The following is a 288,358-nucleotide window of genomic DNA, read 5'->3' as shown; positions in this document are numbered from 1 at the left end:
TCATTTTAAGACACACACATTCACATTGTTAGCAAAGCTGAATGCTTTGGTAATTATTTTTTGCATTCATTGAGGGTTCTAGGGAGAAAGACACAGCGCTCCAACAATACATAACTATAAAGTAAATCAGTGTGCATGGAAATTATATGCTAAGTAGATCTTATTACTGTCAGAGCTGGATTCTTCCCTGCTACTCTCATTTCACAGAAAGAATATGGTTTGGACAAACTCAACTGTTTCTACATTTCCTTTTGTGAAATTTAAGGGAAAGGGGCCTTAGAGGACATTGTAGCAAAGGTTTACTCTTTTTGTGCCACAAAAGACCAGAAGGAGAGGCTTATAATGATTTGGCAGCTCACACCTTCACTCTGTGGATTGTAATTTAGTGATGTATCAAACCCAAGGATGGTACCTGATTCAACAACGTGAAGCTCAGTGTCTTGGATTGACAGTACATTGCCACTCATTCACTTCATTAGTTCTCACTGAGCCCTGTAGTAAGAACTTTGGTTTCCTAAAAGACCCAGTTATGTTGAGAATATGTTTTAATTTTGATCCCAGGTGGGGGATATGAGGTTTAATCAAGAAAACAGTAGTAAAATATGAGCCCAGAGGGAAGACAAGGAGCCAAATTTCATAAGAAAGCATTGGTCATTGTCAATTTCTTTTTTAAAAATTATTTTTGTACATATACATTTATATTATTACACATATATACAATAGATTACCTATGGAAAGAAGAACCATGACACAATCAGGAATTATATAAATGTTACATTCTTAGTGGTTTGGCTATTTGTATTTGACAGCCTTGAAGAAGATATCTTTCCTATCTCGGGGCATCTAAATTTCTAAATGTAAATCAATCTCTATCACATATTGTCATTATCAACTTAGAACAACTATTTAGAACTAAAAACATCTTAACCCCTAAACAATTAAGCTTCATTTCAAAACTAAGCTACTTGGTCTTCAACTCTCTCAGAGACGTGAGAAAGAGTAAACTTGATTACCTGAGTATGCTGGGAGTATAGGTTAGTAGCTTCCCAAATGAAAAGAAGACAGAGACAGTTTTCTACCTGAATAGTCACCCAAAACTCTCTATAACATTGGAACATCTTCTTTAGCCTTCTGGCCCAGTATATCTGACAGACATATTTGTGAGGTGGGAACTATTGAGGACTTGCTTACCCACTAGTTTGAGCTGACCCACCAGCCTTAATGGTCTTCCATGAACTCTGATGCCCCCTATTTGACCACTTCCCCTTGGTGGAGAGACCTGGTGACACTCAGAGAAAGAGTAAGCAGACTACCAGGAAGAGAACTGATAGGCTATGGTCTTACAGTGGGTGATGAAGTCCCCTTCTGTCACAGACCTAGGGGAGGGGAATAGGATGAAAGAAGGAGGGAGGAGGGACAGGAAGATACAAGTGAAGGGATAACAATTGAGATGTAATCTGGATATATTATTTAAATAAAAAAATAAAATTAGCTTGAGCTTTTATTGTGTCAAAGGGCTATGGATTATGGCCACTAACTGGGGCATCTGGGGTCCCTCTCAAGGTTTTACTATTTGTATTTATTCCTAAGTTGACCAGATATAGCTCTGAAATGTAGCCCAGCCTTGATATCTTTAGGTTATTTTCAGATAACCCCATAGGGACCCAAATTGGAAGATGTTTAAGTTCTTTATAGACAATGACATTGTATTTATGTATAATATGCACATATTCCCACACATGTTTAATTCACCTGATTTGGTGTGACTATGATATGAATCACAGTATTGGTATAATCTATGTAAACAGTTGCTTTTTTGTATTATTTAGAGAAGAAAGGCAACAAAATAGGTCTGTGTTCAGCACAGATGCCCTTTAAAATCATTTTATAGTTTGTGTACAACACAGTGTGGGTTTTATTATGATATTTTATTGCACCTTGTTCATCTTTGCCCCTACTATGGATACTTTTTTTTTCATGAATACTTTTATATGGTGGCCTGAATTCACAGATGTGGAACCTGCGGACACAGAGGTGATTGCGTTTTTCTCTGAGAGTGCTGGTCCATGAAGCCTCCTTTGTCTAGGCTTTCTGAAGGGAAGACAGGTGACAATTAACACTTTTTGATTATGTGATCTTACGGATCATCTCTTAGAAAATAGTTTAATTCTTTTCATGCCCCGCCCCACTTCTTGTGGGAGAATTGACAGCAGATACTGACTGAAGGATCCGTGACAGCTCAGGTGAACAAAAACGATTTGTATTAAGATGACCGGTTAAAGGAGAGAAAATGATTGGATTGGGATATCATTTGAAGGTTGAGCTACTAGGATTTTGCTAACACACTGAGTGTGGGAGCAAGAAGGAAGAGTTTGTCACTGATGACACACTGATACAGGATTAGCAGAGGCTGGACGTCTTGCCTTGCTGTGGGACAACTCTGAGTTGTTCAGATGCTAGAGTTCCTTGCTGTGTTTGGCATCATCCAAGTCACAGCTACATTAATATCTTTGTCACATTCCTTGTCCTGTCCCATCCTGTTTCCCGGAAGCCCAAGGATCCTGTCACAATCCATCCCTTGATCATGGCTCTCTGTCACAGGCCATGCTTACAAGAAATTCAATTTAAGACTGATTATGGTTTTTGACTTTGAGTAACTAGATAATTAGCAACAGTGTGTACTGAGATAGGAAGCACCAGCGAACGAACAGCGTTGAAGAAGGAAAACTCGAGGAATTCAGCTTTTATTTGTTAACTTTAAGATGCCTATTGGACATATTATGGAGGAAGTAAGTAGACACCAGGGTACCAGAATTTAGAATCAGAGAGAGAGAGAGAGACAGAGAGAGAGAGAGAGAGACAGAGACAGAGACAGAGACAGAGAGAGACAGAGAGATAGATAGATATCTGGACAATAGACTTGAGACTCAAGTAAAAGTACATTATTTAGACTGCAGAGCTAAGACACATATCGCCTGAACAGTGATATTCATTCATGACTTGAAGTTCAAACAGGGTTTATTGAGGCCAAGGCATAGGAGTCACAGTGTTCTGGGCAGGGGAGACAACAGGTGTGAGATCTGAGTCATTTTGTATTGATGTTAGAGGCAGGAACACTCTGAAACCACTGATGGCAGATGCATCACTTAGCCAGTGTCTCAGAGGGTAAATTTTTAAGTCAACAAATTTAGAAGGTATTTGTTGCTAAGTTATATCCTCAGCTCTGTTTTCCTGTTATTTTGTTATTCAGACAGAATTTATCTTCACTTATAGTCAAAATTTGTTAAATAGCCTAATATTTAAAAAGATACATATGTCGATGAGTTTGTGAATTTTTTTTGTGTGTCAAAAAATGATGGGAGCAAAGGAACGGCTTACAGAAAACAAGTATGACTCAGAGTTGGGGGTCACTTGAATTCTTATTAGAAATGAATGATATATTTGACTATGAAGGTTTAAAAGAGATTTTTAAAGTGAGAGAAATGAAAGTAAGTGAAACTGAGTGGGGATTGTTTTTTTAAAAAATGAGCTTAATATCCTGTGAGGGAAGAGCGGTGATGATGCAGAAAGCAAATATTGATTGAGTTAGAAAGAGGGTTGAACGCAGAGAAAAACACATCCAGGATAGAATCTGTACAGATGCAGACCCACAGGATAAAGATGCAGTGAACACGGCCGGCCAGCCCGCCCATGAATTAGAGCCGTTTGGCCGAGGTCCAGCAAAGTCAGGGAACATCGGAACAGAGTACTTGGTAAAGCCATTGCCTTGCCACAGAGTGCCAACCGCTTCCCCCGTTGAGAAATCCCTGCCGTCCTTGCTGCCTTTGCATACAGGACTGACAGAGACAGATAACTAAATGTCATTGTTGCAGATACACTGTTAGGAACTTTTATATGTGGTGCAACAGCAGTAAATGACCTGAAGGGAAAACAGCACATGACTCAGAAGGCAGCTTAACTTAGTACATGGTGAAGAGGAATGAGTGAGTCAAGCTTCTCTCATGTCTCTGTGGACGCCAATACAACAAAACTGAAGAGTCAGGCAAGTCAGGTCCCTGTAGGAGACGCTCAGTGTTCTGATCTGTTGTACGATATGACGTTATTAAGCAAAGACAGAAGGAGAAAGGACGCTAGATGTGTTTGTAAGTCTGGGGTCATGTGACCCTACATCACCTTCTTTCCTTCCTCTCCATCCTATATCTCATTTTGAATTTTGTTTCCTTTGATATAAGGTCTTACTTATGTACTTCAGACTGGCCTTGAACTCAGGGTCTTTTTGTTCCACCTCCCAAGGGCTGGGATTGTACATTTATGTCACCACATTGGGCCCAAATGCTCAGCTTCCTCCTTTGTGAAATGAGCTAAGACCATTTTATTAAAAGATATTTCCTAAGTTTAAAATTGTGGGAATCCAGAAATCACTTAACGTAAGTAATGTTACTTACGCCAAAGTATAAGCATGGTTTGGCACATCAGGTGACTGGTGATACGTGAGGGATAAAAGAAACAAAAACAATGTCCCCATAAAGGCATAAAGGTGAGCTGATGTGGACTGTGTACACAGCATAGACATTATGGGGGGTCTTTTCAAACTTCTATTCTACTTTTTTTTTTGCTATTTGTATTTTTATTTTTGTTGAGATACAGAGAAATTAAAATTTTTCTATCCATGAAACTCCTCATTTCGCAGTGATCCACAACCTCTAGATACAATAGAAAACAAAAGAAAATTTTCAATTTTTCCTAAACTCCCAGGGTGTCAAGATAATCAGATATTCATGTTTTGCTCTCAGAGGATTTTCTAGCTCTCCTATCATGTGCATATGCAAGATATTAAAAATGTCTACTCTGAAACAGTGTCAAAGGAGAAGAGAACTTTCCAAACGGAGATGCATCTTCATCTTCTTATGGTTTCCAACCTCCAATGTGATTGGTCTTACTGCACAACAAACTCAAAGAAACTTTCTTTCTTCTATGTACACAGGTGTTTCTTCTATATTTTGACTTTCAGCACAATCATGTAGCTCAGTGGTTCTCAAACTTCCTAATGCTGTGACCATTTAATACAGTTCCCTGTGTTGTGGTGACTCCCAACCATAAAGTCATGTTTGTTGAGACTTTATAACTATAATTTTGATATTGTTATGATTCATAATGTAAACATCTATGTTTCCTGATAGTTTGGGGAATCATGACCCCTAGGTTGAGAATCACCCATGTAGACCTACTATGTATCATTTAATTTATGAAATTGCCTCAAGTGAAACAAGAATCAGGCTTTGAAGAACAATAAGAATTTTTCTTTTAAAGAACATTGTTCCTAAGTCCATCTTAACTTGATAGATACCCATACATTTTTAATAAAAATCATATGCTAAAGTAGTCTCCAAATAAATATTTTTAATGAAAAAGGTCATTGTACAACTTGGTGGTTAATTTCTATTTGTCTATACCTTAAATTAATGTAACCATATTTTAATATTTAAATAATTACTTTTGTGTATGGGAGAGAGAGAGAGAGAGACAGACAGACAGACAGACACAGAGACAGAGACAGAGACAGAGACGTGGGTCTATGAACCCAGAGTGGTTTAGCGCTCTTATTTCTGCTGTTCTAACTTCCTGCATGCTGGAGTTCAGTTGTGTGTCCCTATATATGACTTAAAATAGAGGTTTTTCTTCAAATGTTAGCAACACATTTTAGCACCAGTTCTGACATATAGCAAAGTTTTGACTTTACTTGAGAACTGCCATCTCTGCAAACCTGAAGCCTCTGACACCAAAGAGTCTGGAACTCGACACTCCTGCACTTACTACAGAAAAGTCTATCTAAACTGTACAACAGTGACTTTTCTTGCATCCATGAGAAAATTAAGTTTTCAGGTAAGATTTGAAACTAAATTACATGAACATATCAGTTGTTATTGTAGCACGAGAGGAATATTATAAGTGAGATAGTCCAAACTCATGACCTGTCTACCAAGATCCCTGTCAAGATGGTCCATATCAGCTGCCAGCCTCATGCAAGGCAGCCTGATAAAAAAATTTTAATGAATTATTGTTTATGCTAACTTAGTCATTGTTCTTGAGAGCCTGGAAGACTTTTTAGAGATTAAAATAATATAAAAAAAGTTACAATGCTGTGAGACACAGATGAAATCTTACCCAGAGCAGAAACAGTGAGGAACCACAAATTGGCCAAGTGCTTTTTCTTGAGACAAGGCCTCTTTACACTGCTGAAACTGGCCTTGAACTCTCGGTATTTTTGCTTTAGCCCCTGAATGCTGAGACTACTGGTGTGCCCTACAACTCCAAGTGGCTAAGAGGTTTGTTTGTTTGTTTTTTCATTTTTTAACTCACATGAAAGCGGGATCTAGGGTTTCCCTCCTACCACCCCATCCTTGGGAGGCTGAAAGAGGAGGGTCATCCATGAGTTGGAGGATAGCTTGGCTACAGAGTGAGACCCTACACAGAGAGGGCTAGGACAGGTTGATCTGCAAAATAAATCCTCATGTCAATACATGAAAGTGAGAATTAAAAAAAAAAAGGAAAAGGCAAAGGGAGAGGCTGGGGGAAGAGGGGCAAGAGGTGAGGAAGATGGATAGAAGTGAGGGAGGAATAAAAGAGGAGTGAAGAGGATGAAGGAAAATATATAGATGATTTTGATGAGTTGTGGGGATGAACAACAGGGCAAGTTTCTAGGTATCACAGGCTCAAGGGAACCTTGCATTTTTTTGTAGCACCCATCACAGTTTAATATCAAAATGAATATGATCATGTTCAACAAGATTAGAAGTCATCACAAAAGCATAAGAAACCACAATCTGAAGATATGAAACAATTGGCAGAACAATAGATTGGGATATAACAATATATTGTTCCTGACAGGTCAGAAATACATACAAATTGATAAGTAAATAATAGAAAATAATTGAAAGGAAGTAGTAGAAATGACATAAATTCTCCTATCAGTGGATAATGAGTTTTAAGGCTCCATGAGTAAAATCGACAAGGATGAGGAGAGAATCAATACGCTAAGTAAACACGGAGAGGAAAACACGAGCAATAAAAGCTGAGCAGAGTCTTCAAGAACTACAGAGAATTTTAAAAATGTGAAACATGTGGAACTGAAACTCTAGGAGCTGCAGTGGAGCAGGGCTGATAGCTGCCAGCTGACAATTTTCCAAACTTAGTGGCAGATGCCAGTGCAGAGATCTCAGAGATCTCAGAGGTTAAAAGAGTATCTAGCAGACAAGATGCACAAAACACCGATGAACTGCAGAAAATCAAAGAAAAGGGGAATAAAAACACCAAAGAAGCTAGAGAAGTCTACCTTATCCACAGGAGGTGCAAAATAATTACATGCCTTGAAAACTAAGGCTCCTCACCAGAAACCACATTAGCAAGGAAACAGTGGTGTGGTATATTTAACAGTCTGTTACTGACAGGACAGAACTCTCAAACAATATATAATTCTATATGTAAGAAAAATACCTAAAGAGAAGGACAAAAATGGTCTCAGACAAATGACCACTTCTAGAATCCACCCCTAGTACATCCATGTTGCTATAAATGTCAAAATAAGTTCTTTGTAGAGAAAGAAATCTAGATCAGATACTGGGAAGATAGAGAGGTCCACTGGGATGAGGAAAAGAATCTCTGGGAAATATAATGAAAGGAAATCTTTCATTTTTTATTGTTCCTATTGCTCTAGGAGATAGCTGTTTGGACACTGCTACAGTAATAGTAAGGTTATACCGAGTTACTGTTATATGGAGAGGTGAAGTGAGGGGAAGCAATGCCGTAGTGGCAGGAGGATTGGCAGGACCTTAAAAGGTATTAGAAAAAAGTGGGAGTAGATTGTGTAAAAACATATATTCCATGTATCCACAATTAAAAAACAAGAAGTATAATTGGTGTTATTGTTTGAATATAAATGCTCCTTGGGACTTGTGTGTTGTGCACTTGATCCGTAGCTGGTGATATTTTGGGAAGGTCTGGAAACTTAGAAGGTTAGGTGAAGCCGGAGGAAGAAAGCCACTGGAAGTGGGCTCCTGGTTAGAAGATCATCCTTGGCTGCTTCCGGCCCTGGTATCTTGGCATCCTCTGATAGGATATGGACTACTTGGCTCTGCTGTGGTCCACAATTTCCTGTTGTGCTGTACTGAAAGTTCTGAAAATGTGGACCAAACAGATCACTCCTCCTTTAAGTTGTCTATCATAGGCATTGTAGTCACAGCAATGCATAAGCAGTAGAATTGAAATCGAGCAGAGAAGATAAAATAGATCTATAGGAAGGCTCGGTTGCAGGTAGAGGAGACAGGCAGATGGAAGCAGGGCTCATGTTACACCTCGTACAGGAATCGTCTCTTTAAATAATGGATTTACTGATGTAATGCCATCTAATGTTCGTACAATCATGTGCCAACTAAGGTAATGCTCAAAGGCAAAGTCATGGAATGCAAACACAGTGCAAACATACATTACATACATGCAGTCCACCCTACATATAGATTCTGGTAGGATAACATAAAGGACACAGGGAAAAGAAGAACCCAACCTCGTGTTAGTACAAGAGAAAATAAATAATAGAAGCTGTATTAATTTTAGGTAAAACCGTTTTGAGAACAAGGGAAAATTGTGGCTAAAGAGCTTTATATACTACAGGAGGGTAAGTCAGTCAGTTCCCCAGGATGAGACAAGGCCTGACACAGCGGGGGGAAGAGACAGACTCCATGCTCCCTTTGGAGACTTGACCCTTCTCATGTCACGAATCATCTACCGAGAAGGCAGGAAACAATACGGGTCTAATCAATATGTGGAGCAGCATCAGTTTGTCTCAAGCTCACATACTCTTTTACCCAGCATGATGTATAGGCATCCCAGTTGCACACAGAGCATCCTGACACCTAACAGAAAACACAGCTCACCCCAACTGACGGAAATAATATAGAGTATGCTCTTGCAGTGTAATGGAATTTAAACTAGAACTTAGTAATTGGAAATACACTTGGAAATCAGCAAATATTGGAAGTTAAACACATTAGCTGTTTAATGCAATGAATCAAAACAACCTCAAAAATATGTATGAAAGTATTTTAAATTAAATTAAAATGAAAATAAAACAAAATTTGTGGAATCTTCCTAAGGCATTATTTAGGTGTGATTTAAAAAAAAAAATAAAATGAAACATATATGAAAAAAGAGAGAAACATCTCAAATAAATTCTATAATGTTCTACCAAGGGGAACCAAGATGAAGAGTTCTAAAGGTCTAAAGAAATAAGAGAAAAGTTAAAAATTAGAGCAGAAATAAATGAAATTGAAAACAAGAAAATAGAAGTAAAGGATGTGTCTTTGAACAGATATAAACTAGGAAGCTCTCACAAGGCTGACCAAGCAAAAAGGAGCACAAAGCTACTGCCATCATAAATGAGATCTGGACATCTGAAGAAGTCAGAGATTGACACAGAAAGGCTCTCAACAACACTGCAACCACAAATTGATTGCCCTGATACAACTGACCGCCTCCTGAAAGGCAGCACCTACCAAACTTATACAAGAAGCTATCGACAGACCGAACAGACTGGCTCCATGCAGTAGGTTGAACTGATCATTACCTGTAAAACAGGCAACTGCCATACTCTGGGAGTTTTTGTTATATTTTATCAATATTTTAAGGATCTCCATGACATCCTTCCCAAAAGAAAAGCCAAGGGACACCTTCTGTCTTACTCTCTCAAGTCTGTACTGTCTTAACATCAAGCCACAGTGACATCATAAGAAGCTCAATTGTTTAGGGGTTAAGATGTTTTTAGGTCTAGATAGGTGTTCTAAGTTAATAATGACAATATGTGATGGAGATTGATTTACATTCAGAAATTTAGATGCACTAAGATAGGAAAGATGTCTTCTTCAAGACTGTCAAATACAAATAGCCAAAACACTAAGGATATAACATTTATATAATTCCTGATTGTGTCATGGTTCTTCTTGCTATAGGTAGTTTATTGTACATATGTGTAATAATATAAATGTATATGTAAAAAAAGAAACATGTAAAAATAATTTAAAAAATAAATAAAAAAGGTTAAATTGAACTTTTAGGATAAGGAGTATATATTAATGACTTGTCAGTATTTAACTATGACATTTTAATATTTAAAATAGAAACAAGAGCTTCTCTATTTTTCATTGGATGGTTGTGAATATTCAGTTACCTAGAATATATGAAAGTGCTTCCTATGTAATCATAATATTTAATTATTAATTGAGTAGGTGGTATTTGGGGATCAATTTTTAAGTATAAGAAGTTTCTACTAAACTCTGAGCCATTTTAACTTTGAGAAAAAAAAAGAAAATGAACCCACAGAGTAGCTTTTCTTATGAATACAGACATTAGCAAACTAAACACAATAGTGTCTAAAGAGTTATATGTGTTATCATTACTCGCTGCAGGTGTACAAAGCTGTGATACTAAGTAAAACTGTCCATGTAATTTACCTCATCAGTAGACTAAAGGAGAGAATAATATGAAAAAAAATATATATGTAATAGAAAAAAAGCATTTGACAAAACATTTCTTGTTTTTTGTTGTTGCAGTTTTTTGTTTTTTGTTTTTGTTTTTTTGAGACAGGGTCTCTCTGTGTAGCCTTGATTGTCCTGGACTTGCTTTGTAGACCAAGCTCACCTCGAACTCAGTGATCCACCTGCCTCTGCCTCCCAAGTGCTGGGATTAAAGGTGTGTGCCACCACTGCCTGGCTTGCATTTGAGAAAATGTAACATGCAGTTTTTAACGCACTCATGGCTCTTAAAGACTCTCAGTGAGCTAGGAATATAGAGGAACTCTGAATTTTCTAGAGGGTATCTATGAGATAACCCACAGCTATGGTGAGGAACTGGACACACTTCCTCAAAACCAAAGGGTCAGCAAAGGTGACATCCCTCACTCTCCCTACTCAATATCACACTGATCACTGTGGTGGTGCCAGCAGACAAGCCAAAGAAATATTCGATTTCAATTCAAATATTCAAATTTAATTCAAATTATAAAGCAAGAAATAAAATTGTAGCCAGGTGTGGTGGTACATACTTGTAAGCCCAGAACGCAGGAGGCTGAGGCAGGAGTGCTGCAACTTTGAAGCCAGTCTGCACTACATAGTGAGTTCAAGGCTAGGCTGGGTTACAAAGTAAGACATTTCTTTAAATTATCAGAAAAAATAGAGAAGAGGGGAGGTAGGGAGGGGAGTGGGTAGAGACAGTGCTATGTAACAATTTTCTTTTTAAATTTCAATATTCTGTAGAGAAACTTTTTAAAAGGATATTTTTATTTAATTTTTATTTAATTAATTTATTCAGATTACAACTAAATTGTTATCCCATCACTTGTATCCTCCCATTCCTCCCTCCCTCCCGCTTTCACCTTATTCCTCTTTCCTAGGTCTATGACCAAGAAGGACCTCCTCCCCCACTATATGGTCATAGGGTATCAAGTCTCATCTTGGTAGCCTGCTTATTCTTTCTTTGAGTGCCACCAGGCCTCCTCACCAAGGGGAAGTGGTCCAATATGGAGCACCAGAGTTCATGGCAAAGTCAGTCCCTGCTCTCCACATAACTGTGGAGAATGTCCTGTCCACTGGGTAGATCAGAGTAGGGGTTCAATGTTTACTACTTGTACTGTCCTTGGTTAGTGCAATAGTTTGAGCAGACACCCCTGGGCCACTATCCACCCATCACGATGTTCTTCTTGTAGGTTTCTAGAACCCTCTGATCCTTCTATTTCCCCATCTTCTGTATTTATCTTACCTAGAATCCCAGTAGGATGTCCTCACATCTATCCCAATCTCCTGGTAAGTGAAGACTTTTGTGGGACATGCCTTTTGGGCTAGTGCCCAATTATAAGTGAGTATATACCATATGAGCCTTTAAGACTCCAGCTTCTTTATTTTTGTTGGGGTCCTATTATTTCCTTTTCTTTCTTTCTTTCTTTCTTTCTTTCTTTCTTTCTTTCTTTCGTTCTTTCCTAAAAACAAATTTTAATACAATATATTCTAATTATTGTTCCTCCTCACCCAAATCCTTCCAGATCCCACATACCTTCTCACTCATCCAACCCCACACAAACAGGCCATAAATAAATACCAGAACTTAAAAAAAAAAACATGAGAAACACACACACACACATACACACACACATGCATACACACAAACACACACCATAAAAACACAAAATCAAAAACCATAATATACAAACAAAATACCAATAAGGTAAAAAAAAAAAGCCCAAACCAAGAATTTTGAAACAAAAAGTCTCCACAAATACCACTGAGTTCATTTTGTGTTGATCTTCTTGTGCTGGCCATGGGGCCCAGTCTTAAATGTGCCTTATGTATTCGCTGAGACTTCACTGGAGAACACTATCTTTTCCTTTGAAAGCAGTTGTCACTTGGAGCTGGCTTCTGGGTGAGGGATGTGAGCTCAGGTCACTTCCCATTCCCAGTGCTGGGACCATCTGGCTTGGACCTGTGCAGCTGCTGCGGGTTCTGTGAGCTCAAACGATTGCTAGTCATGTTGTATTTGAAAGACACTGTTTTCTTTGTGTCAGACATCTCCTTTGACTCTTACAATCTCTTTTCCTCCTCTTCCACATAGATTCCCCAACCCTGAGGGGCGTGGTTTGATGGAGACATCCCATTTAGGCAGAGTGTTCCAAAGTCTCTCACTTTCTGCACACCGTCCAGTTGTGGGTCTCTGTATTAGTTTTCATCTGTAGGAAGAAGCTTCTCTGATGATGCCTGAGAGAGACACCAATCTCTTGGGATAGAAGAATGTTGTTAGGAGTAATTTGATTGCTATATTCCTTTAGCACAAAATAGTATTTGGTCTGCCCCTAGGCTCATGGTGTATCCTGTCTCAGGTTCTTGGCCACCTGAAAACTGTAGGCATGGGTTCCTTCTCATAGGGTGGGCCTTAAGACTCAAGAATATCTAAAGAAAACCCCATTAAAACTCAGTAAGCAAGCAACTCAGAATTCTCAGCAAGTACTTGGAAGTCACAAGATTCACAAGGCCCCTCCTTTAAGAGTGAGATTTACATCAGAAAAAATCTCAAGAAAAGAAAAGATTACAAAACACATTGAAAACTTTCAAGCTTATACAAAAACCAAGAAAAATAAGGGAAACTGTGACAGACAAAAGGATTAAAGGACACATCCACAGTAAATATAATGTGTTTTCTGGAATAAGAGAAAAGGCTTAAGGTGAAAGCTAAGAAAATATGAATGAAGGAGAAAACTTTAGATAGCAAGACAGAAGATATTTTCAGCATGGAAAATCAGTACTAAATATAAGGGAATTCTACTTTCCACAATAATTCTGAAAATTAAAAGTGAACATATTTCTCCATACAACCTGTTTTTCCTTCTGGAACATTCTCTGGAGACAATCTTATCTCCTTGTTCATGAATAACCAAGAAGAAAGGAGAGGACTGTTAATTTTCTTTTTAACCAACAGAGACCTGATTATGTGTATCTTGCCTTCCATCATTAGCGATATGAGGAACAGGAGACCATCAGACAAGTCACTCTTACCAACATGGCTTTATATTTATTTAATACCTTGTGACCTTGCTGGATTATTCCTACTCTTTATCTGGTTAATCTTATCCCATCCTGTTTGTTCAGGACTCACCATCCAAAGCAAGCAAGCAAGCGAACAAAAAACCCAAAACAAAACAAAAAGTCCTCTGGAGTAGATATCGACCCTGATCCATTAAGAAAGTCAGCCTACTTCTAATAATTATAGCCATCTGGGAAGTCTCAGCGCCCTCTTGGGTTGAGCTTCTAAATTTTTCTTAAATGTCCCCCTTGATCCTTTTCCTCAAATTTATAATCTGTCAGTCTGAATTACATCCTTCAATCTAGACACTAGGCAAACATGCTCCAGGAGAATTCCCCATTTAAAGTGGGCTATTTGGATTAAGGGACTCTGTATACATCACATGTAACTTGGATTTAAGTCTCTGTAATGGAAAGACTATTGAACAGAGAAAACAATAATGTCATTAAAAGAAGACAGTAAGTGTGGAGCCAAGGAATTTTGAAGGGTAGGGCTAGAACATTCTATTAAAGATGGAGAAAACTAGGCCTGGAGATGAAGAGATGAGAGAGGAGGCATTGAGATCCAGAAGAGCCTAAATTCAGCCCTCTGCCCAAGTAGTGCTGATCCCCTGCCCGGTCTGTGCCTGCCTGATTCTGCTGAGGGCAGCAAGTCTAGCACTGGCAACCTGGCAACCCATGATTTGGGTCCTGGCTGGGATCTGTTCTTTTCCAAGATCTGGCTCTGGTCTGATATGAATTCATGCGAACTTCATAGGGCCTTGATTAATGCTCTTGGTTGAAAACGTCCTTGGTCCTATCCTAGGTAGAGGACAGAAACACTAGAAGTGGTTGGGAACTCTAAGCACTGGTCTAGTTCCGGACCAATTTTAGGGTTACCTCTCAGAATCCCTGCCCTCTGTGCAGAAACCAGTGCACCACAGTGAGGTTCTGTTAGGTCTGTCCACCTTTCTGACTTCTTCAACCTCTCCTCCCCCTCCTCCTCTTCCTCCTTCTCTTCTTCTTCCTCCTCCTCCTTCTTCTCCTCTTCTTCCTCCTCCTGAATTTCCTTGGCAGAAGCAACCTTGCATGGCTGTTCTTAGAGTCAGGCAGCAGAAGCCACCATCCCTTGTGTTCTGGAACTAGGAAAATATTTTAATTTTATTTTTTAATTTTAAAATATTCCTCCTCTTCCTTTTTTTATCCTGACTTTTTATTTCAGACCCTATCCAGAGCCCAAGAATGGTTTCCCTAGCACTTCGGTCTTCACTGCTTCCCTAAAGCTCCCCTCTCCACCACACGGCTGGCTGCCCTACCCCTAACTCATGGAGCATGCCTCCTTTCTTTCTATTCTCTATGTTTCTCCTCTTTAGAGCGGCCAAGACTTAGAGCTTTCCTGCCTTGGATTTTTTCCTATAAACACAAGATCATTCTTGAGCATCCTTCTGGACAAAAAGAAACTGCACAATACGTTTATGGTGGATACATGTAATTTTTGTCCAAAGCCATGAAATGGACAACACAAAGAGTGAGGCTTGACATAATCTCTGGACCACACTTAGGTGGTAATTATGGGAAAATATTGACTTATTACAAATGCCACAGGCACTGCAGTGATTTCAGGTGCTAAAATTCTGAAAAATTGGAGGTAAGGAAAAAGTAAGGGAAAGGGGTATGTGGAAACTCTGATTGTCACTTAATTTTTTTCTGCAAACCTAAAAGTGTACCAGTAAAATATAAAGGCCACACACATACACGTGCACAAGTGCGTGCACATGTACAGACACACACACACATACACTGCAAAAGGCACAAAAACCTAGTTTACACTCTTAAATTGTTCTGAATCTATCTTTTCATTCTGACAGCTGAGTATAGGGTGAAAACCCTCCAAGGAAAAATTATTAAAGTGATTAGAGCAAAGTCTCAATCTGGGAGAAGTTTCCTAAGCTTTAGAGAGAGTTTTGCCATGAGGCCCCTTGCGGTTGGACAGCACGGCAGGAAGGGTGTCACGGAGCAGGTACTGTGCCATCTGGAATAATACCGTGTTGATGATTTCTTCCACAAAGCTTGTTATCTGGGTAAGCATTTCTCTGCTGACTCAGTTGTGCACCATCAAGCCAAAGAGGCTTCTCTGCTTCTGTTCAAACACAAGCCACCTGTGAGTTATAGGTTCATTAAACCTTTCCAAATAATTAGTGGTGAGCCTCCACCGCTTCACCAGCAGGGACAAATATTTGATTTTGTGAAGGAACAGCATTCTGCTGAGTAAGCAAAAGAGGCACTGAGGGACAAGAGCAGCTGTTGATGGCCACAGGAGAAAGTCACAGGCTTCCACTTCCCATCACCGTGTTTCTCCAAGGTTCTGATGGCCCAACCCAGGTGTCTCCTTCTGCCTGACAAAGCACGGCTACAGTCCGGGGTGAAGCAAGCATCTTATTTAGCTTTTGATTCTGAGAGTTAGGAATTCAGGGCAGGCTTGGCTTGCAGGATGGTAGCAGGAGCTCCTGTTCTTGGATTCATTTTTCTCGTACATCAGCTTGGACAGGAGGAGTCGAAGCATTCATGTTTAAGATGGCTGCTTTACACTCGTGGCAGGGGGGTTGTCTTTCCAGATGGCACCTCATCCTCCACAGGTGGTTGACTGAGCTGCTGTGGCACAATAAGTCTCACAGAGATCACAGCTGTGCCTCCAGTACAGCAGCTGGCTTTCCTTGGTGGAATCAATCTTCTATGGCTATTCTTGGCATCAGGCAGTAAAAGGCGCTGTCCCTTATAAGCTGGGACTAGGAAATGTTTAAATCTTATTTATTTATTTGTTTGTTTTATGTTGACCTACGTGAATGTCTGTGTACCAAGTGACTGAAGCCCACAGAGGCCGGGAGAAGCCATTGGGTTTCCTAGAACTGGACTTACAGATCACTGTGAAACACCATGTGAGTTCTGGTAATCACATATGTGTCCTCTGGATGTGCTCTTAGCCGCTAAGGCATCTCTTCAGCCACAACCAGAAGAGTCTTAAACACTTATGATATATTGTGTTCATCAAAGCAGTTCTTGAGTCTGCATAAAATATGGGAAATGTTCTCAAATGTGAATGAATATTCTTAATCTTAGGGTTGCTAGAGAAATAACTGCCGTTTAGTGTTCTCCGCCCCCTCCCTCTCTCTTTCTCCCTCTCTCTTTCTCTCCCCATTCGGGAAGACTGTTGCCAGAGCTTTAACTCATCTTGTGAGGGCACCTTGTCAGGAACTAGTTTCAGGACAAGTAATAGAGTGCTCTGTGTCACCCCAAACACTTCAGGAAAATGAGGACCAATTTTGTCGATGTATGGAGGGACATCTATTCCTTCAGACTATTGGTGCATACTATTGGCACCTTAAACTCTCCCCATAGGGACTAAGTCAGTATTATTCCTCATAAGAAGTAACTACATTAAGTGCACGTCATTGTGTGGGAGCGGAATAAGCTGGAAGCAAACATAAAATTGAGTTTGGAGTAGAGTTACTTCTTTGCCGTGTCTTCTCTCCCATGTGGAGCATCCTCAAGACTATGGTGGGTTTGGCAATGGAGACGATAATGGAATTTCAAATGGAGGACATTTACAGATGGCTGGGGATCCCTATAGGAGAGATGAGCCAGGTGACTCTCGACTCTCTGCATTTAGAATGCCAAGCCCCACTAAGAGCTAATCAAGAAATAGCTATCATTTTGTCTGCAGCTTAGTTTTTGGAGTCCAGGCGGACACATAGGTATGAGTTAGACAAACCAAGAGGGAGCAATAAGATGAAAAACCAGTTAACTGTCAAAGTGGAAGACGATTCAGAACTTGCTGCAGAATGAGAGTTACTATACTGATTATCTGATTTAAAAAAAAAAATAGCAGGATCTTGTGGGCTATTTTGCCAGTATGAAGAGCCATCCTGCATGCCACAGATGTTCCTCATAGAAAGATGTCAAACCTGAAATGACAGAGCTAGCAATCAAAGACATTGTACATCAGAGAATGGAAAATGCAACAAATCACCACTTAGCAGCAGTAGGTTTCATCTGATTGCTGTGCCCAGCCTGCTGCCTCCCCAGTCTACTGCATCTTAAAGCTAGGACACTATATCATAGGTGACCCAGTTTCCTGAGAGCCCAGCACTGGTTCCTCTGCCCAGGACATCTAAAAAGCACACAGCAGGAGTTGCAGGGCACAACAAGCAGTGAGATAGATAAACAAAAATTAACACCTTACCCTGCTATGATGTATCTACAGTCTTTTTTTCAACTTTTTTTTCCTTTTTTCCTATCTTTTTTTTTTTACATACACATTTATATTATTACACATATATACTGTAAACTACTTACAGCAAGAAGAACCACAAAACAATCAGGAATTGAATAAATGTTACATTCTTAGTGTTTTGGCTATTTATTTGTATTTGGCAACCTTGAAGAAAACATCTTTCATATCTTGGTGCATTTAAATTTTGAATGTTTACCGCCTGTATTGTCCTTGGCTGGTGCCTTAGTTTGAGCGGGGACCCCTGGGCCCAAATCTGCCTATCATAATGTTCTACTTGTAGGTTTCTAGGACCCTCTGGATCCTTCTACTTTGCTATTCTCCCATACTTCTCTCATTTAGAGTCCCAATAGGATGTCCTCCCCTCTGTCCCAGTTTCCTGGTAAGTGAAAGCTTTCATGGGACATGCCCCTTGGGCTAGTATGCAGATATAAGTGAGTATATACCATTTGAGTCTTTCTGCTTCTGGGTTAACTCACTCATTATGATCATTTCTAGCTCAATCCATTTATCCACAAATTTCAGGAATTCCTTGTTTTTAATAGCTGAGTAGTATTCCATAGTGTATATGTACCACAGTTTCTTTATCCATTCTTTTACTGATGGACACTTAGGCTGTTTCCATGTTCTGGCTATTATGAATAAGGCTGCTATGAACATGGTTGAGCAAATTTTCTTGTTGTGTGCTGGAGCATCTTCTGGGTATATTCCAAGGAGTGGAATAGCTGGGTCTTGAGGAAGCCCTATTCCCATTTTTCTGAGATAGCACCAGATAGATTTCCAAAGTGGCTGTACTAGTTTGCATTCCCACCAGCAATGAAGGAGTGTTCCTCTCTCCCCACATCCTCGCCAGTATGTGGTGTCGCTTGAGTTTTTGATCTTAGCCATTCTGATGGGTGTAAGATGGAATCTCAGAGTTGTTTTGATTTGCATTTCCCTGATGACTAAGGAGGTTGAACATTTCTTTAAGTGTTTCTCAGCCATTTGATACTCCTCTGTTGAGAATTCTCTGTTTAGTTCCAAGCCCCATTCCTCAATTGGGTTATTTGGTTTGGTGGTGTTTAATTTCTTGAGTTCTTTATATATTTTGGATATTAGACCTTTGTCAGATGAAGGGTTGGTGAAGATCTTTTCCCAGTCTTTAGGCTGTCGCTTTGTTCTCTTGACAGTGTCTCCTGCCTTGCAGAAGCTTCTCAGCCTCATGAGATCCCATTTATTAATGGTTGACATTAAGGCCTGGGCCGTTGGTGTTCTGTTCAGGAAGTTGTCTCCTGTGCCAATATGTTCCAGGATCTTCCCCACTTTTTCTTCTAAGTGACTTAGTGTCTCTGGTTTTATGTTGAGGTCTTTAATCCACTTGGATTTGAGTTTTGTGCAAGGTGACAAATATGGGTCCAGTTGCATTTTTTTACACATAGACCTCCAGTTAGACCAGCACCATTTGTTGAAGATGCTATCCTTTTTCCATTGAATGGATTTGGCTTCTTCGTCAAAAATCAAGTGACCATATGTGTGTGGATTCATATCTGGGTCTTTGATTCGATTCCACTGATCAACTAGCCTGTTGCTGTGCCAGTACCATGCTGTTTTAATTACTATTGCTTTATAGTACAGTTTGAGATCAGGTATGGAGATTCCTCTGGAGCACCTTTTATTGTACAAGATTGTTTTAACTATTCTGGGTAAACTTTAAGCCCCTACCCAAATCTAGCCAATGGTCAGAACATTCTCCACAGTTGAGTGGAGAGTGGGATATGACTTTCTCATGTACTCTGGTGCCTCACATTTGACCATGTCCCCTGGAGGGGGAGACCTGGTGGCACTCAGAGGAAGGACAGCAGGTTGCCAAGAAGAGACTTGATACCCTATGAGTATATACAGGGGGAGGTAGTCCCCCTCAGGAACAGTCATAGGGGAGGGGAATAATGGGAAAATGGGAGGGGGGAGGGAAGAATGGGAGGATACAAGGGATGGGATAAACATTGAGATGTAACAAGAATAAATTAATAAAAAATAAAAAAAAAATAAAAGAAAAGAGACAACAGAGGTTGCCAACTCCTCTAACGCTGTGTTCTCTTAGCAAGACCATTGTGTGCTCCTGAGAACCTTTAGACAGCAGGGAAGCCGGGCACAAAAGGAAAGGAAAGGCTGAAGAAATGGCTCCAGAAGCAAAGTCCTCGCCACACAAGAAGGCGGTCTGAGTTGAATACTAGAACCTACCCCACGGGAGAGAGCCAACCGCTGACACTATTAATGATACTCTGCTATGCTTGCAGACAGGAGCCTAGCATAACGACCTCCTGAGAGGCTTCATCCAGCAGCTGATGGAAACAGATGCAGGGACCCACACAGCCGAACAAAAGGCTGAGCTCAGGGAGTTTTGTGGAAGAGAGGGAGGAAGGATAGGGGAGCCAGGGAGGTCAAGGACTCCACAAGAAGACATACAGAATCAACTAACTTAAGCCCATGGGGCCTCAGAGAGACTGAACCACCAATGAAAGAACATGCATAGGCTGGACATAGGTCCCCTACACATATGTAACAGATGAGCGGCTTGTTCTTCATGTGGGTTCCCAAACAACTAGAGCGGGGGCTGTCTCTGACTCTGTTGCCTGCCTTTGGATCCCTTTCCCATAGCAGGGCTGCCTTATCTTGCCACAGTGGGAGAGGATGCACCTAGTTCTGCTGCCACTTGATGTGCCACGATGGGTTGGTACCCATGGGAGCCTCCCCATCTCTGAGGATAAAAGAAAGGGAAAGGGGTGTGAGGAGAGGAATGAGAGGGCTTCAATCAGACTGTACAGTGATCTAAGAAATAAATTAATTTTTTAAGAAAGCGTTGCTGTGCTGGAGAGATGGCTCAGAGGTTAAGAGCACTGCCTGATCTTCCAAAGGACCCAGGTTCAATTCCCAGCACCCACATGGCAGTTCACAACTGTCTGTAACTCCAAGATCTGACACCCTCACACCAATGCACATAAATTAAAATTAAATAAAATATTAAAAAATTTAATTAAAAAAATAAAAATAAAATAAAATTCTGAATATAAATCAATATTTATCATATCTCATCTTTATCAACTTAAAATATCTATCTAGACCTAAAACATCGTAACCCCTAAACAACTAAGCTTAATTGTAAAACTAAACTATCTGGTCTTCATCCATGTATCTACAGCCTTTAATACAAAATTTTTTTTTCATTTTTTTTATTAATTTATTCTTGTTACATCTCAATGTTTATCCCATCCCTTGTATCCTCCCATTCCTCCCCCCCTCCCATTTTCCCATTATTCCCCTCCCCTATGACTGTTCCTGAGGGGGATTACGTCCCCCTATATATTCTCATAGGGTATCAAGTCTCTTCTTGGCTACTTGCTGTCCTTCCTCTGAGTGCCACCAGGTCTCCCCCTCCAGGGGACATGGTCAAATGTGAGGCACCAGAGTACGTGAGAAAGTCGTATCACACTTTCCACTCAACTGTGGAGAATATTCTGACCATTGGCTAGATCTGGGAAGGGGTTTAAAGTTTACCTCCTGTATTGTCCTTGGCTGGTGCCTTAGTTTGAGCGGGACCCCTGGGCCCAAATCTGCCTATCATATTGTTTTACTTATAGATTTCTAGGACCCTCTGTATCCTTTTATTTTGCTGTTCTCCCATGCGTCTCTCATTTAGAGTCCCAATAGGATGCCTTCCCCTCTGTCCCAGTTTCCTGGTAAGTGAAGGCTTTTGTGGGACATGCCCCTTGGGCTAGTATGCAGATATAAGTGAGTATATACCATTTGATTCTTTCTGCTTCTGGGTTAACTCACTCATTATGATCATTTCTAGCTCAATCCATTTATCCACAAATTTCGGGAATTCCTCGTTTTTAATAGCTGAATAGTATTCCATAGTGTATATGTACCACAGTTTCTTTATCCACTCTTCTACTGAGGGACACTTAGGCTGTTTCCATGTTCTGGCTATTATGAATAAGGCTGCTATGAACATGGTTGAGCAAAGTTTCTTGTTGTGTGCTGGAGCATCTTCTGGGTATATTCCAAGGAGTGGAATAGCTGGGTCTTGAGGAAGCCCTATTCCCATTTTTCTGAGATAGCACCAGATAGATTTCCAAAGTGGCTGTACTAGTTTGCATTCCCACCAGCAATGAAGGAGTGTTCCTCTCTCCCCACATCCTCGCCAGTATGTGGTGTCGCTTGAGTTTTTGATCTTAGCCATTCTGATGGGTGTAAGATGGAATCTCAGAGTTGTTTTGATTTGCATTTCCCTGATGACTAAGGAGGTTGAGCATTTCTTTAAGTGTTTCTCAGCCATTTGATACTCCTCTGTTGAGAATTCTCTGTTTAGTTCCAAGCCCCATTTCTGAATTGGGTTATTTGGTTTGGTGGTGTTTAATTTCTTGAGTTCTTTATATATTTTGGATATTAGACCTTTGTCAGATGTAGGGCAAAATTTTTAAAAATATTTTTTGTTTTATTTATTATGTATATAGTTCTCTGCCTGCGTATACACCTGCACACCAGAAGATGGCACCAGATCTCATTATAGATGACTGTGATCTACCATGTGGTTGCTTAGAATTGAACTCAGGACCTTTGGAAGAGTAGTCAGTGCCCTTAACCTCTGAGACATCTCTCCAGCCCATATCTACAGTCTTAAAGGCATTCAGGTTGATATTTTTCCAAGTTACTTTGGAGATGGTAGCCCTTTAGACACTCCAATTGTATTATGGGAATAATTTGGACACTTACCTTACTGTCTATGATGCTTGGGGGAAATATCCAAAATGATGTCTGGTAAGTCTTGGCCCAAAGAATTAGTGAAGAACAGAGGCAAGAAATAGTTTAGAATTGCACGGTATCTAATGTATTTGATTTGGTTTGGTTTAACAGCAACTCTCCCTTTATCACTTTATTTGTCTTAGTCAGAGTCTGGACATAAATGTGAATAAAATATAGTTCACTGCTTTGAAGAAATTCCAGCGTGAAGAAAATAGTTGATGAATTCAGTGTAAATACACACCAAGGAGGTCCTGTGAGCTCAGGAAGTGTGGGAACCCAGTGCTAAAACACACCGAGGAGGTCCTGTGAGCTCAGAGAGTGTGGCTAAGCAGGGAGACTGACTGTGGGAGGTATCATTTATAGGAGCTAATTCAAGCACAGGGCAGGAAGTACTCCAGCAGCTTACAACGTGGCCATAACATTGCCAGTGAGCTTGTGGTAGTACCAGAGTGGTGTGTCTGCATGTGGGGCTGGAGGGCAAGCGGAACTGGACTATGTGATGCCAAGTGACAGACTACAGCTTAAAGGTGGGATGTTGTTCTGAACAACATGGATGAAAAGAGGGTGGTCAATGAAGGGGATAAAAGCTACAGCTTGGAGCATTCAATACAGGTGCAATTTCACTAAATGAGGAAGGAGATTATTTACCTGCATATTTGCGCTTGTTTGCTTTCCTAGTCAACTCTCCTGACCTGTTCGTTTCCGTTGCTCATTTCTATATTTAAAAAATATCCATTTTGCATTTTAAGTTCCCAACTATATTTAACCTCCAGGACCTTAAAATCATGACCTTATGTCATATCCTTCTCTTGTAGGACATGGAAGAACTTTTGTCTTTGGGTTGGATTTCCCTTTTTTCATTTTAAATGCATTTTCATTATTATAATATGAGACTTTTATTTTTATAACAAGGTCACAGGGTGACACTGAGATATCTATCTATCTATCTATATCTATCATCTATCTATCTATCTATCTATCTATCTATCTATCTATCTATCTATCTATCTATCTTCTGCCTCTTTCTGAGGCAGTTACTCCCACAGCATGAGCAGAAGAGCTGAACTTGGTGACTTTTGCTTCATATGCCTTCTCTTCTTGTGTGAAGTTTGGTTAGCTTTATGGAGTGACAGGAAGCAGCATTGAGAGAGAATCTGTAGGGACAAAGGAAAAGCTCATAAAACACAGCGCACGCAACACTGAGATTCCAGTGTGAAACTTAAACGGCCTTAAATGGGTAATCTCATCCCAGAATCACTTACAAAGCAATGCTGTCTCTGCTACACGTGAAAAGGGAGATCAGATCTGGGAAGCCAGTTCAGTGGGAAAGAACTCCTGTAGACACTCTGGTCCACAAAGCCATGTGTACAGCATCTCCATAGCAGTAGCTTTCCCAGTTTCCTGAGACAGTGTGGCATAGTGCTTATAGGCACATGTGGAACTAAATCCGGTTTCCTACTTATTAGTGTTATAGCTTTAGGGTGAGTTGTTTGATTACTCTGTGTCTTGGGCTATATTCTTAGCTGCTATAACAAAATGCTTCAGACTGGGTGGTTTGTAAAGACAGAATTTGTCTCTCTTTGTTCTCGAGGCTGATGCCTAAGCCTGGGATCTGAGTTGGTATTTTGATGGTTCATACAACTGTCTTCTCAGTGTGTTACTATAGGGTGGAAGATTCATGGGAACACTTAGAGGGAGGATCTTTTATAAGAGACTTAAATAGATTGACCCATGGGGGTGTTGTTTTCATGAACTTATCTTTAACAAAGGTGTACACTTCAGCACTCTGGATCTCAGGCTCTCTGTCGGCTGTGAATGAAAATAATGAAGCAAACTTCTTAGTTGAATTTGTGGAAATGTCTCAGTGAAATTCATTAATATGTACCATTAATATACATTAAGAAACCCAATTAAATATTAGATTACACCTGCAAAACAGGTAGGAGTGTTATTTTATTTTTCCCTTCAGGAGCTGATCTTAAAATAAGAATTTTCTTCAAGATAATCCAAGGAAACCGTGGGAACCGATATTAAGCAGGCAAGAAGATCAGTATGTAAATGAGCAGGGTGTGGCTTAGTCATGATTGTGGGGTGACTCCTGGTGTTACATATAAACAAGAAGAATGAGACCGGCTGAGAGGATCTGTGGATTAAGTTGTACTGGGCTTCTGTTAGGCCGTGTATAGCATGCCCACCTGGAAGACGAGGATTCTGGGATGTTTGTTCACAGTATCCTACCTTGGCTAAGGGATAATCTCAGGAGGTAGCTTCCTAGCACATGTAGTAGCACAGGATTCATTAATGTGTCTGTCTGTGCAAAAACAAATAATAAATGAATAAATAAATAATCTCAGATGGCGATTTGGGTGTAGGTGACTATACTAGGAAGGTAGTTGTATGGGACAAATGAAGGATGCTTTGGGAATGCGGTTGAGGCACCATAGCACCAGCTATGATAATTCTATATAATGGCACAGACAGCCATAAGGACAGTTCCTTATTAAGAAAATCATAGAGAACATGGGCTGATTAACAAAAACTCAGGACCCAAGAGAATGGATGTCTTGGTGAACCATCTGGTCTTGCATGTCCCTGTTACAGAGACTCCAGGTCTTTAGGAACAACCTTGACACAGATGCTGACAAATGCTCTCTAGTCACCCATGTGGAAGAGATCAAGCTGTTTCAGAGCCCGGGGACACGTGCAGCCGGGTTGTGCCTTTTAGAGTCATGTTGGCAGCTACTAATTGCACGTTCCTCAGACACAGCAGGACCACATGTGAAGTGCTCACTGTTACATGATTCTGAATAAGAACGATTGGAAATGGAGAGCCAATAAGTAAAGGGCTGAGCATTTGGGAAATTTAATTTATAGTGCTCTCTTTAATGCCATTCTGATGGAGAAAATAACACTACAGAAAGGCAGGAGAGGGCTTCCTGTATGTGAACAAGAACCACAATTCTCAACACTTCCCAATCTTCTCAGCTGTTTCTTTGGTCATTTGGCTTTGGGAAAGCAGAAGACAGTGCTGAGCAAACCAGACTCAACTTATTGATATCTCTGAGCTGAATTGATAACTACATGTAGAATCATATACCTAGACCAGCATAATAGCGTTCGTAAACAGAAGGGCCATCACCGTCATGCTGATCATTTCAACTTATCAATGGGTGTTTGGGGCAGATACTTACTCAGGTCTAATTACCCAGAATGCCGAGTTCATGGGTCAGCAAGCCAATTGCTTTCTTATTATCATTTGTCATCATCCTTATTAGCTGCCACTGAAACATAAGGACCTCCTGTGACTGTTTGGAACTGAAATGTCCCCTATAGGCCCTTGTGTCAGGGACACTCAGCCCTCACATGGTACTGTCTGTGACCCATGGAACCCTTCAGTCTGAAAGCATGGCTGACAAAAGCAGGTACTGAGGGCAGGCCTGTAAGTACTTTGGCCTGCCTCTGGCCAAGCCCTCTCTGCCCCTACCTTCTGCTGTAAAAGAAGCAGCCACCTCACACAAACGTTGCTCTGCTTACAACTTTCATGCCACTCTGCCTTTCCTGCCAAGTAGAACAGAACCATGAGCCAAAATAAGTGTTTATTGGCTGCTCCTGTCAGAGTTGTGAGGAAAGTGGTTAATACACTCCCAAACTACAATCTGAGCTTCAGAATGTGAGCTTCCTCTCAAGCCCCCAAACCTTGTTTTTTTATCCCAGACTCTAAGCAAGTGGCCATCCCTCAGCCATGAGCCTCTGCTATTCTCTTCTGGGAATTTGTTTTGTAATTCACTTGTTGTTTTTATTAGTTCTTTGAGAATGTTTTAGTACACTTAAAGATTTTTTAGATTTTACCTACAATATATCTTGATTATATTCATGCCTGTCTCCTAATTCTCCTTAAATCCTCCTATTTCCCTATCTACTCCATTTTCTCTTTCTCTCAAAACAAAATCCCTAAAAATAAAAAATCAAGAAAACAAAACAAACAAAAATGACAAAAGCAGACAAACAACCCACAAAACCATAACAACTCCTACAAAAACAGCACACACAAAAAGCATGGAGTCTGTTTTGTGTTAGCCAACTACTGAGTATGAGGCCTGCCTTAGAGTGTGGTTTATAAAGTTAGTACCACTCTGTGGTGGTTTGAAGGAAAATAGCCTCCATCTGCTCATAGGGAGTGGCATAGGGGGTATGGTCTTGTTGGAGTAAGTGTAGCCTTGTTGCAGGAATGTCATTGGGAGTGGGCTTTGAGATTTCAAATGTGCAAGTCCGGTCTCTCTCTCTCTCTCTCTCTCTCTCTCTCTCTCTCTCTCTCTCTCTCTCTCTCTCTCTCTCTCTCTCCCTCCCTCCTTCCCTCCCTCCCTCCCTTCTTTACTCCCTCCCTTCTTCTTGGATCCTTCTCCAGCAACGTGCTTCCCACCATGATGACAATGGTCTTACTCTCTGAACCTGTAGGCCAGCCACAATTAAATATTTTACTTCATAGGAGTGTCCATGGTCATGGTGTCACTTCAGAGCAATAGCAACCTTACCTCTGAAGAAAACAGGGTTTACCTCTCCCAGAAGGTATCTATTGCAAATAACTTCTTGGTTAAGAGTGGGACTTTGTGTCCACTTGTCATTCTTTGTGCTTGGAATTTGTCTGGTTTTTGTTTGTTCATGCTGTCACAGTCTCTGTGGGTTTATATGTGCATCAGTCCCATTGTATCTGGAAGATGTTATTTCTTTGGAGTCATCTACTATCTGTGGAGCTTATAACCTTTCTTCCCCCTCTTGCTCCCTGAGCCTTGAGGGGGAAGGGTTTGAAATAGACATTCTTTTAGAACCAAGTCTGCACAGCTGCGGGTCTCTGTGTTCATTACTGTGTACTGCAAGAAGAATCTTCTGTGATGGGGACTGATAGAGGTAAGTGCCCTTTAGGTATAGCAGTATGTCATTAGAAGCTGTTTTATGACTATGGTCATTTAGCAGAACAGTAGCAAGCTCTTCCCTATGACTCGTGATTTATATAGTTTCAGGTTCTTGGTCTCATTGACAGTATCAGGTATGGCTTCCACCTTATGGTTGGGTCTTAAATCCAATTTTAAAATCCTCCTATAACATTTGTGCCACTACTACAGCAGCATTCCTTGTAGGAAAGTTCCCGTTGTAGGTCACAGGGTTTATAGCAGGGTGATATTGGTGATTCTTTTCTCCTCCAGTAGTGTATAAAGTTCCTTCCAGCACCAGGAACACTAGTCACTAGGGTTGAAGCTTGTAAATTTCTCCATGTTCAATGACATGTTATGACTTCTGCTATAGGGCCTTACATCAGGTTATTAAAAAGTAACCTAAAGCCTTGGCAATAGCTTGTGGTGTTTGGGGTCTCCGGGACCCCTTTGGCTAAAGACTCATTAAGGTGTACCCCATCACTGGTGGTAAAGGTTTTACTTGGTAGTTGAAGAATTCTTTCCCCATTGTATGATTACCCATTGTATATATAAAGCTTTAAAGTATTGGGTTCGCATGTGGCCTTTCAAAAGGTCTTCAGCGTTGGTTGCTCCGCCCCATATTTCTTCCTTTACTCTATCTTCCTTCTTCTTTCCCATTTATCTAGTCTAGTTTTCCCTTCATTTATTTATAACACTACAGTCTATTTATCCTTTCTTATAAGACCTTTTGCCATCCCATCATATTTTCTTTATGTCCATATTATTTAGTTAAGTAAACTTGTATCCTCCATAGCCCCAATAGCTGTTCAGAGTTGGTCCCCTATTGCCCCCTCCACAGCAAGACTACCTTTTAATCATTCCCATTGTAATTTGGATTTGAGTCTGGCAAGGAACCTTGCTTTTAGCTTATCTAAAAGGAGAGCATGATGTGTTACCTTCTTGTTACAGATTTTCTGTCAAGAATTGAGGGCATGAACAAGGAAATGTCATTCCGAGGTTCCCCTGGCCCTCTCTAGGACTATTTTAGTTTGTCACTATTTTCCTCCTCCTGTAGCTCCTCCTCCCCCTGCCCTATGGGTGGTGAGAGCAGCTGCTGGACAGATGCTGCCATCCAATAAACACAGGGTAAAGGGCAATCCTTAAGAATGGTTCTGCCCAAGGATCCAGGGCTGGTCAAAGCACCGTAAACCCAACCTGGGAGTTATTGAGGGTAAGTGAGACATGTAAAAAAAAAAAAAAAAAAACTTGGGCTTCATTTAAAGATATTAAATAAGTGATTGGGCCTGAAAGGAAAAAAGTCCTGAATCACAGGTCATATGAAATTGAAAACATAACAGAGATAAGTGTTATTTGAAAACCATAGTTTAAGGAACAAGGTCCCAGTGTCCACTGATTCTGTCTGAATCCTGTACCTATGGTGAATTTTCAGGGCACTCTTTTTTTGTTTTATTTGTTTTTCAAGACAGGGTTTCTCTGTGTAGCCTTGGCTGTCTTGGAATCTCTTTGTAGACCAGGCCTCAAACTCACAGCAATCCACTTGTCTCTGCCTCTTGAATGATAGATTAAAGGCATGAGCCACCCTGCCCAGCTTCAGAGCACACTCTTGAACTTATTTTCTGAATTCCCTGAGGAATCACATTGACCATGTTGAATTCTAATTGTCAGCCTTTCGCCTTGTCTAAGGGCTGAATAAGAGACAGTTCTTTTTTCCACACTTATATACAGTAATCTCAGGAACTCCTACATAAAATTTCATATAAAAATATCTCTCATAATTTAATGTCAAGGTCAACTCATTTTATTCATGTGTGATATACTTATTTTGGGATGGAATTTTCTAAGTTTTCATTATTTTCCTAGCTCTCAGGGTGTCGAAAGCAGTGTTTTAGCTCTTAGAACAAAATTAACTCTTATTATTAAAACACTCATTTCCTCATCCTTTTAATGAGTCTCATTATTAAGTTTTATTCTTTTCTTTGCTTTGAGGCCTCCAAAGTTTTGGGCCTTAGAAGGGGTCAAGTAGGGGCAGTGGGATGACATTTGACAGCTTGGGTCGATGCATTCTGTTTCAAATATTGTAGAAACACTCACCCAGCATGATGTAGGCATTATTTTCCTTTCCTTTCACAGGTGAAGAGATCCCTCCAAGTTACTGTTGTTATTAGTCCCAGAGTATAGATTTGAGTCTGTAGGCAGTGAACTGGGTCCTCTGATCCATGCAAGTTCCTCTGTGCCAGGCTGAAATCAGTGTGATATAAACAATGAGCTGCAATAAATCCAATCTTTATCTGGCTCCTGTGAGAATCCTGCTTAGAAAGGTTGCTTTGGTTGATATTTGTAACGTTAGAAGAGCAAATAAAAGACTTCAAATCAGTGATGTCGTAACAGTGAGATAGAAGATGTTGGTTGATTACAAGTAAAGTTAGTGGTGCTGGTGAAGATGACTGTGTTGGTGGTGGTGGAGCAGTTCATGGTAATAACTGTGATGTGAGCTGTGGTGCTGACAGTGTTGGGAAGAACGGTGGTATGGGTGAGGGCGAGGCTCTTGCAGCATCTCGGCACAAAAGAACTTTGTGCTCAGCACCAGTCACTGCAGCCTGTTTCTTCTGTTGTATTTGCCTTGAAGAAATTACTTCTGAAAACGAGGAAAGTGAGATATAAGAGATACTTGGTAATTTTCAAAGTGCCTACAGAGGAGTAGCAATGTTATGATTTAAATCTAGCATGCTGGCTACATTCTGGGAGAGCCCTATCATCACCTATTCTATGGCTTAATGGGAGAGGGAAAGAGAACTGATATATACAGACAAGCATCTGAGAAAAGACAGTAAGCAGCAATGCTTGCCATCTTGTCTTCTTCCCTGATAAGTTTAGAGGGACTGGAGACCAAAGAGATACAAGTGAATAGTTGTAAGAAGGACAGGGAGTGGCTAACCCACATGTTGTGCCTGCCTAGTCCACAATTGAGTGCTGGACTGTATGACATACTTGGGCCCTGCAGCACTGTCCAAAACTAGCAGGAAACTTCCAGGGAGATAGAGGAAGGCATAGCCCTGCAGCAAAACCAGGGACCTACTCAGATCTTTCCTGGTCTTTCCTATTGTTTAGTACAGCCTCAATTTACTTTTGAGTCTAACAGGTTCTTCAGAGGATGCCCCTGCCCTACTGTAGCCACTTCTCCTACACACACACACACACACACACACACACACACACACACACACACACGGGAATAAGATCTCTTAGAAGAGAGCATGCCAGCAGGATTTGTTAGGTTATGGTTTGATCTGAAATAGCCCCCTCAGATTCATGGTTTGAGTGACTTTTCTCCAGTGACACTGTTTTGAGAACCTATAGAACCTGTAGGAGTCTGGTGGCTAAAAGTTGGCCACTAAAGGTAGACCTTGGAAGTTTATAGTGCAGACACTAGATCTGGTACTCTCTCTGCTTCCTGTCTGTTACTATGTGAGCAGCCACGGCCACAGACTAAGCCATTCTGCCCTTGGTATGGTCTCTGTTTAGTGTTTTGTGAAAGTGAGGAGAAAAAAAAACAACTAACACTTATTATGATGAGGAATATAAACCCAATATAGTCAGACCAACATGAGAAAGGCACAGGCAACTACATCATGGATAGCTTCAAGAAGGGAGATACTCATAAAATGAGTATCATCAACTGATGGAGATACATAAAATGGTTTGTGCCAACTTGCCTCCATAGGATCATATTTGAATCTCTTGAAGGTATTATTTATACTAGAGTGACTTTTAAAAATAATTTAATTTAAAATGTGACTATTTAAAATACAAAGCCTTATATCATAAAAGCTGTTGAGCATTTCAGTGGCTATATAAGTAAGCAAGAATTATGCCTTTGATTTAAAAATTGCTCATCCAATCAACTATTCTATTTCTTTATTAGCTAAAAGGATAGTATAAGTCTGTAGGATGATCTCTGCTTATGTACATCAAATATTTAATTTTATGGATTATATTTTTTCAGATTAAGACAATTAGCTTTTAAAAATGAACCTGTACAGAACAATGCATAGCAATATTCATATATGATTCATATATCAAATACACCCTCTGCAGTGGCCATATAGATCATTTAATAGACTGTTCTGGCACCTTAGTGAATTATTTGTGAACCCACCTAGTTAATGCCTCTTGCCAAAGGTAAGGCCAATTATGACATCTATCTCAAGATAACACACTTCTTGCTTTTGAACTTGTCATAAATAAAATCATGAATTCAATACTTTGCGTCTGGCTTCCATAGCCTAACATTATGTTGGTGAGCCTTATCTATATTGTTTGTTCTTCATATATCATTGGTGTGAAATACCGTTGTGCGTTTCTATTATCACTTATCTGCTATGGTGTAGAACGGATGTTCACTAAAATGATCAGGAGTTGGAGTCTTGGTTGTTCTGAGAGATGCTGGAACCTGAAAGAGGCTGGGAGATGAGTAGGTTATTGGGCACCTTCATCAGAAGGGATGAATGCTCATGAATAGAGATTGGATAAGGTTTCTAGGTATCTCATCACATGCATGCATACGTGCACATGAGTTTATTCCCTCCCCACCATATAATGCTGTCCCCAACAATACTCTCACCAGAAACTATTTCTGTCACCAGAATTTTGACTCTTCAGAATTATGAACTTCATTTGGGACATAGATTAGTTTCCCAGGACTATCATAACAACAGATATATATCCTGTCACAGTTCTGGAAGACAGAAGTCAGAATAAGACTTTTGAAATAGACATACTCACTCTGGGCTCTAGGGACAAACCCTTTCTTGCCCCTTCTAAGTCCTGCATGATGCCATTCTGCCTTTCTCTATGTGTGACTCTGTTTTCAAGATCTTCATTCTTAACTATCTCTTGAGAGGATATATGTCACTGAACACAGTTCCATCCAGGCATGTAGGATGTTCTCATTTCAAGATCCTTAATAGATAAAACTACAATGATCCCCTTTCCAGAATTAGGATAAATTTGCTCATTCTAGGAGTTAAGATGGAAACACGTTTTGGGGGATATCACCCAACCCTCTATTGTGCTGCTATAAAGGGTGCTTCTGGGAACCTTCTTGAACATTGAGGAGTGTACTATGAGTTTCTTTTTGGTCATTTCTAGGTACAGATCATAGGGTGCTGGTACAGATTTAGTATGGAACAGTTGACTAAAAATGATTGTAGCGTGTTGCAGCAATCACTGACGCTAATCCCAGCAGGTTGCAAAACAGAACTGAAAAAGAACGAAGCTAGAGCATGTTAGCCAACTGCCCAAAATTCCACAGGTGATTAGTGACCAAGCAAGAATGGACATACTTCTCAAATAGCACAGGGCATTGCTTAGCAATGCTAACATCCCCTAGTGCTTTCCTTGAATTTCACATTTCACATAAAACATAATCAGTAGATCTGTTAATTAGCCTAGATACCAACATGTTGACATATCTTATCTGCATGCAGTGCTGGCTCCCCAGTGGGTACACAAAAAAATGACAAAATGAAGGACTGGGGTCCAGCCCTGCATTTTTCAAAGGAGAGAAACTTAAACACCAAGATGCAGAGTATCTTTCCTACTCCTCATATGTGAAAACAGGTCTTGAATTATCTTACCAGTCTCAATCAGGAACTTAGTTATTTGTAGGACTGACTCTCTGTTAGGATCTTATATTTGCTGACTATGCCCATATGAGAAAGAATTAAAGTGCTCTGTAGAAGGAAATAATGGCAGGAAGGAGCAGAGAAGAGAAGGGAAGAGAAGGGAAGGGAAGAAGAAGGGAAGGGAAGGGAAGAAGAAGGGAAGGGAAGGGAAGGGAAGAAGAAGAAGAAGGAAGGGAAGGGAAGAAGAAGGGAAGGGAAGAAGAAGGGAAGGGAAGGGAAAGGAAGGAAAGAAGAAGGGAAGGGAAGAGAAGGGAAGAAGAAGGGAAGGGAAGGGAAGAAGAAGGGAAGGGAAGGGAAGAAGAAGGGAAGGGAAAGAAAGGGAAGGGAAAGGAAGGGAAGAAGAAGGGAAGGGAAGGGAAAGGAAGGGAAGGGAAGGGAAGGGAAGAAGAAGGGAAGAGAAGGGAAGAAGAAGGGAAGGGAAGGGAAGAAGAAGGGAAGGGAAGGGAAGAAGAAGGGAAGGGAAGAAGAAGGGAAGGGAAGGGAAGAAGAAGGGAAGGGAAGGGAAGAGGAGGGAAGAAGAAGGGAAGGGAAGGGAAGAGAAGGGGAGCAGAGAAAGGAAGAGGAGAAAAGAAAGATGGGACAGAGGACTCAATTCCATAGTTGGTGGTGACAAAAAAGAGGCAGGAAGACTTAAGTGATGGCCATGTTATCAGACTCCAGAGCAGAACTACCGAGTATGCTCCTACACTGCTTTCTGTATGCAACATGGAATTCTTCCCCGAAAATCCACAATAAGAACAGGCATCTGGTGTGTTAGCAAGACATTTTTTCTTTATCTTTGAGCTGGAATGGCTTGGAAAAGATAATGTATGTGAGAGATGAACCCAGGCCTGGGGCACCATAAGCACATTTGTCCCTTCTCAAAAATTGACAGAAAACTACAGTTTGTGGGTTTTGCTGGCATGTACAAGGCAGACGTTAAGGCAGTTGTGTAGAGGTTTTAGAGGGCCAGGTTCTAAAAGTGGATGCTAGGGTTCCATTATATGGGGTTTTTTAAAGAGTTGATTTAGTTTTGAAGTATTCTCCCACCAAATCTAGTGCTGTCTAATATAAATCACACATAGCTAAAATAATGCCTCACTATGTGAATAAAACCTCATGAAATGATGACTTTGTCGATGTCCTTGGATTGGGAGGTGTGTAAAATCTACATACCTATTCATAAATAACCTAGCTGAATTTAAGTGAAATAATAGGAATCAGTGATCAGATTTGTAGTCAGTGCTGCAGGATCTTATTGCTGCCTATGTATTTTCCTTTTCTTCTCAATTATTCCTTGGCCTCTGAACATTTCTTCTGCTTTCCCCAAGGGGGCTCCAAGCACAATGCAGGTGTCTCCGATTGCTACTGAAACTCTCCGTTTCATCAAGCATTTCCTTCTTGCCTCTAGGACAAGCTGATCCTAAGAGTGACCCTGTTTGGTGTCCCGACAGTATGAGAGCCTTGTATCTGCTTTCTGCTTTGATTGCTTTCTCTGACTCCTGGAGATTAAAATCAAACTGTCATCCTTGGGAGCAACTGTCCTAGTTCCAAACAAAATGCTCTTTCTCTGTGGACTCATGTAGGAGGAAATTATGTATCATCTGTCCTCTCGGATTTATGAGTAAAGGAAATTGAAGACACTTTTGCCTTGCTGGGGCTCACAAGGGACACTTGAATGTGTGGACGTTGTTTGTCGCTAACTTCACAGAGGTAGATTTGGAGAAGGGCTGCGTGAGGAGAAGCTCGAGTGGGTCTGATCACATGGAGGTGATACACTGTGGAGATCCCTTGGCCTTACTTACTCTGGCCTCTACAATGCAAGCAAGCAAGTGAACAAACAAACAAAAAACAAAGAATGCTTTGAGCATGTGTCAGAATTTTACTCATGAGATAGTGTGAGAAGAAGCGAGTCACCTACCCTTCCTTTACCATTCCAGTTATATCTGGAAAAAGTTTTCTTTTTCATAGCTCAATCAGCAGCACAATGTCAGTGGCCCTGGGAGAAGAATAGAGGTTCTTCCTGGCAGCAATTTAAGAACTAATTCTGTGAGTGTTATGACTGGCTTCCAAAGCATTTGCAGCACTCAATTCATCTACCATCTTAGTGATCGCACTTGGTGGTCTGGCCAGGAACTTAGCCATTGCGATATGGAGAAAGTGGCCATAGAAATGGCAGGGACCCTTCAGATTTATACTAGGAAGTAAGGATGCATCCCTTTTAAAAAATATTTCTGTAAAAGAAAAGGCAATTTTTTGAGATATTGTCTTAAATAAAGGTAAAAGAAACCACTCTATTTTTAAAAAAATAATGACTTAAACAGGGGCCATGTGGTGACCTTAAGACATTCTGAGTTCAGATGATACTTAGTTGGCTCCCAGTGAAGTTTCCAACTTGTGGAACCTTAAGAATTTCTAAGGGTCATGAAAGAATCTGAGTGTTGATTTTATTTTATTTTATGATATAAGGAGGTTTATTGTGGAAAGGGAGAGGAGAATTGGGACCTGGAAGAGGGGAGGCAGATGAATGAGCCAGGAGGGCAGATTGGGGGAGAGGGCAGAGAGGGTCAGAGAGAGAACGGAAGAGAAAGACTGCAGCAACACACAGAGAGAAAACATGGGGACAGAGAGAACTGTGCATGGCAGAGGTGTTTCAAGGTTTGGAAGCAAGTCAATGCAAAGATTTTTTTCAGCATTCCAGTTACTACTGCTCTGTAACAAATTACTCCAAAACGTAGTAATGTAAAACTACTAATTCTGTTCAGTGATTGTGGATCATGGGTAGAAATCAATGATTCCTTCTCATCATCCTCTAGGACCCACCTGCAGAGACTCAAGGAATGCAAACAAGTGCCCAGGGCAGGAGTTATCTAAAGACGTCAGCAGTCTCATGCCCATGAATATTATTCTTAAACGCTTGTACAAGAACTCACCGTGTGACTTCTCTGGGTAGGGTCATTAGGGAATTCCTTGATGGATCTTGGATTCCAAGACCAAATACTCCAAAACAAGGCATACATAAATAGCAGGTTTTGGATCTAGTCCTCTGCCCCTGTTAGTTTTAACTATCAATTTGGCAAAGCTTAGGGTTAACTGAAAAGAGAGTTTCAATTGAAGAATTGCTCAGATCAGACTGGTCTATGGGCATATACGGGGGATATAGTCTTGATTGTTGGTTGATTTGGGAGGGCTCAGCCTACCATGAGTGGTACCATTGTCTGGGTAGGTGGGCTTGGCCTGTATGAGAAAGATAGCTAAATGTAGGTGTGTCAGCAAGCTAGAAAGCAGTATTCCTCTGTGGTTTACACTTCAAGTTCCTGCTTGAATTCCTGTCTCAACTTCCCTCAGTGAGGAACTGTGTCTGGAGTGTAAGTCAAATAAACTCTTTCCTCAACTAAGTTGCTTTCGATCACAGTATTTGTCACAATGATAGAATATAACTAAACATCTTTAAAGCTATGTATCATTTATGTTATGGTTTATTGATTAAATATACCATAGATATCAGAGGTCTATGAATATTCAAAGACAGGGTATTTAAACTCTCTAAGACTCGACAGGGGTGTTGAAATCACATTGTTAGAAGCAGAATTGGAACTATCACTGCAACTGCCTTTGGAATTTTCCAAAGCTACTAATGAATTTTAGATTAATATGTTAGATAGATTGGTGATAGGTAGATAGAGTGAGGGATACAGAACCCCATCTATATTCTACAGAAATAGTTATAGGTGAGGTAGACTAGGGCTACATAATCTAGAGATCAGGCTCAGGGCTTTCTTTGGGCCAGTCTCCACCATGGACACATTTACAATGTACCGGTATGTTGTTGGTTACAATCAGGAATATTTGGGTACAATCTTAGTTTCTATAATAAACTACTATAGAGTAAGTGGTCTAAAAACAAGAGAAATTATTTTTTGTGGTTGAAAGATGGAGGTCAAGATTATATCTGAGCAGGATTCAGAAAACTGGCATCTCATATTTCTACATAGTGCAAAGGAAACACAGTCCCTCTCTAATCTCGTCTTTCTAGACACTAAGAATATCCATTCCCATCCCATTACATAGTTATTCCTAAAGGCTTCACACCCAAACGCCATCATACTATGATCAGGATTTCAATCTATGCATATTAGGGGAATATGAATATTCATTTTATTTCAGGAACCCACTAAAACCTGATCTCCACCAATGGGATGGCAACTCAACAGCATTCTTCCTGTTCATTGCTCTGCTGAGCCCATTCTTACTGTGATACACAAAGGTGGTTTCTGAAGTCCCACAGCCCAGTGGTCGTAATCCCTTTGCTTGTACATCAGGCATCTGGAATCAGTGTTTGACTAACTTCTAGGAAGCTGCAAGATGATCACACTGTTCCTTTGGAAGAATAGCCCTGCATTTTATTTATTGTTTAGAAAATTAGCTGGCCACTATCTTATTCTCAAAATAAGTAATTTGGGGTCTGGTTCTTTGAGAAATCCAATTTATAGGTTGTGTCTTGTGTAATAATTACAAATGGGAATGATCACTTTTGGAAAATAAAAGAACATCTAATTAACCTTCCTTTTATTAACATTACATATAATTTCACATATACATATATCTGCCTATTTAAAGAGGCTTAAGAGTCATATGGCTTATGCCAGGCACTAAAAAACGAGTCAGTTCAGTTAGCTTAACAGTTAATAAAATCATTAGGGTGTGCAAAAGGTCAGCTCCACAGTAATAAAGGTTTTCAAAGTGACAAAAGGCCTTTTCATGTTCGAGGGTCTGTCTCTTTCAGAATAGCTGCACTCATAGGATTGATGATGCTATCATCTCTGTGCCTGCGAAATTGTTCATATGACCCCAAAGCTAAAAGTACTTCAGCACTTATTCTGTGCATCTGTGTCCAGATCTTACATCACTGCTGCATGTGGCATGTGCAAGGAGTGGCTCTGGGATCATAATTTTCTTATAAACATTCGACTCTCAAACACAGAACATGTATACACAGCAAGTCAAAGCGCACAACCAGCCCATGTGGCAATCATTTTTGTATTCTGAAAAGAGTTGGGATTACTTACAATTTAGGGCAATGGCTCTAGAAGGCATAAAATGATCTTAATCCTTCTCCGTATACCCCAAAACACAAGCATAATGACTCTAAGAAATAAGACAGGAGAAAAGACTCAAAATAGAAGACCAAAGCCTGAGACTGTAAGTCCTTAACTGGTGAATCCTGACAATGAAACTGACAGCACAGCTTCCATTGCTGCCAGGAAGTGGTGTGGAGATTCCCTGTAGGATTCATCCAGATAGAACCCACACCTCTGCCGGGGTGTTTTTACAACAAGAATAGAGGGAGACCGAGAGGAAGTTTTTCAGAGTCCTCGAGGTTAGTCTTTCCAGAGATATTATGAGATATTGGATATTTCTAGGAGTCACTTCTCACTTCTTTTTGGATATCCTAGGCCCTAACCATGTAGACCGATTTTTCCTTCAAGGGAGAAAAGGTTATGTACAGTAAGTTAGTTTTACACAAATGCTTCATGGTCTTCGCAATGTTTCTGTGATCACAATCCCTTCAACAGAAAGACAAAATCATGAGAAAAAGAAGAACGACATCATAAGGAAAACAGGTAGGATCCACTCCTGGCCTGTGCAGTGTGGGATGGTATGGGTTTTACCAGATGTGATGGAGTTAGCAGGATGGTTAGTGCAATGTTAACTTATCTACGTGTAGAATTTCATTAAAATTTTCCAGATGTACAGTGAGCATGGCACTGATAGCACATTTAGAGCTTCAGTAGCGTGACGTTCCAGTGGGGCAATGTCTGACATCTATCTCCCAATGAGCAGAAATAACACCAAGAAGTCAATGGCCAGGAACTTGGATCTTGGACATTTCAATACTTATGGTCAGTTAAAATGCTCGCGTAACAAAATAAGTGTTTTTTAAAAATGAGTTTTCTTCAGATATGTCTAGTTTCGCTGTATAAGCTAAAGGAAATAGTTACCAGTGACTAGTTCCCTCTGTAATCTGCCTATACTCATCTTTAAGTGTCTGAAGTGTTGCAGAGTTCATTACTCTTTCAAAATTGTGTGAATTTGATGACTCCCAGACTCATATCACCACCTTCAAACCAGCCCTAAAACTCACAGCACAGTAGTGGTAAAAATACTTCAAGACGGAGTTGAATGAATTATGTGAAGCTCTTTGCAATGATCCTTGTGTAAACTGGTAATTCTTGATCATCACTACTCAAACATGGGACAATTATGTATCATGTTTATGATGTGTATTAATACAAAAAGTAGATCCCCTAACATTTTACCTCACAATGTGGCAAAATAGAGCTCACAGATAGAAATTCCAGAATGATTTCTCACACGTAGCCTGGGCATTTTCAGCCACATTCACTTGTTTATTGTAGCATCACCTAACTTCTAAGAACCGGACTAAATATCATCATTTGAAATTTTGGTCCATTTTGAAAGTTATAGCTTTCAATCTTGGGCTATAAGGAAAAGAAGTACTCATTCTTCTCCCACTTAAAGAATCATCTGAGAAATTTTGTGAAATAAATTGTATTTTTATACATCACTGCCTTTCTAAAAAAACTCAAATCATTTATTAGCCGGGGACATAACAAGAAGTTGATTTCTGTGGTATTAGAATGCAAGTGGTGGGTGGTGAATATGCAGACCTGGGACACAAACAGTTGAGTTAGCCATCCCAGATAAGCAGTTGACATGGTCATATTGCCTTGTGGCAAAATATTAAATATGAAAACAGAACCCGGCAGATCAAACAGACCACCATAAGGCAGCCTTGGAGCAGCTCATCACTTACAAAATGGATTGGACTTCACACAGCTGTATTCTCAATCAACCAGACTCCACACACAGCTGTATTCTCAATCAACCAGACTCCACACACAGCTGTATTTTCTGTCAACCAGACTCCACACACATCTGTATTCTCAATCAACCAGACTCCACACACAGCTGTATTTTCTGTCAACCAGACTCCACACACAGCTGTATTTTCTGTCAACCAGACTCCACACACAGCTGTATTCTCAATCAACAGACTCCACAAACAGCTGTATTCTCAATCAACCAGATTCCACACACAGCTGTATTCTCAATCAACCAGACTCCACACACAGCTGTATTCTCAATCAACCAGACTCCACACACAGCTGTATTTTCTGTCAACCAGACTCCACACACAGCTGTATTTTCTGTCAACCAGACTCCACACACAGCTGTATTCTCAATCAACAGACTCCACAAACAGCTGTATTCTCAATCAACCAGATTCCACACACAGCTGTATTCTCAATCAACCAGACTCCACACACAGCTGTATTCTCAATCAACCAGACTCCACACACAGCTGTATTTTCTGTCAACCAGACTCCACACACAGCTGTATTTTCTGTCAACCAGACTCCACACACAGCTGTATTCTCAATCAACAGACTCCACAAACAGCTGTATTCTCAATCAACCAGATTCCACACACAGCTGTATTCTCAATCAACCAGACTCCACACACAGCTGTATTCTCAATCAACCAGACTCCACACACAGCTGTATTTTCTGTCAACCAGACTCCACACACAGCTGTATTTTCTGTCAACCAGACTCCACACACAGCTGTATTCTCAATCAACAGACTCCACAAACAGCTGTATTCTCAATCAACCAGATTCCACACACAGCTGTATTCTCAATCAACAGATTCCACACACAGCTGTATTCTCTGTCAACCAGACTCCACACACAGCTGTATTCTCAATCAACAGACTCCACACACAGCTGTATTCTCAATCAACCAGACTCCACACACAGCTGTATTCTCAATCAACAGACTCCACACATAGCTGTATTCTCAATCACTAGTCAACATGGGTCAACTTGGACTCTTGTTCTTTTTTTCTTTTGACCTCTGGGTATGATGACTACAGTTCATGTACAGAGAAGGTTGCTGCAAACAGAAAAGTGAAGAACAGAATCGAGAAGGTGCTAGTCCAACAGACTCCGGATGTCAGGATGTTGGACATGGTCAGTAGTCATGACAACGTTTTGAGCTGCTGCTGTCCACAAACATCATGGAAATACAGGACTGACGTCTGAGGACCACAGCGAAGCACCTGCTTCCATTGTTCTAGGGGTGACTTTCTTTCCATCGCCATGTCAAACCACACTTAACTAAGCAGGGGATAATTGCCACAAGTCACAGAAATTAGTCACCTTTATAACTTGCCTGTGCACCAAGTTGACACAGGATAAGAAGGTGGTTTTATTTTTATGTTTTATTAACTCTTCATACATGTTTACATAACACTGTCAATAATTTAAACATACCATCCAGAGCCAGGTAGTCAAGATTCTTTGGCATCGGCATGACAAGACTGGGTTGCTGATGTCATAGAATTCTAAGCCAGGACCCTTGAAAAGGATAGATATTAATTGTACAACAAGAATAAACTAATATCATATTTGGTTCAACAAACATAGATAAAATACCAGGTACGACACATGCAAGAGATAAACAGAAGATAAAAATTTCTCACTGTAACTATTCCAGCACTACTTCAACCACTGAAGGAAGGTTGCAGAATACCTTAAGGCTGGCATGTCACCAATGAGATGAAGAGTACTGAATGTGACATCTGGACAATGGATGAAAACCACACCCAGTCCTAAAGGGTCAAACTGTTCCCGAGTGTGAGAACATGTAGAGATGTGATTTTATTTTGTCACAAGCAGACCATGATGTACCAGACAGCTGGTCCTGGGTTCTCATGAGGATCCTTCCTTCCCAGCTTCTTTCTAACCCAAGTGTAAGAATTGGAATGCAAAACACAGAGGACTCTGACCACTCGGACTAATGGGTTGGTGTTTGGGGCAGGGCTCTTGGTCAAATGATTTTCCTACACACCAGTGTCTCTAGCAGCAAGCTTATTTCCACCTACCAAAATAATAAGGCAGATATTCTAAGGATGTTGCCTGTTTTCAAATATGTCACTGATATGTGACTAGCTACATCATATCGCGGATGGAACTTCAGGCAGGAGTAACAAGGATTCAAAAGAAGAATCTGATTCCTTCATTGGAACTTGATGTAGAATTAACTAGCCTTTTATTTCTGAGAGATACAAGACTTTAGGGGAACACAGACAAAAAGATTTGTGTCTAGATAGATAGGACATTGATCCAGGGATCGAAAGAAATACACAGAGGCAGGTTGAGCCTTTAACAAGAAGGTCTTTATCTGGGCTTGTGATACCCACACGTACCTACCTAGTACTGTATAATTGGTTATAGCAGCATTTCACATAATTCTTGATACTCTTAGCAAAGCGTAAATATTTATGTATATTGGCTAAGAACTACTCTGACTATCATAGAATGTTAAAGAAGTAGAACAAAAAATTTCCCTACAAGGCTACAAAGAATAGTCATAGGACTATTAATAGCTTTGTCAGCACTAAAGCAATTAGGCATCCTTTAAAAAATTAACAACTTCAACCGACCATTAACGAAGTGCATTTGGACTCCTAAAACAGCCCTTGAGTGAAAGATGAGATCTGCCTACTCACAAAACTCCATTGATTTTGAATCTCATTAACTGGCCCACCATGGTGGCTGAGTCTCCAGGACCCAGACTAGAAGGCTAGTGCCACCTTCACTAGAGGAAAGCAGTGTCCCTGTTCCTCCTTACTCCCTCTGCTCCCAAAGGAGGGTGACTAGCCAGGAAGAGAAAATGTTATTTCCATATCTGCACTGCTGAAGGTTTCTAAGTTTGCAAAATATAATGAGAAATAAAGTTAAGCCATATCATTTTTACCAGCAAACAGCTCAGAATTATAATATCAGTGTTTTTTTAAAGTTTAAAAGGGATAACTTCTCTTTTTCAGCTTTGCATTGCACAAAGAAACCAAATCACAGAAAGATGACAAGAGGGGTCAAGGGTCAAATGCCTAGATAGAGAGCATAGTTATTGTTATTGTTTCATTTGGTGTGACAAAATATTTGATGTAAACAACTAACAGAAGTACAAATATTTTTAATAAATTTTAAAATATAATTACATTACTTCCCCTCTTACATTTTCTTCCTCCAATCCCTCTCATGTGTTCCTTTGTTCTCTTTGGAATTAATGGGCTCTTTTTAAGTATATATTTTTAACTTACATATGTGCATAAGTACTCACACATATATTTCAACAAGACATGCACAAAGGAACAAAGAGTTTTGAAGATAGCATCTCCAGCCAAGAGTAGTCTCAAGCTCTTTATGTAGCTGAGGATGACCTTGAACTTCTTGCCTCCACTTCCTCAATAATGGGGTCACAGGGCTGTATGCAATGCACAGTGCATGTGGACCTGGTGTCAAAGGTAGGACTTCATGCATGCCAACTGAGCTACACACCTCAGCTAAGGAAGTAAGATTTATTTTTGGTTCATACTTTTCAAGATCTGAATCCATCTTGGTAGAGAGAGTATAGAAGAGCAGAGAGGGTTAGTTCAAAACAACCAGGAGATAGATAGATAGATAGAGAGATAGATAGATAGATAGATAGAGAGAGAGAGAGAGAGAGAGAGAGAGAGAGAGAGAGAGAGAGAGGTGCTGATCACCTAGACGATGTTCGATCTGACCGTGCAGACTATCAAGATTAATACCATAGACCCTGAGGCACAGAATAGAATCCAGGGTTCCTAACTCACTGTCCTGTGCTTTTCTTACTACAGCGCTCTGTTCACTGCATCCCTAGACCTTTCTTCAGTGGATCTTTTTTTTAAGTAGGAAAACTGACTAAAGCCATGCTAAGCGTTTCTAGGAAGACCCCGAGGTGGCCACAGCGCTTTCCTGGTACCTATCTTTCATAGCACTCAGCCAAAGTGTTCAGGGAGGTGTTGTCAAGCTTCCGAGGTGACTGACTGGGAGTTCACCCCTCATCAGAAGACAATTACCTATTTTCTAATTTTATGCTCACATCCTTTTTTTTTCCTGCCAAAAAGCCTATTGCTATCAGCAAACAATTTAGATGTCAGTGTCTTGAAATCTGGTAAGGTTAAGTCTTTGTTCGTTATTTAGGGCTTCCTGCTAGCAGGCAATGTATTCAGGAGACAGCAAAAGCAGATGGAAAAGAGCCTGAAAGAACATGAAATAAATAGTGCAAATAATGTGATCTGAACCCAAAATAAGAAAATCTATTTTGAATAAACAGCATCACAAAGGTACAGGAAATGTTTCCTGGATAAAAGGCAAATCTGTTTCATCTACTTTCTCCGACAATGGAGTTTTCAAGTTGAAAGATGCTAAGGGTTAAGAGATAAAGCCTGCCTCTTCAGAACCTTATATTTATGCATGTTTTGAAGTATTTTTAGGAATCTGAAGGTAGATGAAGATTATGAGGAACAAATTTAGATGTTTTGTTTCACAGAAAGAATAAAGTGATTAGAACTGAACTTAATTAGCCTGGAGGTGGGAGAGGAAGTGTTTATCAAGCCAGAGAAGCTTCCTGTAGATTTTACTATAATTTTTCTATTAACTTTAGGAAGGTGACAGATATCCTGACACATGCAGGGGTGAAAAGCAAGTCAAGAAGACCACGTGAGAGCACACGGGGTGAGACTGTCTCAAAGCAGCCTGCTTCGGGCTCATGGTGCAGATGGAGCAGTGTCACCAGAGCGGTCGCTGTGTGGCCACTGCCCAGCAGGACAAATATTTTGCACTTCAGAGACAGTTCTTCTGAGATAAAGCATAGGCACTGCATTTCTCTACATCCTAAGGAATCCCTATGTATACAAACAAAACAGCAATAAATTAAAATATAACAAAAATAAAATTTTAAAAAGGACTGTTACATATGCCTAACTACCTGGAACCCATATAAAGGTAGGAGAGAAATTGCTCCCCAAAGCTGTCCTCTGATTTTTACACATGTGCTGCGGCACACACGCCCGCCCCCATCATGCATAGATGACAACATATGATAATAATTTTTAATTCAAAAACATCACAGAACATCTCACAACTGTCCAAGGTTGGACCAGATTTTTGCTGCCTCCCTCCTCTCTACCTCAGTGCTACATAGCAGCTTTTTTTCAGATAGCTCTTTCCTTCCTCTGACATGTGCCTATGTAGAGGGCATTCACGGTTCTGGTGAATTAGCGTGACTCGGGGCTGTGATGTCTCATCCTACAGAGTTTTAGGAAAGTGAGACCTTACCATTGCTTTTTCAAGTGATCATTGGTATGTGGATGGATCTTAGTTATAAATGGTTCTGATTCATAAATGAAAGAGTTCTCTACTTTTTTCTAATTTATTTTCATATTATTAGTAGGTCTCATTGTAGACTGGTTTTGTTCTAAGTCTTATGTGGATGAGGGCTGTCTGAAGGCTCTACCCTGATTAAAAAAAAAAATGATGGTGGAGAGTCACAGGCAATAGGGTTTTCCTATGGCTGCATGGATTTCAAAGCACCGAGCTGAAAAGAACACTGCACAGGTGTTTTGCAGATCAGAATGATATTCCAGTGTTTTTACAATGATGACCCTCATTTCCTCTTTTTTGTCTAATGGTATTCATTCAGATCATTACAGTTCATCATTGATCATTGTCTTCATGAATAAACTAGTCAAGTATTACCAGGAATGCATAACCAACACAAATACAGTGTCCCCTGTGATGTTTCTTGGAAGAGTCTCAGTGATCATGCCTTTCCAACAGATTTCTTTCCTTCAAGGTTTCTAAGAGTCAGCCAGTCCTGGTGGAAATGCCCACCTCTGGACTCCCAGCTGCTTTATGAAGTAACTACTCAAACGGTTAGCTGCCTTATGACTTTTCACATTCTGACCTTGAGGAATTTGTCAACTTTCCTATCTTCCTGTCTCGTTTCTCCAGCAAATTCCAAGCCGTGTTCTTTATCATAACGTCTCCCCTTTATCTTTCAGAGCACGTAGTGGAATTACATACTTTGAAGGAATGCGGTAGCAAAGTGAATGTACCGAAGTGTGTGATGCTGGTACAAGCCATGCCCTCCTGAAGGCTCGGTGAACCCAAGGGGAGAAAACCACTCCACATCGACAGGGTTCACAGGTCCAGACAGCAGGGAGCCTATTCCTCCCGTGTGATTGCTTCAGAACTTGCTCAGGATAGATGTTATATCAGTCTAAGAGATTCCTGGTATTGCATAGTATCCTAATGAAATTCTTAACTGCTAAGCACCTTTATTGATTCCAGAGAATTCATCAGAGAGAACTGGAATAATGAGGCACATTAACAGTTTCCATGATACATAATTCTTTTCCGGAAGCTTTGAAGCCCCAAAGGACCCCGGGCTAAGGAAAGAATTTGCTCTCCAGTCTCCTGCAACTCTTAGCCAAGAAGGAAAGCAATTTCTCCCAGCCCATTTTGCATTTGGCTGTTTTTCATGTCTGAGGCATTATTATTGTATTAATCTTCGCCTGGCAAATGAATATGCAGTATTTACAAGGGATTATTTTTGTTGCTGCTCTTTAAATAATGCATATTGTTTTTTTCACAAAGCCTGAGGTGAAAAGTAACTGCGCAGTTTGGACTACATTTGATTAAAATTGGAAAACTGTGAAGCTCCAAGTTAATTCATTCCACATCAATCTTTCTAGGACTGGTTCTAACCAGTTCCTCTTTACAAGATCTTTGGGCTGTAGAAGGTCCCTTGTTACATAAAGGTCCAGATCCTTGGGGGAGAATAGGTCTCCTGGACTGAAGCTGCGAGAGGGGGGAGGCTAGTGATCCACTTACTGAAAATTGTGTTTTCCAGGTTTGTCTGTCAAGGGCGCCAATTGTGTGATCAGAGCCATAGATCTAGCGGCCAATAGTCCAGGCAGTTATTAATTCGTACCTTACCTGTGCATGTATAGACGTAGAGCACTCAAGGGTAAGTAGAGGCAGGATGTGTTCTCAGCCCTGCGTCCTCTTTGTAGTACATTTAACGTCTGTCTGAGGCTATATGGCTTTTTAGATACCATAGCAGCAGCCATAATGAACCTTACACACTACCAGCGTGGAAAGAAAGCTTCCTTGTTACTATCTGTGGGTTGGGGATGGTATCATTAACTGGTCCTGAAATGATAGAATTTTTTTAATCCTAAATATCATCTTGAAAGATTCATTACAGTCATATGTACTTGGATTTTGGCTTCTGTGGAGTCAGGCTATCTGGCCAGGTGATTAGGAAGGATTCTCAAACAATGATTCTTACTTCATATTTTTTTCTTGCATCCACTTTCCAGAAGGATGATCATAAGTGGCTGAATGGAACAAGTGAGCCTTTACATGGCATCTTAGTGTGAGCCAACAAGGTCCAGTGCCAATACCAAATGCTGGGGAATCAAACCAAAACCCAACATGAGACAGTCTTAGCTTTTTTAAAAATTAATTTATTCATATTACATCTCAATTGTTAGCCCTTCCCCTGTTTCCTCCCATTCTTCCCTCCCTCCCATGTCCCCCCTTCTCCCCTCCCCTATGTCTGTGATTGAGGGAGACTTCTTCCCCCTATATATGCTCTTAGAATATCGAGTCTCTTCTTGGTAACTTGCTATCCTTCCTCTGAGTGCTGCCAGGCCTCCCCATCCAGGGGACATGGTCAGAAAAGGGGCACCAGAGTTCGTGTGAGAGTCAGATCTCACTCTCCACTCAACGGTGGAGAATATCATGTTCGTCGGCTAGGTCTTGGTAGGGGTTCGAAGTTTAATGCCTATATTCTCCTTGGCTCGTGCCTTAGTTTGAGGAGGACCCCAGGACCCAGATCTGCCTGTCATAAAGTTCTTCTTGTAGGTTTCCAGGACCCTGTGGGGATCCTACTATTTCCCCATTCTTCCATGCTACTCTCGCCTAAAGTCTCAATAGGATGTCCTCTCCTCTGACCCACTTTCTTGGTAGGTAAAGTTTTTCATAGTACGTATCCCTTGGACTAGTGTTTTGATATAAGTGAGTATATACCGTTTGTCTCTTTTTGCTTCTGGGTGAACTCACTCATTATGATAATTTCTAGATCAATCCATTTGTCCACAAATTTCGGGAATTCCTTGTTTTTAATAGCTGAGTAGTATTCCATCGTGTAAATGTACCACAGTTTCTTAGTCCATTCTTCTACAGAGGGACACTTAGGCTGTTTCCATGTTCTGGCTATTATGTATAAAGCAGCTATGAACATGGTTGAGCATATGTCCCTGTTGTGTGATAGGGCATTTTCTGGGTATATTCCAAGGAGTGGGATAGCTGGGTCTTGAGGAAGCCCTATTCCCATTTTTCTGAGAAAGCGCCAGATAGCTTCCCAAAGTGGTTGTACTAGTTTGCATTCCCACCAACAATGAAGGAGTGTTCCTCTCTCTCCACATCCTCGCCAACTTGTGGTGTCATTTGAGTTTTTGATCTTAGCCATTCTGATGGGTGTAAGATGGAATCTCAGTGTTGTTTTGATTTGCATTTCTCTGATGACTAATGAGGACGAGCATTTCTTTAAGTGTTTCTCGGCCATTTGATATTCCTCTGTTGAGAATTCTCTGTTAAGTTTCAAGCCCCATTTTGCAATTGGGTTGTTTGGTTTTGTGGTGTTTAATTTCTTGAGTTCTTTATATATTTTGGATATTAGACCTTTGTCACATGAAGGGTTAGTGAAGATCTTTTCCCAGTCTGTAGGCTGTCGCTTTATTCTACTGACAGTGTCTCCTGCCTTACAGAAGCTTCTCAGCCTCATGAGGTCCCATTTATTAATTGTTGACATTAAGGCCTGGGCTGTTGGTGTTCTGTTCAGGAAGTTGTTTCCTGTGCCTATGTGTCCCAGGCTCTTGCCCACTTTCTCCTCTAACTGAATTAACCTAAACATAATAAAGGCTATATACAACAAACAAACAGCCAATATTAAATTAAATGGAGAGATACTCAAGGAAATCCCTCTAAAATTGGGAACCAGACAAGGCTGCCCTCTGTCCCCATATCTCTTCAATATAGTTCTTGAAGTTCTAGCCAGAGCAATAGACATCAAAAGGAGATCAAGGGGATCCAAATGGGAAAGGACGAAGTCAAATTATCCCTATTTGCAGATGATATGATAGTGTATATAAGTGACCCCCAAAATTCCACCAGAGAACTCCTACAGCTGATAAACACCTTCAGCAAATTGGCAGGATACAAAATAAACTCAAAAAAGTCAGTAGCTTTCCTGTATACAAATGACAAACAGGCAGCAGAAGAAATTAGGAAAACTACTCCCTTCACGATAGCCACAAACAATATAAAATATCTAGAAGTAATTCTAACCAAGCAAGTGAAGGACTTATTTGAAAAAAACTTTAAGCCTCTGAAGAAAGAGATTGAAGATGACATCCGAAGATGGAGGGATTTACCTTGTTTGTGGATCGGGAGAATCAACATATTAAAAATGGCCATCTTACCAAAAGCAATTTACGGATTCAATGCAATCCCTATCAAAATACCTACAAAATATTTTGAAGATATTGAAAGATCAATTCTCAAATTCATATGGAGAAATAAAAAACCCAGAATAGCAAAAACAATCCTATACAATAAAAGATCCTCTGGAGGAATCTCCATACCTGATCTCAAGCTGTACTACAGAGCAACAGTAATTAAAACAGCAAGGTACTGGCAAAGCAATAGGCTGGTGGATCAATGGAATCAAATTGAAGACCCAGAGATGAATCCACACACATTTGCTCACTTGATTTTTGACAAAGAAGCCAAATCTATTCAATGGAAAAATGATAGCATCCTCAACAAATGGTGCTGGTCTAACTGGATGTCTACATGTAGAAAAATGCAATTAGACCCTTATTTGTCACCATGCACAAAACTCAAGTCCAAGTGGATTAAAGACCTCAACTTAAAACCAGTCTTAGCTTTTATATAGAAAGGACCTTGAGGTCACAGAAGCACACTGTGTCATGAGAAAGAAGAAAGCAAGGTTCAGGCAACAATGAGCTTGCCAGTTATTGTACTGCTCTGTCCAGCTCCCCAAGGTCAGGAGGTGACCTGGACAGAACTGTCACTAAGCCCCACCTTCATTTTAACGTGAAAAGGGTAAAGTCGTTGCCCACTTCACAAGATGAGAACTCAGTGGGGCACAGATGCCTGGCGAGCTATGCAGCAACACCATCGTTCACACCAGGGCTGAGCCTGGGCTTACCATGCTGAACCTCCAATGTGTCTCCTGTGTGCATGACCTGCCAAGGCCCTAGTGTAGAGATGAGCAGCCTATCCCTAACTTCTTTCTTGTTGCTGGGGGATTTTAATCTCCTGTTCTCTCCGTTACTCTCCTTTGTCATGGCTCCACTCCAGCTAGTTAGGTGCCGTGTTCCAGCCACATTTTCTTCACAGTCTGTTTTTCCATCAATTTCTTTAGTTTTTTCAGGTCTCCCAATTTTGCTACTGGTAGCAGTCTACTCTATCCATGCTAAGTTTCTCTCCATTTACTCTATGGTTTGTCATGTATAAACCATTCTTGTACTACTGCTGCTGTGCGATTGGCTCGATGTATTACTGTAGGGATCTGAGGAATGTCTCCATCTCTTGGGTAACCACACAGTCCCGAGTGCAAAGGCTCAAGTCACTGAGTATCTACTGAGCCTCTATGACAGTGGTCCTCAGCCTTCCTAATGCTGTGACCCTTTAAAACAGTTCCTCATATTGTAGTAACCCCCAACAATAAAATTATTTTTGTTACTACTTCATAACCATAATTTTGCTGCTGTTATGAATCATAATCTAAATATCTGACATGAAGGATGTCTGATATGCAACCTCTCAAAAGGGGTCAAGACCCACAGGTTGAGAACCACTGCTCTAGAAGCTTCAGTGGGTCCACCCATTACCACCAGCTTCTCTTCACCACACACCGATCCCCTCAAAGGAAAAAGTGAGCGATTCTTCCCTGGAACCTCGTACCTTCCTTGGGTTCTGAAATAGGAGGCTCAGCAATTCAGTAGTCTCGTCGTAGACAAGTGAGTTAGCCCCAGGATGGCACATTAGTAAGATGAAGGCAATTAAATCAAACGAGGCAAAGCTGACAATTGCTACACATGGAGCTTGATCTCAAGTCAGGGCTCAGAGAGTGCCAGCGCTCCCCTCTGGCCTCTGGCTTTCTTAGAAAACCTTAGGTGTTTTGCCTGTTGTCTCACCTTTTCTCTGGTTATTCCTTCTGCCAGAGGAATGTGCTGTTCCCTTCTACTTGAACTAAGACATCATCCTAGCTTTCCCTTCAAGGCAAGTATTCCTACCACTGGGCCAGAGTTGTCTTGCTACATGGGCGACGAGGCTGCCCTGTCACACACTTCTGCCTGTTCGTCCTTTTGTTTGGAAGCACAGGATCTGCTTCAGCATTCCACTTGCTGGGATTACAGACAGGAGCCACTCTGCCTGGCTCCATCACCTTCAAATATAATAATTTTGTTATTTACTTGCGTCTCTATAATCTGTCTATTGGCTGTTCCTCTGCCAGAGCTGTATGTTCCGTGAGAGGAGGAGCTGTGGCAATGGGTCCATCTTCCTGGAACATGGTAGGTACTTAGTAAATAGTGAGGAAACGGATGCTTGAAATGAAAGGAATAATCTTCCCATGTTGTAATCAAAACCAGTGGTCAGTTTTTCCTACTTTACACTCTAAGCTGAAATGCTTTGTTACAGAGACTCCAGAAAGATCTTCCCCTGTCCCCTTTGTCCCCCCTTGTAATTTAGTGTTCTGCTCTTGTTGGGAGCAATATTTTTCTCACAGCCCCACCTCAACCTTGACAAATTAACAGTCACTCAGGAAACACTTCATAAAAGGTTAAAACAAACTCTTTGAAAATATGAGCTTTTATTGGCAATTTACTTCCCTAATTGACAGAATTAAAATGCGAGTGGCGAAGTAGCTGAGTTTGATCTCAGGTACAGAGCTTGACATGAGTAAGTGCTGTAATGCAGCCCTAATTGCTGCTTGCATGGCTGTGATTAGGAACGTCACATTAGTTAGTTAGCCTTTGATGCTAACCTCGGAACTAGAACCAACCAACACTTCTTTGGGTTTCCATTCCCGGATGCTACGTGCTGCTGTTGCTGCTATAGATTTACACTTTAGGCTGGGAATCTGTAGATGGGACTCCCAACGCTAGTTGGGGGCGGGGGACATTTCCTCTTTAAACTAGTCTGAGAAGAGGAAACGATGCTGGGCTATGAAACTAAGTGGGGGTGGGGGCTGCAGATCAATAGAACAGAAATGAGAGTCAAATGATTCTCAAGCGTTGGTCTGAAGTGTCCCGAAAGAACTGCCAGATAAACCTTCAAGACTGATAGTGAGATTAGCTGTAGACAGACTGATGTAGGCTTGTGTCAGCTTGGTTTCTCCTCTCCAGGGATTAGAACCAGGGCTCCCTGTTTTGGTCTGTTCTTCTCTCATCAGAATTGGATACCTACGTGCTAATTTCATCTCCCATTATTTTGATAAGGAAGCAGCATGCAAAGTGCCAGGGACTTGCTGTCACGGTGGGTTTAAATCCCACCCAACAACCATGGGCCTTAGCAATAGTTAATTAGCTCTTTGTGGTTCTAATCTCCTTAAGCAATGAATACTGGTAGATGACAAGAGCTCCTTCATAGCCTTTTTAGCCATAAGGATAACCTTAATAAAATATTACTCTCATTTATAACCATTAGAGGCTTTATTGTTGACCTCAAGGTAAGGTATGTGCACTTTAATAGGAGATTTTTAAAACCATAACTCTCTCAGTCCAAGTGATTTACTATAAATTGGTGAAATTTTGTATCTCTTAGGTGTGCGTGTACACGTGTGTGTGTGTGTGTGTGTGCATGCACACACACATACGCTAACTCACACAGACTCATGTGTGTGTATAAGTATGCATGCATGTGCAAATGAGGAAGAAAAATATCTTGGACCTAATACAATGTATTAGGTTGAATCTCCAGTCTCTGATAATCATTTCTCTCTAGTCAACGTCTACCCATGGCATGACTCACTTAGCCAGTAACTGGACTCTTCTCATTTTTATTAAATTAGGCGTCTCGAATCCCAGGCTGACAATTCCATTAAGTGATCCCATGTCTTGCTTATGCCAACTTACTGGATCCGTGCTTACTGTTGTGATTCCTATAGATTGTTTATGTACCCTCCTCTTACCAAGTATGTGTTTAGCTGATTATTATATCTTCATCATTTGTGATCTGGCTCTCTCTATAGTTGTCAAATGGCAAGTGGGCCGCAGGTTTGCTTTGTTTGTTGTTGAACAGACCTTGACTGTGTAAGACTATGAAATGAGCATATACATGCCTGGAGGACTGGTCTGGGTACTGTATGGAGTCAGTTATGTCCACGGTAGACCTGGAACTGAGGATCTCCTGCCATTTTCTACCACCAGACCTGGTGAAAGCTTTTAAATTAACTCTTGAGACACTGAAAGGAGACCCAGAGGGAGAAAATAAAATCAGGAATTTTAAAAAGCGGATTAATCCAAGATGGCATTTTTGTTAGGAAGATTACATCTCTAATTTTAAGATCAAGCAATGAGTCATTTGACAAGTTTTGCAGTGATCCCTCCAGTCAGCCCTATTAAGGTAGCTGATTATATATTTTGGAATTAAAATTTTATTGGTAGAAATAGCTTTACGCAATCATGAGGTTGTGCTGTGATTACAATGAAATAAAGGCTAGCACCCTCTGGGAGCTTTTTCTCCTAATCCTCATTACAGATTGGAGAATTAACAACTTTCAACAGTACTGAAAGGTTATTTACTGAACATGGTCATGTTGCACTTCGGAGCCCAATGGCTGTGGGAGAAGCAGAACTTGTTGCCACTATGTTGGTGGCCACTGCTTATGGACAGAAAAACTTCTATGACAAAATTGGGATGACATAAACTGAGAACAATGATTAAGAAATTAAATGATAGTTCAACTAACCCATCACTTAGGTTTGGAAAGTTAGAGCCTGCTTATTTATTTTTAAAATTTGACTATAAGTCTTGTATTTTATCTACTTAAACTGTAATATAGGTATATGTGAGAGTGCATATATGTGTGTTTGTATGTGTATGAGAGTGTGTGTGTATGTGCGTGTGTGTGAAAAAGTGTGTGTGTGTGTGTGTGTGTGTGTGTGTGTGTGTGTGTATAGTCCAGGATGACCACTGACTTCAGTGAACCTTGAAGGCTTGTGTAATGTGCTATCTGTAGAGACAGTGTTCTTCTTGGATTTAGGACTGGGGAGAATGTTACCATGATACATACCGATGCCTCAATTTCTGATACAGCATAGACTATATACTTGACAACATATGACAAAGATCTGTCCAGCAAAAAAAAAAAAAAAAAAAAAAATAGAGGTGTCTAATTATATAGACATCAGGTGTAAATGACAGTGGGAAGAGGGATCATGTAGCTATGAATAGATACTGCATAGATGTAGGGCCTTGTTTTATTTTAAACCAAAAGAAGAGCCAGAGGGTTAGGTTGACAGAGATTTGACATCACACATTGGAGTCAGCCATAGAGAGGTCTACAGCAGGAAATATGGACACACTTTAGCCAGGACACACTTTAGCCAGCAGGTAACAGAATGACGGTAACATTGGTCTGAGTGCAGAAATGTCATGTAAAGTTAGATTTTGGTTGCGTTTGGTTTTTGTCACAGTAGTTAAAAGGAAGACAAATGTGGTTATCTTAATAAATTCAGAATAGAAACTACTAAAACAAAACATACACAGCAGAAATAAAAATAAAGTTAGTGTAAAGATAAATGCTATCAAAGCTTCATGTTGGCAAAATTTTAGAAGTCTTCTGTCTATTTTAGAAATCAGGTGAAGAAAAGCACTCTAGCATTTATATCATTTATAATAAATCCATAAGTAAAGGAAATTGCATGCAAATAAAGAAACACATGGTAGTTTACTGACAGTGTTATTGTTTAAACTGAAAAAAAAAAAAACCACCTCTAACACACACTACTGAATACTACAAATTCAACAAGATTTCTATATATCAGATTTAAAATGCATCAGGATCTAATGAGAAAATATGACAATAATGACAATAACGATGAACTCATCATCAAAACCAATGACATCATAATCCATGAATGTTTATCAAAATAATTACAAAAGCGTTTTGAAGAAAAACATGAGATTGTGATGAAATATATATGAAATAGCGTAAATAAAAGGGAGAACCCACTACACTCATGGAGATGTGAAAATTGCAGCCACTCTAAAATCCAATTATTTTATATCCAGGCATATGTCTTAGAGGAATGCTAACACACAAGCACTGAGATACAATCTAGGATACTTATTATAGGAATGTTTATAATGAAAAATAAAAAACAAGTGTTATAACTTCCATAAATAAAAGTAGGCTTATATACCCAGTATATTGGTTGCATTTTTCTTTCTTTCTGTTTTTTTTTTTCTTTTTTCTTTTTGGTATTGAAAAGGCTTACATTTATTTGACAAAAGGAATATGAGCACAATAAAGATATCTTCTTTTTCATGCATTGAAGAAAGACTGAAATAGTTAATTTCAATTTAGTCATAGAGTCTTGAAAATGAGTTTAACAATTTTTTTTTTGGAGGTCAGCTACTGTCAACAATGGACACCAGGCAGTAGATCATAAAATTCCTATAACATTCTGTGTGTGAGACCTTTAATAATTAAAAGATTCCTTAGCTCTGCTATTTTATGTTTCAGACTTTGACTCTATGGATTTTTCTTTGCGGCAGCACAACGTCTTACAGAGCAGTTCACAGAACAGGAGGGTTTGTTTTGGCTCTCAGTTGGAGGACATACTCCACCACGGCAGAGAAAGCATAGTGGCCAGTGGACGCAGGAGGAGGCTCCTTACCTTGCATCCATAGTCGAGAAGAAGAGAGATAAATACTGGTGTTTTATTCAATTGTTTCTTTTTATTCCTTCAGGGATTCAAGCCTATAGATAGTGCCACCAGATCCATAGTGAGTCTTTTCTCCTCAATTAAACATTTCTAGATACGTCCTCACAGTCAGGCCCTGAGTTTCATGCCCCAAGTAATTACAGATCAGTTACATTAACAGTGGAGATTAAGCATTGATCTCCCCCACCAGTGGCAACACACACACACACAGTCACACACACATATACACACAAACACAGACACATGCACACAGATACACACACAGTCACACACACAGACACACACACAGATGTACACACACACAGACACACACACAGTCACACACACAGACACACAGTCACACACACAGACACACACACAAACACAGCACACACAGCCACATACACAGATGCACACACACAGATGTACACACACACACATATACATACAAACATAGACACATACACACACAGATGTACACACACAGACGCAGATACACACACAGTCACACACACATACACATACACACACACACACACACACACACACACAAACACCATGACCTGTCTTACCTTTACAGTAAATCTCTCTGAGCTCATTGGACAAAGAGTGCCCAGAGGACAACTGTTTATGCACGTGACATAGATTGTAAACATAGCAAAGCCATGTTGTCAGGAAACTGCCCATGAACTGGAGGATGCTCAAAAGGAACACTGCATAGTCACTCAAATTGCCGCTTCCCCTGAAAGAAAACTCCATTTTCTTGTAGCTGTGAGTCTGTAGCTTCTGAACTGTGTAGCTAGTGATTCTGAATATTAGGCATCACAGTCTCATGGAGAACTTTTAAAAACCACCAAATGAGTGCTGGAGAGATGGCTCTGTGGTTAAAAACCACCAAATGCAGAACATAAATGACACCAAGTAACATTGAAACTCTGAGAGGTGAGTCCTGGTGCTATAGCTTATGAAAATTCTCAGACAGTTAATGCTGAATGTAAGTTTAAAACCACTGGCAAATGGGCTAATGTGACTGATGGGTGTAAATGAGTGATACGGTCTTTGTTTTTCTCTTTTAAAATCTGTCTTCGGGTTACATTAGGTCAGCTCATATACTCTTGTAAAGAGAATAAAGAGACAGAGATGGTGCACAATACCATTGAAAAGTTGAATTTGTACAATTTTAATTTTTCTAGGGCAGGTCATAGAATCCAACACACACGACTCAAAAAAGTTACTTCTACTGTGACATGGACAGAAAGTGAAAAATGCTGGGGTCTTATGAGAGCATCAGTGGGGACTCAGTTTTCCCTAAAGAAGGGAGAATTATTTGTATTCACTGTTTCAAAGGTTTCAGCCCATGGCAGCTGTCTCTACTATTTCTGGGATTCAGACAAGGCACTCCCTCATCACAAAAGCTTGCAACAAAACAAAGCTGCTCACTTCAGGTTGGCCAGGAAGCAGAGAGAGCAGAAAAGGATAGGTCAAGATGTGCCTTTTGATGCCATAGCCCCAGTGACCTGATGGTTCCACCTCCTACTGTATTCACTATGATCTCATTAATGGTTTACCTATTGATTAAGTTAGCACATTCTCGATCAAAAAACCTTTCAGTAGCACCATATCAAATCATCTCCAAACCATAACATATATCATTAGGAATCTACTCCTTGCCTAAAAGATTTTATGTACTCTGGCTCAGCATCTAACAGATTATTTATTTATTATGTTTACAGTGTTCTGTCTGCATGTCTGCTTGCAGGTCAGAAGAGGGCACCAGATCTCATTATAGATGGTTGTGAGCCTCTATGTGGTTTCTGGAAATTGAACTCAGGACTTTTGGAAGAGCAGATGATGCTCTTAACCTCTGAGCCATCTCTCCAGTGCCCTGGCTCAGCATTTAAAGCACAGTTCTCCTTTGCTCATGGCCAAGGTAACAGAAATAGCATCACTAGCTTTCCTGGATCTTCACCATGAAGGTAGGTCACAGACTTCTTAACTTCCATTACGGTAAGGCACTCCAGCTCCCAAAATAACAACCAGAGGCTTAAATATATTTACAAAAGCCTAGGCTAATATAGCTGGGCATGTTCCCTGACTTGCCCATAACAAATATCCCACTTATTCAATTCTTATTTCTGCCATGTGGTTGGTTACCTCTGCTCAGTTTCATACATCCACCTTCTTTGGAACCCTGGGGCAAATCCCCACCTCTGACTGTCTCCAGAGTCCCCACCCACCTCTCTCTGGCACTCCCACCTCCTGATTTCCTGCCTCATACACCATTAGCTTTTTATTGACAGGTTATGCTTCCATACAGACACAAGAGAGTCCTTCTACACAAATCCTTATTCTGTGTTCACATACTTTGTGTGTGTGTGTGTGTGCATGTGTGTGCTTGTATATATACAATCTATAAGAAATTTTGTTTATATACTTTGCATTTATAGTCTCTTGATTCTTCTGGTTGTATTTCTGTGGTGAACCCTAACCATATATGAACTCTGTGTGGCTGTGAAGTGTGAAGATGGCTCCTTTAGAAGACTTTGCTGGTAAACGTCATCTTATGTTCCGACTGCTACACCTGCCTTGTGTAATTCCTTCACAACAAGCACTGGGGTGACTTAAGAAACTTGCATTTTTATATTTCCAACTTAGTTCTAGAAGAATAAATATAGTCCCTTCTGAATATACATTAATTTATTCTTGTTCTGTTTTCCAAGGAAATTGGGAACTTTTCATACCTTAAGAAATTTCATTTAAAAGAAAAAAAATTTCATTTCTTTTTCTTCTTTTCTTTTCTCTTTTTCTCTTCCCTTTCCATTGTTTCCTTTTCTTTCCCTTCCCCTCTCTTCCCTTCCCTTTCTTCCTTTCTCCAGTCCCCCTTTCCTCTCCCAACTTTCTTCCCTTTCCCCTCCCTTATAATTTTTCCTTTGTTTTCCCTCTTTTTCTTCTGTGCTGAGGGGCAGAGAGTATTATGTGGTAAGAAGGACTCTACCTCTGAGCTACCCATTACAGTTCATAATTCTTGTTTCTAAAAACCAGAAATGACAGCAAATGCAAGATAGTTCAGGCTTAAATGCTACTTATAAAAACTTCTGAAGACTTTTATCAAATATAATTTCCAGGCTATTGAGGATATAATTTTTGGTGTTTCTGCAATGTTCTGAGTAAGGGTGTAATTTTTACACAAAAGGTCTCCTCCACAAGGATGTGGATGTCTTTGTAAACATCATTTACTGTGTATTCAGAAGACCAAACACTTGGGAGGGGCTTTGCTGGGAGTACCTTTCCTTATCTCCTGATAGTTAAAGGATCACCAAAAAGACCAAACCTGGGAATAACAGGTACAAAGGAAAAGGAAGAAGACCAGCTCAAAGACCCAGGAAGTGTTTCTGACAAATAATAGAATAAAGGTTTCTAAGCTAAAGAAAGGAGATGCCTATAAAAGCAGAAGAAGCAAAGAGAACACCAAATGGGTTGGACCAGGAAAGAGTCCCCTTGCCAAGTAATAATCAAAACACTAAGCATACAGAACAAGAAAGAATACTAAAGGCTACAGGAGAAAAATACCAAGTAACAGTAGAATTACACCTTACTTCCCAATGGAAACTCTAAAAGCCAGAAGGCTTGAACAGATGTGCTACAGAATCTAAGAGACCACAGATGCTAGTCCAGAATTCTATACCCAAAGGAAGTTTAAATCACCATAGATGGAGAAAATAAGATATTCTATTAAAAAGTCAAATTTAAACAATATCTATCTATAAATCCAGCCCTATAGAAAATGCTAGAAGGAAAACTTCAACCTAAGGAGATTAATAGCAGCCATGAAAACACACAAAAGAAATAATCTCACACCAGCAAAATCAAAAGGAATACACTACTACTACTATTACTACTACAACTACTACTAGCAGCACTAGGAGCAACAACAACAACACAGAATAACAAGAGTTAACCATCAGTAGTCATTGATGTCTCTCAATATTCATGGTCTCAATTCCCCAACAAAAACATAGACTAACAGAATGGATGTAAGAACAGGATCCATCCTTCTGTTGCACACAAGAAACACACCTCAGCATCAAGGGGAGATATTACCTCAGGGTAAAGGGTTGGAAAAAGATATTCTAAACAAATGGACCTAAGAAGCAAGCTAGTACAGTCATTTAAATATCTAACAAAATAATCCTCAAGTAAAAAGTTATCAAAAGAGATAGGGAAAGACACCACATGCCCATTAAAGGAAAAATTCACCAAGATTCATTTCAATTCTTTATAGCTGTGATCTAAGCACAAATGCACCCATGTTTTTAAAAAGAAACACTGCTACAGCTTAAAATGCATCTTGGCTCCATATACTGGTACTGGGAATCTTCAATATCCCACTCTCACCAATGGACAGAATATCCAGACAAAAACAAACAGAAATACTGGTGTTAACTCATGTTATAAACCAAATGGACTTAATGGATATTTATAGAACATTTACCCAAACACAAAAGAATATACCTTCCTCTTTGCAACTCATGGAACATTCTCCAAAATTGACCACATACCCATACACAAAGCAAATCTAAGCAGATATAAGAAAAATAGGAATAACTCCCTACATCCTATCAGACCACCACAAATTAAAACTGGTTATCAATAAACCCAGAAGCAAAAGAAAGCTTAAAAATTCATGGGAACTGAAAAGTCTCTACTAAATGAAAAATGGGTCAAGACAGTAATAACATAGAAATTAAAGACTTCCTAAAATTCAATGAAAATAAAGGAACAACAAACCCTGACGTATGGAACCCATTAAAAGGGGTGCTAAAAGGAAAGTTCATAGAACTAAGTGCCTACACTAAAAAAAACATATAGATTCCATACTATAAATGTATAAGCACACCTAAAAGCTCTAGAACAAAAGAAAAAATCACACCCAAGAGGAATAAACAATAAATAATTAAACTGAGGACTGGAGTCAGTGAAATAGAATCAAAGAGCAATACAAAAAAAAAAAAAAAAAAAAAAAATCAATGAAACCAGGAGCTCGTTCTTTGAAAAAATGAACAAGATAGACAAACCTTTATCCAAACTAACTAAAAGATGGAGATAGAATCTCCACATTAACAAAATCAGAAACAAAAAGGGGGACATAACAACAGACACCCAGGAAATCCAGAGGACCATTAAGTCATACTTTAAAAACCTACATTCCACAAGATTGAAATGTCTAAAAGAAATGGTTAATTTTCTCAATAGATACCACTTACCAAAGTTAAATAAAGATCAGGTAAAAAATTTAAAGGCATATGACCCCTAAGGAAATAGAAGCAGTCATTAAAAGTCTCCCAACCAAAGAAAGCCTAGAGCCAGATGGTTTTCATGTAGAATTCTACCAAACTTTCAAAGAACTAACACCAATATTCCTCAAATTATTCTGCAAAATAGAAACAGAAGGAACACTTCCAAATTCATTTTATGGAGCCACAGTTACCCTGATACCCAAACTACATATAGACTATGTAGAAGAATTTTAATCCTAGCAACATGGCTGCTCTGATCACATCCAACGACTTTCTGGGTCTGTGTGGTCAGTCTGGAATGCAGACCCTTCCTTAGTATATTCCCTTAATCACAAGCAATGAAGGTAAAGTTAGTTTGTAGAAGGAAACAACCATGTTTGAAAGTGAGGTATAATTGAAGTGCAGACAAAGGGATTAATAAGAGAAAAATTTGACAGAATAGGATATGGACAACTCTCATGAGAAGAGAGAGGAAAGAGTAGCTATTTAAGTGAGACAAGAAAGCCAGGAGGCACAGGAAGAGAGGGAGAAGAGAGTTTTACAGAAACAGGTTTAATAGAGAACAAGGTAGACATGTGGAGACAAAATGAGCCAGAGAAGGAGCCAGAAGATTAGAAGAGATTTCTAGAGTCAGTTTGAGGCCAAGCAGACCAATTTAGTCAGAAGCTGAGAGAAGTCAGTTTGAATCAGTTTGCTTGGAGAGGGGTTTGAGCCAAAACATCTGAGTTGAACCAATCAGGCAGAGTTCAGAGAGAGCTAGAAAAGGTGAGCTTATTTCAACAGTAAATCTCAAAGGCTGAAAGAATTCTAGGCCTAGATTAGATTGTATGGAGGCTAGAACTTTCTGGGACTAGGCTTAGGTTAGCAGATGGAGGCATTAAACCTCTGAGATAACAATTACAATTACATCAGGCAAGTAAGTTACTTTTACAAGACTCAACAAAGAAAGAAAATTACAGACCAACTTCTGTCATGAACAAGCAAAAAATAATAAAATAATTGCAAACCAAATTGAAAAACATCAAAAAGATCATTCACCATCATCAAATAGGCTTCATTCTAGAGATGCATGAATGGTTCAATATATGAAAAATCAATAAATGTAACCCATCATATAAACAAACTGAAAGAAAAAAACCTCACATGATTATCTCATTTAGATACAGAAAAAGCCTTTGACAAAATCCAACAGCTCTTCATGATAAATGTCCTAGAGAGATTAGGGATACAATGGACATACCTAAACATAATAAAGACAATTTACAGCAGACCTATAACCAACATTAAATTAAATTGAGAGAAACTCAAAGCAGTTGCACTAAAATCAGGAAAAAGGCAAAGTAGTCCACTCTCTCCATATCTATTCAATATAGTACTTGAAGTTTTACCTAGAGCATTAAGACAACTGAAGGAGATCAATGGGATACTAATTGGAAAGGTAGAAGTCAACGTATCATTCTTTGCAGATGATATGCTAGTATATATTATTGACCTGAAAAGTTTCATTAGAGAACTCCTATAGCTGATACATGCTTTCAGTATAGTGGCTGGATACAAAATTAACTTTTAAAAAAATTAGTAGTCCTCTTCCATACAAAGAATAAATGAACTCAGAAAGAAATAAAGGAAACAGTTTTCTCCACGATAGACACAAATAACATACAGTATCTTGGAGATAACTCTAACCAAGCAAGTGAAAGACTTGTATGACAAGCACTTGAAGAGAGAATTTAGAGATATCAGAATATAGAAAAATGCTCTATGCTCATGAATAAGCAGGATTAACAATAAAAATGGCTATCCTACCAAAAGCAATCTATAGACTCAACACAATCCTCATTGGGATTCCAACACAATTCTTTACAGACTTTGAAAGGACAGTTCTCACCTTCGTATGAAAGGACAAAAAACCCGAGATAGCTAAAACATATCCTGAACAAGGCTAATCTACAGCTTGACTTTGTCAATGGCTACCCACTACTCTTGTCATTCCTGTATCTCAGCGGTCCCCTGAGATCCCCAATGGCTCAGGTTGCATTCCTGATACCAGTACCTCTTATGCTTATTTCTTCCTCTTGGTGTTCACATCTGCACTGTGAACATTGCATTATCACCAGTATTAAGGCTCTACCAGCCCGGCGGTGGTGGTGCACACCTTGTAATCCCAGCACTTGGGAGGCAGAGGCAGGTGGATCTCTGTGAGTTCAAGGCCAGCCTGGCCTACACAGAGAGTTCCAGGACAGCCAGAGTTGTTACACAGAGAAATCCTGTCTCTAAAAACAAAAAACAAACAAAACCCCAAGACTCTACCCCAGAGGTATTCCTTTATTTGTTCTGTTTACAACAACAACAACAACAAAAACCTTCTGAGCTTCCTTTCAATAAGACAAAAAAACCTGAAAATAGTGATAGCCAAAGGTTTACAGGGCCTTGCTGTAGTTTTCTTTCTTCTCAGTAGATTCAGTTTAATTTGCTCCCATCTTCTAACTTTGATAACTTTAAAATCCTGTGCTTTCAGAAGGATCCTGTCCCTTTTCTTTCATCTGTGCCTGTCAAGTGTTTTTTCTGACACACTTCACAGATAAACCTATTTCACTTGATTTTGTAAGAGTTCATACTCTGTTTCTGAGGGCCCTATGCAGTTCCTATAGTTTCACTGTGAGAAGGAAGAATTATTTGGACTAAGCATAATTCTGGTACATTTTAACTTGTAGGACATAGCTAAGTTCTGAAATGGGCATTGTGAATTGCATTCTGGCTTTGTTTCCATATGTGAAGGGGAACATGTGCTCAAGAGAGAGACTCTGTGAAAAGCTGCAGGGGCGGCCCCACCTCCCTGAGAGCCGGTGTAGCCCTTCTACATAGCTCAAGACTTGGCAGAACTGAGAGGGGCACCATGGTAACATCAGACTAAAAATCCAAAGTTAAAATAGAAGGGAGTTTAGAGAACATTGTTGTTCAATTCTGGTTTGTTTCAGAGTTCCCAGTCTTCCTTCTGCGCCTAGCTCAAGCCATGGAAAACAGAACACGTGTGTTCAGTGGGTCATGGGTAAATAATGCTTGTGTGCACACAAACCCTGGTGCTTATGGATACTGACGAGATAGTCCCATTCCAAAACTACGGTGAGGGGCAGTGGCTTTTCTTAATCTTTTTCTTGGTAGCTAACTGAAACAGAAGACCCCACCTATTTCCCTCACATCTGCCATAGTTCTCGGTTCCTCATTTCAGCTTCCCTCTCCCCTTCCCCCTCCCTTTCCCCCTCCCCTGTAACCTAATTAAAGTAGTTATCTGCAACTCATAATTATCATCCATTTTTGTTTGGCTCTACATTTCCTGCTGGTCTACAAATGATGATCTGCAAATGTATAAATGTTTCCATACTAGGTCGCCAGCCTGCATTCAGGGAGGTTTAAACGCTAAGGCTGCAATGCCATGCGCCATCTAAGTAAGAGGTGGTAGCTGAATTTCAATCCATTCTTCCAAACATATCCTATCACTTTCCCAAGCCAGGACCCCCAGCACCTAGATGAATTAAATTCTTCAGAAAGAATTGAAATAGTAGCCATATGACACTAGCAAGAAACCATGAACGAAACTCTTTTCTCCACAAGGTACAAAGCTCCAGGGAGGAAGTTTCCCCTCTGGAGGAGGTGACTGAGTGAGGAGGAGCACAGACTGCGTCACTGTCAACCCAGGGCCACCCTGGGAAGCCAATTGCAGTGTTTCTCATGGGCATTTTGACAAGAGGAATCTTGATTAAGGATAAGTCTTCCCTTGATTCCTCTCAGGGTTTCTAGCAGAATCCCAGCCTTTTCTTGTACAAGGTTTTCTCCCAAAATGACATCCTAACTTGATGTACTAAGCACTATTTCTCTCACTTGTCAAATTCTCATAGTAGGCCACTTTCTAATATTATTTCTTATTTATACATAATTATAAATACATTATCATACTACGTACAAACATTACGCTATATATAATATTTTATACTCTCCTTGTTCCACTGTCAATACCTCCTTGCATCTGTGCTTTGATTCCTCAGATTGAACTTAGCCGCCCTCCCAAGGCAGATCTCTTTATTCTCTGCTTACTCTAACAAGGTTTTCAGATGTAAAGAATAAAAATGGACTTTGGCTCATTTCAACAGAGAATCAATTTTAGTGGACGGGTATCAGGCACTTTTCTGGAGTAAAAAGGAGACCGGAGAAGCATCCTCAGGCAGTGGGAGGGTTCAGAGGCACTAAGAGCTGAGGAGAGCGAGCACGGGCTGAATAGTGTGTACCTGTCATCCTGGATGTGGCACTGCTGATAACACTGCAGCCACAAATTAGCTCTCTATGAGGCTCAAAGTGCTGGAGCATCTAATTGGCTGACTCTCCTTCAGGTGCCCCAGATCCTGGCATTCTGTCAAGAAGCCCTGAATGCTCTAATTTTGTTTGGGTACTTTTAGTTCCTTGTGCAGTAAGCACACCCACAGTATCCAATGCTTTCAGTGTCCACATCTCTCTAAGATTTTCATTTCTGTGTACCGTGTAAACAGTAAACTACTGCCTCCACATTTATGTCTTTTAAAGACGTCTCCCTGATTAAAAAAAAAAAAATCTCTGTGTCTGCTATGCAGTGTGGCTACTGGAATAGCCCTAAATTAATGGCTGGCAGAAATAGGTACATGTGGACCCCACCCCAGCCTCCAATTTGTTCTCTAATTAGAGTAATTCTGAATGTGTTCTGTATAGACATGTAGCTTCTCCCAGAGGACTCAGCTCTCAGGGCGAGTGCTTGAGCGTACCCTGTTCCTTGCCCCTCCTAGCCTCAATTCCAAACTATCTGCTCCACTCCTGTGTCCCCACACCTCCTCTGTTTCCTGCATGAGCTCCTTGTAATTAAATCCTTTTATTGGGGTCCATTTCTGGAGATACACCAACTAGGAGAATCACCCAGGATCTTAGCTCATTAAAATTATATTCATCCACGAAGGCCAATGGTGAAAGTCCACTCCTAATGTACTAAAAACCAAGCCAATATGCTCATTTTGTTTTGACCACCACAATATATAAAATTAAAAATATACATATCCTTAGAAGGGGCATGGGCACTTCTGTTTGGCAAAATCTTTACCACATTGGCTGCCTTTCCTCTGACAATGCATTCATTATGAACCTGGCTCACGGAGGCTCTTGGGCTTGTGATCTTTGCAAAGGCTTAACTCAAATAAAAAACCCCTAATGAAAGTTCCCTGAGCACTAGGCTGAACAAATCCCTTCTTAGCCTGAGTCTCCACAGCAATATAGATGAAATGTGCAAGATTCTGTTAGAATGCACCCCGCTGTGTCAGGATGCACGGATACACCTCTCCTGCCTAGTCGGGCTTCCGTCTTTCCCCCCTTTATCCTTTCCCTTCCTCCACTGACGTAGCAGAAAACCAGCCACAATAACCTGAACTCAGTGGTACTTACTACACTCAGCATGCTGTACAATCACCATCTCTACCTGGTTCTCAAATATCTCCAGCACAATATCAGAAACGCCCTGATCACTGGACAGTTGCTCTCTACTCCTTCCTCTGGGGGAGCCTCTAGGGGAGCCTCTGGCCACCATTGGTTGTCTGTCTGTGCCTTTTCCCTTAGCACTAGGTGTCCTAAGCCCTCAGCACATCATTTTGGAGTAGGTAAAGGGTTAGGTAGTATAAAATGAGGCTAAGGGAAGGGCTGTGGTGTCTTTATAGCCAAGCGAAGTTGAGAAGACTGTGCAAGATAGAGTTTGTTTGGGCAAGGTGGGATTCAGGCTCACTACCAGTGCAGCCCAGCAGGAAGGATGACTTCTGTGTAGTTCCACTGCAAGGCAGGGAAAATAGTAGTATTTGCCTTCAAAAGATTTCATGACAATTATGTCATGACAACTATGTAGTTAATGTGCAGAGAATTCTCACTAAAAAGATTGGCTGAAGAAACCAGAATTATGTATGTTAGGCATGGCTGACCCGAGCGCTCCAATGTGCATACTTAAAGTTCATCTTTCAAGAAAGAAGTGATGCAAACACCTAGAGATGCTGAGTTGAATGGCTCATCATTGGTTTTTGCCCTTGAGCAGACATTTGTGTCTCTATTACACTTACCTTACCATGTGTACCCCACTTTAGCACCCTACCCTACCCAAATGTTAAGACTTTGCCTTAGTCTTAAGTTTGACCTTGAATACAACTAGAATGTAACTTCCAGAAAGGTAGACAGACACTATACCCGCTTTGGGGCATGTGCTGTAATACATAATCAAACTCAATGACCTGTGATCAGCTGCCACATAAATAAATCAACTCATACGTGAAACAGTCTATCACTCCAACCAGACAATTTCTGAATGTGTTCCACAGTGTCCACCAACTGTTTCAAATGACAACTGTCAGAGTAGAAAAGCTCATGAGAGACTTGCATCTCCCTTGGCTTCCGATCTGTACCTGTTTATGCCACCTGTGCCCTTGGTGGGGGAGAGACAAGACCACCGTTCCCTGTGTCCCTCATAGCTCAGCTGACCCTGTGCTACTTTTTACTCCAGTCTAGCATCTGCCTTGATGTAAAGATTTTTAGTTCTATATAAATAATGATTGTAATTAATAATAAATGAACAGCCTAGGGAATTGCAGAGCAGAATTTAGTTAGCTAGAAATTTATACAGCTGTGTGTGATGCCAACGGGTATGGAAAGAAACCCACGGTATTATTGTTCAGAACCAGGCCACTGCTAATAAGCACCGTGCAAGTGGGAGCTCACAGCCTTCCAGAAAATCACAGTTGTCGCCACACGTTTTCCTGGGTGTCACAGAGAGGAGGGTATTTTTATCTTTTTGGTCCTTTTATCCTCTGAATGACAGTTGGGCCCCCAAGGTAAGTCTAGGCAATTTATGTGGAGACAGACTGAAATCTGAACATTAAGCAGAGTTAGAGAAAGGATTTGGGCATAGAAGTTGAAAGAACCAGGTCACTGTGTGCTTTAAGGGGAATTGGTGGGGCCAGAGGGGTTTTGAAGAAACCATACTTTACAGAAAGCAAACAAAATGCACCAAAGAATGCCCAACTGGGGTATCATTAGCTTGGCACACGCTGAATGCAGTGGTCAAAGTTTGTCACTCACACAATCCCGTACAGCACACTTTGATGTTTTAAAATGTAATTCTCTTACCTTCTCTAAACTTATGATTTTCTTAGATAAAATTTGGTAGCTGCAATCAGTTTCAAGGTCACCTGGCTCATCAATTGTCCAGGCCAGGAGTCAGGAGCCAGGAAACAGACAGACATAAAGCTGTGGGCAGGATCCTGGAGCACACATAAAAAGGGTTGAACATGATGGCTGATATGTCACAAAAATGAATGACAGTAAATCCTACTGGGTTCCTGGTTTGGGACTCATAGTCATGAGCTATTCCAATGGGTAAGCCCAAAATAAGCTTCATACTTAGAACATTGTTGAAAAAGTGCTGTGGAAGCAGTAGCTCACAAAATGGCAGGTCCATGTTTAACTGAGTACAAAGTCTATTCTTCTTAATTTGTAGAAACCGAACTGAACCTTCAAAGTGTTTACAAGATTTGGACCCAGATGGGTCATTTCCAAAGTCTTTTCTTGTTTTATCCCCATGGATAACCATATCACCTCTCCTGGTGCCCCGGGTAAAAGTATTTTTGTATAAAGAAAAGGGCCCCTCCCCTCAGAGATCAGGGAATGCCACCCTTAAAGAGAGGAAGGAAAGATTGTGGGAGTCAGAGGAGATGAAGGACACCAAGAAAACATGGCCCACCGAACCAACTGCTCTGAGTTCATAGGGGCTAACAGAGACTAAAGCAGGTTGTGTGAGGCCTGCGTGGGTTAGCACCAGCTCCTCTACGTATGTTATAGCTGTTAGCATGGTGTTTTGTGGGACTCCTCACAGTGGGAACAGTGTATCTCTGACTCTTTTGCCTGATCTTAGGACTTTCCCTCTCATATTGGATTGTCTTTTCCAGTCTTGATAAGAAGGCATATGCCTTGTCTTATTGTAGCTTGTTTTGTCCTGTTTGGCTTTTGTCTCTGGGAGGCCTGTTCTGTTTTGAATAGAAAACAAAGGGCAGTGGATCTGGGGAGAGAGGAGCGAGGGAATCTTGGAGGAATAGAGTAAGGGGAAAGCTGTGGTTGGGATGTATTGTATGGGAGAAGAGTGCATTTTTAATTTTAAAAAGGGAAAGAAAGATAGAAAAGGGTGGGTGTTATTAGGATCCTGTCAGGACATAGGTTAAATTCATCAGACTAGACAACAGATTTTATAGTACGTGATAGAAGATTGAGGTGCTAGAGAGCTATGTACATCTTATACCAACTCATGTAAGGCACCATGATACCCTGGGTGCTCAAGGTGAGACAGAGTCTTCAGCTGTAAGCTCTGGGGAAGCTACTAGTGTAATGATTTTGTACACAAGAAAATAATTAATATTTGTGTTTATTCCAGTCATAATTTTGAAAATGGATAGATTTTGCTGACATATACTAAAATTTGCAAAAATTAGGGACTTTCTTAAGTCAAATTCTCTGGAAGTGAAGATCACCATGGGCTCATGAGATTTGTGAGGACATTCTGTCAGGAGACAGATTCAGGGAATAAGAAGCAGGATTGGGAAGGAGAAAGATAATCAAAGATGGGAATCTCAAAAAAGACTAATCATTGGCCTGACTAAAAAAGGTATACTGCATAAATTATATGCTAATTTATTCTCATCTTGAGACAAGTGCTTATGGTCTCTATAGCTCAATCATTTATCTGACTTTCTGTCCTTAGATTAGATATCTTGAAATGGGACATGAACCATCAGCCACCAAAAACTCATAGTAGCTGGGAAATGACTGTTTTACAATGCATCAAGAACATTCCTACTTTTTTTTTTCTCTGTGGGTTAGAAATTCCATGATAAGTGGGAGTAGGTCAAGTTGATAAACCTAGTCAGACAAAGCCATAGTAACTCAGAAAAGGTGGGCAGGCGTGGTCATATTTCACGAGCATGAAGACTTTGAACAGAAAAATGGAGTGGTAGGTCAGATTATTGCTGTCTGTTCTTCAGTGTCTTCCAGCTACAGAATTAAATCCTATTACTATTGCTTCCCGCTAAGCTGAATGCCCCTCTTTATGTCTTGATTTTGTTCTGAGTCATATGACTTCCTTGATCAATGAGATAGTAACGAGTGGTATTACAACAGAGACCCTAAATGTACTGATGGATTGGATTTGACTTCTCTGAGACCTCTGTGAAGATAGCCTCTCAAGGGGAACGTAAAGAGTCGACATAAACGCAACTGGTAGCCATGAACCAATTATAGTTGATTACAACTTAGTTCGGTGAAAACACTGACCACCCACACACTACAAACAAGATCCATGCTACTTATGAAAAGAAAAGATTTTGATTAAGGGGGAAGAGGTGATGGCTCAGCAGTTAAAAGTACTTGATATTCTTGAGAAGGGCCTGGATTCAGTTCGCAGTGACCACATGTTGCCTCCCAATAGTCTGTCAGTTCCAATGAATCAGATGCCTTCATCTGTCTTTCAAGAGCTCCAGACATGCACACAGTGCATATACATGCATGTAAACAAAACATGCATACATATGAAATATTTGCTAGCTGGCACTAAAGCTGCAGTAAGGAGACTTTTAAAAGAGAAACACAATCCATTTTTCTCTACTTCCCGATAATGCTAGCTTGCCTTATAAAGTTTTTGTCTCAAAGACACAGATTCAGGGTTAATTATTCTGTGCATCTCGTGCCCCTCACACATTTACAATTTTCTTTTTTCTTTTTTTTTATTAATTTATTCTTGTTACATCTCAATGTTTATCCCATCCCTTGTATCCTCCCATTCCTCCCCCCTCCCATTTTCCCATTATTCCCCTCCCCTATGACTGTTCCTGAGGGGGATTACCTCCCCCTATATATTCTCATAGGGTATCAAGTCTCTTCTTGGCTACCTGCTGTCCTTCCTCTGAGTGCCACCAGGTCTCCCCCTCCAGGGGACATGGTCAAATGTGAGGCACCATAGTACGTGAGAAAGTCATGTCACACTCTCCACTCAACTGTGGAGAATATTCTGACCATTGGCTAGATCTGGGAAGGGGTTTAAAGTTTACCTCCTGTATTGTCCTTGGCTGGTGCCTTAGTTTGAGCGGGACCCCTGGGCCCAAATCTGCCTATCATATTGTTCTACTTGTAGATTTCTAGGACCCTTTGTATCCTTTTATTTTGCTATTCTCCCATGCATCTCTCATTTAGAGTCCCAATAGGATGCCTTCCCCTCTGTCCCAGTTTCCTGGTAAGTGAAGGCTTTTGTGGGACATGCCCCTTGGGCTAGTATGCAGATATAAGTGAGTATATACCATTTGATTCTTTCTGCTTCTGGGTTAACTCACTCATTATGATCATTTCTAGCTCAATCCATTTATCCACAAATTCCAGGAATTCCTTGTTTTTAATAGCTGAGTAGTATTCCATAGTGTATATGTACCACAGTTTCTTTATCCACTCTTCTACTGAGGGACACTTAGGCTGTTTCCATGTTCTGGCTATTATGAATAAGGCTGCTATGAACATGGTTGAGCAAATTTTCTTGTGGTGTGCTGGAGCATCTTCTGGGTATATTCCAAGGAGTGGAATAGCTGGGTCTTGAGGAAGCCCTATTCCCATTTTTCTGAGATAGCACCAGATAGATTTCCAAAGTGGCTGTACTAGTTTGCATTCCCACCAGCAATGAAGGAGTGTTCCTCTCTCCCCACATCCTCGCCAACATGTGGTGTCGCTTGAGTTTTTGATCTTAGCCATTCTGATGGGTGTAAGATGGAATCTCAGAGTTTTTTGATTTGCATTTCCCTGATGACTAAGGAGGTTGAGCATTTCTTTAAGTGTTTCTCAGCCATTTGATACTCCTCTGTTGAGAATTCTCTAAACAGCATGGGACTGGCACAGCAACAGGCTGGTTGATCAGTGGAATCAAATCGAAGACCCAGATATGAATCCACACACATATGGTCACTTGATTTTTGACAAAGAAGCCAAATCTATTCAATGGAAAAAGGATAGCATCTTCAACAAATGGTGCTGGTCTAACTGGAGGTCTATGTGTAAAAAAATGAAACTGGACCCATATTTGTCACCTTGCACAAAACTCAAATCCAAGTGGATTAAAGACCTCAACATAAAACCAGAGACACTAAGCCACTTAGAGGAAAAAGTGGGGAAGAGCCTGGAACATATTGGCACAGGAGACAACTTCCTGAACAGAACACCAACGGCCCAGGCCTTAATGTCAACCATTAATAAATGGGACCTCATGAGGCTGAGAAGCTTCTGTAAGGCTGGAGACACTGTCAAGAGAACAAAGCGACAGCCTACAGACTGGGAAAAAATCTTCACCAACCCTACATCTGACAAAGGTCTAATATGCAAAATATATAAAGAACTCAAGAAATTAAACACCACCAAACCGAATAACCCAATTGAGAAATGGGGCTTGGAACTAAACACATTTACAATTTTAGGACTGTATAATGCTTACAAGAAATTATATGTTTTCAGAACAAAAGAACCGGACACTGATGCTGGATCAGACCTGACAGGATTCATTCCTCTCAGCATGCTGGACACTGACTTCCTGCATCCTTCATGTTCCAGCACCAAATGCTTCAGTTGCTCTTCCTCATCAGAACAAGACAGCTCCCAGAACACCTTTGAAGAAAGGTTCCAATCCCAATTGGTCCAGCATTTCAGACTGTCCCACACAGGACTTCTTTTAAACGTGGAATTTAGAACATGGACCACAAAGACTATTCCTAGATTGCTTAACCGTTTTTCCCAATTTTATTTGGGCCCCTACAAAGGTATTATTCATCCCAAATCAGCCAGAAGAAAACTTAAGAGAACAACGCCCCATTTCCCTTGAGGGAGGCTGGGTAGGTTTTTGGTTGCTCTCTTGGATGATAGATGTTTATTTTCATTTGGAGTCAATTATAAGTTATTATTGGTTTTATTCAGAGAGAAAATGAGGCTGTACTCAGGGATGTCTCTCTTTTCCTTTATCTTTCTTTGTTAGGTTTGGAGATAGGGTTGAAAAGAAAGAAGGGGGAATATAGAAATATATAGGGATGATAGGACAAAAAGTAGATTTTTGACTCTACTCCTCAACTGAAGGCCTTAATTGTTACTCACAAGGTTATTTTTAATTCATTGGCATAGAATATTGTATATTGTACAAAATAAGTTTAATTCCGATACATTGGTATAGAATTAAATTTTAAGATTATTCTTCACATACATTACATTTCTACTCTAACATGAGGTATTGTACCCGTACAACTCAATTACAGTACAAGGTTTACTTCCAATATTTTGAAAGTGCTATTACAGGCTGTTTAGGAAAATTAAGTAAGGCAAGTTAATTGTTAGTTGATCAAATCATGGTCATGTCAATTAGTAGTCTATTTTTATCACAAGAATATACACCCTAGGTTTAACAGATAGATATGATTCTATAGATAGATAAGGTAAAATAGTTAGATAAGGCCTTCAAAAACCTCAGAGACCTACAGAATATGGCATTTAAAGATGTTTTATTATTTCAAAGATGCACTGACAATAAGACAGATTAACTCCTGGCAAGATCCAGCTTACCTTAAAGAAGATGATGAGCATCAAATAACCTCCTTATGGAGACGGCTTCAAATGTGGCAAACCAGGCACTGGGAAAAATGTCTTTGTTTCTTCCACAGACAGAATTCTGCCTATAAAAGGATAAGCTTGGATGAAGGCAGAGTCGATGGCCAAACTCTGCCAAGACAGGGCAAGCAAGTCCTCAGTAGTTCCTGCCTCACAAATATGTCTGTCAGATATATTGGAGCTGAAGGCTGAAGATGATGCTCCAACGTTATTGAGAGTTTTTGGTGACTGTTTAGGCAGCAAGCTATCTCTGTAATTTTTTTCTCATTTTTGAAGCTGCTAACCTGCACTTCCTATTTACTCAGATAATTAATTTTATTCCTTCTCAAGTCTCTGATGGGGTTGAAGGCCAGATAGTTTAGTTTTACAATTAAGCATACTTGTTAGGGGTTAAGATGTTTTTAGGTATAGATAGGTGTTTTAAATTGATAGAGATGAGATATGATATATATTGATTTACACTCAGAATTTTAAAATCACCAAGATCGGAAAGATGTTTTCTTCAAGGTTGCCAAATACAAATAGCCCAAACAGTATGAATGTAACACTTACATAATTCCTGATTGTTTCATGGTTCTTCTTGCTGTATGTACTTTATGGCGTATATGTGTAATAGTATAAATATATGTGTAAAAAAGAAAAATAAATTTTTGTCGAGTTCTATACACATTTCTTTGCATTAGAAAAGTAGCTTAATAATTTTATTTTCCAGATGGAAAGGCTAAAGTCCCTAAAGTGTAGGTGTTTCGCAGGTTTATAAGTACTTGTGAGCAGGCATCGGCGTTCACTTGTCATGGGGTATTTTGTGTAGCATACACTGCTGATCACACATTGTATATCCCCTTGTCCACACGAGATTACCTGTGGCTTTGACTGGGTCCATTTCCTTCCAGATCTTGAGGAGAACTCTATAAGTAAAATCTGAGAAGCCAAGGAACTAGTCTTTTTCTGAACATGGCCTAAACCCACACCCTTTCTTTCTCTCTATTATTAAAAACCAAACAGATCTAAAATAATGATGTTGATAAGAACAATAAGATAAAATTTTAAAAAATGACAATAGGACAGAACAAGGAAACAGAAAAACAAAAAGAACTGAAAAGAAAGGCACATATAGATGCACAGAAACACACATTTGCACACACAAAACTCCCATAAAAACACAACACTAGAAACCATAATATATACACAAAATACCTGTAAGGTAAAACAAAACACAAACAACAAAACAAAACCAAAACCTAAGCTCTATCGGGCATGGGGCCTGACCTTAAGTGTGGTTTAGATACCCAATGCGACTCCATTGGAGAAAACTAACTTTTCCTTTCTGAGCAGTTATCAACTGGAGGTAGCTTCTGGATTAGGAATGGTGGTTGTGCCTACTCTCAGTGCTAGGACCTGTCCTGCTAGCTTTGTGCAGTCCCAGTGCGTACTGCCACAGTCTCTGTGGGCCATTAGTCTTTATTAACCATTCTTTCGGTAGACTAACAGAACTTTTGGAAATGTTACAACTTGAGAGCTTATTATAGAAACTGGACTTATGTTCTTAGAAATTTGACAGCTTTGGATCTTTTTAAGGAATAATTTAAGGTTACTCTGATGTTTAAATTTCTTTGTTAACTTACTTACATTTGCCATTTCCATTAAGGGTAGGTCTTTCTTCCTCTCTGCAAACGCCTTCATAGATGCCCAGAGCAATGTCTTCTAAATAATACTAATTGACAATAAAATTTGAAAAGTAACAACTGCTACTTCCTTTACTTTCAAAAGGCCGAAAACTTGATATAGTTCCTCCAAAAAATCAGCAATAGATGTTTTTTTCTGGATGTATAATATATTTCTCCAAATAAGTCTCCAAATAGTGAGTAAAATTTATATTGGGTAACCACTGGTCAAAATAGTTGAAGCACTTTGTTGACCAAAAATGTGAGTTGACATACTTGTGACTTCTCTCTTGGCAGGGGTGGGCATCACACGTAAAGATAAAGGAAACATCCCAGGCTGTCAAGTTGAAAGTCTAGTAGACCCACAGTGCTTTGTGCCTATTATAGTATCATTGCTTCAAAATGTTTTTCCAGAACACGTTTCAAGGGATGTGCCAAAAGTATATATTTCAAAGTGACAAAAGTTCTGTCCATCCAGATTTGGATTCATTGTGCTTTCTAGCATTGAACAGTAAGAAAATTGGCATGTATAAAACTATGTGTTATATTTACTCCTATTCTCTCTTATGTCTAAAGGATGAGATCTTGGATTATAGGAGATTAAAACTTGAAAAAATAGAAACATTTATCTTCTGTGTATGTTTTAATACACACACACACACACACACACACACACAGAGAGAGAGAGAGAGAGAGAGAGAGAGAGAGAGAGAGAGAGAGAGAGAGAGAGAGAGAGCTCACACAAATCAAAAATAGAATGTGAGAAAGACTATTTTAAAAGTAGAGCATAGTTATGAAGATAAATTTTCTAGAGAAATATCTCAACCTTTTTTTGTGTGAGAGCTAGAGTTTTGTTTTTTGTTTTAAAGGAAATATGTGGTTTAAGTTAGCAGGTGCATACAAATTTATAGAAAGTTCAGAATATACTTTTTGAATTAAATTGCAAAAGTTCTCCCTATCCATGAAACCATCCCATTAGTATCCTCCCTGATGACTCTGTTCTTGATTATGACTTGCTTTTTAGGTTCATGGGACAACAGTAAATGTGAAAATATGAACACGGAAATCTGCTACCCACTTGTAAATGAACCAGGAGTAGAATGCTACACGAGGAGCCCCTACTCACTGCAGTCAGAGAAGAGCCATCTCTGCTCAGAGGAGGAGAAACTGACCAATGGCTGCAGAGGCTGAAATAAGCCCAGGAGGCCAGGCAAGCTGAACCCAGATCATATTGCCAATCCAAAGAAGCACAAGCTAAAACTCACAACTGCTTTGTTCTGCAGTGATGCCTCACTGAGGCACCTGGTAGGTGCATTTGGTAGATGCATTGGTCCTTGCCAAAGGACCTACAGTCACACTGACTTGTTTTGCTTTGTTTTTAAAGGTAGAATAAAAAGCTCAGTTAATGAGACAGTGTGATCTTTAACTATTATAATCAGTCTTAATAAATGGCAGAAAGAGTGCTAATTAGAATATAAGAAAAAAAAAAGAGAAAGAAAAGATGTCTGTTAATAAATGTATCAGTAGAGAAGAGAAAGTGGGGCACTGAAATCAGGACCGTCTAGTGAGATTGATGACTAGGAGGCACAAGGAAAGAACAGAGAGAAAACAGGGTGGGCAAGCAAGGTGGAGACAGGGCTGAAATAGTTTACATTGACATGGAAAGCAACAGGCAGTTGTCAGAAGCGCAGAAATGGCTTAACATTCAGGAAATTCAGTAGTGCACCTGCCCCTGAGGCTGTAAGGAAAGTGATGAAAACGGAAAATGGTGTCACTGTGTCGTCTGGATTGCTGCCACCTCTCTCTGAGGAACAGAACCAAGGATGAACAAACCCCATGACCCATGTCATGGGCCTTCAACCCGATGTAATGAGCTTTCTTCCCATGGGAGAAAAAAATATGAATCTCTTTACAAAGCTCTAAGGTATAAGACAGGGCAGCTTCCATTAGCCACAGTCTCTCTCACAGGAGAAAAACTAACGCCATCACAGGTAAAGAGACAGGAGAGCCCCAGGCACAGCACAAAGCTTCATCACGTTTCCCACGCCCTGCTGTGGTCCTGCTTGGGTCTGGTAAAGCCAATCAGCGTAGGCCGAGTTTGTGGCCAAAGTGTTGCACTTTGAGAACCAAGACACATAATGGAGATGAAGATAGATATTTTCCAAATAAAATAGAGACTCTTCGCCTTCTCTTCAGGGACCTACCTAACGAACAGACAGAGCAGAAAGTGATACTTGCATGAAGACTTTTTATGATTGAAATGCATGAAAGAACAGCTATTATGGTTTATGGGTGAGTAGAAAAAAGACTATTCTATAGTGGGACGCATAAAGGGCATTCCTCAGAAGGGAAAAGACAAGAGACTGTCACTGAGAAACCAAAGATGCCCCTACCCCTCACCCACCCCTACCAGATGCTGATTGTGTGTGGGTTACTCCTGTCTTCTGAACTCTCCTATGTCGCCCCCTGTTGGCCTTTGAATGTGTTGTGCATCCGTCTTGGAGGCTCTTACTGTCTCAACTCTTCCTTCATAGCTTGTCTCTCCCATGAAATGTCCTCAGCTGCCACTTTCAGAATAATGCTCTTTCCTGTGGCATCCTGTAACTGCAGGTCATACTGGAGACACTCCCTACCATCCTCTTCTCATTCTTTTCGATTGTTATGCAGAATCTTCCTCCAGCTCTGAGGCTGCAGGAGGAAGAGCTGACAGTTAAAAAACCCAGTCCCAAGAATTTACGTGAGTGTGCGTGACTGGTCATGGTGCTTCTGGTCTTGTCCTCTCCCTGCTGTGGACCAAAGCAGATCAAATCTGCATAAGTTGAAGGATATAGAGCATTAATTTAAGGATCATTAAATATACCCATGTTCAAAAGAATCTGGAAAGTCAACATCTAGCAGGCAGTGCAAGGACATTACTAAAAAAAAAAAAATAAATAAAAAAAAAAAATAAAAAAAAGAAAGAAAAAAAAGAAAAAAAAAAGTCCAAGGCCTGTTAATAAGGTGGGAATGGTAGAAAGTACAATAAGAGGCAGATGTAGCATTCCAAAAAGGGGGTTTATCTATCCAGACTTCAAACTGGAATAAGACCCAGTTTCCTCGCCTCTGCAATGAGGACATTTCCAGCTTATGGACAGTCCTGCAGATTATAGAAGATAACCACTTAGTGTGCTCCTATCAGCACTCAGCACTCCAGGCCTGCTCAGTATGTGCAAGTTGTACCTGTGCACCATATCCTCACTAAAACCAACAAGTCACATCACGGACTAACTCCCGAATCCCCTGCAGAACAAAGACTCCAAGGAAGCTCTGTCACGCTGAATAGGAGTGGTCCAGAGGGCTGTAGTCGCAGGTTAATTTAGTTGTTTCACAGACTTTCCTTTGCCATCCTTCTAAGCCTGCCATATCCACCAGGCCACTAAGTCATTAATGGGACATGTTTTTGTTGGGTAAGGGAGAATCCCAAGCAAGCATATTTTGATGTAGACCAGTGTTCTTTTCATGGTACCCGTAGAAAGCAGAAAACTCAAGGAAGAGAAATTTCCTGTTGTTCAGACAGTAAAGTACGGATTAAAGGCAGAGGCATTCCCTCTGGGCAGAGTCTGTGGCATCGATATTGTGGCCCTAAATGGACTGAGATGATGCCTTATGCAGCTTCTCTGGCTGATGGGGTCCAAGGGTGGTTCATGCTTATTGCCTATCTCAGTGCAAGCATGCTCTCAAAAAAATCACACCTCCCCTTCCCTCCTACTGTTCACACCAGATTCTTTGTAATTTAATTTAATATCTCTTGAGACTCTTTTCACGTTTATCACTCCTTCACGTCACTGTTTTGCCACTCTTTGAAACTGCCTGCCTGCCGCTTCTCTTTATTTTGTTTTGTTGTTGTTGTTTGTTTGTTTGTTTTTGTTTTTCATATATGTTTATTTTATTACACATGCATAAAACAAACTACATACAGCAGGGAGAACCATGTGACAATCAATGAGTTCTATAAATGTTATATTCATAGTGATTTGGCTATTTGTATTTGTCAAACTTGAAGTAAACATCTTCCCTGTCTTGTTGGCTCTAAATGTATGAATGAAATTCAGTATCTATCCTATCTCATCTCTATTAACATAACTCCTTTATCTTGATCTAAAAAGATCTCATCCCCTAACCAACTAAACTTGATTGTAAAACTAAACTATCTGGTCTTCAACCTCCCTCAAAGACTGGAGAAGGAATAAGACTTAAATTCCTGAGTGAACCAGCAGTGCAGCTTAGCAGCTTCCAAAATGAACAATTGACAGAGAGAGTTTACTGCCTGGACAGTCACCCAACACTCTGTGTAACACTGGAGCCTCATCTTCGGCCTTCTGTCATCTGTTATCTCACAAGATAGCATAGCACAATGGTTAAAGGAACAGCCTCCAGAGCTAGACTTCCTTGTTTGAATCTCAGCTCTGCTTTCTAGCTCCCTGTGCCTCAGTGTCCCACTCTGGATGATGTGGCTGTGATCACACCTAACTCATGGTAGGCTCAGCAGAGGAAGGCAGGGCAGCTGCCCACACTTGTTCTTGGGATCATGTGTGGCACACAGTGGGCACCATACAGGTATTTGCTGCTGAAGCTCCTCTGTAGTGCCATGGGAATGCATGTTTCATCAGGGTGGACCCAGTTGATCTCCTTCAGTTGTTCGTCACAAAGTATGTAGAGCACAGTAGGTATACAATAACTGCCAGAGGAGTAATAATCATCTGGTGCGTGCTAATGATTCAAACAGATCACGACATCTGACTGACTCATCTTCCTGATATTCACTAACGCAGTGGTTCTCAGCCTTCTTGGTGCTGTGATCCTTTAATGCAGTTCCTCATGTTGTGGTGGCCCCCAACCATAAAACTATTTTGGTTGCTACTTAATAACTATAATTTTGCTACCGTTATGAATCATAACGTAAATGTCTGATATGCAGGACACCTGATATGCAACCCCAATGGAATGATCATTTAGCCCCCAGAGGGGGCCCGACTCACAAGTTGAGAACAACTGCAGTAAAGATTTGCCAGATTATCTTTTTTTTTTTTTTTTAATTTTTTTATTGGTTTTTTTTTTTCCAGAGCTGAGGACTGAACCCAGGGCCTTGCACTTGCTAGGCAAGCGCTCTACCACTGAGATAAATCCCCAACCCCTTAAAATTTTTTTTATTGTTTATGAGTTTCACATCATGTACCCTAACCCCACTCATCTCTCTTCCCTTCTTATCCGCCCTCTGCCCTTGCAACCTCCACCCAGAAAACAAAACCTAAGAGGCTTCTTGTCATGGAAGCTGCAGTGTGTCACAGTGTGTCCACACATCTTTACTTGCAAATGTTTATTGCAATGTGCCATTGGTCTGGTATGAGGGTTCTTGCCAGATTTCTTTATCTGAGAAGCGTATTATTACTTACTAACAATGAATATGTTTTCAGGCCACTGTACTTTGCTGGAGATGGTCCCCAGCATAAACTCCCTATCACAGTGAGAACAATCCTATTGGCTTGGACTTCTCAGCACATCACCTTTGTTTGTCTCAGTTTGTGGAAATTAGTAATGAGGTATCCATTTTCACATCCAGGTACAAGCACACCTAACTGGCATCCATATTTGGAACATGACAAGCTTGTGACAGAAGTAAGTCAATTCAGAAATGCCTTATTGCTCATTTAAACTGCCCTCCCATGCCTGTTCTGCCTGGAGATACTTCTACCTTTATCATCACGCAGACTGACTATTAAGACTCATAGAATCCACCACTGAGAAAGCAAACAGCTTGTAGTTTCTCATTACATTCTCTCAGACTACTTATGAAGATCTATTTTCGCACTAAATCGAGCAAACTCATGTTTCTATTCTGGGCCACTGAGATTCCCTTCTATAAAATTCCGATGAGCTCTTTAAGGATGAAGGCAGAGCAGAAGAGGCATCAGGCTTGGTACCCAGGTGCCCATCGCCCACTGGGGACAAACTTTGTAGATATTTTTTTCTTTTGTTTGAAATAGATTTTTTTTTCATATAATATATTCTGATTATAGTTTCCCCTCCCCCAACTCCTCCCATTTCCTTCCCACTTTACCTCCCATCTGGATGCATACCCTTACTGTCTCTCACTAGGAAACAAGTCTCTAAGGAATAATAATAAAATAAAATAAGGTTAAAAAAAAAGTTAGAATAGGACAAAACAAACAAACAGGAAAAAAAAAGAGCCAAAGAAAAAACTCAGAAACCACATATAGATGCAGAGACACACTCTGTGTGACTATCTTTTGTTGTTGTTGTTGTTGTTTGTTTGTTTGTTTGTTTGTTTGTTTCAAGACCAAGACAAGGTTTCTCTGTGTAGCCTTTGGCTGTTCTGGACTCACTTTGTAGACCAGGCTGGCCTTGAACTCACAACGATCCACCTGTCTCTGTCTTGTTGAGTGCTGGCTCCTTATGGTTATCGTCAGAGTGCATGTCATCACAAATGCCATGTTCTACAAATCCCCCTCCTTTTTCTACCTCATGTACCATATAGCTTCTGGGGTAAACATCCATTCTGAAAAGCATATTATCATGCTGTTTCTGCCAACTTGGCTCCATGGCCAGCTTCTGTAGGAGTGGCCAGTAACATTTACAACATTGTTCTTGCTTGATCGCCTGGAGGAAGGATAAAGCCCATGTGTATGTGTGTTAAAGTAGCTAGAAAGAGATCTGAAAAAGAAATATCTCAGGAAGAGATTAATAATTAAAACCTCAGCTTAAAACAAATGTGCCCTGACAGAACAAACTGAGCACTCTGCTCTGTTATAGAGAGGAAGTAGCAAGAAGCTACTGTCCTGTGGACAGAGTATGTGGTTCCTGGCCAGAAACTTCCTGTGTGTTTGCGTTCTTGATTAGAGTCCCCCCAAAAACACATCCGTAGTGCAAAACTGAAGGACAATAAAGAAGATGGTTTGGATTTGGGCCAGCTCACTGCCACTAAAGCCATAGTGAGGAAGTTCCTCTCGCTGTGTGCTTCTTGTGGCTCTGGATCTGGTAATTTTGGCATTTGATAGCTGTAATTTCACTTTCTAGAGGTTAGGGATTCCTCACCTTATCCCCATAATCACAGTGAGGGTTTGTGTATAGGACAGTCCCTGTGAGGCTCAGATGGTGGTAGACAGAGGCCCTGGAAATACACTGTCCCTGCATGTTTCTTGTGTTTCTCTCTGCTTCCTAGGTCTATGTGATATAAACTGAAATCTCCACTGTGCCTTGCACTGAAATGGAATGAATGACTGGGGCAAAAAGAAATATGTCCTCCTCCTCCTCCCCTTCCTCCCCCTCCTCCTCCCCCTCTTCCTTCCCCTCCTCTTCCTCCCCTTCCTCCTCCCCCTCCTCCTCCTCTTTCTTTCTTTCTTTCTTTCTTTCTTTCTTTCTTTCTTTCTTTCTTTCTTTCTCTCTTTCTTTTAAGGAACAAGAGATTATTCCTGAGCCATTTTGAGTGATCATGGCCTGGGAACATACAGATGCAGGTCAACCCACATTACGTTGTTTGTACAAGGTAATTTGGTCACAGTGATGGGAAAATGGAGTCTGTGGGCCTCTTCTAGGGATAACATTTTAAAATGGTAAATACATAAAATTTCAAAGAATAATCATGTTAAAGAAATTATCAAGCTGTCATGCAAAGAAGCTAGGTATGGTGGCAAACGCCTGTGACCTCAGCATTAAGGCCAAGGCTACACAGTGAATTTCGAGCCAGCCTGTGGTGCACAGTAAAGTCTTGTCTCAAACAAACAAACTACACTTGAAGGAGATCCCAATAGTGAACGACATCCAGATATACTCTTCTGGACTCTCCTGGGAGCAAACTGAGGAAAGCTGGATAATCAGCATCAGACGTGGGTGGCGAAGTCTCTAGCCTAATAGCAAAAAGATGAAACAAAAAACAAAACCCAGGAAATTTTAAAAAGACAGAACTATAAAAGTAAGGTCTGTCCTGGAGAGATCAGTGTGGTCAGGGACAGTCTCCCCTCTTCATGAGAATAACCAGGGGCCATGGTTAGAAGACAGAGTGCATCAGATAACTGCACTGCATGCTCAGCAACAGAAATTTATTTATTTATTGTTTATTATCATCATTAGTGTTTATGTGTGTGAGAGAAGGGCAGGGCCCATGCTGAGATGTGTGTGGTCAGGAATCAGAGAACAGGTGTGTAGATTCCGTTCCCACTTTCACCTTTATGTAAGTTCAGGGGATTGAGCTCTCTTTGGGCTAGCTCTGAAACGCTCAGGGAATTGAGCTCTCTTTGGGCTAGCTCTGAAATGCTCAGGGGATTGAGCTCTCTTTGGGCTAGCTCTGAAATGCTCAGGGGATTGAGCTCTCTTTGGGCTAGCTCTGAAACGCTCAGGGGATTGAGCTCTCTTTGGGCTAGCTCTGAAACGCTCAGGGGATTGAGCTCTCTTTGGGCTAGCTCTGAAACGCTCAGGGGATTGAGCTCTCTTTGGGCTAGCTCTGAAACGCTCAGGGGATTGAGCTCTCTTTGGGCTAGCTCTGAAACGCTCAGGGGATTGAGCTCTCTTTGGGCTAGCTCTTGAAACGCTCAGGGGATTGAGCTCTCTTTGGGCTAGCTCTGAAACGCTCAGGGGATTGAGCTCTCTTTGGGCTAGCTCTGAAATGCTCAGGGGATTGAGCTCTCTTTGGGCTAGCTCTGAAACGCTCAGGGGATTGAGCTCTCTTTGGGCTAGCTCTGAAATGCTCAGGGGATTGAGCTCTCTTTGAGCTAGCTCTGAAACGCTCAGGGGATTGAGCTCTCTTTGGGCTAGCTCTGAAACCCTCAGGGGATTGAGCTCTCTTTGGGCTAGCTCTGAAACAGGAGAATCTAAAGAAGGAGGAAGAAGAGGAGGAAAAGAGAAGTAAACAAAGTATCCCTATTTTCAGATGATACAATCCTATGCATGGGAGACACTGAAGATGCCACCAGAAAAGTAGATCTGATCACATTTTCAACAAGGTGGCAGTTTGATAAATGAACTAAAAAAAAAAAAAAAAAAAAAAGGCAGCCTTCTAACATACCAGGAACAAATATGCTGAGAAGAAACCAGGGAAGCAATCCCAACTATCCCATTCCCAATCCCCTCAAAATTACTTGAGGGTGAGTCTAGCCAAAGGAACGAAGACCTCTAGAATAAAAACTGGAAAGAAGAAAGCGGAGACAGCAGGAAACAATGGGTTTGACAGTCATACCATGAACATGCTTCTTGTGTTCTCAAATGAGATGCGTAGAGTCAGTGCAGTCACCATCAAAACCCCAATGTAATTCTTCACAGAAATAGAAAAGAAACAGAAAAAAGGCTTTTAAAATCCATGTGGACATGCAAAAGATCATGAACATCCAAAGCAACTGCTACAAAAAGAGTGATGCTGGAGGTAGCACTATGGCTGAGTTCAAGTTGTGTTATAGAGACACAGATATGCAGACACATATGCACGCACATGCAGACTCTCTCTCTCTCTCTCTCTCTCTCTCTCTCTCTCTCTCTCTCTCTCTCTCTCTCTCACACACACACACACACACACACACCTCAGAAGCATAGGCCAATAAAATACAGTAGAAATATTCAGTAACACCAACCTGATTTTTGACAAAGGTGCCAAAAACACACAATGGAGGAAATTCAGCTTCTTCAACAAATGATGCTGTTAAAATTGGACATTCACATAGAGAAGAGCAAACCTAAATTCCTACCTATCACCTTATACAAAAATCAATTCCAAATGGGGAAAAGACCTTATTACAGAACCCCAAAGTGTAAGAAATACATTCAGGCATGGGTGTAGGTCTGGGCTTTCTGAATAAGACTTTAGTCACTCAGAAAACGATGCCAACCATTCACACATGGTACCTCAGGAAAGTAAAAAGCACCTGTGCAGTGAGGCCGTAAGTGGCCTGAAGATTCAGACTACTGGCTGGGAGAGTTTGGTAGCTTCACCTACGGACCAGGATCAGTTCCTGGAATATACAAAGAACTGAGAAACCTAAACAAGGTTCAAACAACTCAGCCTTTGCTTGGGGTTTTACACTTTTATTAGCATTTACATTTTTATTTCCTTATTCAGCACATAAAAGAAAAAAAAAAGACAACTAGAAAAACAATTAGTTTTGTAGCCTCTTTCATGGCTCCTGTACTTTTTTTTTTTCCGCATTCTGCCCTTGTTCCGAAGTTCCCTGGCTTCAAAATGTTCATTGTAACTCTATAGACTGAAGTATGTAGAGTTTGGAACTGGGAACGTATGTTTTGAGGGGCTACAATAATCTAACTGTGTGTGTGTGTGTGTGTGTGTGTGTGTGTGTGTGTGTGTGTGTTCATTAAAAAGAAATGATTTTTAAAAACCCAATCAACAAGTGGGCTAATGATGAGTAGAGAGTTTTTAAGTGATGAAACACAAATGATCAATTATGGCAATGTTTAATTTCACTAGATATCAGAACATTGCAAGTGAGAACTATATATTATACCAGAGATTCCATTTCATCATCAAATTGGCAGTCATTAAGAAAACAAATAATAACCAATGCTAAAGAAGATATGGACAAAAGAGAACATCTATACACTGCTAGGAGAAATGCAAATTAATCTATCTACTAAAATAATCAGTATGAGGTTCCTCAAAAATCTAAAAATATATCTACTATATGACCTAGCTATGTCATTCCTTTGTGTTTACCTAAAAGACTACAAGTTAGTTTATCAAAGAGATACTTTCACATTAGTGTTTATTGTAGCACCACTCACAATGGTTAAATATGGAACAAACCAACACACCAGACCCGAAGAACTGTTAAAGAAAATACAGTATATACATTATACATAGATATACAAAAGAGTTTTGGCCATAAAGAAAAACAAAGTTATCCCATTGCTTAAAGAGATAGAGGTGTGTGTAGACAATATTAAGTAAATTAAGCTAGTCTTAGATAAATGCGTGTTTCTTCTTATTTGTGGGTCCTGGACTTCACACAGATACATAAAATTATGTATATTACACAAATGTAGAAGTGAAACCATCCTTGGGGTAATGTAAAATGGGATGGGGGAAAGAAAGGAAGGCTCAGGTATGGGAGAAAGATGATCAAGTACACTATATATTAGAATGGCATCTTGCAACCTAGTGCAATAACATTTAGGCACAAAAATTTACTTGATTAATTTTAAAATGTTGTTTTTACTTATTTTGCTGTGCCATATTGAAGTAAAGGCCTGGTCGTGAGGCCTTCGTCAGCAGAGGGTGTTCAACTGGAGGGAGCACTAGACTGTCTTGAGAGATCCTGCATTTATTTAACCATTAGATTTTCATGAGAAAGAGAAGTAAAAGGTCATTGTTTGGTCTTTGAAGAGTGTTCAGTTTGTGGGTGAGAGCGACCTCTCAGAGGGTCACATGACAATTATGATTAGTAGTTCCGCCTTCAGAACTGCATAGAAAGAAGTTTTCAGGGTGAATTTGTGGTGGCATTCTGTTTTTGAAGTGCTCTCTTTTATTTGGATTACGGAGACTAGCCCACAGCAAGGCACTATTATTAAATTACTTGAAGGTCATCCGTGCCTAATGATTCTCTAACTGGCATCTCAGTGCAAATTTTACTGCATTCAAAATCTGTGGTGATGAGACTTTACCGGATTTAGGGAGATATGCTTTGGGCACAGAAAATCCAGTTTGTTGATATTTTGTGTGTTCATAATCATGGTAAAAGGGACAGGCCTATTGAGGCCTGTTTATGACTAAAAGGGACAGGATGGGTGGAAAGGCTGCTCTGGTTTTGATGAATTTGTTCTGCTTGTCCATTCAGTGGATGCGCAGACAACATCTGCTGTGTGTCTGTTTGAAGGCTTTGTCTCGAGATCTGCAGATAAGGAGTGAAGATCCCCCCAACTCTTAGGATGCACCCTGGGCCCTGGGTATTGGGAAAGGTCAAATCGGGCTGCCCCTTGTTAGGCCCCAGCCTGATGAATGGCTACTGTGTTCCTCTCACCGTTGTTCTTATTTGGACTGGTCAGCAATCAGTAGGTACAGGCCTCCTTCCCAGCGTCCCACCATGGCAACTCCAGTTCCTCACATTTCTCTTTACCATGTGTGGTTGTAGTCCTCTCCAGATCATCCAAATGCAAGTTTTCATCTCAGCTGTGCTAATACTTAAGGAAGATTTGCTTTTCTGGCTTATTAATGACTCTTCATTCTTTTATTTTTCCTTTCTTTCTTTTCTTTTCTTTTTTTCTTTTGAGACAGCGTTTCTCTGTGTAGCTTTGGCTGTCCTGGACTCTCTTTGTAGACCAGACTGGCCTCGAACTCACAGAGATCCACCTGCCTCTGCCTCCCGAGTGCTGGGATTACAGACATATGACACCACTCCAGGCTGACTCTTCATTCTTAACATCATGTATTGTTACAATCTGAGGGAAATTTATATATAGTAATTAGGAAAATTTACCAATATTTGAACAGATATGATCTCTGTGATCTCTGAGTGGAGAGACTCAGTAATTTGTTTCTGTGCTTTCTCTGTCTTTTCAAATTTCATTCAAGGGGTATTTTTTTATTATTGGCGTTAGATCTTTAAATTTTTGTTACATAAAAGTATCAAATGCTATGTGCTGATTCTCAGAGTTCTTTTACGACCTGAGTATTCAACTCAAGGTGATGCTGTAGGGGAGATTGGCTCCATTTTGTCACAAGAGCTGCACCACACACCCTTCAAATCTTCAGTGTAAGAGCGATGAATGAATAGGTGCATTTTATTCACAAAATCCATCATCGAGAATTGGACTAAGTTAACATTCTACATTCTAGATATAAAATATAATAAGGAAATCTATAAATCTATTTTATTGAAAATTTTAATACAATAAATTCCAATCATGTTTTCCCCTGCCCCAGCTCCTATGTGATCCTGCCCACCACTCCAGCCACAAACTCCGCTTTCTTTCCCTCTTTTTCTTTGTTTTTAGAAAACAATCAAACAGGCAAACAAAGAAACAGACAAAACAGAATATTTTTAAAAGAAGACAAAACATGAAACTCATAAATTTGCTTTCTTTTGTTAATTTAAAAAGAAACTTCTTCATAAGAGAAAAATCTATTGTCTTCCATAACACGGCAGGGCTATGCGCTCATTATTACATTACATACTTCAGAAAGGCAGCAAAAAGCAACAACAAAACAAAGCCAACCAATCAACCAACCAACTAAAAAAAAAAATAGAGAAGTAACACAAAATTTCTAAATGTGACCAGATCCAATGCACCATCTATACAATGGTTGGGCTAGCTTTAGTGGCTGACACCTTTATGCATACAGCAGAGTTCTTTGTCACAACCACAGCAAAGCCACTTGACTAAAGGCTGCCCTGGATAAAGGTGGGCTTTACAAGAAAGTATAAGGTAACATCAACCCAGCACTAGAGAGAAATTTAATTTGTATTAAAATTGGAACAAGCTAGGATGTTGCTTGCGAATTCAATGTAAGGTCTTTGCTTACAGGATAAAGTTCAACATAGTACTATAAATGAAGAGTGAATAAGGGCATTGAACAAAATCATGTGCAAACTGTTCCTAGTTTTTCTGGTGCTTTTGTGCTGTCATTATTCCACAGTGATGATCACACTGTAATTACTACTGGAGTTTAAAAGCTGTTTTGAGTCTTTCAATCCCATGTACCACAGAAACAGGGACGGATTATTGGCCAGGAATTCCTCTTCCAACCCAGCTGTCCCCACCCCATCGCCTCCCCAGTCCATGTCTACAAGGACTACTACAGGTCACTGTCTTAGGTGGGATCCTTCTGTACTTCAGAGAAATGTTGAGCTTGAAGTTATTTTTTATTATTACTACTACGACTACGACTGCTACTACCACTACTGAGTTAATCTCGTGTGCTTTCCATTTGCCCTAGTTGGGACTTAAAATGTGTGGCTCTCTGTCAGTCCTTGAACTATCTAAAGAGCAATACCATGCTCTTCCCCAAGAGTTCTCTTTAATCACCAAAATGCAAACCTTTGCCTTAGAGGATCAGATTATCAAAACTCTTTTCACCTAAGAACCACAGAAAGACATTTCATCTCATGAAGAGATCCTCAATGGTATCCCATTTAAAGAGTTTTTGGTTTGTCCTAACCTGATACATATGCAGTTAGAAATATATCTGGCATACACAAAATAGGACTGAGTATGTTTGCACTGCTGTGTGTGTGCCGTGTGTGTGTGTGCCAGAAGTTGTTCTCAGTGCACATTCGCATTCCTGATGGTGGTGTTGAATTGTGCATTTGAACATGAGCATGTGTGTGCATGCATGCATGTGTGTGTATGTGTGCACATGCAAACATATGTGTATGTATATATACTTACAATCTATATCTAGGACTTTGCTGAACTGATCTTTGGCTAGATTGATTGTTACTCCTTCTTTCAACCTAATACAACATAACTATAAACTTTTCTTGTGTGTATGGTATATTTACATGGTCATGTGAGTAGTCTGCCTGTATACACTGGCCAGAAATTGGTAACGAGTACTTTCCTCAAGCAAACACCACCTTATATTTTGAGGCAGGGTCTCTCCTTGAGCATGGAACTTCCTGATTTGCATAGACTGGCAAATCCTCCTGTCTCTATCTCCCCAGTGTTCAGGTTACAGACATGTTCTTCTAGCACCTGCTTTTTAAAAATGTGTATGTTAGAGATCTAAACTGGTTTTTATGCTTGCACAGTGAACACGTTTTCAACTGAATCATCACCACTCGTTCACAACTGGACATTGTACAGAGAGTGAGAAACTTTGGAGCATTCGGTCCTAAAGTTGACATTTTCATCAACCCCTCCCATCAAGGCTCACGAATCTATGGAGAGGAGGAGGAGGAAAGATTATAAGAACCAGAGGGCATGGATGAGTCCAGCAAACAGTATCTTCCAGACACCACAGGCTGATACACATAGGAGCTCACAGAGATCATGGCATTACACACAAGAGAAGCACAGGTACAAGTGAGATGGGGGTCCCAGCACGGAGATGGAGACAAAGCCATGAGGTGTGTCTCCTAACCAAAAAGCAAAAGGAAAATTGCTTTCTCTAATAGAGTGTCACTAGGTTTACCAACCATGTTCCAGGGCAGATTCCATGCCCACCAGTAGGAGGAGGAGGAGGAGGAGGAGGAGAAGAAAAAGAAGAAGAAGAAAAAGAAGAAGAAGAAGAAGAAGAAGAAGAAGAAGAAGAAGAAGGGGAAGGGGAAGAAGGGGAAGGGGAAGAAGGGGAAGGGGAAGAGGATGAGAATGAATTCAGTGGTATTTTTTATGTACATTTGTTTCATTTTTCTTTGTTTGGGTCTTTTGACCATTTGTTTTTACTTTTGTTTTTGTGGGGCATTTGCTTCTTGTTTTTGTTTTTTGAAAGAGAAAAAAGAAAGTAAATTTAGGTGGGTAAGGAGTGGAAATATCTGGAAGGCAAAATGATAACTTGTACATATATATATATATATATACATATATATACACACATATAAATACATACATACATACATACAGATAGATATCTGGATGGTTGCTGAACCTGGATAACTGCCAAATCCAGTTTTCTCTGCTCTATAGGTCTAGTTTTACATAGTGCTGGGGACTGAGCCTACGGTTTCATGTAAGATAGGCAAGCATCCTACCAGGTGAGCAAAATCTCCAGCCCTGGTTTTATTTTCAGTGCAAATTTCATAATGCAAAAATAAACAAACTGATTTTGGAGGGCTCTTTTTAAAAGTTCCACAAAGTTAGTAAGGTAAGAAAAGGTCTGGGTCTGAAAAGCAATTCTTAAAAGTGAGCAGAAAGCACAGTGGTATGTCGCTGACACTATGAAGCAGGGCTTAGTTAGGCCAGACATGTTGACATGCACCTGTAATCCAAGCTCTGAGGAGGTGGAGGGTGGAGAATCAGGAGTCCAAAGTTACCCTTTTTGAGAACTTGTCTCAAAAAACAAAACAAAACAAAACAAAACAAACAAACAAAAAAACAAGAGAAAATGAACAGCAACAACCTGGTTTGATGGAAGTAAACTTGCAGCAAAGCCTGAACAAAAGTGGGCCACATGCGAAAGGAGCCCATGAAGGATAACCTAAGAACAATTATATACAGCTAGAGGAAGGACCACTCTAGGAAATCTCAAGACTGTTTTGAAGCACAACGCTAACCCTGAGTGTACTGTTGAGGATAGGGACAGTTTGCACAGAAGCAAACACGAAAAGGGTAGAGTTCTCAGCCCATCTGCTCTGTGGTATGGTCTTAAAGATCATTGAGAGTGCAAGCCACGTGCAAATTACCAGTGAATTCTATTCCTAACCTGGTTTATGCCACTCTAGACCTGATGCCTCTACTGATCTCAGACATGGGTGGGATGTTGTGGTAGCTGTCTTCCAAAGATGTCCCTGGTGTGTGACACTCTCTGCAGTTACGCGTGACTACCTTCCCTTGCAATTGTGCGAAGTGACACTGTACAACCCTGAGGTCAGCTCCTAGGAAGCATTGCAGTATCCACCCTTGTCATTGTGTGTATCCTCTGAGAAGAGCAGCCAATTAAGAAGCCATATTCCCTGAGACCAGCATGGTCACACACAGAAGCTCCAGAAAGATGGATGTCCATCCAGCCTCTAACTGTTCCATTGAGATGCCATATATGAGAATGGAAAAAAAAAAAAAACTTTGCCACTGGAAATCTTGCCAGTGAACCTATCCAGCTCCAGTGATCATCTGACAACAAACAAATGAGTGTGCTCATGTGAGATCTGGCCAGAGGAGGCCAGCCCCGGCAACCCACACAACCATGAAAGAAGAGAATAAATTCTCATTTTAGACCACTAGCTTTGAAGTGCTTTGTTTCGCAACAATAGTTACCCACAGCACATAGCGATACCAACTGGCCATTGAAATTTCTAAACACATTCAGTTTTTGTACTTCACTGGTTGTGACTTCCACTTTGAGGGAGGTCAGCTTAGGTGCACTGCCAGAATTCAAACAGGACTTTGAGGAGAAGAGAACATCCCTTTATTTAACAGGGCTTGCTTTGCTAACAGCGTCTCTGTACTGAGCGTAGCATTTTCTGAAAGCGAGCAGAATCGTCAGGGGGTACACTCTGTACTGTCAACGAGGCCTTCAATCTCTCACTTTCTGAAGTTTTTCTCTAAGACTTACTACTTAGGCAGGACTTCAGAACAAATCTGGCCCATCTTGGTCTCTTTTAAAGTAGCTTAAGTGACCAAGAAGGATTGATTTAAATCTACCTTTCTTAGGATTTTGATTAGAAAAGCTGCCTAGAATATGACTCTTTCTGGAAAGCCCCAAGACAGGCTTAGAGCTTAAAGGATGGACTCACACCTCCCTGGATGGGTTTTAGCCTTTACCACTAAGATCACCTCCTAAGACTTCCCTAAGGCCTAGGCCTAGCTTTATCCCAAGTGGATGGATTTACAGTTCTCTAAACCAGAATTCCTTGGCTTAGAAGTAGGTTCTCGTTGATGCGCCCTGTTTCTTTGCTTCTCAGGCCTGCAAATTAGAATCTTGCATTGTCCTCCAGCTAAGTTACCGGGCAATCATCCACTAACAACTAAAGTAAGGATATTCCTCATTGACAGGAGTTGTGTGGACTTGAATGATTGATTAATCCCCAATGACTTTTCCCTTTTAAAGAAATAAAATATCTCACTTCTTGATTTGGCGACAGCATAATAAGTTGGGGTACACAACAGTAGTTTGAAGAAGCGCTAGCATGTAGCAGCAATGAAACAGTAGTGTCTACTGTTATTTTTAGTAGTACTATTAAAGGATGCAGTTTTGGAACTTCAATTATTTTACAAACACTGATCTCACTTCTGGTCCCACGCCTTGCTGCACATCTGCTTCAATCAGACTTACCTTGTTTTGTACTTTCACCCTCCGGGATGTGGTTTCTTTCTGGAGCCATAAGGAGGGTACTGACAACTGTATTCTTTGTGTGCTGTACTGGAGATTGAACATAGCATCTTCCACATGCTTTGCAGATGCTCTGTCACTGAGCTCTTTCCAAAGTCTCCCTACTGTCTCTTTGTGGCCCACTCTAATTACATGTACAAGGTCTTGAGTTTGTTTCTGTCCATTCAGTGTGGACAAGGCCTTAAACATTTCATCAGGGTTGGTAATCCCGCTTTAAAATACCAAGCATGTAGCTCCTTACTGAAAGAACAGGGGCACAAGTTAATTTATGGCTCAACCAATGGGAAGGGAGCTTTTCATTTCAATACAAGGCATAGTCAAACAAACCTCATGGCAAAACCAGTGGAGCAAGCTCTGCAGTTATCACATTTGAGTGCCCACTGAGTTTTACGGCATCGCCGGCAGCTGCAGGCTTTACGGCATCTCGTTACCACACACTCAATAGTCTAGACAAAAGAGAAGATTGAGATCATAAGCAATTCTATTATAGTACTGTTTTATCACATAGCTTTTGAATATTTATTCTCAACCCATGTACCTTTCAAAAAAGAACTGTTTTATGAAAATGCACCACTAGGTAAGTCAATAGCACAGATGTTATTACTTCACCCCTCCCCCATTTCCATTGCTCATGCTTTCAAATTATTTTACTGAGTTAAGTGAGTCAATCTGGTTTATTCACTAAAGTGAATTCCTGAGGTAGAAAGAAAAACCCATCAGAATTAAGCTTTCTCCTGTGGGTGGAGCTGTTTTTAGACTTGTGTGAGCACCTGTGAAATACTATATTTGACCCAAGAGTGTGTGCTCAGATACTGGGAATATATAATTGGCATATTTCTAAACAGTAATGAGACAATGAATAGCAAAACCCTTCACATGTCAACTCCTAACTCAACAGGTATACTTCTTGCATTATAAGCTACTGAAGACCAAAAGTATAAAGCAAAACTTACTTCAACTTAGTGCTTTCAGTGTCTCTACAGGTACGGGATAGTAGGTGCCCAACAGAGCCAAGACGACGTAAATAATAGGTGTGCTTTGCCATATCACTTTAACATCAAAAGATGAAGAAAAATTGTAAAATGTCCATGACAGTGCAGTAAATACATAATGACAGTAATCATATGGTAGACTATGACTATGACTCGGACATTAATAACAAATATACATATATATATATATATATATATATATATATATATATATATATATATTCAGAATTAATATTATGAAAAAATGCCTAGCTGGAGAATTTTTATTATGCTCTTAAATGAAGGATCTAGAATCAAGTCATCCACATGAGAGGATGCCTCAGATGTTGAAGCAACACACATTGACTCCCATCTTCCTTTCATAAAGCATTAATCAGAAAAAGGAACAAGACATACTAAGAAACAGCAGGATCTTCTCTCCCTGTTATCAGTACAAGACATTTTCCCATGAGAAGCTACTTGATCTTGTCTTCATCCTCAGGCTCCTTCTACATGGTGATATCCAAGGACGCACTCCAGGTGGTCTACCCCAGTGGTTCTCCCCCTTCTTCATACTGCCACCCTTTAATTCAGTTGCTCATGTTGTGGTGACCCCTAAGCAAAAAAAAAAATTAAATAAATAATAATTATTTTGTTGCTACTTCATATCTGTAATTTGCTACTGTTCTGAATCTTAATGCATATATCTGATATACAGGATATCTGGCATGTCACCCCCAAGAGGGCTGAGACCCACAGGCTGAGAACCACTGGTGTACCCTGCGTGTGATGAGGGTCTCATGGAATGGTAATAGTTAACACTGAGCCACTTTCTTGAATAAAGTGTTTTAAGCACTTTATCTCCTTTATGCTCACAATCCTCATCATAGCCATTCTCCCTTCAGGTTCTGAAGAGTGGGTCACTTGCCCAGTCAGTTCACGCTCATAGAACGGAAACTCAGATCGAATACCTTTGAACAGGGCATGAGTCTGCCTCTGCCATCTCACTGAAATCCCTGCTGCTCAGACCCCACATTCATTTCCTTCAGCATCTACACCTCCTATTGGGAAACCCCTCTCAAACTCCTGCCTTGGCTTCCCCCAGGGAGCTTCCTAGAACACATGTATCATTGCGCCTAACTTCTGTTTAGTTCAATCATCCACAGCGTTTATTATTAGAATATTGTTGTCCTAAAAAGAAGTGCCATAATTGGCACAAAAAAAAAGTTGTGCTTTCTTGGTGTCATCTGAATTTGTAGATCTTTGTTCCATTGTTTAAACCCCACAGTGAGTCCATTGTCTCAAAAATGCAAAGATTATTAGTGATCTTTCTGATTCCTCTTTCTTCCCACCAGTCACCTACAGATCCATCACTCCACAATAAAATATCTTCGAATATTCCAAAGCTCAACTTAGCATGCTAGTTCTACTTTGCATTTTGATTACGGGGTTGGGTTTTAACACAAGGCGTCACACCAGTTAGGCAAGTACTTCAATCTGAATTACACACTCCTAGCCCTATGCTTATCTTAATCAAATGTACCACTTCTTTTAATACAGCTGGTTTCACATTGGCTCATGACTACCAAACTCCACAGAAAGGAAATTGTTGCTATTTTATTCCTGGAATTATTTTTACTTTCAAATTTTCCCCCCTCATCTAATAGATGATATTTTAAATAAAATAAACTTTCTGGTTCAAAATGAGCTGCTTCTTTTTATTTAAAATAATATGTCTGGTTAATTTATTTAAAAAATAATGTGACATTTCTATTTGTAAATTCTTTATGATATATTCTCATAGGGTATCAAGTCTCTTCTTGGCTACTTGCTGTCCTTCCTCTGAGTGCCACCAGGTCTCCCCCTCCAGGGGACATGGTCAAATGTGAGGCACCAGAGTACGTGAGAAAGTCGTATCACACTCTCCACTCAACTGTGGAGAATATTCTGACCATTGGCTAGATCTGGGAAGGGGTTTAAAGTTTACCTCCTGTATTGTCCTTGGCTGGTGCCTTAGTTTGAGCGGGACCCCTGGGCCCAAATCTGCCTATCATATTGTTCTACTTGTAGATTTCTAGGACCCTCTGGATCCTTTTATTTTGCTGTTCTCCCATGCGTCTCTCATTTAGAGTCCCAATAGGATGCCTTCCCCTCTGTCCCAGTTTCCTGGTAAGTGAAGGCTTTCGTGGGACATGCCCCTTGGGCTAGTATGCAGATATAAGTGAGTATATACCATTTGATTCTTTCTGCTTCTGGGTTAACTCACTCATTATGATCATTTCTAGCTCAATCCATTTATCCACAAATTTCGGGAATTCCTTGTTTTTAATAGCTGATAAAGTTTATTTATTTATTTTTAATTTGTTCACTTTATATCCTCATTGTATCCCCCTCCCTCATCGCCTCCTGGTACCATCCTCCCTCCCTCACCCCCCCCCTAGTCCTCAGAGAGGGGCAACCCTCCTCCCCTATCATCTGGCCTCAGCCTGTAAATGGTAGTAAAAGAAGTCAATTAAAGTGATATATGTGAAAGTCTGCGATTCATATTTTTCTTTACAATCCTCTCTGTTTCCTCCCCATCATGAGCTGATGTGCGGAAGCACTGGCCTCTGCTATATGGGTCATTGCTGTCCACACATATGCAGCTCAATACAATACAACCAACAGATTCACAAAGTGAGAATGATTTACAACAAAGAATTCACAGTTTTCCTTGGAGCTCAGACTTTGCAGTAATATCAAAGCTGCTGCCTCGTAAAGACAGTGGCTTTCTTAGAGAATGAAATTTCAAATCCAGTGCAAAGAATGTAAAACATTTGAAAGAGACACATCACTTTCTTTCATACGAGGTAGTTGCATGTTTTTCTTGGGAAAATAATTGGCGTATTAAAGTTCCATCTGAGCCATTTTGACTGGTTATGCAAGAGCCAAGATGCAAATGGATATGTTGGTTTCATTCTGGGGCTGTATATTGCAAGACCTCTTTAGAGGACAAGACATAACTATAAGAGTGTAACTAGAGCATAATTAGATGCTTTGAATAAACTCCTGCCTTTATATAGGAAAAGCATTCTTGACGCATTGAAAATTCATTCCCAATTAAATGCCGCACATGATGGCCAATGATGGGCCCAATAAAATGGCCCATCAGGTGCAAATGTTCTGAGGAATTTACTAGGCCAAATGCTTGTGTTGTGAATACAGAGGTTGGCCATGGGATAACGATCCAGCCACCAAGGAGGGTAGTTCAACAGTGGTTTCCAGCTGGTACCTACAAGAAAGCCTAGAGTGCTTGCCCCTCACAGCAGAAGGGCTGGAGGAGGTTAGCTCATCTTTGTTTCTCATCTGAAGATTTAGTCCCAGGTATGCTGTAAAAATCTTTATTTTGATCACCTTTTATATGCCCCAAGAGTCACTTTTAATTATCATCAACCAAAAAAAAAAAAAATTTAGTACCCTCAATCATACAGCTACTTCTAATTATTTCAACCTTCTTTTTTTATCTTCACAGTCACATTTCCAAAGAGAGCACACATTCTATCAGCCTCATCCCAACAGAGCTTTGATCCTTAACTTCTGTACAGAGCTGATAGTGTCCCAAACATGAGGTCACTCAGCCTAACCACAACACAGATCTAAGAGACTGGAATCAGTTTAAGAATAGTAGAGAGAACTTATTGTTATAATTTTCCTAGAAAGATTTGTCAAAGTATTCATCAATGTCCTTTTCTTTCACCTACATGTTATAGCTGCACAGATTCCCCTAATTGTCTGCTATAGGGAAGCAAGGTATAATTTATAACTAATGCCCAGACACACCACACATGAGTTTTTATGTTCAGTAACCCACCATTTGTGTGTGTGTGTGTGTGTGTGTGTGTGTGTGTGTGTGTTTGAAATTTGTAGATTTGCATGATGACTTAGCATCATTCCACTGCTGGGAAGAGACCATGAGAAGGAGTTTGAAAGGCAAAAGAAGACTAAAAACTGGGAAGGATTGGGCAGAGGGAACATATGTCCTGGTTTGGAGGAAAGTGAAAGCAAAATAAAGCTAGTGGTCCTGTTCTAGCCTGTACCTCTTGGAGATAGAACCACAGCACTTTCTGCCTTCTGCACGATTATGGAGGAGGGCATCCGAGAGTTGGCTTGAAAGAGCTGCCCACCTCTTTGGAGTCCAGCTGGTATGCTAGAGGATCCTGCAACTTCCCACGGTGCCATTGGTAATGCATAACTTGTCACAGTAGAACCAATTTCAAAAAAGGAGACTAAATTTAAAAAGACATTAACAATTGCACATTTTCTATCTCTTTTGCTCATTTCAAAGGAAAAGCGGTGAAGACGGAAAGAACACGAGTCAAGGGTGGGATAAACACACGGAGGATGGGAATTACTTTGACTAAAGGTAGGAAAGGCAAATATTTCTATTCACAAAATTAAAATGCTATCAAAATCTAACATTTTTTGGAATTGCTAGTTGTGGAAATTATCATAAAATTTATACCGAGCATGTGTGTTGGAATGAAGTATCCAGCATCAATACAATTTTCTCTAAGTAAAAAAATACGTTAAGTGTTTCAAGCAAAATAAACCATGAGCAATTAGAAAGTGCAGTAAGATGGCAGATAACTATAATTAAATTAAAATTTCCCTTATCTTAATAATTATAAGGTTGACAATGAATGGAAGGAAATACATAATTTGAATACTATACCTATAAGATAAAATTACTAAAAATGAAGTTACTCTGAAAAATTGGGATGCGTTTTTAAAATTTTGAAGCTCTATTAATTTTTTCTGTTAAACAGTGGCTTGACTTCTTTTTATTTTCTTTCTTTCTTTCTTCCTTTCTTTCTTGTATTTTGTTTTTTTAAGACAAAGCTTCTCTGTGTCATTGTCCTGGACTTGCTTTGTAAACCAGGATGGCCTCAAACTCAAAGAGACCTGCCTGTCTTTGCCTCCCTGAGTGCTGGGATTACAGGCATGTGCCAACGCATCTGTTTCCGATTTGACTTCTTATGTTTTAATTATCTCCCACCTGAGATTCCATTAAAATGACATTTAAAAAATAATGCTTTACTTCACCTCTACTCTGCATGCTACCAGAGGAGAAAGGTAAACATCAATATTGCCGTGCTACAAACCCTGTGACCTGTAACAGTGACTGCCTGAAAGACACACTGTTGAAATAGTGGCACAGTTGTTGGGAGTAACAAATCACTTTTTGACTGGATTTAAGCCTCTTTCATTAGCCAGAACCCATACCTGACATTGCTAAAGAGGCCAAGAACTTGAGCCTAGATAGGTCATGAGTTTAGGGGAAAACTTGCTATTATTATTCTGTTAAAGAAACATAGCAATAAAATGACTTCTAAGAATATGCACTCAACCTATGTTTGGGAGATTTTTTTTCAGTAGATAGGACCTAACAGAGACTCACATCTGGGCAATGTGCATAGAAGAGATTTGGAGCACTTAGACCTAAATAAGATGTCTTCCACAAACCCCTCCCCTCAAGACTCTGGGGCTTATGAGGATGAGGAGGCAGGAAGATTGTAAGAGCCGGAGATATGACTGACTCTAAGGAAACAGTGTCTTCTAGAAACAATAGCACTAGAACACACAGAGACTGTGACAACAAGCTCAAGATAGAGAAGGTTCCTGCACGGAGAAGGGTAAGTGCACATAGTAGCCTGACCCTAACCAAGAAGCAGTGAGTCCCACTAGCAAAGAGAGTGTCACTAGGTACATCAACCACACCCGAGGGAAGGCCCCAGGCCCAGAGCCAACTGTTTTTTAAAATAAAATTATTGTGTGTGTGTGTGTGTGTGTGTGTGTGTGTGTGTGTGTACATTTTTTGTTTCATTTGGTCATCTTTTACTTTTGTGTTTTGATTGTTATTTGTTTTTGATTTTTGGTTTTTTATTTTATTTAATTTGATGTTTGAGAAAGGGTAGGGAGCAGAAGAGAGAGAGAGAGAGAGAGAGAGAGAGAGAGAGAGAGAGAGAGAGAGAGAGGGAGAACACACAGAGTTAGGTGCATAGGAAAGTGAGTTTTGTATCTGCTAGTCATGACTGAAGTCAAGAAATTGAAATCAACTTTGAGATTCAGTAGAAGCAGGGGACTCAAGGCTATGCTGCTCAAGAGCCCTTTACTGGCATTCTGTAAAGCTTTGGTTCCAGCTAGCTCAGAGTTCAAAGCAGGGACAGAGAAACAATAAAAAAAAACCATATTGAGTATTTCTCATTTCTGTGATCAGATGTGCTCAGGAGACAGAAGTGGCTGAATGGGCACTGTTTCCATAATGTCCTTGAATACTAAGCTAGGGAAGCCAGAGCCGCTCCTGCTAGGGATGTAAACAAGCTTCTCTGGGAGTACAGTTTACATAGCAAGATAGCGTTGGAAAGTCTATTATATGCAGACTACAGGTAGAGAGGATCTGGGAGAAGATGGGGGAAAGGGGAAATTTCACATGATCAAAATATATGGAAAAAAAGATAATGCTAAAGCTTTTTATTTTCAATTTTAAAAGAATCTTTTAAAAAAGAAAGCTTTAATCTCATAAATCTAAAGAGAATCAATGGCACAGCAGTCATCGGCTGAGATAGGTTCCCTGAGTTCGGGGGAGTGGAAGTGGGAGGGAAAACATGGAGGCTGCTGGAGTATTGGGAAGCTGTCCACAGAGCAGGGCGCTGGCCCAGTGAGCTGTCAACGCTGCTACTCTCTCCCAAGGAGGGAGCAGGGAGCTGTGGGGCTCTGGACACAGGTGGCTGGATGCTCCACGGAGATTTCCTGGCCTTGCCTATCATCCCGAGTTCCGAGTTCAGTCAGCTAAACTTCTTCGCTTACCACCCTTCCTCCCTCCCTGTTTCTTCTCTGGTTGTTTCCGTCTTCCCTCTGGGCCCAGGGTGATCTCCATGGACAGCATTATCTACACTTTGCTTTCTAGAACCCATTGGAATTCAGCTAGTGGAGGCATCCTCAGAAACCAGGGGTGAGAGCGGAGAAAGAGGTGGGGTGCTTACTCGTGTATCTCACCGTGACTTCTGTTGGGCGGGGCCCTCCCCGGCCGTTGCTCTTGTGTTACATGGATCATGCACTCAGGAAGCCCCAATAACTTTAGTTCCTATGGCAGGGACAGCTTCCTACTGTGCAGGCTCTGGGGACTCCATCCTTTTACCTTGACTGTCCCAACGCCACACTGATGTTAGACACTCTTCAGTAAAAGGTATTAAGTGAGGCTTCTGGATCTTACTGGGGATTTGGCCGATTGAGCTCAGGAAGGAACACTGCCCTCTTACCCACCTGACTCAGAAGCCTGGAACTTACGAGGCTATGGGGAATTAGGACCGCAGATAGCCAGACTCTTCTTAAACAATTTAAAGGGACAAGTTATTTGTTTTGTCTCATATGTTCATTGTCTTTGGCTCTGTGGCAAAAGAGGAGAGGGTGCAGAGACTGTCAGAACAAGGAGGGGAAGGTGGTAAAGAAAGTGAGGATGTGGCAGTGATGTCAACCACCAGAACAGGATATGCAACACCCAAGGACATGTCCCCACTAGCCTACTTCCCCCCAACAAAGTCCTACTCTCTCATGTGTTACTACCATCCACCTGTCTGTTCAGAATTCAACTCCATCAGTGGAAGTCATCTGTTACAGAGGCAGGGTCTTTCTGAGCCAATCTCTTCCCCAGGGCTGATCATCTGGTAAACCAGACCACAAAATGGGTGCCTCCATTGCTTATTTCCTCGTGAAGCCATAACACACATACATACTAATGCTGTAGTGATCCAGAAAGAGGCAAAGTCCACAGACTCACTGACTGAAGGTCAGCCACCCACATGGAGGCTCCTGGTATAGTCATGTGCATGTGCGTGCGTAGGGCGCACTTGCAAATTTATATATGATGTGCATTGCATTTGCAAGACTTTTTAATGCTTTTATTAAAATGCAAAAATCTGGTAAGCTCAGGCAGGGGTGAGTGGGGACGAGGGGCTAGCCGAGCACAGAATGAGGCTTCGATCTTTATTTTACGATTTTGGTATTCTTTTTTTTTTTTTTTTATGTATTTATTTTTTTTTATTTATTTTTTTATTAATTTATTCTTGTTACATCTCAATGTTTATCCCATCCCTTGTATCCTCCCATTCCTCCCCCCCATCCCCATTTTCCCATTATTCCCCTCCCCTATGACTGTTCCTGAGGGGGATTACGTCCCCCTGTATATTCTCATAGGGTATCAAGTCTCTTCTTGGCTACTTGCTGTCCTTCCTCTGAGTGCCACCAGGTCTCCCCCTCCAGGGGACATGGTCAAATGTGAGGCACCAGAGTACGTGAGAAAGTCGTATCACAGTCTCCACTCAACTGTGGAGAATATTCTGACCATTGTCTAGATCTGGGAAGGGGTTTAAAGTTTACCTCCTGTATTGTCCTTGGCTGGTGCCTTAGTTTGAGCGGGACCCCTGGGCCCAAATCTGCCTATCATATTGTTCTACTTGTAGATTTCTAGGACCCTCTGGATCCTTTTATTTTGCTGCTCTCCCATGCGTCTCTCATTTAGAGTCCCAATAGGATGCCTTCCCCTCTGTCCCAGTTTCCTGGTAAGTGAAGGCTTTCGTGGGACATGCCCCTTGGGCTAGTATGCAGATATAAGTGAGTATATACCATTTGATTCTTTCTGCTTCTGGGTTAACTCACTCATTATGATCATTTCTAGCTCAATCCATTTATCCACAAATTTCGGGAATTCCTTGTTTTTAATAGCTGAGTAGTATTCCATAGTGTATATGTACCACAGTTTCTTTATCCACTCTTCTACTGAGGGACACTTAGGCTGTTTCCATGTTCTGGCTATTATGAATAAGGCTGCTATGAACATGGTTGAGCAAATTTTCTTGTTGTGTGCTGGAGCATCTTCTGGGTATATTCCAAGGAGTGGAATAGCTGGGTCTTGAGGAAGCCCTATTCCCATTTTTCTGAGATAGCACCAGATAGATTTCCAAAGTGGCTGTACTAGTTTGCATTCCCACCAGCAATGAAGGAGTGTTCCTCTCTCCCCACATCCTCGCCAGCATGTGGTGTCGCTTGAATTTTTGATCTTAGCCATTCTGATGGGTGTAAGATGGAATCTCAGAGTTGTTTTGATTTGCATTTCCCTGATGACTAAGGAGGTTGAGCATTTCTTTAAGTGTTTCTCAGCCATTTGATACTCCTCTGTTGAGAATTCTCTGTTTAGTTCCAAGCCCCATTTCTCAATTGGGTTATTCGGTTTGGTGGTGTTTCATTTCTTGAGTTCTTTATATATTTTGGATATTAGACCTTTGTCAGATGTAGGGTTGGTGAAGATTTTTTCCCAGTCTGTAGGCTGTCGCTTTGTTCTCTTGACAGTGTCTCCTGCCTTACAGAAGCTTCTCAGCCTCATGAGGTCCCATTTATTAATGGTTGACATTAAGGCCTGGGCCGTTGGTGTTCTGTTCAGGAAGTTGTCTCCTGTGCCAATATGTTCCAGGCTCTTTCCCACTTTTTCTTCTAAGTGAGTTAGTGTCTCTGGTTTTATGTTGAGGTCTTTAATCCACTTGGATTTGAGTTTTGTGCAAGGTGACAAATATGGGTCCAGTTTCATTTTTTTACACATAGACCTCCAGTTAGACCAGCACCATTTGTTGAAGATGCTATCCTTTTTCCATTGAATGGATTTGGCTTCTTTGTCAAAAATCAAGTGACCATATGTGTGTGGATTCATATCTGGGTCTTCGATTCGATTCCACTGATCAACCAGCCTGTTGCTGTGCCAGTACCATGCTGTTTTAATTACTATTGCTTTATAGTACAGTTTGAGATCAGGTATGGAGATTCCTCCGGAGCATCTTTTATTGTACAAGATTGTTTTAGCTATTCTGGGTTTTTTGTTTTTCCATATGAAGTTCAGAATTGAACTTTCAATGTCTTTAAAAAATTGTGTAGGTATTTTGATAGGGATTGCATTGAATCTGTAGATTGCTTTTGGTAGGATGGCCATTTTTACTATGTTAATTCTCCCGATCCATGAGCAAGGAAGATCACGCCATCTTCTCAGGTCATCTTCAATCTCTTTCTTCAGAGTTTTGAAATTTTTTTCATACAAGTCCTTCACTTGCTTAGTTAGGGTAACTCCTAGATATTTTATATTGCTTGTGGCTAATGTGAAGGGTGTGGTTTTCCTAATTTCTTCCTCTGTAAGCTTGTCATTTGTGTATAGGAAGGCTACAGACTTTTTTGAGTTAATTTTGTATCCAGCCAATTTGCTGAAGGTGTTTATCAGCTTTAGGAGTTCTCTGGTGGAGTTTTGAGGGTCACTTATGTACACTATCATATCATCTGCAAAGAGGGATAATTTGACTTCCTCCTTTCCCATTTGGATCCCCTTGATCTCCTTTTGTTGTCTTATTGCTCTGGCTAGAACTTCGAGTACTATATTGAAGAGATATGGAGAGAGTGGGCAGCCTTGCCTTGTTCCCGATTTGAGAGGAATTTCCTTGAGTATCTCACCATTTACTTTGATTTTGGCTATTGGCTTGCTGTATATAGCCTTTATTATGTTGAGGAAAGTGCCTTGTATCCCCGATCTCTCTAAAACTTTAAACATGAATGGGTGTTGAATTTTATCAAATGCTTTCTCTGCATCCAAGGAGATGATCATGTGGTTTTTTATTTTCAGTTTGTTTATATGGTGGATTACATTGATGGATTTCCGTATATTAAACCATCCCTGCATGCCTGGAATGAAGCCTACTTGGTCATGATGAATGATATCTTTGATGTGCTCCTGTATTCGTTTTGCAAGTATTTTATTTAGTATTTTTGCATCTATGTTCATAAGAGAAATTGGTCTGAAATTCTCTTTCTTTGTTGAGTCTTTGTGAGGTTTAGGTATCAATGAGACTATGGCCTCATAGAATGAATTTGGTAATTTTCCATCCATTTCTATCTTTTGGAGTAGCTTGAAGAGTATCGGTATTAGCTCGCCCTTAAAGGTCTGGTAGAATTCTGCACTGAAACCATCTGGCCCTGGGCTTTTTTTGGTTGGGAGACCATCGATGATTGCTTCTATTTCTGTAGGGGAAATGGGACTATTTAACTTGTTTATCTGTTCTTCACTCAACTTTGGCAAGTGAACTTGATCAAGAAAATCGTCCATTTCCCTTAGATTTTCAAATTTTGTGGCGTATATGCCTTCAAAGTAGGATCTTATGATTCTTTGAATTTCTTCAGTGTCTGTTGTTATGTCTCCCTTTTCATTTCTGATTTTGTTGATTTCAATACTGTCTCTCTGCCTTTTAGTTAGTTTGGCTAATGGTCTGTCTATCTTGTTGATTTTCTCAAAGAACCAGCTTTTGGTTTTGTTGATTCTTTGGACTGTTTTCTTAGTTTCTAATTTGTTAATTTCAGCCCTGAGTTTGATAATTTCCAGGCGTCTACTCCTCTTGGGTGTTTCTGCTTCTTTTTTTTCTAGGGCTTCCAGTTGTGTTGTTAAGATGCTTATGTGCGATGTTTCCAATTTCTTTTTAAAGGCACTTAGTGCTATGAATTTTCCTCTTAGCACTGCTTTCAATGTATCCCACAAATTTGGGTATGTTGTTTCTTCATTTTCATTGAATTTCAGAAACTCCTTGATTTCTTTCTTTATTTCTTCCCTGACCCAGGTGTCATTTAGCAGAGAGTTGTTTAGTTTCCACAAACGTGTAGGCTTTTTGTTATTTCTGTTGTTGTTGAATTGCAGCCTAAGAGCATGGTGATCTGATAGGATACAAGGTATTATTTCAATCCTCTTGTATCTGTTGAGGCTTGCTTTGTGACCTACGATGTGATCAATTTTGGAGAAGGTTCCATGGGGTGCAGAGAAGAAGGTGTATTCTTTCTTGTTTGGGTGAAAGGTTCTATAGATATCTGTTAGATCCATTTGACCCATGGCATTGGTTAATGATGTTATTTCTCGGCTTAGTTTCTGTTTCAATGACTTATCCTTCAGTGAGAGTGGGGTGTTGAAGTCTCCCACTATTATTGTGTGGGGATCGATGTGTGGTTTAAGCTTTTTTAGGAGATCTTTTACATATGTGGGTGCCCTTGTATTGGGAGCATAGATGTTCAGAATTGTGATGTCATCTTGGTTGACTTTACCTTTGATGAGTATGAAGTGTCCTTCCTCATCCCTTTTGATTAATTTTGGTTGAAAGTCTATTTTGTTCGATATTAAAATGGCTACACCTGCTTGCTTCTTGTGACCATTTGCTTGGAATATTTTTTTCCAACCTTTTACCCTGAGGTAATGCCTTTCATTATGGGTGAGATGTGTTTCTTGGATGCAGAAGAATGTTGGGTCTTGTTTATGTACCCATTCGGTTAGTCTGTGTCTTTTTATTGGAGAATTGAGGCCATTGATGTTGAGAGATATTAATGACCAGTGACTGTTAAGAGTCTTAATTTTGATGTTGTTTCCAGTCGAGCGTTTGTGTAGTTGTGTTTTTGCCATGGGATAGTTATCTATTTCCTGGGTAGTTTTGGTTGTAGCTTGACCCTTTGAGATGGAGTTTTCCTTCTAGTACCTTCTGTAAAGCTGGGTTTGTGGATAGGTACTGTTTGAATTTGTTTTTGTCATGGAATATTTTGTTTTCTCCATCAATGGTTATTGATAATTTTGCTGGGTAAAGTAGTCTGGCCTGGCATCTGTGTTCTCTTAGGGTTTGCAGGATCTCTGTCCAGGCCCTTCTGGCTTTTATGGTCTCTGCTGAGAAGTCAGGTGTAATTCTGATAGGTTTACCATTAAATGTTATTTGGCCCTTTTCCCTTGCAGCTTTTAATATTTTTTCTTTGTTCTGCATGTTTTGTGTTTTGATTATTATGTGGCGGGCAGTTTTTCTTTTCTGGTCAATTCTATTTGGTGTTCTGTAGGCCTCTTGTATGTTTATAGGCATCTCTTTCTTTAGATTGGGGAAATTTTCTTCTATGATTTTGTTGAGAATAGTTTCTGGGCCCTGGAGTCTGATGTCTTCTCTTTCTTCAATGCCTATTATCCGCAAATTTCTTCTTTTCATGGTGTCCTTAATTTCTTGGATGTTTTGTGTCAGGAGTTTTCCAGATTTGGCATTTTCTTTAATGGTTGATTCAATATCTGTGATTGTATCTTCTAGCCCTGAGATTCGTTCTTCCATCTCTTGGATTCTGTTAGAAAAGCTCACCTCTGTGTTGCTCGCCTTCTTCTCTGAGGTCTCACGTTCTCGTTTTTCTTCTGTCTGTGTGTTTATCATTGAATCCATTTTCATTTTCAGATCTTGAACTGATTTTTTGATTTCTTTCATCTGATTTTTTGTATATTCCTGAGTTTCTTCCATTGCCTCTTTATAGGTCTTCAGAGCTTGTACCGTTTTAGTTATTTCTTTCATCTGGTTGTTTGCATTTTCCTGCAATTTTTCCAGTTCCACTCTATGTGCTTCTTTTATGTCTCTCACCTGTTTGTCTGCGTCTTCCTGCATTTGATTACGAATTTTATTTGTTTCCTCCATTATCATCCTCATTACTAAGGATTTGAGGTCATTTTCTTGTATTTCCGTTGTATTTGAGTTCTCTGGGTGGTTTTCTTTGGGATAGCTGGAAACTGGAGACGCCATGTTGTTTTGGGTTTTTTTGCGTATGCTTTTTCGTTGTCCTTTAGACATCTTGCCGTCTTTGTTTTTGTTGGGTAGCTTCCAGAGTTGAATGGAGGGTGTCTGACGATAGATTCACTTGTTTTCTTACGATTTCCCTAGGCTGCGAGCTCAAAGCTTCACTGGTGTGGATGTTAGGAGGTTAGCCCTGTTGTTCTGGTCTCTCACAGCCAGTGATCCTCAGTCCCCCTCTGCTGTGGATCCTGCAATTGTTCTGGGTCTCTGAATGAGCGTTGGGTCAGGCCAAGGTATCCACAGCCTTCTGTGTTCCCTGCCAAGTCCAGCCAGGAGCACTGGGACCGAACCACGGGCAGAACTCAGCTAGATTCTCAGGGCCAGAACCGTCTGCCAAGCTCAGCTAGGGATTTTGGGCCCAAAATGCACACAGGGCCCAGCCAGAATTTTTGGGCTGGGACTACGCACCAAGCTCCACTAGGGCCTTTTGGCCCAAAGCGCGTGCTGTGGTCAGTTATTGACTCAGGGCCCGAACTGACCACCAATCTCAGCCAGGAATTCTGGATTCAAACTGTACACTGTGACCAACCAGAGTCTTAGAGCTGGTGGAACCGAGAGCTCTGTCCAGCCTGTGCCACAGCAGGAGAACTGCGGCTGCTCTGAGTTAGCGCCAGTGGTGGAACAAGTGCTCCGCCCGCACTGTGTCCCCGCAGGGGAGCTGCCGCTGAGCTGAGGTGGTGCCTAGGATGGAACCGAGCACGTCACCAAGCCTGCGCCACAGCAGGAGAACTGCGGCTGCTCTGAGTTAGCGCCAGTGGTGGAACAAGTGCTCCGCCCGCACTGTGTCCCCGCAGGGGAGCTGCCGCTGAGCTGAGGTGGTGCCTAGGATGGAACCGAGCACGTCACCAAGCCTGCGCCACAGCAGGAGAACTGCGGCTGCTCTGAGTTAGCGCCTGTGGTGAAACCAAGTGCTCCGCCCAGACTGTGTCACCGCAGGGGAGCTGCCGCTGAGCTGAGGTGGTGCCTAGGATGGAACCGAGCACGTCACCAAGCCTGCGCCACAGCAGGAGAACTGCGGCTGCTCTGAGTTAGCGCCTGTGGTGAAACCAAGTGCTCCGCCCAGACTGTGTCACCGCAGGGGAGCTGCCGCTGAGCTGAGGTGGTGCCTAGGATGGAACCGAGCACGTCACCAAGCCTGCGCCACAGCAGGAGAACTGCGGCTGCTCTGAGTTAGCGCCTGTGGTGAAACCAAGTGCTCCGCCCAGACTGTGTCACCGCAGGGGAGCTGCCGCTGAGCTGAGGTAGTGCCTAGTGTGGAGCAGCATGCTCAACTAAGCCTGCGCCACAGCAGGGGAGCTATGGCCACGCTGAGTTAGTGCCTCAGGCAGAATTGTTTGCTGGGCCGGGCCAATACCCGGGACTCTGGGGCCGAACTGTCCGCCGAGTCCAATCTGGGTCCAAAGGCTCCACGCGACCCAAATCCTGCCCCGAGTCCCCTCTCCCGCAGCAACTCCCACCAGCCACCACACCAATCGCCTCCACCGGAAGGCTATGAGCTGCAAACCTCAGCCGCCGCTGCTGGTGCCGCTGGTGCTGCCGCCTCTACCGCTGCCGCTCCGATCAGAGAAAAACCACGCTCCTCCCGTGTGCAGGGGCACGCAGGTCCTCCGCACCCTGGTCCCTCCGAACCGTGGAGCACTCCTGCTGCCGTGATGTTCAGACCTCGGTGTTCCTGGCTCAGAAATCTGTGCAATTCCCTGAATTGTTCACTGGAGCCTCCAAACGCGGTCCACACTGCTCGCCGCCATCTTGGATCATTTCACGATTTTGGTATTCTCTGTCATTCGGTGGTTTAGGACAGAATCCATAAAGCCAGATTTTTCTGGAATCAGCTCCATACACTATTGCTAATAGTGTGAACTCTGTAGGTCTCAGATTTCTTATTCTTAAATCAGGAATGATAACCTTTACTTTATAACTCTGTCTTGAGACATATGAATAACCGCATGGAATGTGCTTAGACTGGTGTCTGGCACGTAATAAGAATTTGATGAATGTTAAGCTTATTGTAACTAAAAATTCGCATGCACTTTTAAAATCCACAGCCTTATCTAACTGGAGAGCTCTCAAACTATAAGTTTGTGGTTTTTGTTCTGGGGAGACTTAGGCAAACAAAAAAACACATGTTATTCAGAGGGAAGGTATGCATCCTTGTTCATACAGTTTAATTTTCAAATAAATGAATAGCTGAAGTATTTTGGGTTTTTTATTTGTTTGTTTGAGAAAAAGCTTCTCTGTATAGCCATGGCTGTCCTGGCCCTCACTCTGAGGACCAGGCTGTCCTTGAACTCACAGAGATCTGCCTGCCTGGGCCTCATGATACTTTTAAATGAAGAAAGTATGTTAACGACCTCTCGTAATCAAGCTAGATTGTATTTCACTTAGGGGCAGGCAAATTCAAAAGCTCCTTGACTGTTCTTGTCCAACATGTACAAATCTGCCTCAAACTTCCTTTTCTGCTGTGACTCTAGGTGAATGGTCACCCCTCTCTGTTAGTCATTTCTTGGTGATAATTGAAGCAGATGTCTCTTGGTTCCTACCCAGCCCTGAAAATATATTTCTCTCAACAGAGACAAGATGCTCACTCCAGGGACCAGTATGAATGGTAGCACCTGAGCAGAGAGAGGGTAAGAAGTGCTGACATATCATCGTCACTATGGCCTGGCCTTTCCCTTGCCTGTGCAGTTCTCCTATAAATACCTACGTGACGTACACTGAGTTGTTTCATTCAGTGCAGATGGGCATCAAAATACAATGAGGGGAAAAAGCACTACACAATGGCAACACAGTCAAGACTCTACCCTAGTGCTTATGGAGGGCCTGGGTATTAGCCTCCCTTCATAATGGTCCAGAAAAATCAGAATAAAAAATTCTCTTTGTGGCTTCCTGTCCTGCTGTTGTCTATCTTCAGGTTGGACAAGAGTTTGGTATCTCAGGAGGAATTAGGGCAGAAAACGTTTTCTGTTAACTTAATGTATTTCCAGTGAATCTGATGAATTATCTTTGTCTAATCTAGATTTTTTTTAATCCTCTCAAGCTCTCTTCTGTCTTCTTTGTGCTTGGGCTGTGTTAGCTCTATGAATAATTAGTAATTAGCAGCATATAGCTTGCTGGGTGTTAATGACAGTGGATTTATTTGGCTCAAAAATCCACTGCTTTATTTTTGGAGCATTTTAATTTCGTGGTTATATATTAAAACTGAGAGTTATAAATTACAAAAAGCAGACGGATCCTAAGGAACAGAGCAGTTGGATAATATATATGCTGCTAAGATTAACTCACTCCGCCCCATAAAATATCCATAGGTTAAAAATCCATGCATTCTGCTTGGTAATATTTGTCTTCGTCTACCACTACAGAATAAAATTCTCTTCTGTAACTCCCAGTTTTAGGCCCATGTCTAAAGCATCCGTGAGGTGCAGGAGCACTAATAGTTTAGATCCGCTGGCAACATGAACACCACTGCCACCTCATTTTGATGATATTTTAAAGTCTCCTCGGATAAAAGTCTAGGAACAAAGTCTTCAGTAACAATGCAGCCTCGAACCAACCAGGCCATCCTTCGACATGTTAGAAACTCCACGGTACACATATAAAAACGGAGAGATAATGAGGCTTGCAGATGATAGAGAAAGGATAAGTTGAGAAAGGCCAAAGACCTGACAGGTTCTTGGTGTAGAGATCACAATTGGGAAGACACGTTCTTTCTAAAAACACATGGTCTGATTAAACAGATGACTGAGGAAGATGATGACTGTATTTCATGAGGATTCTTCATAGTCTACAAAAGGAAATATAAATGTAATTATTCATGATATAAAGTCAATGTTCATTTTTATTTGCTTCTGTGCATACAGTACATGCATATGCATGTTTGTGTATACATATGCATACTTATGTGTGAATGAGCATCCACATGTGTGCACATGTTGGGGGGGGCAGGGGTAACCTTATACATCACTCTCAAGAACTGTGCACTTGATTTTTGAGACAAGGTCTCTTGCTGTGTCTTTGCCTCAGTTGTAAAGTTATAGAAGTTTTCTTACAGAGATCTTAAAATTGTTGGGCCAGACTCAGGAAGTGGAAATATCTTAGTGATTCAACTCTATCATGAGTTAAGCATGTGTAGGGTGGAACAGGTTAGGGTGGATGGATGAGAGTAGATGTTTCCAATGATGTTGTAAGCAGGACAAGTCCACCAAGGCTATGAAGTTACAGGTCAGGGGCAGCCACTCTTGTAGAGTGAAGGACACATAAGAGATAGTACAGTTGAAGAATTTCTATGAGGATCAGAATGTAGGGCAGGTGATGATTCCACTGTAGAGCCAGTGCCTGACACTGTGCCAAAGGTCAGGACTGTCAGTTCAGAGGAGGTCTGGGTTGATCACAGAGACCAATCGCCGACGCTAAACTTTTCCAGGTCAGGTGAAGACAGACAGGCAGATGGAATGTATTTCTAGAGTATATCAGGCATTATAAAATAAAAGGTCAAGCCTTACATCAAGAGTTATAAGAATCCATGAATCAAGACAGCTCTAAGGCTTAATAATGGTCACCACCACCTTTATGATGCCTCTGGTGTGTCAAGGATGCCCCTCGGTGACTGACTAATATATTTCATCTCCAACATGGCTTTGAAGGTGGAGATTATCCCTCCATTTAAAGTGGAGCAACTGAAGCACAAGGAGATTAATCCATTTGTCTAAGATCATTCAGCAATGAAGTGTAAAACCCAGGAATTGGAGCACAAAAGTCTCTAATATTAAGAACTTGGGTCTATGCTGTGCTTCCTTGTTTTGTTTGCCTGAAGCAATAATCTCTTTTGTTTTTATTTAAAATATATTTTTTTCAGACAATATATTCTAATCACAGGTTTCCCTTCCCGGATCTCCACACCTCTCTACCTATGCAACTCCGTGCCCTCGATCTTGCTCTCTTTAGAAAATAAATCAGAATAGAGCAAAACAAATAAACAGGGAGTTTGGGGGGGGGGGAGCACGAGAAACACATACATGCTCAGTCATGCATGCACATACAGAAAACCTATTTTAAAAACTAAATTGGAAGCCATAATACATTATGAAAAGATTAATAAGGCAAAAAAATGCCCAAAGTACTATGAGATGAAAAACAAAAACAAAACAAAACAAAAACAGAGTTCAAAAATACCAGAGTTTGTTCTGTGGTGGCTGTCTATCTACTCATGGGCATAGGGCCTGCTCTTAAGTGTGAGGCACCCATTTATAAGACTTTAGAATTTACTGCCTATTTAATGATTAAAGAGTTTTACCCAAAGTACACAATTATTGCTTTTCTTTAATTAGTGAACTATCTATTGATTTGGCTCCATAGTCCTCCATGGTTGGGCACAGGCTTGACAGCACCTGCCTTCCCTACTGTTTGCCCTTGTTTTACGTCACTCATTTGTATTAGTTACATTGCACCATTGAGTGGATAGGATAAGTGTAGTAAACCCTGAATCAAAGGATTGAACTGAAGAATACATTCAACTAAAGAGAGCCAGGGGATAGAGACTGGACCAAAGAGTCCCACTGAAGTTGGATTACAGAGGGTTCAAAGTACATATCACTGAATATGCATGACTTGATTTTATGGACATGGGATTAAGAGCTTAGTGACTAAGCTATAGGCTCAATACCAAGGGAGTAGCGTGTTCCGAAATTTGAAAACAAAATTTGATCTGATCCTACTACACCCAAATCCTCACTGTGTGCACTCTGCTCATGCTTAGAACTAGAGCTGCAGTGGACTTAGCTAAGATATTAGTGCCAAGACAGCAAAAATAGTTGTCTCCGAGAAGTCCAGGGAAGCTGGTAAAACTCTTGCTTTTCTCTAATCAAGGTTATTGTCAGCATTGTGGATTAATTGACATGTCTTCCTTTGAGTAAACAAGACACGGCACCTTTATGACAGAAAAAATAACCTGTCTTCATCTGTACTCTAGAACATGAACATGGAGGCGGGGGGGAGGTGTGTGGCAGGAGGGTCTCCTCAGAGTGAAGTTTGTTTACATTAACTCAACTGTTCTTGATTTCACTAGCCACATTCCAACCATGCAGTAGCCAGCTGTGGCTGGAGGCTGCTGACATGGGCAGTGCAGGTGCAGACCGTTACCATTATCTGTTGGACAGCACTGGCCTGGAAAAGGCTGCCCAAGCACCATATGCCCGTTCCAGGGATTGAAAGGAGGATCTCTCCATGAACTGTCCCCGTGCTTGGCAGTCGGAAGCTGTTTCCTGGAATGGTAGATACAAGCCAAGTGGAAATTCATCACCCGCAAACCTCTCCATCTTTGGAGACTAAGTAAGTTCACTGTAACCTCCACTTCCACAGGGGAAGTTTAAAGTCATCCCTGAGATTCATAGATGTAGTCACAGCATCTCTCTCTGGCGGTAGCTTTTTACCAAATCCATCCAGATGTTCATCTAAGAGCCTGACAAATTTCAGACATGATGTGTTCTGCACGTAGAAAGTGCTTATGAGTTGATCAGAAAGAGAGAAGGAACAACCCTAATGTAGCGAGACATGTCTTTCAGATTTCATATCCAACAACATAGAGATGCTACACTAGGCCTTTCCTAACAGTGAACCCAGACAACAGCCACGTTCGTGCCCCTTCTTTACTTTTCTTCCTTCATGAAAAGCTCTTTGGTACTACTTTGTTGTCCTGTGCCCTTCACTTTCTGCCCCCCTGGTTTGTAGCTATCCAAAATAAGGAATAATTTCACAAGTCAGCGATATCCTAGTGAAAACTCCCCCTCCACATCAACACAGTGCCTATTTTCTTTGCTCCCCCAGACTTGTGTAATTGTGGCTATTGGTTCCTCTGTAGCACTGTGCTCGCAGAGCACCTCCAAGTTTGTGAGGAGTCGAGGAACAGCTGCCCTCTAATATAAGGGAAGGGCAAGAGTTGGAGAGGAGCCTGCTGCTCTCTTCAGCACTGAATTTATGTCAGAGCAAAGAAGTTTGAACAAGAGAGACTTAAGATGCCCATGTAATTAAAAGGCATTAATATAAATCTTTTAGTTTATATCATTTTCACTCTCCAAAGCCACTGGTATGAGATTGTAGCCCTACTTTCTTCTTGAAAATAAACACCTGAGCCTTTAATCTCCAAAGCACAACAATTAGACCCAACACCAAGGGTGCTTTAATTTTGTAGATAGCAGAGATAAAAGCTGTAGTGTCTTCTTAGGCACCAGCTCCTGCCACTCAGCGTTTCTTTCATTCCACAGCTTGAGTTTCTGTCAGGTTCCACTGGGCTCTCATTAAAACACAGACTGCTGTTCTGCATCCAAGACTTTCTGATTTAGTAGATCACTCACAGGGCTTGGCATTCTATCACACACATTTGGAGACTTAAAAGTTTAAAAGCTAAGCTTGTTGGTGTGCTGTTACAGGCCTCTACTCGAGAGGCAGCAGAGTAAGGAGAATCAACAACTGCAGGACTAGCCTGGGCTACACAGTAAACATTTGTCTAAAAATAAATAAATGAATAAATTAGTGGATGAACACAAACAATCAAAAGAAGGCTGAATGAATCACACATTCGCACACCACAAACCAATTTATATCCTCTAATTGTGGATTTATTTTTCCATTTTCATTGTTATGGTGTTGGCCTTTTCTGATTTTCTAGGCAAATTGGAGAATATCTGGGGGAAATCGCAGACGATAACGGCATATATGACTGTGCTACCTTATTTGATAGAGTAGTGCATTTAATGTGACCCAGAATCATGGATATCTACCTGGTTTTCAGTCTTTCCAGAAGGCAAGACCTTCTGGTTGCTCAATGGTTTCAGAGATTTTAGCCAAAGGAGAAAAAAAGATCATCCCAAACTCATGGTGAGACCACTAATTTATTCTGCATTTAACCTTTTTTTGTTTGTTTGTTTGTTTTTCTTTTTCCTTTTCGAGACACGGTTTCTCTGTGTAGCCTTGGCGGTTTTGGACTCCCTTTGTAGACCTGGTTGGCCTTGACCTCACAGAGATCCACCTGCCTCTGCCTGTGGAGTGCTGGGATTAAAGGCGTGTACCACCGTGCCAAGCTTGCATTTAACTTTTAAATTTTCTTTGATGTAGAAATAAAGTAAAGGTGATTATAAGTAAGAAGAACTGAGGGTCTAGAGATAAGTCAGTTGGAACAGAGTCTATCTTCATCAGGACAACATTTCTCTAAAAACTTTCAAAGCCTTGGGATTTCCCCCATTTTATGCTCTCTTTGTAACCTCAGTGGCCACATGACAACATATGTTATTTTTGGCCAATCTTACCACAACTATTTCCTCATTGACTGTTATATGCCTCAATTGATGCTATATCCTGCCAAGTCATAAGACCTCTATTTTTGTTCATCTTAACTTATTATTTCATGTAAGATTACATTAAAAATCAGAAATTTTGCCTGTAGTTATATGGCTCTACCAAACATGCCACAGATTTAAAAAATGCCTTGTAACACCATTTGGGATTATTCATGCTTTCTTTTTGTTGTTGTCTTGTTTCCTCTAAAAGTTTCATGCCAAAAGCCAACACAACTAATTATATTAACTTGAGGTTAGCCTATTTAGCTAGTTTACCCAGTGAAGAATAGCTTTGTTAATAAGCCCCTTTTAATATAGAAGGGATTTATGCTTAAACAAAGCTTATCTTAAATCATGAAAAACTCAGTTATATTCCATCATAGAATGTTGAGCAGACAGGATTAGACTCAAGGATCCACAATGTATTGAAAATGCACTGTCATTCCTGCACTGATTAAAGAAGAAAGTCCTTAGCAAGGCTTAAGAAAGCTTGTGTAGGTATCAGCTTCCTTCTTTATATTTTACTCTCACCTGATTTTATATATGTGGGAATTCTTGCAAATTCTTCTGTAAACTGTAAAACATTAAAATACAGGGATGGAGAGATGCTCTTGCATAAGACCTGGGTTTAAATCCCAGCACCCACATGGTGGCTCACAATCATGGGTAACTCCACTTCTAGGTATCTGACCCTTTTTTGGCTTCGTAGGCATAAAGTATGTAAGTGGTATATACACATATATGCATACATGTGAGGAGATGATGTAGTCCTGACAATGTATATTGCTGACATGAGAAGGGCATGTCAAGGATGCTACTGACAAGGCCTTCTTCCTTTAGGCCCAGGGGAATGGCAAGGCCTTCTCCTGGCCCTAGTATGTTTGTTGAAAGTATGTGCAGAAAGAGTTAGCCATAGCTTCCTTCTCCTAGGTGACTACAGCCTGAGATTGCTCCCTACAGAAATCCCATAGCAAGATTAGCAGACCTGCCCCTTACTCCGCTGTATAGACTAAACCTGCCACTTTCTTCATATATTTATGAAAAATCCACATGGAAATGCATTACTATATAACATGTGTATGTATACATCTAATAACACACACACACACACACTATATATATATATATATTTATTTATTTAAGAATTACCCTACACAAAGAATAATACTTATTTCAATGCTACAGTAGCCTAGTGCTAGGTGTGGAATGCTTCTCCTCCTCAAATTGTTAGTCAAGAGTGTCTTGGGGGATATCCAAGACAATACAGCTTATAGACATTGGTTACCCACCAGAATTTGATAGTAAGAACCTACTACCGAAACCATCACATACTCTTGTCACAGGAAATGGAGAAACATCTCTAACTGAGAAGTTGACTAGCCTTCATATATCATAAGATGCTCTGTAGGCTGTTGGGAGAGAAAAGTCATTAACAGCATCACCTAGCTGTGCCACCTGAAGGTATAAAAATGACAGATCTGGTAAGATAGGCCAACGGGTGCAATAGCAGCATAAATGTTATGGGAGCAAACAGCTGCTTTCTGATGGTTTTAAGGCTTACTCTGTGAAAGAAAACATGTGGCTGATACTATAAAATCTGATGGCAAGCCATGACTGGAAAACTCATAGGCCCTATTATTTTGCTAAGTGGAAGTAGTATTAAACTGTCCTCTAAATACACATCTCAATACCCATAGATTAGTGCAGCTCTCAGTGTTCATTAGAGAAGCTTCTTTGTTCAGTGGACAATGGAGGTTTAATTCAGGAACTCAACATGCAAAGTAAGTCAAACTCACACTGTTAAAATGCAAGGAAAAAGCGTCTGTGGAGTGTGGAATCCTGAGTCACAAATGGGACACTTACACCATGTGCACTCCTTTTCACACAAGTCTTGGGGACTATGGTAGAAGAAGGGTCAGAAAGATTGCACAGGACAGAGGTCAGAGTGAACTAGGGAAAAAGAGTGTCTTCTGCATAAGCCGGGGTCATTTCTTTCATACACTCACATCTCCTATTATTGCCTGCATAAAGCCTGAACAAGATTAAGCCAGTTAACACCCTGGCCTGGAGTAGAGGGACACACAAGCTCCTATCCCTACAGAGGGGCTACCAACAGCCAGTTTAACATAAGGATGTGGTCCATGGTGGATAGATCAGGCTCCAGCAGATGGTCCCACACTCATACATACACATGCAGCACAAACTGCGCTTCTTAAGATTTATATAAAAACAAAAAGGAGAAGAATTTTGGAGAAGGGATGGGGTATGTGGCTTAGATCTTGAAGAAGTTAAGGAAAGGTGGTAGCGAATATAGTCAAGATACATTGTATGTATGCATAAAATCCTCAAAGAACCAATAAAATACGTTAAAAATGAAAATGCTAGAGGGAGAAAGAGTGGGACAAGGAAGAGACAAGCAAGGGGATAACAATCAGGATGCAATATGAATAAATTATGATACGTTTAAAAAATATTTCCCAATAATAATAAAAATGATAATATAATGTCTGTTTCTTTAGTTAAAGGAGCAGTCTGTGTAAAAGAATGTGGGTGCAAAGTCCTACACTACTATATAGACCAACTCCAGTTGGAACCGTGTGTTATTTTAATAATAAGCTATTTATGTTGCAAATTGCTTCAAACATGCTTCTTCATAGCTTTTTCTCAGATTCTTAGAAGTACTTAATCTATAATGAGGAGACCAAAGCAGGTAAATTTAAGAGGCTGCCTTCCCAGTATCATGTGCCATCAGCAGTGGGTCACGCAACAGAACTTACGATATCTTCAGAAGATAGAAACCTATTTCTTACCTTTTTCTTCCTGATAGAAGGAAAAAAGTCTGATGCTTCAAGAAGATAAGGCCAGCTCCCATAATAGATCCTGCTGGCTGTGAAATAGACTATTTTGCACGGTGATATAAAAAGCAAGCAGAAAGGTGATGCTAATGACACTTCAGACTGCTTCTTGGTATCTCTGCATTTCCAGGTGCTGAGCGGGAAAATCTCTCTGTCCCTAATTACTTTTGACAGTCTTGGAAATGAAGTCAGGTTAGAGGTACAGCCAGAGCACTCAGTCAGAATGTTCAGACTGCGGCTAAATTTATGATAAAGGACAAAGGAGAGCTCGCAACCCAGTCATAGCTAAAAATTATAGATAGAGGCAAGGCTGAAAATATAGATAATTGCAAGCATAATGATTAGTATTATGAAGATGCAAAGTACATTTCTACTGAACCAGAAAACTACCCAAGTCAGTTCTTAAGTCATGGCTTCTAAACGAAGCTATCCTCTAAACAATGTGTAGAAAAATGACTGACCTAGACAATGAAAGTACTGGAACAGCTTGTCCTTCAACCTCAACGGCCTTAAAGTCTGATCTTCAGGAGAACTCATTGTCTCTCTTGAAGACTGTACCAGACTTTAAAAACCATCTTCTCCATCGTCTTTTGAACTGGTCACATCCCCACAGTCCTCATGTACCTCTTCGGCCGTTTTCTTGATTTTCATGCCCTATACTCAAAATTCTATCTTGGTGAATTCTGCCATCCTCCATGGTCCAACTCAGTTTTGCTTCTTTGGATGTTCTTTTCTGTCCGCCTCACACAGCATGAATTTCAGATTCAACAGCCAAATTTTATACATGGTTATGTGCTCATTCTCACGTCACATTATTGCCCTCAGCAACAATTTAAATCTCAAATCACATTCAGCTATCAGTAGATTGAAGGCTTATTTTTGTTGTTGTTGTTTTTCATTCTTTTATTTTTATTACTTCTTTGAAGGTTTCCTACAATATGTTTAGATTATATTCATTCTAACTCTCCCAACACTTTTATAATTGAACTCCTTTTCTCTACACACCAAAGTTATGTCTTGCAAGATAAATGTTGTGCTGTCCAAATATTATTGAATGTGTGGTCTGTGTTCTTAGGTAAAACACACTCTCTCTCTCTAACAATAGCTCCACATTTTTGTTTAGGATAGTATGGTCAGTTTCTTTTTCTTTGTTAGCATTTGGTCAACATGTTTTGTACATGCTGTTGCAATCACTCTGGGTTCATATGTATAGCTGCCCTGCAGTGTCCAGAAAATGCTTCCTTATACTCATCTACTGCTTTAGGCTATTGTACTCTTTCTGTCCCATCTTCTGCAACTATCTATAAGTGTGTGTGTTTGTGTGTGTGTGTGTGTGTGTGTGTGTGCTCTTTATTAGCCAGATATATTCATTTGATTCATTGAATATTGTTGGAAGATGATCTTTTGCACTGTGTATTCAGATGTTGATTTCTGTGCCCCAAGATCTGGTTGCAGTCCAGATGTGGGCACTGTCATTTCTATGGAGAGTCCTCTGTCTCAGTGTTATGTAAAAAATGTTTGCCATCATCTCTGGTTGTTAAAAAAGAAGATGAACAGCTTATAGCTGGGACAGAGAGGACAGGAGGTGCAACTTCCAATTCCAGTAAAGGTGTCCCAAAGTAGGGAACAAGAAGAAGGAGGGGAGAGAAGAGAGAGAAAGAAAAAAAAAGTCATCATGAGGAATCTGTCATGAGGACAGACAGATGGAGCAGAAACACCCAAGGAGAGATTAAGATGGCAAGTTACATGGTGCACATGGCTGGGTATAGCCAGCCTATTGTAGATAGGTTAAAATAGATCAATATCTATACACATGTAGCGATTTAAAGCTTATTAATAAATGTAATAGGTCTCTCTGTAATTATTTGGCAGCTAGGATGGGTAATAGGAAAAACCTTTATAATATTTTTACAGCCAATCTGGATGCCAAGATTTTGGTGAAATTATTGTTACATGTGCTTCTGTGTCTATTAAATCTTCTTTTTCAGTGCCATCTATTTGCATTTTTAGTTTTGGTCTCTGATCATTTATAGCAGTTTGCCAAAGTACTTGTGTTCTGGTCTCTTCTAAGTTTTTTTTTTTTATCTACTGAAGCTATTCTGTCCTTTACTACATCCAGAGTAGTGTTATTTTTAGTAAAATGCATTAAATATTTTAATTGTTCTATGGATGAATTTCTTGGATGATGACAAGGAGCAGATATCCAGGCCTGGAGGAGGCCCCGTAAGGCGTTTCCCAATGACAAAATGTTATCTTGCCTCTCTCTTTTTTATCTTCACTCGTTAGTCTGATGCCAGCCTTTGCCACACATTCTGCACACTCCCGAAGGCTGAAACTTTCTTTGTGGATAACTCTAGAAAAGAAACATCATTTCTAGGAATGCCTTCCCTACAATCCATTTTCAAATGGCCTAGTTTAACACAATAAAAACATGATATCTTGTTTTTCCTTAAAACTTAGACATTGCTTCTCCTGTCAGACTAGCATCATAAACATGAGATGTAATATCAGCTGTATTTTTAATCCATTCATCTATTGGTGCTGTTCTTTTCACTAAAGATCTCTTTTGCATTCTGAATAAGCATTTTCCAAAGCCAAAGAATCAATTAATATTTGTCTGACTTCTAAATCTGATACTATTCTATTTAGAGCTGAAGTCAATCTTTGCCAAAAACAAAACAAAAAACAAAACAAAAAAACAAAAACAAAACAAACAAACAAAAAAAACAAAAACAAAAAAAAATCAGTGAAGGCTTCTTTGAGGCCTTGTATAATTTTAGTAAATGTTTCTGACCTCTTTCCTGATTCTTCAACTTTGTTCCAAGTATTTAAAGCTGCTAATACGTCTAGCCCTATTTCATTGTTCTATGGCCCTAGCTTCCTCTGTGTATGATGTTTGCCGTTGTAACTGAGGACCAGTTTCCAATATTACTTTTATCAAATCTTTCCAGTCTTGGAGGGTAATTATGTTTTGAGTTGCTCAAGAATTTAATATCTGTTCCACATAAGGTGAATGTGTACCATATGAAATGGTTGCTTCATTAAATCTTCTCAAATCTAATATTTGTAGAGGATCCAATTTAATGTATTCATGACCTTGTGGGTGCCTATCATCTTCCGGTAGTTCTTGTATAGTAACTGGATAAACTAAAGTTGCTTTTCTAACAACCTTTGGCTATCCCTCTTCAGTTTCATCATGTGTAGTGAGGTAGATTCTTGTCTAAATTCCTCTGTCTGTGTCTAATTATTGTTCTTATTTCCATTTACAAGTCTTCCTAAGGCCTGCATTTTATCAATCCACTTTTCATATTTGGCACAAAAACACTATGGCTATTAAGGTTACGACATAAATTACCAGACTGATAGTAATTATAATCTGTATTATGTCAATCTCAGTTAAGTCATTTATCTTTTTTTTTTTTTTTTCATTTTAACCTTCCATCCATCTAAATCAGCTCTATGTAGGGTCCAATCACCCTGTAATATGATATTTCCCATTCTTAATGTAGGAATGATTTTTCCATTTATTATTATTAAACTCTCTCTTTGAGGACTTCTAGTTGCCTTATCAAATATGATGACTTCTCACTTTGTCTGCACTGGTATAATTTCTCTGTCTGTTTGTTCATGCCATGCATTGGAACATCAAATGTTGTATTTAACAAAATCCCAATTATTTGATTTTCCCAATGAAGACTCAACAGCCAGATGCTGGGGTAAAAATTAGCTCAGGGAGTTAGAGCAATCACTCAGCTGTCCTTCCTCCTCAGCCGATGTCCCAGAAGTAATGCCTCTCTCATATGCTCTCTCAAACAACAGCTCAAACTGAGTGTTCCTCCCTTTAACTTTTTGCACATCTATCTGTCCTCTTGACTTCCTCTCCCTCTTTTTTAAAAATTTTATTAATAATCTTATTTTTTCTTCCTGTCAATTGTTTGCTTATTCCACCTCTTGACCTATGGTTGACTTTATTTAACCCTGTTTACAATATTTAATCAGAAAGTTATTATATTAAAGGTGAATGCTAAGGTTGAACCACACCACAACTAAAACCAGGTTTTTCCAATAAATAACACAATCTTGGGTTTTATAATGTGATCAAATATCTATCTATCTATCTATCTATCTATCTATCCATCTATTTCTTACAGGGTTGAGAAGTCTATACACCTAGGACAATTGTTGTTTTCTGTGTTAATCAACATTTACTTTAATTAGAAGCTTCTCAGATGAATGAGAAATTCACTGGTTTATTAATATAATGATAACACTATGTTTAGTTAGCCACATAATTATAGTAAATTCTCCACTGGACCCTATGACTTCTTTACACATAGGCTCTTAGCCACATAAAGGGTCTTATCCTTTATGCTCAGACTTAAATTTAATCAGAAAGTTATTGGTCACATCCAAAATATTTGTGTCATTATTTCACCAGTGGGCATGTCTTTCCAGGCATGCTATTATTTGGAGCTGGAAGGATTCATAGCTCATTGGTGCTTACTTTTCTGCCCTTGTACTTTACATAGCATCTTCCAGCACTACGAAAACTAGCCAATGGTGATAAAGATTCCAGGTCCGTAAGAGTTTGATTTGCCATGTTCTATGACTCAAGCATGTGGTGATTAAAGTAGCATGGTTTTACCTTCAGGTTCTGGAGTGTAACCAAAAGCAACGGCCATAGACAATAGTAGTGGTAGTTGTAATTGACCTCACTGTCCAATAACTCCAAAAGAAGTAACTCGTAGCTGAGAACTGGGATTTTTGTTTGTTGTTCTCTGGTGTTTATAGTAAAACCACAGTTTGCCTGCTATGACTCCATAGTGGCTGTGTTGGGGGGAAGGGGAGGTGAAAAAAGACTATTCCTGTCTGTGTTTCTTATTAACTGATTGCAGGTTAGAAAATAATGCCATAATAACTATAGCCTAATAATAAGTATTTATTAGGTCACACTTTAAAAATAACAGCAACATATACATAAAAATAACATTTTGTGCACAATAGGCTATATTTAGGAGTAGATATGTATATACAAATACATAGATGCATACAATAACAATTAGTGGAAAAGATTACATTTTAATCTCTGAAATAAAATAAAATTGTGAGTTGGATAAACTTAGGGATTCTTTCCCTTTTTATTGATTATGTTTGTTTTTTGACAAGTTGAAATATATATATATATATTACATTCTGTTATATGCAATAACAATTAATGAAAAAAAAAAGAGGCCATGAATTTAAAGGAGAATTAGGAGGGGTATGGGAGAGGGTTTGAAAAGAAGAAAAGGAAGGGAGAAACATACCAATTTTATTATAATCTCAAAGATAAATAAAACGATAGCTCATCACACTGACTATGGTGACACATGTTTAATCATAGCACTCACAAGGCAGAGACAGATATCTATTTGAGTTTCAGGCCAGCCTTGTCAATATAGTAAGTTCCAAGAGAGCCAGAGCTACTCCTATAGTGAGACTGTGTCTTAAAAAGAAGTTAAGCTATTAGAGTTGAGATAAGATAGATATTGAATCTCATTTGGAAATCTAGACCCAACAAGACAGGAAAAACACTTACTTCAAAGGAGATGAATGCAGATGGCCAGGTCACTATGAATGTAACATATATAGTACTCAGTATTCTCATGATTGTCACATGGTTCTCCCTGCTGTATGTAGTTTGTTTTACCCATGTGTAATAAAATAAAAGTATATATATATATACACACACACACACATGGCTGACTATTACTTCTGTGCACAGTAGGTGCCAGACAGGGAAGCAGGCATGCAGGCATGATTCTCTGTCTCTCTTTCTGTTTCTCTGTCTCTGTCTCTCTCTGTGTATGTCTGTCTCTGTCTGTCTGTCTCTCTTTCTCTGTGTCTGTCTCTCTGTGTCTGTCTCTCTCTGTCTTGTCTCTCTGTCTCTCTCTGTCTGTCTCTGTATCTCTGTCTGTCTCTCTCCACTCTGACTATGATTCTCTCCACTGCGGGGTTGCCTGCTTGTCTCTTGTCCTAGCTGAAGCCTGCTGGAATCTCCTGCACTCTCCTTTTGATGTCCAGGATCCATCTCACCCCAGAGCAGGAAATTTGTACCTATATTTTGCTTCATTTCCTGTGATGAATTCTTGCTTTATTCCACTATTGGCCTGCTGTGTGACCCTGGACAGACTATATTATGAGTCTTTGTCTTGTGAAAATAACCACAGGTGTCTCGCAGTACCTTAGAACTGTCAGGTGTTATGGCTTAACCATCACTACATACATATTTCCTGTGTCCTTTTAGAGACTGTCTAGGATGCGCATTGGTCTGAGACTGTCATGTTCCACTTCATACCTAGGATTGTCTTGGAGTTAAAATTATCTAAATTCATACATAAAGCCCTTAAAACTGTGTAACTACTACAGTCAAGATGAGCTTTTGATACTATCCCTTTTAAGGAGATGTGTTTGTTTCTTTCTAACCTTATTGAGGAGACATCTGAATGGTGTCACTTTAGATAAGCTCTAAACATTCAACTCCATAATACAGAAAAAGAAGCTTCATAAAGCATATTTAATGATAAATCTGTTTAATCATGTTTATCCATAAAACTGAAACTCCTGAACGCTGAGATGAAGAATAATATTGGAAACATTTGAGTCGTAAGCCCTTGATAGCTGGAGCTGGTCTTAGTTTTTCTCCTCAGGATCTAGAAGTGACCTTCCCATAGTAGACGCTCCACCAGGCAGCTTTGATTCAATTAAGGCACATTTTCCAGCTCCATCCAAATGAGATGGATCCTCAACTTCCTATGTGTTTGCATAGAGAGGAAAAGAACAAAATTAATTCTCTTTTTTTGAATTGAAAGGCCAAGCATGTTTCTGAGGAACACAGTGGCTGGTTCCTTTGTTTCACTGTGTCTCACAACAATAGCACCCTCCGACTCCCTCAAACACACACAGGAGCCTTTTATTTCTCCTCTGTGGGTCAGATTATTGGAGAATTACATGTCGTAGTGAAAGGCAGAATGAGTGCTCTGGCACCAAGTGCATTTACGTGGCTGATACTGCATCCTTTTTGCTCAATGTTTTGTACTAATGAAATTGAGAGAAAAACAAGCAAATAGACATGCCCAGGAAAAGCAATGCAGGTGCACCAACAAACCAGAGAACTACAAGATAAATCCGTGTGTCTGTAGTCAGTTGACCTTGACAAAGGTACTAAGAACACATAACTTCTCTTTTAAAATTATGTCTTTTAGGAGGCTGGGTGTGTGTGCTCTAAAACTGTAAATCTGATGTTGGTGTGGAAGAAGCCAGGGAACCAAGTATTCAAGGCCATTTTAGACTATCTAGTGAGTTATAGAGCAGTCAAAAGATACCTTGTTAAAACAACAACAACAACAACAAATGACCTACAACAGAAAAACAAAACTTCACAGTATTTCAAACTTTATACAAAAGTCAACTCAAAACCCATTAAAGGCTTGAATGAAAGACAAAGTATACTAAATCATGAGACTATAGCACAAAGGTAGGCTCTTCTTAGTATTTAGGGTTTTTTTTTTTAATTTGGTATCTTGGCTAGTTTATTGTCTTCTTAATACAAACTAGAGTTATTTAGGAAGAGAGAGAGACTCAACTGAGAAATTACCTCAGTAATATCAGGCTCTAGGCAAGTCTGTAGTACATTTTCTTAATTAGTGGTGGATGGTGGAGGACCCAGCCCAACGCAGATGGTGTCACCTCCAGACACATAATCTGGGGTGTACGGGAAAGCAGACTGAGCAAGGCAGGAGGAACAAGACAGGGAGCAGCACTGTCCCATGGCCTATGCCTCAGATCTTGCAGAGTTCGTGCCCTGACATCCTACATGATGGCCTACAATGTATAAAATGGAATAAACCCTTTCCTCTCCAAGTTGCTTTTGGTCGTGATGTTTTGTCACAGCACTAGAAACCTAATTATGACATTTGGATATGATTCTTAAGGCAGAGGTGACAGGAGGAGGCTTTATCAAATTACCAAGTACAAACAGCAAAAGAAACAATCAACAGAGTGAAGAGACAACCCTACAAATACAGGAGGAAGTATTTGCCATCTTTCCAATGGGGTTAATACTCAAATATATGAAGAACTGAACAGCAAGAAAAATATCACTCAAAATATTCAAAAAATCTGAAGAAACATTTCTCAAAAAAAGACATATAAAAAGCCAAGTGTATATAAAATATTTAATATTATGAGATATCTGTAAAATGCAAATCAATAACGAAGATGAGATGTACCTCATATCTGTTAGGATGGTGATAGTAATAAATTTAAGAGTCAAACAGTAACAAGTGTTGAAGATGGTGTGGAGAAAAGTGGAGTTGTTGTTGAGGAAGGCTGTAAATTTTTATGAAGGACAAATGGAAGTCTCAAAAGTAATTAAGATCAGAAATTACAATTATCACCCAGAAATCTATTCCTGAATATACAGCTGAAAGAAAATAAAATAGCATGTGTGTGGAAGAATGGCCAGGTGGCCCATGCTACCTGTAGTACTATTCACATAGCTGGGATATAGGAACAGTCCACATGCCCATCTGTAGATGAATGAATAATTAAAATATTAAATATGTATCTGTCAATATGCCATCTTCATTAAACAAAATCAATTGTGCACTTTAAATATTTTTCAGATAACTAATACTTGTACAGAACTGGTGGTTTCAAAAGTGAGAGAGAAGGATAGAGAAAATTTGACAGATTTAAGAATAATTAAAATATTAACATGTGGTGGAGATAGAATGCTTATGTTGTTGCTAGTAAACTCTTCTAAAACCATCAAAATGTCATTATGTTCTAAGATAGTGTTTTCTACATCAGCAGTTCTGAAGATGAAAGGGAACTATGTTCCAAGGTGGAAGAAAAGTGAAATACAAAACGATTGTTCTAATGGGTTGTTAGCATAATAAACAGGTTTGAGAAGCCCTTTAAAACATTTCTTTTATTTGGCGTCCTTAGAGAATCTCCTGCATACTAGAGATGTCAATAAGAGGTAGACATAGGTATTCGAAAGCTGTTATGTCACATTCCAGACAGCGCCAGCTCGTCACGGTGGACGGCTGAGCCACCAGCACAAAAGTAAAGCCCCTAGTAGCTTATATTACATGACGGATATTTAGATTCAACCCCCACCCTGCCTGCCATCTCATCCTGCAAGGAAGACAGACAGAGCATGCTGTGAGGGGCCTATTTTAGAGTGAAGAAGTCAGCTCTCTTTAGCTGACTTTAAGAGCAAGCACGGGCTTTGCCAGAGTCAACCTAAACATTTTGTGTCATTCTTGGTTTTCCTCCGGATAAAAATATACTGAACCTTCATAAGGCGAGAGCTTCGAGTGGGGGTGAGCATCACAGTAACCAACTCAGAGAAACCTCTGCACAGAAAAACAAAACATAGAGTGTGGCTCCATTAGTTTTGCCTTCTGTGTATGTGAGCCAAGCACTCAAGATCAGTAAGAAATGTTAGTTCTTAATAGTCAGGCTTACATTTATTTAATTATCCTTCTGAATCCACAAGCCCTCACCTACAGATTGATGATATGAGTGATGTGCACTCCATCAGTTGTGTGGCTCACCTCGCAGCACAGACAGCCCTTGAGAACACACGCTGTGAAAGGATGGGGTTGCCATAGCAACAGCATCCACCACTCTCAAATCCTCCCTCCCCTTAGCGCCCTTCTTGCCAGGGCCTCATCTTCCCTCGTAGATTTCTTTTCTTTCTTTCTTCCTTTTTTTTTTTCTTCATGATTTTTATTCAGTGGGTACCTACTGCCTTACCATGCTAAGGCTTGGATGTTGCTGTAAAGTCTCCACAATAAATGTGCACTGTTGTCCGTAAACTAAGATGCATATGAGATTCATTAAGGACCAGAAGTCTGGGTAGTCTGTGCCCAAAATTCAGCCTACAGATCCTTACTGATTTCATAAGCTCCATTAATTTGGGGAGCCTCTACTTTATTCCAATACTTTTGTGCATAAATAAAATGAGATTCTGAAACCAGCAAAAGACAGTGAAACCAACCCCTGACCCCTGGCAAATCCTGTCACTTGAAGGGCAGACTGAATACAAGGGCATGTGTCCAGGTCTGGAAGAGCTCTCTGAGTGTGCCTCCTGCTCCCGCGCACAGTCTTATCACTACATCATTTTTCTAAACTCCTGCCAGGAAATGTCATGATTAATTTGTTTGCCTTGTCTGTAACACGGCTGATTGTAACATATATCTATTAATACTAGCAGTACTCAAGCTGCTGCAAATTTTGATTGGCTTCCGAGTAGAATTTCCACCAATAAATGCTGCTTGTCCACAATTTGCCTAAGGTTCCACTCTCCGACTTGGTGAATATCTTATGATCCTGGAAAACTGGGTTCAGAAATAACACAGAGACAATCGGTTCTGATTATTTATAAACAAAGACAAGCCTATTCTCTAGACGTTGGAAGTAAAGGCCTGATAACTTTTCTTTGAGACCTGTGAATTTGTAAAAGACACATTAAACACAAGGCATGCCGGTAAGGATGAGTTAATGATATGTTGCCTCATATTTACATTTTGTCCATCAGTACTTGAAAGCTAATCAAACAACAGTGGGTTCCGACCACCACAGACTCTTGGTGGGCAGACGCACTGAGAGTCAGAACACAGCCTCTGAAGTTTCCTATGTAAGTAGTGCCCTATAGTGAGATGCGTCTGCCTCTGCTTAAGCCAGGGATCTTTGGTTGAGGAAGGATGCAAAGAGCAGCCTGATGCGGTTAGGTTCTGTCACTCTCCTGGCTCCCTTCAGATAAAGAAGGGTACTTCCATTTCAGCCTCCCTGATCCTTTGGACTGAATAATTCTTGGTTGTTTGGAGCTGCCTTGTACATTATGGGATCTTTAACACCATCTTTGCCCTCCACCCACTAGATGCCAGTTGCATCCGTCTCTATTGTATTAACAAAGATGACTCCAGCATTTCTAACTGTCCTCTGGAGGGCAAAAGCACCTTTGGTTGGGAACTAGTATTCCAGTTTACTGGCCTGGAATGATCCATTTGTGATTCTTGCCCACAGGTACTTTGAGAACAATGTTTCTGTCCTCCTTAGCTCTGGCCAAATTGCCTGCTTTGTTCTTTCTTCCTTAATGCTTTTATTGATACATAATTTACATATTACACAACTTACCCTGTGTATAATTTAGCTCTTATATTTTCAGAGCTTTGCAACTGTCTCTACAATCTAAGTTTAGAATGTTTTTATTACTTCTGAAATAAACTCCCTACCCGTGGACAGTTACTGCTCACTCTGCATTCTCTTCACTTTAAACATTGACTAATTTGCTATTTCTACAGATTTAAATATTCTTGCATTTTCACACGTGTAGACTTATACAGTGTGTAGGTTTTTGTGATTGCCTTTATCCACTTAGCACAATGCACTCAAGGCTTACATGTCCTGTATCATTGTATCAGAAACTCACTCTTTTTACGTGAAATAACATTCCATGTATGAATACATTAAATTTATTATATAATCATCTTATCTTGGCTTTTATAAATAAGGTGCTTTGAATACACATGAACAAGTTTTCTAAATCCACGTCAATCTACTTTTAAGGCTTTTGGAATATGCCTCACAGTGGAAGGGTTGGGTCATGTGATATTTTGGTACTTACTTATTTAATAACTTCTAAACTGTTTTCTAATGGCTGTATTATTTCTTATTTTGAACAGCCCCATGAGTGAGGCTCCCAGTGTGCTCCATTTCTCTATTGCCTTATTGTGAACCGCACAGACTTACTGGAGTCCAGGGTACTTTAAGCTTACCCAATTTATTGGTATGAATGAATATTTGATGAATTTTGGTATATGGCATGTGAGGTGCTAAATTTCAAAGGAACATTTTGCTATCTGCAGATAATGAGTTTTTTCTTTCTTTTTAAAATATATTTTATTAACTTATTCATATTATATATCAATTGTTATCTCATCCCTTGTATCCTCCCATTCCTCCCTTCCTCCCATTTTCTCCTTACTCCCCTCCCCTATGTCTGTGACTGAGGGGGACCTCCTCCCCCTGTATATGCTCATAGGGTATCAAGTCTCCTTTTTAATAATGAGTTACATCTGTCATGTTCATGCTAGTGTATAAAGTTCTTCAAGCTCATTCCTTGCCATTCCCTGTTATTTACCCCTTTTTCATGTCTCCACACTGCCCATCTCTTCCTTTGCCCCCCACACAGTCTTGTATCCATTTCAAGGTCCCCCGTTGACACATGATTTTACATATATCTGGCATATAGGTAACTTTATTGTGACATTTTGTTTTTTCTGAGACTGTCTTAACGTAATAATCTCCAGTGGAATCCATTTTCCTGTCAATGATAAATCTTGCTTGTTTGTGGCTGGAAAACATTCCCTTGGTGTGCATACAGTGTTTTCGTCTTCTGTCACTCTGTTGTGGGTACTAGGTGGTTCTGTACCTTAGGCACTGGGAACAGTGCTGCAGTGAACTGCAGTGCACTAAGTTGATTTAGAGTCCTTTGGGTAAATGCTGAGAAAGAGTGTAGGTGGGTCGCATGGTAGAACCTCCACCCTGATGCCACAGTTGTTAGAGTAACTTACATTCCCAGCAGCACCAGAAGTGTGTATGGGCTTTCTTTCATTTGCCCTAAACAACATATTTTTAGATTTTATTTTAACTTGGTGTGTGTGTGTGTGTGTGTGTGTGTGTGTGTGTGTGTGTGTGTAATCATGTTTGTGAGGATGCATATACTCTTGTGTGTGTCTGTGTGGAGGCCAAAGATCAGGATAGGGTATTTTCCTCAGTCATTCTCCAGCTAATCATCTTAAACAAAGTCTTTTCCTGACTCAGTTTGCCTTCCAGCTGCTGGGTTACAGACCTGTTTCATTGAACCTAGCTTTTTATGTGACTACTGAAGACCCAAACTCAGTTCCTCATGCTTAGACAGCAAGCACTGTATCAAGTGGGCTATCTCTCCAGGCCTCGTTTATTCTTGAAATGCAGATATTCATCTTTGCCAGCACCATTTGTTGAAGAGGATGTCTTTCTCCGATGTGTATTTTTTTTATTAATTTATTCTTGTTACATCTCAATGGTTATCCCATCCCTTGTATCCTCCCATTCCTCCCTCCCTCCCATTTTCCCCTTACTCCCCTCCTTTATGACTGAGACTGAGGGGGACTTCCTCCCCCTTTATATGCTCATAGGGTATCAAGTCTCTTCTTGGTAACCTGCTATCCTTCCTCTGAGTGCCACCAGGTCTTCCCTTCCAGGGGACATGGTCAAATATGAGGCACCAGAGTACATGTGAAAGTCAGTCCCCACTCTCCACTCAACTGTGGAAAATGTCCTGTCCATTGGCTAGATCTGGGTAGAGGTTTGAAGTTTACAGCCTGTATTGTCCTTGGCTGGTGCCATAGTTTGAGCGGGACCCCTGGGCCCAAACCTGCCTATCATAATGTTCTTCTTGTAGGTTTCTAGGACCCTCTGGATCCTTCTACTTTGCTATTCTCCCATGCTTCTCTCATCTAGAGTCCCAATAGGATGTCCTCCCCTCTGTCCCAGTTTCTGGTAAATGAAGACTTTCAAGGGACATGCCCCTTGGGCTAGTATGCAGATATAAGTGAGTATATACCATTTGACTCTTTCTGCTTCTGGGCGACACCACATGCTGGCGAGGATGTGGAGAGAGAGAAGAACACTCCTTCATTGCTGGTGGGAATGCAAACTAGTACAGCCACTTTGGAAATCTATCTGGTGCTATGTCAGAAAAATGGGAATAGGGCTTCCTCAAGACCCAGCTATTCCACTCCTTGGAATATACCCAGAAGATGCTCCAGCACACAACAAGAAAATTTGCTCAACCATGTTCATAGCAGCCTTATTCATAATAGCCAGAACATGGAAACAGCCTAAGTGTCCATCAGTAAAAGAATGGATAAAGAAACTGTGGTACATATACACTATGGAATACTACTCAGCTATTAAAAACAAGGAATTCCCGAAATTTGTGGATAAATGGGTTGAGCTAGAAATGATCATAATGAGTGAGTTAACCGATGTGTATTTTTGACAGCTTTGTGAAAAGCAGGTTTCCGTAGCTGTGTAGGTTTATTTCTGGGTGCTTTTCTCAGTTTCATTATTCTTTGGGTCTGTTTTGTGTTAGTACTGTGGGTTTTTATTGCAACAACTCTATGGTAAAACTTGAAATCAGGTATGGTGATATTTCTAGAATTGTTCTTTTGTCCCCAGTTGATTTGGCTATCCGGTCTTATGTTTTCCCATATGATTTCTTGTTTTCTTTCTTTCTTTCTTTTTTTTTTTTTTTTTTTTTTTTTTTTTTTTTTTTGAGTCAGTGAATAACACTACTGAAATTTGGTAACAATTTCACTGAGTCTGTAGATTGGTATTGGTAACACAGCCATTTTCACAATATTAATTCTTCTAGTATATCATGTAAGGTCTTTCTAGCCTCGCAGGGCTTTTTGATTGAATGTTTGTTTCATTTTTAAGTATTTTGAAGTTTTCATTGTAGAGGTCTTTCCTTTCCTTGATTAAATTCATTCCTAGGTATTTTTAAAAGTAACTGTGAATGGGTTAAGTCGCTGATTTCCTTTTCAGCATGTATGTATGAAGGTAACTAATTTTCATATGTTAATTTTGTATCTTGCCACTTTGTAAAAGTGTTTAACTGATCTAAGTATTTATTTGGTGAGGTCTTTAGGACCTCTGATGTATAGAATCATATTATCTCCAAACGAGGATACTTTTATTTATTTCTTACCTACTTGTATCCTTTTTATTTTCATATCTTGTCTTATTTCTCTAGTTAAGACCACAATTGCTATGGAGTAAGAACATAGAAGCTGTTATCTTGTTTGTGATTTCCACGGAAAAGCTTTCATCCTACCCACCCCCCCCCCCCCATTTAGTGTGGGCTCTGTGTAGATACCGTACCACCCTTTACTGTGTTGAGAAAAGTTTCTTCTATTCTTGGTTTTTTCAGGGCTTTAATTATGAAGGAATCCTCGATTTATATCTGTTGTGTGTGTTGAGGGTATCATGTGATTTATGGCATTACATTTATTGATTTCTATGTTTAACCACTCTTTTGAAACCAACTTATTCATGGAGTGACTTTTTTTTAATGTACTCTTGAATTCTATTTGAAAATATTCATCAGAGAGATTGTTCTATAGCTTTGTTTATTTTGTTGTTTTGTCTTTATCTGGTTTGGTATCATGGTAATAATGTCTATGTAGAAAGAGCTTAGCTGTGTCCCTTCTTTTTCTATTTTGTAGAAGTTTGAGAAACATTAGTGTAAATTATTCACTAGAGATCTGGTAGAACTTACTAGTAAATCCATCTGGACCCCAACTTTTCCTAATTGGAAGTTATCGTTGCTTTAGTTATCACTCAGTCTTATTATTTATTATAGTTCCATTCAAGTTGTTTATCTCATCTTGGTTTAATTTCTTTGTTATATTATTCTAGAAAATCATATTTCTTTTATATTTTCCAATTGCATGGAATACAAGTTTTCAAGATATGTCCTAATGATTTTATGAATTTTGTTGTTATCTATTCTAATTTCTTCCTTTACTTCTTTAGTGTTAATTTGGGTTTTCTCTTTGTTTCCTTCAGATAGTTTGGCTAAAGATTTGTCAATATTATATAACTTTTCAAATAATCAAATTTTGTTTTATTGAATATATATATATATATATTCATGTTTGTTACTGTTTCCATTTCATTAATTTCTTCTCTGATCTTGATTATTTCTTTCTTTTTACTGCCTTTCGGTTTGATTGTCCTAAAGTGCATAATTATGTTATTCATTTAGTTATCTCTGATTTCTTTTTTTTTTCTTTTCTTTCTTTTTTCTTTTTGTTTTTCGAGACAGGGTTTCTCTGTGTAACCTTGGCTGTCCTGGGCTCGCTTTGTTGACCAGACTGGCCTTGAACTCACAGAGATCCTCCAGCTTCTGCCTCCCAAGTGCTGGGATTAAAGACGTGCACCACCACCGCCCAGCTGATATCTCTGATTTCTTATTGAAGATACTATAGATGTTGGACTTACTTCCTTCTTACTGCTGCTTTTATCATATCACATAGGTTTGCATATGTTATGTTTTGATTTTCACTCAGTTCTACTATTTTTTAATTTTTTCTTAATTTCTTTACTAACAAATTTATCATTCTGTAGTGCTTTGTTCAGTTTCCACGATGATGTGTCTCTACTGTAGTTTCTTCTGCTGTTGAATTTTAGTTTCATTCCTTTGTTATCAGGTAGAATACAAAAAATTAAATCAATGTTCCTGTATTTGCTAAAACTTTTTTCTTTGTGGCCTATTCTAGGATCTGTTTTAGAAACAGTTTATTGAGCTGCAGAGAGGAATATGCATTCCACAATGTTTGAACAGAATTTTCTGTAGCTACCTGACTCAGTTGATCTATGGTATGATTTAATTCTAATTTTTATTTTCATCAGAATTGCCCATCTACTTGGAAGAATGGGAAATTAAATTACCAACTGTTATTGTGTTAGAGTTAATCTGAGTTTCTCCATGCAGCAGTGTTTGCTTATGAAATCAGGTGCTCCAGTGTTTGTTGCATATGTTTCTCTCCTTAAATCATTCCTTATTTATCCATATTTATTCTCATTTATCTTTATTTATTCTTCTGATTGCTTTGATTTTAAGTTGTTTGCCAGATATTAGGGCAACAACATCTGTTTGACTTATTGCTGCATTTGCTTGGGAAACCTTTTCTAACATTTCACTTTAAGGTCACATTTCTCTTTGATGGTGAGATTTGGTTTTTGTAGCCAAAAAAACAAAACAAAACAAACAAACAAACAGACGGACTCCATTTTTAGTACAACCTCCCGTCTTTTGTTTGTGTATTTAACACATTAATCGCTGAAGTTATAATAGAAAATTATGTGATAAATCTTGCCTTTTTGTTGTTCATGTAGTATTTTATTTCTCCTATTCCTATTCTTTTTTTTAAGATTTTATTTTATGTTTTAGCATATACATTTATATTATTACACATAAATAAAAAAACTATGGCGAAACGATCGGGAATTACCTAAATGTTATATTCAAGGTGTTTTAGCTACTCCTACTCTTTAAACACCCTTGCACTGTAGTTTACTTTTCCATTCAATGTATCTTTCCCACCAGACCATGGGATTCCTTTAAGCATCTTCAGCTGCACTGCTTTTATGTTCATCAGTTCATTCAGACTGGCTTTTATCTTTAAAAGTTCTTATCTCTCCCTCCGTTCCGACAAGCAATTTTCTGGATATAGTAAAGTGTGTTGGCAATTATCTTCTTTCAGCCTTGGGAACTCATCATCCCATGGACTCCTGGATGTTAGGGCTTGGGTTGAGAAATTGGCTGTAGTTATGTGTGATTTAATTGATGCTTCTCTCTTAAAGCTTTTAATGCTTTCCTTTATGCTCTGTGGTTACAACATGATGTAAGATATTCTCTTCTGCTATTATCCTGCTTCTGGATGGCCACATCTTTCTTTCGGCTTCAGAAAAACTTTGCTAATCCTACTGAATATGTTGCTTATGTCTTCAGTCTGAAATTCTTATTCTTCTTCTTCTGCCACCATGATTCACTGATTTTGTCTTTTAACTATGTTTCCAGGGATTCCTATTGTTTGCTCACATTTCTTTATTTCAAAAAATATTTGACTTTGTATCCGCATGGGATACGTGAACATGAGTGCATGCGCCCATAGAGGCCAGAAGAGGATATTTGATTCCCTGAGCAGGAGTTATTGTCAGTATGAAATATCTGACAGGGGTTATTGGGACTGAAGCTGACTCTTCTGGAAATCAGGAAGCATTTTTTTTTTCTTTTAAAGGTTTATTTATGTTTACAGTGTTCTGCCTATATGTGTACTTGCAAGCCAGAGGAGGGCACCAGTTGTCACTACAGATGGTTGTGAGCCACCATGTGGTTGCTAAGAATTAAACTCAGGACCTTTGGAAGAGCAGGCAGTGCTCTTAACCTCTGAGCCACCTCTCCAGCCCTCGGGAAACATTCTTAACCACTGAGCAATCTCTCCAGTCACATCCATATTTTCTTCTTGTGCCTTTTGTCATTGTGGATGTCTGAATGTGCTAACTCATTCATCCAGATAATACATCTTCTACTTGGTCTATGCTGTAGGCGAGGCTCTCTTGTATGTGGTGTGTGTTTGTGTGCAGTATGTGGCATGGATGTGCAGGTCAGAGGACAGCCTCAGGTTGTCCACTTTGAGACAGGGTGCCTTGTTTGCTGCTGTGTATGCCAGACGAGCTGGCCTGCCTGCAAGCTTCAGAGCACTCTAGTACTTATAACCTATATCTTGTGGTAGAAGCCCTGGGCATACAGGCTGGTACTACCATGTCTAAGTATATGGGTCTGTGGATCTGAACTCAGGTCATCTTGCTGGCATGACAAATGCTTTACTACAGAGCCATTATCTTGCCCCTCATGAGGATTTTCTACTAAGTTGATGTTCTCTCTCTCTCTCTCTCTTTCTTTCTCTCTCTCTTCCCCCCCCCCCCTTCCCCTTTTCTTTTCGGGGAAGGAAATAAGTTGCTGCATTTTTAATTCTAAAATTTGAATTTGATTGTTCTTAGTATTTCTCTCTATATCAATATCATATTTCATGTCTTATATTGTCTCCTTATTTTATTTGTTTTTATTATCTTTGGATTCATTTAGGAGTTTATTTGTATCCTCCTTGATTTCACTAACCATTATTATGACTACTCTTTTAAATTCCTTAATACCTTGCTGATTTCATCCTTTTCTTTCTCACTGTTAGACGGTACTATAGAATGTGAATGAGAGTGAGATCTGCTTTATGTTTCTCATATTGCTGTGTTGAGGATTATGTTTCTACGGTTATTTCATCGATTGGACTTGTTTTTATAGCTATATTCTTTCAGTTGAAATATTAGCAATGTTTAAATACTGTTAGGTGATAGAAGAGTTGAGGTGCATGCTGTGGTTCAGCAAATAAACTCTCAGCCTGGGTGTTCACGGCACCTAGTGTGACATCTGTGTTGCTCCTGGAGTAGATTGGTGACTTTTGGATGGAGTTTCTGGGACAACTGAGATGAACTGAGAAGTGTGGCTCTGACTTCCATCCCTGATGCTCTCTGCAGTTCTGTATTACTGCCTCAAAGAAGGAGATGTAGGAACCCTAGGGAAGGTTTCGGCAACTTCAGCAGCAGTCTCAGAAGGTGGCCGCCTCCCAGGGTAACACTCAAGCTCCATTGTTCTCTGTCCGTGTAGAAGTGGGGACTGTAGAGGTAACTGCCTCCTTAGAGGACCACCTTGACCACTCATCAGGCCAGCTTTAGTTTTATTGTTGCAGCTTCCTGCAAACATACTTGGAAGGAAGAACACTTTTCCCATTGTCCATGTGGCTAAACCAAACAAAGATGATTGTCTGAGGAAAACTGAATACTTCCAAAAGTTTACTATGCTCTCCTTCAAGGATAAGTTGAAAAATTGAATACGGGTAATGTGCCCCTCTCCTTAGCTTTAAGTAAATACCAGGCATGTCTCAAGCCCTGAGTAATTTGCAAACTGTCAGATGTTGAACTGACAGTGATGGCTACTCCAGGTGAAATGTGTGTCACGTAAGGATGTTCTGATGGAATAGGGATCTCTGAGTTCACTCAAAAGAAATCTGCTTTGTATAAATGAAGCACAAAAGAGAACTTCAAAGAGAGAAGAACAGGAGGCCAGTAACAAAGCATTTAGCACCGAGGGAACACAGTGGCAGAGGCACTCAGAGACACAGTGACAGCAGCAGTTAGGAACACAGTGGCAGTGACACTCAGAGACACAGTGACAGGAGATAGTATGCGTTACTGCTTGTTATTATTTCTTAGAGCTACCTTACTTAAATTACTTTTCCTCTTTATAGCAATGAAACTATAAGACAAAGAAAAGTACACTGATTCTGTAAGTTCTCAAGGAACTTAGAGGGCTTACTCATGACGTGACAGTCAAGCACTGGTCCTTTCAGATATTTAATGAGGCTGACCAGTCCTCACACTCCTTTGCTGGCAGTGCCAACTCTTGCCTACCTGCTCTAGTTATTTGTACAGGGTTGAGGCTGCATACTTTTAGTGTATCCATTGCTGTCCACTTTTAGCATATCTATTGCTGTCGTCCTTGTTTAGTTGGTCATTGTAGGTCACACACTATGTGTACAGCTTCTGACATTCCTCGGAGACACAATCTTACAGAAAACTCCCTGTTCCTCTGGGTTTTATCATCTTTCCATTCCCTTTTCCTCAGTGTTCCAGAGCTCTAGCTTCTGATTCGATGCCGGCTCCGTTATTTTTACTACTTATTTTTTTTTTCTTATGGCCTCCAATTTATTATTTGTCACAAAGCACCCTGTTTTTCAGATGTTTTCAGAGCTACCGTTTAGGTAGTGGGTTGCTGTGTGTCAGACAATTGTTTCCCTTTGAAATCATATGTTGTTGCCTCAAGCCCGAAGTTAACTGTACTTGGTGGTAATATCTTAGGAGGAAATCAAGATTTAATGAGCTCTCAGGAGGATTGTTGTCTGTTGAAGGAGATGGGAGTCTAGGAGTTTGCACACACAGAGAAGACCCTATGAAGATGCAGTGAGGAGGCAGCCATCTGGGAACCAAAGAGAGGGGTCTGTGAGGACACCTTGATCATAAATGTCTGGCCTCCAGACTGGGAGGAAATAAATTCGTGTTGTTTAATCCAGGTGGCTTCTGGCCTTGTTGTCAAGCTACACGATAATCAGGCCATCACTGTCCCCTCTTCCTCTTTAAGGGGAAAATTCTCCAGGCACTGCATTTAGCAGTAATTTTTCATATGATTCCAAAAGGACGGGCAATAAGGTTAAGTATAATGAACTTCAGCTTCATCAGAATTAAATACATGTGTGCACAAAAGACACAATTATCAGAGTGAAAAGGAAAGCTACAGAAAAGGCCAAAATATTTGCAAGTTAAACATATGATAAGGGGTTAATTCCAGATTGTATAAAGAATCCCCAAAACTTAAGAAAAAGCATTAAAATTGACAAAGAGAAGCATAATAGTCAAATAGGTTATTTCTTCCAGTAAAGTATAAAGATGTTTACAGAATACATAAAAAGATACTCAAAGTCACTAAGTAGAAGGGATATTCAAGTCAAAACCACAATGAGATATCACCTCAAATTCCTTAGGAAAGCTCATATTTTAAAAAAAATCAGAAATTACAAGTACGTATGAAGATCTGGAGAGGTTGGAGCATGTGTCCTGCTGTGACGGTGCGTGATGGTACAGCTACTCTAGAGAACAGTATGGCCACACTACAAATATTAAATGTGGAATCACCATATACGAGCTAACAATTCCATGTTTAGTTACAACAAAAACGTTATAAAGAGAGACACAGGTATTTGTGTACCTGCATTTATAGTAGCAGGAATTACATAGGCAGGAGGTAGAGATTATCCAAGTATCCATTGGCAGATGGATGGATAAACAAAATGCAGACTATGCATACAGTGGAATACTATTCTGTCCTAAAAAAGACGATGACTCTGATCCGTGCTACAACATGGGTGAGCCTCAAGGATGGTTACAGTGAAATCAACCAGTTTCAAAGGACAACTTGAACATGATCCAATTTTATAAATGGTTTCAGGTAGGCAAATTCACAGAGAGAGAAGAAATAGAGGTTTCAAACACCTTAAGGGGCACTGGAAGCTATAGTTTAATGTGTAGCTTCAGTGTTGGAAGACAAAAAGAAATGCAGCAATCCTTGGGTATAACCACTGCATGTCATCATCGACACGCGTAAAGCCACTGAGCACTACACTAAAAGGTTGGGTGCATTTTAGCACAATAAGAACACTGAATCTTAAGCCACACACAAAGTCTAATATACACACATATTGTATATTCCACATGTCTCCCAGAAACAAAATAGATTATAATTTATATTTTTTAACTTTAGAATTGAACAATAAACTTCTTATGATATAAAGTATGGCATATTAGACACATACGTTTTAGAAGAAAAAAGAATAAACTTACAATCTCAAAGTAGAAAATGAATCCTTAGGACAAAACAAGAAAATGGAGGTATACCAGAATCCATCCTTTCTGCCCATCGATAACTTTAATGAAAAGTGAGGCTTCAAGCTGTATCCATTTGCAGCACAGCCCCTGCATCTGTGACTCAGGAAACATCTTGGAAGGAGGCAGAAAGATTATAAAAGCCAGAATACTAAGAAGTGTGCTGAGACTGTCTCCTAGAAATAGCTGCACAAACATGACCTGGCAAGGACAATATCAGTAGACATGCTAACGCACAGGGGCCAGAATCTTTGTCTGTGTGGGATCCATCCCATCCCTAGACACAGAACTACAGGTAACAGGACTTCTGGGGAGTTCCAGCCTCTCCAAGGGATGAGCCCACTAATGGTTACCTGTAGCAAAGTAGTCAGCCGTGAGACGGTGCACACACCACCACCAACAACAACAACCAGACTCAGCAGGTTGAATTTGTGTGTGTGTGTGTGTGTGTGTGTGTGTGTGTGTGTGTGTGTGTAAAACAATATAATAATCAAAGGAATAGAGGCTATCAATTTGCGAGGGAGAGGAACACGGGAGTAGTTAGGGGGGCATAGTACATGCTAAAGTGAGGAAAGGGAAAGGAGGAAGTGGCATAATTATATTTTTATTAAAATGTATTTTTAAAAATCTTCAAAAATGTTTGCTACACAATAAAAATGGAGTTTGATAGACAGGAGCAAATGAGCATTCTCTCCTGACAGATAGAAAATATGCCCAGAAATATTAAGAATTGATTTGGTGCCTCACTTTGTTCTCCTAAAGATCAACAGTAAGAGTAGGATGCTATCTATCTGAAGACAGTGAGAATAGGATGCTATCTGAAGACAGTAAGGGACAAAAACCATTAAGGCCCAGTTCAGGACCTCTGGCCAACACAAGTTAATGATAACGCTTATTTCAACCACATTGAAAGTGAATTTGTGGTATCCTAGTCACCCTCACCTTGGTAACATTTAGGATTCTTCTTATATATCTGTGCAAAATATTTTAAAACAAACTTGTATTTGCTACTTTAAAAAAAAAAAAAGAGCATATTTGAAGCTCAAGTAACAAGGAATAGCTGCTGCCCGGAATATATAAACAGCTTCTGAAAAATCAGTAAGACAAGCCACTCACTATTAAAGCAAATGAAAGGAAAACTTATAGAAGAAGGAGCCACAAAGAACACTGCGTAGAAAGGCAGCCTATCTTCCTGAAAACCCAGCGAGTGCAACAACATTTTCTAAGCCTCCTTTGTCTATTTGTATAAGGTTTAGAAGCCCCACACTTGCCTCTTGCTTACAGATTTTTCCATCACCATTCAGTAAACAAATTAGGCAGGATCAGCTGAAGCTGAAAGTGCAACTATCTGAGGAGGTAGCAATTCTGTTTCTATGAAAACATCTAAAAACGTGATCAATAAGGTAGACGATTGACCAGTGTGGAGACTATCTGTGACTTCAACAAGTCACAAGACTGAAAGAAAAGAGCAATGTCTTTAGTAAACATGTGAGGACTTTCCCACCTGTCACTAGTTCTTAAATGATACAGTATAGCAGTGCTTATTCACGTGGCGTTTACATTGTATTAGGCAGTAAAAGTAATCCAGAGATGAAAAGTGTAGGGAAGGATGTGCGTAGGACATATGCAAATGCTGTGCTGTTTTACATAAAGGACGTGAGCACCTGCAGACTTTGTTAACTGTGGGGGATGCTGGGACCAATCTTCCATAAATACTGAAGGATGGTTAAAATGTTCAGAAGAGAATGTTTAAAAATGAAAAAGAAAACAGAATTAAAAGGGAGTAAACATTTGGAAATAGAATAATTCCTTCAATAGAAGTGAGGCTATTCGACTGTAGGATATTAATGTTATAGAAAAAAAAACCAGCATACAGAAATGTCACTTAACAATATAGACAAATTTTATACTCGGAACCTGGAGAAGAAATGCACATTGCAGAAAGATATGAAAGAGAATTAAGCCATCTATGTAAGTTTTTTTTTAAGATGCAAAATTGCATGGGCCTAAAAATAAAACTGCTGAGTCTTAAAGTCTGCTGATTTGTAGCTTTGCTGGTTAATACCACATGCCTCTGTGGAATGCATGCATACCTCAGGACTTGATAAATATCTGGAAGCTGAAAAATAGTGAGCAGCTCTGTGTTAGGAAGGGGAATGAGATGCAATTATGGGGGTCCTCAGATATATCGTTAAGGGATGTTTTATGACCTAAATAATAGGCAAAGCAGTTATATGTTTTTCATCTCTTTGGCCTTCACAAATATTTTATATGAATTTTATGGCAGTATTGCTATTGTGTACATTGGTTCATATTTCTGGTGGCAGCAATTGGTTCCCACCTTACACCCATCTTTTACTAATCACATATAGGTTCGTGAGAAAGAAAGATAGAGGATGTTGGGGGCAAATGGAGTTCCAACTTGCTTATAGCTTCAATTTTAATGCAGCTATAATTTCACCTATTTTTTAACATACAATTATTTTTATCATCAATCTGATTCCAAAATCCCTAGGGATAATGGATACTCATGTGCAATCACGGTGTGGGACCTGTTGAAGGTCAATAGTATCCTTTGCTCCTCATGTGTGGGTACCAGCTTGGGCGTGAGACTGGCTCAAAGCATGACAGGATGAAAAAGGAAAACGAAACAGGCTCCCTCTTAGAAAATGGAGCCAGTGTGCCAAGAAAATTGCTCAAAGAGTATCAAGTTATTCATGTTTATGGTGGTTGGAGCAAAAGTTAATATTATTGTCATTGTCATATTACATAATATAATATGCTATGTATGCTATGATACAATATTATAGACAACATTATCACAAACATAACTTATTCCTATCCTCTATAAAGCGATTTTGGAAGGAAAGCACTTCAGGACTAGCTGTAGAGTTTAGCAAGGATTCAGTTGTCTTTGCCTTGTCCTGCATGACAAGCTGGTCCAGTTCATGCTCCAGCTATCATAATGACCATTTTAAACAGTAGAGAAAGAAAAGCATGAATAATTTCTCAATTTTTCTAAAGACAATTCTTGGGAGTCAGACATTTCTGTTTTGATTGTCCTGTTTTCCAAAAGACTAGTCCACAGTGTCATATCCAGTTCTAAAGGAGACCAGAAAGTATTTCCATTCTTGATAGCTAAGCCCAAAAAGAAAGAAAGAAAGAAAGAAAGAAAGAAAGAAAGAAAGAAAGAAAGAAAGAAAGAAAAGACTTGGCTTGTATTAGTAAATATAAGGGGCAAAATCAATTCTGGGACACACCATCCATTTCTATTTCAAAAGCCCTGGGTGGAGCTGAGGAGATGGCGCAGAGGGGAAACACTTACCACACAAGCTCAACAACCCAGAACCCACACAAAAGGCTGGATCTGCTGATGTGCATCTCCAACCTCATCATTCCCACAGAGAGACCGGAAGTGGAGGCATAGGGGTCCACCAGAAGCTCACGGTCCAGCTAGTCTCAGGTGCACTGTCCTGTGGCAGAAACAAGAGGCCCTACCTCACCAAGGTGGAAGTTGAGAACTAACTCCTGAAAGTTGTCTGTTGATCTCCACATACACAGCATGGCCTGTGTACACTGGCATTCACATACAAATGCACAATTAATGAATTTACTTGTAAAAAGCCCTGGGTGTGTGGATGGGAATAAAGTGATAAAGAAACAAACACATCTGAAGTTAAAACTATCGTTATTGCGCCTCCTAAGAATTTGCAGCAAAACTCTTATTTGCGATTTAAAAAGAAATCCAGAAGTTTATCTTAATCCCTCTCCCTCCCTTTTACAGAGAATGGAGTTAGGGGGAGCGAAGAAGAAAAAAAATAAACCTCTTTAAGAGGTCTTTAAGACTATCCTTGTTGCAACATACCAACTGGCCTTTTGTTTTTAGTGGGATATTGGACACACACACACACACACCACCACCACCACCACCACCACCACCACCATGAGGTAAGCCTGTGAGAGAGCAGACTTGGCTCAGGCAAAACCAGACAGGCAGGGCTTGAGACAGAACAGAGGATAGGACTGGTTACGCCTGGGGATTGGAGCAAATTAATTCAAATGGGACATCTTTGGAGGACTCTGGATGTATCCCTCTTCAGGCATGGAGAAGCCAAATAAATTTCACCTCACATGAAAATGCAAGGTTCCGGCTTTTATATGAAGCCTTGGTAGTTACAAAGGTATGGACTAAGCGTAGGAGAACATTGATGGTAGTTCTCAGAGCGGGCATGCTAGGAGGATGGCACACCTGTTTAGAGGTGTCCATTTCCATGTGAACTTCACTGTTGCTCTTAAGGACCGCTTTCACATTCATAAGGCAACTCTAAAATGGAGAGCACTATAATTTCTTGAACTATGTCACCCCGTAGGATGTCATTGAAGGGTACAAGGTGCCAGCATGTCATTAGTTCCTGTCCTGGAAAACACTGTACACTCTCTCACACAGAATTCCAGCCTTGAATTTTATCAACAGACATCTCCAACTCCAGCTAGCCCTTTCCTGTGACCAGCCACATGGGTGCCCTCCCTGACTTTCAGAACAAGTAGTGCCTGAACCCTTTCTCATTGGTTGGTGCTAAAACCAACTCAGTTTTCCATGATGCCTACAGTTTCCAGAATGAACAGTGCAATGGGCATCTGCAGTACCACTAAGCTTCAGGTATGAAAATGCTCTGCTGGCAATGTTCCTGTGAGTGACATGGCAAACACATTGCTATTTTTGGTCTTGCTTTCTTGCCAAGCTATAGAAACACATAATAGAACCCCTCATTAGCTATTGATGGAGACCTTATAGCTCATTTTGTTATTATCATTCAAGATTTATCACTGTGTAGAGTGTTATTGGAATAAGAAGTAAACTACCTACATTTTGATTTTTATGAACAGTTAGCCATCTTCTCTAGAGCAACTTCTGTAATCTGTCCTATTCTGAGTAATGTTTAGTGTCCTCTCTGAATATGAGCAATTTCCACATGTCTTTGCCTTAGGTTCTGATCTCATTTTAGCCCATATAAGCTGATTAACAGTTTAGAGTTTTATAATGGGTCACTACTATTTTCAAAATTACATGCGGTGCTGGAGATTGAGCCCAGGACCTGACACATGTTAGACTAGTGCCCTACCTCCAAACTACACACTTAGGAAGTGACTTACTGGTTCACAAGGTTGTCTGCACTTCCATTCTTGACTTTTATTTCAGAACTGCCCTAGATTTCAGAACTGTTCCCATTATCTCAGCTTCCCAGCCAGCTCTGATGTTTCATGCCATTGACACTGAAAGTGCAGACGATGTTGATATGCTTAATGCCTTATGGTCTGGCTTCTTTCTACGTCTCCTCCACCGACCTGCGTGGCTGCTGTCCTAAGCATTATGCTACCCCTCCAAACCTTTTCATAAAAGTCCTAGAAGACCCCAAAAGCTGGAAGAACAAACAGTACCCCATGAAGATCCATTCCCGCCACCAAGGGCAATGCAATGAGACTCTACAGCACTGTCAAACTCCAGCCTTAGAAGTTTTCACTGTAGTTCGCCATGTCTTATTTATGGATCTGTATCTATTTTATTTCTGTTTTTTTTTTTTTTTTTTTTTGCTGAACTATATAAATTATAGGCACCATGATGCTTTATTTACAAAACCTCAGCATGAATTTCCTAAAAAGACATTGTCATGTCATCCATAATGAAATTATCTCACCTACATGGCTTCCTTAATATCACCTACTATCTAATCTATAGTCAACATTTCTTGCTTGCTCACAAGATATCTTTATAGATTTTAGGTTTTGTTGATATTTTCTGCAGTTTTGATTCATTTGCTTATGGGTATAATTTGCATAGCATAAATGTTGCCTTATAATGTGTATAATATAAGGATTTTAGTATATTCATGAAACATCACAGCAAATGCTGCTGTGTAATTCTAACTGCAGTAGATCCTCGTTATCTGAGGAGAAATAACCAACCACTGCCATTTATCCTCTCCAGTCTAGTGACTACTAATCACTGCTTTGCTTCTAACTGTGCTAGCTTCTGTTTATATATGTACATATGTGTATATGTGTGTATGTGTGTGTAATGTGTTATGTATGTATGTGTATCTGTGTGTATATGTGTGTGTGTATCTGTGTGTATATGTGTGTATGTGTGTATCTGTGTGTATATGTGTGTATGTGTGTGTAATGTGTTATGTATGTATGTGTATCTGTGTGTGTATGTGTGTGTGTGTGTATCTGTGTGTATGTGTGTGTGTATGTGTGTATCTGTGTGTGTATGTGTGTATGTGTGTATGTATCTGTTGTAATATGCTATGTATGTGTGTATATATATATGCATGTATGTGTGTATGTGTGTATGTGTGTATATGTGTGTATGTGTGTGTAATGTGTTATGTATGTATGTGTATCTGTGTGTATGTGTGTGTATCTGTGTGTATATGTGTGTATGTGTGTATCTGTGTGTGTACGTGTGTATGTGTGTATGTATCTGTTGTAATATGCTATGTATGTGTGTATATATATATATGCATGTATGTGTCTATATTGTGAATGTTTTTGTATATGTGTGTGTATAAGTGTTTATGCATGTATCTGTGTGTATATACATAGGTATGCATGTGTGTGTATGTGTGTGTATGTGTGTATAAGAGTTTATGTATGTATCTGTGTGTATATGTTATGTGTATATGTTATGTGTATATATGCATGTGTATGTATGTATCTCTGTGTATTATGTATATGTATTATGTATGTGTGTATGTATTTACTTAGTTGCTCATTTATTTACTTCCTTTTTTGAGACGGGGTCTTACTAAGTAGCCCATGACAGCCTCCAACTTTCAATCCTTCCATCTTACTTTCCCAAGTACATTCATACCATGTCCTGCATATTTCCTACAAGTGGTATCATACAGCCGTTTATAACTCTTTTTTAACTTAGTGTGATACTTTCTAAGTTCACTATGTTGCAGCACGAATGGGTCCTGACTTCTTTTATTCTTGAGAAAACTCTGTAGGAGCTGGGGAGACGGCTCAGCAGTTAATGTGCTTGAATGCTTGACACGAAAGAGTGGAGTTCACACCCCAGTACTAAGGTAAATGCTAAGCAGGCATGGCAGCTAGCCAGTAATGCGAGACTCAGAAGGCAGAGATAGGATTCATGGCTAGGACAGCCAGGGAGACCAGCTGCGCCAGTGAGCTCTGGTGCTGGCCTGAGAGCCCTGCCTCAGAAAATACTCAGGTAAAGGATGGCCAAGAAAGATTCCTGACATCACCGCAGGTCTCCACATGCGTAGTGTACACATATGTACCCACACACATATGAACATACATATACAAATATGCTTTCTACATGCACAGGTAAAGAAGAAGCATCACACTGCAATTGAATATAAACAAACCACATATTATTTGTTCACTATTTAATAGACATTCTGCTTTGTTTTAAAAACAAAATAACCAATGTCCCCTCCCATTTTATTCTATTGTGATATATATATGTATATATATATGTGTGTGTGTATATATACATTGTGATGTGTATGTGTGTATATGTGTGTGTACATATATATATATATAAATATACAATTTCCCCCAATTTTTTGACAATGACTTATTTGGTTATTTCTTGACTGTTTCTATTGAAACTGGGCTAAGGAACATTCAGGTTATATTCTGGCAAAGGTCTGGCTGCATTCACTCTGCGTCCTGAAAACCTGAGTAAAGCTGAATTTAAAATTAAGAGCTAATGTATTTTGGAGAGGCTATTTCAAGGCAGAACAACACTCAGTCTGTGGTGTGCTTATGATCACCACTCTTCTCCAAGTCTACAGTGAAAAGAGAAACAACTGCATCACCTAATATCTAATTCTTTTTTTTTCTTTTTTTCAATTTTTTTTATTAATTTATTCTTGTTACATCTCAATGTTTATCCCATCCCTTGTATCCTCCCATTCCTCCCCCCCCCAATTTTCCCATTATTCCCCTCCCCTATGACTGTTCCTGAGGGGGATTACCTCCCCCTGTATATGCTCATAGGGTATCAAGTCTCTTCTTGGCTACCTGCTGTCCTTCCTCTGAGTGCCACCAGGTCTCCCCCTCCAGGGGACATGGTCAAATGTGAGGCACCATAGTACGTGAGAAAGTCATGTCACACTCTCCACTCAACTGTGGAGAATATTCTGACCATTGGCTAGATCTGGGAAGGGGTTTAAAGTTTACCTCCTGTATTGTCCTTGGCTGGTGCCTTAGTTTGAGCGGGACCCCTGGGCCCAAATCTGCCTATCATATTGTTCTACTTGTAGGTTTCTAAGACCCTCTGTATCCTTTTATTTTGCTATTCTCCCATGCGTCTCTCATTTAGAGTCCCAATAGGATGTCTTCCCCTCTGTCCCAGTTTCCTGGTAAGTGAAGGCTTTCGTGGGACATGCCCCTTGAGCTAGTATGCAGATATAAGTGAGTATATACCATTTGAGTCTTTCTGCTTCTGGGTTAATTCACTCATTATGATCATTTCTAGCTCAATCCATTTATCCACAAATTTCGGGAATTCCTTGTTTTTAATAGCTGAGTAGTATTCCATAGTGTATATGTACCACAGTTTCTTTATCCACTCTTCTACTGAGGGACATTTAGGCTGTTTCCATGTTCTGGCTATTATGAATAAGGCTGCTATGAACATGGTTGAGCAAATTTTCTTGTTGTGTGCTGGAGCATCTTCTGGGTATATTCCAAGGAGTGAAATAGCTAGCTGGGTCTTGAGGAAGCCCTATTCCCATTTTTCTGAGATAGCACCAGATAGATTTCCAAAGTGGCTGTACTAGTTTGCATTCCCACCAGCAATGAAGGAGTGTTCCTCTCTCCCCACATCCTCGCCAGCATGTGGTGTCGCTTGAGTTTTTGATCTTAGCCATTCTGATGGGTGTAAGATGGAATCTCAGAGTTGTTTTGATTTGCATTTCCCTGATGACTAAGGAGGTTGAACATTTCTTTAAGTGTTTCTCAGCCATTTGATATTCCTCTGTTGAGAATTCTCTGTTTAGTTCCAAGCCCCATTTCTCAATTGGGTTATTCGGTGTGGTGGTGTTTAATTTCTTGAGTTCTTTATATATTTTGGATATTAGACCTTTGTCAGATGTAGGGTTGGTGAAGATTTTTTCCCAGTCTGTAGGCTGTCGCTTTGTTCTCTTGACAGTGTCTCCTGCCTTACAGAAGCTTCTCAGCCTCATGAGGTCCCATTTATTAATGGTTGACATTAAGGCCTGGGCCGTTGGTGTTCTGTTCAGGAAGTTGTCTCCTGTGCCAATATGTTCCAGGCTCTTTCCCACTTTTTCCTCTAAGTGGCTTAGTGTCTCTAGTTTTATGTTGAGATCTTTAATCCACTTGGATTTGAGTTTTGTGCAAGGTGACAAATATGGGTCCAGTTGCATTTTTTTACACATAGACCTCCAGTTAGACCAGCACCATTTGTTGAAGATGCTATTCTTTTTCCATTGAATGGATTTGGCTTCTTTGTCAAAAATCAAGTGACCATATGTGTGTGGATTCATATCTGGGTCTTCGATTCGATTCCACTGATCAACCAGCCTGTTGCTGTGCCAGTACCATGCTGTTTTAATTACTATTGCTTTATAGTACAGTTTGAGATCAGGTATGGAGATTCCTCCGGAGCACCTTTTATTGTACAAGATTGTTTTAGCTATTCTGGGTTTTTTGTTTTTCCATATGAAGTTCAGAATTGAACTTTCAATGCCTTTAAAAAATTGTGTAGGTATTTTGATAGGGATTGCATTGAATCTGTAGATTGCTTTTGGTAGGATGGCCATTTTTACTATGTTAATTCTCCCGATCCATGAGCAAGGAAGATCCAATTCTTTTTAAAAAATATTTATTTATTATATATACAGTGTTCTGCTTATATGTATACTTGCAGGCCAGAAGAGGGCACCAGATCTTATTGTGGATGGTTGTGAGCCACCATGTGGTTGCTGGGAATTGAACTCAGGACCTCTGGAAGAGCAGTCAGTGCTCTTGACCACTGAGCCATCTCTCCAGCGCCCCCTAATCTCCAATTCTATGCACTACAACATCATCAAAAGAGATACAGACCACATGATGGATGCGGTGTATGTGAGCTGCGGAGACTTCTCTCAGGCCGTTCACGCTACTGTGGGGAAGACTCTCAAGATTTGGATTTGGGGTTTTGAGGATAATTCATTTTCTTACAGTTCGGAGTTTTCATTTAGCAACGAAGAAAAATGAAAGTCTAACATTTGCAGATAGACTGACCGAGCTGGAAAACAAACATTGTACTGAGTGATGTCACCCAGAACCAGAAAGACAAATGTCATGTTTCACATGGTGAATATTAGCATCACATCTTTAGATTTGTATGTGTAATGTGGAGTCCCTGCAGAATCCAGCCACTAAATAGGGGTCATTAATGAGCATTCAGCAGAAGCTTTTCGGGAGGAGCATAGCAGAATACATGGAATACATTCAGTATGAAGGGGAAATAATGGAAGCAGATGTTTTGTTTTGTTTGTTTGTTTATTTTTTGTTTTTTGGGTTTTTTTTTTTTTTTTTTTTTTGATACAGGCTTTCTCTGTATCAGCCTTGGCTGTTCTGGGATCACTTTGTAGATCAGGCTGGCCTCGAACTCACAGAAAACTGCCTGCTTCTGCCTCCCTGAGTGCTGGGATTACAGCTGTGCATCACTGTGCCTGGCTGAGACAGAGTTTTAAGTGTCAAGAGAGATGGAAATTTAGGTCAGTGGAGCACTTAAGGGGGGAGGAGGATAACTAGCTCTAAGGGTGTTTGAAAAAGCCATGTAGAAACCCACTGTTTTATGCGCTTCATAAATGCAAATATATATACACATATATTCATATAAAGTTTTATTATCCCTGCCTACACAGAAGATAAGGCTTCTCCTGGAAGTCATTGGTTGCTAATTAAAAAGCCCAGGGCCAGGCATGGGACATCTCCTCTAGAGCTTTCGTTTACAGCTGTCTCAGACAGACTCAAAACCATAAAGGCGATTTCCATTGCTCTTGTTTGTCCACCAGAGCTTACTAATAACACCCTATTGCTGAAGGCACCACACGCATTGTGCATAAGACATTGAAAAACCTGGGCCAGGAAGCTTTCTCTCTATGGCAAGCTTTCATAGTACTGGAAGGTGCCGTGCATGCTCTTTTGGAAAAAAAGATCAAGACTACTCTTACCTAGCTGTGAGCATGAAATTTTTAAACAATTTAATAAAGTGGTGGAAAGGAGTGAGTACTCACAGTTCTGGAGGCCACGAAGTCCAATCACACTCACATCTAAATAGGCACACTCTAACACACACGCTTATATCTGCATAATGCAACTACATACACCCTCACAATCACCTACATACTTATGCAATGGTAGGTACACATAAATGCACACTATTCACACCACACACACACACACACACACACACACACACTGAACAATTGAACAATCTGTGTGATCTTATATATGTGTGATTTTATAAGCACACACACAAATGCAGCAGACCATGAAACAGCAGCTTATTTATAGTAGTTTAAGTGTTCTGAAAACCCTTGGTTTATATAGATAACATGTTTTCAGACCTTAGTTTGATCCCTAGGACCGACTCATTGTAAATAAGAGAAGGGACTTCTGCCACTTGGCTGCACACACACACACACACACACACACACACACACACGTGCATGCACATGCACCCACGCACACATATATAAGACAAACACATAAAAATATAATAAAAAAGCAAGAATTTGTGAAAGTATGGCTTACTGGAAGGTAGAGAGAGCCAAAGAGTGAAAGCACAGTAGAATTCACCTTTACAACTCTGTGCAGCATGGCTTTATGAAATAGCTTGGTATAGGGAAGTGGCCTGGATGTCAGATATACACAACAGCAGGATGCTGGCAGCCAGGGTCTCCTTTACATAGAGACAGCGCGACTGAGCATCCATGCCCTCGCATGTCCTTCAGGGGCCTTGGGCATAGCTCACGCAGCTAACTAGATGTGTGTTCAGACCTTTATCTTATATATGATGGCCTTAGGGATGTGTGACTCACAAGGGTTTTGTGGTAATGGGCCATAGTCTTAAGATTTCTGTAATTTTACTTTATGCAATTGAGAATAATTTTTTGTGTGGTCCTTGTTTACATCAGGTCCAATGTTCCGAAGGCTATTTTCACCATGTCGATATTTTCTTCAGAAGAGTTGATTATTTGTTCAATTTTTATTCAATCTGCCATTGTTTGCTTTATTTTCTACTGGCTATTCCTATTGAGCCTAATTTTTTGCAATAATTACAGTTTCCAACATTTCCTATATAATTTTTTTCTAGAAGTTTTATTAGGTGAAGTAGTCATCATGTCAATTTTATTCTGACATAATTTCTCTCAATAATGTTATTGTCAGTTAAATTGTTTGAGTTGACTTTTTATATAATCCATTTTAAAATGACCATTATATTTTTTAAAAATCCTTTTTGCCCATGACGTAATGTTTGAATCTCAACATACTTATTTGGTATAGTTCTCATTGTTTGCCAGACTGCTCATGAGGCAAAACAATTTCAGGAAAAAGAGTAAAGAGCCAAGGTCAGAACAGTGTAATTGAAAAATAAAAATCCCTCATAGAAATGCTCCTCTCCTCAAAGGTCAGACTATTTTGGCTAAGCTGGCCCACAAGGAAAAAGAAATCTTGTGTTAAGTCATGTTGCCACTTTTTTACACACCCAGAAACTTAAAACTCAGTAATTAATTAACTAATTAATTAAGTACTCATGTGTTTGTTGTGTGTCCGTTAGCATGCCTGGGGTGAGGTAGACTCTAGGCTTTGCATCAGCTTCAGTGTGTGCCACATGTTTTTATCCTGGGACCCTTGTTAATGCATCACTAGTCACGGAGTGGCAAACACACATGTATTCCCTTATATACAGAAGATAAAAATGTTGATCTCATACACATAGAGTAAGTAGAACAATAGTAAAAAGATCCTGGAGAGCAGCTGGATAACGGGTTAAGGGTACAGATGAGTAGGTGGAATAGCTTCCAAGGTTCTAAGCACAGTAAATAACTTTGACAGCCATAAACTTCTTTTTTTCTTTATTATTATTTTTTTTGGAGAAGATGCAGTCTTGTTACACAGACCAGACTGATCTTGAGGCTGTGATCTTCCTAAGCCTCCCAGTGTTGGCATTATAGGTCTATGCCACCAACCCTGGCTTAACTAGAATAGAGGACTTTAAATATTCTTGGCACAAAGAAATGATAAATATTGGAGGTTTAGTTATGCTAACTATCTTGATGTGATCATTACCATTATACATGTAGGAATATATAAACTTCATAAACATGTACAGTTATAATATGTTGAGATAAATTACATATAATAAAAGTCTGAAAGATTAATCGTATCTGATTATTCTGGTGGACTCAAACAGAAGATGACAAGATAAGATATACTTGGTCAGAAGAGTCACAGTCCTTCTACCTGTGTGTCACTGATTACAGTCACCACATGACCAAATCCAATATAAAAAGAAGTATTAGAAATACACTCTTCCCACAGGGAAGCCATACCAAGGCCAGGAAAAGATGGAATTTCAGACAAATAATTCAGACTCCCACAAATTCTTCCCTAGTGTGAGGGAACCAAAATTTCCATAAACAGATAGTGAAATAAAATATCTATTTTGTAGTGACTTCATGATTTTTCCTATGCAAAAATAATCAGATGAGGCAATTTTTGTGTTAAATGCTTCTTCATTTGGCATTCTGTTTCAATAAGTAAGTAATAAAATCCCTGGACTGATGCTTGAGCTTAACAAGGAGAATTCTGATTAAACTGTATTGAAAACAATTACAGTACACCCTGATGAGTTTATTTATACCTGGAGCCCTGCACTTCTCCATGCATTTCTTTCAATCAACTGAAAGTCCCTTGGGAAATTTTATTTTGCAGCCTGAACTCATAGGGCCTAGATAGCTAACAGGAGTTACTTAGATAGCAAATGTTGGAACTCATCTTTGGATGAGGCACTTGAAGTAGAAAACAAGGACCATGGTGGAAGACCTAATTTGAATTTGCTTGTAAGTGATGTAGGGAGACAGAAACCAAGAAGGATTTCTCATTTGGAAGAGTGGAAGGTTATTTTTCTCACTGTAAGGAGATGACTATTGGAAAAGCCAACCTTGATATTAGAACAATTTATAGCTAAGTTCTTATATTACTTAGTCACTGGGAGAGATTTCTTCTGTTGATATGACATCAAAAAACCACACACAATTTCATGAGGTCCCATTTATTAATTGTTGTTCTTAGTGCCTGAGCTGTTGGTGTTCTGTTCAGGAAGTTGTCTCCTGTGTCCATAGGTTCAAGGCTATTCCCTACTTTCTCCTCCATCAGATTTATTGAATCTGGTTTTATGTGAGGTCTTTTATCCACTTGGATTTGAGATTTGTTTAGGGTGATAAATATGTATCTGTTTGCATTCTTCTACATGCAGATATCCAGTTAAGCCAGCTCTCTCTTTTCCATGTGTGGTTTTGGCTTCTTTGTCAAAAAAATCAAGTGTCTGTACTGAGAAAATCAACATAGACCAACGCTTAGCCAAACTAACTAAAAGGCAGAGATAAAATATCCAAGTTAACAAAATCAGAAAGGAAAAAGGAAACCCTAGTAAGTCCATGGGGGGGGGATCAACTTAACTGAGACTCCTAGTACCTGGGTGAGGTAGGTGTGGGGGGGTGCAGATATAGATCCTGAAGAGGCCACCTTCCAGTGGGGGGATAAGACCAACCCATCCCAAAAAATCTTCAACCCAAAATTTGTCCTGTCTACAAGATGTGCAGGGACAAAGATGGAGCAAAGATCGAGGGAATGGGCAACCAGAGATTAGCCCTACTTGAGACCCATCCCATGGGAGAGAACCAATCTCTAACACTGTTAATGTTACTCTGCTACACTTGTAGACAGGAGCCTAGTGTAACTCCTCTGAGAGGTTTCACCCAGCAGCTGATGGAAAATATGCAGAGACACAATCAAACATTAGATAGTACTTGGGAGAGTCCTGTGGAAGAGTTGGGGAAACAATGGAGGGAGCTGGAGGTATCAAGAACAAGAAGACCTACGGAGTCAACTAACCTGGGCGCACGGAGGCTGACAGACTGCACCACCAACCGGAGAGGATACATGGACTGCTCCTAGGTCATCTGCCCATGTGTAGGCAGATGGGCAGCTTGGTCTTCATGTGGGTTCCCCAACAACTGGTGTGGGGGCCCTCTATGACTCTGTTGCCTCCCTTTGGATCTTGTTCTCCCAACTGGGATACCTAGTCCCGTGATGACTTGATATGCCAGGGCCTGTTGGTACTTATCTTTATCCGCCTCCCATGGGTGACCTCCCCCTTCTCTGAGGAGAAGGAGATGGGAGAAGAATGGGAGGGGTGTGTGTGGGGGGGACCTGGGAGCAGAGGAGAGAGGGCTGTGATCAAGATGTAAGGTAAATAGATAGATGATAGATAGATAGATAGATAGATAGATAGATAGATAGATAGATGGAAATTAAAAACCACACATAAAACCACAAGCAACTTATATAGACAACTTGGCAGGACTAAAGATATTATAAAGAGACATCTTTCTATCTTTATCTCCGAGTGTGAGACAGTTGAGGCAACGGTCACCATGGAAGTGGAATTATTCTTTAGGAACCTCGTGCTTGGAGAAGGAAAAGGCGGAAGTCAGGTGCTGGCTTGAGAGCACACTAGTTTTCCAGGAAGAGATTTCACACAGGTCTGACAGGTTGTCAGAGCACCTTGAAGGAGAAACTGAAGCCAAGACAGGAAGTGGGACCACATCTTGGCCCCTGCCTAAATTCCTAATTATGCATATGTTGTGTCTTCTGGTTAAATCTAAATCTTATGTTACTACCCCAGTGATGGACTTGGGGGGTGGGGTTAGGAGGAGTTATTGTATCTCTTTATTTATCTTTATTGTTCTTTCTAGTATGTCTTACCCACACAGAATAAATCCTCTTTCTCAAATTCTCAGTTTTACTTTGCTTTTTAACTGCCTGATTAATAACAGATGGAGAAGCCTACCTTGTTAGCTCTAACCCTAGCACCTCTGGTAACACTTTCACTTTCTAGAGCTAATTAACCTGACGGCCAGTTCTGATAAAGACCCTGATATTTTCTCCCTTTCTGATGTTTATAAAAAGAAATCACTTAATTTTTCATGGGTTTGTTCCCATAGAGATGAAGGATCACAATCTCCTAAATGACCTGATTTTGAGAGGTGCCTATAGTAGCTAAAAACTACTTTCTGTCTCCCCTTTGCTCTGTTCACCACTCTAAGTCATCTGGTTCCCAAAACAAATACTTATGTCACCACTTTCTAGCCTTGTTGCCACCATATTTAATAAGATAAACAAAAATTAATATATTTCTCCTGAGCTAGTGCATACGTGTTATCATCCATTTGAGAGATGGGGATCAAAGGATCAAGAGCTTAAATCATCTTCAGATACATGGGGAGTTTGTAGTCAGTCTTGGAAATTTGAGACTGTCTTACAAAATACTCTAATAAATAGAAGGAAGATAGCAGATGACATAGAAGTACATACAGTCTAGAGTCTGGAGAACATAAACAAGAATGTTGGGTCAGAGCCATTGGAACAGAGAGTCCTTTACTCTTAGTGGATACTAGGATCAACTCTGATGTCCTAAACATACTCCTAGCCAGGAAAATGACCTCAAGTCTACTACAACAAACACTACAACTAAAAGAATAGAGAGATTAAAAGTAATCCATCAGTGACCTAACCCCAGGTGCATAAGTCCTAAGATAAAACACAAAGAACACATAAAACCAAGACAACATGATTATTCAATACTGTTAATTCTCTAATAATTGCAGCCAGTGGAAAAATTAGACAAAATCCCAGATAAACAACCTTTTGAAAATGATAAGTGTTTTCAATTAAATCAAAGAGGATACAAATAAGCTCCTTGCATGAATTCCAAGAGAATACAAACAAGGAAGCCAGAAGAAGACAGAACATAGAGTTCAATAAAGAGATAGAAATATTGAATAAAACTTAAAGAAAATACGAGAAATGAAAATTGCAATATGTCAAATAAAAAACAAATTAATGAAAAGATAGATTATTCAGGTTAAAATCAAATTAGAACAATCACACAATGACAAAAATAAGTTAATAAGAATATACAAAGATAATATTTAAACTCTGTAGGAAGCTATGAGAAGATACAATCTATAAAAAGTAAGAATAGAACAAAGATAAAAAGTAGGTGCAAAGACATAGAAAACATTTTCAATAAAAAGGTCATAGTAGAATATTTCTCAAATTAAGAGGGGGGGGGATCCACGTGGTACAGGAGGTATTAGAATACCAAACAAACAGACAAAGAAAAGAGCTACTAACATCGTCACTATTCAAAACTTTATAGATAAGGATACTGAAGACCTCACAGAGAAATACCAAGTTCCATATACAGATGGCCTATCAGATTTCTAAGCAGAAAATTTAAAAACCAGGGAGGCTTAGAATGATGTATTAAAAGTTCAGAAAATCAACAATTGGCAACTTGGACTACTATACCCAACAGGTGCTATTTCAGTTTTCCAGGAATACACTTTTAACTTGATCTAAATTGTGAAGCATAGTCATCAAAAGGATTGTTTGGACAATTAGGTTCAGCATAAAATTCAACGGACTAATCAAAGGTAATGAATTCATGAGTAAATAAATATATAAATAAATTTTCTTGTAATGCATGTTACAACTAAGATAGTCAAAATGGATATTCACCACAGTCTTCAACTCATTGGTTCCCTTAACCCTTCTATGCCAAAAACATTGTTCTCATTCCTCAAATTATACAAATTCTAGAAGATGATTTATTTCCCAGCTGAGTAAGACATCTTCATAATTTAGGTATGTGGGTGAGGCAGAGTCAGAACCCAGATATGGCAGTATTGCACCCTGGAAAGAAGCCAAAAAGTGTCATAAGCTTGTTTTCACACTGAGTGCCTCCCACCTCCCTCCTCTGGTCTTTTCATCTTTACTCTTTTTTTCTTTCCTTCTTCCCACAATTACTTACTTACACACACACACACACACACACACACACACACACACACACACACACACTGTTGCCAATCCCACCCAAGAAAACAAAAATGCTTAGAAAGAAATAACTGTATGAACTGTATGCCCACCAAGTTTGGAAATATTCATGCAGACGTTTGCAGGATGCATGTTCTGAGACCTTCTGCTGAATTCAGACAAAGTCTGTTAGACTTGCATGTGTTTGCAGTCACAACCACTTGGGAAGATGAAGGAAACCATGTGAATGCAGAAGTTCAGGGCCATGCTAGACAACATGGTGAGATTGTATCTCTAAATGAGAGAGAGAGAGAGAGAGAGAGAGAGAGAGAGAGAGAGAGAGAGAGAGAGAGAGAGAGAGAGAGAGAGAGGGAACATATCATGCCCCTGCCTCAAAAAAACATAGAGGGAGGGAAGGAGGAGAAGCCCCCCATTCTGCACAAGTGTCTCGGTCTGTGTCATTGTGTGAGTTAATTCACCTTATGCTTTCCAGTTTTCAGGGTGACTATCCTATGCCCGAAGCACACGGGGACACCTTTCTCTCAGACACAGGATTAGCTTCCAGTTTATCTCTGACTGAAACATTCTAGTGACAGAACTACCAGCTTCAGTCGACTTGAGCGGAGGTGATTATTTCTGCCAAACCAACCAGTTCATCGCTCTCCCTAGTCATAGCTCTGAAAGTAACAGTGCCACTGAATGTTCCTGTCCTTGGGAGCCTGAGGCTCAGTTTTACTCCTGGTACCTTACTTTTCCTGATAAAACAGAGGCTGGAGTTCTACGTCTGTGTCTACATTCCTAGGATGTTCAGAACAAATATGTTTGGGTGCTGTCTATAAGATAGCACTGTCCATGGTAAAGAATATTAAAGCAGATTCCTAGGAGCTAGTGTCCAATAAGAATCTTTTAGAAACTTATTTAAAAAGTGCTCTCAGGAGGAACTCAGGAAAGGAGCAGAGAAGTGAGATCAGAGGAGACCAGAGAGCTGAGCCAGGTGTACTTTTAGTCAAGATCCCTGCCTCAGCATCATCTTCCAAATAGCTGTGTCTCCTAGGTTGTTCAAACATGAGAAAGAGCCAGCAGTTTTCAACCTGTGAGTCACAACCTCATTGACAAGCCTCTATCTCCAAAAATATTTACACTGTGATCATAACAGGAGCAGAGTCACAATTATGAAGTAGTAACAAAAATAATGTTATGGTTGGGGAGTGTCCCCATAGCACATAGAATGGTATTAAAGGGTCACAGCATTAGAAAGATTAAGAAGCACTGAGGTAGGCCTTTCTATCCCACACTCATGTACTTTTGCTGAGTGTGACCCATTGGACCTTAACCTTGAAGGCCCAGTGGGCAGGCCTTCGAAGGGCATTGATGTGAGAATCATGGATGCAAAACAAGTACCAGTGGGGGTGAATGCAGAGACTACAGCATCTGATAGAAAGATGAGGTCCACATGGACCAATGCCGTCTGTCACCATGCTGTGTCTATCTGGCCTAATTTCCCTTCCTTCTCTCCACTTTCAGAATATCTATCCCTTTCTCATGAATGGATTCAACGTACACAGCCACAACTTTTCCTTCCTTGGAAGGGACAGACTCTCAGACTCTCTCAGTACAGTTGCTTTGCTTTCACAACTCTGGGTCATTTGAGTGTGTTCCTGCAGTAGTCATCTGTCTTATTTCTGTCTAACCTGTATAGAGGTGGATGGAGCTTCATGAAAAGACCCTAGACACAGAGGTATGGACCTAGCTGCCTAGCTAGGCTCTGGCTTCTCTCGGGTGCTCTACATCTAAACTGGTTTCTACAGGGATGAGTAAATGTGTTCTCCAATGGAGGCACCATCTGTTGGAACTTGGCAAAGTGCACTAATAGATGATTCATTAGCTTGTGTATATTCTAATATGATCCAAGAATTGAAGATAATTTTTCAGACCTTCATAGAACTTATGACTCATTTTGGAATGTTTTCCCTTATTTCCATTTTATTATTTGGCTTTAGAATCAAAATTAGAAGCTGAAGTGAATAATTTATAGGCCACACTGTCTCTTGTTTCCTCTATGCATAATACTAAGCATTTGCAATTAAATGAAGGCAAATTAAAAATTAAAAAAATAAGGTTATTCATTACCAATTAGCTTGGAAGGGTTGAGTGTTCCAGTCTGTGGAGTCTTTTATTAAAATCGTTTTTTCATTAGTTCTTTGAGAATTTTGTACAAAGTGTTTTGATCACACTTACCCTTTTCCTTCAATGACTCTCAGATGCACACCCTTCACTACCCACCCAACTTATTATCCTCTTCTTTTTTTCTCCCATCAAGTCCAGTTTGCACTGTTCATACATTCTTGGGTGTGTGGTCTTTGTTGAAGGGTGGTCAACCCACCGGAGGGCACACCCTTAAAGGAAATGTGCTCTCCCCTCTCCCAGCAGCTATCACAAGCTAGTAGCTCCTTAGGTGAGATGGAACTTCCTGCTCCCCTTCCCTCTCCAAGGCAGGATGTTGTGTAGCTTGCATAGGTCTTATGCATGATGTCACAACTACAGTGAGTTCATATATGCAACTGTCCCTCTGTGTCTGGAAAACGCTGTTTCCTTGTAGTTGTATACTGCCACTGGGCTCTTACACTCTTCCTGTCTGTTCATCCAAGCTGCTCCCTGAGCCTTGGAAGGTGCATGTGTTCGAGATGTTCTGTTTAGGGCTGAGCATTCTGCAGTCTCTTAGTCTCTGTACCTCGACTGTGGTGGGTCTCTGTAGTAACCACCATCTACTGTAGAAAGAAGATGGCCTGATGACGGTTGGGAGAAGAGCTACTCTGTGGCTACAGGATAGGTTGTTAGGAGGCGGGGTTAATATTATTCTCAGTTAGCTGAGTGATAGCGGTAGGTTTTCCTCTGGGACCTAGGACCTGTCTAGCTGCTGTTTCTTGTCCACAATAACAATGCCAGAGATGAGTCTGGAGTCTTTATTGTGAGTAATCTTTGGTTTGCTCTAAACTCAAGAGTGGCATTAGCCTCCGGTTCTTAGTCGTCTAATATCTTCAGACTGTTCAGTGCCATGAGAAGTAAGCTTATGTGTGTCTGCATGCCCCCATGCTTGCTTATAAACAAACACTGTGGCTTAAGAGTTGCCTGTATTTTCTTTTCCAATTCAAGTAATATATTATATGCCTTAAATGTTGGGGTAGCTCAGAAAGGTGTTACCCATCTCTGCAACTCCCTTCAGGTACCCATGCTAGAGACACCTAAGGTACTCTGTCCCTTAACACCATAATTTACTTACAAACCAAAGAACAACCAAAGAACTGAAGCTGTTCTCATAACTCTTGTACAGATTGCATTGCCAGTAGTCTGGTAACAGGGGAATAGGAATGCACTGCTCATATAATTATGCCTTATTAAACACGGTTTAAAAAAAAAAACAGCCGCTCTTTTCCTTTCCTCTGCCATCACGCGCTGTGTGTCAAACTTGGCTTCTCGTTATGTCTTCTCACAAGACTTTCAGAATCAAGCGATTCCTGGCCTAGAAACAAAAGCAAAACTGGCCTATTCCTCAATGGATTCGGATGAAAACTCATAACAAGATCAGGTACAACTCCAAGAGAAGACACTGAGGAGAACGAAACTGGGACTGTAAGGATTCAGAGTGGCCAGACTGAGGCTTTATACTGAATCAATCAATTCTACCAGATGGAGTTCAGCATTTTTAACCCCGGGGGGCACTTAGTCCTGTCTAAATTGGGGGTGTGGCTTGTCCAGTAATGAAATGTAGACCGTTTCAAAAACAACAACAACCCAGCGCATCCTAATATACCTGGTGATTAGAAAAAAAAAATCACACTGTATATGTAGATTACTCCATTATTTTGGGTGTTATACATTTGCATAAAATATAAAACTTTTTTTTTAAAAAATCCTGATATTTACAAGCATTCTGCAATCCCCCTCCTTGGTAAATTGAATGAAAAAGACAGTGCTGGAAATTCTGGAAATCTCAAGATTATAAAGATATCTTATGCTTCAAGACAAAGTAGGAAGATAATATTTTTCCCAATTCACACACTACTGCCCAAGGAATATTGAATGCTAGAGCTTGAATACTTACTGCATTTATTGCTTGCTTGAAAGAAATGTTGCATAATTTGGAAGAGGGCTTCGTGGGATTTTTCTACAACAGTGGAAAAAGTATGACTTCATTAATAAAATCTTCACTAATTCTAAACATAAAATCTTCACTAATTCTAAACATTCAGGGAGTAATTTTAGAGGTTTGGGGGAAAAGAAGGAGCTGGAAGAGAGTACCACAGGCATCACAGCCCTGGAGATGCGCGGGCATCACAGCCCTGGAGATGCGTTGGGAGAGGAGCTCGGGACCCGTGTGCTTTGTGTATGCTTCACAAGTTCGTACATCCATGGAAAGGAGAGAAGTTCCTGAGTAGATCATTAAAACGACTGGAGAGAAAATTAGCTGCTGAAGTTCAGATTCAAGTGTCAAGTGCCATGAAAACTATAGATGAATCTCGTTGTATAAATACATTTCAAATGTCTCTGCCAAGCAATGTCTTCCCACCCACCATGTGTCTGTTCAGCTCCCACGCCATCTTAGAGAATGTCAGAGAAATCTTACTTCAAACTGAGTAATAAGTTTTGTGCTGAAGACACTGTCATAATGAACTCCTATTTCAAAGGGGGAAAAGGATCAGAAACCCTTTGAAGGGTTATGGGACTGACACGTTTGCTTCCATATTTGGCTAATGGCAGAGAGAACTTACTCCTAGCAAGACAATAAGAGAGATGGAGTTCAGAGAAGAAAGATGTCTTTAAAAGCTCTTGCAATTTTTTTCTTCTAAATATTTTATTTTATTTTATTGGCATATACATTTATATTATTATGCATTAAAAATTACATACAGCAAGAAAAGTCACAAAACAATCAGGGATTATATGAATGTTACGTTCATGGTGTTTTTGGCTAATTGTGTTTGGCAACCTTGTAGAAAACATCTTTCCTATCTTGATGGTTCTAAAATTCTGAATGAGAATCAATATCTCGTCTCTGTCAACTTAAAACATATATCTAGGCCTAAAAACATCGTAAGCCCTAAACAGCTAAGATTAATTGTGAGACTAAACTATCTGGTCTTCAACCCCATCAGAGACTTGAGAAGGAATGAAACTTAGGTAATGAAGTGAACCGGAAGTGCAGGTTAGCAGCTTCCAAAATGAGGGGGGAAAATGACAGAGATGATTTGCTGCCAGAACAAGCTGTTAGTCAATCAAATCATGGTCATGTCAACTACCAGTCGATTTTTATCACAAGAATATACATCCTAGGTTTAACAGATAGATATGATCCTATAGATAATAAGGTAAAATAGTTAGATAAAGTCTTCAGAGCCTCAGAGACCTACAGAATATGGCATTCAAAGATGCTTTTAATATTTTAAAGATTCTTTGACAAGACAGGTTAATTCCTGGCAACACTCAGCCTGCCTCAAGAAGATGATGAGCATCAAAAAACCTCCTTATGGAGATGGCTTCAAATGTGGCAAACCAGCCACTGGGCAAAACAACCTTGTTTCTTCCACAGACAGAATTCTGCCTAAAAAAGGGCAAGCTTGGATACAGGCAGAATCAATGGCCAAACTCTGCCAAGATAGAGTTAGCAAGTCCTCAACAGTTCCTGCCTCACAAATATGTCTGTCAGATATATTGGGCCAGAAGGCTGAAGATGATGCCCCAACACTCTTGCAATTCTTGAACCAGGAGAAAACTCTTATCGAGTAGGAAATTACATTGTTGGGTGGATTTGGCCTTGTTAGAGGTATATTCATTTAATAATATCATAGTACTATTTAGCTGGCCTCTTCAAAATATTGGCACTTAAAATAATATGATTATCTCATGAGTCTGAAGCTGGGGGTTTGTGTTGGGCTCGGCTAGGTGGTTCTTCTCCCAGCTAGGATCCCTCTACTCATGGGTTGCTGTTGAGCTACTGAGTGATAGGCATGTTCACATTTGTCATCCACCAGCAAAACAGCCCAGGTGCTTAAGGGAATGGCGAAGATGCACCCACACCCAGGAAGCTGCAATATGCTCACCCTCATCAATCCTTTGCTCAGATCTTTTAATGAGCATCCTATTGGGCACAGCAAGGCTGTGGCTGAGTGAACAGTCAAGGGGCAGGTTCCCTGTGGCGGAAAAGGAGCATGACTGCAAAAATCACATGGCAGAGAAATGAGTGCAAGGTGGAAAGGATTGCTGTGTTGGCTCGCTTTTCATCACTACTAATAAAAGAACCCAAGGATGTTTACTTAGAAGGAAAACGTCCACTTTTCTTGCAGGGTTAGGGTTTCCAGTTGGTGGCAGGACCTGCTTCGCTGAGTCTATGATGAGGAAGCATTCAATGCAGCATCATACAGTGTTCCAGAGCTGCTCACTGCGTGATGCAGGGAGGGAGAGAACACGGTGAGAGGCTCTGGGCCTCATCATCTCCTCAAAAGGCAAACTCTCAGGGACCTGCTACTAGGTCCCACCTCATGACATCTTTACCATCTCTCTGTAGTAGCACCCTGGAGACAAAGCACATGGGCCTTTAGGGGACAGTTGAGTTCCAAAATATAATAGAAATCATGGCCATCTCCTTTGGAAGTTATTCTAGGCTTTTATTGGTTTATTATGTCTCTGTTTTCAGAACCTCAACAGTGACTGAGAACTGTGCATGTTTAGATTTAAAACCAAGTGACCAGAACCTACTGAATGAAAGAAGCCGTTTCTTTAACCAGTAACAAACAAGAGAAGAATAACAGAAATTGGAAGGAGTTACATTCCCCAGTCTGTTCTCTTGGGTAGTCTTAAGTAGACTGTAGCAGTTTGTTGTTTAACTGTTTAACATGTGTGCCACGTGCCTCACAACAATATTTAGGATTTAGCCTCACAACAGCCTGGGGAGTGCAGCAATATGATTGTTTCAGTTAATTGTGGAGGTGGCTGATCTGGCAGATGTGTCTCAGCGGCCCTCAATTAAGTCAGGAGAATGTGGACAGTTTGGCATCCCTGAGTAGTCAATTTATACAGCAAACATGTTTCTGACTTAACTGACTGGTTGTTGGACCAAAGTAAATAAACAAAACAGATGTTTTAGCAACATGTTTTCACAACTTCAGAGTGTAGTAAGGAATTTTAAAATGTCATTTCATTTGCCTTGGATTGTAGTTGGTGAGTCACTATTATAACCGACGTCCTGTGGGGTTTCGACTTGTTAAATCATAATATAGCCTAAAATACACAATCCCAGGGATTTCTGTGTAGCATATTCTCTTAGGTTCATCCAGAATCTGATCTTGAGATGCCCCATTGACCATAGTGTATTTAGAGGGCAATTGTCTTGTTCTTTTCTTCAATTGAAAATACATTTTTATACAATACATTTGGGTTATAGTTTCTCCTTCTTTAACACTCTCGGTTTTTTCTCATCTCCCGTCATATCAGGATTCACATCATTTTTGTCTCTTTAGAAAGCAAACAGATGTCTATTTAATAGTAAATAATAATAAAACTAAATTAATAAGACAAACAAAAAACAAACAGATTGCAATATTACAAAACAAGCAAATAAGAAAAAAAATCCAAGAAAAAACAAAAGAAATACACACAGACCCAGAGAAACACACATTCATACACACAGGAACCCCATAAAAACAAAACCGAAAGCCGTAATATATATGCAAATGACTTGAAAGGTAGAAAAGAAAAATGTCCTGACACACATTAGGAAACAGAGAACCTCCAAAGATGCTATGGAGTTCATTTTCTGTTTACCATCCACTGCTGGGCATAGGACTTACCCTTAAGAGTGAGACTCTCCACAGTGAGAATCCCTTGAAGAAAATTAATTTTTCATTTGCAAATGGTTATCAGTTGGAAGTAGCTTCTGGGTTGGAGATGAGGCTTGTGTCGACGACTCCTTTCAGCTCCAGGGTCCCAGATGGTGCAGAACTGTGCAGGCCTTGTGTGTGTTGCCACAATCTCTGTGAGTTCGTATAAGCATGCCAGCTGTGCTGTCTAGAAGCTTTGGTTGCTTGGTGCCCTGCATCCTCTCTGGGTCTTCCCTCTTGCTGCCTCCTCTTTCACAGCATTCCCTGAGCCCTGAGGAGAGGGATTAGATGGAGACAGAGAAAATGATTCTCAAGAAACACTATGGGAAATGGGAGAGATGTGCCAGTCAGGGCACACTGTTGATCCAGATGTTTTTCCCAATACACAACTATGGAAACAACGTTGGGTGCACACCCCAAGGTTACCCCATCTAAGGAGCAAGGGAGCTGGCATATTTATATTTGGATTCTGTGTATCATGGCTGATACACACTCTTTAAGTGTCTCTTAGCACTTTTTGGTTTTGCTTTGTGCTTGGATAGAACAGTTTTCTGCAATTTTAGAGAAAGTCCTCAGGGAGGAGATTGAGATGCATGTGGTTCAGAGCAGGTTGTCAGCTGTTCTAACATGCTGAAGCTGAGGGAACTGGAACAGAGCACAGCTTGGTTGACTGTACATACTTTCTAACACGGTAGCCAAGTTGCCGTAAGGTAATACAGAGTCCTGTTTATCCAACCTCATGGTCTTAAATCAACTAAAACTGGCAAGGAAAACAGAAGAAGGAACAAGGTGATGGATGTATCAATCCTTGTTCAGTCAGGAGATAGAAGCAACTCTAGGGTTTGAACACCTAATGGGTTTCTAACTAGTATAAAACAGTTAATATATGCCATTTTTAAATCTTCTAAGGAGTTAAAAAATAACAAATACAAAACTAAGCTATTATCTAGGCTAAGAGCAAGTGGTCAAAAAAGCAATAAAGGAACTAAGGATGAGAGATGTTCCTTCCCCAAGGCAGAGTCAACAGATATCATACCATCTATGAGATACATATATGTGCATCTGTAAAACATGCAATATCACACAATATAATATAATTAATATAATATAATATTATATGCCTCTAATTTTATATACATAAATACAATCTTTTATATACACACATATATAATCTTAGAGGGATGTGTGTGTGTGTGTGTGTCTGTGTGTGTGTGTGTGTGTCTGTGTGTGTGTCTTAGTTCACTGGTTTTCCGGCACAGAGCTTCTTTGGATACACCAGAATAATGAGTGCCCTTAATTGCTAATGAGCCAAGTGATGCTTAATGACCCTTAGGTAACTTCACAATCAGGCTGGTCACTAGAAAGACTAAGACCTAATTAGAGAATTAAGACTCCCAGCCTTATCATCCTCAAGGGACTGTGATGACAGGCACGCTGACCACCAATGGCCAATGATTTAATTTAATCAGTCATAATAAAGCTTTTATTAACCACCTCCCACAGAAAACTGGGTTTGAGCAGCAGCTGGGCAGTGGAAGGTGCAGAGGTTGCTGTAGAGTGGTATGTCCCTCCCACATACCTTGACTTATATATTTGTCCCCCGATCAGGCCTCTCATTAATATTTTTTACTATAAATTTTATTAATAACTGAGTAAATATGAATAAAATTTTCTCTAAGTTTTGTTAGCCAGGCTAGAAATAATTCTAACTCAAGGAAGGGAATTGGGGGAATTATGAAAACACCCAGTTTACAGCCAGCTGGTCACAGTATGGGCTCCAATCTACTATTTGTGAATGGCACCTGAAATGGGAGGCAATTTTGTAGTGCAAGGATGTAGAGACATCAGAGATCAAATAGTCACTAGGAAGATGGTGCCAGAATGGGGCACAACCACTGGGTGCCACTGGAGAATTTCTTAGTGAATTTCCACACATATACTTAAGCTCTTAGAAGCTTTATATACTGCACCAAGTATGAGGGCACAGCAGAGAAATCACTGACTTTGATAGGAATAGTCAACAGGGAGAAATGGAACCAAAGTTGCTTCCTAAACATTGTTTGAGACATCTGTTGGCTTCCTCTGTTACGTGGGAGTTGATGTGTGGCTGGAAGTGGGCAGCAAGAATACCCAAGGCTGGAGTCCTTATGTGAAACACTCGAACACCAACCCAGTGACGACCTCTGACACAAATAGCATGGTGGTGGTCAATTTTCAAATGGCTTGGCCAGAAGTTGACAATACCATTTTAATGTTGACAACATGAACTGCCCTTGCCCAGACCAAGAAACCTACTACTGCAAGAAGAAAATTGCTGTTTTACAACGAAGGGAAGACCTGTCTGAGGCCATAGGTAGGGAAAATGTATGATACCCTTGAAGACATGCCAAGAAGAACAGCTGTCCCCTAATTAAATATGTTCTTAAGCCGTCCCATGATGTAGATGCCTCTGGTCCCACTGTGAGGTTGGCTGGTTTCTGAATTCTGAATTACCTTGGAAAATGTGGCTTTTTCTCTTAAGATCTCCTTTTTCTGCACATTGGCCCAAACCGTAAGCCTGCTTACCCCTGTCCTCAGGGCATTCCTACCCACTATTTCTTGGGAGGGGGGACTTCCTCCCCCATGCAGCTGCTCTGCTGAGCCTTCCTGTTTTATTGACTCTAACTCAGAAAGCTCTGCTTTCTCTCATCGCCTTCCTCCTAAGAACTCTGGTTTTCATGCCCACCGTTTTCTCTCTCAATTGTCAATAATACTATTCTTGAGTTTTCTCTGAGACCTCCTTTTTAATTATTTCCAATACAAAACTAAGAACCCTCAAAATGTATCCCATTCTAGCATTTTTCCTACATATTTCATATGTGAAGTTTCCCTAGGAGACGGTTAAATACAAAGAAGTGATAAAATCACAATAAGACAGAGAGTTTCTCTCTCTCTTCTGTGCATTGGATTCCAGCGTAGTCATGCTTGTTTTGCTTGTGTTAGCTTTTTTTTTTCACTGCTGCAATCAAAGTATCTGACAGAAAAAAAAAAACATGAAGGGAAGGAAAGTCTGGGAAGACATCTTACACAGCTCATGGTGGTGGGAGCATAGATGGAGGTTGTTTATACCAAAACGCAGAGGGAAGGAAGCTGTGACATGGGGACAGCTTACAACCTCCAAAGGCCTACTTGCAACAGACCATCTCTTAATGGCCTCACAGCCTCCAAATGCCAGCGGCAGCCACATCAACATCATCTACACTGTCAACATCGTCCAGCATCATCAGCATCATCCTGCATCATCAGCATCATTAGCATCATTCAGCATCATCAGCTGGAGAGTAAGTCTTCAGACACGAGCTTGGGAAAGACATTTCAGTCCCAAGTTATAACATTTTCCTAGTTAGTCTTCCTGGCCAGATCTCCCTTCCATGCCCCCTCTCATCAGTCATCTTCAGGGTCTATCCCAAGGTCCCCCTCCTGCACAGAAGCTGCCATATTCTCCACAGGCCAAAGTTTAGTCCATATTCTTATACACACATTCCTTTTTACTGCCTTAAGTGATGATAATACTGAATCTTTATGTCTCTAAAAAAGTAAAGACAACTATTTTCTGAGAACTTAAAGTGCAGCTAATCCAAATGGAAATGACCTCCATAATTCAAGCAAACTGGATTTTAGTGACTTTTCATAACAAAGCTCTCATTAATTTCTTTATATACTTACTATAAGTCATAATAATATTTTATTTTAAACTTTACTGAATGTGGCTGTTGAGAACTTTATAATTATTTGGATGGTTTACATTATATTTCTCTTGGGTGGTGCTGCCTCAGAAAATCCACAAATAAGTTGACACTCGATAAAAATCCAGTGAATGAGTTTGTGAAATTAGCATCTTTAGATAGTCTCATGTTTCAATTTCATAGCCTTGTTATCATTTATGGGATAATTCACAGCCATCAACCTTTAAATTTTACACAAAGTAAATATAAACCTCTAAAGTCATTTACTATAAATATCTCATCAGAAAGAAATAAAAAATTTCTTAATAGCCAAAAGCAGATGATGAGTGAACTCACACTGCAGACAACAATGATGAAGGTTATTTGCTTAACAGCCAAAAAAGAACAGAGGCTATATTCAAATGTGCAAACGCACACTCTCTGCGTTATGAAGTTTGGAGTAGTGTTTTTGGATTTTGTTTAGACAATCATCAGAATCTTGTCAGGTTCAGCACAGTTCTGTCCTGGGACAACAGGGACGCTCGGCTCAGTTTGTTCCAGCTCCCTGTTAGGACAATGTCCGCTGAAGAGCAGCACTGAGGATTGTGATCTCTATTTCTAGTCCCTTTGGAACATTCTAGGGTATTAAGTCTTCAGTTTTGGGTTCAGTTCTTTTTGGAGTTGGAGCGGAGCAGTGTGTAGCTTTCAGAGCTGCACTCTTGTGCAGAGATCAGTCAGCCGGAATGGGTGCAGCTCTATGAGAAAGGGCAGGACTGGGTCTCAAGAGGAGGCCCATGAGCACCACAGAACTAACCCACTAGAAATCCTCTCTAGAAAGTGTTGGTGTTTCCTCGGTGAGTTGATGCCATTGCCTCACTGTCTTGGTCTAGGTGGCCTTTTTAAAGCCTAGTAATGTACCCACTGCTTTGGATTCCTTCCATTCTTCTGTGGAGTCCTGCCCTCTGTCACTGACGACTGTCTTATCAAGACACTACACCTACAGGGAGGGATTAAGAGAGGAAAGACACAGAGCCAGGAACAACTTGGTTCCAGCATTTTAGAGTCCACAGCTGTCACCTTCCCTGAAACACTACCAGCAGTGACTCAGAGGATCTTGAGCAAGGTTAAGTGAACCATCTTGAGCGTGGAGAGTTGTGCATTCAACAGGGCTGTTTGCTTCTTGTGTCTCCAGAATGCAAAAATATTTTTATAACCTCTTTCCTACAAATGAAAACAAAAGTAATAAATTTTGGGTTTTTTAAAAATGTTTTCCAGGAAGTTGTCTTCCACTGTTGCTATTTTTATTGTAATTTCTTTCTTTGCATCTGCATAATTCTGCATTTAAAAGTACCTAAATTTTTCATTAAGAGAAAAGGGTAAGGCATGCTGGTGCACTCCTGTGATCCCAGCACTCAGGAGGCAGAAGCAGGTGGATCTCTGTGAGTTCAAGGACAGCCTGGTCTACAAATGAGTTCAGGATACTCAGGGCTCCACAGAGAGACCCAGCTGTCCTAGAAGCATGAGCATTCTGATTTGATCCCCAGAGCCACATAAGAAGCTGGATACAGTGATGCTTATTTGTATTACAAGCTGGGGGGACAGAGAAAGGGTTATCCCAGCAAGTCAAGAAAGAGTAGATCCCAAGGGGACAGAGAAAGGGTTATCCCAGCAAGTCAAGAAAGAGTAGACCCCGGGGAGACAGAGAAAGGGTTATCCCAGCAAGTCAAGAAAGAGTAGATCCCAGGGGGACAGAGAAAGGGTTATCCCAGCAAGTCATGAAAGAGTAGATCCCGGGGGGACAGAGAAAGGGTTATTCCAGCAAGTCATGAAAGAGTAGATCCCAGGCGAGCCATAGCGATGAGTCCAAGTCCCAGGAAGAGAGGAAACCGTGGATGACCATTCTGAAGAATAACACCTGGGGTTGACTTCCCGCCTCTATACCCGTGGTTCTCAACCTGTAGGTTGCAACCCCTTTGGGGGGTCACCTAAAACCATCAGAAAACACAGATATTTACATCGTGGTTCACAACAAAAGCAAAATTGCAGTTATGAAGTAGCAACAAAAATAATTTTATGGTTGGGGGCGGAGGTCACCACAAAATGGGAACTTTATTAAAGGGTCACAGTGTTAGGAAGATTGAGAACCATTGCTTTAAACACACACAAATACTGATTTAGTGTCCTCTGAGGGTTTCTATGATGAAATAATCCCCACTGTGAGTTATTAAGAAAGTGAAATTTTAAGCTGTGGTGAAAGATCAGGATTAGATAGTGTCATCTATCACATTGGAGCTCCAGTAACTAAATCCTGCCGGCTTAAGAAAAAATCAGAGACAACTGACACACATGTGCGCATGGGCACACGTTCACGTTCACATCATACACAGACACACACACACACACACAGACACACACACTTCTCTCTCTCTCTCTCTCTCTCTCTCTCTCTCTCTCTCTCTCTCTCTCTCTCTCTTTCTCACTCCCTACTTTTGCCATGTGGTCCACAGTATCAGCTTGATACTCTGCTAGCAAAGACTTCATTACCTGATGTAGTCCTTCGACCTTACACCAGAAATTTGAGCCAACAAAAATTCCTTTACTTTGCAACTCACCCATTAGTAACATACACTTGTTCTTCTCTACTTTAATTAAGGAAGTTTTGATGCATCTTATTTGTATTTCAGTCTGGCCATCCCAGAACTGGTCCCATCTCTTACCACCTTGTTAAAAAGAAACATCTCCTTTCTCTAAGTGATCTGACTGGAACTCAAAGAAAACTACCCTGGATGCTTCAAAGTCCTCTGCTTTGGGTTCTTTAAGGTAGATACTGATCAAGTTGCTTTGATGCCAAAGATTGAGTTAGCCCTTTCTAAACCTTTTCCTATAGGGTGTTTTTCTGCTTTCTTTTTCCATGTGGTGTTTTAAGACTTTCAAATGGGAAACATTTCACACAGAGCTTGTTGGATAGGCATTCTGTCTGAAGTTCTAAATAAAAGAAAGTCCCCACTTCTTGTAGATTCCCAGAGCTGTCAACTCTCTTTTCCCCCCTCACGGTAATCTGTTACCCACTTGTGTCGCTGAATTCAGGCCACACTTGGCAGTTTAGAAAGCACTCCAATTTGCTTCCATCCCTGGGAGAAATATGTCAGAAGTACTACAGTTTTGTGAGGAAGCAGAGAAAGGAGACAGATGTCATGTGTGTGTGCCTCCCACCGTCTGTGGCTCAAAACCCACTCAGCCTCCAAAATAGCCTCCCACGTGATTCCCACCAGGTTGTAGGAAGACAAAGCAAGCAATGTGGAGTCTACAAAGGAGGGGAGGGAAGTATTCCACATGTAGACTGCATGCACCATTTCCCCAAATCCAGACACTTACCTAAAGAAGCACATCAGAGGGGGCAAGAACTTGCAAATGTCTGATCTCCAGCCAACTGTCCTGCTCCTCCTCCTCCCCCTCCCCCTTCTTCCTTCTGTTATTATTATTGTTGGTCTCCCAGTGTGGACAGAGGCATGAGGCAGTCCTGTAGTCATCCAAAGAAACCAATCCAACCTTCTAAACTTCTAACCCAGTTGTTTTAGAATGGAAGCTAGCTGTAAACCAACATGAAGCTCTCAGTGCTGGGACATTGTCATCCAAGTCAGGAGTGGGTGGATAAGATGGTAACACAATTAGCCACATTATATACCAAATGGAGTTCAGTTTCTGCAGGAAGGTACAGGCTTTGGTTTGAGACACTGGGAATTGAATCACTAATGGTCACTGACCTAATTAGAGATACAAGTGGGAGCTGAAAAAAAGTTTTATAGGGGGTAGCTATAAAGGGGAAAGGCCAGCCCTTAGGCTTTGTCATACTCCGCTGCACTGCTAATCTTGGCTTAGCATAGAACTCTTATTTTTCAAAGCATTTCACATCAATTATCCCTATTTGATTTTAATAGCGACCCTGGGAGGTATAATTATCTTCAATTTACAGATAAGTAAAGTGAGGTTTTGAAAGACTAGGAAAGTTGTCCACAGTTACATAAAGAGCCCGTTCAGTAGAGCAAGCAGAAGAGCCTGGAACATTTCCTATTAAAAAATATATTTGTATGCAAGAGAGCAAGAAGTGTGTGTGTGTGTGTGTGTGTGTGTGTGTGTGTACAACCTGCAGGAGTCAGTTCTCTCCCCTCTCTCTCCATCTTGTGGGTCCTGCAGATTGAATATAAGTCATCAGGTTTGAAAGCATGTAGCTTTACCCATTGAGCCATCTAACCAACACCGTCATTTCTTTATGAATTTATTTTAATTTTCATTTTTGTTATGTTGTCCTACTTTTAAGTTGGAGTCCAGAACACTATAAATTCTTCCTGACTTGGAAGATACACAGTGCAAAAGAATGAATAACGTAAGTCCTCAAGGGACAGATAGAATAGTTATCTAAACCCTTGTGTTCTTCAAAACAAGAAAATAGAAAGTCTCCCACTATTATTGTGTAGGGATCCAGACAGCAGGTTGCCAAGAAGAGACTTGATACCCTATGAGCATATACAGGGGGAGGTAATCCCCCTCAGGAACAGTCATAGGGGAGGGGAATAAGGGGAAAATGGGGGGGGGAGGGAAGAATGGGAGGATACAAGGGATGGGATAAACATTGAGATGTAACAAGAATAAATTAATAAAAAATAAAATTAAAAAAATAAATAAAAATTTAAAAAAAAGAAAATAGAAAGGTCTTAAACTGAATTATCAAATTTTTTCCTGAGAAGCAATTCCAAAAGGATCATGCATAGTTAACCTAGAGACTAGAAAGTAAACTAAAGCTTGAGTAGGGTTTTGTGTTGGCTAAGATGACAATGGAAACACAGCCACAGGTGAATGAGGCGGGAGCCGGTCGGGGCTGGATGACAGAATGAGGAAGTTCACTTAGAGTCTATGAAGGCGGTTTTGAGACTCTTAACTCTAAGGCAATAAGTAAAATGAGAATGACTGCATAGAGAAATTAATAATATTTTAAAATTATCTACAGCTTCTGTAGGCCCATTTGATTTTGCATGGAGATATTCCAATCTCATTCTTTATTTTGAATCAATACCTGTAATTCAATTGTAATTTGTTTAAAATATTTATTCACCACAATTCCTAGACGTGAAAGGGATATTTGTGAGAGACAAAGCGAATGGTTTTACTGCAGAGCTAGATTTTAAAGTACTTTCATAATGTACATATCACCCAAGTCACTCAGCTTGACTAGGGCAGTGTGGATCGGCTCAGGCCACAGTGTGCACATCAGTAAACCTGTTACTTTTCTTTGTAAAGGTAGCTTAGAGTACAAGAAAGAAAAATCAAACGTCCTCTATAGGTCCCACTGAAGAGCCATTTTCCATATGACCCGGGATGAATAAACAGAGACTTGGCTTATACCAGATGAACAATATTCTACCATCAAATTATGTCCATTAAACTACATTTTATGCTTCCTCATTATTGGATGAAAGAGGTGTGCTAAAATAGCAATAGCACACACTAGCTGTGGTTCTTGCTCCAATTTCCATTTTATCAGAGTGACAACTTATGAGGCTGAACTAATCACTCATTAATTAACACTTGAAACGTTCTTTGAGATGGTGCAAGCAAGGTGTTCCTTAGCAATTCGCCATGTTATTTGTGGAAGTGCTGGGCTGCATCTTCTAAAGCAGGCAGCAGGCACAGCCACTAGGTGTGCATTCAGTCATGTTCTTGCTGGTAGTCTTTTCCCCTGAAATCTCTGCCCACTATTAGACTCTTAGAAAAATTACAGAGCAATAGATTCCCAGGGAGATAAAAAAGACTTGTGGTTGTAAATACCTTTTTTTACCTAAAGTGGAGAGAATGGTGTATGTGGGAGTACTGGGTAGTAGGTGGAAAGGAAATAAAAACAAATCCATGAAAGTGCTCGGGAAAAGGAAAGAAATTGAAAGAAGAAAGTAAGGGAGGGAGGGAGGGAAGAAAGGAAAGAGCTGGAGTAGATTTGATAGTGTTGATTCAACACTGTGTGCCAGGAGCCAAGAACAGGTTGTGATGTTCACACTGGATTTGGGAAGTAGAAGCATCAGCACTAGGCTTTGGGTCCCCTGTGAACCATGAAAGGAGGTATGCTAGCAATGAAGCAACGAAGAGGGCCAGGTGGTGGTTTGAATGACACTGGCCTCTGTAGGCTCTTGAATTGAAATGCTTGGTACCTAGTTGATGGAACTGTTTGGGAACAATTAGGAGGTGTGGCCTCCTTGGACGAGGTATGGTACTGAGAGTAGGTTCTGGGATTCTAAAAGCCTATGCCATGGCCATCTAGCTCTTTTCCTGACTCGTGTGGTAGGGGATGTCAGCTCTTAGCTATTGCTCCAGGGTTGTGTCTGCCTCTCTGCCGCCATGCTCGTGACCATGATGATCACAGACTCTAACCCTCTGGATCTGTGGGCCCTGAATTAAACACTTTCTTTTATAAACGTCCGTGGTCATGGTACCTTTACACAGCAATAGAAAAGTCACTATGACAACCAGGTGGGGCATCCTAATTGCTGTTTTTAGGCCAGTCACCAGCTGAGAAATGAGGGGTTTCAAGAGGGTTGAGGCTGTAACAACACCACTGTGATTACACAGTACATGAGTGCATGTCAAGGTGGCAAACACAACTCAACAGTCCCTTCCATCCAAGGATTTCAATGTGTTTTCTGCTCTCTGGGAACCTAAGGGCCAGTAACAGAGAGGAGGAGAGGAGGAAAATGTGGGGCTTCTACCCAGTCCCATTACCTCTGCTTCACCCTACTACTCCTTTCAAATTTTGTACTGTTCCAGGAAAATATTACTTTAAAAACACATGTTTAAAACAGATTCTTCTCTCATTCCATATATCCCGAGCAGTTTCCCATCCCTCCACTCCTACAAGCTCTTCCCTATTTTCCCTCTTCCCCAGATCCACACCCCTTCCACCATTTCCCTTCAGCAAAGAGCAGGCCTCCAAGAGACAACAGTCAAGCGTAAGACAAGATAAAAGCCCTAATACTGAGACTAAAAAAGGCAACCCAATTGGAGGAAAAGGGTCCCAAGAGCAGGCAAAAGAGCTAGATACACACCCATTCCCACTGCTAGGAGCCCTACAAAAACACCAAGCTAATAGCCATAGCATATATGCAGAGGATGTGGTGCAGACCCATGCTGGCTCTCTGAGAAAAGGGACCCAATGTGGACGTAAATTTAGACTCTCTCTCTCCATATAATGTCTGGCCCTGGGTCTCTGCACTCACTACCATCTGCTGCTGGAGGAAGCCTCTCTGATGACAACTGGACAAGCCACCAACCTATGGGTATAGCAGAATATCACTGAGAATCATTTCATTAATTTTTTTCCAGTAATTTTTAGTTCTACCCTAGGCCTCTTGGCTAGCCAGTCTTTAGTTCCTTGCCATTCAGGCATGTAGGGCATACCTGGCCCATGTAGGGCATAGGATCTCTCTCATTCTATGGGCCTTAAGTTAAACCAGACATTAGTTGACCACTTCCACAAGTTCTGCCTGAGCACATCTCACAGGCAGGACAGATTCTAGATTGAGGGGTTTGTGGTTGTGTTGTTGTCTATGTTTCTCTTTCTGCAGCCTGCAGAGTATCTTCCAGCACAAAGAGACTACAATGTAGGGATGAAGGCTCCATTGAGGCACTAGCTCAATCTCTCTACATTCAGTGACCTGTGTGGGGCTGTCAACAATGGGTCTCCATTGTCAGTTTTAGGAGGGAGAACCTCTGTCCTAACAAGCCTAGGTTGTTTAGGGATCTCCATGGAACCCTCTTGGACAACAACACAACCGAATGCAACCCAGTTCCACCACCAGAACCACTGCCTTACTATAAAAGATGGCCTGTTCAGACTCTGTGTCCTCCACCCCTAGAAGTCCTCATTAGGATCACCTCCATAGATTCCAGGAAGTTTCTACACTGTTGTCCCTCACAAATGGCCCCCAATTCCAGCTGTCTCTCCACAAATTCGCCTTCTCCATCCATTTTTCCACCACCACCCCCTGACCTGATCCCTCCTGCTTCCATCCCCATCTGCTCCCATTCCACCCACAAAATCTATTTTATTTCTCATTCCCAGGGAGATCATGTGTCCTACCTATAGCCCTCCTCTTTATATAACCTCTTTGGGTCTAGGGACTGGAGCTTGATTGCCATAGTCTTAACAGCTAATATCCACTTATAAATGAATATATGCCATATATACCATTTGTCTTTCTGGGTCTAGGTTACCTCACTCAGGATGATTGGTTTCAAGTTCCATCCATTTGCCTGCAAATTTCATGATGTCATTTTTAACAGCTGAGCAATATTCCATTGTGTAAGTGTACCACATTTTTCTTTATCCATTCAAAATTGAGGGACATCTAGGTTGTTTCCAGTTTCTTGCTGTTATGAATAAAGCCACAATGAATATAGTTGTGCAAATATCCTTGTGGTGATATGGAGGATCCTTTGGGTATATGCCCAACACTGGTATAGCTGGGTCTTGAAGTAGATTGATTCCAAACTTTCTAAGGAACTGCCCTACTGATTTCCATAGTGGTTGTACAAGTTTGCACTCTCACCAGCAATGGAGGAGTATTCCCCTTGCTCTACATACTTGCACTGCACTGGGTTTCCACACTGTCCCTTACAAATGGCCCCCAATTCCATCGTGAGCTGAAACTTGTGTTATTGATCTTAGTCATTCTGACAGTATTATATGGAATCTCAAAGTCGTTTTGGGTTGCATTTCCCTGATGGCTAAGGACATTCAACATTTAAGTGTAAAAGCACATTTTTAATAATTAAATATAGTTATTTAATCCTTGATTGCCTGAGGATATAGTGTGTTGTTTTATTCTTTAGCACTCACAGCATCCTGGCCGGAATTCAGTTTTCTTGACGCCCTAATCAAAGATTTGAGGCCACTAGGTCTTTGTTTTTCACTGATTTTTATTCTTTGCAGGGTCTTTTAACATTTCCTGACCTCTGATTTTATTAAAACTCCCATAAGATCTCTTCTTATTTCCTGTTTGGCTGTTCATCTGAGAAGGTGCTCTTGGAGGCCTCGCTCATCTTACGCACTCAGCCAATGACCAGTGTGCGTCTCCAGCTCTCAGTTAACCCAGTGAGATTTCAGCTTCCGCTTCCTTGGTTAGCCCCTTTCATAGGCTTATTGGCCATTCCGGTATCCCTCCCTAAAGTGCCCACTTAAGCCTTGGAGCACACTTCACAGGATTACTTCCATTTTTGTTGATTTGTAAATGTTCTATGACAAGCCCTGTATCTTTCCCACACTCATGCTTTAAGTTTTATCTCTGTTTAAAAGTTTTTCATTTGATGAAGTTCAACTTATAATGCTTTTTTTTCTTTTTTATTAATATATTCATATTACATCTCAATTGTTTTTTTTTCTTTTTTTTTTTTATTAATTTATTCTTGTTACATCTCAATGTTTATCCCATCCCTTGTATCCTCCCATTCCTCCCCCCCCCTCCATTTTCCCATTATTCCCCTCCCCTATGACTGTTCCTGAGGGGAATTACGTCCCCCTATATATACTCATAGGGTATCAAGTCTCTTCTTGGCTACTTGCTGTCCTTCCTCTGAGTGCCACCAGGTCTCCCCCTCCAGGGGACATGGTCAAATGTGAGGCACCAGAGTACGTGAGAAAGTCGTATCACACTCTCCACTCAACTGTGGAGAATATTCTGACCATTGGCTAAATCTGGGAAAAGGTTTAAAGTTTACCTCCTGTATTGTCCTTGCTTCATACCTTTTACAAAATCCTTCCGGCAATTCCAAGATAGGAAATAACCTCTCGTTTTTCTTTCTAGAAATGCCATTGTTTAGTTTTTACACTTAGGTCTATCATAAATTCCAAATTAGTCTATGGGTCAAGTGTGAGGTCAGAATGAAAGCCTGTTCTATGACGAACACTCAGTTGTTTCCTTACCATGTGTTGAAATGAATGCCCTTTCTTTACCAAATCTCACTGGACTGTTCATTTAGAATCATGTCATCACATTATATCATCTCGTTAATATTCCAAGGCTTTCCACTCCTGCATTTACCTGCATGTCACTCATTGCCTGATTTGGGGTAAATTTTGTTATTTTCCCCTCCTCAAGAGCATTTGGATAATAAAGGCAGGTGTTTGATAAAAGAAAGATGTGGGCCTCAGAATCCACTGTCTGATGCTCTGGGGAAGCAAAAAGGCCCCTGTAAAGGAATTCCAGATTGTCCTCAGAGCAGCCAGCCACAAACGCAGCCCTGGAGTCATAGGACGCAGCAGCTTGAGTTCTGCAGCCCCTCCCAGAGAGAGCTTTGCTTGGGTAGGGTTCTCACTGCTGCCTGTAAGGGCTGACGGTGCAAGAATAAGGCTGGAAGGCGCAGGTGGGTTGCTTTGTGTCCACAGCAAACGCCTAAGGGCAGGGCTGTTTTCCTAGGCTCACTTGAACTAGAGCAAAGAGTCCCCTCACAAAGATGACCAAACAGAAGAATATCAACTGCAAAAGCTGGCCTCAACGTTCCAACTCTGCCTGCTTTCTTTAGTGCCTCTCAACTTCCTGTCTTTCAGCTCACATCCAATTCTGCTTTAATTTTGACAATTTCATACATGTCTATAAAGTATTATAATTATATTCCCCATTACCCTGTTTCCACTCCTCACCCCCTCCTACTTAGATGTGGATGTTTGTGTACAGGTCTTAAGCAGGCAGCCATAGCAACTGTGTGTTTATGACCCCAAGGATTGTGTTGTACCCAGAAGGCAGGATTGCACAGCACTCCTCTCTGGACTTTGACCTTGAAACTTCCTGCCCCTCCGCCCCTCCTTCCTGCAAAATTATTCACAACAGCCCATTCCTAAGGTGCAAGTGGGCATGTGACTGCCTCTGCAGTTTGTTATTACTCTGTCTGTCCCGGGTGTGCTGCTCTGCAGAGCCCTGCAGAGAAGCCTTTCCCCTCAGAGCTTTGGGTGACACAGTTCTGCCTGTCACCAGAGTAAGAGTCATTATATTGTAGTCTTTCCCCAGTCAATTTTTAAATCTTATAAATCAGGGGCAAGAACAGGTCTGAGCTAACCAAATCAGCTTGTGCATCCACTAGCATATATAGAAATGTTCCAGAGACAATTGGGTACATGGCATCTTTATTTTTAGTGCATGTCATTAATAATTATCAACAGGTATGGCCACCGAAGTAAGTTTGAACACCATTCTTATGCTTGTACGGCCAGCACATTACAACCTGAGTCACTGTCTCATCCTCCTCAATTTTTAAACTTAAATCTCTTTGACTCATGCATTTGAAATGCCATGTTCCTTAGGAGGAACAGGTAATGCCCCTAGCTTGTGTGACCCTTATGCCAATGACTCCAGACTGGACCTATATACTGATTCAAGATGGTCATTGCCTTGCCTGCACAGTCCCAAACAGCAAGCTTGCTTAGGGCTTCCTGCACCTCCGTTTGCACTAGTAAAATCATATGTTTTTCCCTTATACACTCATGATCTGCCATCAATGCCCAGGACAACTGGGAGCTTGTTTTCAGGAGGAATTTCCATGATTAGTTCAGCTTCCTCCTTTCTACCTCCTCTGAAGTCTTGACACATTGTTAGCACTTGTCGGAGAACTGACTGACATCTCTGGTGCTACCTGCCCACTCTAGTTATCACTCTAACTGCTATCATCCCATCCATCCCCTAACTGCATCTCTGTTTTCTCCTAAGGGGACTGGATTTTATGCTATGGGGACTTTCCTAACTGTTCCCAGTCATAGCAAGCTCTAACGAGAGCACGGATACCTGCAGCCTCATCCATAGATTCTCTGGCCACTTTGATTCCAGTCTGTGGGTTTAGTCTTACTGTGATAGCGGTGTTTGTGGTTAGTGATTTTGTTTACAGAATTTTAATTGAGGCAGGACCCAGTTGGCATGCAGGAATGCTTGTTCCCAGATGCGAGGAGAAACAGGAGCCCTCTCAAAATGACTGTCACCACGCTATAGAGATTAATTTCCTCATGTAACTTTTCCTAGGTTGCCTCATGCTCTTAAGCCATGAAGAGAGATGTGACATGTAGGAAGTCCTAAGTGACTTTCCTCCTTCCAAAAATTATTTCAGGCGTGGATTCCCAGCAATTCAGAGGCCATTTCTGTTTCCACTGGGACCATGATTTGCATTTTTATGAGCTTTAAACATCCCTTTACATGCATGACCTACTCATCTCCCACAATGACCCTGTGATCTGCGCGGGGCAAGCACAATGCAATTATCTGCATTAAACCATTCAGAAAGCCGAAACACAGTTAGCTAGTTGACTGCAAAACCGAAACTTTGACCCAAGTCTCCTTCCCTCCAATGCAGGAGACTCTACTATATTCTGAATAGTGCCGAATGTGAGCTCCATATGTATGTGTTTAATCAGATGAAGGGCGACATTTGATTTAGAAAGCATCTTCTTCTTCTAAGGAGTTTTCTAATGAAAATATAACCATGTATGCAACACCTAGGTTGACTGTTACCTGTACACACACCCACACACGCATGCATGCACGCAAACTCGTACACTGTCTCTTTGCTTTGCCTCCAAAGTTGCCATTCAGAACGTCAGAGCTAGCACACTCTTAGTCTGCACAGATGCCATGCAAAATGCCACAGGCTGGATGACGCAAATGAAAATAGTACTGCCTCACAGTCACAGGGACTAGAAATCCAAGATCAAAGCATCAGTTTTAATTTCAGATGTGTGGGTGGCGGGGTGAGTGGTTGGGAAGGGGGGGGTCTTCCTGGATTACACATGGCTACCTTAAAGGGTAAGGACAATGTGAGGCAAGCTCTGTGGTGTCTCTTCCTACAAGCACATAAGGAAAAGGCACTGACCACCCAGCCTCTTGCATTCACTAAATCCAATTATTTCTCAGAGGACCAGGAACCAGATACTGTCTCACTGGGGATTAGAACCTCAGCATAAGAATTTTTTAGAAACATGGCAGTGTATGTAGCATTTCACGTCTGTTGCCCTGGAGTCTATGTTGTTCTCACATGCAAAATATGTTTACTCTATCTCAGTCTCCGCCAAGACTGTAACTTGTTCCAGCATCAACTCTGAAGGGCTTAAGTCTCAGCTAACCATTGTCTAAACCAGATATGGATGAGGCAGTGCCAAAGGGTTTGAGCTCTTCAGCTGTGGGCTCAGAAAGCCAAATGAGTGACCGGATTCTGAAACACAGTGGTGGGACAGGTTTGGATAAACACTCCCATACCAAAAACAACTATCAGAAGGAAGCGATAGATAACAAGTTCCAAGCAAGTTCAAATGACAAATTCCATTAGATCATGAGTCTCCAGTCTTACATGTGACCTTCTCTGTCTCTGTGTCCTGTCTCCCAGACCTACTGCAGTGGCTGTATCATAGCTCCAGAGGATCCCCCGTCCCCCTGTCCCCCTGGCTCCACCCTGAGGCTGTAGTTAGAACCTATCTATCTTATAAGAACCAAGATGGGGGCCACTATTAAATGTTAGTCACTGTTGGCATCCTTTCCCTTCCTTCTGAAAGTAGGCCATGTTTACAGCATGTCACAGTCAAGAACTCTTGGTAGCCTTGCTTTTCTTCCTCCCTCCCTTTCTCCCTTCCTTCCTTCCTTCCTCATCATTCTCTTCAATTCATGCTGGCAGTGTTCCTGTTCATATAACCCAGGGCACTCTTTATCAGATGATTGCTACTGCAGCACACCTGCAGCGCACCTGTAGCGCACCTGCAGCGCAGCTGAGGATGACTTAGCCCATCTCTTCTTGGTGAGCTGTCCATCTTCTCAGGCTGGGCCATACTGAGTCTTATTTCCACAAGCAGATGTGTATCTATAAGGCACATCCAGTGGCTGGTGCAGTTTAGATCTCTGCAGTTGTTTTAGTGCATCCTTGCCAAAGCTCACCTTAAACCTATTCTTCTCATGGCCATCAGAGTGTAAAGGCGAAAAACAAGTTCCTTTCCATGGCTAGGGACCCTCCCTCGGCAAGGTAATGACCAGACCTGCTATTTAAGACCTTCCCTTGCCTGCATCTCTCTAGTCTCGTTACTTCTAAACTTGAAGTATATTTTATACCAGATTCTGTTTGCTGTAGCAATACTGAATAAAGTCACTGAGAAAGACGAATCAGGTGACACTGAACTATTGCTGATAAGTCAGACTCAGGGTTATGTTCCTAACAGCCTTTCCAATCATATATCTTCACCAGCATGAGCTGTGTGTGTGTGTGTGTGTATTTCAAACAGCTTATTTGATATACATTATTGAGTCATTTACATTGAACTTAAGTCAGTTGAATTATATAACTCAGGCATAAGTGGAGTTCCCCTTACACCTGTGTTTTCTCCATAAGACATACACAGTCTTTTCACTACTAGGGCTGGTAATATTAGAAAACACTTCAGCTCTATGCAAAGAATATTTCAAATAGTGAATTGACAGCAAAAATCAAAGAAAGTGGCAAGTGGCACAAGCCATGAGAAGGACTCCTGAGAAACACGCAAGTGGAGACAGGAAGAAAGAACATCTATCTTGGTGTCACTGCGCTTGGAAAGTTAATGTTGTGTGGCTAAGGCTTTTTCTGCTGTGTATATATCTCTCTGCAAATGACTGTGAAGGCCATAAACACTGGCTTGTGGTTTACAACTGTATTTTAGCAAATAGGCGATTTTGCAGACACAGATTCCAATAATAACAAGGAACAATTGTTTCTGTAACTGCTTGCTCTCTGGCTCGCAGCTGTCCACCTGTCTGTCTGAAGCCACATGGGGGTGAGAGTAAGTGCACCCTAGGTATACTAACATCAAGCACCTGTCGTGCTCCTGTTGAAATGACCCCACCTCCCTATGTGTTGTGTCGCTATGCCAGCCAGCCAGGTGCTAGTCTAACCGTTAATTCCGTCTGCAATGTGGCCACTCTTCTGACCATACACAGTGAAGCCACTTCCTTACCAGATGTGAGAGCCTGAGTGCCTGAGAGTCTCCTCTTGCCACCTTGCTTCTTAGTTCTTATAATTTAGGGAGAGATGGAAGCATTATTTTTCACCCAAATGTGATGTCAGACATTTCATGGGCTCCTTGGGTAGAGAGAGCTTCCTGCAAAGATGGCAGTGTCACCCTGTGGCTTCTGAGTCTTACCTGTTACTTCGTTTTTCTAGATAAGGCAATGACATGTGATTTGCACATGTGACCCTCGCTAATCCACACAGAAATCCCATAATGGAGGTAGAAATGTCTCCCATGGAGAGTGGCAAGGGACAGGGAAGTAAAGGGGCATGCAGAAAGACGCTGTGTGCCATTGACCACAGAAGCCTGGCTAAGATTATTACCCCATGTCACCTCTTAAAACGTAAACATTCCTGGGCAGGGCATCATGCATTCTACCCCCTACCCATTTTCTTTGTTTTTCTCTTAGTGGTCTAACAGATATGGGTAAGGAGCTTGCAACAGACAAATCAAGCAATACAAAAGCGAGTCTTCCATAAGTTTGGTAATCATGGACCATCGGCTTGGAAAATAAGAAAGGCCTTGTGGAGAAAGGGAGCTGCATTTGACTTGATAAAGTGTTGTTAGGGGGAAAGCAGGGGATCAGAAAGTGGGGACAAACATGGGAGGTCAGGTTCCAGGGACATGGAGAATCTTGAGGTTTAGGTCAGCCTGGTATCTTGGTGAAACACTCTCAATTAAAAGTCAAAATTTTAAAAACTCAGAAGCAAACAACAAAGTCAGGGAGGATGATGGATGGAAAGCAGCTGAGAGTGTAGCTCACTGGCTTAACATATTCAAAACCCTAAATGCAAACCTTAGCACTACATATGAAAGCAAAACCCAGGGAGGTGAATTCAAAACTACACAGAGCAGGACAGGACACAGTGGCCACAGATCATATTATGACAATAATCTCATTCTTGGGGTCAGCAGTTCATTACAGAGACATCTGCAGGGCAGTCCAGTGCCTGAGGAGAGAGGAAAGAGATTTTTCATGGTGCCAGTGTGTCTTGGTTTGTTAGGACACCATAATAGAAGCCCACAAATGTGGGCAGGGGAGCTTAAACAACAAAAATTTATTTATAACAGTTCTGCAAGCTGGAATTCCAAGAAGATGGTATTGAGTGGACTGTTTTTCTCTGAGGCTTCTCTTCTGAGCTGAGACAGCAGGTGCCTTCTGTCCTCCCGTGGCCTTTGTCCTCTGTCTGTCCAGATATCTTTTTCCTAAAAAGATACAAATTAGTTGCCATTTTTTTTTTTTTTTTTTTTATTTTTATTTTTTTTTATTTATTTTTTTTTTTTATTAATTTATTCTTGTTACATCTCAATGTTTATCCCATCCCTTGTATCCTCCCATTCCTCCCCCCCCATTTTCCCATTATTCCCCTCCCCTATGACTGTTCCTGAGGGGGATTACGTCCCCCTATATATTCTCATAGGGTATCAAGTCTCTTCTTGGCTACTTGCTGTCCTTCCTCTGAGTGCCACCAGGTCTCCCCCTCCAGGGGACATGGTCAAATGTGAGGCACCAGAGTATGTGAGAAAGTCGTATCACACTCTCCACTCAACTGTGGAGAATATTCTGACCATTGGCTAGATCTGGGAAGGGGTTTAAAGTTTACCTCCTGTATTGTCCTTGGCTGGTGCCTTAGTTTGAGCGGGACCCCTGGGCCCAAGTCTGCCTATCATATTGTTCTACTTGTAGATTTCTAGGACCCTCTGGATTCTTTTATTTTGCTGTTCTCCCATGCGTCTCTCATTTAGAGTCCCAATAGGATGCCTTCCCCTCTGTCCCAGTTTCCTGGTAAGTGAAGGCTTTCGTGGGACATGCCCCTTGGGCTAGTATGCAGATATAAGTGAGTATATACCATTTGAGTCTTTCTGCTTCTGGGTTAACTCACTCATTATGATCATTTCTAGCTCAATCCATTTATCCACAAATTTCGGGAATTCCTTGTTTTTAATAGCTGAGTAGTATTCCATAGTGTATATGTACCACAGTTTCTTTATCCACTCTTCTACTGAGGGACACTTAGGCTGTTTCCATGTTCTGGCTATTATGAATAAGGCTGCTATGAACATGGTTGAGCAAATTTTCTTGTTGTGTGCTAGAGCATCTTCTGGGTATATTCCAAGGAGTGGAATAGCTGGGTCTTGAGGAAGCCCTATTCCCATTTTTCTGAGATAGCACCAGATAGATTTCCAAAGTGGCTGTACTAGTTTGCATTCCCACCAGCAATGAAGGAGTGTTCCTCTCTCCCCACATCCTCGCCAGCATGTGGTGTCGCTTGAATTTTTGATCTTAGCCATTCTGATGGGTGTAAGATGGAATCTCAGAGTTGTTTTGATTTGCATTTCCCTGATGACTAAGGAGGTTGAGCATTTCTTTAAGTGTTTCTCAGCCATTTGATACTCCTCTGTTGAGAATTCTCTGTTTAGTTCCAAGCCCCATTTCTCAATTGGGTTATTCGGTTTGGTGGTGTTTAATTTCTTGAGTTCTTTATATATTTTGGATATTAGACCTTTGTCAGATGTAGGGTTGGTGAAGATTTTTTCCCAGTCTGTAGGCTGTCGCTTTGTTCTCTTGACAGTGTCTCCTGCCTTACAGAAGCTTCTCAGCCTCATGAGGTCCCATTTATTAATGGTTGACATTAAGGCCTGGGCCGTTGGTGTTCTGTTCAGGAAGTTGTCTCCTGTGCCAATATGTTCCAGGCTCTTTCCCACTTTTTCTTCTAAGTGAGTTAGTGTCTCTGGTTTTATGTTGAGGTCTTTAATCCACTTGGATTTGAGTTTTGTGCAAGGTGACAAATATGGGTCCAGTTTCATTTTTTTACACATAGACCTCCAGTTAGACCAGCACCATTTGTTGAAGATGCTATCCTTTTTCCATTGAATGGATTTGGCTTCTTTGTCAAAAATCAAGTGACCATATGTGTGTGGATTCATATCTGGGTCTTCGATTCGATTCCACTGATCAACCAGCCTGTTGCTGTGCCAGTACCATGCTGTTTTAAGTACTATTGCTTTATAGTACAGTTTGAGATCAGGTATGGAGATTCCTCCGGAGCATCTTTTATTGTACAAGATTGTTTTAGCTATTCTGGGTTTTTTGTTTTTCCATATGAAGTTCAGAATTGAACTTTCAATGTCTTTAAAAAATTGTGTAGTTATTTTGATAGGGATTGCATTGAATCTATAGATTGCTTTTGGTAGGATGGCCATTTTTACTATGTTAATTCTCCCGATCCATGAGCAAGGAAGATCACGCCATCTTCTCAGGTCATCTTCAATCTCTTTCTTCAGAGTTTTGAAATTTTTTTCATACAAGTCCTTCACTTGCTTAGTTAGGGTAACTCCTAGATATTTTATATTGCTTGTGGCTAATGTGAAGGGTGTGGTTTTCCTAATTTCTTCCTCTGCAAGCTTGTCATTTGTGTATAGGAAGGCTACAGACTTTTTTGAGTTAATTTTGTATCCAGCCAATTTGCTGAAGGTGTTTATCAGCTTTAGGAGTTCTCTGGTGGAGTTTTGAGGGTCACTTATGTACACTATCATATCATCTGCAAAGAGGGATAATTTGACTTCCTCCTTTCCCATTTGGATCCCCTTGATCTCCTTTTGTTGTCTTATTGCTCTGGCTAGAACTTCGAGTACTATATTGAAGAGATATGGAGAGAGTGGGCAGCCTTGCCTTGTTCCCGATTTGAGAGGAATTTCCTTGAGTATCTCACCATTTACTTTGATTTTGGCTATTGGCTTGCTGTATATAGCCTTTATTATGTTGAGGAAAGTGCCTTGTATCCCCGATCTCTCTAAAACTTTAAACATGAATGGGTGTTGAATTTTATCAAATGCTTTCTCTGCATCCAAGGAGATAATCATGTGGTTTTTTATTTTCAGTTTGTTTATATGATGGATTACATTGATGGATTTCCGTATATTAAACCATCCCTGCATGCCTGGAATGAAGCCTACTTGGTCATGATGAATGATATCTTTGATGTGCTCCTGTATTCGTTTTGCAAGTATTTTATTTAGTATTTTTGCATCTATGTTCATAAGAGAAATTGGTCTGAAATTCTCTTTCTTTGTTGAGTCTTTGTGAGGTTTAGGTATCAATGAGACTATGGCCTCATAGAATGAATTTGGTAATTTTCCATCCATTTCTATCTTTTGGAGTAGCTTGAAGAGTATCGGTATTAGCTCGCCCTTAAAGGTCTGGTAGAATTCTGCACTGAAACCATCTGGCCCTGGGCTTTTTTTGGTTGGGAGACCATCGATGATTGCTTCTATTTCTGTCGGGGAAATGGGACTATTTAACTTGTTTATCTGTTCTTCACTCAACTTTGGCAAGTGAACTTGATCAAGAAAATCGTCCATTTCCCTTAGATTTTCAAATTTTGTGGCGTATATGCCTTCAAAGTAGGATCTTATGATTCTTTGAATTTCTTCAGTGTCTGTTGTTATGTCTCCCTTTTCATTTCTGATTTTGTTGATTTCAATACTGTCTCTCTGCCTTTTAGTTAGTTTGGCTAATGGTCTGTCTATCTTGTTGATTTTCTCAAAGAACCAGCTTTTGGTTTTGTTGATTCTTTGGACTGTTTTCTTAGTTTCTAATTTGTTAATTTCAGCCCTGAGTTTGATAATTTCCAGGCGTCTACTCCTCTTGGGTGTTTCTGCTTCTTTTTTTTCTAGGGCTTCCAGTTGTGTTGTTAAGATGCTTATGTGCGATGTTTCCAATTTCTTTTTAAAGGCACTTAGTGCTATGAATTTTCCTCTTAGCACTGCTTTCAATGTATCCCACAAATTTGGGTATGTTGTTTCTTCATTTTCATTGAATTTCAGAAACTCCTTGATTTCTTTCTTTATTTCTTCCCTGACCCAGGTGTCATTTAGCAGAGAGTTGTTTAGTTTCCACAAACGTGTAGGCTTTTTGTTATTTCTGTTGTTGTTGAATTGCAGCCTAAGAGCATGGTGATCTGATAGGATACAAGGTATTATTTCAATCCTCTTGTATCTGTTGAGGCTTGCTTTGTGACCTACGATGTGATCAATTTTGGAGAAGGTTCCATGGGGTGCAGAGAAGAAGGTGTATTCTTTCTTGTTTGGGTGAAAGGTTCTATAGATATCTGTTAGATCCATTTGACCCATGGCATTGGTTAATGATGTTATTTCTCGGCTTAGTTTCTGTTTCAATGACTTATCCTTCAGTGAGAGTGGGGTGTTGAAGTCTCCCACTATTATTGTGTGGGGATCGATGTGTGGTTTAAGCTTTTTTAGGAGATCTTTTACATATGTGGGTGCCCTTGTATTGGGAGCATAGATGTTCAGAATTGTGATGTCATCTTGGTTGACTTTACCTTTGATAAGTATGAAGTGTCCTTCCTCATCCCTTTTGATTAATTTTGGTTGAAAGTCTATTTTGTTCGATACTAAAATGGCTACACCTGCTTGCTTCTTGTGACCATTTGCTTGGAATATTTTTTTCCAACCTTTTACCCTGAGGTAATGCCTTTCATTATGGGTGAGATGTGTTTCTTGGATGCAGAAGAATGTTGGGTCTTGTTTATGTACCCATTCGGTTAGTCTGTGTCTTTTTATTGGAGAATTGAGGCCATTGATGTTGAGAGATATTAATGACCAGTGACTGTTAAGAGTCTTAATTTTGATGTTGTTTCCAGTCGAGCGTTTGTGTAGTTGTGTTTTTGCCATGGGATAGTTATCTATTTCCTGGGTAGTTTTGGTTGTAGCTTGACCCTTTGGGATGGAGTTTTCCTTCTAGTACCTTCTGTAAAGCTGGGTTTGTGGATAGGTACTGTTTGAATTTGTTTTTGTCATGGAATATTTTGTTTTCTCCATCAATGGTTATTGATAATTTTGCTGGGTAAAGTAGTCTGGCCTGGCATCTGTGTTCTCTTAGGGTTTGCAGGATCTCTGTCCAGGACCTTCTGGCTTTTATGGTCTCTGCTGAGAAGTCAGGTGTAATTCTGATAGGTTTACCATTAAATGTTATTTGGCCCTTTTCCCTTGCAGCTTTTAATATTTTTTCTTTGTTCTGCATGTTTTGTGTTTTGATTATTATGTGGCGGGCAGTTTTTCTTTTCTGGTCAATTCTATTTGGTGTTCTGTAGGCCTCTTGTATGTTTATAGGCATCTCTTTCTTTAGATTGGGGAAATTTTCTTCTATGATTTTGTTGAGAATAGTTTCTGGGCCCTGGAGTCTGATGTCTTCTCTTTCTTCAATGCCTATTATCCGCAAATTTCTTCTTTTCATGGTGTCCTTAATTTCTTGGATGTTTTGTGTCAGGAGTTTTCCAGATTTGGCATTTTCTTTAATGGTTGATTCAATATCTGTGATTGTATCTTCTAGCCCTGAGATTCGTTCTTCCATCTCTTGGATTCTGTTAGAAAAGCTCACCTCTGTGTTGCTCGCCTTCTTCTCTGAGGTCTCACGTTCTCGTTTTTCTTCTGTCTGTGTGTTTATCATTGAATCCATTTTCATTTTCAGATCTTGAACTGATTTTTTGATTTCTTTCATCTGATTTTTTGTATATTCCTGAGTTTCTTCCATTGCCTCTTTATAGGTCTTCAGAGCTTGAACCGTTTTAGCTATTTCTTTCATCTGGTTGTTTGCATTTTCCTGCAATTTTTCCAGTTCCACTCTATGTGCTTCTTTTATGTCTCTCACCTGTTTGTCTGCGTCTTCCTGCATTTGATTACGAATTTTATTTGTTTCCTCCATTATCATCCTCATTACTAAGGATTTGAGGTCATTTTCTTGTATTTCCGTTGTATTTGAGTTCTCTGGGTGGTTTTCTTTGGGATAGCTGGAAACTGGAGACGCCATGTTGTTTTGGGGTTTTTTGCGTATGCTTTTTCGTTGTCCTTTAGACATCTTGCCGTCTTTGTTTTTGTTGGGTAGCTTCCAGAGTTGAATGGAGGGTGTCTGATGATAGATTCACTTGTTTTCTTACGATTTCCCTAGGCTGCGAGCTCAAAGCTTCACTGGTGTGGATGATAGGAGGTTAGCCCTGTTGTTCTGGTCTCTCACAGCCAGTGATCCTCAGTCCCTCTCTGCTGTGGATCCTGCAATTGTTCTGGGTCTCTGAATGAGCGTTGGGTCAGGCCAAGGTATCCACAGCCTTCTGTGTTCCCTGCCAAGTCCAGCCAGGAGCACTGGGACCGAACCACGGGCAGAACTCAGCTAGATTCTCAGGGCCAGAACCGTCTGCCAAGCTCAGCTAGGGATTTTGGGCCCAAAATGCACACAGGGCCCAGCCAGAATTTTTGGGCTGGGACTACGCACCAAGCTCCACTAGGGCCTTTTGGCCCAAAGTGTGTGCTGTGGTCAGTTATTGACTCAGGGCCCGAACTGACCACCAATCTCAGCCAGGAATTCTGGATTCAAACTGTACACTGTGTCCAACCAGAGTCTTAGAGCTGGTGGAACCGAGAGCTCTGTCCAGCCTGTGCCACAGCAGGAGAACTGCGGCTGCTCTGAGTTAGCGCCAGTAGTGGAACAAGTGCTCCACCCGGACTGTGTCACCGCAGGGGAGCTGCCGCTGAGCTGAGGTGGTGCCTAGGATGGAACCGAGCACGTCACCAAGCCTGCGCCACAGCAGGAGAACTGCGGCTGCTCTGAGTTAGCACCAGTGGTGGGACAAGTGCTCCGCCCAGACTGTGTCCCCGCAGGGGAGCTGCCGCTGAGCTGAGGTGGTGCCTAGGATGGAACCGAGCACGTCACCAAGCCTGCGCCACAGCAGGAGAACTGCGGCTGCTCTGAGTTAGCGCCTGTGGTGAAACCAAGTGCTCCGCCCAGACTGTGTCACCGCAGGGGAGCTGCCGCTGAGCTGAGGTAGTGCCTAGTGTGGAGCAGCGTGCTCAACTACGCCTGCGCCACAGCAGGGGAGCTATGGCCACGCTGAGTTAGTGCCTCAGGCAGAATTGTTTGCTGGGCCGGGCCAATACCCGGGACTCTGGGGCCGAACTGTCCGCCGAGTCCAATCTGGGTCCAAAGGCTCCACGCGACCCAAATCCTGCCCCGAGTCCCCTCTCCCGCAGCAATTCCCACCAGCCACCACACCAATCGCCTCCACCGGAAGGCTATGAGCTGCAAACCTCAGCCGCCGCTGCTGGTGCCGCTGGTGCTGCCGCCTCTACCGCTGCCGCTCCGATCAGAGAAAAACCACGCTCCTCCCGTGTGCAGGGGCACGCAGGTCCTCCGCACCCTGGTCCCTCCGAACCGTGGAGCACTCCCGCTGCCGTGATGTTCGGACCTCGGTGTTCCTGGCTCAGAAATCTGTGCAATTCCCTGAATTGTTCACTGGAGCCTCCAAACGCGGTCCACACTGCTCGCCGCCATCTTGGATCCTCCTAGTTGCCATTTTTGTCACCATCATTTTAACCCACTTACTTCCTTACAGAATCTATTCCCAAATTCAGTTATGGTCTGAAACATCGGAGATAGAACACATACATTTTTCAGGGGATACGCTTCAGCCCATATCACAGAGTAAGATGGGGCATGAGGAGAAATCTGGGTGACCACTTAAGGGGCTTTCCAGAAACCATGGCAGGTAGTGGCCTGGGGCAGAGGCAAGGAAGGTCTACAGTGATCATTGAGTGGCTGTCTTTACTCCTCAGGAGAACAAAAGAAAGGCTTAACTCAACAAGCTCTCCAGACCCCGAGTCACTTCTCACTGCCTTCCTGTAGAAGGAGGGAGGGTTCTGACTGCCCACCACACTCGACAAAATGCCTCCTTGCTCTGTGGGCTCCATGCATTTGAATCAAGTTCTCTTGTGCCTGGAATCTGAGCCATAGCCAGAACATTGCTGAGTGGCAGCTCCCATGAACTAATTATTAATGTTCTTGGCGCTGAGGCTGGGTGGGCATTTATTCCCATTACCCAAGGCTGGTGATAGATGGGGCTTTGCACAGGCTGCATAATTTCTTCATTTCTCCATAAGTCTCTGCCTTCTGCTGGCATTTTAAGGAATGTATTTTTACAAAAGTTGGCACTGTTCAGTAATTTTCCAGGAGGGCACATTGCCCAGGCCAGATGGACATATTTTTTTTCTGGTTCCAGCTGGTAAGTCCTGTCTGATAAGTTCTTATTCCATTCTACTTGAACAAGGATGCACAATTTGCTTGCAAGTTGAGTAGTGAAAAATGACCCTAGCGGCAGGTTGTGACAGAGGGCTGTGGTGAGAGGGCCCGTCCTGGGAACTACAACTCTTGCCAGAGTCAGGAGCTCTATAATAACACACCCGAGGGCTGCCAAAGAAGGGCATTTCTCTTTGAGAATACACTGCAAGGCAGGCTGGTGAGAAGCCCTGCAGAGTTCCTCCTTCACAGCATTGAAAGCTCTGTTTCTCTGTGTATTGTTCCGTGATTAGACAGAGAAGCCTGGGATGGTAAAGATGTCACTCCAATGGCCAATTTACAGGATCCTTTGCTATCTGCCCTATAGTGCAGGTGTCAGCGCAGGACCTCCTTACAGGCTCCAGTCTCTGCAGGAGTGTGCACTCCAAACAAACAGGTCATGCAATGTTGCAGACATGGGGCCCAGCACATGGGAAAGACCTCCTGACAGGCAGTCCTTGGGCTCTGTGTATGCCATCTCTTCTCTCACTTTTTAATAACCAAGATCATAGAGGGACTGAGGCCAAACAGCGCTTTCCAAGAAAATCACTTTACATAAGAAGTAGTATTAACACCACTCCTGAATGAACACTCCTAACCTTTTTCCTTTCTCTTTTTCTCAGTAGCTGGGCACACATGTATTGAATATTGATCATTTTTATATCTGCTCCCCAAATGTCCCCCTTCCTGTTCTGGGGTCTGTTGGTGTTAGTAGTAAAGCACCCCCTCTCTGAATTCTCTCTACTCAGGAATCTAATGCTTTCCTGCTGGTGAGGATCCCACAGAAGCATCCTGTCTAGCCAGCTGTCTGGCTACAGCCCTTGACTCCCTTTGTGTCTTCTACCTGCTACTGCTAACAACATAGTGGCAGCTTGGTCAGCTTCACATTCATCTGGCAATTATCTTGGCTTTTTACCAGAAGTGGCTTGTTCCCAGTTGAAGTGAAGACTAAGTGGTGTGTTCAAGGTACAGCCCTGGGAAGGAAAGCCAATTCATGCTTTCTGCTGAAAACAGACTGACATAAAGAGAACTCTGACAGGGGGACTTGAAAAAATGACTCAAGCAAAGCAAACACATGTTAGCGCCAGCCACAACAGGGAAAATAATAAATTGGACTTGACCCACATTCAAAATGTTTGTTCCATCCAGAATATTAATACAGCTTGTAGAGGGAAGCAGTCCAATAAAAAATGGGAAGAATTGTTGATGAACTCCTCAGCAGAGAAGCACCCAGATGGCAAGGAGTCACATGAAAAGAAATTTAATGTCATCAAAGTGATTGATCCCAAAGTATGGGGATGAACAACCCTCTACACTGCTGGTTAGAACAAAACAAGTCTTCCTCCTCAGGAACATTGTTGGATAACTTCTAAAGCTGCCATTCAAACTGGCAATTCCATACCTAGGTATATGTTCAGTAACCAAGGGAGGATGGATGAATCTCATGGAAAAGGAGAAATAGAATAGACAGAGGAAGTACTTGAAGAGAAGAAACAGGATAGGAGAGGGAGAGCTGAGGGAAATGAGGGTGGGGATCTGATGTCGGGGGAAATGGGGGTGACTCCAGCTGAAACCCCCACTAACAGCCAGACATGGAGGCTGACAAGGCCGTTCTCTAACTAGACAGTAGAGTGAGGGGAACACCAACCTACCCACAAAAACTTAAACCCAGAATTTACCCTTCCTACAATGCATGCAGGGATAAAAACAGAGTAGAGATAGAGGGAATGTCCAACCAATGCCTGGCCAATCTAAGACCATGGGAGAGGGCCAACCCCTGACACTATGAATGACACTCTGCTATACTTGCAGATAGGAGTCTAGCATAGCTGTCCTCTGAGAGGCTCCAGCCAGTAGTGGACTCAAACATGCTGAGACTCACAGCCAAACATTGGGTGGAGCTCTGAGAACCTTATAGAAGAGTGGTAGGAAGGATAGAAGGACCTGGAGAGAACAGAAGCTCCTCAGAACCAACAAAGCCAACCAATCTAGGCCCAGAGGGGCTTGTGGAGACTGAAACACCAACCAAGGAGCGTGTATGGACTGGACCTAGGTCCCCTACACATATGTACCTGATGGACAGCTTGGTCTATATGTGGGTCCCTTAGTAAGGAGAGGGCGGCTGTCTCTGATAAGGATTTTTCTTGCATGCTTTTTGATCACTTCCCCCTGGCAGGGCTGCCTTGCCAGGCCACGTTGGTAGAGGATGTGTTCAGTCCTAATGTGACTTGACATGCTGGGATAGATAGGTTGGGAGGTTCCTCTTTCTGAGTGGTTGGAGAGGGAGAATACAGGGGAAGAGGCAGGGAGGGAAGGTGGGACCAAGAGGAGAGGAGGGTGGGAGGGAGCTTGATTGGAATGTAAAGTGAATGAATAAATAAAAAATTTTAAATGATGGATCAACTTTACTACAATAAGGAATGGCATCTCAGGGCATGAGGTGGTCTCTTCTACTCATCCTAAGTCTTTCCATTTACATTATTGAAGCTATTGTATTCAGGGTTGAAGCCATTTTGAAAAATGTCAGTTTGCAATTCTATTTTCTAATTTGATAGTATGCCACTTCAATAAAAAAAAGCTGACAATGATATTTAAAAAAAGAAAAGAAAACATTCTCTCTGTGTGTTTCTTTCTCTCTGTGTTTTCTCTGTCTGACTCCTTCTCCCTTTGCTACTTTTGGAGACACAGACAGACAGACAGACAGACAGACAGACAGAGACAGAGACAGAATAAATGCTATTTATGACTTTATTTATGATCCTCAAAAGTGGAAACAATCCACTGCCCACTGACTATAAACAAACTAGCCAGTGACAAAATGGACAAAGGTGTTAACAACAAGGGCAGTGTGGAGGAATGTCAACTGTAACATCATGGTAAGTGAAAGGAGTCCAATTCTAAAGGCTACGTATTTTCTAATGTCATTCATATCACATTCTGCAAAAGGAAAAACTAAAGGCACAGAAAGAAGGCAATAACCACAAGAGTTGGGGTAGGTAACTAAAAAGGGCACAGAGGATGTTTTGGAGTGATGAAAATTTTATATATTGCAAATTGCTATGGATAGTGAAATGATATACACTTGTCAAGAGTTATACCTCTGCAAACTCCCTCAAAAGAATAAATTTTAATATATGAACCATGGTGTACCAGACACCTTTAAATTATAAACATGATGGCGTTTGTGACAAATACTCCATTTTATACTCATTTCCCTCTGTCAGACCCCTCTCGAGAAGATCTTATATCCTAGATGTTGTATATTAGCTCAGAAATGTAGAGAAAATACTGTGATCTTCACTCGTATCATGTGAGACTTGGAAAGAAACACAGCTGTTTGGGGCAGTAAAGGCAGGCTTGGGAGAAAGGCTCGTGTTGTGAAGGAACTAAGGATGGGCAGGAGCTGAGGCCCGAAGAGAAAGTAAGTAGCTAGTTGGGGGGAGGCAATCTCCCAAAAGAAAACAGCAGGAGTTAGAATAGAGTGGCAGCTAGGGTCTACAGGAACAGCACATGGCTCCCTCCTTCACAGCTGCAGCCAGCTAGACATCTCCTGTCCAGCACCAACCCCTCAGAGAAGAGAAAGGAGGCTGCTCTCCTGACCCACTTCTCTCATAACACAGACAGCTAAGAAATATTTTATGCATTTATCCTTCCTCACAGAAACAGGGACATGGGAAATGTAGAAGAAATAGAAATAAGATGTCACCGTTAGGTAGACATCCCTGTGACACTGGTTGACACCAAGAAGCTTTGATGAGGTGCAAAGATTAGTGCAGAAACTTAATGCTAAGTGAAGTATTTGCATGGTCACAAATACTTTCCTATAACATGCTATCGAAAGGAAGTAGCAACAAAAGTGAAGGCGCCCTGTGGTCATCACCTTCCTGAGGAAGAGCCTCACAGACCTGATGTGGGTTTGCAAGTGGCAAGCAATCATCCTTGATATGATGCACTGAAAGGGCATACTGTCATTTCCTTGGCATTCCTGTCATAACACATTACCATAGACGGGGAGGATTAAAATGCAGGCATTTCCTTTTCCCAATTCTGCATCCTGGGGTGTCAAGGTCAAGAACCAGTTGATCTGGTGGCTGGTGAGGTTGTAGTTCCTGCTTAGCCTGCACATAGCCAGCTCTCTATCATGTCCTCCCATGGTGATATGTGAGGAGGTAGGAAGCCAGCTCCTGAGAGTCTTCTTGTAATGGTACTGACTTCATTCACAGATTTCCAACTCATCCAAATCCACTCAACACAATATTCAGCCTCCTCAAACTATCAGGTTGAGGGTTAGAATAGCAAGAGGAGTGCAATTCACCCTTTAAAAATGCTTTGTCTCACTCTAACTCTGATAGAAACATCAGGCAGATCCAAATCAAAAAGGGCTGCACAAAGTAACAGATCCGCACATTTCAAAAACTTTCCTGTTAGCCCTAAAAGAGAGAGAACAATTATCAAAGATGGAGAGAGAGCAGGACCATGTGGCTAATAGCAAGGTGGGATGCTGCTTAGACCCTGGACCAAAAGAAAGACTGATGGTGAAATAGGAACAATTCCAGTAAACCCTGCAGCTGAATTGAACATATCATGCTGATGCCATTTCTTAATGTCCATCGCTGTACCACTGCTTCCCAGAATCACGCAGTTTTAACATTGGAGAAATGTAAATGGGATAAGAAATAGGTATAAGAAAATTCTCTGTAGTGTATTTGTAATTGTAATGATGTTTCTGAAAACCTTCGTTGTGTTCTGAAAAAGTATACTGATTGTACAAGGGTACTCCTTCTACAACTAACCAGCTTACTTAGGCTCTTCTTCACTGGAAGACAAACCTGGTATTATCTTTCTATGCTAAAGAATCGTGGAATAAATATTTTAAAACTCTCTCACCAATTCTCAGTTCTAAAGGGCTTCAAACTCCCAGACATATGGGTGAAGCTTTGCCAGTGCCTCTCTGTGTAGGTGGTGTCCACACTGTAAAATGCTGACAGTCTTAGGTTCAGCCCCACATGCCAGAGTAGATGCCAGATAGACTTGAAAATCTGAGATGACTCTTCTCAGTGGAAGACTTTTGGCTGCAGACTAGAAACGGGCAGGGTGGTCCACACTGGTTACTTCACAGTCAGTCTTCCTTAACGATAATAAGACAGGCTTTCTTACGCTTATCTGGACTCTGTTCAGCTTGCTCGGACACCTCTGTTTTGTTTTCTGTCTAAAGAAAGGAAGGACAAGCAGAAAAGGATTTCACCCACCAGTAGCTTCTAATACACAAAGCTGCAGTGAGCTTTAAGATCTGGCTGAACTACTAGAGAAGAAAACTGGCTGGTCCTCAAATGAAGGGAAGGGTTTTCAGTACTGTGGAGCTCCTAGACCAGTGGCTTTATGCTGCGGTTAGCTTGCGTCTTAGGAAAACACGATGCAGGCATGTGCTTCCTTGGGTGAATAAGCTCCTAAGAAGGATGGGAAACTTTGAGATATATATCCAGTTACTAGGTATCTTCAAATTAACTAATTTTTAAGTATCACTTGTAAATGGTGTCAATATATACAGTGTGTTAGTTGTCTCGTTAATATGGCAAATGTCAGACTAAAGCAATTTAACCAGGGGAGGGGGATAGCTCAAGCAGCAAACTTCTTGCTATGCAAGAACAAAGACCCACCCATGTTCAGTTCTCAGCACCCACTTAAAGGGCCAGATGTGGTGATGCCCTCTTGTAACCCTACCACCAGGAAGGCAGACACAATTGGATCCCACAAGCTCCCTGGCCCACCAGCTTAGCCCAGTCAGTGATCCTCAGATCCCAGCGACTCTGCCCCGAAAATATCAAGGTGTATAACTCTTGAAGAGCAACACCCAACGCTGACCTCTGACCCTAACATACATGCTTACATTCTCCCACACACACACACACACAAGAAAGGGGTGGTTTCCTTTGCTTTACACTCTGAATGTACTGGGTTTTTTTTTTTTTTTTTTTATGTTTTTGTTGTTGTTGTTTTTGTTTTTGCAAGGAAGGCATAGGAGCAAGAGGAAGTTGGTCACATTGTAGTCACCATATGAAGCAGAGAAAAACAAACAGTGATGCTCAGCTGGCATTCTCTCTTTTATTCTGTTTGGAATCCAGGCCATGGAATGGTACTGCCCAGGTAAGGGTGGATCTTCACACCTCAATTACTCCAGTCTAAGTCTCCTTCACAATCGTGTCCAGAGCATTGACTCCTGTGTGTGAAATCGACAATACGTATTAACATGTGTGTATGTGAGATATATAACCAGAGTTTGGAGCATTGACTGTGAGCATAATTTTATATCATGGCACCTAATGACATGCAGCCCTAAGAACATAGATTTCTAAGTTTGAAGCTTTAGAATACATTTTAAGCTCTGTTCTATCTCCTAAAGTTAAACACATCTCTACCATGTGATCTAGACCACTTATTTGTGGAATTCTACTAGAAAAAAAGAAAAGAAATCCTGTGGTTATACAATGACTTTTACACAAACATTACTAGTATACTTATTTATTAGCATAAAAATGGATAAATGTCATTGTCTACCAGTAAATAGACAATTGTACCAACAAATTGTATATATCTTTTACAACAGTAAGACAAAAATAAACATGCAACAGTGTGAATGTGGTCAGTTTAGGCTAGCTTAAGAAGGATCAGAAGAGTATGTGCTGAATTATTCCTTTTATATACAACTTAGAAAGTGCACACTAATTTACTGTCATGTCAAAAATACTGGTTACTTGGGAAGGAGATAAAAATAGCAAGGAATCTAAGAAAACTTTTCTAGATGAAAAATATATTCAACATTTTGTTTTCTTGCATATGTCAAACTAATCATGTCATAAAACAAGCATATACAATTCATTATATGCCAATTATTCTTAAAACAGTGAAAGAACAAAATTCAGATACTACCCAGCATTTTTAGTGCTAGGTCCTCTAGCAGAAAGATGAAAATACAATGTTAGACTCAGAGAGATTTTGGCTCATTGGTTCAGACAAGTTCCATCATGGGGTTTATGAAAGCTGTGGATCCTGTTGACAATACGTGGGTAGTGTGGCAATAAAACCACAGCAGATATTAGGTAAATGATTACAACTGATTGTGTCACACTAAAACTTCTTTATTAACAAAAATAGGAGGTGGTCGTGAAGTTTGATGGCTGTGATGTAGTTAATTTATAGAAATTAAGAGGTGAATTTCTGTACAGCCAATGTGTACAGATCCGAAGTTAGTGGGGCTGGAGAGACAGCGCAGCAGTTAAGAGCATTTGCTGCTCTTCCAGAGGACGTGAGTTTATTTCCTGACATCAAATTGGGTAGGCCACAATCTCCTATAACTGCAGCCCCAGAGGACCTGGCTTCTGTGGCCAAACACACACACACACACACACACACACACACACACACACACACACACACACACACACACACACACACACACACCATATACATAGACACACGCCATATACGTATGTCGCGCCCCTTCCGAGCAGCGGAAAATAAGGGCACGACCCAAACGTTCTTCTCCAGGCAGTTTATTCAGGAACCTTTCCAGCAAGCTTCTTCTTCTGCACCCCAGCGCCCCTCTTATATCCTCTGCCTCACCCAATCAGCAGCTCTTACGTCGGTAGCTCCAATTGGTTCCCGACAAGGCGGGGTGCATACATCAGAGCAAAGCATGGCCCGCAACCCAAATAAGGACTTGTTTACCAGCCAGGAGCAGAATTGCAACATAAAAGAGTGGCAGGAACAAGCTGGACACCCCTAGAAAATAAATATAAAAGAGCAGCCGTGTTAGAAGACCTTATTTCTTGAAGAAGCAAGTGTTATTGGGAAATGTGCATAGACTGCTGTATCTTACAATGTGCTGACTTCCGTTCTGAAATGTGACCCTAAAAGCACTGTTAGTAACAATGAGGTTTTGTGCTATAGTGTGTTGTTAGGTTGTGAGGTTGTTGTTAATAATCATGTTGTAGCTTCACAGACTAGAATCCTTGTTTTAGGAGACAAATGATAAAACATGAGTCACTGGCTCTTGATGTCAGTAGATAGAAGCACAGACATAAAGAGAAAGCATGGGAGTAGCTGTTGGATTCAGACAATGATTTTATTCATATTTATATATGCCTAAATATTTTTAAATTTTCAGGAAAAAAACTGAGAAATTATTGTATTGATTATATGGCTTAGAAAAGAATGTTCTTGTAAAAATGTGAATTTTGTTAAATTATCATTTTTGTCATGACAGTAACAAGAAAATGAAAGACTATTCTAATATAGTCTGTGAGTTTCTTAAAATTAATCTTGTGTCATATGTTTTCCAGTGGTTAATTTAAATTAAATAATTCCTTTAAAAGGTAATTATCTCTTGACTGACAAAAGCCAACAGATAAATACCTTAAATTCATTATCCCCTTGTTGAAAACCAAGGGCTTGGGCCATAGCATCCCTAGAGATCTATAACAGTTTAAACGAGAGCTGTTCCCCATAGCCTAGGGCATTTGAGTACTTGGTCTCTGGTTGGTGGTTCATTTGGGGCAGGCTTAGGAGGTACTTGCTGGAGAAAGTATGTCACTGGGGAAGGAGCTTTAAGAGCTTAGGTCTCACTCCACTACCAATTTGCTCTGCCTGCTTGAAATAAGAGCTCTCAGTTTTCAGCGTCCTGTGTCAGCCACCATGTTGTCCACATGCTGCTCTGCTGTTCCTGTAATTATGGGCTATAACCCACTGGAACTGCAAACCAAACTAAACTCTTTTCTATAAGTTGACTTGGTTATGATATCTTATTACGGAACAGAAAAGTAATTGCTGCATGGTTCAGGCAGTGATGTCATGTTCCACGGACACTCTACATTAATGCCGTTCTTATGCCTTTAACCTCTAAGCAAACCCTCAGACATACTTTCCTGAGTATGAGATTTCTTTCTGTAGACAATAATATTCTAGGCTCCAGCAACATGGATCAATTGCCCAAATCCTTTTATATAATGCAGTTTAGATTTGACTTAAAGCGAGGATCCAAGCTTAACCTCTATTAACATGATTACTCAATGGTTGTAGTGGAAATACTTAAAAGCACATCACTCTTGTGGTCTTTAGACTTTAACTGCATGGATCCGAGGAGCTGTCCATAGTTCTGAAATTTCTCCAGCCTAATAAACACGCATCTGTTCCTGTACAATTTACACCTTTCTGGCTGGGAGTTTGCCCATTTTATTTTGCTTCCTGATCAATGCCTGAAACCACCACTTGAAAATGTCCTGCCTGACCACAACAAGACTCTTTTACTAGCTTCTGCTTAACAGAACTCAATTTTTCAACCTGTTTCTGCCTCACTGACAACCCCATGACCTGGGTCTGTTGGCTTCTGTATGAGCTCCTAACTTGCTGTTACTTAAAAAATCAATATATATTAAATTAAAAAGTGCTTTATAAGCATATCATTAAGATTTATCTAAAATATAAACCATACTTCATCCTGCTGTTGAAAGACCCTGGCACAATGTTTCACTCCAGAAGAAGAAACAAAGTATTCCAAATTTTAGGAATCTTGAGTTCATCTGTGGTTCCCCCTTGCAAAACATCATCCCAGAAGATCTTGTCGACAGATTACACACCTATAGAGGTGCAGAGTGGGGCACAAGCTTTTCTGAATACCCAGCTTCTCCCTACAGCCTGCCAATGCAGCCTGGAGGAGGGGCTAGAACACATAAGGTCAGGGAAAGATTAGAAAGAGGGCTCCATTTGTGTGGTTACAGGAAGTCCTCATCCAGTTGGGCAAGGCTTTCCAGATACAGACAATTGGGGGAAGAGTGTCCACACACCTGTACACACATCCCTGTACATAAGCCTTCTCCTAGGCTCTATAAAAGACTTCAATAAATGCAATACCCCCGCCCAGAGCGAACTTTGGTGAAATAGTGCCTCAGTTTGCTGTTGGAATCCTGGGTGGAGGGCAGACACTGCTTCACATCTACCCCAAAGAAGTAGTTTTAGTAGCACATATACACTTGACTACTCACCCCACAAAAGGAGCCCTTGGCAGAAAAAAGAAATGATTGCATCAAAGACCAAGTTAGCAAATAAGTGAGTTTCTTATTAGGGTTTTTACAAGAGTATGGGTGAAGGCTGCTTACAGGATTTGTGGTGAGTAAAAACTCAGCTGAATCACCAAGAATCCAACCCCAACATAGGTAATGACTCACAAAGCTGCTATCCTGAAGCTCTTTGCGGGACTTACAGGCAGCTCAATGGATGGATCTCCCACATCTCTTCTCCGGAGCTTCGCTGTTTGGATTCTCCCCTCCCAGTAGTTCTTTTTTTTTTTTTTTTTTTTTTTTTTTTTTTAATTTTATTAATGTATTCTTGTTACATTTCAATGGTTATCCCATCCCTTGTATCCTCCCATTCCTCTCCCCCCCCCATTTTCCCATTATTCCCCTCCCCTATGACTGTTCCTGAGGGGGATTTCCTCCCCCTGTATATGCTCATAGGGTATCAAGTCTCTTCTTGGTAGCCTGCTGTCCTTCCTCTGAGTGCCACCAGTTCTCCCCCTCTAGGGGACATGGTCAAATATGAGGCATCAGAGTACGTGTGAAAGTCATACCCCACTCTCCACTCAACTGTGGAGAATGCCCTGCCCATTGGCTAGATCTGGGTAGGGGTTTGAAGTTTACGGCCTGTATTGTCCTTGGCTGGTGCCATAGTTTGAGCAGGACCCCTGGGCCCAAATCTGCCCATCATAATATTCTTCTTGTAGGTTTCTAGGACACTCTGAATCCTTGTACTTTGCTATTCTCCCATGCTTCTCTCATCTAGAGTTCCAATAGGATGCCCTCCCCTCTGTCCCACTTTCCTGGTAAGTGAAGACTTTCATGGGACATGCCCCTTGGGCTAGTATGCAGATATAAGTGAGTATATACCATTTGAGTCTTTCTGCTTCTCTCAGTAGTTCTTTACTGTATCTGTAAATCTGAGGAGGAGCCTTGGAGAATCTTCCAAATTTCCACATTCCCAGACTTGTGACTTTTGGTTTACATCTTAAACTTTGTGAGCCTCCCCTCCCTCCTGGAGAGAATGTTTCAATTCTGGGATGTCGGAGTACACTGTGTAAAGATGTGTCTCTGTATATTCAACTGTTAATTCTGTCCTGGCAGAGAGCTATGTCCCATCGCTGGTCTCATATTTTGTAAATATCTGTTACTTCCTTGCTTGCCTATGGCAATCTAGAATTGTATCTGATTGGCTTTAATGGAGATCTGATGGCCAATAGCTGGGCAGAAAGGGGAAGGCGGAACTTCTGGGATCAGGATCCAGAGAGACTCTGGGAGGAAAAGGCAAACACAGAGATCTGCCAGCAGGACAGGAAAATGGAGGGTCATGAACAGGAGCAGAAAGGTAAAGAGCTAGCCAGGTGGCAGGTCCTGAGCTAGGGTAGTGTGTTTAAGTTAAAAGAGCTAGCGCCGAGTTTGCTCACCTAAGGCTTTAAAGTAAGCCACTGGCAGGTCCTCAGAGCCCTTGGCAGACCCGCTCTAGAGGGGAAACTGTAACAACAACCCGTGTTTCTCAAGTTTTCTTTCTTGTGGAATAAAAACATGCATTCAATAATGTTAGCCACACAATGAGGCTGGGTCGTCTGTGCTGTATAAAGAACTGGAGAAAGCTGTGAAGAGGATAGTGGGCACCCCATAGACAGTAGCTGTGAATGAGGTGGCGGGCAGTGTGCAGAATATCCATTTGCTCTTTTTGGTGGAAAATCTGTTGTGTAGAATCAGTTCTGCAGAAAGTTAGATGCAAGCAGCGATGTCTTTGAAAGCCGTGTACTAATGAGCACAAGCCAAGAAAACAGAAACAAAGGCAGAGGAACAGGGAGAAGACAATGCTGCAAGTGTGGGTTGGTGCTTGCCAGAGGAAAGGATTACATACACAAAGAACTATTAATTGTCCAACCTTCTGAGAGCCCCAAAGAATGCCAAATATATCTCTGCATCTCTCTGACTTTCTGTGTCTGTTTGTCTATGTGTGTGTGTGCATGCTTGTGTGTGTGTGTGTGTGTGTGTGTGTGTGTCTTTTACTGTAAACTGAACCTAGAGTAGGGCCTAGTACATGCTAGCCAGTCACTCTACTAGTCCCAAGCTCTCTGTGTGTATGAGTGTGTGTGTGTGTGTGTGTGTGTGTGTGTGTGTGTGTGTTCATTTTAACTGGAGACAGAGTGAGTTCAGAATGACTAAATTTACCACCTTCCAACATCAGCTCCCTGAGCTGATGGGATTTCAGGTTTACACCATCAAGCCCAGTGGGTATAATGGCTTTTAACAGTCTGTTGGTAAAATGGGTGAAGTAGGTGGGAGAAGTTATCCATTATGTTTAATATCCAGTGATTGAAGTTCTAGCTAGCTTATTTTCAACTCCCTTGCCCCTTGTGATGAGTCAATGTGAATGCCAAAGAGGTCCCCTTTATCTTAAGCCTCAGGGGCAGCAAGGGAGATAGCTCATATTAAAGATAGGAGACCAAGGTATGGTTTTTAGGTAATTCATTCACAGTTCCACTGTGACCATGATAATTATGAACATGAAATTAGTCTCCAAACTTAAAAAAAAAGGGGGAGGCATTAGTTATGGAGATAGATGTTCCTGGAAAAATGCCCAGCAGAGAATATGCTAGATGCTGACTCACCTGAACTTTGAAGACTTAAAAAATAAATTGAAATATCATATTTTATTGTCTTCAGTATGGGGGAGATGAAGACACACATCAACCATCAGCAGTTGCTGCTGTTCAAGCTTCTACCTCATGCTGGCAGGTGTCCCCAACCATATCAAATAACTGTTGATATAAAAATCAGGATTTAAGTGCTGGAAAAGCACTTAACAAATCAAACACTTAATGAGAGCAAGATCTTTATGCTTTGAATAATTGCCTTGTAGCTATTCTGTTTTGATATGTTAGATTTTCTGCTGAGAAAACATTCTTGCACAATGTCTTTCTTCTTAGATGATTTTGATTTTGAGTGCATTAGATTCAGTGGCACAGGGGAATTCTTAGCATTCTCTGCAGAAATGTGAAGGTTACTTGTTACACAATGTATCTGACTCACACAAAGCAGTCTCAAACTATTTGAAAGAACAGACATATAGCACCCTCCGAGGAAAACAACCTCCTGGCTAATCACTGTTGGGTGGAAAATAACCTACATCCTAGACATTAGGTGGATGGGATATGAACACTACTGTGCTCAGATGAGGAATGCAAGAATGTCATTAGCTTCTGCTAGGCATGAGACAGAAAACAGTTATCTTACATGAAATTAAGACAGTAACAAAAATACATATAAAATTATCCTCCTTTAAATACTATGACAAAACACATCTATGTGGATGTGCATACTTAGAAATCTAAAAGGTGGGGATGAATATGAAATTTGTAAAGACTGCTCCCATGAGAGGTCAAATTGGGACAGGGAGAGATTTATTTCACTCATATTTGTTTATGAGTTTTACAACAAACATTTATTACTTATGTAACTTAAAATGCACAAGAAAAATAAATGTTTTTGAATGAATCATGGTTATTTGATGCCACAGTAGAAAAATATAGGCAATGGGGTATGAATAAATACTTAGTTTTGACACTGAATTAGTCAGGTACCATCTTTCATTTAATCTTTCATGGAGAAAAATACTAGCTGTGGTTAATGCCTGTGAGAGCCATTAGAACCTCTGGCTTCTCAGCATTTCCAAAAATAACAGTGTTCTTGGCTGACTTGCTCAGCTATACATCATCACATTCCAGTATCATTTTTTCCTTTGGTGGATAGTTCTGTTTTTTATGCTAATGAAACAATAAAATCTTTGTAGCCAGTACAGATCACCTAGGTATGCATTACTGAACTAGGGCACTTGCCTTTCTTAATTCTCAGATTTTTTTCTACCCATGTCTGCCTCAAATGATACATTTTTGTGTACTAAAAAACTGTAAATGACATATATAAATAAATAACATATAAATAACATATATTATGCACCTTTATGAATCTTGCCTAGCGAAGCATGGTAAATACCTAGGTAAAGTCCATGGGTCTGAGACATCAGTTATATCAGGTTGTGTTTGTTACTTAGATATGCTTGTGATGCCTCCTATAATGTTCAAAACAAGAAAAAGGGACATAGGTACCACTTTTCCCCAGAAAAAGCCATAGATGGGAAGAGAGGTAGCTGTTCTCTGGGTATGCATCAGCACCCATATAACTTAGTCCTGTCAACATTTCCTGGGCTGGGAAAAAACCATTGTCAACAGTCAAGGGTTGCTAAAAGCTCACTCCTTCATTCATTACTTCTTATATGCTTACTTGCCACCCAACAATCTTTTCATTCTCTGGCCACTGAGGAAGCCAATGGATGATAATTGCAGAGAATCCTTTGGGAATACTTAGGAAGATTTACATTGGTCTCTTACAGTATCAAGAAGGGTTGCAGATAGCTGTTAGAAAGCTGAATTCCAAAGAGCCTTATCATTCTTGGCATTTGCTGTCCTGAAGGCTACTGAATAGCATGGCTGTGAAAAAAAGTAACAGCAGCGTAGGAGAACTGGAAAGAACAAATGTACATTAAGACACTGTGTCCCTGAGCTTTGGCATTCACACTTGAGCTTTTCTGAAGGCGATGACTGAGTTCAAATTGTTTTAACCCGGGAGCAGGCCTTCCTTTACATGTAGATATCTGTGGACTTAGATTATTCTCCTTTAAAAAAAAAAAGCTCACTAAATATTTATTTTTACTATCTTCTGGATAAAATTTAACATTTGTTTCTGTTATGAATTTTAGAAGCAAATAATGGTAATAAGAATAGGAATAGCTATGAGTGGGTGAATGCTAAAGTGAGAAGATATTAAGCTCCAAGACATGCTGGACTGTATGGTGAGTTCAAGGCCAGCTCTGGCTACACAGTATGACCTTATCTCAAAATATAAACAGAACTGGAAAGGAAGGAAGGAGGGAAGGAGGAAAGGAAGGAAAGAAGATGAAAAGAGCAAGGGAGTGAGAGAAAAAGGAAAGATAATAAAACTTTTATAGTTATGTTCAAAATCGTAGGTTTGTATGAAATCCTTTTGTTGTATCTTGTGACTGTAAAAAGGACTCTGGGAGGTTTTCTGTACATACTCTATGCAGGCTGACTGTGAGGAGTCTGAGAGACAGGAGGCTTCCCGATTCGTCGCATGGATGTGAACTCAGATCCAATGGCATCTCATACCTTGACGAGAATCATAATTAACCAAAGGCAAAGCCTCTGCTGTATGAAAGTAATTTTGATAATCCCAGTTACCACCAGAAGACAAGAACATCGCTTCAGTATTCCTATAGCTTCAGTATTCCTACAGCAAGATTCCATCTTCTAATGAGTTGACACAAAAGGCACAAGACTCTTCCCACTTCTGTCATTCTAGGAATTTATGGATTTTAATGTTGTTTTTCAAGGAACCCAAAGAATTTGCTAAGAACCAAAAAGGTTTAACACAGAAAGTCCTACCCCTTTAACTCATTTCTGTTACTCTGCTTTGTCCAGGTGAAGTTGTCTGCTCACTCCTGTCAGATATATCAATAAACATTATCAGTAAGTAATTAATGATGATAAAGCCAACATTAATAAATACACAAGAAGTTTAATAATCTGAGTACTTTTTTTCTCCTCACACATCTAAAGAGTCTAGCCTAGCAACTGAGTTTCCTTCTCTATACTTGAATTTCTTCTACTATGCATGAAAAAGCATTTGCCTTGGGAGGCTGTTCTTGAGATCAAAGAAGACGAATATGTAGTTGGGATGCTGTTGGGCACATAGCAAACTCACTACATAATAAGCACATTAAGTACTTATCTGGTGATGACAGCGATGATTAGAAAGTTAACACATCTGCAACAAGGTTAAAGCCAAGCCTGAAGGAAACTGCCCTTTCTCACTGTTCCCTACATGTCAGAAGCAGAACCTTGGCAGTACTGTTGGATTCATTCTCTTGTTGCTACAGAGACATGACCATTATCATGGACACGACTGCTATCATTGTCATTTTTACCCTGTAATATCATTTTATCACACACCTTTCCTACCCTCTACCGGGATGGGGGACGTTTCTATGGGCAGTTTGAGCAGTGTGAATATCTCTGCATAAAGACCCTCCTCCCATCACTGCACTCCCTTCTGTTACTCAGCTCCTTTCTTCTCGGCATCGCCATGAAAATATGCACTATACCTACAGTCTGGTTCCAAGAGCGACTCTGGCATTTGAGCAAGACTCATATAGGGTATGCTATTTTAGTCAAAATCATCTTCCAAAAACAGCATTATGAGAAAGCGAGGCCAAGGAGAATTAGCTGTTCTCTCTCATATTGGCACAGTGAGGCACCTGCTTAAACTGCTATGGGCTCAGGTATTCCAAACCAGTGGTACACATTTTTTAATACTTGTGCTTTAAATGGCATCACAACTTTTTGCCCACTGCCAAGTCTTGCTTGAGTTAAACTGAAACACACCAGAGAATGGTACTTGATTTCTAGGTCCTTGTATGAGAATAGGTAGCTTCATGAGTTGCTATGGTGATTACTTTTAGCAATGAACTTGAATTGAGAACAGGATTGCGAATTGGATTTATATATAAATTTCCATAGCTGTCTTTGAACAATGTATTATCACTTAACTGTCTTTGGAATACAGTTATCACAAGTAAAATGAACATAATAATACCATGGAGAGTTGTCATGTCAACTCACAATAACTCTCTAGTGTTAAGTGTGATTAGCACTATTTTACAAATGATCCACACACTTTGCTCTAACTCACACGGGTAATGTCAGACCCAGGAGACCCAGCTCATGAGTTCTCAGTATCCAGCTGGGTTTAACCTGGTGGCTTCTGCATGGGCCAGTCACGGTGGCTGCACCAAAGCCATCTCAAAGGCTTCTTTGTGTGGATGGCTGGTTATTAATCTTAACTGTTTGGCTGTTACCTCAGCCAAAATAAACATCCTTATGTGATTCTCCCATGTGCCTCATGCTTCTTCATAGCATAAAGAAGGATTCATAGGAGCAAGAAATTCAAAACACATTCTGCATACAAGATGAGAGCATATTAATATCCTGAAGGGAACCTGTTCTTACCTTTGTGTTCATAACTGAACTAACATCAGATCATCATTTGCTATTTAAAAAAAAACAGATCCAATTTAATGCATTTTAAATTGGTTATGTTATTTATTTATCAAACATTAAGATGTGGAATATAACTTCATCAATACTAGAAGAGAAGAAAATAGAAACAGAAAAATAAAGATAAAAGCAGAAAATACAGCACAAAATGAAACTAAAGTACAATTCAGTTAGAATAATTGAAAGGCATAGTTTGAAGACATAAGATAGTACAAATTGAAAGAGAGATGTATTATCTCATTTGGGGATGTGATGCATAAGAACAGGAAACATAAACTAAAAATGATTCTGTGAACAAGAGAATTTTCCTTCTCCTCCCAAATAATAAGAGATCATATTTGAAAGCTAAACTATGCCAAACAGTATGGTAAATAGATCTGAATAGTCTCCCAAGAATATGCACCAGCCTAGTGTGGTAGCACAGGTCAGCATTCCCAGCAATCAGGAGACTGAGGCAGAAAAACGGCAAGTTCAAGGTCAGACTAGAAATACAGTATTTGTGCTATATAGTGAAAACTTGTCTCAAAAAAAAAACTGAAAGAAAGAAAGAAAGCTTAAAAGTACATATAAGTAATTTGTAGTTTGATACATAAACACAAATATACATATACAGTAGTGGAATTTGATGGTTTTACAACAATGATTTGATGATGAAAATATTTCTTTGAAAAAATAAAATTTGATTCTTTATATTAATTCCAATAATAAAATCTAAATATATTGAAGACCTCAGCTGAAAATAAGACTAAAATGTTAGCGGAAGAAGTGAAGGATGCGTTGCAGATGTGTGCCCAGAGGAGGGAACAGATTCAAGGATGCTAAGCTTCTTGACTGTATAAACATTTATGTTTCATCTTGTGACAAAACTTGATTAATAGCTAATATTACAAGTCAATGGGTAGGATATGAAACAACATTCATAGGTCTGTAACAGATATTAATACCAAAAGTATGTTTTAGAAATCTATTTATCAACATGAAGAAGAAAAATGATCAATCAGCCCTAAACATGTATATACATAAGCAACACTAAATGAACTCAAAAGTCTGCATTTATCAATGTGTGTGTGTGTGCGTGCGTGTGTGTGTGCATGTGTGTGTGTGTGTGCATGCCTGTAAGAATACAAAATAATAAGAGGCCGTGAATTTGAAACATATGGGGGCTTAGGTGGAGTAAGAGGGAAGCAATAGAGGGGAAAGGGATGTAAATAAAGTGCTCCTATACAAAATCTCAGAAAGATACCCAGCTTCTTAAAAGAAAAAAAGAAGTGTTCAGCAGATTAACTAGCATTTTGCAATATGGAAATAAATGTGACCTATAATTGTATTGAAGGGCACGGTAACTCACTATAATTTTTTAAGTTTAAAATGTAATCAATAAGAATTATGTTAACCCAGCACACTAACAAAAATCACAACATTTTATAATTCAATGTATTGCTTAGAAGAGGAAAATGAGAGAGTAGGAGGCTAAGTCAGCACAGCCAGAGGAGACACTCTGTGGTTTTTCCAAGCATTCACAATTCATAGCTGCATCTGTACTAGTGAACACAACAGTAGATTGAAGCACCATCAGACACACAAAGGAACGTTACCTAAAAAATGTAAAAAGTGTGGGACCCGTGCAGAAGTGAGGCCACATGTGTGCCACAGTAGCCTGGACAGCTTCACAGGTGGACACATTCAGAAACACTGAAAGGGAGAAAGGATGCGATTCTTCAAACATGGAGTTTCGAGAGAACCAATGAAACACCAAGAGGGGAACAGAAAAGACAGACCAAAACCCACACAGTGCCAGACCTCAGTCCTAGCGTCTAGGTGTCCTCACAAAGCCACATTAGCTCTTGCTCAGATCCGTCTTGTGAGACAGACTCACACAGACCTGTGGAGACGATTACTCACACAGACATCAAGGGAGCCACAGTGAGCTGATCCCCTCAGGCTCAGGAAAGCTACAGAGGACAGATGGATCCTCATCTGTGTGTGTCCCACACTGAGGGGAACCCTGAGTCTATACATAGCTTGGGTCTTGAGCTACTAAATTCCAGCTTTGCGGACCTTCTTTCTCGAAGAGACAGGGACTCGGCACAGATCATTCTAGACATTGTTTCTTCTTGTGATGTCACATTATTTGTATCGCCTTCCTGAGAACAGCAAGCACGAGGGAAGATATGGGGAGTTACCTTTGCTGTAAGTCATTTAAGTGAGCCCATTAAAAGACAGAGACGGAAGCCAGGCATAGTGGTGCGCAGCTGCAGTTTTGGCATTTCTGAGGCTAAGGCAAGTGGGTCATGAGTTTGATGCTTGAGCTACATAGTGAGACAGTATCTCAGTAAATGAGAAAGGCATTGAACCAGATTGGCAAAGATGGATTAAATAAAAACATGGTCATGTTTTATGTGGTTTATAACAAACCTGTGTGAGAATCAATAAAAAAAACTAAGTCAAAATATATTTGGGCTGCCCACACTGATAGAGGGTTTCCCTGCCTCACTTAATTCTCCCGTGAAATACTGTTCTAGGCTCACCTAGAGGTGTCCTCATAGCTGAATTCCAAACACCACCGCAGGCATACTCATGTGCATGAGCACACAAATACACACAGAGAGAGACACATAAATAAATAATAGGTTTTTATCTTTCATAAAATTTATTCTCTAGTAATTTCATAATGTATAGAGAGCATTCTGATCCCTGTAACTTCCCACTTTCTTTAATCTCCCTCCCACTCCTATTCCCCACACAAATCCTTTTCCTTTGCTCATGTCTTCTTAAAACTTTTATTTATTATTTTATTTTATGACCTACTGCATTTAACCAAGATTGTCTGTGTGGGACTATAAATTTGGAATGTAGTGGCTCCTCAGAGAGTTCACAACTAAAGACAATGACTGCCTTTCCCATAGAATCCATCAGTAGCCAATGGTTCAGCTGGAAGGGGACAGCCTCAAGATTCCCTCTTCAGACTGTGACTGACTGTTAATAGGCCACATCTTGGTCTTACATAGGCCTATTGCAGGCAGCTGTGAGGTGATGTCTACATTGGCTGAACTATGTTCAGAGGATGGGATTTCAGAGCCCTTCTCTCCTCCTCTTCCAACTCTTACATTCTTTCCTTTCCCTCTCCCATGATGATCATGGTGCCTAGGTAGGGCTGAGCATTCAGCCATCAGTTATTCTCAGCACTTGAGCAGCCCTGTATCTGTCATATTTGTCATCATTCATGGAAAGGGAAGCTTCTCTAGGGCTGGGAAATTATTTGTCTACAGATATAACTATTTAGAAGGCAGCTTGGCTCTCTGACAATTTAGCTAAACCACAGTAGTAAGTTTGCAACTCAGGCCTGAGATTCTGTCAGCCATGGCTTTCGTTTGTTTGTTTGTTTTTTGCTGGACTTACAGTATCAGGAGTGAATTTTTGAGAGCAAAACAAGCCTTGCAGAGCAGGCCCCAAGTCAAACTAAAGGACAGCTGGTTACCACCAGAACAGTCACACCACCACTGCACTAATGATCTGGCTCGAACTTGTATCCATCAGTCTTGCACACGGTGTACAATCACTGTAAGTTCATATGTAGTTTCCATGCTGTGCACAGAAATGGTGCTTCCTTAGAGCCACCCACTGCCTTGGCCCTTACATTCTTTCCATTCCCTCTTCCTAAATAATCACTGAGCCCTGGGAGGACAGAGTTCAGTATGTAACAGTCTACTGAGGGCTGATCACTCTCTAGTCTCTCATTCTCTGCACCTTTTCCAGTTGTTTGTCTCTATGTTAACCACCATCTACTGCAAATACACGTTTCTCTAATGAGGGTTGAGACACTTAAGTCTATGTGTATAAAGGTAAGTAATTAGGAGTTGATTTAATACTATATCCATTTAGCAGAGAGATAATAGTAGGTTCTCTCCTAGGATCTAAGACATGTCTAGGCAAAGGTTCATTTGGCACTGATAACACTATCAGGTATAGGTTTCATCTTGGAGTAAGCTTTAAATCCAATCAGAAAGTGGTTGCTTGCTTCCACGTCATTCGTGCCACTATTGCAACAGCAGTTGCGTCTTGCCTGACTAGTAATTATGGTAGCACACAGTATTCACAGCTGGGTGAGACTGATGATCCGTCTTCTTCTCTATTAGTGTGCACAATGGCTTCCATCACTATGGAAGCTAGCCAGTAAGGATCTTCCAGATGAGTACCAGATTGATATAGCCATGTCCTACGACTCAAGAATGTGGTGTCTTTGGAAACAGGGTCTTAACATGGCCTGTAGTATTTGAAGGCCTTTGATACCTCACTAGCCAACAATTCAAAAATAGCCCACTGCTGAGATTTGTTAGACCGGTGTCTAGCCAGGGCATTGTTGCCCATGTCTGACATGCTATGCATGCTTTGCTCACTATATCAAATTGCCTCTGGAGTTAAGATCTGTAAGCTGGGTCTTAGTCATCCATTTGTGACCAAAAATATTAGTAACAAAAATACATTTATTTAGTTATTTATTAAGGCAAGGTCCCACTCTGCAGCCCATGCTGGCACTGACCTCAAGTTCCTTCTGATTTCACTTCCCAAATTGCATAATTACAGGAACATATCACCATGCTAGGCACAAAAATGTCTTCTAAAAGGTAGAAAATTTGTCTAAAAGTCACCATAAAGTTCTATAATAATTTTAGAATTCACAGCCACAGTGGACAACAGTCAAGACTCAGGAACAAGTCATCAGTATAACTGGCAAGCCCTAATGAACTGATTGTTCCTGTGGCAGGAGACACGGTGTTCCCTACTGAAGTTTTGTCTGGGGCATTCATTAATCCCTGATGAATGGCTTGCTTTATTCTTTCTATAGATGTGAGGTAGAATAGAAAACCAGAAAGAACTATGGCATCTGATTGAATCCTCTCACCAAATGAATAATACGAGTTCTAGTACCAACAGTAACATTTGCTGTAATGGTTGCTAACATAGAAATGATATTCTTTTCCTGTGTAGATACTTTATGTTAAGACAAACAATGAATGAAGCTTTTGGTCTAAATATATATGGCCTTCAGTAGGTCCTCTTTTATCTCCTCACATATAGACTATTTACATTGTTTACAATAAAGATATTTCATCTTCCTGCATCCCTGAGATCTTATGTATTGTGTATAATCCTGTCTGGGAACCTCCAAGGGCCACCTTGTGATCTTCTTTAGGTTCTTAGCAACCCTTTGAAGCACAGTAGCCTATAAACTCACTGAAATGGTACGCTTGACCCTTGCAAAGGCAATAAAGGGTTACTGTTAGAAGACTGTACACACATTTATTGTCACACATTCTGGGGTGTCTTACTTTCGTCCTTAGCGTCCTCTTCCTTTTCTTAACTCTCTTAAAATCTGCACTAAAATACCTTTACTAAACCTCAGCTCTCCTTCTTACTTGGTACACTGAAATTCTTTTCTGAGTTGAAGCTATGAATCTTGGTTTGGCCTGAGGTGAGGTCCTAGGGGACAGAGTGAAGCTATGCTCCCGCCTCTATCACCTCACTGCTGACCGAGGAACACCTCCTGTGCAGTCCATTTTGAAGTCACCAGCTAATTTAAGAGATTTCGGTCTCCCTAGGACTGAGCTGCCACACAAAGTCCCCTTTATCTTCACCACGCTTTGTTAGCCAGCTTCATTATCCTCGACATCAGATGGCCCCGGCCAGCCTTCCTTTTTGTCTACTTGCCCCTCTGTGGATGGTTCACATATTACACGTCCCTCCTGCAGCTCTTCCCTCCCTCACCTGTTCTCTCCAACCTGCGCTGAGCTACTTGCCCCTCTCCCAAGCTGGCCTGGTCCTCAACTTGCCTTTGCTTTCTTTTTTTTTTAATAGTAATAACACATGTATTTCCATATGCTTTTCTGACATATATATCTCAAATTGAATTATGCTATTTATTTTAATGTTTTTCTTTTTTTTTCTTTTTTTTTCTTTTTTTTTAATAATTTATTCTTGTTACATCTCAATGTTTATCCCATCCCTTGTATCCTCCCATTCTTCCCTCTACCCCATTTTCCCATTATTCCCCTCCCCTATGACTGTTCCTGAGGGGGATTACTTCCCCCTGTATATGCTCATAGGTGTTTTCACTCCTCCCAGAAGGGACATATTCCCTCTTCCTCCTCTCCACGCCACAGGCCTGAAGCTAAAACAAACCTCTGCACAGAAGAGAGGTATTGGCTTTCAGAAGCAGCCGGAGAGATTCTGCTTCATCTTTTGTGTTTTGTTTTCTAAATGCACCTACTGGCTCCAGTAGACAGGGAATGAGTTCGCATTGGCTGCTCTGATTCCTGCAGGCAAATGACTGGTATTTCTCTCCTCTCTGATGTCTGTGACAACGATGCTTTAAGTATGAATCGGAGTCGTAACACTGGGGCTTTGATATGCTTGCTAGGGGCCATATTCTGTGCCTATTTACTTCACATGGAAACCTATTGAAATAAGATTTATTATTCCTGTTTTGTAGCTAAAGAAGTAAGCTGAGCGGGACTAAGCAACCTGTCTGGGGTGTCTTGTTCCAAGTCTCTTTCTCTCCAGATCACGGAGGAGTGTCCACCTAACACCAAGCTGCAGGCCCTCCTCCACCTCCCGGCCTTCTCACCCTGCTGTCACTCTCCAGCCTGGCAGCCCAAATTGGAACTATCCCAGTCCAAGCATCCTCATTAATGATTCACATTCAGATGGGTATCAAGCCATAACTTCTCTTGCATATTAAAAGGGGAATTTGAATAGTCAAGTGGAATACAAATGAAGAAGGCAGCCTTCTAGTGATCAGATGGAAGCTTTTATAATATTTATAATACATTTTCCAAGGTTCTGAATTATGAAGCATTTCAAGCAAGCAGACTACTTCTGATCAGTGAACATACATGCGTCACACACACATACGCACCCACACAGGCATTGTTCCCATCACTATCATTATTAGATATACCACTGTCAGGGAAACCGTACTTTCAGACACGTAGTTGTATGCTTTCTCACATATATATGCATGCAACATGCAAATATAAAAGTACAAGTGTCCCTACTGATAAGCTTGCACAGCGTGCTATATTTATTTACATATGCTTGCATATGTTTATGTAGACATAGGCAGGATACCATATTATTCTTAGTAATATATTCATAGGTACATATATTTGTGTTTTCATAAACAACATATCAAGTTGTGTTTTAAATTTGATCTCTTAGATCATATTATACACATGCTAGTATAACTTTCCTTTTTGCTTTTCCAATCATTGTTTTTTATATTTATTGCATATATAGAGACATATTTGTTCACCTTGCTTTTACATGGTAGCAGTAATGCCCATCATGTATTAGCTACTTTTGGAGTGTTGGGCGCTATTTCAGCATCCGATGCACATTTCTTCACTTACTCCTTAGAGCTGAGTGGGAGGCACTGCTGAAAGCCAGCTGCCCTTCTTCCCTTCACCTGGTCCAGCTTTGAGGTAGGCATCCCCAAACCAATGGACTCTAGCTGGAAAAGCAGGAAAGCAGCAATGGTTTGTGACCCTTCTGGGGTCACGGAGTTAGTAACTGGCTCCCCGGGAGCTCAACCTCAGAGCATCATACGTCTCTAATTTACAGGTCATTTGTGTACCCATCCCCATGCATATGCTTGCCTGTTTATGTAGGCTGTCAGAGAGGGGAGGAGGCAGTGTTTAACATACAGAGTTATCCTTTGTCACCATAAAGGATAAAGATGTGTGATGCAGCCTCACATATCTAATACTGACTCCCCTGGGGGTGCAGGGGGGAGACACAAACCAACTCAAGCTGTAAAGCAAGGTCAAAAGATGGCTCCTGTAATCATCCTATTTTTTGCTTCATTTTTACATTTATTTCTTTATTTAGTGTGTGTATGTGTAAGAGTGTGCATGCCACGGTATAGGTCAGAAGACGGGGTGTGGGAATCCTTTCCTTCTCCCGTGTGGATCCTGATGATGCTGAAGATAAACTCACGCCATCAGTCTTGGTGGGGGCCTCATCTCTACTTCACCATCTTGGCAGCCCCATGTATCTCTTCTCTTTAAGTCTGGAGTTCCGTGCAAGGTGAGCTTGGGTCAGGAAATCTGACAACTATCATTATAGACAAGGGTCTGCGACTCACCTCGGTGTCAGGGTTGCACGGAGAAGGCTTTGCTGGGCTCTGGCTTGCTGGGCTCTGGCTTGCTGGGCTCCGGCTTGCTGGGCTCCGGCTTGCTGGGCTCCTGCTTGCTGGGCTCCGCCTTGCTGGGCTCCGGCTTGCTGGACTCCGGCTTGCTGGGCCCGGGTTTGCTGGGCCCCGGTTTGCTGGGCCCCGGCTTGCTGGGCGCGGGCTTGCTGGGCTCCGCCTTGCTGGATGCCAGCCTTTGAGAAGCCAACGTGAAGACATGAAAAGCAGAGCTCTGTCAGTGTTCTTCCACTTCCGTCTCCGCCTCTGTTACCTCAATGTCTTTGATAAAAATGTGAGCTATTCCTTGAGGGCTGGAGCTAAGTCTATGTCTGTTCCCTTCTATTTCATCACATCCTAGCCAGGCATGTAGAGGCCACTTGACAAGCCCGTGTGACTCTACAGTGTCTTGTTAATGGGGGTTGCAGGTAACAGAAATTCAGTTTGTAAAGTTTAAGGCCGGAAGAAAAAATTTCTAACTCATAAAATGAAGAAATTGTTTAACAACACAAATAAGTAGAAGGCCTGATAAACAGGTACAGACACTGGAAAATCTGGCACCACTCGGTCAGTCTCATCCCATCCTTTAGACTTTCCACGTTGCTTATTAGTATTTAGAGTTTTCTTTCAGGTGGGATTAATTACAGGACTCACTTCCTTGTGTGTTTATGTTAAGAATTAACATGTGGAAAGCCAATAGCATTATGATATGTATACAGCAAGTGCCCAGTATATGTTCATTTTTATGCTTGCCATAATTACTAGCTACAATTATAACCATTATTATCATGATGGTTGACCATTTTCAGGTCTTACATATTTTATATTTATACAAATGCCTACCTCTGCTCCCCTCAGGTAGAAACCACACACAAGTCTTGTCTGTTGAAGAAGAAACTGGATGGCATCTGCCCAGAATAGCAATCATCCTGAGAAAGCAAGAAAAACTGTTTAACTAATCTGTCGAAATCAAAATCATCTCATAGAAATAATCTGATTGTCCAATCTTGAGTAGGTCGACTTTGTAGACCAAAGCAACTGGTGTTAAGGGGACAGAGGCCCTGTTGTACAAGATGGCTGCTTCTCACTAGGGAACAATGAGGAGACACTCTACCACATCGCACAGTCCAGCCCACTTTGGTTGATGAGTGTTCCCTCTCTACTCCAAATCAGAACCTAAAAGTTTATTTACACTGGCCACCTTAGAATTACCAACATTCTCAAAATGCCCATAACCAGAGATTACCCTGAGTTGCTTATAAAAATATTATATATGATTTTGGCAGAAGAAAGGGGTAATGAGAAATAACTGAAAACTTATACTGTAATAAGATTGCCATCTGAGACCAGCTTGAGGCTACTTTGCCAATCAGATTGCAGCTCAGTGCATCTATCCTCCATCCTCCGCATCTGTTCACTTTCTGGGCTTTGTCCCTGTTACATACCAGCCTCCTCCCCTATTGAGGAGTGGTTTCACATCTCATAAGCTCTCCCTCTGCCATGGTACCCAATATTGTACATGTTTTTTTTACAGAAGTCAATGAATAATAAGATAAGTAAAAACTGAGAGATAAAATGGACGTGGTCGATTGTCACAAAATGGTTTGTCGCACTAAAGAACAGAAGGGGAGAGGGCGAGCAGCCTTGGCAGGAGAATTGCACTGTCCCTAAGCGGGCTCCTGAACAACTTCTGTGTCATTCAGCATACCTTGTAGATTTTTCCACAAATGAAGTCCCTTGGGTTTCTAGATAAACAGCATTAACAGAGGACTGACTGACAGAAGGTTTCTGCCTTCTGCTTCCTTTAATTATTTGTCCGTTGGCTTGAAGGTAAGAAAGAGGTGGCTGTTTTCAAATCCATTTTATCTTTCACTGGGAAGTTTCTGAATATACAGGTTCCTAAGTTTATCCCCAAAGCTCAAGGAAAGGGGCTCTGAGATGCATATTTCTCAGGAGCTTTCAGCTGACTCCGATGAGCAGTGGGCTTCAGGAACAGTCCTAGACTAGGGCTCTCCTTTCTCTTTTAGTTCCTCAAAACCCTTCCTCAAGTAAGACTTGAACAATATCCAAGATCTCTCTGGAGGCAGTAAATAATCTGCCCCATATGCAGTCCTCCCAGCAGGAGAAGTCTACACTTACCTAATGATACCAAATGCATTTCCTAGCAGAGCTAGGGAAGATATGAGTACTAAATTTAGTATGATCAATGTGGATATTCAGTTATGAGATCTCAGGAACTAGAGTTGGCTTTAATGCACAAAAATGATACACTTCCCTTCAGAGTCTGAGCCCTAGACCCTAACTTCTTAGTGTTGGCCCTAGATGTAAGTGGAGACTGGGAACTGGTGCCCCATGTTTGGTCATGTCTCCTTGATGGGGAGGCCCAGTGGCACTCGGAGGGAGGATAGCAGACTACCAAGAAGAGACTTGAGACCCTAGCATCATATTCAGGGGGAGGAGGTCCCCCTCAGTCACAGTCATAGGGAAGGGGAATGGGGTGAAAGCGGGAGGGAGGGAGGAATGGGAGGATGCATGGGATGGGATAGAAAATGAGATGTAATATGAATTATTTTATTTTTCAATAAAAATGTGTTTTAAAAAAATAAAACTCCTCGGGAGAAAAAAAAAGAAGTAGTAGTATTATCCCTGCACATCTTGTAAGTAGGGTAAATTTTGGGTCAGAGTTTTGTGGGTGGATTGGTGTTCTCCTCCCTTCCGCCAGGAGACTTGTCTAGTTAGAGGGCATCTTCTTCATTCTCCACAACCCCTCTTACTGGAAGTCTTGCTAGGATCCCGCTCATAGCCTCCCAAAAGCTTGTCCTGACTTAGGTCTCCAGCTTGTCACTGAGATGTCCCACCCACAGTTTCTCTTTTCTCTACAGGCCTTCTGTCCTCCCCCTCCCCACTAGCTCTCCCCAGATCTGATCTCCACCCTTATTTCTCTAGGCACGCCCTCTCGCACCTTGTTTCCTCTTTTCAAATACTACCTCTCTCTATTCTATTTCTCTTTCTGAGTGAGATTTAAGCATCCTCCTTTGGGTCCTCCTTGTTACTTATCTTCTTTGGGTCTGAGCATTGTGGTATGTTTATCCTGTATTATATGGCTAAAATCTGTTTATAAGTGAGTAACATATATAAACATATATAAGTGAGTAACCCTGGGTCTGGGTTACCTCACTCAGGATGATCTTTTCTACTTCCATCCATTTGCCTACAAATTTCATGATTACCTTGTCTTTAATAGCTGGGTAGTATTCTATTGTGTAAATTTACCACAGTTTCTTTATCCATTTTTCAGTTAAGGGTCATCTAGGTAGTTCTTAGATTCTGCTTATTACAAACAAAGCTGCTATGAATATAGTTGAGCAAATGTCCTTGTTGTATGGTGAAGCATCTTTCAGGTATATGCCCAGGAGTGGTATAGCAAAGACAGAACAGATAGAGCCAAGATTGAGGGAAATGTCCAATCAATGCCTTGCCCAATCCAAGACCCACCCCCATGGAAGAGAGACAATCCCTGACACTAATAATGATCTTCTGCTATGCTTACAGAAAGAGCGTAGCAGAGTTGTCCTCTGAGAGGCTCCAACCAGCAGCAGTTCAAAGCAGCTGCTGACACTCACAAACTCACATCCAAACACAGGCTAAAGCATAGGTGAGGGGATAGGTAAAAGGACCTAGAGATGACAGGAGCTCCACACGAAGACCGACAGAGCCAACTAACCAGGGCCCAGAGCGGCCTGTGGAGATTGAAGCACCAACCAAGGACCATGCATGGACTGGACCTAGGTCCTCTACACAGATGTCGCTGATGGGCAGCTCAGGCTTTATCTGGGTCTATTAGTAAGAGGAGTGGGGCCTCTTTCTGACATGGACTCTGTTACCTGCTTTTTGATCACTTTCCCCTGGCAAGACTGGTTTGCCAGTCTACAGAGGAAGAGGATGTGCTCAGTCCTGATGGGACTTGATGAGCTGGAATGGCGGGGTATGCCCTTTTCTGAGGAATAGGGGAGGGGAGGGTATGTCTGGGAGGAGAGGAGGGAGAGGGCTATTACTGAGATGTAAAGTGAATAAATAAATAATAATAAAACAAATATAGAAGGAATTACTTCCCTCAGTCCTTCTGGGACACAAAGGTGGTTCAGCCAAGCAGCAGGGTAACAGAGCCTACTCCTAAGCAAATGTAGATCAAGTGTGTGTGTGTGTGTGTGTGTGTGTGTGGGTGGGTGTGTTTAAGTGGTATTTTGTGTGTGTGTAATTTCCTTTTCTTGACTCTTTTTTTTCCTCACCTCTACTGGGCAGACTTGTGTAGCATGTAGTGGGTTGTACCTCACTTGTCTTCCCATCTTAGCAAATTCTCTTCAGTCTCATTTCTTCACTCTTGTTTTCTGCTGTCCTTCCCTGCAGACAGACATCTTGGGGGTTTGATTTAATCTTCATACATGTTCTGATGAATGTATGTTCTTTTGTCTTTATATAAGCAGAAATGCAATTGTCCTAACAGATGTTATCATGCACTACATTGGAGTGTTCAGCCCATCTGGGTTGTTGGAAGGTACCACAGACATTTGCTCCCACAAGTAGCATCTGCCCTGTTTTCATCTATTCCTTGGTGATGGCACCTGGACGATATAACCCCTCCCCCACCCGTATCACAGACTAGCCCTCTTGTTTCTTGTGTACCACAAAGACAGCTATAACCCATAGCAGGGCTGCTGGATCAAGGGATATGACTGCACTTACACTTTTTTTAGAACCGACAGCGTGTCCTTCCCAGGTCCTGTCTTTCCATCATATATGCCGGAGAGGCCTTCCTCCTCCTCTCCCCAATAAAAAACATGCAATCCCACCCATAGAAATCTCTTTAAGTCTTCACATCCTTTAGGCTTTCAAGGGTTGCTCTATCAGAATGCAAACATTTCTCTGAGTGAAATACAGGACACATTTTTCTTCTCTTTGGGTTTTTGTGAGGATCACATAAATAACTCATCAAAAATGCCGTGCCCAAGTGTCTGGCACATTCAGGGCCGCTCAATACATTTTGATTTCTTTCTCTGAATACAGGAACTGCCAAGAAATCACTTATTAACAACACCTGGGAAGGGAGCACGAGGCAGAGGGGGGAGGAGGAATCAGTTACCTTCACAGCTGAGCTGCCTGCCATAAGTAGGAGCCCGGGAAAGCTAAGTCATCTGGTCTTGATTCCCTCACATTAAGCTCCAGAGACACCTCTCTCTCTCTCTCTCTCTCTCTCTCTCTCTCTCTCTCTCTCTCTCTCTCTCTCTCTCTCTCTCTCTCACACACACACACACACACACACACACACACACACAGCCCATAGTGCCCACAGTGTGTTAAGAATCCCTTGGCATGGTTGTTAAGCACAGAAGGCTAGCCCACACTGCTTAGAATTTGGGACCAGAGAATGGGCATTTCCAAAGGAGTTACTGCTGTTGCTGCTGCTGCTGCTGCTGCTCCTGCTGCTGCTGCTGCTGCTGTTCCTCCTGCTGCTGCTGCTGCTGCTCCTGCTGCTGCTGCTGCTGCTGTTCCTCCTGCTGCTGTTCCTGCTGCTCCTGCTCCTGCTGCTGCTCCTGATGCTGCTCCTGCTCCTGATGCTCATGCTCCTGCTGCTGCTGCTGCTGCTGCTGCTGCTGCCACTCCTGCTACTCCTGCTGCTACTGCTGCTTCTGCTTAGGAACCACACCACACTGAATAATTCTTCACATAATTCAGAGTAGCTGCTTGTGCTCTTTGCACTTTCCTTAGAAGTGGCCCACAGGTAGGACCAGCAAAAGATACCTAAATGAAAAGAGGCTTCCCACTCTTAACTACAAAAATGGATTGGCATACTCCACACAGCACTCTCCTGTACCCAAGCATACAGAGCTATAGCCTTTGGGGACTTGAACCTCTCAGACCAATACATGTTTGCTCTTACCATTTTGAGGTTGAACCGAACATGTACTTCTGTTTTCCCCATTGACATTTTTTATACCCATTTGACAAGCTGCTTTGTGCGATACCTCAGACCTTTGGCTCTTCTGCTGTCACCCCTACCTACAGCAGGTAGAGCTCTAGTGAACCCCAGACCCATGTCCTCTGAGTACAGACATGAATTCTATAACCCAAGCATTGAGCAGGAGTCTAGATGAAAGTTTTAAAGCTTGTGACTGAAGTGTAGGGGAGACTTGAGTTTGGATTCAAGTTTCTTCTTCTTCTCCACAGGATACACATTGGGATGCTCCATGGCTGTGAAGGAATGAAGTATTGCCATATGTGGCATTGTGGATGAACCTGTAGTACATGACACTAAATGCAGTAAATCAGACAGAAAATCAACCCCTGATCTCCCTTAGGGCCTAAGACAGTGATATCACAGAAGCAGAGAAAAAAAAGCAGTGAGCAGAGAGACCCAGGAAGACAGCTGAAGTGTGTGTGCATGGGGGGAGGGGCCGCTGTTTGTGTGGAGAGGAGTGGCTAATGGGTACAAAGTTACAGCCAGATTGGAGGAATAAGCTCTGGCGTTATCATAGCTAACAATGGTGACTGAAATAACTCAAATGAGCCAGGAGGGACGATTTTGAGCACTCCCGCCACAAAGAAATGACATGACTATATGTTTGTGATGACAGAAGGCCTAATATTCTGATTTGATCTTTACCTACTGTATAAATGTATCTAAATATCACAGGGTTCTCTACAAATATATACAAATACTATGTATGTGTCAACTAAAATAACACCTAAAAACAACATTTATTATTATTATTATTATTATTATTATTATTATTATTATTATTATTATCATTATTATTGGGAAAAACAGACCCAGACTTAGTGAGGAGAGACTTACTAAAGTGGCTAATTCCCAGAGGGAAAGCCTCTTGTAATAGGGAGTCCATGTGGCCCTCAGGTCTACAAGTATGGCAGATGTTTGGCAGAGAAAGTGTTACTTCTTTTTTGTTAGTTATGTGGGTTCACTGGGCCCCAGGGTGATACTTACAGACAGCTATACAACATCTACTGACAAAAGCGCAGCCTCCATCCCCTCTCCTCCTCCCACCACACTCTGATAACCTGTATTCATTGCTGCTGTACATTCAGTTCAACTCTTGTATCTTCCACCATGACAGATATGTGTGGTAATGGTAGTTTAGTGTTGGGGTCGCTGTGTCTAACATAATGTCCTCCACTATCATCTCATGGTAGGATTTCACTCTCCATTATGAAAGAATAATAGTTCATATATATGCATATATGTCATATGCACATATTTTGCTTATCTCACAATATGTGTTGTTTAAACAAACAAAAGTGACAGACATTGGCTAGGATGGGCAGAGAAGATTTACTTATGATATGGAAGCTTGCTTCCCAGCTGATGGTGCTATTCTGGGAGGCTGTGGCCCTTCTCAGAGCTGGAAAGCAGCGAGACTAGAAATAGAGCCACCATGTGGCCAGCCACCCCATTTCTAAGCAGAGACACCTGTGGGCCCATATTTGCTGAATCCCCATTCCCCACATACAGGCCATTAGGGTTAGGCCTTCGAAAGTTATAAGCCAGCGTCCAGTTCAGGCCTCAGTCGCTGCTTCCTGGTCTGTGGTGATGTGAATAGCCATTTCCATGTGCTGAGTTGTTCAACTATGTCTTCCTCATCATGGTGGACTGAACCCAGGAACCCAAATAAACAGTCCCTCCTTTAAGTTGTTTCTGTCAGTATTGGAGACACAGTGACAACAGAAGAACTGATCCAGTGGGAACATAGATTATCACACTCGTACGGGAGAACACTACCGAGACTAGAAATAGAGCCACCATGTGGCCAGCACCCCATTTCTAAGCAGAGACACCTATAGGCCCATATTTGTTGAACCCCCACTCCCCACATACAGACACATACACCAGAGTAGATAACTTGGTGTTGAGAAGTAGGGTGTGTCTAGCTTTAGATTTTGTAGGTCACGGAGTTTAATCATTTCTAAGAGGCACTCTTTAGGAAAGACTGTGTGCTCCCAGGTGATCCTGAGAGCAGGCCAAAATCCCAGTGCCTAACAGTGCTAGCCTCAGTTATCAATTTGATGGAATCTGGAATCATCTGGAAGACTGGCCCCTTGGCACAGCTAAAAGAGATCATTTCGGTTAGGTTAATGGATGTGGTAAAAAGACATGACCACTATGGGTGACACGGTTCCCTAGGATGGTCTTCTGGAATGTACGGACAAGAGAAATGAGCTGAGCATATTCATCCTCCTCCAGTTCTGGACTGCAGATGGATGTGACCATCCTCAAGCTCCTGGTACCATGATTTCACTGCCACGATGATGTCTTGGAGCTGTGAGCCAAGTTGAGCAGTCCCTTCCTTAAGCTGCCTTTGTCAAGCTATTTTACGACATCAAAAACGTAAGTCTCTAATACATAAAACTTGGCACCAAGAAATGTGGCTCATTGCTATAACAAACCTGGCCATGGCTTTGGAACTGGCTTGTTGAGGGAATGTGAGGATTTGGTACTTTGAGCTAGAAAATACTTAGCATACTGGAAATAGAGTTTAGAAAATAGAGTGTCGAGAGAAATATGTATGGTAGAGGCCCAGCTCATGTTGTTTCTAAGGGGGGGAAAAGATGGCCAGAAACTGTGTAATATTTTAGACACAAATCTGCCTTCATTCTGCCTGTCTCCTGAGAACTTGAGTGAAGTAGAATTTAAAAGTAATAAACTAATTTGTTTTGTAGAGGATGTTACAAGACAGAAAAGTGTTCAGGCTACAATATGGGCACTATAACCTGTTCACACTCAGATCTACAGCAAAAAAGCACAAATGAAGATATAAAAAAATGTTTGGTTTTATATTGTTTTGTTTTGTTTTTTAGGGAAGAAAAGAGCTCAGGCATGCTAAAGGTACTTCCCAATGCGCAGGCTCAAATGGAAGCTGTAATCCTTAAATTGAAATCCTCTGAAAATCATTTTGCTGGACATATGTCCTGAGTGCAAGACCTGCACCCATCAAAGGCTCCAACTGTGGAATTATTTGAAAGGACAGATCTTGAACTGAGTGCTAAGAGTGCTACAGAAGAGGGAATTCCCGGCTCCTAAAAGCCAGCAACCTGGCTAAGTGTTTTTCCAGGATCAACAGGTAGAATTTGCTGTATGTGTGCACCGCAGGAGCCAGGAAACACCACGAGCTGGCAGCAGAGCTTTGTAGCAACAACCATGCACCCTTGTCTAGTCGGCACTAAAGATGCCAGGTTGCAGGTGTCAAGGAGTTTTGCATCACGGTCTCTGAGAGCAGCTGCCGTTCCTATCACCCACAATAGGTGGCTCACAGCCAACTATAATTCTGGTTCCAGGGATCCAAAGCTTTCTTCTGACTTCCACAGGTACCTGTACATATATGATATGTGTACATATAGTCAAACACATAAAAAAAAATCCCTCATAACTGCGCTGCCTCTTTCCAACAGTTATGTTCTATGATTGCCTACTAGAAATCTGAGAATAGATTCTGAGCCTCACCAAGTGTGGTTAAAGCATAAATACATAACATCAAATTCCATCCTTTAGCTGTGCATAGTGGTACACGCCTGTAACCCTAGCACTCGGGAAGGCAGAGGCAGGCAGATCTCTGTAAGTTCAAGGCCAGCCTGGTTTACAAAATGAGTCCAGAATAGCCAAGCCTACACAGAGAAACCCTGTTTCAAAAAAACCGAACAAACCAACAAACAAAAACCCAAAAATTCTGTCTTTTCCATGCAGAGTCTCTGAAATGTTTGTGCCTTACAGGGCTCAGAGCAAGAACAATAGCTTGCAATACCGATTACCTGCTCTGTTTTGTTTCAAAGTTCAGAGTCCTGCTGCACATGGCTCAGCAGCCCAAGAACCCCACCCTCCCACCTCCATCAGCAGAAGTGAGGGGGCTCTCACTTCTTGACAGAAATTTCCGCTGAGAATTAAAGTCTTGTCCTCAGCTACTCTTTCCTGAGCAGAAACAGGAATGAACTATTAGCCCAAGTGGTGATAAAATAAGCATAGTATATTTATTACATGCCTTCATTTGGAGACTGAGATGTGCATCTCTCTGGTTTCTGTGTTTTGTGTGTATCTATTAATTCCCTTAGTATATAACTGGGACCTTGAGGCTGTGCTTAGTGTGAGCTGTCCCTTCCTGCAGTTGATCTGCATAAAGACCATTTGTGTTCAACACAGTAGATCATACCCCCCCCCAGGTAAGGCTTATAAAAACAAACAGAAACAACAACAAGAACAAAAGAACCACAAAGCAAACAAACACCAAACAAAACAACAACAGCAACAACAACAAAAAACCTTGCCATTTTCACTCCACAACCTAGACTTACTCAGAAAATAGCCTATGTTGAACAAGCAAGTTCTGGTTAAGTGGGGGTACTTCCCCGCACTTCCCCCCCTACCCCACTGCTTGCAGCTCCACACCCTGAGGTCATGTCAGCTTCCAGTGGTCAAGCCAGAATCCTTATGAGTTCATGAGAACTAGAGTTCTAGGAGGGAGGATAAGATGACCTTCTTTAGAGGCCACAGGTCAAGTTAGAGAGAGATCTGAGTGTGTAGTGACTCAACCTGGGGGCTGTTTTGGGAAACCATGTTGTCTGTACATCATACCCTTCCTCTGTTTAGCTTTGTTTTGTGGGGCCCACTCTTAGCCCAGCTAGATTTAAACTTAATTGACCTTCTGCATCAGCCTCCAAAATTCTGAGCTTGCTGGCATGAGCCACTACGTCTGCTCCATTAGAGTCATTGTGGCATAAAGTAGGAAATGCACATAACTCTGTTTTTTTACCTGGACACTGGACATAGAGTGCGATGTCCAGGCTTGGTTGTCAACTTGACCTTATGGAATGTGTAAAGAACTTGGTGCACAGTAAAGGAAGCACTGCCCAAGCATTACACAAAGGATGGAGACCCTAAACTGGTGTTTAGATTGGGCTACATTGCAGAGAGAAGTCAGTTGGTCCTTCCTGTCATACCTGATACAAAATTATTCCTAGTGGATCAAAGACTACTGCAAAGACACAAGTTATCTCAGAAGAAACTTTGCAATTACTTTAGAATTGTTTCATTTCATTCCAAAAGCAAAACCAAAGATTAAGAAGAAAAATTAGCTAATTTGACAAAAACATTTTGAGTCTTTTTCTTTCCAAATTAAAAGAAGAGACAAATGGCAATCTGGAAAATATTAAAAGAATTGTGTGCATCAATAATCATATAAAGAATATATTATATTGCAGAACACATAGCTATGTATTTTTAATGCTAAAAAGCTAACAAATTCATCTCAAAAGAACAAAATTAGGAACAGGTAATTTCCACAAGAAATATGTAGCCAAAAGTACATATAAAAATAAACTATAATTTTGAAAAATAAAAAGCATGAGCTTAGGATATTATTATCTACCTATGAACAGTTAAAGATGAAACATAAATTATGGTTCTGAACACTAATGAGTATAGCACGGAATTAATTTTCACATAGAAAGCGATGTAAATGAACACAACTATGTGGAGTGCAGTTTGGCACCATGAACCAGAGCTTTAAAAGATGCAATCCTGTGTAACAAACATTTACTGAACACCTGCCTCTTGCCAACTTTCAAGGACTCAGGAAAAGAGAACATTTTTCTTGAATATAAAATAATATGTCATATTCTCTGGCCAAATAATGATGAGAGGTACAGAATAGACTGATAGAAAATTCATTAACCAGACGAGTATGTATAATCTCAAAGCATTAGCAATAGCCTATATTTCTAATGATAAGGTAGTTGGTTCAATGAAACAATAGCGCCACAAAAAGCATGTTTCAGACTTCAACTGTTATACCAGCACTTGAAAGTTTTGATGGAACAAGGAAATACTGGTGCCACAGCTGTCAAGCTAAGAAAAGTGCAGTGCAAACTACTTAATGGATATCATGCCTGGTAGCAGTTACATGTCCAGCTCCTGGTCTCTGTGTTCCTATAATTAAGAGTTTTGAATTTCTCTCTTTGTAATTTTCAGATTGTTTACATTTTTTTCTGAGTCAGCATTGCTGTTCTTAAACATGACAACTAAATATAGGCAACGCATTTCTGGAATGTATATGCAAATGTGGGATATGAATGTGCACACATGTGTACCTAAAACAGATGCAACCAATTGTCCAACTTACAATCCATGGGAATATTGGTACTGAACATAAATTTCAGTCTTGTGCTTCTGCCTGCCAAATGATCAGGTCAGATTCTGAAGCAAACTTAAAAAAAAAATACAAGTTAGACTACGCCTTCAATAGGTCATGTCACCTCCATTGTAACTGCGGGACCACATTGTAGAGTATATTTCATCAAACATTACCAGGAGGTGCTGCATTAGCCTGTGTGCCCTGTGACTGTGACGGGATCATCCTATATGCTCAGGAATGAAAAGGTGTCCCCAAAATCAGCTATTTTAAGTACTGTGTTCTCTGTCAATGATTTTTTTGTGTGTGTTGTGGCAAGTGAGGTTTAAGCATCATAGAAATGTAAGAGAACAAAAGGTATTTTTGAGTCAACTGTCTCCATGTTCAAACAGTGGAGTCAAGATCTATTTGTAATCCTATTCTGTAACTAGATTAATATTCAATGTTGTACTTCAGTGATGAACTTAGACTTCCAGTCATCTTTGTGTTAGGGGCTTATAGGAGTTTTCTTTCAGAAGTAACGAATGGAATGTTTGGAAATTCTCTTTCCCTTAAGCATTGGAAACTGGCAAAGTTGAAAAGGTAAGAAGTTCCTTTGGTAAAATGACTTAGAAGACCTGCCTCACTTTCTGGGTCCTTCTAGATATGAAAATAAAATAGGGCCAGGTGTCCCCATTGACCCCATGCTTAGCAGCTCAAGAATGTTCAGTATGCATTCCAGAGAATAGAATAATTTCTGATTTCCACAGGAGCAGTCCCACAATGGAGCAAAGCAATTTTTAAAAACTTATTTATTTAGTCACCTTACATCCAGATCATAGCCCCCTTCTTCATTTCCTCCAGGTCCCACCCTCCCTCTTCCCCCTCCCCCTCCCTATTCCTCAGAAAGGGGGAGCCCACCCACCCACCCCAGCTCGTCAAGTTGCATCAGGACTGAGTGTATCTTCTTCTCTTCTGGCTTGGCGAGGCAGCCCTGCCAGAGGACAGTGATCAAAAAGCAGGGAACCAAGGCCATGTCAAAGACAGCCCCCTTTCCCCTTACTACGGGGTCTACATGAAGCCAGAGCTGCCTATCTGCTACATCTGTGTAGGAGGCCTAAGTCCAGTGTATGCATGGTTCTTGGTTGGTACTTCAGTCTCCACAAGCTCCTCTGGGCCTTGGTTAGTTGGCTCTGTTGGTCTTCTTGTGGAACTCTTGTCACTTCCAGGTCCTTCTGCCCATCCCCCTACTTTTCCACAATACTCCCTATGCTTCACCTGATGTTTGGCTGTGAGCCTCAGCATCTGTTTGGATCTGCTGCTGTGTGGAGCCTTTCAGAGGACAGCTATGCTAGGCTCTTATCTGGAAGCATAGCAGAGTATTGTTTATAGTGTCAGGGGTTGGCTCTCTCCCATTCGGTGGACCAGTCAAGATAGCCAGGCATTGGTTGGACATTCCCTCAATCTCTGCTCTATCTTTATTTCTGCACATCTTGTGGGCAGGGTAAATTGTGGGTTAAAGTTTTCATGGGTTGGTTGGTGTTCCCCTCCCCTCCCTCCACTAGGAATCCTGTTCCTAGTTAGAGGGTGCCCTCTTCAGAATCCATGACACCTGCTACTAGGAGCCTCAGCTATCGTCACCCCCATATCCTTCCAGAGCCTACCCTATCCTAGGTCTCCAGCTTGTCACAGAGATGCCTCTGCCATGGTTTTTCTTCTCTCCGAAGGCCCTCTGCCTTTGCCCCTGCGGGGTCTGATCTCCACCCAAATTGCTCTCCGTGTTTCCTCTCCTACCTTGTAGCAAAACAAATTTTAATCTGATGGGTTCTTTTTTTATCAGTCATAAACACTGTAAATGTAGAATTGTTATAAAAGCATAAATAGAAACAGAAGGCTGGTAAACTATGTAAACGTGTTCCTGTTTTGCAAAAGACTAACATCTATAACACCTAAAGACTTCAAACAAATACGAAAAGCTTTCATTAGAAAAATATAACAAAAGAATATAAATGAGCAGCCCATAACAAGAGAAACTATAACAACCAATAAACGTATTTTAAAATATTTAACATCCCTATAAGCAGGGGAACAGCAGCCTAAAATAAAAAAATTATTGTCTATTTAGAAAGAATGAAATAATAGTAACAGCTGAAGACAAAATATCTATGCTCATAGCAACCGGTAGTAAGTGAGTAAATTCATAGAACTTTTTGAGGGAAAACTTGGCAGTTTACATCAAAACTGTTGTAATTTTAATAATTTATATATTTACATAATATAATTATAAATTTAACAAATTTAATGTCCTAATTTATCCTTGGGGAATTGTTGAAGATGAATGCACGTGGAACTTTTCAATATTATTTTCAGCAGTAACGACGTGAGTGAGTGACCGAGTGAGTGAGAACATGGTGATACACACCTATAATCTCAGCACTGAGGAGTGCTGAGGAGCGGGGCACCATAGTTCAAGACCAGTGCAGACATAACAAGAGTCTACTCAAAAAAAGCAGTAGGGAAGTGGTAAGTTGAATTATGACATGGGTATGAAAATGGAGCCCTGTGGCTGCAGCCATGAGAATTTGCAGAAGCATCAAGACATTCAGTGGAAATGTGCCCTTGTCCCTGGCTCCACTGCCACTGTCTGGACTCATCACTCTAGATAAACTGCTGTTCACTAGACCCTGCCTCAGGCTCTCATTGGGGGAAGCTGTCATAACATGTGTGCCATTTCCGCTCTTAAATATAAGTTCAGCATTTCTCTATGTTCTCTTGTCATCTTAAAAAGTCAAAAACTAAAGAATCTTGATGATGATTTTACAGGTAAAATACAAGCTTTGAAAGACCCTATCTAAACTTTGAGCCTCATTCTGGGGCCTGGTGGTGGCCAGTAGCTTTATTTCTGAGTACCACCCTTAACCGGGTAAGACACTGTTTCTAAGCAACTGTCTACATGGTATTAGATCTCTCATCCTCACCACAGACCTCATAGCCATTCCACATGACATCCAATACTTTCTTAAATGCACAGATATTCAATAACCTCTGTGGCTAATTGGGCCTATTAGCTAGAGCCACCAGGCAAAGTAACAGAAAGGCTTTTACATCTTATGCAAGTAAGAAGCTGTCTTTCAGAAAAATAATCCACTGTGACCCATGAGAGGAGAAATTTGTCAAGCTAAAGCATAAAACATCTCTTTTTCTATTCACAGAGGAGAAGTGAAGCCCTGAAGGCATTAGAAGTTCCTCTAATGGGTCCATTTTCCAAGCAAGACAAAGGCTATGGAGGTAGAATACTGGTTTCCTTGGCTGTTTTCCCAGGAGACTGCAGTTGCTAATCTAAGGTCAGCAGAACCAGAGTCCTAGTTTCACTATTATGGTAGCGGACTGCTGACTCTCTTGTCAGTGGCACTTAATATTCTGTAGCCTATTATTCTTTAATTATTAGTGTTACATCCATATTTACATATGTATATTGTGCTGGATAGTTTTATGTCAACTTGACACAAGGTAATGAAGTCATCTGAGAGGAAGGAACCTCAATCAAGAAAATGCTTCTATAAGATTAGGCAGCAGGGAAGCTTGTAGAGCATTTTCTTAATTAGTGATTGATGGGGGAGGGCCCAGCCTATTGTGAGTAGTGGGTGCTCTGGGCTGGTGCTCCTTGGTTCTATAAGAGAGTAGGCTGAGCAAGCCATAGAGAGGAAATGAGTAAGCAACACCCCTCCCCGCATGACCTCTGAATCAGTTCCTGCCTCTAGGTTCCTGAGCTATTTGAGTTCCTGTCTTGACTTCCTTTGTTGATGCATAGTGATATGGAAGTTAGGCCAAATTGTTGCAGGATATTTGATCTCACTGTGAACCTTGAGATTGTGAACTGTAAGAACCTGTGGTAAAACTGGGCACCTTTAATCCCAGCACTTGGGAGGCAGAGGCAGGCAGATCTCTATGAGTTCAAGGCCAGCCTGGTCTACAAAGTAAGTCCAGTATAACTAGGGCTATTACACAGACAAACACTATTTCAAAAAACAAACAAACAAACAAAACCCCCAGCCTTTGTTATGGCACAGTCTTTGATCCTAGAGCTTTCTGCTTACTGTAAGCAAGTACCTGTGGTGTGTGGCTCAGCCCTGGCACACACCTGTTATCCAAGAGCTTTCTGTAAATGGTAAAGTTAACCCTAGGTCAAGAGGTGGAGCAAACAACCAGATTGAGAGGAGGTGAGCATAGGAGAGGAAGGCCAGAAGATGAATAGAGAGATGCACAGGAAGTAGAAGAGGGACATTCTCCACCGTTGAGTGGAGAGTGAGATCTGACTCTCACACGAACCCTGGTGCCCCTTTTCTGACCACGTCCCCTGGATGGGGAGGCCTGACGGCACTCAGAGGAAGGATAGCAAGTTACCAAGAAGAGACTCGATATTCCAAGAACATATATAGGGGGAGGAGGTCTCCCTCAATCACAGACATAGGGGAGGGGAGAAGGGGGGAAGCGGGAGGGAGGGAAGAATGGGAGGAAACAGGGGAAGGGCTAACAATCTAGATGTAATATGAATAAATTAATAAAAAATGTTAAAAAGAAAGACATCACAGAGAAGGAGGAAGAGCTTTTCCCTTCTGGGATATGAGGTAAGTAGAAAGAGCTTTGTCCTTCTGGAACATTGGCTGGGTAGGAAGATGAGGTGGATGGTTTCTCTGTCTTTCTGAGCTCTCTGCCAGCATCTGGCTCCTGAGTCTTTATTGGTAGAGTCAAACTATTGGGATTTTCTTTCTTTATAACAACACCAAATAACACTTTCCTACCCAAGTTGCTTTGGTCATGGTGTTTTCCCATGGGAGATCTGGCCCTGCTCCTTCCCAGACACTGTACTGCTCTCCTCAGTTGACGGCTTCTGGAGTGGATGCAGGTGGAGAAAAACTCATCCTAAGGGGGGTCGGGTGAGGTGCTGGCCACAAGGAATTTGACCATGCTCCCGTGAGTATGTGGACAAGATAAATGGACTTGCTTTTTCCTTTTTTTTTTTTTTTTTTTTTTTTTTTTTTTAAGAGTGGGGGAAGTCACAGGGAATTGGGGCCAGACATGGGAAGACTAAGAATGGGCATTATCAGGATGCATGATGTGAGATTACCAAATAGTCAATCAAGCAAACAAGCAAGAAAGCAATAAATTTTTCAAAACAAAACAAAACAAAATACACAATGAGTGTTGAGAGCTCAACAAGCTAATCTATAGAAGATTAGAAAATAAGAACCTGAGAGCCGTGCAAATGATAGAAGTCTGGCTTCTGAAGTTTCAGGGGAAAGTTTAAAGATTATTGAGGCCATTTGTTAGTTTGAAGTAAGATGTTGTGGTTCTGGCGAGCCGGGGCTGAAGAATTAGCCGTAGTTAACAAGAGACCGGACCATTGAAGTGAAACATTTGCCTTCATAGGACATTTGATGCTGATTGGCTGAAGCTGAGAAATCAGCAGTAATTAAGAAGAGACCGGCATCATTGAGGTGAAATCTTCTGAGAAGTGTTTCCTAAGAGCCAGCACACAGATGCTGCATTTCAGAGGTAGCCAAGGTTGTACCTCATGCTGACAGCCCAACTTGGTAGTCTAAGAGTCACCCAGGAGGTACTGGTTTTTAAGGGCATGAAGGGGTCATGGACAGCAATTGAGGCTTGGTACTGTGGAAGGCTAGAAAAAGCCATTGTTGAAGATGCAGCCTAGGTAGCAGGTGGAGTAGACCAGGATTGAGGATCATGCAGAGAAGTTGAGGCTTGGCACCATGAAGGGAGCCTCGGAAAGACTAGAGACAAAAGTGCAGCCAAGTTGCAGCAGAAGATCCCAGCAATTTGGAGATGTCAATACTACATATAGGGTGACCACCAAGGGCAGCAGCAGCAGTGGAAGGCAGCCAGCCAGAACTTAGACCAACTGTGTGCATGTGCAGAGGGAGGCTCTGGAGAAGTGGCCCAAGTCTTTTGGAGGAGCCCAGATCATCAGTAGATCCCAGATACTAGACACTATGTTATTCACACTATTGAGTCATGTTTTGCTTTGATCAACAATTTTTTGATCAACGGTTCTTCTTTCTTGAAATAAAAATGTATTTAATTTAATTTTGATTTTTGTAGGAGCCCACAGTTGAAATATTTCGAACTTTAAAAAAAGATTTGGTCTTTTTTTTTTAAAGTTTGGATAATTTAAATGCACTGAACTTTCAATGTGTTTAAATTTGTAAAGACTGGGGGACCTTTAAAGTTAAGGCTTTTAATGTGAAATCTTGTGGATAAACGAGAATGGAAAGGTTGTGGCTTTAATGGTAGTGTGAGGTATGTCAAGTTGTGCTGGACAGGTTGGTTTCAACATGACACAACCTAATAAAGTTATCTAAGAGGGGGAAACCTCAATTAAGAAAATGTCTCTGTGTTGTAGGCAGCCCTGTAGTGAATTTTCTTAATTAGTGACTGATGGAGAAGGCCTAGCCCATTGTGAGTGATGGTGCCATTATTGGGCTGGTGATTTTATAAGAAAGCAAGCTGAGCAAGCCATAGAGAGCAAGGCAGTAAGCAACTCCCCTCATGGCCTCTGTATCCACATGTGCCTCCAAGTACATGCCCTATTTGAGTTCCTGTCCTGGATTCTTTTGATTATGAACCACAAAACAATCAGGAATTATATAAATGTTACATTCATAGTATTTTGGCTATTTGTACTTGGCAGCTTTGAAGAAAACATCTTTCCTATCTTGGTGAGCCCAAAGTTTGTCTCCGTATTTCTACTGTGTGCATCATTCATGTGCTCCAGACCTTCAGTGTCTCCCAGTCTCTTGCAAGGGGAAGCCAAGTGATGCCTCAATTAGACGATCTTCTTTCTCATCTCTGTTGGGTAACATCAATAAATTCTTATCCCTACACTTATAATAAATTACCCAGAGTTTCTCAGAGAGATACAGGTACTTTTGCCTTCTCTTTTAGGATGATTTTCCAGGACACAGACTCTGGAGTGACTTGCCAGTGGGAGATTCTCCCAAGAGTTTGTTCAGGATAAAATTGATCAAAGAATTCATTAACTATCTGCTGTTAGGTAAAATGCTGCCTTAAAATTGTTTATCTTAAAGCAATAAGCAATCATGTTTCTAAGGATATGTATTTGCAGCTTAGCCATGTGGTTCTGGCTCATGAGGATGCAGCAAAGCTGTCAGTCACAGGAGGATCTACATTCAAGATAACTACGTGAATGTCAGCCACACTCAGCCCTTCACTACACAGGCCTTTTAATAGTATCCACATGACAAGCATCTGCTGTTTTCTAGAATGAATGGGAGAGAGAGAGAGAGAGAGAGAGAGAGAGAGAGAGAGAGAGAGAGAGAGAGAGAGAAGAGAGAGAGAGAGAGAGAGAGAGAGAGAGAGAGAGAGAGAGAGAGAGAACAGTATGAAGATTCATGCCACAGTCTTTCTATAAACCAATCTAAAAAGTGACATCTCCCAGCAATTGCTGTAATCTTATCCCTAGGATGTATCCTAAGTACGTCCCACACAACGAGAAGACATAACCTCTAACTTTCATGGGAAAGAGTGCTGAAGAACTTGTGTTTATGTCTTTAAAGCTACAGCAGAGTAAAGGAAACAGGAATAGACTGAGGAAAAAGCTAAAGGGTGATCTGTCATGTCTCACAGCTGACTATGACCAGCCCTGGGACTTGGGTGGCACCCTCAATTGAGGTAAGAGGACCATGATCTCTTCTCTAGCCATGGAAGGATCAGATGTGACTTGCCAGTGGGCATTCTTTAAAAGAGGGACAGTTTCCCCCAGTGTGAGGTGGAGTGGCCAACAAACACAGACAGGTGCCTTGACTCTAACTAGAGATTTGGGGCAATGTTACACCCCCCAAAGCTCACTCTATGCCTTTTGGATTTGCTTGTGTTCACATCTATGTAGAAGAAGAGGCAGAAATGTTGAGGGGCCAGAGGTGGTAGATTACTCCAAGGAAACAGTGTTTCCCAGACACAACGGGGCGGATGCACACATAAACTCAGAGAATTGACAACACGTACAAGACCTGCACAAACTCAAGCCAGGAAAAGCCCATCACGGAGAAGAGAAAGTGGGTCCAAACTCCCTCCCCAGTCAAGAAGCCGTTTGCAGTTGATAAGGTTAGGAAACGGAAAATGTCTTTTCTTCAGTGACGTGGTATTGTGGTATATCCACCCCACCCCAGGGCGGGCCCCATGCTCGGGAGCAGCTGTCCAGCACAAATCAGACTCCATAGAGATTTTATTTTATTTATTTGTGGGTCTGTGTGTATGAGCATGTGCGTGCTTGCTCGTCGGTTTTGTTTTTGTTTTTTAGAAGAGAGAAAAAAATATGAACTTGTATGGGTGGGGGAGGATCTGGGAGGAGTTGGGGGATGGGAAAATATGATCAAAATATATTGTATGAAATCTCAAAAATTAAATAAGATTATAAACATTTTAAAAAGCTAACTTTACCTGAGAGTGTCTCCACCAGAATTCTTTTTTTAAAAGACTTATTTATTTATTTATTTATTTATTATTTATACAGTGCTTTGCCTATATGTACACCTGTACACCAGAAGAGGGCACCAGATCTTCTTATAGATGGTTGTGAGCCACCATGCGGTTGCTGGGAATTGAACTCAGGACCTCTGGAAGAGCAGACAGAGCTCTTAACCTCTGAGCCATTTCTCCAGCCCCTCCCTCCACCAAAATTCTTATTGATTCATTTTCTTGGGGAAAATTGCAAAGCCATAGCTCAATTTTGGTCTCAGGGACAAAACTCCTCATCACTGTCCTGCATTTTTCTTTCAAATCCTTGCTAGCTGCGAGCCAGCAACATGCCTATGGTCATGACCTCCATCCTTGAAGGGTATGAATCCCTCTACCTCATGCTCTTCTGAAGCCAGAGTCACTATTCTTTTTCATTTCCAGTAACAAGCGGGTAGGACAGACATAAAAACATTTCCCGGGTTCCCTGGGTACCAAACAAATCCCTATGCAGGCATGACAGCAACTTTATCTCCTGGAATGATCAAAGCCACATCAGCCAATTAGGAACTACTCCTCTGCTTGCCTGCTACCTGACACAAAAAGTCAGAAGTGATCAGGCAAAAGTATAAACAGGTTCTATTGTCTCTTGTAGAAGCATTATGACTCTGAAAGACTGAATCTCAAAACATGCAGAAATTATAGATATAAAATAGAAATGACAAATTCATTCCTAACATGGGCCATCCAGAATCCTGACACGTGAGAACACACCTATATATGCCCCACAGTGTCCAACATGTGAATTACACTTGTGGTGGACATACCAACTGAGGAGTGTGCTTTATCTTACATGGAGATGCTCCAGGAGACAGGGTTCCCAGGCTCACCTCCAGAAGTCTAACTGTGGCTACCTGAATGATGCTCTACTTGGCAGCACCAGTGGACCCCACGATCCCTGGCAGCACCAGTAGACCCACGATCCCTGGCCCTCCACTTCAGCCGTTACACTAATGAGCTGTCCCGTGGGGATCCATGCTTTTGAGTCCATCTATTCTTTGTCCTTGGTTCTTCCATTCATCTGCTCATAATGCCAGCACTGGACTAGCCAGTGTCAAGAGAGGCCAAAGTGACTAAGTCATCCCGTCTACTTGGTTGTGTGAACTGGTTTAAAAAACAAACAAACAAAAAATCTCTCTCTCTCTCTCTCTCTCTCTCTCTCTCTCTCTCTCTCTCTCTCTCTCTCTCTCTCTCTCTCTCTCACACACACACACACACACACTATATATACATATACATATATATATATATATATTGTGTCACTGTCACTGTGAGTGTGGTAGTGTTTATATGTGTAGTGCCAATGTCAGTGTCAGTGTGTGTATCTGTGTATGCATTGTGTCAGTTGTCAGTACAGGCGTGTGACTGCATGTGTATGTGTGCTATGTGTGTATATGTGTGGTGGTCTCAATTGTCAGTGTACGTGTGTGAGTCCATTGTGTGTGTTTATGCTGTGTGCTGTGAGTGTATTGTGGTGTCTCTGTGTGTGTATGTATGTGTAGTATGTGTGCGTGGTGTTGGTGTCAGAGTGTGGGGAGGGATGCACATTTGGGGGGCATGTCTCTTTCCACAAAAAGCATGTGACTGGCATCACTGCCCGTTTGTTTCCCTTTGATTTCATCCCATAAAGCTATTAGATCGACTATTCTTCTTCTTGGTCTGCTAATCACATATGCTCTGGTCATGTGATTGTGCTGCTACCAGCACATATGGTGCTGGTCATGTGATTTGGTGCCAAGACATCATCACTTGCTCAGTTACTTTTGCCCCTATTTGTGTCTAATTACACTTATGAGGCTTTTGTCCTATAGGAGCTAGGTGCTGGACCTGCCTAGCCTGGTCACTTGGGAATGTACCAGACCCCACATCATGATGAACACTTATGGGCCCATAGTTAGGTTAAATCTCATTGTTGGGCACTTATTTCCTACCAAAAAGGGAGAAGTGTGAAAGAAGTTGTTTCTTATAGTATATAGATCTCTCCATGTTAATATAGACCATTGAAAATGTGGACTCTCTGTGGAAGAAGGCATGGCCTTTTCTAGACCTCTATGGGTAGATGTTGATTTTCTTAAGAGGGTTTATAGGGTTTCTCTTAGTACTTTTTGCCCTCAGATGTTTCTCTAATGCTTAAAGATCTGAAGGAACATATGGGCCGAGCAGCTGGGTTTTCAGTCTGCATCCTGGATCTGCTGGGGTCCATTAAATTAGAATCCACTTGAAACTGGCAGCCTTCCCTGTCATCCCGTATGTGAGGTTGAGAACTCTGAGAACTGTTGGACAAGCTTGTAGAATCTTACCAAGCCCTGCCAGGCACTGGGCTCCTTTCCAAATGAACAAAGATTCTATGGATTCTGTACTTAAGAATAACTGGCATGTCCACAGATCACAGGGTTCCCCAAATTTCACAGACATGGGAGTCTCTGGACTCTCCATTCAATTTCTCCCACCTCAGAGGCACACACCTCACTTGTTCTTATTATGTTAGCCCAACCAGCATGGCATCTTCAGAATGGTATATGGACCATGTGCTGCCACATGCTGTTCAAGTAGCTGAGAACTCACTAACATGTCTGGGTCTGTAAGACTTGGTCCTGATCCTCAGATATCTGTTGTTTCCCTTACACAGTGGCAAGGAAGGGCCCATGACTTTCACATCTCTCCATAAGCTGATGACTAATCTCTCTTGACCTTTTATTAAATTTCTCCATGCATCATTTTTATGTAGCAAGTGACATCCAATTCTACAGTCATTATAATTACTACTTCCCCTGTGCCTCTCGAAAGATTTGACACGTTACACCTGCCAGAGTGTTCTGTTCTACAAGACCCATACCCCAGGTCACCAACTGCAAAAACTTAATCATTTCACTGTTGCTATGCAGTGTACCAGGGACTCTCATCACTCTCCCCACATGGAGCAATGGAGCTCTCACTGCCAGCCAGGTTGTAAATGGCCCAGATCCCATTTGGAGTTCTGCCTTCTTAGGCCACTTCTGGCAGCAACTCACTTAGGTCAGGAAGCAAACTCCTATTGTGCCTTTGCCTAACTTAACACAGAGTTCTCTGAAACTACTAAAGACTACAGATTTCGACATGTACTTAAACTCTTTCAAACCACTGGCAGAGAAAGGAAGTTTAAATTCTATTTACAAGTAACAGTGATGTCAAAACTTGATGGCCAAATCTGAATAAATCACTACCAAAAAACATCCAGAAACAAACCAAGACAGTAATGTCATGTGGTTTAGTGGCATTTACTCTGGGAATTCAGGGTTGCTTCAGTGTTCAGCGAATTATTGTCACATTGGAACATATTAGTTGGTCAAAAGAATAACATGACTTCTGTGATTGAAAGTCACTTAATAAAATTCCATATCTGTCTCTACTAAGAAGTAAATGGTCTTCTAATTAAATAAGAAGACCACATCCTTACTAGTATTAGCTATCTCAGACAAACAGGTAAGCTTCCTGTTTAATGGAAAATCATGAAAACCGTGACAAGGCTGACAGGTTCACAGGTCCTGCTGTTCTTTAGCACCTGTCTTTCTGTCAGCCCCAGCCATTGCATTTAAGCTGAAGAAGATCGAGAGATCATTTTAAACTGAAGAACAAGTGGTGAGATCATTATAGACCCAAGAGACTACTCTCTGTCTGTTTGGAAATCCCAAGAGAATACACTGGAAAGTAAATGCAGAACAAGAAGTCAGCAAGCTTTGTAGGTACACTAACACAAAAGCCAACAGTGTGTGTCCACACATCAGCATTCACCAAAATAGTGATATAGGGAAGCAAAAAGGAAATCCATAGTTGATAGCAAATGTCATATTTAGGTTCTATGCCTTTGTCAAATGCTACATGAGAATAAGAAAAATGTATTTTATATTTGGAAGTAAAGATTTGCAATACATTTTAACTCATGAAAAATAGATAGCCAAAAGAGTTTCTGAAGAATGAATCATGAAATATTTAAAGCTCATTCTAAAATTCAAAAAATAAGGACATAAATACCCGGAATATGAGTCATGGGAAGCTATTCCAACAATATATTAAGGAATATTTCATAGTATCATCCATTCCTCAAACACAAGATGCCACGAAACAAAAGAAAGAGGTAGAAAATAAATCCAGATGTTGCCGAGAATGAAAACTAATATATAGAAAGAATACTAAATATGGTCAGGGGGAAATCAATTACCTTTTGAATGCAGGAACAATTAAGCAGCCCTTGTCTGGATATATATGAGTTTTAACCTATGCTAAATAAATGGCACATTGATTAAGAAGCCAACATCCAAATGATCTATGAAAAAAAAATGGCAGTGATTTTCTTACTCTGAGATCTAGTGGTTGCAGCTTTCTTGATGTATGAAGAGACCTGAAGAAAAGGTTGAAAAGGAGGCAAACACCATAGGAAAAGATAGAGAGGGGGCATAAGCAGAAGGTTGTCTGAAGTGATGCTCAGATGTACAGTCATCTGAAATGATGTTCAGCCTCTCTGTGATAACAGAAATGCAAACTAATGTACAGTGAAGGTCTGGTTTCTCATATTGCTATTGGTAACAAGTTCAAGGGAAGTCTTCATGTCCTATTGGGAGATGCTCTGCTGGGGAAGCCCTCCCAATGCTAACTTCCTGCCTAATAATAGGATCTCCAATACACATTGTTAATTGACAAAAACCAAGATGTGTGATGATATATGTCATTTGAGTAAAAATAGGAATTTAAAATTCAGCTGCTGGCCATTGGTGTGACTCTGTATGTAAAGAACACTTGAAGCCAAGCACAAGGACCCAGGTTCCTTGCACAGAACCCATGGTGGAAAGAGAACCATCATCTGTAGGTTGTCCTCTGACCTCCATGCATGTATAGTGGCACATGTGCATGCACGCGCGTGCGCGAGCACACACACGAAATAACTGTAATTTTTCCAGTCAACTAAAAGAATACACATAAAGCCAGTAAGAGTGGGGGGGTCTTTGGAAAACAGAGCTTGATCTGTTGCTAAAAATAGTCTTCATCCTTAAAATTTCTTCTATACAATATAATATCTACTTAGAATATTTTTATTAAAAATAAACGTTACGTTGAAGCAACTGGACTCTGGTTTTCTTCTGAGTAGCAATGCAGGAGCTGGTGTCAAGTAGCAAGTAGAGGATGAGAGTAAGTTAAGCCTGTTGTTCTCCAGGCTAGACAAGCATTTCAAAAGACAACACACTTCAGGCTGAAAACACCCTTTTGTTTACTTGCTCCTGAATAGAAAATGATGCCTTCAACTATCGCTCCAACTGTAAACACCATCAGCTGCTCTCAAAATATTTTCTGAGTAAATGCCACTTGTACCTTCTGGCATTGAGGCAGAGCATTTTCAACGCAGCTGGGAGTCGAGTCAGCAGAGCTCTGGATTAGGGAATGATGGCAAAACAAGTAGAGGCTTCATTTCTGCAGACAACACATGGGAGAAGAAAGCAGCTGACAAGAGAAGCTTTGAGACGTCTACCCCCAAATAAGCAAACTCCCAGTGAGCATCAGACAGGGACAAGAGCACTGCCACACATCAGCAGGCTCAATGGCATACCTGAGTCTTCTTGCCTTCAAGGAATATGGAGTTAAGATGAAGACAGAAAAAAATAAGATATAACAAAAGGAAATTATTTTGAAGAGCAAAGAAGATTTAAAACAAATAATAGCCCCGAGACTAGACCCATCAAAAGTAAGCCTTGTGTGGAAACTATTTTGTGCAACAAAAATAAAATACTGCCATCAAAAGATGGAAGTCAGCCCAGAGCTAACCAGAACATCTCCAAAAGAGACACAGCTTTGTGGCTGACATTCTCAGCCCTTTCCCTCAACAAGATGAAATAAACAATGTGCAGACTGCAATGTTACCAATTCCTTTCCACCTCAAATATCAGCAATCCTAAAGCTGAGGAGACAGAATTTAATGGTGCTTTCCCTGCAAGAACGAGGACCTGAATTGAAACCCCCAACCCCCATGTAAAGAAAAATGAACAAACAAATAAAACAGAGGTAGACAATCCCAACACTGGAGGATGGAGATGAGTCAGATAGATGCCAATAGGTCACTGACTAACCACCCCACCAGCTGATCCAAAAGAACGAGAGAGCTTCCATATTCAGTGAGAGCCTGTCTCGGGAGACTAAGGCAGAGCATGATACAGGAAGGCATCTGAAGACCCAAATTCAAATATATGGGCTACACATGTATACAACACACACACACACACACACACACACACACACACACACACACACACACACCAATTTTAAGTATTACATCACTGGATGAGGAACCAGTTTAATTTTGAGCTTATCAAAATTAAATTGCTCCAAGCTCAATTCTCCTGTTTATATGCATAGTGACATTTTGGTTTTTATATGAATTATCATCTTTTGGATTACAAAATGCTAGGTGAAACAGATTAATCTTTGCTTCAATTTAACAGAATGGTGAATAGATAACTAAATTCAACTACTAGTTACTAAGGACCTCATGAAAAACTGAACCTCTGAAGTGGCTGAAATCAATATAAACACTATTTTTCCAAGTTTTAGTTGATGAACGCATCAGTCTACAACTCTGTAACATTTCAGATGGGCTATCCTGGTCACCAAAGACAAAACACTCCTTATATGGTCTTGTGTGCCTTTAGTACCACGCTTTCTGACACTGAGGTATTTCATTTTCAAGATGCACTTGAAGATGGTTTTGTAGTTCTGCTTTCTCAGGAATCTGAAGCTTGAGAGCTTGCATCCTTATGTAAACATCTGTCTTTTCCTCTGCCCTGTCCATGAGCTTAGGAAAGTCTCTGTAGAGTGACTTCCAATGAAGGGTTGACTCTATCACTGATCACAGACTGGGTGGATGGTGATGGTGGGGTGATCTCTGAAAGAACGTGTGTTACCATAGTCTGGCATATAAGATGACCCCCAACTTTGACTTTAACTTTTCCAGTTAAAATATAGAGCTTGGAATATACTCACCATATAAGACTACTTACCTTCCAGTGCACACCCTGTGCAGCAGACTCAGGCTGTAAACTCTATATTTTAACTGGAAAAGTTAAAGTTAGTTAAAGTTGTGGGTCATCTTATATGCCAGAAAATATAGAAAATACAGTATTTCAATACGAAAAGACAACACTTAAAATTATTTTTTTTTAATTAATTTATTCTTGTTACATCTCAATGTTTATCCCATCCCTTGTATCCTCCCATTCCTCCCCCCCCCCCATTTTCCCATTATTCCCCTCCCCTATGACTGTGACTGAGGGGGATTACGTCCCCCTATATATTCTCATAGGGTATCAAGTCTCTTCTTGGCTACTTGCTGTCCTTCCTCTGAGTGCCACCAGGTCTCCCCCTCCAGGGGACATGGTCAAATGTGAGGCACCAGAGTATGTGAGAAAGTCGTATCACACTCTCCACTCAACTGTGGAGAATATTCTGACCATTGGCTAGATCTGGGAAGGGGTTTAAAGTTTACCTCCTGTATTGTCTTTGGCTGGTGCCTTAGTTTGAGCGGGACCCCTGGGCCCAAATCTGCCTATCATATTGTTCTACTTGTAGATTTCTAGGACCCTCTGGATCCTTTTATTTTGCTGTTCTCCCATGCGTCTCTCATTTAGAGTCCCAATAGGATGCCTTCCCCTCTGTCCCAGTTTCCTGGTAAGTGAAGGCTTTCGTGGGACATGCCCCTTGGGCTAGTATGCAGATATAAGTGAGTATATACCATTTGATTCTTTCTGCTTCTGGGTTAACTCACTCATTATGATCATTTCTAGCTCAATCCATTTATCCACAAATTTCGGGAATTCCTTGTTTTTAATAGCTGAGTAGTATTCCATAGTGTATATGTACCACAGTTTCTTTATCCACTCTTCTACTGAGGGACACTTAGGCTGTTTCCATGTTCTGGCTATTATGAATAAGGCTGCTATGAACATGGTTGAGCAAATTTTCTTGTTGTGTGCTGGACAATTTTTTAAAGACATTGAAAGTTCAATTCTGAACTTCATATGGAAAAACAAAAAACCCAGAATAGCTAAAACAATCTTGTACAATAAAAGATGCTCCGGAGGAATCTCCATACCTGATCTCAAACTGTACTATAAAGCAATAGTAATTAAAACAGCATGGTACTGGCACAGCAACAGGCTGGTTGATCAGTGGAATCGAATCGAAGACCCAGATATGAATCCACACACATATGGTCACTTGATTTTTGACAAAGGAGCCAAATCCATTCAATGGAAAAAGGATAGCATCTTCAACAAATGGTGCTGGTCTAACTGGAGGTCTATGTGTAAAAAAATGAAACTGGACCCATATTTGTCACCTTGCACAAAACTCAAATCCAAGTGGATTAAAGACCTCAACATAAAACCAGAGACACTAACTCACTTAGAAGAAAAAGTGGGAAAGAGCCTGGAACATATTGGCACAGGAGACAACTTCCTGAACAGAACACCAACGGCCCAGGCCTTAATGTCAACCATTAATAAATGGGACCTCATGAGGCTGAGAAGCTTCTGTAAGGCAGGAGACACTGTCAAGAGAACAAAGCGACAGCCTACAGACTGGGAAAAAATCTTCACCAACCCTACATCTGACAAAGGTCTAATATCCAAAATATATAAAGAACTCAAGAAATTAAACACCACCAAACCGAATAACCCAATTGAGAAATGGGGCTTGGAACTAAACAGAGAATTCTCAACAGAGGAGTATCAAATGGCTGAGAAACACTTAAAGAAATGCTCAACCTCCTTAGTCATCAGGGAAATGCAAATCAAAACAACTCTGAGATTCCATCTTACACCCATCAGAATGGCTAAGATCAAAAATTCAAGCGACACCACATGCTGGCGAGGATGTGGGGAGAGAGGAACACTCCTTCATTGCTGGTGGGAATGCAAACTAGTACAGCCACTTTGGAAATCTATCTGGTGCTATCTCAGAAAAATGGGAATAGGGCTTCCTCAAGACCCAGCTATTCCACTCCTTAAAATTATTTTTTATTCTCAATGGCCACAATTACTTCACGATGGAGTGAGTGTCTTCTTGGACACAATACAATGTCTCTATCCCCAGAATCAGACAGAATATTACCACCCTTCTTGCCTTTTCTGTATTGAATCTCATAAAGTAGTTCCTTCTTAGTTTCCAAGATGGAATATTTTCTTTTTGAAATGGCATCTGTACTGCCATCAAATGTAGTGTTGCTCCATCTAATGTTGAAACTATTAACTGCCTTAAGCTAATAGTGATAAACTGTGCTAGCCAACAGTTTGTGGTGTGTGTACAGAATGTCTCTGCACTCCCCTTAACTTCTACAATGCCCCTCTCCACAAGAACAAACTGTACTTGGTGCTCCAGGACACCTTAGTACACATATTGGGAGCCATGGATCTAGGAGATAAATGCATTTAAAAAGCATCAAGGAAGCCAGAATTGCCAAAATAGTAACAGGTAGAGATGAATCTAATCAGAGCACGCCATTGGTCTTAATCCAAGAAAAATGCCTACTGGTCTATTTTGCTTATTTTTATTATTTTACCAAATGATGGTTTGCTTTAGCTATCTTTAAAGATTTTATTTTTACAGTTGTTGTGGATTCATAGAAAAACTGAGACAGTAAGTAGAGTTTGGAAGTTTTTTCCAAACTCTTAGACTGTCCGCCATGTAAAATGTGGGTACACTATTAGTGATGGTGGTGTATAGGTGTTCATTCATTAATTGCAATGAGTATTCGACTCAGTTTTTTTCTCTTAACATATAAAGTCCATTATATTTGTATATAATTCTACAAGTTTTGACAAACATACTGTCATGCAGCCACCACCACAATGAAAGTATGCAACAGTTCCACCATTACCCATAATTTTCCTCTCTCTCTTTGTTGACAACCCTTTCTCCATGTTTCTAAATCCCTGAATTCATTGACGTGTTTCTGTCTCTAGTTTTTCCTTTACAAAAATATGGAATAAATATAATCACAGCATGAAGGCTTGAGAATCTGACTTCTTTCACTCTGCTTAACACTTGTGAGATAGTTTCTACCATCACATGTAACAGTAATGATTTATGCCCACTGTATGAATATGCCACAATGTATGTGTCCACCCTCCCAGTCAAAGGAAATTAAGTTATTTCTATTAATAACCAGTAACAATAAAGATATTTACAAATTACAAAACTCAAATATGCTAGAGATTTAAATGTAAAACTACAAACTGTAAAGCTTCTAGGAAAAATTTTTGTGTGGGTTGAACATTTCCTAGCATCATACATACATACACACACCAGGCACACACACACACATACACATGCACACACACACACATACACGCACATACTCACACACACACATATGCACACACAAACTGATAGACAACTTCATCAAAAAAGAAGGCAAAACAAAAACTTCTTTATCTTGAACAGCAAGAAAGAAAATACACAGATCAAGAAACTATTTGTAAATAGTATGTCTGATGAATGCTTTATATCTAGAGATTAAGATGGCTTTTATAACTCAATAATAAGTGGTCAAATGACATACCAACATATGTGAATAAAGAAAACATACAATGAAAAATAAATACATGAGAAGAGGGTCAAGGCCATTAAATGTGAGATACAGAACATAAAACCATAATGACACATCACTACATAACCAGCACTACTTTACTACACTGGAAATCCAAACAAACAAGATGATTTCCAAAAATGAAACAACTGGGACTCTAAAATAGCATCTGTACAAAAAAAACATCCATTTTGGAAACCAATTTGTCATTTTCTTATAATATTAAATATGTGGTTATTATATGACCCAAAAGTCTAATTCCCATCTATTTAGTCAAATTAAATATAAATTATGTTCCCACACAAACTTTCCCTTTATATGTTTCATGATCAGTTTGGGGGCTGCTTTAGAGTTAAGAGGCCCCTGGGGACAATAACCCAGGTGAGAGGTGATGGTGACTCATGTTGGAGTGGGAAGAGATGTGAGATTCTACACTTATTTTAATGATGGGAGCTGGAGGGCTTTTTTGATCTACTAGAAAGGAGATATGAGAGAGAGTCAGCAAGAGAAGGTAGAGTCATCCTTCATCGAAAAGAGCATGAAATCAGCAGTTGGATGGGAAGAAAAGATGTTAAGCTCTGTCTCTGTCTCTTCTCTATCTCTGTCTGTCTGTCTCTGTCTGTCTGTCTGTCTGTCTGTCTGTCTGTCTGTCTGTCTCTCTCTCTCTCTCTCTCTCTCTCTCTCTCTCTCTCTCTCTCTCTCTCTTGCTCTTCTCTCCTCTCTCTCTTTCTCAATCTCTCCACCTCTAATGGAGAGGTGGCATCCAAGTGGAAAGATTAAAGTAAGGGATAATAGAAGCATGAATACAAGCCTGGGGAAGAAATCCAAAGCCTCGAGACAAAATGACTTCAAAAGGGATTGAATATAGACCGTGGCATTAAGGTGACCAATGAGTGAGCTTGGAGTCCTCCAACACTAAGAGATCTTCCACCATTGACACAACAGCATGGCACCTTTGCCCTTACTTGTAAATGTCTAAATTTAACAGTGAAGTTTCTCAAATAACTGTTTACTATTCCATTAGTATTTTTATAACAGGATAAAGTCACTTTGTACAATTTAGCACAAGTGCACTAATTTGGATTTAGAGATACAATGAAATAAATTGAAACATAATACAATCAAAACTCCCCATATGCCCCAAATTCTTTAAGAGAGAAAGCTACTGTCTCTAAGGTATCATGAAACTTTTTTTAAAAGCCACATAAAAATATCTACTCTGGTGCATTTCACTTGGCAGTAATGCTGGGATTTGCAGTTTATCAGATCTCATTTCATGTTTCTTTTCTAATTCTGGCGTCCTAATTATTTGCTTATGTTCAAAGTGGCAGAAGAAATGAAGACAGAAAAGAAAGAAACTCTAGCTAACAGTTAAAATAATTGAAATATGACTTGGAACACTGGTTATCTTTCTTTTTTATGAATAAAGCATCTCTGGTTCTCATAAAAGTCCTAACAGAAAGCCCGAGAAGGAAAAGGGTGGTCCCTGAACCTCTACAGCTTCTTTTGTCTACTGCGGTCAGTGCCAGTCACTTTTCAAACGTCCGTGATAGTACACAGAAAGATGCCTCCTCTGTGTGCATCCCTTGCACATCCAGAGAGAAGCAGAAGGCATCTCAGTGTAGAATCAAGAGAACAAAGTCCTTTCAGCATAATTTGCAAATCCAAAGGACACATCAAGAACCTTAGTCTTCTGCCAGCTATGAGGTGGGGACCTATGTGTGCTTTGTCAGTGAGGTGGGGACCTGTGTATGTGCTTTGTCAGTGAGGTGGAGGCATGTGTGTGTGTGCTTTGTCAGTGAGGTGGAGGCATGTGTGTGTGTGCTTTGTCAGTGAGGTGGTGGTGGTGGTGGTGTGTGTGTGTGTGTGTGTGTGTGTGTGTGTGTGTGTATAAAACTTTCCAATAAAATTTTAAAAGTATGATTCAATTGATATGACACATTTCAAGATTTATTTATTTATTATTTATTGTATATGAGCATTTTATCTGCAGAAGAGGGCATCAGATCACACTATAGATGGTTGTGAGCTACCATGTGGTTGCTGGGAATTGAACTCAGGACCTCTGAAAGAGCGGGCGGTGCTCTTAACCACTGAGCCATCTCTCCAGCCCAATATGACACATTTAAATAAAAGCCTTTTAAACCAAGTTTTCCAAATAGGATCACATTGTTCCCCTCCACTGGAAATGAAAACTGACTGACACAGGGTCACTGAGGCTCAACATTCATTTTCTTACACAGAATTTAACTGAAACAAGTATTAAAAGACGCTTGAAGGCCACAAAATATCCTTTTGTAATGCTCACACACTCCAGACTGCTGATCTCTGTGAGGCCTATTTCACAGCTTTCTGTAAATGGCCAAACTCCACCAGTTAACACCAATTATGCTCTATATTAAGACAGGCAGCTTGGAAGGCCACTTGCAGGGTATGGTCAGGACTGCAGATGGCCATGAGGGACAGAACCAGACCTGGAGCATCTGACTCATTTCTGTAAGTCAGAGTAAGCACATCAAAGGTGAGTGCCGACTGTTCAGAAAAGAACAGAGCCAATGGCCGAGCAGCATCACAGGAGAAGGATAATGACGCTTTCATTCTGCATCTTGACATATGTTGAAAACTTGGGAGACTATATGCTCATTCGTATATGCAATCATTCACTGATGTGGACCCTCATAAACAGGTATATTTAGTCAAGTGGAATGGTAACTAAGATCGGCTCACAACCATCCAAGCAGGGATGGATGTCAACGAGAAAGCACTAAAAAAAACACATATAGTTTCAGCCACTGGCATAAGCTCTTTAGAAAGGAAAGTGGGGGCAGGAGATAAGGTGACCTGGAGGCTCAGAGAAGACCTCAGTGGAGGGAACATTCATGGGGAGGAGACGGAGGCACCCAAGCGACTGTAAGGAAGCAAGAGAAGTGGGAAGCATGCAAGGGTTTTAAAAGCACAATGATGACACCAGAAACTGACCACAGCGCAGCAAGGAAGGAAGCTGCATGCGCAGACAGGAGAGCTGGATGTGGTCCAGGCTGCAGATGCTGAGGTCAAGACAAGACTGATGAGGGTCAGGCAGGTGAGAGTCAGATATGTGCTTCACAGGGAGAGCGGACAATCGTGAGTCCATCCCAAGTCAGGTGTAAGAGAACTGAAGGCGCAGAGATCTCTGGGGCTGGGCAGGTGGGAGGGAACAGCTGAAATGAGAGGGAACTTGGTAAGGGAAGAAGTTACCGACCGTCATGAGTGCGTGTGTCAGGATCTAAGGACTCCTGGCTCTCGCGCAGTATCCGTTTGTGCTAGATACTTTTATCTGAAACTTAGAGAACTGAAAAGTTGGAAACTAGGTTTTCTGGGCTGAAAAGAAATATGCCCCCCTCTCTCTTTCACACACACACACACACACACACACACACACACACACACACACACACACACACACGGAACTATAAATAAGGTAATGGAATTGGTAACTGACATGCTCACATGTATTTAGTGGTTGCTGGAAGCCAGGAGAATCTGTTAGAGCCATGAGCTGGAGGGTCTTCAACCCTCTAAGACAGTGAAGCTCCCAAGTGTTCTAGAGAGAAGGGGGACCCTCAAGCAGTGTTGGTTTCAAGAAAGTAACTGTTATGGCAGTGAAAAGAGAAGGCCAGGTGAAGGGGTCACCATGAGCTAGAAAGTTTTACAGTGACTCAAAAGAGACTTTACCGAAGCTCCAGAACTGAGCAGATGTGGAGAGCTGTGAAGTGCCGCGCCCTGACATGGCGCCGGTTTCCGCCTTTCGCCTTCCCACTGGCGAGTGCTCTCCAGAATAAACAAGTCCTCATATGGCGAAGGGCTGTGCAGGGGTAACGGACGATCTTGTGACGAGCGGCCTTGCTCTGACTTTGACCTATGAGGAGTTAGCACCTGGCAAAAGCTGATTGGTACTTGGTTGTTACTTAAGCTCTGTCCTTCCCTTCTTCGGGGCCATTCCTGCTTAGCAAAATCCTGAGTAAAGATCTAGAGAAGAAGTCTGGTTGTCGGTGTCTTATTTCCGCTGGACGGTGCGGCGCCAACAAGCAGATGCCTTAGTGGTGGAAAAGAACTGCCAATGCATCATTCCAAAGAAAGATTCCGGAGATGTCACCCACCGCACGCAGCCAGCAAAAGGCCTTCATGTTTCCAAAGCCTTACACTGACAAGAACCACTGCCAGGATTCCACCCAATAACACAATACAACTTAGAGATGCCATGAGTCAAAAATTCACTAACCCCCTGAACATAATATCTCAGCTCAGCCTTCCCTAAGCATGCACAGAACACCTGTCCAGCATTAACTGTAGCTGGACAGATAGGGCTGTATGTCTCTTGTTGAAAAGTTCAAAGTGTGAAATGCTATTTCTCACTAAATGGCCTCTCGAAGCCATGAACCGTGTGTGGCTTAGAACCGATTGGTTTCTGTGACATGCTACAGGCACAGGGGATGGGGTGTATGTTACGACTTGAAAGCAGTGCTAAGTTGGCCACATGTCCATCTGCGTTCTTCCTTTACTGTGTGGGACCATCTCTTAGTTAGGGCATCTATTGCTTGATAAAACACTATGACCAAAAGCAAACTGAGGAGGGAAGGGTTTAGTTCAGATTATATTTCCAGGTAACAGTCCGTGGCTGAGGAGAGTCAGGGAAGCAACTTAAACAGGCAGGAAGCTGAAGCAGGGGCAACAGAGGAGTGATGCTCTCTGGCCTGCTTCTCCTGGCTTGCTCCACCTGCTTTCCTGTAACAACCGGGGATCACTAGCCCAGAAACGGTTCCAACTGCACTGAGTTAGGCCCTCACTCACCGATCATCAATCAAGAAAACACACCACAGGCTTGCCCACAGGCCAAGCTGCTGGAGACATTGTCTCAAAGGTTCCCTCTTCCAAAATGACTTTAGCTTGTGTCAGCTGATAGCGACCATGTGGGGAATTTGAAACAATACCCAAGATAAAATACTCTTCCTTTAAAAACATCACTTTTGCTCTAAATTCAAAACAACTATAGTTATGGTTTTGTTTTGGGCTGTATACGTGAGTAACTTCAAATAGTGTGTTCTTTGCTATTACACCTTTCTGAATACCACACCTGTGTGGAAGTTGACCCAAAGGAACTGCACCTGTGTCCTCTGCCGCCACCACACAGAGCTCTGCTAAATGTTGTGGCTTACAGGAAGCTCACAAAGCAGAGAAGGTCTGCAGTTTCCCTTCCTACCAGCAAGGATCCTTGCTGAGACTCCAGCAGTGCTAGGCATCTGTAGGTTAAACAAAAAAGCCAAAAGTAAACAAGGTGGGGGAGAGAGGGAGGAAAGGAAGGAGGGAGCGAGGAGAGAGGGAGGGAGCAAGGGAGGAGAGAGGAAGGGAGGAAGGGAGGGAGGGAGGAAAGGCTACTTGGATTATAGTCATGTTATTGCTGTGAGTAGCCAGGGACCTGAGACTTCTGAACAACTCTAAGAGCACATTTTATAGCTGCCTCTCCAGAAGGGCAAGGCGATAGAGTATTTATCATTCATTTCTGTCATGAATATTCTGTATCATAAATGTTTATAAACATGTCTGTATCCTCCTAAAGTATAATGTATTATAATGTACTATTATACATTACATATTGAATAATAATGTAATAATAATGTGTTATTATACATTACATTTAAATAATAATAATAGTAATAAGTTCACAGTGTGCATCAGTTTGGTTGGCTGAAAATTTCCAAGTATTCCTGATTCCTTTGGCAGCAGGAAAACATGGGTTCTTCCAGTATTAACTATTAATATTAACTCTTATCTCACACATTATATACAAGGTAGCAAATATCTTATCTATCTTCTACCTACCTACCTAAATATCATATATATATATATATATGTGTGTGTGTGTGTGTGTGTATACACACACACACACACACACACACCTTTATCCATCTATCTTGCTGAATAGCTACAAAGGGTTAAAATGTACAGAAGAGTTCAAGCCACAGGATCAGATTCCAGCTTCAGAAGGGAGATAAGGGGCCATGTAGGCTGTTGAGACAAAGAGCAGAATTACATTCTAACTGATGAATGGGGAGACACGTGCAGAGGCAATCTGAACAGGCTGTCCAACTGTTGGGACTGCCTTGGGGAAAGCAAGAAGTTGTCTGCTGGTAGACGTCCTTGACAGAAACACCGGGTAGTCAGATGACAGACTGGCAGAGGTTATCATCACTGCAGTGTTAAAACTCCTCCTCTTTATGGGATTCAGGCAAGGATGCTCTGCCCTTTCCTCAGTCTGTGTGTTTTGTACATTGTCTGGCCTGGCTTCTCTCATAGGATTTTGATACACCCACATGCTCATAAGGTTCCAAATTACTTTGACAAATTTATATGGTTGTAGCTGTTTTTTTCCTTATGTTTTTTTCCAATATGTTTATTGATCAGTCTGTGTCTCATCGGTGGTTCTAGACAGATGCTGTTTATGTGTCCAATAAAGAACTGGGCCATGATGCCTGTGTGTTTACTCAGAATGAAGCCAAGGCTTTTGTAGGACTGAGTCCCTCAAGGCACGGCACAGCTTGAAAACCAGTCATATATCCTTAGCATTTTACCTAGAACTAGCTGGGAACTGCTTAGGAAAGCAAAAATACATACTTTGCTCTTCTACCTAGACTCATGTAAACTGAAAAAAAAAAAAAAAGCTATGGCTAGAGAAAACACAGGTGGAGAATTTGGAGAATTATAGGAAGATTTAACCATAAGACATCACAGTCTATAGAAATGTGTCTATCCAGAGCTAAATGGTAGGTAGCACCTTGTAGGACCTGAGTTGTAATTGACTATAGCATTTATCAGATAGGCATAAATCTGTATAATAGAAAAGAAATGGCTACAAATTCTTTGTTACTTTTCCCATTGTGCTATCAAGTCACATTCTCCTCTCTTAATCCAGGATGACCATAGCGGCAATCTTGACAAGTAGAATGTGGTGGAACTAATATTCCGAGACTTAGGAAATAGGCATAAAAAGCCTTGTGGCATCTTCCATCCATCCTGTCAGAGAGCCTGTTCTCAGAAGCCCAGATCTTGTGGGAGAAACCCAACTACCCAGAAACCACTTTTCATATGATGCTGTGTAGTTATTCACTCTCAGAATCTAGGCTCAGTCATCCAGGCACCCCAGCCAAAACGTCAGATGCTTTGGTGAGGCCATAGTGAGCCCTCCAGGTCAGCTCTTCTGCTAGATGAATACCAGCATGTGGCTTGAGCCAGCAACACACATACCTTAGACACATGGCCAGTCAAGCCTGCCATAATTCCTAACCCGAGGATACAGAAGACACCAAAAGTTTGCTTTAAAGCACTGAGATAAATCGACTTTTCTCTAGCAATAGGCAATATCAGAACTGAATCTGGTGGGATGCTGGGCTCCAGCATGAGGAATTATTTAGCACCATTTGATTCATCCAGCCAACCAACTTCAGAAAGCTTCCTTTCCAACCCCAGTTCCATTCTTTATTATCTAAGAACAAGGACAGGTTATAGCAATTTACTTTGCTTCTGAAAAGTATCCATTACCCCATACTGCTGTTAGCCCCAACTGTGTCATCAGGCTCTCATTTAGAAAAGTGATGTGTATGTTTTTCCATGTTACAAAGCTTCTGGTTGAGCTTTTCTACTTAACAGGCTGGCCTCTGGGGAGTCGTTTTGTATTTCCATTCTGTGACTCATTTAATAAAAAATAGGAAGAGTACCCAGGAAGACTGTTCCTGTCTCACAGTCACTCTTTCTATGTGTTGCTTCCTGAGTTGACTCATTTAACTTAACATACAAACACAATAAGACTTTCTGTTAGCCAGTACCAGGCGTACTTGGACATAAACAAAAGAAGACTCCCTCTCCTTCAACCATGTAAAAGAAATACAGGTTTATTTTTTGCTTTCTCAGACTGTTGGTAAATTTATTTTCTAAATCAAGTTCATCATTGTAAACTGATGGGCTTTTTCCAGTTTATTTGTTGCCCTTTTGCTATAATCTGAACTGGAAGAAACACAAACAACAGCAACAAGGACAAAATTAAGAGTGATTTGCTATTAGAAAGAGATTGATTTCCATCTGTTGCCCACATGAAGAAGTGTTATTCTACCCACAGGTCAGAGCTGAGTTTTTAGACGTTTTAAGAACTTGGCCAGTTAACACATGACTGACAAAACCAGATATCTGGTTAATATTTGAGATTTTATCATTACTCTTTGATATGTCCCAAATCACTGACAAACAGCAACACCAACACCAACAACAAAAACCCTGAGCATTAAGATTTAAAGATGTGTGTGTGTCTCTGTGTGTATGTATGTATGTATATGTGTGTATGTGCTTCACTAGCCTATAAATAATGATGGTTTTACAGTGATTTTCTGATGAAACCCACAATACATAGCTGTCTCATGTCTACATGGATAGCTAGATAGATACATGGAAGAGAATTTTGCCCACATTTGTCCCCGTGGTAACATTTATTATATAGCATGGTCAATCCATTCTGTTCCCATGTCTGTCTCTCTGCCCTTTTAGAAGCACCTCACCAATTCATTGTTTTCTTAAGTATTCTATCAGCAGCACGTGACCTTTGGAAGTTAGGAATGTGAAGGTATAAATCCATCAATAAGTCCTTATTCTTTAGGGCCTCAGCTGGGGAGAAAGATATGGGCCATAGATCAGCATCCTGGAAAAGGGTATCATATATACCTCTCCATCATGAAAATCATAACATCTGGGATCCCAGGGAACTATTGATCTATGTCAATCCAATCCTATGTTTAAATATAGACACATGCTCTACTTAGATTTTCATGATCATATAAAGATGGAACATTCAGAGTCACATCCCTGAGCTGCTAAGGGCTGGTATTCTTCCTGGCCCACTTCTCTGGTGTGTTCTCCTAAATGCCTCAACCTAATCCACAATGTTCCATGTGCTCTAAATGCAGAAAGCTCTCAAATATATGCTCCTCATATGAGCCTTTTCTCTGGATTTTTGACTTTCATTCAGGTAGGTTTCTTACTTCACCCCAGTTACCAAAATGAAATACTATAAGCTGGTAGCTGACAGACAACAGAAATGTATTACCCACAGTTCTGGATCAAGTTAACTATCAAGTTGGTGACAGATTTGACCTCAAGAGACAGTCCATTTCTTAGTTTGCAGAAGGTACCGTTTTCTGTTTTTTTTCCATGTTAGAACAGATGAACCTTCTTGGACCTTTTTATAAGGGCACTAACACCATTTATGAGGGCCCCATACTTATGACTAAAACATGTCCTAAAGCCCTCACCTTCTAATATTGCCACCTCAGAAGTTACAATTTCTACAGGATTAAGGGAGGAAAGTTGGAGCCAAATACTCAGACTGGTGCAGTCCTCATGAGGCAGGCTTAACAGGTTCAGTGGGATCAGGACAGATCGTTTCTTGCTTGAAGGGATAGGAGAGTGAAAATCAAAAGAAAATGATTGCACAGGGGAAAATGGAATATTGACAGTAATATTTTGCAAGGTGAGCAAAGAAATCAGATGGTGCCCAGGAGTAGAGAACCATACTGTTAAATGACATAAACCTGGTAGAACTTTCAGGAACCTGTGAGTGCAAAAAAGGAAAGCACTGGGATGTGGTGGGCTATGCACCTAAAGAGGAAAGTGGAGACAAAACATCAGGAGCAGAGCTCAGAGCATCTCCTGTAGGCATTCAGGATCCACCATGTACTCGTTAGTGAGAAGGTGGTGGTGTTGTATTGGGTTTGAGTAAGTCATCGTAGATATCCACTGGAAAGATGGAGACAGGAGGAAGGCAGCTAAGGATGAACAGAATGAGCCAGGCTGGGAGGGATAGAACAAAAGGGAAACAAAGGAGTGGTAAGTGAACACATCAGTCAGAGAAAATGTAACATGCTCCTTCCTAACCGTTGAGCCCTGGTGGCTGAGGTGCACGGCAACGCCACTGCTAGACACCCTACCAAGGTACCTGCAGAGGCCATTCCCTCTTCTTCTTTCTGTTTTCCTTCCCCTGGGAAGAAAGTTCCCATTGACATCTTAATACAGGCTGTAGCAGAGAAATCTTAAAATAGAGCCTCTGTTGTGCCCTGGCACACATAATTATAAAATTATAACATTGCATAATCTGCGTTTCAGATCCTGCTTCCAAGAGAAGTACACGGTCTGCATGTGGAACCTAGATCATGATCCCTTCTTTGGGACCCTCTCAGATGAGTTCTGGGTCTGACCCACCTGTCCCATCTTTCTTTGTCTTTTATGAGTTTGTCTCTGGGTTTGGCCAGTCACTCTGGTCCACGCTAACTGATTCCAACTTTGAATTTGCAGGTACAATTTCTCTTTTGGTAGGTCTGAGCTTCAGTCTTCTAGAAGTTTGCCTACCAATCGGCTAGGCAAGCTTCCCTTTTGTTTGTTTGTTTTGTTAGGAAAAATTGCAAGAATTTTCCAATAACTAATAAATTATTCATAAACTTTATTAAACATTAAACTAAAAACAGCACAGCCCTTGTCTAGCTGTGTAGTGAGGAATAACAGAAAAATCATGACTATTTTGGTCACTACAGCAGAAGTGTGCTGACACAGAGCACTTTTGAAATCCCAGGGGCGCTCTAAGAAGCAGTGTCACAGGTTTCACTCAGTAGAAAGGCATGAAGCCGGTTAGGCCTGTGGAGATCTTGGTGGATGGGTAATGACCTCCTGAGACACGCTTGCTGTCACCAGAAGCAGTTCTCGCCCTCGGAGCCTTTGCTATCCATCTCCAATGCATCCTCTGCCATCCACTGTCCAACCTTCGCACCAAAGTTACACAAGCATCGCTGCCTTGTTAGGAGGCAGAGCACACTGGATTCATCTCTCTAGAGACTTACGGTGCAGACAGTTCCCAGTATAGGAGGGGAAGACGACAAAGCATTGGAAACAAACAAACCATTCTCATGGCCTCTGCTACCATTTGAATGGGGAAGGATGCCAAGAAATTTTCTTAATCTTATTGCTAATAAATGTCAAAACCAGTATCCAAGCCCTGCTTTATTTCATTATGCCATGCCACATTCCCTTATTATGGTATCTTTGTTTCTGTGCTTTTAGCATCCAACATGCACCTTATCACAGTGTGCGACACAATAAAACCGTAGCACACCAACAGGAAAATGACAGCAAATCTTATGCTCTATTACTAACTTATGTCATCTTGCCAAGGGAAGCAAAAGCAACAACAGTGGTATCCAGGAATGGTTTGAAGTAAGCTCCATCAATTGTACCAAGTGCTTCTAGTAAAGCTTTAAAAGTGATAATGGCATAGAAAGAAGAATAGCAGGAGATGTTATAACCTGAGGGTCTTAAACGAACTCCCAACACTCCAAGAAAACTGACTCCTCTGGGCTTGCAGTTCATCAGCTGGATAATCATCACACTCAGCAGACTATGGGATTCTATTAATCTTAAGGACTGAAGTTACTAGAATTTAAAAACATTCATGAACAAATTAATGACAGAGCATGCTCTCAGAAAAGCAAAGTAAGCAGTCCCATTGGGAGAACTTAATTGATTAGATTTGCACAAACCTAGATGGTACGGCTCACTACATGCCTGGGCTACACCACATTCGCAACCAGTGTCATCCATTGCTCCCAGGGACACGATGCACAAAAACTAGCCCAAGTACAAGAGAACATTATGCTTTCAAGAGACCACAAACACAAGACATACAGTTGTTACAAGCATAACACTGCACATGGCGTAGCGGCACAGAGACCGTCATCGAGGTGACGGTAACAGTGTCAGAAGTGGATGTATAATTAATGAACGCTTAAAACAGCGTTGTCAGCATAAGTGTCACACACTGCACGTGACTGTATATGCTGTGCTTTTGTGCTATGTTCAGGTCCACATCACACAGCATGCAAGTAACATGTACTGTGACATCACAAGGAACAGTAGATTTTTAAATTTTTTCCATTGTGTTCTTATGAGGCCACTGTTAAATAAAATGGGGTCACATATTTAACCAAACCATTGTTACAGAACGTATGACCGTATTTACATCTGGAATTTTGTTAAGGCCTTCATGGAACAAGCCCCACAAATCTCAGCCGTCACTATGTTGGGGCCACTCTGCTCTGGTTGCATGGGCTGCACTGTACATCACAGAGTTCAGAATAAACTCAGGTGATTTGGCCAGGCACATTTCCAAAAGTATGGGCTTTGGTGAGATGGGGTCCGTGTGACAGAGTCTGTGGCCTGTTGACAAACAATGATACAAATATCTCACATGTGTTGTGGAAAACAAGAAACGAGGATAAATAAGAATCAAGATTTTTTAAAATTAATACCAAAGTAGATAATATAAAATATATGATAAAATATTCTAACATGGAACTTCTAAAATTTCATATTGCAGAAAATATCAAGAAATTTGATTAACTTAAACACCCTCACTTAAATGTTAGTTGAGGCCTTTTGGGATTTTTAAGCTCATTTTTGAATGGACTTTATCTCTAGACAGACAGGAAAGGCACTTGGGGAACCAGTGCTTCCATTTTGATTTCTTTGCAATGCAGTCAACAGAAAGTATGTGTTTCAGTCACAACAAACTGATGGCATTGTGGTCACTGATAAAGGACCCTAAACACAATAACATGGCTAATGGTATCTTTAATAACCCACTAAGGGATCTAACAATACTTTGGGCAATTATTAAAATGCAGGATATATTTATTCATCATTGTCTACAACAGGATGAAACTATAATGACCCAAAAATTTGATAAGAAAAGGATGAACATCGCATCCTATGACACTGTGTCATCGATGAATACAAATCACCATCATCTATGGGAGAGGAGGCCGTGACCCAAGGGCAGCTGAAGAGGTGGGATGAGTTGGCAGGCAGATGAGTTTTGCTTCTGTTAAACACACATTCTCTGTACGCAGTACACATTAGACCTACACAGAAGAAGTAAGATCCTCCCTTTGCTCCTTTGTGTTGTGATACTCTCTACATTATCTATAAAAGTGGGAAAAAGAAAAGCTAACCAGACACAGGTGCTCCCAGCTGTCCCCTAGTGTTTGGAGCTATGGTTGGGGGGTAGCAATGGGCAGTTGGAGCTGGGGACTTAGTTACTGCTCGCCTTGTGTAGTCAAAGCTAGACACAGATGCCAGCAAAACATCCTCTCCTTATTTAGAAAAACTTTACTCTGCCCCTTCCTTGCTTAATGGAGATAAAACTGGTTAAGGGAACCATGGTGCCAAATAACTCACAAAACAGCACCAACAAAAAGGCAAACAAATAATAATAAAAAAAAAGTATTTGTGGAACTTGATTGCATTTTCTATGAAATTTTCCCAGCACACACACAGTTCCTGAGAGGCACCCTTCTTGCTGGCTGTGTGCTGCACGGCAGATTGCTAGCCTCCTCATTATTTCATGATGTTTCTCAGACAAACAGAACAGTAAATACAAAGCCAGCAGCTGCTAATGTCCTTCCAGCCTAACAAATTAGCTAAGAGAAACAGGACAGAAGAAAATCTGCCTGGTGGTTTATATCTTTTCTGAAGAATGATTCAACCTGCTATTGGGGCTGCTGTTTCCACCCTGCAACATTTGGGAAACCCAGAAAGCAGTAGCTGTCCAATGGCCAGGTCCCTCTGCAGCCACTTAAGAATAATGTTTTTTTTTTCTTCTTTTTTTTTAATTTTATTTTATTAATTTATTCTTATTACATCTCAATGGTTTATCCCATCCCTTGTATCCTCCCATTCTTCCCTCCCTCCCATTTTCCCCTTACTCCCCTCCCCTATGACTGTGCCTAAAGGGAACTTCCTCCCCCTGTATATGCTCATAGGGTATCAAGTCTCTTCTCGGTAGCCTGCTATCCTTCCTCTGAGTGCCACCAGGTCTCCCCATCCAGGGGACATGGTCAAATATGGGGCACTGGAGTACGTGAGAAAGTCATACCCTACTCTCAACTCAACTGTGGAGAATGTCCTGTCCATTGGCTAGATCTGGGTAGGGGTTTGAAGTTTACAGCCTATATTGTCCTTGGCTGGTGCCATAGTTTGAGCAGGACCCCTGGGCCCAAATCTGCCTATCATAGTGTTCTTCTTGTAGGTTTCTAGGACCCTCTGGATCCTTCTACTTTGCTATTCCCCCATGCTTTTCTCATCTAGAGTCCCAATAGGATGTCCTCCCCTCTGTCCCAGTTTCCTGGTAAGTGAAGGCTTTCGTGGGACATGCCCCTTGGGCTAGTATGCAGATATAAGTGAGTATATACCATTTGAGTCTTTCTGCTTCTGGGTTAACTCACTCATTATGATCATTTCTAGCTCAATCCATTTGTCCACAAATTTCGGGAATTCCTTGTTTATAATAGCTGAATAGTATTCCATAGTGTAAATGTACCACAGTTTCTTTATCCATTCTTCTACTGAGGGACATTTAGTATCTGGCTATTATGAATAAGGCTGCTGTGAACATGGTTGAGCAAATTTTCTTGTTGTGTGCTGGAGCATCTTCTGGGTATATTCCAAGGAGTGGAATAGCTGGGTCTTGAGGAAGCCCTATTCCCATTTTTCTGAGATAGCATCAGATAGATTTCCAAAGTGGCTGTACTAGTTTGCATTCCCACCAGCAATGAAGGAGTGTTCCTCTCTCTCCACATCCTCGTCAGCATGTGGTGTCACTTGAATTTTTTATCTTAGACATTCTGACGGGTGTAAGATGGAATCACAGAGTTGTTTTGATTTGCATTTCCCTGATGACTAAGAAGGTTGAGCATTTCTTTAAGTGTTTCTCAGCCATTTGATATTCCTCTGTTGAGAATTCTGTTTAGTTCCAAGCCCCATTTCTCAATTGGGTTATTTGGTTTGGTGCTGTTTAATTTCTTGAGTTCTTTATATATTTTGGATATTAGACCTTTGTCAGATATAGGGTTGGTGAAGATCTTTTCCCAGTCTGTAGGCTGTCGCTTTGTTCTCTTGACAGTGTCTCCTGCCTTACAGAAGCTTTTCAGCCTCATGAGGTCCCATTTACTAATTGTTGACATTAAGGCCTGTTTTTTCTTCTTGTATACTCTACAGAATGGCTCTGTTTGCTTGCTTGTTTGTTTGTTTGTTTTTCCCTTTCTATTGCAAATCAAGTAAAGTCATGGCCAGCTCTACCATTTTCCCTACAGACAGGTACCATGAAGGGGTCTTCTTATTCAATTTTAAATCTGCTGAAGGAAGGAAGTCATTGCTATTTCAGATTTCTCCACTTCAAAAATAAGAACTGGCTCTTCCAAGGCAATTTCTTCATTTGGCATTTTGTTTACTTTCTACAAATAGGGGTTGCCACTTCTTTCTAGAAGAAGCTACTGCCATGAAGAGGCTACCGTGGTGGATTGTCCTTAGGGTATTGGAGCTGGCTCTCAGCAGAAGGTCAGTCAGCTCATGAGGGTGGGAGGCTGTGGGGTGTGAGAGACCGACACTATTGCCAAATCACTTTACCTCCTACACAAACCTCAGACTCTTTTTCATGTTGCTTACATAGGGGGCACCTCCCCTACACACACACATGCATATTAAGAATATTTTAGATTGTATTCTGGTGGAAAATCTCCTAACATTTTCTTCATTTTTATGTGACCAGGCACCCTGATTTAGTGTTCATAATCAAGTTTGGGAAATAGCTAGCTTAGGAAAAATTCCCAAGTTATGAACTGTTAGAACCAAGATGGGAAGTAGAAGCCATCTTTCCTACAGTGAAACAAATGAAAGGTTCCCAGTTGGGGAGTGCTTGTCAATCAATCTCTAACTCTGGGTGATCTGGTGATGGGAACTTCAGTGCCTTATAGTCTGTTGGGCCTTTGATCAGTACTGGCTTTTTCATGTTATTATCTGTATTAAGGGTTTTGGTTTCTTTAAAAACCCAGTTTATGTTGTATGAATATGTTTTTGTTTTAATCCCAGGTGTGGGTTATGGGGCTGCTTCAGTTTGTCTATAGCTGTTAACTGTAATTGTCTCGGACACTAGCAAGACCATGATCTTTGCCAGCTGCAGATAGTTTAATTCTGGGTACTCTGGAGAGGGAATACATTCCAGAGCCCAGAGAGAAAAGGAGGTGCTCCAAAGAAGAAGAAGATGGAAGCTGCCCCTTCCTGCTGCTCCCCCTTCCTGCTCCCCTGCTGCTGTGGTGGTTTGTCAAGTGTTCCTGAGCAAAGGGACAAGAAGAAGCTGGAGACATCCTGGGGACAAAGTTTGGACTTGACCCAAGGAACTCAATGCCCCTAACCAGCAGGAAGTAATATTAAAAAGAACTCAGCGCCCCTCTTCCTATTAACCCTCTGTCTCTCCCACCTGGTGTTGAGGATGGAAGGAATAAAGGTTGAGAAGGAGGTAGAAGGTATAAGAACACAACGAAAAGATTCTTTAAAGTATGCCTACAATTATCCTTATCACTCAAATGTTAAAAAGAAACATAAAAAAAGAGAGGAAAAGTGTTCTTTTTCGTGCCAACTGCTAGGCAGCCGGCTGTGTCAAGTGGAAGCTGTCTCCTTCCCAGCCTCAGGCTGTCAGAAACACATTGATGTGAAGGATGAACATGGACTCTACCTTCTGTGAGAAGCGTGTAGCCACAGAAGGAGATGCCGATGCTCTCTCTAGGTGAAGAATGGTCCTGACTCAGTGGTGGGAATGAAAACAACTTTTCCCCCAAAGCAAGCTGTCTTGACCCATGGCAGAGTGCTGAGCAAGGAGCACTCCTGTTATAGGCCGAAGAGAAGAAAAGAGGACATATAAGTTGTTTGGGATGCATTGTGGATGCCAATCTGACTGATCTCTCTCTGATGAATAGTTTTCTAAAAGGAAAGGATATTTCTGGACTGACAGATACTACCATACTTTGCCAGCTTGGCCCCAGTGAACTAGCAGAATCTGACAGTGTCTCACTCTCTCTACAAATGATGTCTACTGTCATGTTGTCAGAAAGCCCTTGAACAACGAGGGACAGAAGCCCAGAACCAAAGCCCCCAGGATTCAGTGCTTCACTACTCACTGTGTCCTGCAGCACAGACATTGCCTTCTTGCTCTGAGGAAACAATGCACTAAGAAAGCAAGGAGGAGGCTGCAGGATATGCTAAACTTTCTGCCAAGAGAATAAAAGAGGCCAAAGGAAAACTCCAGGAACAAATCACCAAAAGACATAGGCTGTCCTCACTGAGAGCTTCTAAGTCTGAGTTCAGTCAAATAGGTCTTTAAGATTAAAAAAAAAAAAAAAGACATAATCAGACCTTGAAATAAATCAATGAAAGTGCACTGTTAATTTTAAATCTGCCCTTATCAAAATGTTATTATTCCATATCAATACCTTTTCCCTTTTCAAAGAAATAGTGAACTGTAAAGGCTACTGTGCAGATAGACAATACATATCATTACCTGATAAGTTGTTTTAAAAAGGCTACATCATGTTTTTAAAAATTGTTTTAAGTCTGGCTCTTGTAATAAGTAGTTTCAACTTATTAGTTTAAGGTATCTTCTAAGTAACATAAAATTAACTTGCTTGGTCAGCTCCCCCACCCCCAACCCATGACCAATTTTAAGACTTGGGACAGAATGTCAAGGTTTTCGTTTGGGAATTCTGGTAAAAGATTCTAAGTGAAGCACTGCACCGCTAGGTGACTGATAAGGTTAAGCCTGTAAGTCTGTTTTTGAGTACACACACACGTGCAAATGATTATTTCTTTCTTGTTTCTTAAAGACTGTGCTGACTCCATAGATCAGGCTTGCCTTACATGTATGATGTTCTCCGCCTTCCAGTCTTTGTGTCCTGAGTGCTACAATCACTAGTGCATTCTACAATACTTGGTTTTGCATTTTCTTTTTAATAATTACTCTAGAATTCCACTAGACAAAGGTATATTTTACTTACCTTAATTAAAGGCACAGGAATTATTAAATGTCTATATATTTGTGTTATGAAAGTGACTTACCATATTGTAGAGAAGATGAACTGACACCACAGGCTGCGGTTCAAAAAACTTTTTCAAAGAAAATCATTCGTATGTTGAAAGCCAAAGGTTTATGATGAAGAACACAACACTTCAAACATTATGAATGTCTTGTCTTGGTTGATTCTATAGCGAGATTCAAAACCTGTCAGAAACCACAGAATTATAAAGTATAAGATGTACTTCTTGACTTTGCCAAAAGTGGATGAGTGAGTGCTGTTTTCAAAGTATGGACGATACACAAAAGGAAAATACTCAGAAAAGAAGAGAATTTCCCACAGGAATAGGCCATGCTCTCGAATCTGATTCTATTGTTGTCAGAGACAGAAAGCATGCTGAAGAAAAAAAAATGTGTCCAGTGGCTCCAGCCCAAGCTGGGCCCAGGTCATCCCCACCTTTCCAGTGCTGCGGTGGCCTAGACACAGCCATTCCTGCTTCACTGGATAAGGTGTGTTGACTTAGTGACTGTAGTTAGTCACTCCCTGGGAAAGTACCTCAGGCTCATCCTTGCATGTCTCCCATCTCTGATGTTTGCAGTCCATCCAGGCTCACTTTGAACTCCCTTCCCATGAGAAGCACACCAAAGCAGCAAACAAACACAAACAAAAAACAGGGATACCCAGTTTATTCTTTGGATCGGCATGCCAGGCATGGAGTTATTGGGAGTACGTTTCAGGTTCCTTACCCTGAAGGCATATACACCTTTTACAAGGGTAACGAATATTTTCCAGAATACATCTTACATTTTCCAGGCTGCTGACAACACAGTCAGTGAATTTCCACTGTAAGCAGCAGCAGGTCCATGAAGCTGAGGGTCACAGCAAGGCAAATCCAATTACATCAGCTCTACAGAATACCTTTGAAAAACCCAACTCGATAAAAGTCCAGGGCCTTCATTTCAATCACTGTAACAAGTTTTTGTGGCTCACAGCATTTGGGTGGATGAATCATGCCATTTCTTTGTTTCTTTAGAATTCAACTCAGATTTTGGTTTCCACTCAGTGAGCTCAAGGCAGTATCCAATACTCATCCTCGTTCTTCCAGTCCTGGTTAGATCATATAATATGCAGAGATTTTTCTAACATGGCATAAGGAACATAAAAAAGGGTGCCTAGGGATTGTCCCTCATAAGTGTCTTTCCACCGTCCAGAGGGTGGGCCACTGTGCTTATTCCTCAACCCTCAAAGGCATCCACATAGCTAGCTCCTCCGAGCTTGAGGGATTGAGTTTGGGTCTTCTGTGTAGTCTAGATGACTGCCCTCCTCCCATTATGAGGATGAGAAGGCCAACTTCTATCTGGGAAAAATGAACTGATCTTGTAAAAGCAGGGACAGCTTCTTGTTTCCTGCCCCCTTGCTGGGAAGACTTGAACAAGATGCAAAGGAAAATTCAGCATGTGAAAGTGACTAAAGTGAAGATAAACACTGTCAGTGCACAAACACAGCACTCAGCAACAGTGCGAGATAGAAGCCATTGGCGCAAGGTCTTCTGGTTGATCTCATGCTTGCAAGATCCTGTGTGATGTGTGCCTGATAATCTCTTGCTGACAGAGAACGGCCTGACCTCCTCCAAGACAGAGCAAAAGACCCAAGTCTCTATGTAAAAGCAGGAAATGTCTCTGAACTATCTGGTTATTTCCTTCCAGGTTCCACATGTGAAATTTTACCACATGAACACCCCACTTTGTAGATACCTGTTGAGGGTGCTGACTTCCATGTGTTTCTACCAATGTGATTGCTGGGTCATCTCTTCTTGCCTCCCTGCCCCCACCCCACCCCCATACCCCTCCTCTCCCCATCATTAAGCCATCTCAAACATCATCCTTCTACTTACCAGTCTCCCCCAGTACCAACACGTAGATAATTAATCTATCTCTAGGAGAGCAAATCTCTTGAGAGAAAACATTAATTTATCAGTTGACTCTTTACAATTTGTAATGACCCTTTGAGCAATTGAATTAAATGCAAATTTCTGAGATTCAGGCTTAAATCCTAGTCATTGTGTCTATTCTTTCTTTTCTTATTCTTATTCATTCTATTTAACCTTTTGTATCTTTGTGATGCATCAAGAAAAAATGCTTTTAAGTTTGAAGACAGCTTAGATTAAGGATTTAAAAGAAAGTAAAGGAGATAGCTTTTATGCAGCAATGTCTTTCAGACCAAATTTTGTTAGATAATACTTAAGGAAAAAAGTTAAATGGTATCTTTCAAAATGAAATGAAAATGAACTCAGAAATATATTTATTTGAATTTTGACAGTATGGTTGGCCCCAATCTTGTACAAGCCTGTGATTTAACTATAGTTGCAATAGTTCAAAATGTAAGGCTTATGTTATGTCCAGAAGACATGTTTTTGTTGCATATATCCTATTCCTTGGTTTTCTATTCTTTCTGCCCTCTCTTCTGAGATGCCGCCTTGGAGGTGGTGTCATCACTATCCCAGTTGGGGTCTTGGGGCCAAACATTATACTATCACTTAGTCTCAGCATTTTTCTTGTAACTATCATCTACTGCAGTAAGAAGCTTCTCCAATGACTGCTGGGTGCCAGACTGAATTATGGGCATAAATAGGAGTATCTAGAAGGTAGGTTGACACATGGTGGTTTAGCATAATAATAGTAGTAAGCTGCCACCAAGTTCATGTGATCTCGCAGTCAAGGGGTCTTGACCATATTTACAGAGCCAGGCACACATTTTCTCCTGTGACTAAAGCCTCCAATTCAATCTGAAAGATGTTATTTATTCCCATAATACTCACGGCACTATTATTCCAGAGAACATCTTGTCTGCTAGGTCATTATGAACTTAAAGCAATTCATGCTTTGGGAAGAAGAGGTCTCACTTTCTTCTCTGTTGTAACCACAGACTCATTGCTCCAGCTCTGCTTCCCACCTGTGTATGTACAAGTAACTCCAAACTCAATGGGTCATGCACAGAAAGAAGACATAAAAGTAGGAAGGGACTTGCTGAAAAGAAAGATACTAGTAGGAGACAGAGAGGGATAGACAGGAGGGGGATCAGGGTGAAAAATGACTAAAATCACTATGTGACTGTATAAAAACATCTAACAGTAAAAAATGGAAAAACATAAATACAAGAAAACTTTTAAAGAGAATTCTTAGAGTAAAAAATGTTCATAATAGCCAAAATCTTGGGAATAACTCACAACATTTAATGTCTTGTATACATGTGTATTTACAAACACACAGTGTATAGCAAGACACTGTCCAATGTGATGTGAATATTAATTTCTTGCATAAGAACTTCCAAGGCCTCTGGAGTATTGTACAAAAATGATGATGTGTCACATAGGGCTATTGGACACGAGGAGCCTTCATCACCAGCACGAAGGAAGCAGTGCCATGATCAATCAAATGGAGAATTAATTCACTACAGCTTCATGGCTTTTAATCATCTGCATCTTAAATTCTATTTATCCATTTTAAATTATCTCCCCCATTCATCGTCCTCTCCACTGCCCTGCCAGGAGCCAGAAAGGTGAACCACACTGTGCTCTGCCGCAGCCCTGCTCTGCTGAAACACAGTTGAGAGATAGCATGCCAGGCAAAGCCAACTTTGGAGCCCAAAACCTCAGAATTCAATTTTCTCAAAAGGATTCACTTCTTCAAATTAGACTACATAAGTAAATGACTTCTCAGATCATGGTGAATTGCCAAGTCAGTGGTTTCTTTGCATTTCTAAATCTGTGCTTGCTTGGGTTTCTCTGCTGCTTAGTGTTTTCTTCATGGTTTCTGTAGCTCTCTGTTCTGTTGTCCCAGTGGATGAGCCCATAGCAGCAGTGCTCAGAGTCTGTAACAGAGACAGCCCACCCAAACTGTATCTGCTGAAAAGGCAGAGAAGCAGGCTGAGCACAGAATTCTAAAATTAATTAAAGTTTGACTTTCTCCTCCGTCAATATGTTGAGGCTCATCAATAATTTGTGTTCTCATGGGGAACATGTGGCATCTCACAAATGTTTTTTTCTATAAAATTATCAACAAAAATAAAAAGAAAGAAAGAAAAGAAACAAATCTATACCCTGAGATGAGATGAGGAGTGGGGAGAGCAAGGGAATGTTGTCAGATAATCAATGAAGTAGCCCTCTCTAACTGAAGCCAACATCAACACAAAATATTCTCTGCCAACAAAGCTGTTTCAAATGAACTTTGTCAAAACACAGAAAAGAAGCAGGCATCCCTTGCCACCTGAACCTGTTCTCTGCAACTCCAACTCTCTGAGAGAGAATTGAATTCAGAGAGTGGAGAGGAGAGAGAGAGAGAGAGAGAGAGAGAGAGAGAGAGAGAGAGAGAGAGAGAGAGAGAGAGAGAGAGAAAAGAAGAAGAAGAAGAAGAAGAAGAAGAAAGAGGAGGAGGAGGAGAGAAGAGAGACAGAGGGAAGGGGAAGGAAGGGAGGGAGAGAGAGGGAGGGAGAGAGAGGAGAGATGGAGGGAGGACACAGGGAAGGAGGAAGGGAGGGAGGAAAAGAGAGAGGGAGGGAGATAAAGAGAAAGGAGGGAAGGAGGGAGGGATGGAGGGGAGCGAGAGGGAGAGAGAAGAGAGAAGGAGGGAGGAGAGGAAAAGTGTGTGTATGTGTGTGTGTGTGTGTGTGTGTGTGTGTGAGAGAGAGAGAGAGAGAGAGAGAGAGAGAGAGAGAGAGAGGCTCATTCATGTCTGCCCCACTGTATATGTTTGCACCTGTATGTTATAGATCTAGCAAATTATTCTTTCCTCTGTGGTCTTCCTACTTCTGCAAAGAAGGTGGAAGTGAAGGGAAAACTAGAATGGCATAGCTTAACTCTAGAACATCTCCTAAGAATCCAGTTACTGAAGGTGTGGTCTCCAGCTTGGCAGGGGTTAGTGGAAGGATTTGCATCATTGAGGGTGTGCACTTTTAGAAGCTGTAGGTTCTAATTCCTTCCTGCCTGGCTATGGGTTACTGTCTGAGTTAGAGTTTCCCCTGTTGTGAAGAGACACCATGACCACACCAGCTCTTATAAGAGAAAGCATTTAATTAGGGCTGGCTTACAGTTCAGAGGCTTAGTCCATGGTTACCATGGTAAGAGGCATGGTGGCACACAGGCACACATGGTGCTGGAGATGGAGCTGAGAGTTCTACCTCCAGATCGGCAGGCAGCAGGAAGAGAGTGTCACACTGAGCCTAGCTTGAGCATCTGAGACTTCAAAGAGACACACTTGCTCAAAGAAAGCCACACCTCTTAATAGTCTCACTCCCTATGGGCCTATGCAGGTCATTTTTACACAAACCTCTACAGTTGCTCTATATTGCATGCTTACCATGATATGCTTGCTGCCTTGCTCAAAGCAACAGAGATAACCAGAGATACACTGGTATCTCTCAAATTGCACCAGCATAAGCTGGTCATGTTAGATGTTTGTTATGCCAATGGAAAGCTGAATACCACATTGAGGAAAGAGCTCCTAGACACTCATGATGCAATTCAAGTACCACCCTCTTAAGGTCCGTCTTCAGTGTTATCTCTTCCTCATAAATTCCTGTATCATACCCATTGTCCTCATAAGCCTTGGAGACAATTGTTTTGTTCTTGTGATAACCACATGGAAATGCGCTCCAGATAGTCAAACCATATCAGGAGTAACTCAGACAATAAGGGACAGGCCTAGAATACAATGTATATTAAACGTGTTTTCCCAGATTAGTGTCTTCCAAAGGAAGTACTTGGGAAGAGGGGGTTTTATCTAGAGGATGATGCCAAGAAATGTGGGGGGGACAGGGGGGGGGGGTGGGGGGAAGAAGGCAAGAATGAAAGAGGGAAAAGATACCACAGGTTCCCTGAGTACAGATGGAAGTTCCTGCAACATAGCTCATGTTAACACTCTGGGATTTTCCCACTGACAAGCTTGGACAGAACCAGGTCAAAGGGTAGGTCACCCACCAGGTTGTTGTTCCCAGGTTCCTCGCCAACAGCCTCGTCAACACACACCAGGAGCTACGCTCAGCTCAGCCTGACTACACCAAACTCTCCAGCCAAGGCCTTGACTTGGTAAATCCAAATAAGAATGTCAGATGGTCAAACCATGTATGACAGAGAGGCTTTCAAAGGAACGACTGCTGTTGGCAGCAGCCACAGTATCCAAGAGCTTGCTAGAAATGCAACTTTGAGCCTCACCTGCCTCAGAATCAGTGAAGCCCAGAGGTCCCAGATTCGAATTATCCCTCCAGTGGATTCTATGGAGGTTGAGAACTCCCAAGAGTGGTATCAGGACCTCACATCGACAGCAGGAAACTTGAAAACTGTATGACAACCAAAGAAATTTGTAATGTGAAGGGAGAAAGAAGAAAAACAAGGAGGGAAGGAACTCACTGGACTAACTCAAGAAAAGTCATCATTGGGCTGCAGAGAAAGGTTAGTGGTTAGGGGCGCTTGCTGCTCTTGCAGAGGAGCCAAGTTCAATTCCCAGCAACTATGTTTGGCAGCTCATAATCACCTATAACCCTTGCTTCAGAGAGATCAGATGCCTCTGGTCTTCACAGGTACCTTTGCATACCCATGCATGGACACACATGCATACACATAATCTAAAAACTAAAAGCAAATCTTTAGGACCAATGCACTCACAGCAGCTGTGGTTGCCTACAAAAGACCTACATGAGATCAAGCCTCAAAATCAGCATTCTGGCAAGGTGAGGAGGGGCTCATCATCCCTGACTGAGGGCTTTTGGACAGTTGATATCAACAGTTGATCGCTTCTGAAGGACTCAGTTTCCTTAAGGATGTGGCCCCTGGTAGGATGACCACATTCCAGTCGCTAGCCTCCACGCCCATGAATATTTGGGCAGCATAAACTGGACTCAGTGGGTTATATTTTTAAAAAACAAAGAGGACTTAAAGGTAGAAGAGAGTTGGAAGGTGTTGGTTATATCTGAGAGGAGTTAAAGAGTCAGGGGTAAATATGATTAAAATATGTTGTATGTATGTATGTAATTCTCAAAGAAAAAAATTTGTAAAATATGTCACATTTGGTATATTTTTATAGAACAGAGGTAATTCAGATAGGGTACGTTGGCCTTTCGCTGCCACTGGGCATCTGGGCAAATAAAGGGGAGTCAGAGGGTTGAGGAAATGGCTTAGGCAATAAAGTGTTTGCCACACAAACATAAAGATCTTGGCTCAGTCCCTGCCACCACATAAAAGCTGGGCATGGCGGTGTGTACCTGTAATCCCAACACTGGAGAGGTGGAGACAGGAGCATCTCTGGGGCCTGAGACTTAGGGAGTTTAGCTGAATCAGAAAGTCCTGGATTCAGTAAAATATTCTGCCTCAAAAAATAAGGTAGGGATTGAGAAATATTTCTGACATAGACTTCTGGCACCCAAAGGAATGCACACACATGTGTCTTCATATACACTCATACATACATACATTACTGAAGGAAACATCTTGTTGGTCATGACTGTAGGTTGATAAATTAAAGTAGTAAGTGTCTGTGCCTATGGCTTTGTGGCCAATCCAATCCAATATGTGCAGGTCAGTCTGAAGTGCTTACCAGATCTTAACTATGCTCAACACTACTTTAGTCTTCTCCTCCCATGTATTAATAAACATGCATGTATAAAACAGAGGAGAAGAAATGGAAAACAAGGAAGAAGGGAGGGGAGGAAAGAAGAGGGAAAGGAAGGAAAATTAAAGCATGAAAGAGCCAAGCTGTCCCTTCACATTTAAAGGAATTGGAGAGAGGCCAGGGTGGGTGTGGCAATGCAGGGCCGTAATGCCAGCCATCTGGAGCAGAGATAGAGAATCTTGAGTCCAAGGCCAGTCTAGGTAACGGAAGGAGCGGCGAAGGGGAGGGACAAAAGGAAAAAGAATCAGGAAAAGAAAATGAGAGAAGGTGGTTGGGACATAGAGAGAAGTGTCAGCTCAGAGAAGAGGAGCTCAGGGATGATCTGTTCATATGCAAACTGTTACTGAGCACAGATGCAGTCACCTCCATCAGCAACTGTGTGCCAGGCCTGCTCTGCCCAGACAGGAAGTAGAGGAAAGGCAAGAAAGTGGCAAACCATGAACCTTTTCTCAAACTCACTTCAAGCTCATCTTACATAGCCACTATGGACCCATTCTCCACATGCCAGGGCTGCCAGCAGCTACTCAACCAGAGATGGGCTCCTAGGACGTGAAGGCGTTATCAGTCAGTCTGCCTGTGAGACAGTGGGGCTTGGTGCTGCAGGACTCTGGGAGGGATGCTCCTTTCAGAATGAAGAGGGTGGAAGCCATTTCCCCTGCCTGGGGAACTCAAAGATGGAGACAATAAAGTGTTAAGCTTGGAAAAGTGGTCGATACACCGTGATTAAAACAGAGCGCGTGTGCAGGACTCTCTTAGAAGAGTTTAAAAGATTCCAGGCATGTTTGAAGTTCTGGAAACCACCCAGATGGGTTTCAACTTTTTAAATGATGTGTATTCCTTCTAAGAGGGAATCTCAATACAGAATCAGAAACCATAAATGTTTCCATAAATGTATCCTCACGTTTGCCAAATACTGGATGGATCTGTAAGGGGAAAAAAATACCACCTGTTAAGTACACCACTCTTAAATGCTCTATGCTCTCTTGTTTTCACTCAGAGGATCTGATTTTGGCTGGGATGGGGGGGATGATTTCAGAAAGCCTGCATGATGGCCCATTTATATGCAAATAAAATTCTTTAGTTAGTGACCAGCCTGGGGTGCCCCCTAGAGGTTCAACAAAATGTATTTATTACAAATCCCACTGTTTCCAATCTAGGCTGCAGAGAAGAATCACCTGGGAAGTGTTAAAACCTACTTCAGGGAGGCCACACATGTGCAGATGGGATGTTAGCTGGTATTTTGTGCCGTGTGGCAAGATCATCAGAGCTTCATGGGGGTCTGCACATGGGACTGTAGTTCAGCACAGCCCTTGGCTAGAATGCACAAAGCCCTGGTTCAGTTCCCAGCTACAGGGGGTTCAAGTTGATTTCTGAACTTACAGTAATTCTTAAAATCAGGGCTGTTTATCCTCTGTTTATTTGTTCCTCCCAAATTTCTTTCACAGTCCTGAGGTTTCTATATTTTGATATAATTTTACATATTTTAAAAATTACATTTAATTGGGGGGGCAGGGGTACATACATGTAAAGTTCAGAAAGAGTCTAAGGTCAATTGTCTAAGCAGAAAATGCATTTATCCACTGAGCCACGCCAGCTTAGTAACTTATTTTATAAAAATGTTTGCTGAGGTTTTGACTGTAAACTAGTTTGGGGGAGAATTATCAAGTTAACATTATTGATTCTCTGATCCATAAAACAGTGCCTGTCTCCTTTGATTTAGCTCTTCTGTTTCTCTCAGCAACACTTGGCATTTCTCAATGTCAGACCTTGGAAGAACTAGACTCCTCTCCCACACTCAATGATAAATATGTTAAAAAAGAAAAGAAAAGAAAAAAAGCACAGCTTTGGGAAAACAAACAGCTTTTATTAATTATTTATTTATTCACTTTACAGCCAGGTCATAGCCCTCTTTCTTCTCTCCTCCCAGTCCCTCAGTCCTTCCCTCTCTTCCTCTCCTATTACTCACAAAAGGAGACCCACACACACCCACCTACCCCAGCTCATCAATTCCCATGAGGACTGAGTTTGTCCTATTCCCCTGTGGCCTAGCAAGGCAGTCCAGTCAGGGGGAAGTAACCAAAAAGCAGTCAACAGACTCTATGTCAGAGATAGGCCCTGCTCCCCTTACTAGTGGACCCACATGAAGCCTACGCTGCCCATCAGCTACATCTATGTAGGGGGCCTAGGTCCAGTCCATTCAAGGTCTTTGGTTGGTACTTCAAACTCCACAGGCCCCTCTGGGCCCTGGTTAGTTGGCTCTGTTGGTCTTCTTATGGAGCTTGTATCACCTCTAAGTCCTTTTATCCTTCCCCCCACTTTTTCATTAGACTCTTTATGCTTCACCCAGTGTTGGCTTTGAGTCTCAGTATCTGCTTTGAACTGCTGCTGGGTAGAGTCTCTCAGAGGACACCTCTGATAGCCTCCTGTCTGCAAGCATAGCAGAGTATCATTAATGGTGTCAGACATTGACTCTCTTACATGGTGTGGGTCATAGGTTGGACCAGGCATTGTTTGGACATCCTCTCAATCTCTGCTCCATCTTTATCCCTGCACATCTTATAGACAGGGTAGGTTTTGAATCAAAGTTTGTGTGGGTAAGTTAGAGTTCTCCTCCCTCCACTAGGAGTCTTGTCTGGTTAAAGGATGTCCTCTTCAGTCACTATGGCCCCTGTTACTAGGAGTCCCAGCTAGCATTCCCCTCATATCCTCCCAGAGCCCTATTCTGACTTATGTCTCCAACTTGTCATCGAGATGCCCACAGTTTCTCTTTTCTCTGCTGGCCTTTGGTATATGAATATGATCTAGTCATGACCTCCTAAAGCGGTGGTTCTCAACCTGTGGCTTGCAACCCCTTTGGAAAACTTCTGACTTCAAAATATTTACATTACCATTCATAACAGAGGCAAAATTACAGTTATGAATGGCAACAAATATCATCTTATGGTTGGGGGGGTCACTACAGCATGAGTAACTCTATTAAAGGGTGTTGGCATTTTTTTTTTAACTATTTTAATTTATTGCAGTTTTTTCACCCTGTTCTACCCCTATCCCTTCCAACACCCCAAGTAGGAGAGAAAGAAGGTTAGTGGGGAGAAGGGATGTAGTTCTCTTAGCTACTTCCTACTGTTTAGGGTCATTGAGTTCCTTGGGGCAAGTCCAATCTTTGTTTCAGGATATCTCCACCTTCTTCTTGTCAAACTGAAATAACAGCAACAAGAAGCAGCAGGGGCAGCAGCAGCCTCCTTCTTCCTTCTCAGGGCCCCATTCTCTCTCTGGGCTCTGATATTTATTCCTTCTCCAGAGTCCTCAGAATTAAACTATCTACAGATGGCAAAGAGCCCTTCTCAGAACCCACACAAGCAAATAGTTTGCTGCTGTAGACAATCTGAATCAGCCCCATGCCCCATACCTAGAATTAAAACAAAAACACATGTACATAACATAATTGAGTTTTTAAAGACACCAAAATTTTCCACTACAAAAGGGTCACAGTATTAGAAAGGTTGTGAACCACTGGCCTAGAGTGTCTTACTTGGGGTTACAATTGCTGTGATAATACATCATGACCAAATTGGAAGAAAGGGGTTTATTTGATTTATACTTTCATATCATAGTCAATCACTGAAGGAAGTCAGGGCAGGAACTGAAACATGGCAGGAGCTTAGAGGCAGGAGCTGATGTAGAGGCTATGGAGGGGTGCTACTTACTGGCTTTGTATCTCTCCATGGCTTGCTCAGCCTGCCTTCTTATAGAACCCAGGACCATTCGTCCAGGGGTAGCCCCACAAATAATGGATTGTGCCCTCCCACAAATCATGAATTAAGAAAATGCCCTCCCGGCTGTCCTGAAGCCCAATCTTATGAAGGAAAGAGGTTTACTCTTCTCAACTGACTATAGCTTGTGTCAAGTTGACATAAATCCTGACAGCACACAGAGAAATAAAAGCCTGTTTGCCCTCAGTGCTGAGAAGCATTCAAGTGATCTTGGAAGCTTTATTGTCCTCTGTTATCAACCCACCTCCAACACATCAATACTGCCTCCATTACCACCACCCTGAATATATCAGTACTGTGAAAATTCTTCACTTGGGATTTGATAGTCAGGAAACCAAATTTAAGAGAAAGTGAAATTCTAAATATAAAGGAAAATCTGGGTTTTGCTGTGGGTAGTGGAAATGGTCAGTGTTCAGGAGGCTGAGGCTGGATGACTGTTACTTCAACACCAGTCTGGGCTACATAGTGAGTTTGAGATCAGCCTAGGCTATGTGTAAATTCTATGGATGTGGGGACCAAGAGAGGGAAGAAAAGGGAGCTAGCCATTATTTGTTGGACTAAAGCCCCCTGCCCTCCCTCTCTCTCTCTTTACACAATAGCACAATACCACAGACTAGGTACATTATAAAGCAAAGAGGTTAATTTTAGTTCTCAGTTCTGGAGGTACTAGTCATGGCTTTCATGTTGTCAGAGTCTCAGGGTGGTGCAAGGGCCAGATAAAGGGAGTGTAAGGATATACATATGTGTCTCTTGGCCTTTCTTCTTGCCTTTAAAGCCACCAGCATTCAGTCATGGGCATGCTACCAGTGTCACTGTCTTGGGTCATAATCTCCTGCCAGAGGCCACTTCTAGACATACTAGTCAGGTGACATTTCTACTCTCTCTCTCTCTCTCTTTTTTTTTTTTTTTTTTTTTTTTGTCCTTTCATTTCTATACTCTTAATCCCTCACAGTGAAGGTTAATGGGGACTTGAATGCACTCAATACTCACAGAGACCATAGCATCTTGATTTAAAAAAAATAATTTGGTATATACTATGAGAGATGCTTTAGGGGCCTCTGTGCTGCAGAAAAGATGATAGAAGCAGCATTTCTTCTATAAACAAAGAAGGAAGGGATAAGGGTTGAAGAAAGAAGAAGCAAGAATAAAGAAAGGTTCTAGATAGAGCAAGTGACATGGAAAGTGGCCAGGACCAAAGGGATGGCACTGCTGTGACTCCACTGCAGTTCTGTTTCCAGCACTCCGGACCTCTGGGTACCTCTGAGACCTCCCATAATCACAGCACATTGTTCATCGATCCTGGGCCATGTCAGCTGCTGCTGCAAGTCAAAGGAGCAGTTGGGTCTCAGGCATTCCTGGGCAGAGTTGAGAGTGGGAGGGTGTCACGGCAGAAATCCACAAGCAATCAATCTGCCAGAGCAGATATTGGAGATTAGCCACCTAAAACACCAAGATCAGGGTCGTTTACTAGGATGCCTGGAAAGTGGGGTGGGATGAGAGAGACTGCAGTGTGTGGGGCCATGCCAGGGCATCTCATCTCCCTCTGACACTCCACAGAAACAGCACTGCATCTTCTCATCTGCCAGTGGGTGGGAAAGGAGTGTGAGTCACCCGGAGCAAGGCTTGGGTATTAAATCAGCAAGAGACATGGGGATTCCCTCCAGAAAAGCAGAAAGAAGAAACTCTGGAGGGAAAGATAGCAAACTTGAGGTAACACAGCAAAAGGGGGCTGTATGCAAAACAGGAAATAAGGAAAGTCAGAAAGAGGAGCAGGTCTGCTGTAGAATTAGGGTTCTCCATGGAGATGGCATTCCCTTTCAGGTACACAGAGACTGAGAGTCAAGACAGACACGTCATGTTGGAGTGCACTGTCATCAGCACACAGAAGAGAAATACGCATGTTTTGTAGATTGCAAGGCTGTCTAGAAAAAGAGATTTCTCAAAGCTCAGCCTATAGTAATCAGAGATCTAACAGCAGGCTAGGTGTGTGTGTGTGTGTGTGTGTGTGTGTGTGTGTGTGTGTGTGTGTGTCTTTGTAATGATGTAGTTTCCTCAAGGAGTAAATTCTGGGCTCTACCATACAGCTCTCTGTGAGATACAGTCTGTGGATTTGGCCAAGGAAATATTAGTCCGTGGGAGGTAGAGCGAGTATGGCTGCTGAGGCATCTCTGTCCACTCTCGGAGTAATTTGCAGGCCACTTGAAGGCATTTTCCTTTTCGCATAAATAGCAACCAAAGACAGGGAAGGGTCTCCTTTGGGGAAAGCTGGATCTCATTTGCAGCTGGTGTATATAAATCTCTTGTTTCCAGAGAAACTGAAGCCTCGGCTTTAGGTTTTATGTGTTCATGGTGCCATCTTCTGGTAAAATGTGGATATCAAATTATAAGCTCTCAAATGTCAATTCTTTCAGCTTTTAGCTCTTTTACACTGAAAAAAATATATATGTATATACATATATATATATTTATTGGTGGTATTGTAAGTAGAAACTTGGGACACATTCATATTTATGTGTGAGAGTAACAATAAATTCTATATGAATGTAAATAGTTTAATGAGAAGTAATATTAGTCTCCAAATTGTAAAATTAGTAAAAAAAAATTGTATAATAATATGTGGCTTAATTATATGTGTATAATTTTTATAATTTTTTGTTTTATTGCTATGTTTGAGTGTTTTGCTTGCACTACAAGCATTCCTGGCAGCTATGGAGCTCAGACGTGGGCATTGGAGCCTCTGGAACAGAAGTCATGGACGCCTGTAAATTGCCATGTGCTTGCTGTGAACCAAACTCTGATGCTCTGCAAAAGCAATGAGTGCTCTTGACTCCTGAGCCGTCACTTCAACCTCTCAGTAGCTTTAATCAATGTACATGAAGAAAATCTGGGCTTTTCAGGTAACTGAGGGCATTTTTACTATATTTGAATATTTTTAACTTATTCACCTTACATAACAATTGTAGCCCCCTCCCTTGTCTCATCCCAGTCCCAGTCCCACCCTCCCTCTTTACTCCTCCCTCCCCTCTTCCCTCTCTGCTATTCCTCAAAAAGGAGGTTCCCTCCTCCTCTATCATCTGACCCCAGACTATTAAGTCTCACCAGGACTACCTGCATCCTCTTCCTCTGTGGCCTGGCAAGGCTGCCCCACCAGGGGGAAGTGATTAGCGAGTGGGTACCAGAGTCCAGGTCAGAAGTAGCCTCTACTCCCCATATTATGGGACCCAAAAGGAGACTGGGCTGCCTATCTACTACATCTGAGCAGGGGGTCTAGTTCCACACCCTGAGTGGTCCTTGGTTGGTGCATCAGCCTCTACAGCATGCCCAGTAATTCTCAAGTTTAGTCTTGCATTAAAATATATTAAAATATTTAAGTTTGAGATGTATATTGATTTTGCACATCTAAGACAAATATTTTAATTCTGTATGTCTAGAATAGACTCTGGAGTGGTTTTAGACTGTATCTTTTGGAAATTTTTGCCACATTTATTTTCTCTGGAGAGATTCTGAAGCAATTGGTCAAGCTACTAAGCCCAGTGTGAGAAATGCTATTTTAAGCCATCAGATTCTAATGTTACATTCAGACTTCCCTAGAAGGCAATTCCTGCTCTCTGTGCCTGGTAAGATAGCTGTTCCCTGGTACAACCAGACAAAGAGCCGGTAACATCCTCTGCAACTTTGAAGCAAAAGGAAATATTGTCCTCCCCATGGATCCAAATAATCCATCCCTCCTTCACCAGTCAGTGGTTAAATGATTACCACTTTGTTTCATTCAGTTCCTTCCTGTTGGCTGGATGCGATTTGCATAAGGTGAAGCAAGAATCTCATCTTTCTTGGTGTTGCTGTTTGATTCATTTGAGCTGCTCCTGTGTTACCTTTTGAGCGGTTGAGTTTTTTGAAGGTCCCTGCTGTTACTGATCTGATGCCACATACGTGTCGCTGGAGTTATAGAGAACACACTGATGTTACTGATTTGCTTATTATATTTTCAGCCAGAGCAACTTGATTTGAAAGTTTATCATTGTTCGGTTTATTTTTATATTCATAAAAACATATTCTTTTTATTGATGTTTCTCTTAAGATACTTTCTGGCTATTTCTATTGATTCTTTTTTTTTTTTTTTTCCCAGATGAACTTGAAGATTAAATCAATATTGACTTTGCCTTCTTTTTGCTGTAGACTAGGCCATACATATTTTTAAAATATTTATTGAATTTTTCTTTATGTGCTTGGGTGTTTTGCTTCAAAGTATTTCTGGGCACCTTGTGTGTGGAGTGACCTCAGAAGCCAGAACTCCCTGGAACCTGAGTTACACACAGTTTTAACTACCAAATAGGATCTGGGCACTGAACCCAGGTGCTCTGGAGAGCGGCAGTGCTCCTAACTGCTGAGCTGTCTCTCCAGCCCCACCAAACAGATTTTCACTCTGTTGGTTGCTCTTTTCCTTTCAGCATGCTTTCCTCCGGTACCTTAATTGTACAGGAACTACTCCTGACATACTAATAAGTCTACTTTTGCCATTAAGACTGTATGTTAGTCCTTTTTTCTCCAAAGGGGTAGACTTTCTTGCATGGATCTCAGTCCTCTGTTTTCTCTGTCATTTAGTCCTGGCTGTCAACATGACTGGCTTGATACAGTCCTAGAAAAATAGTGAGCTACACTTGGAGTGTGTTCATGAGGAAGTTTCCAGAGAGTGTTAGTGTTGGAGCCCAAGCACTGAGTCGGGAAAAACCCAACCTAGGTGTGGGTGGCATCAGACAGTAGTCTGGGAGCCCAGACAGCACAGAAACATGGAATACACGAGAAGCTGTGTGTGTGCGCGAACACATCACTGTTTTTGTTTTGTTTGGTTTTTCAAGACAGGGTTTCCCTGTATAGCCTTGGCTGTGCTGGACTCATTTTGTAGACCAGGATGGCCTTGAATTCATAGAGGTCCACCTGCCTTTGCCTCCCAAGTGCTGGGATTAAAGGTGTGTGCCACCATGCCTGGCTACATATATCACTTCTTGAGTGAATGCATTTTGGCTAAGAGTTATTTGTGTGCTTTTACCTAAGACATTCAATCCGAGATTCTTCAGCTTTGATTGTGACCCTGAACCAGTGACCCGGGATCCTCAACCTCAGACCAGGGCTGCATCACTGGCCCCTTTGTAAAGATTCCTGATGCTTGAGATTTCATTTTCCCCAGATCTTTAGCCTTCAGAGGCCATTACGGAACTATCTAGCCTCTGATCCTACAAGCCAGTATTATTAGTTCCCTCTTGTAACTAAATAGATGGATGGATAAATAGATACACAATAGATAGATAGGTACATAGATAGATAGATAGATAGATAGATAGATAGATAGATAGATAGATAGATAGAAAGATCATAGCCCTACACAGATAGATAATAGTCCTTTTGTCAACCCTAATTGTCTCTTTACTCTTAAAATAAAGACATTAAAATAGACTTCAATACTTACAGTGTTTTTAAAAGTCAGTTTTTGAAAACTCCATGTATCTCTTCTTTATCCTCTAAAACAAGGTATCCATTTTCTTCAGCACAGTCCTGTAAGATGATATGGTATTCATAATGTCATCTAGACTAGGCCTTTCTGAGCCCATATTGACATTGCTTAAATATTCAAATATAACTTTGCATGCTGTCACAATCCATCGTCAGAGATTACTTCCATCACTCTGTCTAGGAAAAAAATTACAACTAGATGTGGCAGGGCAAGGTGTTGCCTATCTTTCTTGACAGTTTGACATGACCATTTAGCAAAACAAGAACAGAAGGCATCCCATGCCTGTTCCCAGTGCCTGTCCCCAGTGCCTGTCCCCATGCCTGTCCCCACTGCCTGTCCCCAATGCCTGTCCCCACGCCTGTCCCCAGTGCCTGTCCCTATGTCTGTCCCCATGCCTGTCCCCAGTGCCTGTCCCCATGCCTGTCCCCATGCCTGTTCCCACGCCTGTCCCCAGTGCCTGTCCCCATGCCTGTCCCCAGTGCCTGTCCCCACACCTGTCCCCAGTGCCTGTCCCCATGCCTGTCCCCAGTGCCTGTCCCCACGCCTGTCCCCAGTGCCTGTCATTCTTGTGTAGCAGACTGAATATCCGATCAAAAACCAGTTGTTTACCTCCATACCGATCATCATTTCATTATTGCAATGGTAGTCAAATCTTTCCAGGCAAGTTAGTATTGTATTATGGAGGGTCCAGGACTGGGTGGATCGCTGATATCTCTGTAGACCTTCCCGAGTACCTTGTAGCATCTTTGTTAGTACCATCTGGCCCTGTGTAAATTGGCCTGAAGAAAGACAGCTTCTTGGTCAAAGCTTATTTCTCTCTGTTCTGTGGTAGCTCCCCAGTGGGGACTCACCATCTGCTTGCAGTAGAGCAAGAGCAATGCCTGCATTGTTGTCTTGGATGCCTCAGGGGCCTCCCTGACCAATAGTTTACAGGAAGTTATCCAGTGCCTGGATCTGAGA

General features: G+C 41.0%; 1 pseudogene; it reads left to right on the top strand.

Annotated features, from left to right (window-relative positions):
• Positions 1-163,494: 163,494 nt before the first annotated feature.
• LOC127188649 (60S ribosomal protein L39-like) lies at positions 163,495-163,800 on the top strand (annotated as a pseudogene).
• The last annotated feature ends 124,558 nt before the right edge of the window (positions 163,801-288,358 follow it).

Source organism: Acomys russatus, chromosome 4 (assembly GCF_903995435.1).
Source record: "Acomys russatus chromosome 4, mAcoRus1.1, whole genome shotgun sequence".
NCBI classification, from domain to species: domain Eukaryota; kingdom Metazoa; phylum Chordata; class Mammalia; order Rodentia; family Muridae; genus Acomys; species Acomys russatus.
Note: the sequence above shows the minus strand (reverse complement) of the source record. Positions and strands in the feature narration are given on the sequence as shown.